The sequence below is a fragment of the Nomascus leucogenys genome, chromosome 17 (genome assembly GCF_006542625.1).
Source record: "Nomascus leucogenys isolate Asia chromosome 17, Asia_NLE_v1, whole genome shotgun sequence".
In the NCBI taxonomy this organism is placed as follows: domain Eukaryota; kingdom Metazoa; phylum Chordata; class Mammalia; order Primates; family Hylobatidae; genus Nomascus; species Nomascus leucogenys.
Genome location: NC_044397.1, coordinates 74,156,710 through 74,400,502, shown reverse-complemented (window position 1 = coordinate 74,400,502; position 243,793 = coordinate 74,156,710). Strand labels below are relative to the sequence as shown.

Below are 243,793 nucleotides of genomic sequence, written 5' to 3'. Positions count from 1 at the left end.
AAAGTGCAATCGTGAGTTAAGAGCTTGGTGATCAATAAATAGCAGTCTCATTATGGGAAAGCAGGCACCAAGGGGGCGAGGAACATGTCCTCTAATTTCGGTGCCCAAGAAGCAGAATCCTGGGCTTCCTTGCCCCCACGGTCCCGGCCCGCCAAGGTCAGTAGCGTTGGTGGCCCCAGAGGGGGCCGTGGTGCTGAGGGTGGACCTGAGGGGGTCACTTCCCTGTGAGTTTAGTCCTCCAAAAACAAGGAGGCATCCTTCCCATTTTATGTCTAGGAAAATGGAGCCTCGGAGCGGAGCGGTAATTTGTCCTAGGCCTCTCAGATGACCAGGGTCAGGGTCAGGGTCAGGGTGAGGCCCCGAGTCCGGAGCCCGTGGGCGGGGCCCTGGGCGACCCCGGGGCGCCCTGGCTGCGGCCTCCCACTCTGAGACGCGAGTTTGCAGGACGCTCCACCCCTTCCCTCCCGCCCCAGCCCGCCAGCCCCAGGGAAGGGGAGGAGTTCTCGCCGCGCCGACGCCGCCGTCGCCACGGCAACGCGGCCATACTGCGCCGGACAGTCCCAGCCGCCTGGTGCTGCGGCTCGGCGTGGGCCTCATGGGCAGAGCCAGAGCCAGAGCTAGAGCCATGGACAGCCTCTTCGTGGAGGAGGTGGCCGCCTCCTTGGTCAGAGAGTTCCTCAGCAGAAAGGTAACGGCTCGCCCCCTCCAAAGCCCTGGAAGTGGCTCTAATTTGGGGGGACCATCGGGGTCTCCCCTGAAGGCTTTGCACCTTCTGGGAGGGCGTCCGTTCCCTGCCTACTGCCTGCTCCAGAGATGCCCCAGAAGAGCGCCGCTTTCCCGGGACAGGGGAAACTACATTTCCCATGAGGCGTTTCTGCCGTCGTCACCGGGCGCTTCCTCAAGGCAGGGTTTGAGCCCCGTCCGCTGCCCTCCTGGGGCATCCGCGCTCCGGGGCGTCGGCAGCTGGGGAGGGGGCTCGGTGGCCGCGCCAAGCAATCCTAGCGCGGGCGCACAGCGGGCAGGCCTGCTCCCCAGCCTGGCTGCCGGCCTCCGTGCGCGACCCACGCAAGTCAGGGTCCCACTCGGAAAGAACTTCTCCCCAGAGGGAACCCCAAATGTCCAGAAAAGTTCTTGACGGTCAAGCCCTTAGTCATTTTAGTCAACAGTGGGAATTCCAGCGGTTGCTTTAATTTTTTTAAGTTTTCCTATTGTCTTGTCTCAGGAGAGTTTTTGCAGCGTTCCTTCCCAAGCTTGGAAGGTCCTTAGCTGTCATCTGGCCTCAGGGTGGAGATGGGGACCTCGGTGGCGAAGGAGCTCGCCGGGAGATCTTGGGCGTGGTAGTGAAGGGGGACATACATTAGTTCATTTAACACATGGTGACTGAGGGCTGCACTCATGTGTGTTTTGTCTACCCTTGCAGTGTCATACCGGGGTGGGGCGATGGGCACTTGTCTGGTATGAAGACACATACACGTAATTTTTTGAATGGAGGAAAGGGGAAGGACTTTGAAGTCAGACGGAGAGGGTTCAAATATTTGCTACTAGTTTGCAGTGTGAACCTCCGTACTTTATTCAATGCCTCAATTTCGTTATCTGTAAAACACGAAAATAAGACCTACCCTTTGCAGATTTATAATGAGGATTAATACTAACATATGGGCAGCTCCCAAGCGTTGGATCTGACATATAGATACAGTGTGCACGTAGGTGTTCCACTTTATACCTCCTCGCACCCTCACTGTTTCTGACACCAATCAGGTGTCTCTGAAGTGCACCTGTTTGGAAAGTGTCTTTGTGTGTTTTTTATGATTTATTTTTATTTGAAGAAAATTTAAATGCATTTGGCTTTGTCGCATCTGCCCTGTCTTTATGCTAATTGACCTGCCATCACCAAGTCCTGGCTGCATGTTGGATATCAATTGACACACTCTGGAAAGCTGACTGTTACCATCATTTCTTTTAAGTCTGGGTCAGTGAACAGAACTGTTAGAGAGGGCTTCCTCATGTTCTTTCTTGAGTACAAATGAAATCCAGTGTCCTCACTGACATCCAAGCCTGTCCTGTAGCTTGACCCCAGCTTCCCATCTCAATCTCATTTCTAGCCTCTCCCACATCCCTTCCCCCCACCCCCCACTTGACATGGCCAAGTTCCCCTGGTCGCCTCTCCCTCCCATGTTTTACCTGGGCACACTAAGGCCCTAAGAGTAGAAAGAAGTTGCCCACAGTTACTCAGAAGTTCACGGCGAGCTGGGACTGCAGCCCAGGTATACTGCTTTCTCATCACCTTCTGCTCCAGGGCAGAGACCACCGTGCTCCCCACAGAGTTTTGCACAGGCAGTCATTGCACCCAGCAGTCATAACCAAGAGAGCTGCCACCTTGGTCCAGGTACCTAGAAGTTGTCTCAGATCCTCGTAACAGTCCTGAAAGATAGGTATAAGTATTCCCTTTCACGTAAGATTATCGTGAGACCAGGAGGGCAAGACTTGCCCAGGGTGAGCAGGTCAGACCACATAATTCCCCTGCTCAAACCCCTCTACTGGCTTCCCATCATAATTAGACTTCAAGTCTCTCCATGACTTGGCTCTGGCTACCCTCAGACCTCATATTCCATGACTGCTTTCTCTGCCCTCTACCCTCCAGCCACTTTGGCCTACTTGAACTCACCAAGTGTGGTCTGCCCTCAGGGAGAGTCATGATAGTCTGCTGGAGATGGCAGGGTCCACTGAGGTGACTCTTCTGCTGCCCAAGCCTCTTGGGTCTGTCGCTCCGCTCCTGCAGTGACTGTGCCATCCTCCCTCTGCTACCCTGCCCCATGGTCATGAGCTGGGCTTGTCGTTACCAGTACTGCTCCCTTTCCGTAATCTCAATCCCAAGCTTCCCACCTGTCAAAATTTCTAGCTCATCCCCCTTCATAGCCCCATGTAAACTCTTCTCCAGCCTCACCACATCTATATTGCATTGTTCCTGCCAACTTTTCACAGTCCCTTGGGCCTACCATAACCCATCTACTTCTCACCCACCCATCGTTGTAATTGCATCCTCTATAACAGGTACAGCTCTTTTGCCCTTCTCTCCCTTCATCATTCTCTTCTGATGGTAAAATTCCACTTGTCCTGCTCCACACTTGCACCCATAGAGCTGAATGAGATTGGAGAGAAACACACACCACCATGTTGATGGTGTCACTCTAAATCCATGGCCACTCACCCTTGTGGTGCCGTATGGGTGCCTGCCTACCTGATTGCAACTCTCCAGAGTCCTCGTAACAGTCCTGAAAGATAGGTGTAAGTATCTCAAATCCTGGATGACCATTTCACACCTTCTCTCTCCTCAGACCCTGAAGCTCCTTCCCCATCTAATTTCACTGAGAAAACAGAAGTCATGAGGGAAGTCCAGCAGGCTCCCACTACTACACTTACTCACCTCACCTTCCTGGGCTGCACCATTCACTCTGCTCTCTCTGGTGTTCCTGTGGATGAATTCTCCACACCCCTGGTTAGGCCTGCCCCTCCATGTGTGCATGTCCCCTCTTGTGTGCTCAGGGATGTCACTGTCTCCTGCACCATGCATTTCCCTCCTCTACTAGGTTACTCCTATCAGCACATGTCATGCTCCTGCAGAATCCCATCTTGACCCCCAAACCCCAGCTACTGGTTTATTATTTCCTCCCTTTATATAGAAACCCCATAAAGGAGCTGTGTCTACTCTCATTTTAATTCTTTTCTCTGCTTTCTCAAACCCATTCTAATCAGACTTTTGTCCCCACCATTCCATGGAAATAGCTCTTCTTAGGGCCATTGTTAACCTGGAATTTTTAGTCCTCGCCCTTCTTGATCTAATGATTATATTTGTCACAGTTGATTGTGTCCTTCTACTTGTCTTCTAGGAGACTGTCCCTCTTAGCTTTCCTCCTACTCCTCTGGGTGCTCCCTTCAGGGTCTTCGCTGGTCCCCCTAGTTTCTCTGTCCTGTGCACTCTGGTGGGCTCAAGGACTCAGTTTATGGCTCTCTTCTCTTCTTCTGTCCATTCACTCTCAAGACATCTCAGCCAGTCTTGTGGATTCCCATACCATCTATATGCTGACAATTCCCAAATGTCTATCTCTAGCTGAGACCTCTCCTTGAACTCTTGAATTATTACAACTGCCTATTCTACATATCTACTGGGATGGCTAACAAGCATCTCAACATGTCTCTGATAGTGTTTCTGCTCACACTTCAGACACCAAATGTATGGGGGATGTTTTACAAACTAAATCTCCAACTCTCCAGACACCAATTGGGTGTTGTATAATTCAAATCAGTCCTGACACTACCTAGAGTTAGTGCAGACCCTGCAGGTTAAGTCAGGCTCATGACTGCCCCCACTTCAGATGCTAGTCAGAAGTCCCAAGTTGCCACCTGAACTTCTGACCAACTAGCTATAAATTGAGGGTTCCCACAACCCCCTCCACAGTTTTAATAATGTGCTAGAATGGCTCACAGAACTTGGAGAAACACTTTACTTACATTTACCAGTTTACTATAAAGGACACAATTCAGGAACAGCCAGATGGAAGAGATGCATAGGGCAAGGTATGGGTGGGGGGTCATGGAACTTCATGCCCTCTTCAGCATGCTGCCCTCCCAGCACCAACCTGGGAACTGCCTGAACCCCATCATTCAGGAGATTTTATGTCGATTCTGTTATATAGGAATGATTAAATCATTGACCATTGGTGGTTAGCTCAATCTATAGCTTCTCTTCCCTCTCTGGGAGATTGGGAGGTAGGGCTGAAAGCTCCAGCCCTCTAATCAAGGTTTATTCTTTCTGGTGACCAGCCCCCATCCTGAAGCTATCTGGGGGTCCCCAGCCACTAGTCATCACATTAGCATACAGAAGACATTCTTATCACCTTGGAGATTCCAAGCGTTTTAGAATCTATATGCCAGGAACCTGGGACAAAGAACAAATATATATTTATCATAATGTCCAAAACTCAATTTCTGATTTCCTGTTCCTCCTACAACTGTGCCCATTGGAATAAATGGCATCTCTGTCCTTCTAATTGCCTGGGCCCAAAACTTTGGAATTATTCTTGGCTTTTTCCTTTCTTGTGCACCTCATATCCAGTCCATCAGCAAATCTGTTGGCTTTATCATCAGAGCACATACAGAACGTAGCCACTTCTTACCACTTCTGTTGCAAGCACCTTGCTCCAAGCCACCCCTTTGTTTCATGTGATTTGTGAATTGCTCAATAGCCTCCTAAATGGTTTCTCCTTAATCTCCTGCCTCCTACAGTTTATTTTCAACCTAGCAGCCAAGTGATCTTTCAAAAATATATCAGTTCAAAATAGTAGCCTTCCCATTTCATAAAAGCCCACAAGGCCTTTCCTTATAAGTCTCTAGGTGACTTCTGACTTCTTTCCTCCTTTCCCCTGCCATGCAGCTCTAGATGCACTGGCCTTTTGCAACTGGCTCAGGGCCTTTGCACTTGCTGTTCCTTGCCTGGAACACTTTTCTCCAAAGTGTCTGTGTGGCCTGCTCTTTTGATTCCCTCATCAATCAATGATGCCTTTCCTGACCACCTTTGATAAAGTAGCAGCCCATCCCCACACCCACCCTAGCCCTCTCTGTCTCCTTATCCTACTTTGTATGTTTTTTCCCCATATCATACTATACTTGTCGTCTCTCCCCCTATAGAGTGCACGCTCCCTGAGGACTGGGACTTTCATCTGTTCACTGCTCTGCCTCTAGCAACTGGACTTACGGACTAGTGGTCTGTTCCCTTTGTTTCACAGATAGGGAAACTGGTACAGGAGTAAGCATGTGGATGATGCTGAACAAATAGCTGACCATCTAAAACAGTGGCCTTCGTCCTTGTCTTCCCTCTCCCTGCTTTGTCTCCCTAGTAGTGCATATTAGCAGCTGCCGCACTATACATTTATGGTCTGCTTTCCCAACAGAACATCAGCTCTTATTCCTTCTTTCTCTCCTGCATCTAGAACAGAGCCTGGCACATAGGAGGTGCATGACAGGTGTTTGTTGGGCAAATGAAGTTTGAATGGGCTGGATGGGACTGAGGACTAGCTGACTCCCAAGGGCACCCTTGTCCTCTAACCCAGTGGTATTTCTTTTCTTTTCTTTTTTCTTTCCTTTTCTTCTTTCTTTTTTTTTTTTTTTTTTTTTTTATAGAGATAGGGTCTCACTCTTTCATCCAGGATGGAGTGCAGTGGTGTAATCATAGCTCACTGTGGCCTTGAAGTCATGAGCTCAAAGATTCCTCCTGCCTCGGCCTCTCAAAGTTCTGGGACTGCAGGCCTATGGCACCATGCCCAGGCCTCCGGTGGTTTTCAAATGCTGGTGTGCATCACACTTTAGAGCCAGGGTGGGGGTGGGGTTTGTTAAATGTGCAGGGCTTGCTGATTTGAACTGTTGACAGACATAAAGAATTATCCATCAGAGAGAGACCCTCGTTATAGCATGTTCCACATCACTTTGACTGGAGGGAAAGCCATGGTTAAGCCCAGATGAAATGCGCGTGGTTGGTTTTGAACCCCACCTCTCCTTCAAATGGACTCTTCCTGATGCGCCTAATCCACCTTTTTTCTGACACATATATCCATTTCTTTCCATTTCCCTTCCCTACGGCCTCCTCTTTCCTCTGTTTGTTTCAAGATTGTGTTCTTTTCGTTTCCCAAATTGACCTTCTTAGCTAAATTCATGGTGGGCATGGGTTTTGTCATGTTTCCCCAGAAGCTAGAGCCTCTGTAAAATTCTGAACACAAAGGCTGTGAGAGAAGCTGAAGCCTGTGTAGCACTGGGGGTCTGGAATCCATTAAGAACAAGGAATACCCCTAACACCAGGCTGAGCTGTTGGTGAGGCATGTTCTCAGCCTCAGCCATTTGACAATCATCATGGCCCAGTGAGGTGGGCAGAAAGTAACTGCTGTGGTTGTTTTTCAGATGGAGAAGCCAGGCACTTGCGAACAGGACCCTCACTTCCCCAACCCCAGATTTTCCATTGCTAGAGCATGTCTCAGCTGGGCCTTGAACCTTGGTCTTCTGGCAGTTCAGGGTGGGATGATGGAAAGTGGCTTTGCTCATGACTTAGCATTTACCAAGAGCTTCTCATGGGACTGGGTCCCAGAGTCATGGACTCACAGATTGGGATGGTTACAACCCCCACCTGTGATGTGATTCCATTGTGTTACCTTGGGCAAGGCAACCCCATCTCCTGGTTTCCCCATCTGAGAGTGAAGGGAATGAATATTAGCCTTTTGTTTGTGTTTTCTCTTTTGTTTATTTTTAAAGCTTCATATACTATGGTTCCAAATCTAGGGCCAAACCCAGGACTCCTGTGCACGAGTCCTGAACTCACTCCTTATCTGTGAAATGGCCTGAAAACTTCAGCCTTCACTTAGCCCATGGGGCTATTGTAAGAATCAGAATAATATTAATTATTGCAAAGGTGATGTCAATTGTAAAGGTTATATGAGAATTATCTTGGTGAACATCAGGAATCTTTTGCTTGTGCTTTATGAGAACAGTGGGCTTTGATTTAAGATGGTAAACAGCGATTCAGATTTCTTCCCTCAGGGCTTAAAGAAGACATGTGTGACCATGGACCAGGAACGCCCACGCTCTGACCTCAGCATAAACAACAGAAATGATCTTCGAAAGGTTTTGCATCTCGAATTTCTCTATAAGGAGAACAAGGTATGTGCTTTCTAAGGTGTGGTATGGAGTCTTGGAACTGAGTTTGGCACTGCCCACTCATGGGCCCTGCCAGTGACAGGAGAGGCTTGAGGTGCTCCTGGCCTGTCACACTTGCAGTCAGAGAGAAACGGACCCCCCAAATGTGGACAGATCACCAGCGGGAGTGGGTTTTCCATCTCGGTCAGCTGGTGCCGCCCATTGGCGTGTTGTGTGTGTGTGGTTGTCGGGCTCATTTTGAACAGAGCCTGTGGCAGTGCTCAGCCTCCCACAGTTATTCCCTGTGCTCCCTCCTCCCAACATGAGGCTATTTTTAGTAAGACTGTACTTAAGAATATCATATCCAGTTATACTAAAATTTTCCATTCCCTGCTTATGTAAGAGTTTCCTTCTTCAGTTCTGAGTAATACCTTAGTCTTGAGTCTCCTGTGACATATAATTTAGGTAGAGGAAGGAATTGGGTTCAGCTAACCCAGGTGCATTAGAGTTGGGAAAGCAAATGGAACTGTGTTTTCTTGGGCGGGAAGGGGGCTTCTCTGATCCCCCAGACTTGATCTCCCCCAACCTGCTATTATAGGCTTTCATGGCACCCTATAGTTTTCCTGTTTTTGTGTTTATCACATTGGCAATAGAATATTTATGTGATTTTAAAATTAGTATCTGCCTCCCCCAATACCTTGGACACAGCAGAAGCCAGAAATGCAGTCTTTTTTGTTCACTGTTATATCCCCAAACATAAAGTGTTGTCCAACGGCGTGGTGAATGGTCAGTATATATTTGTGGAATAAATGAATGACTATATGAATGAATGAAACTACACTTTCTACTTAATTTTTTTAATCTGTTATGAAGACAGAAAAAGAATGGGCTGTCCAGCAAATGTTGCCGTGTGGTTGGGCATAGTGTCAGAGTCAAAAAGAAAATGATATAGTTCAGCATTTATCACAATTTTTTAAAACAATAAAATGATATCTCATGTGGAAGTCCAATACGCAAAGCAAAGAAGGGAAAATGCCCTATCTGAAGTTGGGAAAAGGAGGTCTTGCTTTATTGGCTAGCCTCTCAGGGTCCAGCTTTAAACCACCGATCAATTCCCTCCTCTCAGGAAGGGGAGCTGTGAGCCACAGAGAGTTGGCTATCCAAGGTCTCACGGTCAGTTACCAGGTAGAGATGAGGCTAGAACCAGGTGTTTTGATTCCCAGTCCTATTGTAGGAGTGATGATCAAGCATATTTTAATTGTAATCCTTTTTTCAAATGAGACTTTAGCAGATTGGATTCGTATGGTGGTAGGACCAAGGCTATTTTTTAAGACACCCAGAAGATCCACTGAACCACTTGAAAACTATGCAAGTACATGTCATAGGCCAGGGAGGAACCTAGGCCAGCCGTCTCTCAATAAAGTAAAGGATGGAATTTCAGGCAAACATATAAACTAAAAACAACTGGCACCTACAGGAGCACTCAGGTTGCCAGAAATTCTCTTGCTCCCCTTTGAGGAGAAGTAGGCAATGGCAGCCCCGTGAAGTTTATCAGAGGCTCAGTAAACACATTAAATAGAAGGCCTTTGTCCTCTGGGTCCTGGGGTGACATGCAGGCACCTCTGTCTCCTGTCCTGTAGCAAGTACTTTCTAAGTCCTGTGGAAAGACTGGTGGCCCAGGCAGCAGATGCTCTGCAATCCTCCGTCTGCTGTATTCTAAGGCAGGAGAGTGGACTGTACACTTTAGGAGAATTTTGCACAGAGAGTGAGACAACTACCCAGAAAATTCAATTAACCATTCTGGTTACATCGGGCTTTTAACGTAAATGTACCTTACCTAATTTCCCAAAAGTGTCTTTGACATTCAAGCTATTTTTATTCCCTCATTGTAATATAGTTTTCCTAAAGTAGTTGTTATCTTAAGATACTTAAGATATTTTCATGAGCTACTGATAAGTGCCCTGATTTATACAGTAGTTATTAGCTGTTATACAATGAATCGGAGTGTATATTTTACAGGAAAATTACTTATTAATATCTATTACATAATAATTTTGACATTCATTCAGCACAAAGCTAGCCTGATTCCAGGAAAGCCCTGCAATTTAATGTTAATATTTCCAGTAACTTGTTCTAACCTATTAGATATAGGATAGATAAAAATGCCTATGTAAATTGAGATTTTGAAAAACAATATCTAGATTCATATAAAGGCTATGTCTGTTGTGAGCCAAGTGATGTGAAAAAGCATAAGGGATAATCAGGCAATTCAGGGGCTACAATAAATATAGTATCTTTCCCCTAACTCTCTTTATTGTAAGCTTCATTTAATCTTGGACAAAATAGTTTTTGGTTTTAATCTCTTACTGAAAACCATAGTAAAACTGTCCCGGTTTTTGTCTGATGAATCTGTTGAGTTTGGTCGTAGTCCATGGGCTGTGGGTCTTAGTCCTGGAGTCCTGCTGCATGGATGAGAGGAGTACGAAGGGGGAGGACTTGGCATGCCCTGAGGGCCTGCTCTGCCAGACTCCTTGTCAGGTGCCTTGCTAGTCTGCAAAATCACAGCGTGCCCCATGTCCAGCCACGGCTCCGCAAGACCTGGGTGTCACTGGGCGAGTGGGTTGGGGACTGACATATGGCTGGGTCCCTGAGGCCAGCCTGCATGTTGTTGCATGAATAGCTGTGTTTATCCAAATTACTTAGGGGAATTTAAATCCTTGCTGTTCTGGTGTAGTAAGTGTCAGTAGGGTGTGAGAATCTGTATTTTTAAAAAACGTCCAAAGGGAATATTTGGTATAGGCAGGGCTGGAAAATACTGGTATCGTTTAATTCCAAAACCTACTACTGAAGACTTTCATTTGCCTTTTGTTTTTAAGGTTGGAGTGTAAAGTGAGTCAGTCCTGACTGCCTCTCTATGCTCTTCACGTTAACCTTCTGCGTCAGTTGTCTCTATCGTCACTGGTGTCAGTGTTAGATGCAGAGCTTACAAGCTAAAAAAATATTCAGGCCCTAAATACTTATGAATCTGTAGGGTTAGTGTTCCCTACAGATTCCATTTTTTAAATGAAGGGATATATATTTTATAAAGTTATTCCTTGGAGCAAAAAATCAAGAGGAAATTTGCTTGGGCATGCCTCTATTCCTATCACATTTTATTCTAGTTGTTTATTGAATCACCTGCCTCATGCATTGGATGCTGGTTCTTTTAGGGTAGAGATTTTGTTTTTGTCTCTGTGTCCCTACCCAACATAGTACCTGACATATATAATATTCGGCCAGTAAATGTTGGCTGAAAGCTTGTATGAATGAATGAGAAGTTGATAAACTTAGTCAAAGAAGTGGAATAGTTGTCTTTTCCACTGTTCCCTGAAGCTGTATATAATGATTTTTTTTTTCTCCCAATGATAGGCAAAGGAAAATCCTCTAAAAACAAGCCTTGAACTCATCACCAGATACTTTCTGGATCACTTTGGAAATATGGCTAACAATTTCACTCAAGATACCCCAATCCCTGCACTCTCAGTTCCAAAGAAAAATAACAAAGTGCCGTCGAGATGCTCAGAGACTACACTGGTAAATATATATGACCTTTCAGACGAAGATGCAGGATGGAGAACATCATTGTCAGAAACAAGCAAAGCCAGGTATCTTTTCCCATTATTGTGTTTATTAGTTTCCTATTGCTGCCATAACAAATTACTATGTACTTCATGGCTGTGTCAGTCAGTATTCTCCAGAGGAACAGAATCAATATGGTCTCCGTGTGTGTGTGTGTGTGCATGCATCTATATGCATATGTATCTGTATGTATATATAAAGAAGTTTGGCCAGGTGCAGTGGCTCACGCCTGTAATCCCAGCACTTTGGGAGGCCAAGGCAGGAGGGTCATTTGAGGCTGGGAGTTCGAGTTAAGCCTGGACAACACAGAGAGACCCTGTCTCTACAAAAACAAAAAAAAATTAGCTAGGGGTGGCAGTGTGCACATATAGTCCCAGCTACTTAGGAGGCTGAGGTGGGAAGATCACCTGAGCCCAGGAGTTCAAGGCTGCCGTGAGTTATGATCACACCACTGCACGGTAGCTTGGGAGATGGAATGAGATGCTGTCTCTTAAAAAAGAAAAAAAAAAGGTTTATTTTAAGGAGCTGGCTGATGGGACTGTAAGGGCTGGCAAGTCTGAAATCCATAGGGCAGGCTGGAAATCTGGAAACTCAGACAGGATTTTTATGTTACAATCTTGAGAAAGAATTTATTTGAGAAACATCAGATTTTGCTCTTAAGGCCTTCACCTGATAGGTTGTGGCCCACCCACATCATTGAGGATAATCTGCCTTACTTAAAGTCAACTGATTGTAAATGTTAATCACATTTACAAAATGCCTTCACAGCAACAGCTAGATTGATACTTGACTAAACAATTGGGTACCATAGCCTAGCCACATTGGCACATAAAATTTAATCCTCACAGTAGTTAAAGCAATACCAATTTATTCTCTTACAGTTCTGGAGGTCAGAAGTGTAAAATCAGTCTCACTAGACTAAAGGCAAGGTGTTAGCAGGCCTGGTTCTGTCTGGAGGTTCTGAGGGGAAAATCCATTTTCTTTTCTTTTTTGGCTTCTAGAGGCCACCCATGTTCCTTGACTCTTGGCCCCTTCTTCCATTTTAAAGCACATCACTCCAGCCTCTGTTTGTGTTGTTACATCTCCTAACTTTACTACTACCTTTGATCCTCATGTCTCCTTCTAAGAAGGACCCCTGTGATTACATTGGGCCCACCAGATAATCCCATTTTAAAATTCTTAATTTAATCACATCTGCAAAATCCTTTTTACTGTGTAGCTAGCCCACTTATGTAGTTAACCAAAAGTGGGTTAACCCACTTATGCCTAGTGTTCCATTATTGGAACACTAAGCATGAGGGAGTTATTTATACCCTACTGCTGAAGGTCATCGCCAAGATCTGATTTTTCACTCATGCAAAAATTTAAAAAATTGCAACCTCTGACATAAATGAATTAATAGATTCCGGGGATCAGGATGTGAAAATCTTTGGGGGGGGTCACTGTTCAACTTCCCACACTCTGTGTTTTCAAAATCTCTGCTGTGAAGTGCTGTTATTTTCCTGTTGAGGCTGTGAGAATGGACTACTTTGTGATGAAGAATAGTTACAATTCACTGTGTTTATTTTAAATTCCATGATCGTAAGGTTCAAGCACTTGCTTTATTTGATTTTCTTTAAAACAGGGGTATAGTATTCTAAAAGGCAACAGAACACTGTAGAGATGGGAAAAATCTGGAAAGTAAGCTCTTTTAAAAATCTTATGAAGAAAATGAATTGGCATTCTTGATTGAACCTCTATTATCTGGGAAACAATGACATTAAATTATGACCTTAAGACACTGCAGTCCCCAGTAGTGAGCTTAACTTCCTGGGAATGGGTGCTTTCTTCTGGCTCCATTGAAAAGCACTTCCTTTCCTTAGGGTCGCTGAAGCTCAGGGCATGGGTGTCGAGCTGCCAAAAGGTGGCACCATGACAAGCAGTTAGCACAAGGATTCGGAGGTAGAGGGTCATAAGGGGCTATGAAGAAGCTCTTCCTCCAAGGCACTTACTACCTGGCTGGGAAGTGAAATACTTCTGGTACAATAAAAAGGCAACTAGGAAGTTGAAGCTCCTGAGTCCCACCCAGTTACCCAAGCCAAAAATTTGAGTGTTCTTGCCTCCGCCTCGTCTGTCATCTTCTGCGTCTGTGAGTCCTGTGAGCTCTTCACCCAGAGTGATAATAGGCACTTTCCTTCTTTCCTCCTTTCTCTGCCCACCGGTGAGGGCCTCAGTTCACACTCCCATCCTCTTTTCCTGGTTAATTCCCACAGCCACTCCCTGGTCTCCAGGGCTCTAGTGATCTTCCCCTCAAATCCACCCTTGCCCTAAGATAGCGTGAGCTTTCCACGAAAAGAGTCTGGCCATGCCGCTATCCTGCTGAAGGGCTTCAGACATTCCCTGCAGCTTTCAGGGTAAACTCCTTAGAATACCAGCCCTGGCTGCTCTCCTGAGCACATTCTGCCTTAGAGGCCTGCGTGCTGGGGCTGGGCCTTCTGGGGACCTCTTGCTGCCTGATTCTCTCAGACTCAGGTGCTGCCTTCTTTGGGAGCCCTTCGGGATTTCCCCAGGCTGGTTCCAGCCTCTTCCTCTGCCTGACATGCCGCAATCACAGCACACACGACTACCCTCCCACATGTGACCCAGGGCCTGGTAAGCAGCTTGGCATAGGGTAGGGGGCAATACCTATTTATGGCAGAGCCCAGCGGTAGAAAATAGCTGAGCCTGTGTCACAGGAGTGCTGGCTTCTGGGTGATCAGAGGTAAGATTCCCCTTTGCCTAGGTCTCTCGCTTTGTCTCGTGGACTCTCACACTCTTGTTCTTTCTTACTCTGTGCTTATTCTCACTGTCTCTCACCTTCTTTTGCTCTTTCTTGCTCTCTTACTTCCTCTCTCTCTCTGACACACACACACACACACACACACACACACACACCCATTGGCACACCTGACTTCAGCTTTAGCTTAACAGTGGGGAATGCCAAGTTTGCTATGGGTCTTCTCCACGCCTCTCAGTGGTGTGCGGCAGGGCTGGGCTTTGCATACCGCATGACTGTACTGAAAGGTTATAGTTTTCCTTAATCATTCAGGTCTGGAAGACTAAGGATGCTCTTTAGTCTTAAGGACTTGAGGGGTCCTGTTATGGATCATCATCTCTGAATTTGTTTGCTTGTTTACTGGTCTTATTTTGTAGGGCAGACTCACCTTGATACCAGAGTATTTTCTGTTCCTTGTCTTTCATGATAACGCACTGGCTGGTTAGAGGTCATCATAGATTTATTAATGGGCTTGCTTTGAGTGCCCATTGAATGTGGAATTTGCTGTCTTTGTTACTGATTCCTTTTGGGGAGTCTGTTTTAATGGAAATAATTCCTTTTTCACAGACATGACAATCTTGATGGAGATGTACTTGGTAATTTTGTATCATCTAAAAGGCCCCCACACAAAAGCAAGCCCATGCAGACGGTCCCGGGTGAAACTCCTATGCTGGCTTCTGCATGGGAGAAGATGGACAAGCTTCACTCGGAGTCTTCCTTGGATGTGAAGAGGATGGGAGAGAATTCCAGGCCAAAGTCTGGTCTGATTGTGCGAGGCATGATGTCTGGGCCCATCGCCAGCTCCCCACAGGTGGGGCTGTTGCTCTTTCTGTTGTTATGGGACTGGAGGCTGAGAACTGGGCTGGGCTTAAGGCACACCTGGGTTTATTTGGGGTACCCCCACAGGGCAGTCCGAGAAGAGGGTCTGTGTGTGGGGTGGGAAGAACAGTGCCTCTGTTTTCTCCCCGGCTCTACTGTCAATGACACATGGGGCCTTGAGCAGGTCTTCTTTCCTGCCCTTAGCTTACCCATTTTGTTTGTGAGGTGGATGCCATGGTTTTCTGTTCCTCTGCTGGGTGAGAATACCTACTTAGCTTTGTCTTTGCAGTTCAGGAGTGGAGAACCTATCCAGGTTCAGAGAGCATCTTTAGACTGAGTGTGGTGGCTCACGCCTGTAATCCCAACGCTTTGGGAGGCCAAGGTGGAAGAATCGCTTGAGCCTAGGAATTTGAGACCAGCCTGGGCAACATAAGGAGACACTTGTCCCACCGCCCCATCTCTACAAAAAATAAAAAAGTTAGCCAGGTGTGGTGGTGTGCATCTGTAGTCCCAGCTACTCAGGAGGCTGAGTGGGGAGGATTGCTTGAACCTGGGAGGTTGAGGCTACAGTGAGCTGTGAGCATGTGACTGTACTCTGGCCTGGGCAAGACTGAGACCCTGTCTCAAAAAGAAAAGAAAGGAAAAAAGGAAAAAACAACATCTTTTAAAATAAATCTAAAACACGATAGTTAAAAGGGACTAAACCCCGCAAGCCTTATAGTTTCATTTATTCTGCTTTTATTTTTTTCTCTTTCAAAGAAAGATTCTAAAAATTTCACATTATTGTTTTATAGTCTCCCTTACAGGATGACCATGGTAGAGTTCCATTAGGCAGAGAGACAAAACAGAATGAGAGACAAATGTAAAAGAAGTTTGTAAAACAACAATCAGAAAAGCAAAACAGAAGCAAACACCAAACTCAAAGTGCCCTATCAGTCAAATCAGGGAGCCTGGGCCAACCAAAAACGGGGTGTCTGTGTCCACCTGCACCCTCACTCACCCGCTGTGTGTTTAGGTGTGGGTGTAGGTGCTGGCATTGTTCTCCCAATTCATTTGGAATTAGGATGGAAAGAAGTGAGTCCTCTCCCTGCCCCTGGCTCTATCTTGTGGGATCTTTGGTCAAGGTTTTTATTTCTCTTGGTTGCCGTCTCTTCTATTAGACCAGCTGTCTGAGGCCCCTTAGGGCTCTGGGATTTCAGTGTTCTCGAGATCATGCAGTCTTGGGGTCCAGATCAAGAAAGAGCCTGCCCGCCACTGTGTAGTTCAGGCCACACCTTGATGTCATACCCCATCCTAGGCCTTCTTGTTGGAGAAGGACATTCATAAACTGAACCCTGTCCAGGGGAAAGGGGCTAGAACGGTGAACAGTTTGGAGGAAATTGAAAGATTTGGAGATGTTTAATCTTGTGGGAGGTTGGCAGAATGTAAGAGATTTCTTTGAATATGGAGGTTGGAATAGCCTGTCTCCATGTGAGATACTCTATTTGCAATCTTGAGCTTAGTCTGTAAGCCTCCTGAGAGCAGGACACTGCCGTGTTTCTGTATAGTGCATCGTGTGTGCTTGCTGGCACCATTATTGGATTGAGTGGTATAGCCTTGCCTAGTAGCTCCAGACAGCACAGCTGGGACCAGCGGATGGAGGTTGGTATAGGAGCCCTCCATTAGTCAGAGCCACCTCAGCAGTGGAAAAGGTTGTTTTGGAAGGGACTCGGCTAGTTGTGTAAGAAGGAAGTTAGGTAACCCATCTGCTGGGGACACTGTGGAAGGAGCCCTGCCTGGGTGACAGTTTAGACTACATCAGTGGTTCTTAGACTGTTAGCCTCAGGCTCTCTTTATACTCTTAAAATTATTGTGGAGTGCAAAGAGCTTTTGTTTATGTGGGTGTGTCTATTGCTATTTACTATATTTGAAATTAAAAGTGAGAAGTTAAAAATATTTACTTACAAAAATCACTGAAAATAACAGTAGTAAACCTATTACATGTAACATGGTATATTTTAATGAAAAAATAACTATATTTTTCAAAACAAAAAATTAGTGAGATGAGTAGCATTTTTTTGCAAATCCCTTTAACGTCTTGTTTAGTAGAAGACAGTTGAAGCCTCATACTTGCTTTTGCATGCAGCGTGTTGCAATATGGTGTTTTGGTTGAAGTGTGTGAAGAAAATCTGGCCTCACACAGATAAGCAGCTGGAAAAGGGAAAGTATTTTAATAGTCTTTTCAGAAAACTGAGATATTTTTCTTTGATACTACACCGAAACTAGACAAGTTGTAGTTTCTTAATGTGAAATCTTAAACCGTATCAGTGAACTTTTTGTACCTTATCAGTTTCCCTTGATATGTCTTGCACTTTGAATTTTTTACCCCTGAATGATTTAGTAACATAATATATTGGCCATTTGGAAAATATTGGTTACTGAGTTATATAGATCTTCCAAATGTGGACACGTCTCATTAGACAAAAAGAAAATCACACCAAAAAATTTCATTCATTGATGTCACCCCCAGCTCATCCAAGAAGTTTTTAAGTATTGCAATGCTCTCAAGCTCACGGTGGCAGATAGAAGTTTTCCAAAATTCTAATTTTTACCTGACAGCTTGTGTTTTATCACTGACAAAAATACACCATTTGTTTCCCTTGAGGTGACAGGCTCAATTGATTTTCAAGAAAATGCCTGCCAAATACCCACGCTTGAGTAACCATAGTTTGTCTGTCAGTGGTTCCATGAAAAAACCAGCAAGTTCACTCGCAGCCTAGACGGTCGTGCAGTGCCAGCTGCCATCCTCCACGCTCAGCGGAATGCCTGCATGTCCCTCCCACTGTGTCACTCAGGGTGTTGAAGAGATGTGTGCTGGAGAGTCTAAAGGCATAAAATGAATAATTTTTGTGTCAGCATGGACATTCCTCAGTGAAGTCAGCACTTTATTCACCTATTTTCATTGTGAGTGTGTCAGTGGTAAAGAGAGCCTTGGGCACTAGTGGAGTTTGGTGCCACTGCCTTGATTCATGCCTAAGGCCAGCAGTTTTTCCCACTATTGCTTTGTGCACAAAGTCAACACAGTGGAAAAAGGCAAATTGTGTCATCTTACTACTATGAAAATAGTTTTGAATTCCCTAAAAGGATCTGGGGACTCTTAGGGGTTGGTGGACTACTCTGAGGACCGGTGAACCAGAGGAGCACCAGGGTCCTCTCCTAGCATGACATCCTGATCATCAAGCGTATCCAGTGGAGACCCCCTTTATACCTGTGGTGTGAAGGAGATGGCTTGGACCTGCTTCGCTGCTGAGGGCATTGCTGCAAACTTCTCCTTTTGGTAATTGTTTTGGGAGGTGGTATCTGAAACCCGCAAAGGATGTTGAAGCATGGGTTGCTATAGAATTTCGCCAGATTCTCTGGAAGGGACATTGTGGCCTTTGAGTACCTTGGCCATACTTACTGGTTGCTCAGGAGAAAAGAGCCAAAGACTGTTGGGTATTTCATCATTTTTACTACATCAGTTCTGTTTTTAAGAATGACTTAAGAGGCTGGGCTCCCTGCAGCAGCTCCAGCTCCCTTCAGCCAGAAGTTTGAGTCTCCTCGGGAATGGTGACTAATGTCTTCCTCACTTTGTGGAGGGGATGTCCTGAGTGGCTTTGGGAGGAGGTGTATAGTGCTTAGTAATGTCTGCTTAGCCAGAACACTACAAAATTAAGGTTTCCTTATTCCAGCCCAGGCTTTACTATTTGGTCGTGGATTATTTCTGGAAATATTGAAAGGTTCAGAATTTTAAACCAAGGAAAAGTCTGGTAGGTTGTTTTTGTCTCCCCACCCTCCCATTAATAACAACATGAGTTCCCATTTCCTCCACTAATCTTTGACGGTAAGGGAGGATATTTGGATATTTCAATTGACTCCTCTAGAATTCATTGCAAAAACTAAGCAAATCTTGAATGCCTATTAGGTATAGGCTGCTGAGTTGGGTGCTCTGTGAACACCAGAGGCAAATTAAGAATGACTTCTGCCATCAGGAGGGGGTTAAGACCATATGTAAGTGGGCACAGGGCAAATACGCATAGGAGTAGTGAGCGTTTGCTGACTGCTGCAATACGTCTGGCTCTGTGCTAGTGCCTTGCACAGGTCTCATTTCATCCTCCCTACAGTCTTGTTGGGGAGAAGTACTACAGGTGCCTCATCCCTCATCCAAAACCTTTGGGCTGGATATCTTTTGGAATTTATATATATATTTTAAATCTTGGAAAGAAAGTACAGTGCATGAGCCACATACCACTTACTGCCTTTACTAGGGTTTGTGGTAGCACCCCATAAGCAAAAAACATGACCATTTCAGCAACTCCATGTATGAATATTCACACTTTAAAAAGACTGTAAGCAGCCTCACAGCAGTTAAGAATTTACCACAGGATTTTAAAAAACCTTTCATTTTCAGAGGTTTTGGGATTTATTTATTTATTTTTTTGAGATGGTGGCTCGCTGGCCCAGGCTGGAGTACAGTAGTGCGATCTCGGCTCACTGCAATCTCTGCCTCCTGGGTTTAAGTGGTTCTCCTGCTTCCACCTCCCGAGTAGCTGAGATTACCTTGGCCTCCCAAAGTGCTAGGATTACAGGCATGAGCCACCATGCCCAGCCTGGTTTTGGGATTTAGAAATGACAGGTAGTGGATTGAGGACTGGTTATATTACAGGTGAGGAAATCAGGGACAGAGAAGTTAAGCAGCTTGCCACAGGTGACACAGCTGGTAGGTGGTGATGCAGACTTCACCTGCTGCATGAACCTGCTCTCTGTAAGGGCTGCAAGAGAAAGGCCCAGGCCTGCTCTGAGGTTCCAGCAGGCGGGCTGTGCATCACTGAAAGCCCAGAGGTGGGGGCATTTGAGTAGCTACTTAAATAATAGGCAGGATATTAAGGGAAAGAGTCAGGGGTGGGAAAAGACATTCCTGGGAGAGACATCACATCATGGGCAAATGCTTGAAGTGGGATCTTTGTTTTCCAGCTCCCCTCAAAGGGTCCTCACTGCTTTTGTCCTTACTCCCTTTAGGATTCTTTTCACAGACGCTCTCTGAGACGGTCCTCACCGTCAAGCAGCTCCACCCAACCCCAAGAAGAGAGCTGGAAGGTCCCTGAGCTCTTTGTCCGCACCCAACAGGACATTCTGGCTTCGAGCAACAGCTCCCCCTCCAGGACCTCCCTGGGTCAGCTTAGTGAACTGACCGTAGAAAAGCAGAAAACCACTGCCAGCAGCCCTCCCCATCTGCCCAGCAAATGGCTGACCCCACGGGACAGGGCCAGGCTGAGAGATCCCTCCGAGGACACCCCAGCAGTGGACGGCAGCACAGACGCGGACAGGATGCCCTTGAAGCTCTACTTGCCTGGTGGTAATTCCAGGATGACCCAGGAGAGGCTGGAAAGAGCGTTCAAACGGCAGGGCAGCCAGCCCGTACCTGTCAGGTGAGTGTGCTATGCAAAGGTGACGGCTTTTCAAAAAGAAGCTCCACCTCGCACATGTTGTCTAGTCCCTTATGGCTCCCAAGGGGACTTCTTAGTCTCCTTGGTCTCTCAGAACAAGCCTGCGAAGTAACCGGCAAGGCAGAGTTTGTTATGGTCAACCAGGAAGAAAACTCAGCCAGAGCTCACACACCTGGAAAGCTGAAGAATGCTCTAGACAGGGGTGTCCAAACTTTTGGCTTCCCTGGGCCACATTGGAAGAACAATTGTCTTGGGCCACGCATAAAATACACTAACAATAGTTGATGAGCTAAACAAAATTGCAAAATAAACTCAATGTTTTAAGAAAGTTTATGAATTTGTATTGGGCTGCATTCAAAGCCATCCTGGGCTGCATGTGGGCTGTGGGTTGGAAAAGCTTGCTTTAGCAGATGGTCCCAAAACATACCTGCAGCAACATGGCCAGGCAGACGTGGCTAAGAGTTTCTTGTGGGAAGCCAGAGATAACAGTGATGAATCAGCTCCCACAAGGCTCCCTTTGGGCATTATTTCTATTTTATTTTATTTTTCATCCTATCCTTACTTTTATTCTTTACAATAAGCCTTGATGATTCCTACACTGATTGATTTTTGAATGTTAAGCCAACCTTACATCCTAAGAACAAATCCCACTTGGCTATGATATATTATCTTTTTATATATCATTGGATTTGACTTATTAATATTTCGTGTAGGGGTTTTGTGTATAAGTTTATGAAGGAGATTGGCTGGCAGATTTCCTTTCTTGCAACAGCTTTGTCAGATGCTGATACCTAGGTTATGCTAGAAGTGGTCCCTCTTTTTCTGTCCCCTTGAAGAGTGAGTGTAAGATTGATGTGATTTCTTTCTTAAATATTTGGGAGAATTTACTGGAGAAATTTTCTGTGCATTAAGTTGAAAGGTTTTAAATTATGTATTCAATTAAAAACTTTTTAATTCAAATTTCAACATTCTTCTTGTATAAGTTTTGGCAAGCTGTATTTTTTCAAAGAGTTTGGCCACTTAATATGTGTGTTTAAATTTATTGGTATAAAATTGTGTAATTATATTATCCTCTTATTATCACTTTGAAGTTTGTAAGATCTGTAGTTATGTCTCTGTTTCATTCCTGTGATTGGTAATTTATGTTCTTTCTCTCTTAACTAGTCTCACTAGGAATTTATCATTTGTGTAATATACTCAAAGAAAACTTTTGGCTTTGTGTTTGTTTTCTATTTCATTGACCTCTGCTCTTATTATTTTCTTCATTCTGTTCTCTCTGAGTTTAATTTGCTATTTTTTCTAGTTTACTGATTCTCAGCCTTCTTCTTTTGTCATATGTTTTAAAGCTGCAAATTTCTCTGTAAGTAATGTTTTGTCTGTATTCCATAAGTTAATATGTTACATATTCGTATAACTTAGTTAATATATTTTCTAATTCCCATTATGGTTTCTTTTTTTTTTTTAACCCATGGGTTATTCAGACATGTACTACTAATTTCATACATTTAGGGTATTTTTTGTTTATATTTATATATATATTATATATATTGTTTATTTTTTGTTTATATAATTGTTTATATATGTATTATTCTTTATGATTACAATCCTTTGATATTTGCTGAGATTTCCTTCTAGTATATAGTTAAAGCTTATCTCTGATAGACAGCATGTATTTGGAACTTTAAATCCAGTCTGATAATTTTTTGTTCTAGTTGGAATAATTATGGCATTTATATTTTCTTTTTACTCAAATAACTTCCTTTAGTATTTTTTTAGCAGGTATGTTAAATTTTTTTTTCTAGTTTTTGTTCGGAAAGTCTTTGGTTTGCTTTTTTTTTTTTTTTTTTTGGAGACAGGGTCTGACTCTGTCACCTAGGATGGAGCACAGTGGTGCAATCACAACTCACTGCAGCCTTGACCTCCCATGCTCAGGCGATCCTCCCACCTTAACTTCCTAAGTACTTGGGACCACAGATGCACTAATTTCCACACACCTGGCTAATGTTTTGTATTTTTTGTAGAGATGGGGTTTTGTTATGTTGCCCAGGCTGGTTGTGAACTCCTGGGCTCAAACGAACCTCCCATCATGGGCCCAGGGCAGGTATTCTCATGTAATACATGGTGAGGAGGGGCTGCCCATGGAAGAGCAGCCCACTTCCAAGAGGAAAAAGGGCAAAGCTGAGCCTAAATGCCTTTTATTTTTTATGGAATTTATCAGTCATATAATTCACACTTCCTCCCTTAGGGTGGAGTCATTAAAGAGGGGGAGAATGGCCAGGTGGGCCAGACCAGCAGAGCCTTCTTCAAACTTCTAGAAAACACTGGGAGTTGAGAAAAAGCATCCTTCAACCCAGCAATTATTATCCCCATTTCACAGATGAGGAAACTGAGGCACAGAGAATCCAAGGAATCTGACAAGGTTCTGGGTGGATGCAGATCCAAGGGCGCACAGACTGGCAAATGGAATATGGGCTGGATTTCAGCTCTCTCTCACTGCCTCAGTGAGGCGTCTTTGTGTAGTGCACATACTACACAACTCTACACAGTGCTCTTGATTTGAAACCAGGGCCAAAGTAATCCCAATGGTAAATATATCTGCATCCCCTGCCCTTCCCAACACCCCTCCATCAGTGCCCCCTTCCCCTTGTTCTTTGTTTAATTCAGTTTGGTAAACATGGGTCTCAGTCCTAGTGTGTACCAGGTCCTGTGAGTTCCTCAAGGGGAGACACACATGTGCACATATAATTCTTCTAAAGCGTGGGAAAGTACAGTGAGATGACATCAGAGCTGGCCATATGCATAGAGCCAGCTCCACTGCTCTGTCCTAAGGAAGCTGGAGGAGAGGGGGCTACTTGGGGCCCTTTTTGGGCCTCCAAACATCAGGTTCAGGAAAATCCATGGAAGTCACACCTAGGGGCACAGGTGGGGTTAGGGTGCAGGTGGAGGATGCAACCTGCTGAGATGTTAGGGGGTGTGAGTATCTGTGCAGTCAGGCCCTCCTAACTCTGACTCCTCAGATCTGGCCCCGGGAGCTGAAGGGACTATTTTCTCATTTATTTTTTGTTTTTCTTCTGTGTCCTTTCATATCAAAAGATGCTTGGAAAATATGTCACCTGGACTCTCATTGTGGGGGTTGTGGCTGTTTGGGGCCACCTGTCACTTGTCACTGGCTTGTCAGGGCTGCCCTCGTTGAGTTCCTCTCACCATCACTCAGAACTATGGGGACTCTGGCCCTGACCTGGGCAGTCCTCTAACCCTCGCCTCTCTCTCCCTCTCGCTAGAGTGCTGTGTTGCGGGCAGGGGCCTTTCTCTACACATTTGTGGCTCTTGCTGTCACCCACACACCTGACCTGAGTAGACCCTCGGGAAACTTCAGATGTAGTACGGAGCATGGGAGAGGAAATTTTTACTTACAACCCCCCAGGGCTAGGTCCTCCAAGCCTCTTGGCTCCTCAGGGGCACTTCGTGAAGGTAGGTTGTTTGCACCTCACTTGTGTTGCTTACAGCCCTCTGTTGGGGTGTGCTGGCCTGTCATTTGTCTGAGGGTCCCTCAGAGTGAGTTTCTGGACCTGCAGATGGCCACATGGACACTCCTGTGGTTGGTTTTCTGCACATTAACTCAAAACACACCATGCTGGGCATCTAGCAATAGGTGTAGGCATAGGTTGCACAAGTTCCAGCCACTTACTTGCTCAGTCTGCTCCAGAAACCTGGGTGTAACTGTGGTCATGAATTGAGAAGAGTTTTGTCCTCCCTTAGGAATTCAACCCACAGCAGTTGTCACAGCACTGACATCTAAGGGTCAGGGCTGGTGAGCAAATGTGTGCCCTGTCACATGGCTTCAACCATGGAGCCGTGGGATCCAGGGGTACCAAGACATGAAGGCCTATGGTATTAATGAGGGGGCTGAGGCCCAGAGAGGGGCACAGACTTCTCCAGGGTCACACAGACCATCAGAATCAGGGACCAGATGACCTGACAGTATAGGCAAATAGAGGGGTGCATGTTTTTCTTGTTGCTGGTGTAGCATTACCATAAGCTTAGTGGCTTGAGGACAAACACAGATTGATGGTTCTGGAGGTCAGAGATCTGAAGTATGTCTCACTGGTCTGCAATCCAGGTGTCAGCAGGCTGCATTCCTTCTGGAGCCTCTAGGGGAGAATCTGTTTCTTTGCCTTTTCCAGGTTTAAGAGGCCACCTGAATTCCTTGGCTCCCTTCCTTCACCTTTGAAGCCACTGACGTTGGCTGAATCCTGCTCAGGCCGCCTTCTTTCTGCTTTTCCCCTTCCTGCTCCCTCTTCTGCTTTTGAGAACCTTTGTGATTACCTTGGACCCACCTGATTGATCCAGAACACTCAACACATCTCAAGGTCAGCTGATTAGCAACCTTGATTTCATCTGCAATCTTATCCCCCCTTGCCATGTAACCTAACACATTCAGGGGGTCTGGGATTAGGATGTGGACATAATTGAGGGAGGGGGTCATTATTATGCCTGCCACAGAGGGCAGCTGTTTGTTGGAGCACTGTACATTTTTTTTTTTTTTGGTCTCACTACGGTTTTTAAAATATTCACCTATTCTCTCTGTCTCCCTTCTGACCACTCTCAAAAGATTTTTTTGTGTTTTTCACATTTCCCCCTGTCTCACTGTCACATCTGTCTCTTTTTTATCTGGGCCTTGTGTGGAAAAGGCAACAGGAAACCCACAGCCATGCCATCCCCAGAAGCAGCAGGCTTAGGTGAGGGGAGGATGTCTAGCTTTGGGGCCTGCTGTGGCGGGTCCATGGAGCTTAGGGTCATCATTAATTTCATGAAATGGATTTTGTCCTGGAGAAAGTGAATATCTTCCCAGAATACAACCTTGAAGTATGATATAGTCCATGCAATTGAAGTCTAATTTAGACTTTTAAAAAAGATTTTAAATTGAGCATTGTAAAAAGCAGAGTGGAATACATGCATCTTTAGGACTTGTTTGCATTCTTAACTTCATAGACTGTCAGTGCTGGAAAGATCCTTAGAATCCAAGCCCTTTATTTGGCAGGCAGGGAAAATAGAGCCCCAGAGAACAGAAAGGAAATGACTCACTTGAGCTTTTGCAGGTGTAGCGAAGTTTTTTTCATAAACTCTATTTTCACTTTGTAGTTAATGTTTAAAGCTTTCTTTTTAAATAGGTATGCTCCTCATGTATTCACTTAAAGCCTCCATCACAGATGTCACTAACCAACATATGATGTCTTGCTCTTCATGTTACACATCCTTTGGTTTTGGGTAGACTTGATTTCAGACTCTGGATTCCTGGAGTCATACCCTCTAAAAAAAAAAAAAAGACCCTGTCAATTCACAGACCTACTCGTTTATTCAGTTAATTTATTTAACAACTTTTTAGCAAGGACCAGCACTATGTTAAAGGTGGCTTGTACTGGCTTCGAATGCTGATTTTTAGTGCCCCTTCTCAACTTTGCATTCAGTGACATCACATTGGTAGCTTGGAATTGGTCATGGTTAGAATATTTATACCATGGAGATTGGCAAATGCAGCAAATCAAGGTCCCCATCCCTGGAGAGCCAGTTGTTAACATTTACTAGCACACCACTTGTGATGGCCTACTATGTGCCAGACCCACCAGCCAGTCAGCTGTGAACAAAGCAGATTGAGTCCCTGCCCTCTTGGAGCTTCCACTTCCAGTGAGACGAGGCAGCCACAATAACACCAAAACAAGGAAATATATAACATATCCGAGGATTACGAGTGCTAAGGGAAAAATAAATCATGGAAGAGTGACAGGGAGCCCTGTGGACAGAGCTGCTATTTTATAAAGAGGTAGCCAGGAAGACCTACCAGAGAGGGTTACACTTGAGAGGAGGCCAAAAAGGAGACAGGGAACATGCACTTTGATCTCTGGATGCAAATGCCGAGAGCAGTTGTGCACAGGCCCTGCAGTGGGAGCATGTTACTGACTGAGGCTGGAGCACGTGAGGGAGAGAGGAAAAGAAGCAAGAAAGGAAGCAAGGGCTTGGTCATGTGGGGCCTGGAGGCTGCTGAATGCATTGGCTTTTACTTTGGATACTCCTGTATCTAGGAGATATGGGAGCCTTTGGAGGTCGAGCAGAGACATGCTGTGATCTCACTTGTGTTTTAATAGGATCCCTCTGGCTGCTGTGTTGAATAGATTCAAGTGTGGAAGGAGGAAGGCAAGTGTGGAGGCAGGGAGACCAGTTAGGCAACTGCATTAGTAGAAGAGAGCTGATGGTGGCTTGCATCAGGGAAATGGCAGTGAAGGTGGTGAGACATGGGCTAGAATATGCGTGTATACATATATGCAGACACATCAGCAGGGCTACGTTCTGAGAAATGCATTTTCAGAAGCGCATCCAGATCTGTGGGCCCCTGGAGGCACTGAAGGACCCGGGAGAGTTTGGGGTACACCTGTCTCTCTCCTCGAGACTGCTGAAGTGGAAACATCATAGAGTGTACTTACACTGATCTAGATGGTGCAGCCTACTACACACCTAGGCTAAATGGCTTAGCCTGTTGCTCCTAGTATACAAACTTGGACAGCATGTTGCTGTATTGAATGCTATAGGCAATTGTAACACAATGGGAAGTATTTGTGTATCTAAACACATCTACATTTAGGAAAGGCACAGTAACAAAATGGTATTATAATCTTATGGAACCACTGTCATATATGTGGTCTGATGTTGACCGAAACCACATACCTCATTGGGATTTGCGTATGGAACGGATGTCCTGTGTTAGAGAAAGAAAGGAGGCAAGGATAACTGCAAAGATTTTGCTGAACAACTGTAAAAGGGGGGTTGCCGTTCCCTGAAATGAAGACTGTGGGAGAAGCAGGTTTAGGTCATGGTCATTGGGCCATAATTTATACCTCTGGTCTGCATGTTACTTACTTTTTTTTTTTTTTTGAGATGGAGTCTCGCTCTGTCACCCAGGCTGGAGTGCAGTGGTGTGATCTTGGCTCCCTGCAAGCTCCGCCTCCCGTGTTCACGCCATTCTCCTGCCTCAGCCTCCCAAGTAGCTGGGACTACAGGCGCCCACCACCACACCTGGCTAATTTTGTTTGCATTTTTAGTAGAGATGGGGTTTCACCCTGTTACCCAGGATGGTCTCAACCTCCTGACCTTATGATCCGCCCGCCTTGGCCTCCCAAAGTGCTGGGATTACAGGCGTGAGCCACTGCACCCGGCCCTGCATGTTACTTTCTATCAGGCCAGTGGTGTTTCTTTGTGAACTGGCCTTCCTGTGGCCTTAGTTCAGGGTCCATGTGCTTGCAGTCCACACATGTGAGCAGTGAGCTGTCCTGTTACTGTTGTGCTGTGACATTTCTCCTCTGGCACTGGGGTTTTATTGAAGCTGTTAAGAGGCTTCCACACCAGGACTACTACTAGAGCCCAAGTTAGTAGGATTGCTCACAGCTACTGTCTGAGGACAGTGAAAGCAAGTCCCCATCTTGCCTTTACGTCATGCACTTCTTTGTCCTGTGCTTGCAGGTTGCAGTTTGCTGAGCAGACCTCCAGGCCTCTCTGGGCCTCTGTGCTCCTGTCTGTAAATGAAGGGGTCGGATGGGCTGCTCTGTAATGGCTCTCCGATTCTACCCTCTACACATGCCTGGACCAGACTTCTGACTTCTTTTGTAATCTCTGAATCACCTTGATTCAGTTGACCTCTAAAGGCTCATCTTATGTAAATAATGAGCCTGTAAACCAGGGTCCTGTGACTTTGGAGTCCCTCCTAGACTGTGGGCTCCTGTGAGCATCTATGGGTATATAGTAAATGGATTTAGGACTCAGCAATGTGGAATCACTCCCAGCCCTGAGTATGAGCGTCTGTCACTGGAGGCCTGTTCCAGGCTGTTCCTGGCTGCAGCATTTTGAGCTGAAGGCAGGCTGACTAGGGCAAGGTTAAATTCCACCATCCCTAACCCCTTCGCCTATTACTTGTTGAATGGTTTCTCAGGTTAGGTTCCTAAGAACAATGGTTCTTAAACTGTGATCTCTGGACTGGCAGCATCTGCATCATCTAGGAACTTGTTAGAAACAGCTTATCTGACCCACTGAGTCAGAAGTTTGGGGGTGGAGCCCAGGAATCTGGGTTTTAACAAGCTTTTTAGGTGGTGTCATGCATGTCAAGCTTTGGGAAGCAATGCCCTAGGGGCCAAGCCTGAGTCAGATTCTGGTACATGTAATCTGTTGGGAGCATGCTCTCAGGAGGAAGTGGGGAGAGGAAAGTGGAACTGGGCAGGGGAAGTAGCTCAGCAAAGGTGTGAGGGCTAAGGGCTCAGGCTGATCCCCTGGGGAGATGCGGAGCATGAATTGACTCAGAGTTAGTCCCATGTTTAAGCAAGGGAGTGAGCTTTTTGTGCCCCTCTTAGTCATTGGCTGTGGGCTGCCCATCCTGGAGTGGGGCGGGCAGTGTGCAACCTCCTAGATGAGTTTGGCAAAGGACAATTCTCCAGAAAAGGATGCAGCTGTGAGCCCTTAGCAGCTGACATTGACAGCAGCTGGAAAGTATGTACCTGTCCGAGGCAGCTGGGCAGGACGCCTGTGGCCTCCATGTCAGTTCTCATGGCTCCTTCTGCATTCACCCAACCCTTATGTATTACAGTAAAGATAAACTGCAAAGCCTGTCCCTGGATATCACCTTAGGTGCATTGGATGCCCTGGTGAGGTGGGCCAAGCAGGGATCTTTTACAGGTTAGGATACAGACTCCAGAAGGGGAGACTGAAATGAAACTGTTTCCAGTCTCAGACAGCCTTTCCTATCATGACATCTGCAGCCCTCTGCAAGAGCATCATATTCACCCATTACTGGCTTTATGGCTGGGTTACGTCCTTTTGTCTTAGTGAGGTGAGAGGTGTCATAGCCCAGGTAGGCACTGGGGATGCCAATGCATGATATGGTTCCCTGCCTCCAGAAGCCCAGGGTGCACTGGGATGCCCTGTGTAATTGGGTGCTAAATTGTGGCCCTCACAGAGGAGTGGAAGTTCAGGGAGCAGTTAAGGGACACTATTGAGGGGGCTTGGAGAGGCAGTGTTTAATGCAAAAGACTTCCTGGTGAACCAGTAACATTGGAGAAGGAATGGCTGTACTTTTATTTCACAGATCCAGGGGAAGATTAACCTGCCTTGTTCTGCTGTGGGTCTCTGCAGCCTTGATACAGCCAAGGTCCCAAAGCCTCAGTGTTTCTGCCTTTGTATCTAAACACTCCTCTGACATTGGGCATGCCTGGCAGTTTTTCAGGTTTTGCAGAAGAATGGACAGTAGATGGCAGCAGATCTTCATCAATCCTCCCAACCCCAGCGATTTAGTCTTGTTGCCCTTGTTGCATAATTTAATTCAGTGGACACTCACCAGGCCCCTACCAGACCTTTCTTAAGCAGTCCAGGGGGAGAGAGACAAGTGCATCCCAAACTCTCCCAGGTCCTCTAGTGCCTCTGGAGGCCCCCAGATCTGGAGTGAAAGCCACGGGCGCACAGATGCCTCTCTGTGTCCTGAGGGGGAATGAATTGTGCCAGCCGGGACTTGGAGGAGGCTTCACAGAGGATGTGGCATTTGAGGTTCATTGACTGTTCCCTGCTTCTGAGCATCCCAGCTCTGAAAACATCTGCACCTCATGGGATGAGTAATGGGGAGAATTTTCATTTTAATTTGTCTTTATGCATTATTTGGACTTCACATCAGACTATTAAGGTTCAAAATCTGACTCTTGAGACACACAATACCTAGTTCCTTTCTAGCATGCCGGTCATCCTGTGTGGATAGTGGCCTGCTTGGGCTCTTGCACTGGTTCAGCCTCACCTTCTTAACCTGTTCTGGGGACCTCTCTTCTGTGGTGGATACAGCTGTCCTCCACACCTGCCATTGATGCCCGATGCTCAGCCACTTCTCCCCACTTCTCAGCCTGTTGATCACATTTTACCCTATACATGTGCCCCCAGTCCACAGTGGAACACCATTTCTCTCTCCTTCTGATTGCTGGCCTCCTGAAAGTAGGCACAGGAGATTAAACATGAGAAACAGCTCCAGTGCATGTTACAGGCCACTCCGAGCCCTCCAAAAATGGGGTTGATGACCCCTAAACCTTGTGTGGTTATTATAACCCCAAGGTACCTTCAGTTCCATGGTTTCCAAGTCTCTGACCTGATGCATCTGTCAAAGGAAAGAGATTTCCCTTGACTCAGATTTCCTTTGAGATCTAGAAAGTGCGGCTAAAGAAGTGAGAGAGTGGCCACACATCTCCCTGGAAGGGAAGATGAGTGATCTTGTATTGTCCATCTGTGGACAGCATGGCAGCTCTGAGATCTCCCTTGGACCACACCTGGGCCCTTGCAAGCTCCATCCTAGGTTCTGAGTCCTGGGATACAGGCTGGGAAGATGTTCCATGCAGAAGTGGCAGCTGTTAGATGGAAGGAAGCTGTTGACGCTCTGATATAATATTTGGGAGATGAGTGTGAGAGAGCAGGAGTGGTATTATGGAGAATCTTTCCTGTATTCCTTTTTTTTTCACTCCAAGATGCTTTTGTGCTGCTCTGTTAGCTATGTTCCAGCAGTTCCTGGCTACCAGAACCCCAAATAAAGGCCCACATAGAGGTTAATAGGACCACGACAAGGCTGAGTGAGGTGAAGCATCTAGGATGCAAAATGTAAGGAGCTACTCACTCTCACAGTTGTTCAGCTGCAGGCTGGACACCTGCATGAACCTGAGAGGGAAGGTCTCTTTAAATTTTGCACCTTAGGCTTCTTGATTATCTCACCCTAATCCTATCCTGGTTAGCAGAGTCTGGCTGCTTTCTTTTGTTCCCTCAGTATCTTGGACAACCCTCAGTATAGAACAATGATTTGATAACTCATATTTATATTCATGAACTTTTTGAGGCCTGGAATGGGGCCTTATTTCTCTGTCTTTACTCAGCCATGTCTCTGGACCTGGCAATAATAAGTGCCAAGCAAATGAGAGAGTGCACTCAGAAAGGAGAATGGAAGGGAAAGTTATGCTAATCTGTCTGGGATAGTATCATGAAACTTAAAAGTGGTAAGTTTTTCATATAATTGGAACAATTTGAACTTTAGTTTGCCTAATTTACTCACTAATTTTTTTGTTCATACAAAACTAGTTACATGACTGCCTGATCACCCAGCCATCTATCTAGCTAACCAAACATCTAACCAGCCATCTGACCACCCAACCAACCAACCATCCCAACCGACCAAACCAACCAACCCAACCAACCATCCAACCATCCATTCATCCAACAAACCATCCCACCCACCCAATCATCCCACCCACCCAACCAACCCACCCAACCAACCAACCTAACCAACCCAGCCAACCAACCATCCAGTCAACCAGCCAACTGTCCAAACATCCATCCGTCCAACCAACCAACCAACCCACCCAATCAAACCAATCAACTCACTGTCCCAACTGTGATGCCCCATCTTTGAGTCGTCTTGAATGTTGCCTTCTTTAAGAAACCTTTCCTGATCTCTTCACTCTACCTATACTTGGACATGATCTGTTTCTCAGACCTCTCATGGCACATGTCACACTGGAGAGAGTTGGCAGGCTACTTTGTTCCTCCTGCTGGACTGTCAGCTGCCTGAGTATAGGGGTGACTTGTCTGTGTCCCTACCTTTTTGAGTTTTGCTCAGAATTATTCCAATAAATAAGAATTGAGATGGATTCTTGACTTTGCTTGGAATTTGGGAGGGGAGAATGAAGTATGAGGTCTTTCCTTAACTCAAGAAGTTCATAGAAGAGCAGAGTTAGTGACTTAGCACACAGAAAAAGTCAACTAAAAATAGCAGGCAGATCTGTTTCAGGGTCAGATGGATGGTGCTAATTGAGATGCCATAGGAGCTTAGAGGAGAGGGAGGGGGTTTTCTGGATGAAGCAGGGCTGAGCTGAGCCTTGAAGGCTGAGTGGGTTTGAATAGCCCAGTTTTGTGTGGCAGGGGGCAGTCTTATTCTTCAGGCCTTATTGCTGTGCCTGGAACATATTCATCACTCTTCTCTGCCTTGCTCTAAGCCTGAGGTTTTTTTGGGGGGGTAGGGGTGAAAGTTTACTAGTATCCCCGGGGTCTCATTCCTAAAGACTGAAGCAGCTCTCTTGTTCTTCCCCAGAGTATTTTTCTACAGCCTGCATTGGGTTTTGCTGCATTTGCAGACATTTTTGCATAATGTACACTTATGGTGGGTCATGGAGAAAACCTAAGCTCATAGTTCCACCTAAGGATCATGGCATTTATTTAGGGAAAAGATGGGCATCCTTGTTCCTACCCTGTGATAGGCTGGATGCCTTGGGGCCTGACATAGAGAGAGCCAAAGTCTTTCCCTTGCCAAATCCCATTCAGTCCTGCTGGAGTACTGGGTGGATGCCTTCCCTCATGACTCTTGGGCTGGTTTTCTCAAATGGTGGCTGAGGGATGGAATTCTGCTGTGACTGTCAGAGCTGTGTCTCCATTTTGGAAAGATGGCCTCTGATGCTGAGTTCTGTTAGGGGCATATTGGGCAGAGTTCCTCAAATCACAAAGATGACCTGCCAGGGCAGCTTCCTGTATGGCTAGATTCCATGTGTGTGCCTCATTCCAGAAAATTCTACTTTGTTTTCTCTACTCATTCCACAAGAAGTTAGTAAAGCCATGGGATTTCTTTCATTTCCTGTTGAGGCCAGTTTTGTGGTCATAGGTCCCTCAGAAGTGGGGCCTTTTCCCGATCAAATAAACAGTTTTTGATCTCAATCTAAATATATGGTATTTAATTTTATTCAACAAAGCATTTATAGAGTGCCTCTTGCTTGTTCAAATGGTGTTGGGGAGAGAAATGCTGAAGATGACGTTCCTGCTCCCAAGAGGCTGAGACATCCCGACAAATATATACTACAGGATTAAGAAAAAGATGAGTGTGATAAGGGATCTGGCAGAGTGCCACAGAGATAGAATCTGGATAGTTTGAGGGATAATTATGCTGTCAATATCTGTTGAGTCCTCACTATCTGACTGGCCCTGTTATAGGAGCTTTGGATGTATTACTTCATTTAATCCTGACAGCAACTTTACATATTTACAGGTGGGGAAACTGAGGCACAAAATAACCTAGCAGTCTGAGTTCATGCAGGTTTTCTGGCTCTTGGGACCTTAGTCTTAATCATTATCCTTGGCCCTGACCTGGGGGAAGAGGACTGTTGAGAGCTGGCATTAGCAAGGACATAGAGGGCAGGTCTGGCAGTTCAGAGAGTGGAAGAATCCCAAGCAGAGGGGATGCTGTGAGCAAAGAGGTGGGCAAGTTGGTGTAGCTGGAGCCCAGGGGATGTGTGAGTGGTGGGAAGAGGGTGGACTGCAGGCCCGACAGGTGCCCCAAGAGCCAGACCTTCTTCTCTAGGCAATAGAGAGGGATAGAAAGTTCTCTTGTGTTTTGGGTTCTGTTGTTTTTTAACCAGGAAGATTTGCCGCAAGGTGAGTCTAGGGGTGCAGCAGGTCTGAGCAAGGTGACTAACAGCAGGGCCCCCGCCAGGAAGGCAAGTGGGCTCTGGCCTGGATGCGCCAGAGGGGTAAGGAGCCAGGGAGCTGAGGAGGAGAATCCAGAGGATGAGGCAGTCAAGGAGCACTGTGGGCCTGGAGGAAGGGGAGGCTGGGCAGGTAGTTAGCAGGAGTAGGGGCACCTGAAGGGGAGGTGCTGGTTGAGTCAGGAAGACAAGGAGTTGTTTCTGGATATGTCCAGTGGAGCTTTTGTTTCCACAGTCAAGAGTGGGGCAGAAACGCAGGTCCCAGGGAATGTTGGGAGGAGCTGGCATGGGCTGAAAGCTGAATTCCCTGGAGGGTGGACATTGCCAAGGTCAGTATCTTGCAGTGGAGACCACATGCTTGGTGTGGAGCAGGGCAAGAAAAGGGAGTGGTCAGAGCAGAGCCCCACCCAAGGTGAGGGAAGAGCCAGTCTCCTGGAGGCAGGAGGTTGCATTTTCGGACCCTTAGGAGAGGTTGGGAGGTCACTGGGCCTGGTGATGGCGGTTCCCAGGTGGCTTTGGAGAGAGCACCTTGAGCAGAGTGCTCGGGGTTAGAAAGTCAACTGTAGTGTGTTGAGGAATGGGAGGAGATGAGGACACATGTGGAGAGCCTTTGTGAAATAATTTTAGAGATGAAGGGTACACAGGAACAGGGTGGCAGCTCAAGAAAGAAGAAGGTTAAGGAATATGGCCCTTTATTCAGGACAAGAAAAATGTTTGCATGTTTTCGAGCCATGTTTGCACCAGCAGCAGGGACAAGAAATTCGCCATTCACAGAGGCAGGGTGCACGTGCTCGGGCGGGGCCCGGGAGGGAACAGTGCTGACAATACCAGAGTCATTTTCTGTTACGCTCAGTAACGATAATTGATGTCTGTAATGATGGGCCCAGGGCATTACAAGTTCCCGAAGTGCCTTTTAAATCTCTAATGAAAGAGTCAATTCTACTCAGCAGAGTTGTTGAGTTACTTGAAATTTATTCCAATTAAGCAAAGCTTTGTTAAGTCAAGTTATTGAGATCTGCTATTTGGGAAACATTGCATTGTATTGTATTCTGAGACTTCGAAACTTGGCTCGCCATCTTTCACATATTTAGTAACTCTTGGCATGGTGAGGTTGAAAGGGCCCCGCTTTAAAATTGAACAGATTTGGGTGCAAATCCTAGCTCTGCCATATACTAACAGGGCAAAGGCAAAAACTTTTTAGCCTCTTTTAACTCTTTTAGGATTGTCATAAGGAATAAGTAAAATAAAATATATAAAATATTTGGCCCACAATGGTTATTTTAATAAATATTAGCTTCCCCCGACTCTAGCTATTTGGTTAGCCAAAACACCCATTAAAAAAAAATAGATGGATATATTCCTGAATAGATGGGGATTTTGTGAGAAGGATGGAAAGTGAGGTTGGAGTCAGATTATGGAAGATTGTATGGTCAAAAGAGAAATGTTCAGGTTAGTTGTGAGAGCCATGGCCAAGGGCTCCTGTGCCCTTGGGCATGTCTTTCCCCTGGGGTCAGGCATATGGTCTTTTGGAAACTTGTGTTGATTGAATGAATTTGCCTGCCTTGAGGCATTCCTTCTTTTTTTATTGAAGGCTAGGGGAAGCTGGGTCTGTTTGAAAGCTCTGGAGGGTGAGGCAGATGTGTCTTCCTATCCTCTTCTCTTCTAGAAGGTTTTCCCAGGTCAGGCCTGGACAATGGGCTGGCACAATTGGCTCCACTTCCCTAGGCCCATGTGGCTGTGGTCCTCCATGTCCCTGCTTCTGCCTTGAGCCCAGGGTTTCACTTAGTTGTGTGAAGGATCAAGATGCATGGGAAGTCTAAGGGAGGACAGTGGCATTTCTGTAACTGATGTTGCTTCCTTTGTTCCCAGTGTCATTTGTTTAGCCTTTCTTCTTTAAATAAAATTTCTTTTGAATGAGAAGAAAAGGAAATCATGTAAATTGAAAAAGTCCCAGATGGAAACTGAGACCAAGCACTTTGCCACCATCTGAGGATTAGAGGCTGTTGGGCAAGGCTGAGAGCCACATCCATTATTTCATGTCCACCTCCTCATGGAGCAATGGCACACTGAGTGGCCATATTCCAGAAGCTGCTGTATGGAGGGCAAATGATCTTATAAGGGCATTTTGGCAGGTATCTAGGAGTCAACCCCTGGAGCTGCCAAAGAAACCCATCCACACACAGAATTCTCCCACCCATAGTCTCCCTCTGCCCCTGCTCAGCTCCCTAACAAATCTCAAGTCACTTTCTGGCCTTGACATGGAAGATCAGATATCTTTAAAATTCAACACACTCCTGGGAGTATATTAAAAGAAGAAAAGAGAAGTTGAAAGTATCCATTTTAGATTAAAAAAAAAAAAAAGCAGGTCTGGGCTAAGGGAGGAGACCACCCCTCATATTGTCTTATGCCCAATTTCTGCCTCCAAAGAAAGAAGGAGTAAAAACTAAAAGGCAGAAATGAAATCCACAGGCAGACAGCCCGGCACCACACCCTGGGCCTGGTAGTTAAAGATTGACCCCTGACCTAATCAGTTATGTTATCTATACATTACAGACATTGTATAGAAAAGCACTGTGAAAATCCCTGTCCTGTTCTGTTCTGTTCTGTTCTAATTACCAGTGCATGCAGCCCCCAGTCACATACCCCCTGCTTGCTCAGTCGATCACGACCCTCTCACGTGGACTCTGTTAGAATTGTGAGGCCTTAAAAGGGACAGGAATTGCTCACTCAGGGAGCTGAGTTGTTGGAGACATGAGTCTTGCTGAAGCTCCCGGCCGAATAAAGCCCTTCCTTCTTTAACTCGGTGTCTGAGGGTTTTGTCTGTGGCTTGTCCTGCTACATTTCTTTGTTCCCTGACGGGGAAGCGAGGTGATTAATGGATGGTTGAGGCAGCCCCTTAGGCGGCTTAGGCCTGCCCTGTGGAGCATCCCTGTGGGGGATCCGGCCAGCTTGAGCGATGCGGATGCTGAGAGTGCTCCCGGGTAGGCAATTGCCCTGGTGGAATGTCTCACCAGAGCAGTGTGTGGCAGGCCCCTGTGGAGGATCAATGCGGTGACTGAACACCAGGAAGGAATTGGCACTTGGAGTCCGGACATCTGAAGCTTGGTAAGACTAGTCTTTGGAACTTGCCCACTCCGTGTGAGTGGAAGTGTGGCCTGATCACCCATGGCGTGCCTGTACTGGCACTTTGGTTTTTGTTTTTGACTTGACTTGGATTGCTTGATACTTTGGTTTTGGTTTTGACCTGGCTTGGATTTCTTGATACTCTGATTTTGGTTTTGATTCTGGTTTGGTGTAAACTGTAAAAGTGTGTGTGTGTGTGTATGTGCCCTTTTTACCCGTTCTTTGTTTTGTGGTGTGCATGTGGTGTGAGCGTGGTGTTTTGTCTTGAAGAAGCATGGGTCAGGCACAAAGTAAGCCCACCCCACTAGGAACTATGTTGAAAAATTTCAAGAGAGGATTTAAGGGAGACTATGGAGTACTGTGACACCAGGAAAACTTAAAACTTTGTGTAAGATAGACTGGCCAGCATTAGAGGTGGATTGGCCATCAGAAGGAAGCCTGGACAGGTCCCTTGTTTCAAAGGTATGGCACAAGGTAACCTGTAGGCCAGGGCACCCAGACCAGTTCCCGTACATAGACACTTGGTTACAGCTGGTTTTAGAGCCCTGTTGCCACCCCCCGCGGCACAGTGGCTGAGACAACAGCAACATAAGCAGTTGGCAGAGACAAGGAAAGACCAACAGAGAGAAAGAGGAAGAGACAGAGAGACAAAGAGGGAGTCAAGGAGAGAGAGAGAGGCAGAGAGAGAGAAAGAGACAAATGGGAAAAGGAAAAAGAGAAAAAGAAAATCAAAGAGAGAGAGATATACAAGTAGTTAAGAAAAAGAAAAACAGTGTACCCTATTCCTTTAAAAGCCAAGGTAAATTTAAAACCTATAATTGATGATTGAAGGTGTTCTCCGTAACCTGATAACCCTCCAATACCACTTTCTTGTCAGTGTAAACAAGGGTGTATCCCGAAAGCACTGAGGCCTTCCTATCAAAAATCCTTAACCCAGTAACCTGCCGATGGCCCACGTGCACTCAATCTGTAGCAGCAACTGCTTTGCTAACAGAAAAAAGTAAAAAAATAACTTTTAGAGGAAACCTCATTGTGAGCACACCTCACCAGTTTGGAAGTATCCTAAGAAAAAAAAAAAAGGATAATTTAACATTAACCACTGAAAATTCCCTTAACCCAGCAGATTTCCTAACAGGGGATCTAAATCTTAATTACCATACAAAGGCCCGACCAGACCTAGGAGGAACTCCCTTCAGGACAGGACCATCGACGGTTCCTCCCAGGTAATTGAAGGAAAAAAAAAAAGCCATCTATACAATTCTAAGTTAATTTGGACAAAACAAGGTCTTATTAATAGCAAATAATTAAAATCCCAAACTTACAAGTATTTCAACAAAAGTAAAGTTTGCTAAAAGTTAACAGTGTAACATGTATTATAGTAACTTCTAATCTTGTGGCCTTAGACAGTCTAGTCCACAGACATAAAGGAAGTTTGCTTTGGAAAAGTATGGTTATCATCTTCGAAAAAAAAAGGGGGGGGGGCAGAATTTTTGTAAAAAGAGTGTTATATGGCACATTCTTGTCCTGAAATAAATTAACTGGTTGTCTAAAGAAAGAAATGTTTAGGCTGGGTGAGGTGGCTCACATCTGTAATCCCAGCACTTTGGGAGGCCAAGGCAGGCAGATCATGAGGTCAGAAGTTCGAGACCAGCCTGGCCAACATAGTGAAACCCTGCCTCTTCTAAAAATACAAAAATTAGCCAGTCATGGTGGTGCCCGCCTGTAGTCCCAGCTATTCGGGAGGCTGAGGCAGGAGAATCGCTTGAACCTGGGAGGTGGAGGTTGTGCTGAGGTGAGACTGTGCCACTGCACTCCAGCCTGGGTGATAGAGCAAGACTCTATCTCAAAAAAAAAAAAAAAAAAAATTTGCAGTAAGTCAGAAAGTTGAGGCATGTCGAAGAATTGTCTGCGAACGTCGTGAAAGAGAAAAATGTTACAAAAAAAATTTATGCAAGAAATGTTGTAAAATTTAAAAGTAACTAGACCTCCTAAATATAAAACTATTGAAAAAAAAAGTTTATGTGCAAGGTGTACAAGGAAAGTAAAATATACCTTTGGTAAAAGGATTATAAGGAGGCATAAGAATGTAAATTTTTACCTATATTAAAAGGTTAAAAAAATTGTTTTGAAGGTTTAAGCAAGTTTTAAAACATTAATTATATTAAAAAAATTCTGTGTGTAAACATATTAGCTAAAGTTAAAGGGGTATCATCCAGTTTTTCTGTGAACTGTTCATTAAAGTAAAAACACGATGGGTTTTTCATAAAGCACTAACAAAGATTATAAAAGGTTACAAAGAGTCTATAAAAATCTTACCTTATGGTCCGACATTCAAAATTGAATAAATATGTATACAAAGTTTTATTAAAACTAAGTTTAATATTAACAGCACACTAATATAAAGGTGAAATTTAGCTTATCTGGTATAAAAATCATATAAGAAGCATTATTAAATATAAAATGATGTTTGGCTTTCTTTGGTCTAAAAACTAATAAAAATAGGTGCTAAAGGAAATTTCTCAGTAAGAAGGCACCAAAGACTATAAAGTCCACCGTTGATGTCCCCACATTTGAAACAAAAAGTCAATTTCTTAGAAATTGTGTACTTGGTTTATCTTCCACTTCTCTTTCCCTCAAAACTAAAAGTATTTTAGCACAGGTACCACCCCTAGAATTTACAGTAAACCAGCACCAGCCTGAAGATCACCTTCTTATCAAAGGGTGGAAAGAAAAGAAACTCAAGCCAGCCTAGGAAGGACCCTACCTTGTGCTGCTAACCACTGAGACTGCTGTTCATTCAGTGGAAAAGGGATGGACTCATCACACCCGAGTCAACATGTTAACAGTTAACAGTGTAACATGTATTATAGTAACTTATACTATAAGACAGACACCTTTCCTGTGGGAAGATAGCTGCCTTGGGCAAAAACTGTATAATAATACTACAAAAACAGCCACCTAGTGGAGTTCAAACCACACTAAGAAAAATCCGTTTAGTAAATTCCCAAAGATGCAAACTGTGTAAACCCACCCAGAGTCCCACTGGGACTGGACAGCCCCCACTGGATTATACTGGATATGTGGGCATAGAGCTTACACCAAATTACCCGACCAGTGGGCAGGTAGTTGTGTTATTAGCTCTATTAAAGCATCTTTCTTCCTACTGCCCATAAAGACAGGTGAACTCCTGGGCTTCCCTGTCTGTACTTCCTGCAAAAAGAGAAGCATAGCTATAAAAAATTAAAAAGATGATAAATGGCTCCCTGAGAGAATCATACAATATTATGGGCCTGGTACTTGGGCACAAGATGGCTTGTGGGGTTACCCAACCCCCATTTACATGCTCAACCGAATCATACAGTTACAAGCTGTCTTAGAAATAATCACTAATAAGGCTGGCAGAGCCTTGACTATTCTGGCCTGGCAAGAAACTCAGATGAGAAATGCTATCTATCAAAATAGATTGGCTCTCGACTACTTGCTAGCAACTGAAGGAGGGGGCTGTAAAAAATTTAACCTTACTAATTGCTGTCTACACATAGATGATCAACGGCAAGTAGTTGAAGACATAGAAATATGACAAAACTGGTACATGTGCCCCTGCAAGTGTGGCATGGATTTGATCCTGGGGCCATGTTTGGAAAATGGTTCCCAGCACTAAAAAGATTTAAAACTCTTGTAATAGGAGTTATAATAGTAATAGAAACCTGCTTACTGCTCCCTTGTTTGCTACCTGTACTTCTTCAAATGGTAAAAAGCTTCATCACTACCTTCGTTCACCAAAATGCTTCAGCACAAGTGTACTGTATGAATCACTACCGATCTGTCTTGCAAGAAGACATGGGTAGTGAGAATGAAAGTGAGAACTGCCACTATTGAGTGAGATTCTCAAAGTGGGGAATAAGGGAGGAGACCACCCCTCATATTGTCTTATGCCCAATTTCTGCTTCCAAAGAAAGAAGTAAAAACTAAAAGGCAGAAATAAAATCCACAAGCAGACAGCCCGGCACCACACCCTGGGTCTGGTAGTTACAGATTGACCCCGACCTAATCGGTTATGTTATGTATAGATTACAGACATTGTATAGAAAAGCACTGTGAAAATCCCTGTCCTATTCTGTTCCATTCTAATTACTGGTACATGCAGCCCCCAGTCATGTACCCCTTGCTTGCTCAATCGATCACGACCCTCTCACGCGGACTCTGTTAGAATTGTGAGCCCTTAAAAGGGACAGGAATTGCTCACTCGGGGAGCTCAGTTGTTGGAGACGTGAGTCTTGCCAAAGCTCCTGGCCGAATAAAGCCCTTCCTTCTTTAACTTGGTGTCTGAGGGGTTTTGTCAGCAGCTTGTCCTGCTACAGGTCCATTTAATATTTAATAAAGACATTACTACTGATTTATTATTCTTCTTTTTAAAGAAAATAACTACAAAAGGGCACGTGTGCCAGATGCAAGGATCTGGGAGAACTTAGACAAGGATCTTGGTTTTAAAAAGTGTTGTCATACAAACAAACCCCATGTGGATTTGGCAGGAGAGCGTCCTTATTCTAAGGAGATGCAGGGTGAAATATTTAGGGATGGTATGTCATGATGTCCACAACTGACTTTCAAAGCGTTCAGCAAAAGAAAAATAATGTGTGTGTGTGTGTATGCATCGAGAGAGAGAAAAAACAAGTAAGGCATGTTAACAATTTGTTACTATAAGTGAAGGGTATATGCTGGTGTGTGTTTTATTTTTCATTCAGTTTTCCTGTTAGTCTAAGATTTTTCAAAATAAAAAAAGAGAATTAAAAAACACATGGAATAGATAGGAGAAATGAATAGTTAATAGGATCTATCTCTTATTTTTGGGTAATGATCATAAAGAAGTGTAACCAGGTTTGTTATTCAATGCTGGAATCTGGGTGAGGTGATGGTATAAAAACCCAAGCCTAGCCCAAAACACGCTGAGGGAGCACCTCAACGCAGCTGATGAATTTCTTGTTACATGGGCATCTGCAAGCTCTTGCACTCCAAAGAATCAGTGGTTACAGAAACAACAGCTCGCACATGTTTTCCAGGTGCATAGAAAACAGGCTTTTTCCTGTAGGTCTGCTGAGCCCTGGGAAGCTGATTCCCACCTCCCTTTTCCAGACCAATCTTACCCCCTCTAACCAGCTGGGGCTGGAATCCTCACCCAACCTTCTGGTTGTTTTCTCAAAACTTCTGGCCCTTTGCTTCCACCCCCATTGTGAGGCTCAACATGACATTTCCAACAGGAGATTGCCCAGAATGGGTCCAGCTGCTTCCGATGGTTTTCCATTTGTTCTGGAAAAAGCTCCAGATACCTTTGGTCAGTGCTTTTCCCGGTGTCTGCCTTGCTGGGGCCATTTCTTGCCCACACCATCCGGAAGGGGCTGCCGTCTGTAGGTCCCTGCACATCTGTCCTACTGGGGAGGGAGACGATGGTGGGAGAGTGTAGCTTGGAGAATCAAGGACTCAGGATTTTGGAGGGGGTACTTTCAGCCTCATGCCTGCATTAGATTCAGATCCTTAAAAACCAGAGAACCAGAGCCCTGCCAGAGGGCTTCATTCCACCTCTGTAGAAGTTTCATTGTCAGGAGAAAAGGGATTGTGCTGCTTCGATTTTTTCTTTTCTACTTCCACAAACTCATGTGAATTATTGTTACCTTTTAAGGATCTGGGAGGGAAACTTGCCCTATGTTAAAGTGTTCAATCCCTAGGTCCTGAATTCTATGTGAGGCGGGCCTTGTGCTCCCGTGCTGTGGGGTTCATGGAAAGTTTCAGTACAGACTTTCAACGCTTAAGTGGCTGGATTCTCAGCCATGTCCAGCCCCTCAGTGACTGCCCTCACCTGCTGGGCTTTCCACTCACAGCCACCTGTGATGAACAGCTGTGGAACCTCAGCAGAGGCAGGAGGCAGTAACCCCAGAGTGGGGGCAGGGAGGAATGGGACCCACAGTTTGCTACCCAAGGACCCTCAACAGCCCATTTCCAGGGAAGATGACTGCCAGGAGAGGCACAGGGGGCTGGCAGGCTGGCTCAGGGACACAGCTAATTTTAGTCCAGGGTGTACTTGTCCAAATTGGGGCTGGCTCCCTCATGGAAATTCCACAACTCTCTGGTTTTATGTGTATGAGTGGTGTAATGCTCAAAATTTGCAAAGCTAACTTGGGTTTAAAGCAACACGTTTCTTTCTCCTTCTTCTAAAAATGCCCAGAAAATAGTCATTTCTCTGTGCTTTGGGAGTAGGTCAAAATTTCCTGGAGGTTCTTTTTTCATGATGGGGCAGTGTGGGGTAGAAGGAAGCATAGCTCTAGGAAGCAGTCTTGACTTGATCTTGCTCTGGCCAAACCAGGGCAGGACAGAGAATCACAGTGTCTGTGCCCAAGGAGACCTTTGGGTCATCCATTTGGTGCAGTCAGTGAAATAAATTACTTTAAAAAATACTGGAGGACCAGCGTCAGGTTCAGAGGCAGAGTCAGACATTGTGGGCCTGAAACTTACACAATGTGAGTGACCTTTTTAAGAGAAAGAATATGAAAGTATTTAATTTTCACAAATTTTCCAAAAATACAAGACCATGTGAACATACATTTCTAGGGCCTCTTAGAAAGGTCCCTGAAGCTTAAGCTTCATTAGCTTCATGGTAAATCAAATGCTATTCGGGTTGTTATTATTATTTTTTTCTGGCCAAGTAAGGACATTAAAACAATTTCATAAAATTTTACAAGTTGAGGTAGACATAATCTTATTTCAAGATTATGTCAACCTTTAAAATGAACAAATTAAGCTTTGCGAAACATTTTGCTGCATTGTTTTTTATTTTTCTCATGTCACCATGGACCTGTGTGTCCTGGACAGTTGGTAATTTTCCAAGCCTCAGTGTCTTCATTTGTAAAAAATAGGGCTAAAAAGTTCTTATGCTGCTTTCTACACAGGACTTTCGTGAGAATTAAATTTTAAAATGTGCTTAGCGAGTGCCAGGAAAAGTAGAAGGTGCTGCTTAGATAAGCAATTATTATTGTAAGGGCAAAGCTACAGAACATTTAGCACCCTTAGAAGGTCACAGAAAGGTAAATCAAAGCTCAGGGAAGGTGAATATTTGCTCAGGGTCACTTAGAGAAAGGCATGAGCTCCAAAAATAAGTGGTATTTAAATGTAAGCCTCTTCACCTTTCTAAAAGTAAATGAACCCAAATTTCTTTCTTTTCAAATGCCTATGAGGTCAATCTTGGACCTTGTCAGAGCTGTTTCGAACGTGTGGCTCACAGCTCTTATATAAACGCTTATGTAGGGGAATGCCTTATAAGTTTGAAAGGAAGATACTTCATCCTGGAAGTTGTTTTAAGCCATGCTTTGACATATTTAACCAAACAGAGCCTAAGTGGGTTTAGTGTTTTGTGGGACTCAGCCTCTTGTTGGTGCAGCTTACTTCCTTGACATGTTGGTTGGCCTTTATTAGGACAGTCATGGGCAGGATTGGTGCCCCAGAGTGGCTTCTCCTAGCAGCTAAGTAAACATCTCCACACAGCTTTTCAGTCCACTGTGGAAACTGGCAGCAACTCCTTCAGGCAGCTTGTCAGAACCTTCCCTTTTGTCATGCCAAGGATGACTTTAGACCTCCCTGGGACAGGGCCCAGGCTGTAGAGGCAATCCTTTCCATCCTGGGCTCTTACACCATCCTTGGGAGGCAGCCTCAGAGACCGCTGGGGAGGGAGGCTGGGCTGCCAGGAAGCCCTAATCAGAGGCAGCCTTAGTGGCCCCACCCACTGGGTGTGCAGCCTGTGGCCCACCCACACCTGGGACACCTCATGCTGTGGGCCAGGCATCTCATCACATCTCTAGCATTGGCCCTGGTCACTGGGCTCATCCTGCATCTCATGATGGGTGGGCTTGGTCAAGTCCGGCAGCCACGGGCTAGTGTGCAGAGGGGTGGAGGTGAGACCAAGATGAAGGGAGATCATGGGCTAGCAACATTTTGCTTGGTGAACTGCATACCCCAGGCCAGAGTGGTTAGTCAACAAATGTGAGTATGTTCCAGAGACATGCTTCATAGAGATCACTTTTCCTTTGAGAAGATATTTTTCTCTCCCCGGGGTAACATCATGTCTACCCACCCTTTCACTGCCTGTTGAGCAACTCCTGCCTCTTGCACCAGTCACCTTTTGGAGCTGACTTCAGCCATGCCTAGGAAACTTCAGCCTGAGAGAAGGGCAGGGAGGTATGAATTGGGAGGGCCACAAAGTCCTGGTGTGTGTCTCCCCAAGAGAAGAGCAATCAGTCCTAATGCATTTTTGGGTCTTAAGAAAATGAGGGCAGTGCCTCAAATATCCAGCATGGGATAGATTAAAATAAACCAAGATGAGAGTCAGGAGCCTAAAACTCTATTTCTGCCTACTAACCAGGGGCCCTGGGAAAGCTCTGTCCTTGACTCCCACCTCCAGCAGGGCTGCAGGATTAGACTAGATGGTCTGGATTAGCCTTTTCAGCCCTTCCAGCTGGATGAGCTGTATCTAGGTGATCTCTGAGTACTCCTCAGCTTCCAGAGGGTGCATCCATTGAATACCAATTGCATGCCCGGGTCTCGTATGCCAAATTGGAAGAATAGGGAAATAATATGAGGGAAGGTCACATCTTTGTACAGTTTTGTTTTGCAAACTGCATGCCCTTGAAGAAAACTTCTGAGTCTGAGACTGTGGTAAATTTCTTCTCCGTTTCTGGAAGGTTCCAGAATCCAGCCTGACTCAAGGAGCAGAGATACAGGAAGGAGAAATGTTGGAACTGATTTCAGATCTTGCTCTGGCTCTGCATACTTCTTGTAAAGGATGTGTGCCAAGGCCTGTCGGGAGGGACACATACGGAAAGAGAGTTAAGCTGAGAAACCATCACCCCGACAGAACAATGGCTTAGGAGGCTGGAGTACAGCATGTGTTCTCTGCAGCCAAACAGCCTGGGCCCGATGGATTTTCCAGGAGGATGAGGGGCCATCCGTTTCTCCCTCCCTCCCGCCCCCCTTCCTCCCAAATCTGTCCTCACTGGGCGATCCCTATCTTTGTCCACCTTTGTCATCATGGACCCAGAAGAGAGAGACTTGGGTATGCAGCCCAGTTCCCAATTAAGGGATTCACTGGTTTCAGGAAGATAATTTATTTGAGTTGAATTGTTAAGGCAGATTGTTTTCACAGGATTCCAAGCAGAGAGCTTTTCTCACAGGAAATGTCAGGCCAGCAATTCTAGTCAGGTTTTCCACATCCTTAAGAGGAAAGAAAAGACAGAGAGAAAAAAATATTCCTTTTATATGTTGTAGGTCAACCGTTTGAGAACTGGCAACTGCAGGGTATAAACTTAAGATCTGTTAAAGTTGCTACACATTGTGATAGTTAGTGCACGCGATGACTTCTCGATAACCCAACCCTTCATGAGACCTCATGTTCTTTATGGCTTAATTTGAAAAATGCCTGTGAATATGCAGTGGCCAAGGGAGGTAGAAGAAGCCCCTCCAGAGGCTCAGAGTCCCACTGAGCTCCCAGGAGATGAAGACACTGAAGAACTCCCATCCTCTTCCTGGAGCTTGGTTTCCTTGTCTGTAACACCAAAGGTCATGCCAGGTGACGTCTAAGTGCCATCCAGCTCTAACCACAATTCTGTACTCCACCTATACCTAGAGGAGCTTGGCTGAGGAGCTACAGGAAACCAAAGAAAAAAAGGAGAGCAGGAAAGTGAAAGGAAAAAAAGCTTTTCTTCCATGGAGAACTTGGGTTTTTTTTTTTTGTTTGTTTTTTTTTTTAGCATTCTACATTAAAAAAATTTTTTTTTAGTCTTTTTATATCAACTTGCCCTCAGGGATCTGACTCACAAAAACTTACTGCTTCTCCAGCAGTTCAGTCATTCATGAGAGCTGTTGAAGTGATGGGGGTTATGCAGAGTCACTGATGGAAAAGCCAGGAAGGAGTACAGCACCGCTGTCCCTGGTGGGCACCACCAGTGTTTGCTGTGTACGTACATGGTCAAGAAGTGCTTGCAGGTGGGGAGGGGCTGGGTCTGAAGAGCAGAAGCCCAGGTTCCCGAAGTGTTGTGGTTCTTATAGCCCCTCAAAGACAACTCCGGCAAAAGGGAGGTTGAGACTAGAGGCAATGCATCTGTTGCCAGGTGATGCCAGTCTTACCTAGCATGTGCATGTCCATCCAGTTCCTATATGTCTGTCCATGTCTGAACAACTCTCTCATTCATTATAATCTAACCCTCTTGTTCATTGCAAAATGATGTTCTGTTTCACGTGGGAGAGTGGTAGGAGTGCTGAATTTGTAGTCAGGAAACCTGGACTCTGGTCCTGGGGTTTTCAGTTTCACTCGCCCTGTTGCTTGGCCTCTAGTATGTATATCACCAGCATATGGGGTATGTGTGGGATGCTGGACATCCTCACCTTGTTACTGACGCTAGCAGGGATGCTTCCAATACCTCAGCGTTAGGTAGGATGTTCTTCAGGGTTCAAATAAAATCCTTTCCTTCCCTTGAGCATGCTAAGAATTATTTTTAAAGAAACATATATGGATATTTATTTTTATCAAGTGCTTTTTCTGCATCTATTTAGATTATTTTATATTTTTTTAATCTCTTGGTATGAATTACATTATTAGATTTTCTACTGTTAAAATAGTCTTGCATTTCTATTTGGTCATAATTTCTCTCAAACTCATGGTAATACAGTTGTCTATTGTATTTTATATTTTTGTATTTTATGTTTACAGGTATTAGATTTTTAGAATCAAGGTTGTGGTAACCTCATTAATCATCATTATCTCAACCAACACGTAGCAATTTCTGTATGTAGGGTGCTATTCCTAGTACTTGATGTATTAACTCATTTAATTCTCACAACAATCTTTTGAGGGAAGACTATTATTAGCCCCATTAGATGAAAAATAAAGAACAGATGAAGAATCTGAAGCCCAGAGAAGCTGGACACTTGCCTGTCCTGCACAGACTTTTAGTGTGTCAGTGAGGTTTATAGCTGGGATGGGTGGTTCCAGAGTCCGAGTGCACTCTATTTGGGAATGTAAACTGGGGAGATTTTGTTATATTTGGTGGAACACATCAGTAAAACTCTTTGTGTGTATGTTGGGGCTGGAAATGGGGGTGAATTTTAAATTAATGATTTAAGAAAATGATTATAGGTAGTTTCAGATTTTCTGTTCATTTTTTGTCAGTTTTGTGATTTTTCTAGAAAATGGTCCCATCAGTCAGTTTTCAGATATATTGGTTTGAACTTATTCATACTATTTTCTTCTTACTGAAAAGCTCCTATTGATAATGTTTAGTTTTATCCTTCCTTTTCACTCTTAGTATTGTTTATTTATACTCTCTTCTCTTTATCAATCTTGCCAAAGGTTTGCCTTTTTATTAATCTTTTAAAAGAATCAGTTTTGAAGGTTGTTGAATCTATTATTTTTTATTTCAGTAACTTTTTCATCTTGCATTTATTTTTCCTCCTTCCTACTCTCTTTTGGTCTATTCTGTTGTTCTCTTTTGCTGGGGGATGCTTAGCTCTTTTGCTTTCCACTGTTCCACAATAATAGGTGCCTTTATGCTATACACTGCCCTCTCCATATTACTTTAACTGCTTCCCATAAGACTTTGTAAGTTGTGTTTTTAATGTTAGCCATTTTGAAATATTTTCTGCCATTATTTCTTTAAAATTTTGTAATGCATGGGTTATTTTGGGGGAGTGTAGAGGAGCTATCTCTTTATCATTGAATTCTTTTTTTATTTCTTTATAATCAGAAACACAGTTTGGAATTTTTTGAGACATAATATGTGGACTGCTGTATGGTCAATATTAATACATGTGCTTGACAAGAATATATTATTTAACAGTTGGATGTTTTGGATCAAACATGTTATTTTGATGTTCAAATAGTCTTTATTCTTATTAATGTTATTTTTCTGCTTGATCTGTTAGTTGCTGGGAGAGATGTGTTAAAATTTTCTATCATGCTCACGGATTGAACAGTTCTCCTTGTAGTTCTGTCAAATTTTTGATAATATGTTTTGAAGCTTTGTTGTTAGGAGCATAGAGTTTCATGATGGCTACATTTTTCTGTTGAATTTTTCCTTTTATTATTCTCTAATGAGTAAGTTTATCACTAATAACACTTTTTATTCCAAAATCTGTTTTTATCTGATAGCATTTAGCTATATCGCCTTTTAAATGGCTAGTATACAAGTGGTATATTTTTGCCATGCTTTACTGTTAAACTTTTGTATCATGTGTCTTAAAACAGCATATAGATAATTTTTAAAAGTAAAATTCAATCTGTGTCTTTTTTAACTGGCAAGTTTAATTTTTTTTGCCTTTAGTATAATTGCCGATTTACTTGAATTTATTTGTCCTGTTATATATCATACTTCCCTTTTGCCACATTTTTTCCTTATATAATTTCTCCTCTTTTCTTGCTTTCTTATTTTTTAAATTAACCATTTGAAAGTGAACAATTCAGTGGCATTTAGTACATTCACAGTGTTGTATAACCACCACCTCTGTCTAGTTCTAGAACATCTTCATTTCTTCAAAGTAAAATCCCTTATGCATTAAGCAGTTTTTCTCCATTCCTCCCCCAACCCCCAGTCTCTGGCAACTACCAATCTGTGATATTTCACATAAGTGGAATCATATAATATATAAGCTTTTGTGTCAGGCTTCTTTCACTTAACATAATGTTTTTGACGTTCATCCATATTGTAGCATGTATCCATACCTCATTCCTTTTGATGGCAGAATAATATTCCATTGTATGGGTATATAACATTTTATTTATTTACTCATTTGTTGATTGACAGTTGGGTTGTCTCCACCTTTTGGTTATTGTAAATAGTGCTGCCGTGAACATTTACGCACATGTATTTGTTTGAGTCCCTGTTTTCAGTTCTTTGGGGGTGCATACTGAAAAATGGAATTGCAGAATAATTCTATTTTTAACTTTTTGAGGAACTCCCAGACTGTTTTCCACAGTGGCACTTACTTGTGAATTAACCGAAATGTATTTTTTTTCTACTCCTTTCACATTTAGAAATTATACGTCATGTTTTTATTGTTCTAGTGGTTACTTCTAAATTTTTAATCTTACTTGACTTTAATCAATCCCTCTACCCCCTCAAGAAAATGTGAGATTTTAGGAAGCTTTAACTCTGACGATTGTTTCCCATTCCCATGCTCCTGTTTATTATGTCTGGTGTTTTAGTTTCCCTTTGTTTTTAGCTGCTCTTAAATTAGTTGCTATTGTTATTATTTTAATTGTTTTTATTGTCAATTCTCATTCAGGTTTATCTAAATGCTTATTGATTTCTTTTCTTCCTGATATGAGTCCTTAATCGTTCATTCAGTGAAGGTCTGTGATAGTAAACTGTTTTAATCCTTGTCTGAAAATGTCTTCATTTTGTTCTTCCTTTTAATGATGTTTTAGTTGGGAATTTCAAAGTTGACAGTTTTTTCTTTCAGCTTTGGAGATGTTATTTTATTGTCTTATGCCCTTGTCATTGCTATTGAGAAGTCTGCTATAACTGTTTATAGGTAATCTGCCTTTTCTCTAAGATTTTTTTCATTGTCTTTTGTATTCCAGTAGTTTTAAAATGACATGTCTAGGTATGCATTTATTTTTACATGTCCATTTGAATCTCGTGTTTCTGTGAGGATGCATGTCTGGAAAGTTCTTAGCAATTACCTTTTCAGGTGTTTCCCTTCCTAAATTCTCTTTATTCTTTCATTCTGGAGCTTCTTTTATGTGTATGTTGGACTTTAGAAGTTTTTCCACCATGTCTCTTATTTGCTCCTTCATGCAGTTTATCTCTCTCCTGATTGACGATATTTTGAGTAATGTCATCTGATAGCTCTTAGTAGTTAATGGTGTCTTCACTATATCTAATCTACTGTTTATGTTTACCAAAAGATTTTTCCAAATTTTAAAGAAGTTCAAACCTGCAAAAAGCTTGAAAGAAGAGTGCAATGAATATCTGTAGACTTTTCACTTAAATTCAGCAATTGGTATGATTTTGTCACATTTGTTCTTTCGCTCTCTCATCTCCTCCTCCCCTATATATTATATGTATTTATATATACACTTATTTTTCTGATGATTCATTCTAAAGTAAAATACAGATATACTGACATTTCACTTGTAAATATTTCAGCTTGCATCTCCTAAGGGCAAGAACATTTTCCTCCACAACCACAGTACCCACAAAATTTCTTTCTTTCTTTCTTTTTTTTTTTTGAGACAGAATCTTGCTCTGACACCCAGACTGGAGTGCAGTGGTGTGATCTTGGCTCACTGTCACCTCCGTCTCCCAGGTTCAAGGGATCCTCCCATAGTCCTGTAGATGGGACTACAGGCTCACACCACCAATTCTGGGTAATTTTTGTATTTTTAGTAGAGACAGGGTTTTGCCATGTTGCCCAGGCTGGTCTCAAACTCCTGACCTCAAGTGGTCCTCCTGCCTCAGCCTCCTAAAGGGATTATAGGTGTGAACCACTGTACCTGGCCCAATAAATTTCATATTGATTCAATAACATTATCTGACATGTAGCCCATAATCAAATCTCTCTCAAGTGTTCCCCAGATATTCTTTTAGGCTTTAATTTTTTTCAATCCAGGATCCATTCGAGGTTTGCCCATTGTCTTGGTTGACGTGCCTCTCTATTTTATTTATTTATTTATTTATTTATTTATTTATTTATTTATTTATTTATTTTCAGACAAGGTTTCACTCTTGCCTAGGCTGGAGTGCAGTGGCATGACCACAGCTCACTGCAGTCTTGGCTTCCCAGGCTCAAGTGATCCTCCCACCTGAAGTCTCCCGAGCAGCTAGGACTACAGGCATGCACCACTACACTTGGCTAATTTTTGAATTTTTTCTTTTTTTTTGCCGAGACGGGTTATCACTATGTTGCCCAGACTGTTCTCCGACTTCTGGGCTCAAGCAGTCTGCCCACCTTGGCCTCCCAAAGTGCTAGGATTACAGGTGTGAGCCACTGTGCCCAGCCTCTAGTCTATTTTAATCTCAGTTTTAGTTTTTCATGAAGAGAATGGGCTTGTCCTAAGAACACCCATATTCTAGATTTGTTGGTTTGTTTCATTATTAGGTTTACATTAAGCATTTTTTTTTGGCAAGGACAATACATAAGTGATGTTGTGTATTTCCTGTTACATCACATCAGGACCACATTAATGTCAGTTTGTTTTATTTTGATGATGCTAAGTTGGATCACTCTGTTAAGGTGGTGTATGTCACTCTCTGTCATTGTAAAGATAACTTTCCCTTTTGCAATTAATAAGTAATCTGAAACTTTCAGACCATATGAATATCCTGTTCCTCAAAAACCTTCCATCCAGTTGTATTGGCATCTACTGATGACCCTTTCCCATATAAATGATTAAATTGGAGTGTGTAAAATGATGATTTTCTAATTTTATAATTCCTTCTACATTCATTGACGGTATTCTGTAGAAAAGAGCTTGTCCATCTTCTCTGTCTTTTCCTTGCACTCCCTCCACCTTCTTCCTTCTTGTCCTTCATTCCTTCCTCCTTCAGTAGCAGACTCATGAATTTTTTTTCAATATTTAATATATCATCTATCACCATTGTTACATGCCCGTTATTTCAATGACTGCATTTACTCTTCAAAACTGCCCATTCTTTTTTCATAATGTCTAGCTCTTTTCTTATGATTTCCATTCCTGTTTTTAAAAAGTTTCTCTAGTTTTTCTAATTTACAGCCTCTCTAAGATTTTTGCTCCATCTTGAGTCTTTGGGAGTCCTATTTGCTGTGTCTGTTGGCTTTCACTCATGGTACATCGTTTCTCATGTGTTTAAGAGTTTTTTAGTTTGAGCATGTTTTAGTAGGACTTAAAAAAACAAATAAAAAAAAACAAAAAAAACCTCTCTCTTCCAGGGAATCTTGTTTGAACTGGTTTGTAGAAGTGCTCTGCCAGATAATTTTACATTACTTTGGTTAGGTGTGCTGGGGTATCACTGACTTGGGAAAAATTTATGTTAATTTCTTATATTCTAGATTCTTGTGCCATATAAATGGGGTAAATTTGAACTCCATTGACAGTGGGTTCTGATAGTTCGTCAAATATATAGCAAATGTCTTAGTCTATTTTCTGTAGCATATAACAGAAAACCTGAAACTGAGTAGTTTGTAAGGAAACAAAATTTGTGTCCTATAGTTCTGGAGGTTGGAAAGTCCAAGGATGGGAGGTCACATCTTGTGAGGGCCCTCTTGCTAGTGGGGGCTCTCTGCAGAGTGCTGAGGTAGCTCAAGGCATCACATGATGGGGGGCTGAGTGTGCTAATTCAGGTCTGTCTCCCACTTCTTAGAAAGCCACCAATTCCACTCCCATAACAACTTGTTAATTTATGAACCCATTAATCCATTCATGAAGGCAACGCACTCATGACCCAATCATCTCCTGAATGCCCTGTCTCTCAATATGGCCACACTGGGGATTAAATTTCAGCATGAGTTTTAGAGGGGTCAGATACTCAAACCATAGCAGTAAGTGATCAGTATCTTTATTTTCATGAGATGCCTTTCTTTTAGAACCCATAACTAATTTAGCCAAGAATCTAGTAACAAACACAGAGGAATAAGCATCTCGTCTTCTCAGTTTTTATTTTTTTGCTATTTATTTTTATTTTTATTTTTTAGAGGTAGCTGCTTGCATGATCATAACTCACTGCAGCCTTAAACTCCTGGGCTCCAACAATCCTCCCATTTCAGCCTCTTGAGTAGCTGGGACTACAGGTGCATGACACCATGCTCAACTAATTTATTTATTTTTTGTAGAGAGAGGGTCTTGATATGTTGCCCAGGCTGGCCTCAAGTGATCATCGCGCTTCTGCCTCCCAGAATGCTGGGACTATAGGCATGAGCCACCACACCTGGCTTCTTCTCTGTTATTATGTGAGAGTGGCTCTTTCCACCAACCCAAGGATTCAGTTATTCAGAGATTGAGTCCTGGTCCCATGGAGCCCAGAACACCAGCAGTGATCTGGCTCGTGCCTCTCCCTGGCGGGGCATGAGAGGAGCTGTGGTGGGAGGTGGAGGCCTTAGAAGAGGAGTGAGCCGAGTTCTGCCAGTTGGCCCCCATGAATTTATTAGTTGCATGCTTTGACACATGTCTCTGGGTTATCAGCACAATCACACTTTGAAAAAGTGTTTTGAGTCCCTTGATTTATCTTTTTGTCATTGTTGTTCAGAATAGTTTTCACTCAAAGGCAGGAACATGCTTTTAAACTGACCTTTTAAACTTTGTAAAGCTTATGCCACAGAGAGACACATGAAAGGAACAATAAGCACATTCTCTATGTGGAAGCATAATTGAAGTCTCCTCTGGTGATGAGATCTATGGGAACCCGGCACAAAGCATCTGAGCTGGGCTCTTGTAGCTGATGGATGGCCCTCTGGGTGGAAGTCCCATGACTGGAGAGAGAGGCCAAGCTGTACCCTACCCAGTGGAAACATTATTCCCACCATCTCAGCGGGCTCATGGCCACCTGCCTACCCTCAGGAGCCAAGGGAACCACTTGGGAGATTTGGCCCTTGTCCTGTGGTCTGCAGGAAGCCATGGAAGTTTCTGAGCAGGGGAAGGATGTGGAAAATAGATGCAAGAGCAAAGTAGAGCATTTGAAGCCAGCAGCCTGGGTTTGAATCCTGACTCTGGCACTTCTAAGTCATGTGACCTTGTGTAAGCCACCTAGCTTCTGTGAGAATCATCTGGCATTGAGTACCCATTTATGGAGCACTAGCTACATGCTGGACACCTGGGATCCAGAGGAGACCAAGAGAATCCTGCAGTTCTTTTTTCTTCCTTGCTTGTAACTCTTACCATGGTATTAGTTTACCATTGCTGCCATAACAAATTACCACAAACTAAGTGGCTTCAAACAACATGAATTTATTATCTCTTAGTTCTGGAAGGCTGAAGTTCCACTGGGCTAAAGTCAAGGTGTTGAAAGGGCTGGTTGTTTCTTGAGGATCCAGGGGAGAATTTGTTTCCTTGCCCTTTTCACTTTCTAGTACCCACCTGGATTCCTTGGCTTGCAGCTCCTTCCTGTCTGCAAAGTAAATCACTCCAATCTCTGCTTCCATGTTCACATCGCCTTTTCTTCTTCTGTGTCAAATCTGCCTTTACCTCTTTATGATACGGATACTTGTAATTACATTGGTCCCATTTAGGTAATATAGGATAATTTCCTCATCTAAAGATCCTTCGCTTATTCTTATTTGCAGAATCTCTTTTGCAATGTAAAGTAACACTCAGGGATTAGGATGTGGATATAATTGAGGGCCGTTATTCAGCCTACAACACCACGCGACATTGCATGTAACATCTGTTCATTTTATGTATCTGTGTAATGTGTTTCTTCTGGGCAGTGAGGTAGGCCTGCCAGATAGCCTCACATGTGTGCTGGGTGAGTGAGTGAATAAATGAATGAATGTGTTCTTTGGAGTTGAGAAGAAGCTGATGTTCCACTTGGGCTTTAGAGGATTAGTGTGAGTTTGTTTGCCAGACTATTCTAGATGGAATGAGCAGCTTATGAAAAGATACAGAGACATGAGCTGAGACGCCCAGCATGCAGGAAATGCAGGCGGAGTGTGATGGCCCAGAGTGAGATGAGGCTGGGCAATAGGTGACCAGGTCATGGAGAGCCTTGCAGAATACCCTCATGGGCCTGGATTTTGTTTTTATAAGGAAGCAGTAAATGTAGTTATTGCCATTGTCTTTGGAGTTATTGCCTGGGTTTAAATTCCTGTGCTGCCACTTACTTGCTGTGTAACCCTAGGAAAATTACTAAACATTTTTGAGACTCAGTGAAATAAGTGCTTCATAAACCTGTTCTGAGAAGCAGATGACTTTTGAGGCTTGCAAAGCACTTAGCACAGTGTGTGGAACAGTCAAAGGAGCCTTTAGGAATGTATTGGCACTCTTGCTGTGATTTTAATACACGTGATTATTGTTATTATTGATGGTGATGATGGGGACTCTTTGAAGAATTTCAGCCAGGCTTCAGTGTTGTGGTCAGATTTGCTTTCTAGGAAGATGACTTTGGTAGCCATATGAAGATGTTGGGGCCAAGGGTGGGTGACACTAAGGGTCAGGAAACCAGTTAGGAGCCTATTAAAATAATCTAGGTGAGAGATGAAGAGGCAGAGAGCAGAGGTGGGGGTTCAAGAGAGATGTTATTGGATGCAGGATGTTGGAGAGATGTCTTTGCTGCTGCTGTGCCCTGCTTGAAATGGTTCAAGGAGGATTTTAGAGGCTTAGTACCAATGCCTTGGTCCTTGATTTTCAGAAAGGGACGCTGAGGCACAGCAAGGGGAGGATGCCTTGCCTTCATCTCCAGATGAAACAGTAACAGACAGGATAGGCAGGGTAGAACTCAGGTCCTCAGCCCTTTGTTGCAGAGCGGGCAGAGGTGGGAGAAGTGTGGCTGGAAGAGGCTTCTGATGAAAGTGCAGTTCTTCATGGGTGGGGGTGCTCTGACAACCTCAGTGTCGACTGCCCCTTCCACATCCCTCTAACCACCCCTCTTAACTCCTCTTTCCAGCTCATTCTTCCACCAGTCCCCACAAGAATGCCTGTAGAATCCTGGTGGTGTTGGGTGGAAGGATTTTGTGGTTTTGAATTAAGGCAAATGACTTGACTGAGTCGAGGAGGACACATGGAGGATGAGGACTGCCTGGGAGGGAGGGTGAGGGAGTTCTGTGTTCTAGCGCCAGTGAAAGAAACCCAGAGTCTGAAGAAGTATGTACTCAGGGATTTGGTACTGTGCGTCCTCTGAGGTCTTCCATTCACGCCCCTTCATACATCTTCAGGAGGAAACCAATTCAATGGAGTACACCAGGGCAAGATTACGATTGTTACTTCAATCATATCTTACCCTGCAAGGATGTTGGAGGAAAATATATTTCAATGCCACGCTCAAAAGAGCTGTCATTTTTTAACATAGTAAATGGGTTTTCAGAGAGTGATGTAATATTGTTATTTTTAATACATTCTCTTTAGAAATGATTTTACTTTAGTTCAGGTTGATGCATGCTGGAGAACAGAAAAATCTAAAGGGAGCTTCAGAAAATGCCCCCTCAAAGGGTCCACCTTTTAAGAAAGCTCTGTGTGCACATACTTGAATTTACAAATCAGAATCACAGGCAATGTTTTAAGTCACAGGAAGATACAGGAGGGTTCCTTTAAACCCTTTGGTGCATGCCGGAGATTTCTTATAAATAGCTGCTGATGGCTTTACCAGAAAGCTAGGAGAGAGGAAACAAACAAAAAACATGGAGATGAGATGAACAAATTCTAGGCAATGATGACAGGAACTCAATTTGTGTGTGTGTGTGTGTGTGTGTGTGTGTGTGTGTGTGTGTGTGTGTTTCCCAGAAGTATTGCAGTGAAATTGGCGAGACAGCCTACATGCAGTGCTTGGCAAATGCCAACCCACAGAGCTGACCATCCTGTATTGGCTGGTGTATGAGTCTCTATGAGAACACAAAATTGACAAGCATCATGGGGGCTATTTGGTCCCATCCCATGTGGAACCTGTGGCTGAGAGAGGGGGAGTATTCAAGGCACACAGAGGCAAGGCCAAGACTAGAGAGACCTGTCTCCTGAATGCCTGTCCATCGCTCTTAACAGTCTTCTCTGCCGTTTACATTTCTCTGTCAGTCTTCTCTGGTACATTGATATTTTCTATTTTCCAGGAAAAATCAGTTGCTGCCGTCTGACAAGGTGGATAGTGAGCTGGGTGCCCTGCGGCTCGGTAGGTGCAGCGGGTGCCTCTGTGCTGTGCCCATCAGGGCCCAAGGGGTCCTCGTTTGCTCTGTCTGGGTGATGGGTGGTGGGGGGCCCCTTTCCTTCCACCTGACCTCAGCAAGTGGGGCCGGTCAAGTGAGTAGAGCAGACTACTCTCTCTCTGATTGTGTCTTCTACTGCTTGCCCTTCTCTCCTGGGGACATCCTTGTAAGAAGACCAGTCATTTCTGGATCTACACCGTGGGGCCAGAGAAGCTCTTTCTGCATTTGGTATTTTTTTTAGGGTCATTCAGTAACGGCCTCTTAGGAAGTTAACTAAGGTCTCCAGAAAACAGTTCTCATTCAAAGTAACTGTATGGCTCTGTCTGGGAAGGCCCATCCTTTTTAAAAGTTTATCAGTGTATTATGGAGGCATAAGACACAAACAGTGAAGGCATTAAGTGTACGACCTTAAGTGCCCTGGTCTGCATCTTCACTTCTGTGGACATCTGTGTAACTGCTCTCTGAGATCAAGATAGAGCACATTTCCTTCCACTCTTTAGTTTTGAAGCAAACTTTTTTTCTCTCTCTTTCTGTAATTCCCTACTCTCCAAAAACTGATGCATTTGCAGGGTTTTGCAGAAGCAGCTAGAGACTGAGGATGTTGAGACCAAGGACTGGCCGTGAGAGGATGAGGCTTGAGTGCTGCCAACATTTGCTCCTTTTCTGGAGCCAACAGTTTACCTATTGCACCATTTGGGCAGACAAGAGCTGTTCACATGCTCTTCTTCTCCCTTTTGAACTCTCCCTTTTAAACTGAAGGAAGAAAGCAGTGCCCCTATTTAGAACTCTCTTGTGTGAGACGTGTAGTCTGACAGTTTGCTTTGATGAGGTTGAAAGAAAGGTGCAGGCCTCTGAGCTGCGGAGGCGGAGGTGGGGGTTTGTTTACTCTGCATAACTCATCCTAGAAGTAGCAGATCCTCAGAGCTCCCCAGATGGGGTAGATTTCTGTGCATGGCTGTGCAGAGTACACCATGGAGTCAGGAGGTGCTGGCATCCAAACCCTTTTTGTGCACCACTGCACTTTAAGATTTTGCTGTGAAAGCTGATTGTGTTTGGACACCAGCAAAGCAGTTCCTGGTCTTCAGAACCCAGAGAGCTTCTACTGGAAGGAAGGCTGTTAGCAATTCTCAGAAGCAGCTGTTTGAAGTGTGTGTGTGTGTGCATGTTTTCTGGAGGAAGGCCGACCTCTCTTTGCCAATGGTTCAGCTAATGATTTAGGAAAGGAGAAGAAGGTGAAGGATAGGAGACCGTGGAACCCAGTCATGGAGAGAGTTCATGAAAGGAAAGGAAGGAGAAGTCTTGTGGGGGTCAGGGGGTTAGGGGTTGAGCAGTTCAGAAACAAAAATCAAATTTGGTTAGAAGAACAGCACTCCTCCACCCCCGTTCATTTTACTTTGGTTCAGTTCAGTAAACTCTTGTCAGTAATTACCTGCCAGCGCATATGCAAGGCTCTGTAGAAGGCAGACCAAGGTGAATAAAAGGTGGCCTTGCCTTTTTGGGGGGTGGGGTGGATAGGACAAAGGAAGAGAGGTGTCTTCCCATAGCAACACATGAAGCAGATGCCCAGCAGTGCCTAAGTGCTTTAATAAGCCAAGTTCTGTGATGGGTTTCTGTATTAGTCTGTTCTCATGCTGCTAATAAAGACATACCGGAAACTGAGTAATTTATAAAGGAAAGAGGTTTAATTGACTCACAGTTCAGCATGGCTGGGGAGGCCTCAGGAAACTTACAATCATGGCAGAAGGGGAAGCAAACATGTCCTTCACACGGCAGCAAGAAGAAGTCCCCAGCAAAAGAGGGAAAAGCCCCTTATAAAACCATCAAATCTCAGGAGAACTCACTATTATAAGAATAGCATGAGGGTAACTGCCCCCATGATTCAATTACCTCCCATCAGTTCCCTCCTATGACACATGGGGATGATGGGAACTACAATTCAAGATGAGATTTGGGTGGAGACACAGCCAAACCATATCAGTTTTGGAAGCTTCCATAGTGTGTAGGTATTTAGTCTGGACTCTGAAGAATGAGCAAGGTCTTGTCAAATAGCGATGTGGAAGGAGCCGCATGGGCAAAAGCCTGGTGTATGTATGAGAAAGATTGGTTGGAGGTAATGGCACTGTCGGGGAGGGTGTGGGGGTCAGTGTGAGATGAGGCTGAAGTGAAGACTGGGCTGGGCAAGATGATTTTGAGTGCTGTGCTAAAGAACTGGACAGCAAGTCATTGGGCAGAGATTCTGTGCTAGTGAGATATCTAGGGCTGAGCATTTGGGGGCTATATCTGGACTTAGGTGTAGAATAGACTTTAGGGATACAAGCTTAGATGTTAGGATACTGGTGAGGGGCTCTTGGTGTAGTCCAGAGAAGAGGTAATGAGACCCCTGTTACCTGGGAAATCCAATGGGTATTTCAGGACCTGCCCGAATTTCACCCCTTATGGGAAGTTTCCCTGAGCATTTATGGCAGAATTAATTGCCTCCCTCTCTGCTCTGAAAACCCTTGCACTCGTCCCTTTTTCAGCACTTACTGGGTTATGTTGTAATTTTTCAGGGGGCTCTGTCTCTCCCTTGGCAGGGAGCTGCTTGAATGAAGGGGTGGGGCCTTAGTCATCTCTGACCTCTGTCCCACATCATCCCTAGTACATCATGGGTGCTAAAGAATGCACTTGCTGAGCAAACAGAAAGATAAGGACATATTCCTGTAACAGTGGAGAGACAAAGGCAACAGGGGGGACAGGATATGAGACATTCTGGAGGCAGAGTGATCCAGAGGCTGGACTGGCATGGTGGGTGAGAGAGGGTGGAGGTTTCAGTCTGGGACTCTGGTAGAAGGCTAGAGGAGAGATGGGGTCTTTTATTGAAACTGAAGCCAGGAAGGGTTCTGAGTTTCTGGTGTTGGGGCACTTCCAGAAGATATCTTGTGGTCGGTAGGAAATTCTGCACAGGCTCCCAGAAAAAAGCTATGTGGCCCATTCTCCCTATGGAATCTTCCTATGAATATCATTCCCCTTGGTATCTTTGACTCCCTATTGAAATAAAATCCAATTACTTTATGCATATGTACATATATCCTACAAAAAGCACATAAAATGGTATGGGAAACAAAACCCCTTGCTTCTTTTCAATCAGACATTTAAACCAGGACCTTAAAAATAGCATTCTCAAACCACTGACATTTACAGATGGCCTTGTCTGCCTGGCCAACATGTCATTCTTGTTTTTCCCTTGCATGGCGTTCCCACCACATCTGGGCCCGAGGCCTGCTATATGGTCCTGAACCAACTCCCTGCACTCGGGCCAATTCCTCCCTGCAGAAGCCAAAGGAGTTTGCCTTTTCCAAGGGGCTCACTCTGGCCTATGCTCCATTGGCATCTGCTTTTCCTGGGCCCCCAGCCTTCATTCCCAGATTTACTTCATGGGACCCAGGCAGAGCATGTTTCAGGCCTGGCTCCCTCCCTGACAACCTCAGACTAAATAGAAACCTCTAAATAGGCTTAAATACTGTCACTTTGTGCCTCCAGGAAACAATCTGGCTCAAGGCATTGCAAGAAACCCTTCAGGGTCAGTCCTCCAGTAATCTGGAATCACTCAGGTTATCCTGCCCCTTTGTTTGGGGCCTCAGATGTCTAAGGTGGAGTTAATCACACATCTCTTTTCCTCCAGAGAACATTCTCAGTGTTGGTCTTTGCAAAGCCTGCCTATCAGTCTTCTTCCCTTTCTTCCTTCCCACTCTTTTTTTTGAGATGGAGTCTTGCTCTGTTGCCTAGGCTGGAGTGCAGTGGTGTAATCTCAGCTTACTGCACCCTCCACCCTCTGCTTCCTGGGTTCAAGTGATTCTCAGGCCTCAGCCTCCTGAGTAACTGGGATTACAGGCCCGTGCCACCACACCTGGCTAATTTTTGTATTTTTAGTAGAGATGGGGTTTTGCCATGTTGGCCAGGCTGCTCTCGAACTCGACCTCAGTTGATCCACCCACCTCGGCCTCCCAAAATGTTGGGATTACAGGCATGAGCCACCGCACCTGGCCCCCTCCCCTCCCTTTTACATTTTCCTCTCTCCTTCCCTTTCTCCCTCTTAACTTACTTTCATTATTTATCTTTAGCCCTGCCTCTTATACTCTTATTACCTTCCTTTCCCATAAGCAACCATTCTCTTATGCTTAATCTATATCTTTTTCTTGTATATGTTCTTGCAAAACCTATACTGTTTTGTGTGCATCATTTTTACTTGACATAGATAGCATTGTGTTTTATATCTCATTTGGTTTCTTACTTTCTCTACCCAGCACCATGTTTTTAAGACCCATTCTTGTTGCTGGGTAGACATCTGGTCTTTGTTTTAGGTTATTTATGTAAGGCCATGGTCATAGGGTAGCTTTTCAGAGACCCTAACTAAGAAACTGTATTAGTCCATTTTCACGCTGCTGATAAAAACATACCCGAGATTGGGCAATTTTCAAAGGAAAGAAGTTTAATAGAGAACTCACAGTTCCACGTTGCTGGGGAAGCCTCACAATCATAGTGGAAGGCAAGGAGGAGCAAGTCACATCTTATGTGGATGGTGGCAGGCAAAGAGAGAGCCTGTGTAGGCAAGCTCCTGTTTTTAAAAGCCATCAGATGTCATGAGACTTTTTCACTCTCATGAGACCAGCACAGGAAAGAGCCACCTCCATGATTCGGTTATCTCCCACAATGTCCTTCCCACAACATGTGGGAATTATGGGAGCTACAAGATGAGATTTGGGTGGGGACACAGAGCCAAGCCATATCATTCTGCCCCAGCCCCTCCCAAATCTCATGTCTTCACATTTCAAAACCAATCATGCCTTCCCAACAGTCCCCCAAAGTCTTAACTCATTTCAGCATTAACCTAAAAGTCCACAGTTTAAAATCTCATCTGAGACAAGGCAAGTCCCTTCCGCCTATTAGCCAGTAAAATCAAAAGCAAGTTAGTTACTTCCTAGATACAATGGGGATACAGGCACTGGGAGAATGCAGCTATTCCAAATGGGAGAAATTGGCCAAAACAAAGGGGCCACACACCCTACGCAAGTCCAAAATCCAGCAGGGCAGTCAAATTTTAAAGCTCCAAAGTAATCTCCTTTGACTCCATGTCTCACATCTAGGTCATGCTGATGCAAGAGGTAGGTTCCCATGGAGTTGGGCAGCTCTGCCCCTGTGGCTTTGCAGGGTACAGCCTCCCTCCCAGTTGCTTTCATGGGCTGGTGTTGAGTGTCTGTGGCTTTTCCAGGCACATGGTGCAAGCTGTTGGTGAATCTACCATTCTGGGGTCTGGAGGACAGTAGCCCTCTTCTCACAGCTACACTAGGTGGTGCCCCTGTAGGGATTCTTTGTGGGGCCTCCATCGCCACATTTCCTTTCTGCACTGCCCTAGCAGAGGTTCTCCATGAGAGCCCCGCCCCTGTAGCAAACTTCTGCCTGGACATCCAGGTGTTTCCATACATCCTCTGAAATCTAGACGGAGGTTCCCAAACCTCAATTCTTGACTTCTGTGTACCTGCAGGCTCAACACCACATGGTAGCTGCCAAAGCTTAGGCCTTGCACCCTTTGAAGCCACATTCTGATCTGTACATTGGCCCCTTTTAGTCATCACTAGAGTGGCTGGGACGTAGGGCACCAAGTCCTTAGGCTGTACACAGCACAGGGACCCTGGGCCCAGCCCATGAGACCATTTTTTCCTCCTAGGCCTCTGGGTCTGTGATGGGAGGGCCTGCCATGAAGACCTCTGACATGCCCTGGAGACATTTTCCCCATTGTCTTGCGGATTAACGTTTGGATTCTGGCTACTTATGCAAATTTCTGCAGCCAGCTTGAATTTCTTTTCAGAAAATGGGATTTTCTTTTCTATTACATTTCTGTTGCAAGTTTTCTGAGCTTTTATGCTCTGCTTCACTTATAAAACTGAATGCCTTTAACAGCACCCAGGTCACCTCTTGAATGCTTTGCTGCTTAGAAATTTCTTCTGCCAGATACCCTAAGTCATATCTCTCAAGTTTCAAGTTCTGCAAATCTCTAGGGCAGAGGCAAAATGCTGCCAATCTCTTTGCTAGAACATAACAGGAGTCACCTTTGCTCCAATTCCCAACAAGTTCCTCCTCTCCATCTGAGACCTTATTGTTCATACTACTATCAGCATTTTTGTCAAAGCCATTCAACGTGTCTCTAGGAAGTTCCAAACTTTCCCACATTTTCCTGTCTTCTTCTGAGCCCTCCAAACTGTTCCAGCTTCTCCCTGTTACTCAGTTTCAAAGTCACTTCCACATTTTTGGGTATCTTTTCAGCAGTGCCCCACTTTACTGGTACCAATTTACTGTATTAGTCTGTTTTCATGCTGCTGATAAAGATATTCCTGAGACTGGGCAATTTACAAAAGAAAGAAGTTTATTGGACTTACAGTTGCACATGGCTGGGGAGGCCTCACAATCATGGCAGAAGGCAAGGAGGAGCAAGTCACAACTTATGTGGATGGCGGCAGGCAAAGAGAGCTTGTGCAGGCAAACTCCCGTTTTTTAAAGCCATCAGATGTTGTGAGACTTATTCACTATCACGAGAACGGCACAGGAAAGACCCACTCCCATGATTCAGTTATCTCTCACTGGGTCCCTTGCACAACACATGGGAATTATGGGAGTTACAAGATGAAATTTGGGTGGGGACACAGAGCCAAACCATATCAGAAGCATTCTCATCTAAATTCAGATTCATATTTAAATTCCAGACTTTTTGTCCCCAGCCCAACAGTAGAATCTATCTGCTTGTTCAGTGGCCTGAGTCTCTAGGTGTTCCCTTTGTGCTGTGGCTGGTTCTCGCTGGGGAAAAAGGAAGCTGTAGCATAAGATATAAGCTGTGTGTCCTGGGAATGGTGGCCCTTGATACCACCCCTGCCCACATAGGCCTGCTCTGGCAGGCCCCTCTAGGGAGCTGGAGTCACAGAGCCAAGCCCTCAGCTACCCTCTGGAGTTCACTCTGCTCAGCCTTGCCGGCACCATTGCCTTGGCATTGTTTCTCCCTGGGTCCTTTATCACTGTGTTCTGGTGAATGCAGCAGCAGCAGGTGTAATGACAAGGGGGCCTTAGCTAACTGGGAAGTCACAGCTGGTGCTACCGGAGACCCAGGTGGGACCCTCTCTAGGCCTCAGTTGTCCCACTATGAGATAACAATATCTGGAATATGGCTTAAGGTCCCTGCTGGAGGTCCAGAACAGTGGGATGGCAGAGTGACTAGCAGTCACTCTCTCTGCCACTTTCCATTTGATTGACTTGGGGCCAGTTACTTAACTCCTCTAAGCCTCAGTTTCCTCATCTATAAGTGGAGATAATAATAATTACTTTCTCATAAGGCTGTGGTGGAGGAAGGTGATCAAATTCAAGCAGTCAATAAATGCAAGTTACAATAGTGATCATCTGCAATACTTCTTTTATCAGCAATGGTTCCATTTTCTTTCCTAGTCCTGTCCTCTTCACCTTTGTCCTGGGGGGAATGATCTTTCGAGTCATGCCCACCTTTTGTAAGAAATGTGTCTGAGCTAGGCTTTCCTGGTCCTGGTTCGATGGCTTAGGCCCCAGACACTTGTTCCACTGTATGTCCATGCGTGGAACTTTCTAGTGGGACCAGTAGCTAAGTCTCACTCGGCAACATCCTCATGGTATGAACAGGGCAGAGTTGTGACAAAGAGCGTGGACTTTCTTGCTCTGGTTGCTTTCCTTCCGCTGAGGGTCTGGGAACTTCAAAACAGAGCTGGGGTGAATGAATGCGGGGAGGAACCCTCCTTTCACTCAAACCTTCTACAAACTTAGCAATGTCTGTGGTGTTCAGTGACTTCATGTTCTGTTCTCCGTGAGTCATAACGAGGGATTCACATGGCCATGGTTTTCTTTCAGAGGATGTGGAGGATGAGTTGATAAGGGAAGAGGTCATCCTGTCCCCAGTCCCATCAGTGCTCAAGTTGCAGACAGCATCAAAACCAATCGACCTCTCTGTAGCAAAGGTAAGTGTAAGGAGACTCCTGGGTTAAATGTGTCTTGATTTGAATGGATATGGATGGTGTGATTTTGGTGTTTCTGCCCCAGTCCAGCTCATTGTAATCTCTTGGTCATTGTTGAAATGGAAATTTGGGTGTGATGTAGGAGAAAATGTGAACCGAGAGTCAGGAAAACTGCAGTCTACTCCTGGAAGCTCTCGTTCCCTCTCCAAGACAAAAGGTGAGGGAGGAAGTTATGTCCTCCCCTCCAAACACTGTGGGAATAGAGCTGCTTCATCATGTCCCTGTGGGCACCCTTAGGGTGTGATAGAAATGGTCCAGTTGTCCCCATTAGAGCAGCACTGCTCCTGTACTGGTCTCCTAAGCCCTGGCCAGGTTGCAGTGAGGGAAGGACAGGGAGGTGTTAACAATTCTTCAGCACTGTCCAGGTGCCCTCCCTTGGCCACTTAAAGGGCCCCGTGGTCACGGGACCAGGAGCAGGTTCCTGGCCACAGCAGCCTCCTCTGCAGGGGTGTCTGGGATTGCTCACCATCCTCGGCTACCAGGGTGGCCTCACCACGATGGAATGTCATTCCTGCTGTCCTCTTCTGGCCTTTCACCAAGATCCAGGAGGGAAAAATAAAACTCCTAGGGACACAGCTGACCTCCTTCTCTTTCTACTTACTACATATTTACTCAGCATACAAATCAAAGAGCAAAATATTTTTCTAGAGGTTTTGTCCTTTCATTTCCTTCCCCTCTCCTCCCCTCTCCCCTTTTCTCTCATATCTCCCCCTTCTCCTTCCTTTCTCTCTTTTGAAGCTACAGAGGGTCAGATACACTTAAGTGGCCCCAAACCTGGGAGGAGGTGCTCTGTCATCTGTCACCACGCAGTGAGTCTTTGCAGAGCGCACTTATGCTTGGGGCAGGCCCCTTAGGCTCCTAAAGACTACGCAGCAGTAGCATCTCCAAAAGCAACTGGAAAAAGTGAGGCCTGCAGAGAGAACAGGAGGGCCCAGGGCACGTGGCCTCTGTGGAAAGCAGAGTCCAGGTTCCCAGGCTCTGTTGACCACACTGTGCCTAGCGGGAGCTGTCATTCTGAGCCTTGACAGATGAATCCACACATCCTTTCTCCTGTGTGCCACCAGCCCACATTTGATGACATGTGGACAAATGCTTCTGTCAAAGAGATTTTTCCTTATATTTAATGAAAAGGAAAAAAAGAGCTGATTCTGGTGGAAAATAATGAGTCTGCAGGAAAGGTCTGGCCCAGAGAGGGGGTGCAGGGAAGTGGCTGTAGAATCCACCTGCTGGTCTTGGGGCTCACTCAAGGCTTCAGAGACCCCCTCAGATGTAAAACCATGGCAGAGAGAGGGCGGGCCCATCATGAGGAGAGTGGGTGGGGACATGCTGCCTTTCTCATCTGAGGGCCTGTCCATGGGGAAGGGATTGACCATTTTGGGGGCTCTGGAGGGTGATGCATGGGTTGATGGGAAATGAACAGTGAACTCATTATCAGCCAGAAGTCTGGAGAAGACAGATGTGAAAAAGCAGAGGGGCTGCCTTGAGAGGTGGTGGGAACCCCTTCACTGGGGGGTTGGGGTGGTTCAGGCAGAGTTCATGGGGGACCGCTCATGAGCAGCATCACAGAGGAGGTTCTTATGCATGGTGGAGAGTTGTACGAGACCAGGAGTTGGCAGGCACTTTCTGTAAAGGGCTCAATAGTGTATTTTTGGCTTTGCTGGCCGTGTGATCTCTGCTGCACCTATTCAACTTTGCCATCATGGTATGAACGCAGCCACGGATGGTATGGAAACAAATGGGCTTTGCTGTGTGCCAGTAGAACATTATTTACAAACAGGTGGTGGGAACAGATTTGGCCCATGGGTCACAGTATACTAACCCTGCACTAGAGCACTGGCTCTCCAACCCAGTGCACTGTGGAATCACCTGGGGAAATCTTAAAACTACTGATACTGGAGTCTTACCCTCAGCAACTGGGGTTTAATTGGCTGGTGTGTTTTCTCAACATCAAGATTGTTTCTAGGAACTTCGTATCCTAGATGGTTCTAATGTGAGGTCGAGTTTGAAAACCCCTAGTCTTGCCTGTGGAAGATCAGAGGACCTCCAAGATCCCTTGCAAATCTAAAATTTTGTTTCTCAAGGCCCCTGTAAGGAGCTTACAAAGATTTTGGCCCATGTCAGCACAGGCTAGCTTGGTTTAAAGATGTTCCAGAGGTAAGACCCTCAGGATTGAGTTTCTCTTTCCTCAAATATAAGAAGAATGAGCTTGAAAAATAAAAAGAAAAGAGATGAACCATGCTAGAAAATGGACTTCCCTGCTAGAATTCAAGAACAACTTCTGCAGGAATATGCACACTGAACATCGTATTGTTGCTTGCTTTTAAAACAACCAGTAAAACTCTCTCTTCTTTTTATAGGAAATAAAGACCCTTCTGTTTGGTTCCAGCTTTTGCTGTTTCAATGAAGAATGGAAACTTCAGAGTTTTTCCTTTAGTAACACAGCCTCATTAAAATACGGCATTGTGCAGAACAAGGCAGGTTGCTCCTAGGTTTCCTTGGGACCTTTCTGCGGGGCCATCATGCATAGGGGCGGGTGTACCTCCCAGTTTTGGTTAATCCTGTGAGCATTAGCTGGGCTATTCTGGGCCATCCAGCCCCACATGTGCTGAGTTGTCACTTGGTGCAGGCACTTCAGATGTGGCTGGTGGAGTGAGAGCTGGGGAATAAGACCCTCTGCTTTGGAGATGTTCAAATTGAACATGGATTTAAGAGCACTTGCTATGAGTGGTGCAGGTGCTGGGATCCTCAGCAGGAGAGAGCAGTAGGAGGCCTTAAGTCTGCTTGGGGCCACTAGAGGGGCCTTCTTAGGCTGATCATTGAGAGATTCACAGGATTTTGCAGATAGAGCTGGAAAAAGGGCACTCCAGGCAGGTGGCAGCATTAATGAAGGGGAGGTGGTTTGAAAGTCTAGGGGCTGCAGGAAAAGGCAGAGGGATCAAGTGGGCGGAGCAAGTGCTTGAAGAGAAGGATGTAATAGAAGCTGGGCTAGCAGAGGCCAATGGTTGCAGGCCTAGAACATGGCTTATACCCAGTTCCCACATTATACTCATGGGCAGAAAATAAGCTAAACCCAGGATCAAGAATCAGCAGATGAGCAGGGCAGCTTGGTCCGGTTCAGTTTCTTAAGCCCCAGGAACCTCCCCTGCCCCACACTGCCTGAGGTCGAGCCCCAGGACCACCAGTTTCTGTCCCTCCCTCTCGTGGCCAAACTCAGCTGGTCTTCATGAGCACCCCAGCCTGCCGTTCAGACAATCCTTAAACTGGATGAAGTCTGTTTGTGTTGTTCAGTCCCACTAGCCTTTGCCAATGTGTCCCAGGAGTCAGATCCTGTGCTAAGCCCTGTGATGCCTACAGAGATGAGCTCCTCAAGAAGCCTCTGCACTACAGGGTGGGAAAGGACAAAGATACACCTAATGTGGTGCTGAAGCAGGCCACGAGTGGGGCAGAAGAGAGCGCAGAGCTCACGTAACCACAGGCTGCTGAAGGGGCTCACTGCCAGCCGCGATGGTCAGGAAAGGCTTCTTGGAGGAGAAGGCCTTTAGGATGGGCCTTGAAGTCTGGGTAGACAATTAACACCCTCAACCTGTAGACACAGAAACATTTCCCTAGATGATGGAAAACCTATGGTGATGTCCTTGGCTTCACAGCTGACTGGTTATGAAGAGTCACTTTCCTCCCATGACACACTGCCAACTGTCCCCTTCCCCTAGGAGTGGACACAGGGCCTTGTCACTCCCTCTCTGTGACCCAAGGTTAGTGTGTTGGAGAAGCAGTTGCCACATGAGAGGCCCTTCTGTTGCAGAAGGCAGAGCCCCTTTACTCTATCAGTTGGGTTCTGAGGTGGATTTGGGTGAAACCAAAAACTCTGCCCCAGGCCAGTTCTCACTGGCAGCAATGGTCTCATTCTTTGCAGGGTGGTCCTTGCGGAGTCCTGGCAGCTGTCCAAGGCTGTGTCCTACAGAAACTCCTGTTTGAAGGAGATAGCAAAGCTGACTGTGCTCGGTAAGTCAGTGCTCATTCTGGCAATATCTTGTTTTCCCAAGTCTTCCCTAGAGTGTCCAGAAAAAACAAGCAAGGAAGCGCGTGTGTTCCCTGATATTTCCTGTCTTCTGCAGGTCAAGAAAGGAGAGGTTAATGGCAGCTAGCTGACAAGCCCTGCGCAGACCAGTGTTAAGGGGACTTGTGCTCGTTTGTTTCTGAAAGTGGGGAGGGTTCTCAGTGGTGCTCCACCTGGGAAGGGGCTGCAGGAACGACATCGAAACCAATTTCCCCTCCTCAGACGGCAAGCTGCCCGAATCCCTTCCACCCACCAGGTCGACCTGCTGACCTTTTGACTGAGTCCAGGCCTCCCCTCCCTCCCTACGCTATCTCCCCTCTGCCAACATTCATAACCACACATTCCAGGCCGCCCCACAGATCGTCACTTCCACTCCCTGCAGCCGTTCAGTTTCCATTTCACACATTAAGTGTTTGCACATGAGCACCTTATTCTCATTCATTCAGCACACATTCCTGGAACATCTGTGTGCAAGCACAAATGATACAGGGGAGAATTAGATGAGTTCTGTCCTCTCCAGAAATGCTCCTTGAGGTTGAGAGGCAGATAGAAAACCCCAATCCCATACCATCGTTGGTGCCAAGATGAAAGCATTGGCAGGGCACTGGTGGGGCTGGAGGCGAGGCCTCCTTGAGGAAGTGATCTGCCTCTCTTTCCCTCCCTGCAGCCCCAGTTACCAGCTTGTACCGAGTCACCCTCAGAGCTACAGAACTTCTGGCAGTTGGCCTTTTTAAAAAAAAAAAAAAAATTTTAGTTAAAATATAACATATACACAGTAGTTATACTATATGTGTTCTGTTCAATGAATTATCACAAAACCGCACACCCATGAATACATTGTCTAGATAAAGAAAAAATATTTCTAGTACTCCAGAAGAATCCTCTGGTACCCAGCAGGTACCCCTATTCTCCTGAAGTTATATTAATAATTAAATGGATTTTAAAACCATAGCTTAATCTTGCCAGTTCCTGAACTTTATTGAAAGGTACTTGTTCTTTGAAATAAGCATTTGAGAATCTTTTTTAAAAAAGCCTCGGTGTTACCCAGACAACAAGGCCCATTTCCCATGCATTCCTGGGAAAGACACTGTTCACTGGGAGAGCCATCCAGCCAAGCTTGGTACTCCAATGAAACACATTTCGCCAGCATGGATGATTTTGTCTTAGATAGGGTTCAAGTTAAGGTGGCTTTTCATGCTTGGCATCTTATAATTTTTTCCAATGGTTTTGCACAATCGAGATGTTTCCTCTCCAACCAAAAATGCTAATCAGAAGCACAGCAATGTAACACTTCCGTGGCAAGATCTCACCTGTCCTTGTTCTTCTCTCTGCTTCCCCTCCGCTTTGCTCTCAGGTCTATCCTTCATGGCTCTTGTCTGTACAGGATCAGGCCCCACTGCCTGCTCTGGAAGTTCAGCCCCACAAAGGGCTGGGAGGTTTGAATGTCATGGGCAGAGACCCTGCCATCAGCTCTCCCTGGTGGGCTCAACACAGTCCTGTATGCTCAGGAATGCTCTTGACTGGATGGAACTTGCTAAGTGAGAACCGCTGGCAGCTCTCAGAGGGTACAGGGATACTGAGCACATATGCACCTACCTACCTACCTTCCTTCCTTGCACTGAAAAAAATGTGCAGTGTACTTACCAGGTCCTTAGCAGGGATACAGGGCTGAACAAGACACATGCAGGTGCCCTCATGGCACCTGTGATTGAACAGGAGAGCCAGACAGGAACAGGTGGTTACAGGGGATATGCATGGTGCTAAGGGTTCACCTGGACATGAAGTGGCTCAGGGCGGGCAGCCTGGTGGACTGACATTTTCATCTTACGGAGATATGAAGGATGGACAGAACCCCTGATTCCCCTTCATGTGCATCCTTGCACACTCTTATTTCCCCTCAAATTTTTTTCCCCTTCCTGGCAAATATTCTCAAACTCCTTCCTGAGCTCTCAGGCTCTGTGCTCAGGCACTGTGCCTGCTGGCTCCTTTCATTGCACAGAGGCCACATCTTTGTGGAGGCCTCCTGGGACTTCCCCCATTAAGATAAACCCAGGCCCTGCCTGTAATAACTCCACTGCCAGTTGGTGCTCTTGCTCATCGATGTGGTTACCTGTCCACATCTGCTGCCACCTACTACTGCCCACCCCACTCCAGAACACAAGCCCCGTGAGAACAGCGACCTTCCTGAGCTGGTTCACAGCCAGGGCCCTGGCATCCAGCCCTGTGCCTGGTCCACAGAAGAGGCCCTCAGAATTTTTGTTGAGAGAACACATGGACAAATGAATGAGTTATCCAAACAGGGAGGGGAGGCAGAATGGTATTCCAGTAAAGAGAACAAGATGTGCAAAGCCTGTGGGCAGGGAGACGAGTGGAGGAGTCACTGGGGGTGGTTAGGGCAGCATTTGGAGGAGGAGGGTGGGAGCTGGGGTAGTGGCAGGTCAGTGCCAGGCTGCCAGAGGGGCCTTGGGTGCTGCCAGCTGCTTGGATCAAGCCTTGGCCCTTGCAGGAGATTGTCTCTAAACTCATTTAGGCCCAGTGCTCCTTCAGAGTTGCTTTTGAACTTCAATGTGGGCTTCTGGGGGAACTTGTGGATGGTTTCCCAACAGTCAGGACAAGGCATTTAAGCATGTTCCAGGAAGAGCCGACTCTGCTCAGGGCACAAGGCAGACTTGGTTTTTGTTACCCCACCCCCACCCCACTAAGAGGATATAAGAGCTTCTATATCCCCCAGGCCACATCCATGGGGTGGAAGCCCACTGCTGTCCACACCAGGGAGGGAAGCCAGGCCTTAGAAGGCAAAAGCCATCCAGGTTGGGATCCCAAGGGGGTCTCTGGGTAGAAAGAAAACTGCTAAGCTGGAGGAGTGAGGTTTTCTATCTGTCATTGCCAGCCAGGCAGGTACCTCCTAGCTGCAGGCCAAGGATGGTGCAGCCCAGTGGGTCCTGGTGCCGTGGGGGTGGGCAGAGGAGGAGGGAAGAAGGAGCTGCTGGCCTGTTGGGGGTCATCATGTGTGGGAGTGTGCCAGGTGCCAAGGAGCCAGACCTTATGGGGGGGGCCTGCCTGGCTGGACCAGAGGAAGTCTGTGCTGTGCAGCTAGGAGAGCATGGCCTGCTGGCCAGGGCCGCCACCTCCAGCGAGCCTGGAAGGATTCATGGTATAGGAGAGTGACCTCGCCTTTGTTTGGAGCCCTGCAACTCTGGGTGCTGCTTGTAGCACACCCCCTGGGCTGGGTGCTGCTTGTAGCCCACCCCTACTGGCTGCTGCCCCATCACAGAGGTGCTGTGCTGTGCAGGTTGAGTGAAGCAGTCTGAGTTCCTGCTCCCACAGACCTCCTAGCAGGCCTCAGGGACATTCTTCAGACTCAGCTGAGAGGGAGGAGTGGAGAGCCTGGCTCAGTTATGGAGCTCGCTGAAAAAGCCTCAGGGGACTCAGGCAGAGGTGTCACAGGGAAACAAGCTGGGGAGGCCCAGAGACCGTCTCCCCTGACCCCAGCAAGGACTGGCCTCCTCCTGGTGGTGGGCCCTGGGCAGCAGGCACCAGATGCCCTCCCCAGCCCTCCCACCCCAGTCTCCTCCCACTCTCCTGCACTGGTCCTGCCTCAGGTCGCAGGTAGATAGGGGTTGGGGAGGAAGAACCCTCCTGAGGACAGGTTAGGGCTTCTGTCAAGTGAAGACCCAGAAGACCAGGGAGTAAGGGCCTGCTGCCTGGGGCCTGGAGAAGAGAAGGGAGGTGGAGTCCATGTCACTGCTTTGCCAAGGCCCTGAAGGTCAGAGGCTACAGAAGGTCGTCCTTGCCAAGTGGGTGGGTGTCTAGCCTGTAGATGTTGGTGCCCAGGCTGGGAGGTGGAATGCCTGGCTTTGTGCCCCTCAGCCACCCTGGGAGAGGGGAAGGGTGCTGAAGAGGGTACCGGACCAGGTCAGGACCTGGATTATGGTTGTATGGAAACAGGGCATCACTTCTCCATTTGCGAACTAGGAATAGTCATCTCTGGCTTGCCTAAATTGGACTCAATAAGAAAATGCAAAGTCCTCTGTAAATCTTCAAGGGCTCTACAAGTGAGTAGGGCCATTGAACTCAGCCTGCCATGGTACAGATGGGGAAACTGAGGCCCAGAGAGGGAAAGATGGTTGTTCAGGGTCACATCTGGCATCCCTGGCAGAACCAAGACTGGCACCTGGTGCCCCTATGTCACACTGTGCTGCTGTGCCCTGCAAGAGGCATGGAGCAGTGGGGGCCCAGGGAGGCCAGGAGGGAGGCTGAGGGCTCTGAGTTTTAGACTAACATCGCTGGACACCCACACAGACTCCTAGGGACCAAGGGGTGGCTCTGTTCATGAACGGCTTCACGGTGGAACCTCCCCTTTGGCTTTAAGTTAGAAAAGATGAACACAGAAGAGTACAGAGAGCAACACAGCAAACACCTTCAGAGCCTCTGCCCCACACAAGCAAAGGGAAACACTGGGTGACATGGGCAGGAACCTCTCTCAGTCCTCAGCTTCTTGGTTTCATTGACTTATATAGTTTTCACATTGATTGACTGTGTTATTGATGTTCCTTCAAAAGCCATGTGTGAATGGTTGGGTGTGAGGCCTCAGCATTCCCTTTTGACTCTGAAATTCTAGGATTTCAGACATGATCCAGCTTAAAAAAAAAAAAAAGAAGGCAGGCTCCTCTGTTCTCTTCAGGAACACCACAATGACCTGCCATCAGCTGCCATCTGCTCTGCGGCTCTGGGGAGCTCAGGCCCTGTGGACCCAGGGGCAGCCCCTGCACTTTCCTGCCTGTGTGCGGGGTCTGCCTTGGCACTGGAGGCCCCCACCTCAGATGTTGCCCACCACCACTGGTGGGGAAATGGTTCTGTGAAAGCAGATGGAGGATGGGATCGCACCCTCCAGGGAAGTCACGCTGAAATAAAGGCATCTTGGCAGCAGTGGTGTTTTTTCTGCAGGACTGGTCTGGCTTCATTAAGACTCATTCCATCAGGCCGGCAGCCGGCCTCTCCTCAGTCGGGAAGGACGGAGCTGGGCGGCAGGACTTGGTGTTTTTCCACTTGAGAAGATGCTGTGCCAGCTCGGCTCACAGAAAGAGATGAAGAGCTCTTGATCCCCCGAAGGCCTGGAGAGAGCCACAGGCCAGGAACGGCCCTCAGAGGCGGGTGCAGATCTGAGAGTCGGGGAGTCCAGGAAGTCCTCGTCTCACTTCCACTTCCCCTCTGAAGTTGGGGAATTCGAGGCCCAAATAAGGAGGGGTGCTTGCCCAAGGCCTCTGTGGACATTGGTAGCAGAACCCATGGTCCTGCAGCCCCAGGCCAGCCTTTCTACCCCCTATTGCAGCTTTTGACCCTGAGAGGGGGCAGACAGGGAGCTCCCCCAAATTGTCTATAGACTCTGTACATGGCTTCATGGGCACGTCACAGTGGACAGGTGAGGCTATTTTGAGAAAGTTAGGGTAGAAACATCTCTTTCATCTGAAACACTTGGGTAATTTAGGTAAAAGCAGGATGTATTATTCCCTCAAGATCATTTATTTTCCCTATCTCTAGATAAATTCTTTTTCCTGCACTTCACCTGTGAGGAATTCGACTCTTAGAGAAACTTATGTTGGTTTAAGAGCCTGGCCAGGTGCCAGCCTCCTGGGAGGAGTCTGACTGATCAGGAAATGCAGACCTGTTTGTCACCCGGGTTCTGCCAGTGAAGGCGTGCGCTGAGCTATCTGGTAAAGGCCTGGGCGATTCAGACGCAGCACCTTTCCCTGTCGTCATCTGTGGGTGCAGCTTCTCATGCAGGCACAAACAGCCCTGGCTAATCTGGGGTGGGTTAAATCCATGGTCCCCAGCCTTTTTGGCACCAGGGACTGGTTTTGTGGAAGACAATTTTTCCATGGACTGGAGGTGGGGGTGGGATGGTTTCGGTATGATTCAAGTACATTACATTTATCATTAGATTCTCATAAGGAGCGCGCAACCTAGATCCCTCGCATGCACAATTCACAATAGGATTCCTGCTCCCATGAGAGTCTAATGCCACTGCTGATCTGACAGCAGGCGGAACGCAGCTTCACTGGCTCGCCCGCTGCTCACCTCCTGCTGTGCGGCCTGGTTCCTAACAGGCCACGGACCAGTGCCGGTCTGTGTCCTGGGGGTTGGGAACTCCTGGGTTAAAGACAGAATGGCAGTGTTGCAATGATGCTTTGGGGGCATCTGACCCAGTGCCTGCATTTGTAGGTGGGCAGGGAAACAAAGGCCAGGGAGGGCAATGGTTTCACCAGAACCTGTGAGCCAGGAATCCAGCCCAAGCCCTTACCTGTCTGACCACTGTACTTTTTCCAACTCTACTGTGTTTTCTAGAAAACTGTGTCTCAAAAGAGAAAGATGGAGAAGGCCCAGGGAAGAATAGAGAGACTGGCAGAGTTACTAACTGGAAGCCAATGAAAAGAATGAGGACTTGTGCTTGGAGATGTGGTGGTTCAAAGGGGCTGTAAGCAGAGCCTGTAGGATCAGGGGACAGGCCCCGCCCAAGAGCAAGATCTCTTGTGTTACATGGTGCTGAAAAGACAGGGTCAAAGGCAAAGGAGGCTGGTTCCTGAAACCAGGTGCCCAGGGCGGTTGGTTCTACTTACCCAAGCTCTCCTTCCTTCCTCAGTGTTTATTTTTTCCAGTTTTTACTAACGATCTGCTCTGAGTAAATCACTGTGTCTCCATGCCTCAGTTTTCCCATTTTACAAAGAGGATATAATAGTGCCTCCCTCATAGGGTTGCTTTAACAATTTGATGAAATAACATGGAAAGAGTTTATAGCAGTGTCTGGCACATGATAAATACTCTGTATGTGTGTGTGTGTTTTGTTTGTTTGTTTTTGTTTTTTTTGTTTGTTTTTAGAGACAGGGTATCACTCTGTCACCTAGGCTAGAATGCAGTGGCACAATCATGGCCCACTGCAGCCTCCAACTCCTGGGCTCAAGCAATCCTTCTGCCTCAGCCTCCTAAGTAGCTGGGACTGCACGTGCCACCACACCTGGCTGATTTTTTAATTTTTCTAGAGAGTCTCGCTATGTTGCCCGGGCTGTTCTCAAACTCCTGGCCTCAAGCGATCCTCCCACCCAGGGCTTCCCAAAGTGCTGGGATTACAGACATGAACCACTGCACCTGGCCAATGTTGGCTTTCAAAATCTTATTTGTTGCTACACTGAGAAGCTTCCAACTGAGGATTACCTGCTTCAGTAAGTTAGTGTAGAAGTGTTTGACAGGGGGTCTCCTTACTTCCAGATATGGAGCTTTTCCAGCATAGGTGTTCTAGGCAGAAAGTACACTCCAGGCATGATTTTGTGTAACATCTATCCATGTCGGGGAACACTGGTCACACCTGTGTTGTAGGAAGACACGCCCCCACCCCCACCCCATGTGTATTTGCAATGGTGATTGGACGGTGGGGTGAGATGGAGCAAAACTGCTGGTAGGGCACTGGCTGTAACAGCTGAACTGAGGGGCAGAACACCCTGGCCTGGGCCACACAGCAGGGGGAGGGTGGGCATGAGGTACTCAGGATGTGCAGTTGACAGTACATGGCCATCATTTGTATGAGAGCAGGGTATGAAGCAGGAGCTGTGGGGGTGATGGAGTCACATTTGCGGGTTCTGAGTCCAGTCCTTTCTCCTTTTTCTGATAAGCTCTGCTTTCCAGGGACCCCTTAGTCCTTGGTGTGGGCTCTCCTGAAACCTAGAGCAATGTTTTCTCATGGTTGTTTTCATAGTGAACCATGACCTGGGCCAGTGCTCCCAGCAGCTGGGGCATCCGGTTAGGTGAATGCTTGGTAACTATTTCCTCCAAGGAACACGATGGGCTTCCTGAGGCCAAAGAAGTGTCAGGCAGTCGCTGTTTTATTTTCTTAAGTGCTCGAGTGCTTGTTGCTTGTCTCATTGGATTTGAAGGATTTCCAGTGTCAGAGGCTTGGTGTCAACTTTCATATTAGATGTTGGAAATTCACTTTCCCCTTGTCATGGCCCAAGTGGGGACTTGATGTTTTCATAAAGACAATAGTAATAGGCACCACTGATTGAATAGTCACCACGTGCCAGCCACTGGTCCATGGACCTTACAAACATCTCGTTTAAAGCCACAAGGAAGGTGCAGTGGTCACTGCCAGTTTATGGATGAGGAAACTGAGGGGCCACTGTGTTCTGTCACCTTTTAAAGTAATTGGACCACAGAAGCCTGGGTGTAGGTCACTGGCTATGTGTCCCAGGCACTGGGCAGTGACCACATGCTGCCCACTGTGGTGGGCTGGGTCCTGGTCTCTTGGTTTCTTTTCTCCTGCCCTGGAAAAGAGGGACAAACTTCAGTATTCTTCCTCCCCGGCACAGTTCCGCATGGAGCTCAGGAATTATTTGGTGACTGAAGGCAGGGAACCCCCTCCTCTGTATTCCTTTGAGCCCTAGCAGGGTCTTCATCAAGTCCTTTTGTTTGTTAGGGAGAGACCAGCTAGCTTCCCTATGAGTTTTTTAAAAATTTGCAGAATCCAAGAGAAGCCTAGAAGTACACCTCGAAGGAGTCCTGGGAATGTGAAATGGAAAGAAATATGTATATTTGGCTGTTTCCTTCCCTCTCATTCAGTTCAGGCACCAGGGACCTCTTAGTTACCATTTTTATTATAGAGAGGTCTCTGCCATGTTTCATACAGCTGACTGCCTGTCCATTTGCTCCTACGACCGTGTCGTGGCACTCTCTCCTCATACTGCCCCTCTGACCCTTCCTCCTCTGCTTCCGCTGATTCCTTAGAGTTCTACAGGGTTCCACCCTTGGCCACTGTCTCTGCTTTTCCTCATTCTGTCTCTGGGAAATCTGTGCCCAGCCCCAGCTGCTCTCTTGGGCTTTCTACATGTCTGACAGCCTTATCTAAAGATCTGAGTGCATCTCAAACTCAGTAAGTCTGAAGTGCGACTCATTATCTTCTATTTGCAGCTACCTCTTCCCAGCCACATTGTCCTTATTTCACTTGATGGCACCGCCATGTGCCCACTCAAAACACAGAGCTCATCCTTGAATCCGTCCTGTCACTCATCCCCCACTCTGTGTGTCTAAATGTCCAGCAAGTGAGGCTGCTGTCCCCTTGGCCCTGGGAGTGAAGAGCACCTGCCTGTACATGCTACTGACTCCAGGGGCTTGGAGATGGGCATGGCCAGGGCCAGGGCAGGGTCCTGAGATGGCAGTCATTCCCGAGCACTGCTGGCTGGGCCTCCCAGTCCCTGCCAGAACTCATAGCCCTTTCTCTCACACACTTCTGGGCCCCACCAAGCCTGCAGAGCCCTCTTTGCTCCTGTGGGCCCTTTCCTCTGCCTCCTCCTTCACCAGCCCCACCCAGGGCCTCCCACTTGAAGGCACCTCCTTTGGCCCTCAGCTGTGGAGATCCCTCTTTCCTAGGCTTTGCCTTGGGGCTCCTGGGCTGCAGGTGGCCCCTCTGCAGGCCAGGGAAATAACAGGCCATCTGCGGAGGGGGCTGCCTGACCACACTAAGCAGAGCTGCACCATCTCAGCCTTGTGTCCACATAAGCATAAATGGCTTCCTTTTCTTGTCCACAGGGGACTGCAGCCTTCAGATGCCCACCGGACCCACTGCCTCGCCCTGGCCCTCGCAGACATTGTGTGGCGGGCAGGGGGCCGAGAGAGAGCCGTTGTCGCGCTGTAAGTGGTTCCGAGGTCTGTGTTGCCATGGCTTATCGTCTGCTGGCAGCTGCCGGCAAGCTGGCTGTGTGTGCTCCTATCCTTGGGTCCTTCCGGTACCCACCCTGTGCCACATGCTGGGATGAGCCCTGCAAGCCAGCCTGATGTGCTGAGCAGCTGCAGACTCAGGGAGAGCCCTGGCCTTCTATGCGGCCCTGCGATGCCCTCTCTGGGCTCCAGTTCTCATGTCAGAAGGCGTCGTCTGTCTGCCCTGCCTTCCTCCTGAGGAGCTCTGGGGTGACCCCTCAGAGGAAGCCTCTGACCCCTGCAGCCAGCTCCACTCTATAGTTCTCTGATCTGGAGGCCTCGGGAAATAGCCCCTCAGGTTGAGTCGGTCCTGACCCCACTGTACTGCTCTTCCCGGTCCCCAAAGCACACTGCCATTTGCTCTGTCACTTGGGTCCCCATCCCATAAAGACTCAGGGAGGTGAGGTGGAGCCCAGGCCCTGGACCCAGTTATCCTGACCCACATCGTCTCTTCACCACTGGCCCCATTCTACTGCATATAACCCACATGCAAGGTTTGCTGGCTCTTCAGCCTGATCCATCAGAGTGGAAGCATCGCTGTCCCAGCTGTGAGGCTAAGCGATAGTAAAGGAGATCACTTTTGGGGCCAAGGACCATACTCGGGGCACATTGGTCACTGTAGCATGTTGCTTCAGAGAAAGGACTCTTAGGTCAGACTCCCAATGCTGTTGCTTATTGGCTGTGTGACATTGGGCAATTGATGTAATCGCTCTGTTTACTCATCTGGAAAATGGGGATGATTATAACAATTACTTACTTGGATGGCTGTGAGACCTAAATGAGTCAGTATAAAGAAATGATATAAATATGATTTTTAGTTTAAATCATTGTGTCGATATGAATAGCTGATAAATAATAATAATTGTGAAGTGCTTAGAACAGTGTCTGGCACATACTAAGCACCACGTGTTAGATATCGTTATTTGTTTTTGTTATTATTACTGTTCACTTGTCTTTGGTACTCACCTTCCAGTTAACTTATTAACCCTGGCCCTTACGGTCTGCAGGGCAGCCCTGAGAACAGATGGGGCAGGAATTCAATTTCTCCCTGTTTTACAGATTAGGAAACAGAAGCCCAGAGAGGGAGGGTGGCTGGTCCAAGGCTACACAGCCACTAAAGGAGCACGGGTCCCCACACCCGGCTCCAATTCCTGGACATCTTGGGCTGCACACCCCTGGGGCCTGCACACCCAGGGGGAGCCTCAGAGAGGACGGAGGTGGAGTTCCTCCATCAGTGAAAACAAAGGGCAAGTCAGCATTCCGCAGTCTGGAAACACATTTGTCGGTTGTGGGTGAGAGTCAGACTTCCTACTGTCAGGGCTTAGGTTTGGGTTTGGTTATTCCAAGCTCTCCCTTTGCGGTCTTTTTTCTATTTCTTTTTTTTTTTTTTCTTTTAAATCCTGCTATTGGAGTTCTCTGGGCCCAGCCTAGTGGGTGAGTTCAAAGTGGGGAAAAAGGAGAAATTCTTGGCTCCATTTTCTCTCTGGAGCCACCTTCTTATTTGTCCTTATTTAATGACACATGTGGTTTCGCCCCAGCTGGAGGGCACGCCTTCTTTCCACTCAGAGGACTCATGCACCTTCCTTTCCTTTTTAGGGCTTCGAGAACACAGCAGTTCAGTCCAACAGGGAAATACAAAGCAGATGGAGTCTTAGAAACAGTACGGCTTTCTGGAAAATTATCACGCAACTTTTGGCTTTGCCTGGGGACTGTCTCCTTTCATATCAGTAAATCCTTCCTCAGCTGGGGACAGGCTGGCCTTCCGAAGCCCAGGTCCCAGGAATCCTCATCCTGGGATTAGGGTGGGGACAGACGTGGGATGGGTTTGGGGATGGGCTCCTGCTACAGCTGGCTTTACGGCCAAAAGGCTGACTGGCTCCCTGTCCCCTCGAGGGTGTGCAGAGCTGAAGTCTGTACGGAATGCCTTTTGGTTAAGCCCCGGGCTTCCCTGTGGCTTCCCTGTGTCCTTCTTCCTCTTTCTTTAGCATCTGCTCCAGGATTGTTGTGGGAGGGGGTGGGGCAGGGGTGATAAGGAGAGGGAGAGAAAGTTAGAATGTAGGGAGGAACTTTAATAGCATGGAACACCAGCCATAAAGCCACATCTAAGTCATACACAATCGGGGAAATAATGGGAGACATACATTTTTGTATTTTGTAAAATATAAAAACAGTGAAGTTTTTCAGCTACCTCTTGCCAACCTCTTCACTGAGAATTTTTGTTTTAACAAATTAGTTTCGTTTGACCTCGGTTTGGGCACGTGTTGCCCTGTGACCCTAATTGAGGGTCTCGCATTGTTGAATGTTTTCTCTTGAAGTGTTTTTTCCTGGCCTGCCTGAAAAAGCAAAGGAGACTCCTAAGGGCTGCTTCCTGCTGAACTCAGGATACTGCCTGTTGGCTTCCACCTGGCCTGGCTATTGTGATTTGGATATGGCCCCTGCCTGATCCACCTCCCTGACAGCCTCCTCTCTGATATCAGTGACTCACCCATGGGGTGCAGCCCTGCTCTGTTGGGGCCACACAGGATGCTGGAATTCTGGGGTCTCAGGCCCAGAGCTGCCATAGGGCCACCTGAACCCTGGCGACTCCAGCGGTACCGGCCAGCCTTTCAGTCACATACAGGTATGGTCGTGCCTCTCAGCCCTGACCTGGGGACGCTGCTCTCTGATGCAGGGACATTCCCAAGTTGGGTTTTGTAGCTACTAAAGCCAGGGAGCAGAAGCTAATTCAGGATGGGGCACTGCACGGGGCTTGGGCCACTCATCCTGAGTGTTTGTGTCTTCTCAGCTCACGCTTCACAGTTTGACCTGCTATGAGGACCTGGTGACTTTTCTTCAACAAAGCATTCATCAGGTATGAAGCATGCCTTACTCCTGTGGGATGTGCATCACTAAGCCTCCTGATTTCATTGTGGGAACAATGCTGTGAACTGGAGTTGTTCTCCCTGTCGTCCCACCCTGGGATGGCGAGGAAGCTGGGAAGGAGTGATGCTGGCCCCTGGTTGGGGGCTGAGGAGAATGGACTTGGGGTGAGGGATCTGGCTCCTGCCATTGCATCCTCAAGAGCTGGTCCTGAAGGCAGGGCACAGGGAGCAGCCACAGCCAGGGCTACCGACAGCAGAGCTGGATGGGTGGGGTCAGGACACAGGAAGCAGCTGTTAGATGGAGGTCACCAGAGCTTTCTCTCTGTCCGAGTGGAAGCAGCCGCCACTGGAATACAGGAGCTCTTTATCAGTGGAGTGCGTCCTGGGACCAGCTGGTGAGGTGACCAGAAAGCGGCTTCTTGGGTGGGTTGGAGGGCTTAGCAGTGTGATACACACCTTGATTAGTATCCCTGGGGTGGCAGGGCTGTTCTAGGTGGGGGCTCTGGAGCCCCGCCCGCCTGCCAGAGGAGAGCTGTACATCCACTCTTGGCCATGAGCTGGGGGGGACATGGCCAGGGCCAGACAGCAGCAGATCGCAGGGCTCTGAGAAGTCATGGCAGAGCTGTGGTATCACAGGCTCTGTGGGGAGGGGCTACACACTCCAGGGGTAAAGAGCGCGGTCTCTGGAGCTGGTTGGCCTGGCTTTGAATCTAGTTTCACCCTTCAGTAGCTCGCTGACCTCAGGCAACTTACTGAATCCTTCTGTACCTCACTTTCCTCATTTGTAAAATGTGGGTCAGAAGAACAGTGCCTGCCTCAGAGCATCGTGCAGAGAGCCTAGGACAGCTGGCCTGTGCTTGATGTTCTCAGTAGTTGTTAGCTTCTGTTGTTGACATTAGGATTGCCATTGTAATGATGCTCTAAGGGCAGCCTTGAGATGGGTTCCTTGTAGACATGTAGAAATGAGAGGGAAGCATTACAGAAGGCAGGTGTGGCCTGAGCTAAAGCCAGCAGACCCGCGACCTCTGAGACCCCCACTACGAGGCCTCACAATTCTGACATCTGTGTGTCAGGATTGAAGCAGCGGAAGAACACAGACCTTTCTCTTCTGGCGTGCTGGCTGGTCCCTGAGCTTCCCCTTGCCTTCCCTTTGGCCTTCTGGATGTGGGATCCATTCTTTTCGGCCCCACAGAAGGCACTGGAGGGTTTGGTGGTAAGCTGGAGAGTGGGAGAACTTGCTGGAAATAGGACCAGGACTAAAGCTCCTGCTGTCAGACTGCCTTCCGCAGAACTTTCCCAAAGACCCTGAAGGCTTGGGCACAGCCCTGGGAAATGATCAGGCCCTGGCAGCACCAGATGTCCCTTGGGTAGGCAATGGAGCCTACCCTAGGAACAAAAGGAGGCAGGTGAGGTCACCGGAGGGGCAATCCACCTGAAGTGCTTTCACCCCTCAGCCTGGGGAGAGGGCTCAGGGCCTGTCCCAAAAGCATGGATTAGGATGGCTCCCTTTCTACGTGAGTTGCTCTGTCCAGGCGCATGGGAGAAGGAGTGCTGGCTGGGGCATCGGGAGCCCCAGGCTGTCTGTCCTTTGCTGCCTGTCCCCAGCTCTGGTTTTTCACTGGAGTCACTCAGCAGGCCATCTGCTGATGCGGTGCATCCACCGCCTGGCCTGTGCAGAAGAGGCCTGGAGCAGAGGCCTGGGGGCCTCCTCTGGCTTATTCCTTAGTCACATGTAGCCTTGGGAAAGTCACTGGGTCTCAGTTTCCTCATCTGGAAAATGGAAGATGGAGCAGTTATCAGGTAGCTTCCAGCTCTTCGTCATCTCAGTGTGGTTCTCAAAGAAGAACCTTAAACACGTGAAGAAGGGTGTCTTCCAAATGCAGTACTAGGCAGTCTGAAGGAGCAGAAAGGAGACCTGCTGTTGATCTAGAGTGTCGTGGGAGTGCAGCAGTCACAGGAGAGACGAGCAGAGCCTGATAGCATCCGTGTGTGGGATCTGGCCAGGTTGGCCAGGGATGGGATCACCTGGTCACACTCTCAGCTGAAACAGAACGTGGAGCCACCAAAGCCAGGAAAAGGAAGTGACTGGTGAGGCTTCAGGGGTTAAGGTGGAGCCTGAGGGTGATTGCTCAAATGACCACAGATCCTGAGGCTTGTAGCTGCCCACTGATGGACTGGGGTGGCCCCTCAGCACCAGGACCTCTGAATCCTTGTCCATGAGATAGAGCCTCCCCCTCAGCCCATACCCTAGGGCTTTGATGAAGCCTAACCAAGACAGGGACTGTGGATGGGGTTCAGAGAGTGGGATTTGTTCCAGGGCGAAGGGGCCTCCTTTCAGTGATGCCTCTGGACTCAAAGCAATAGCCTCCTCGCCTGGCTTTGGTCCTTGGTACAGGCGGTCAATATTTGGCCCTCCTCACTCTGGAAGGCAGCTCTCGCCCTGCAGTTTAATTCATGTTTTTGCTGGAAGCAGTTGAGCTGCCTCAGCACTACCCTCACCAAATTCATTTTTCATGGCCTGGGCCTAAGAGGGGTTCCTCGTGCCAGGCCTGGAAATGTACACCAAGCCATCTTTGCCCAAAATAAATAGCCTCCTTGCTGTGTTTTCATTACTGCTCACCCTCTGGGCAAGGTGTCTGGCAGGCTCCTGGCAAGCTGGAGGATGCCCCCGCCTCTGCCTCCCATTGGAGTTCCTTGGTAGACTCAGGTCTCTATGGAGTGCAGAGCAGCACTGGAAGAATGGCCCCTTCTTCCCAAGTGGCCCCACTTTCTAGACCCTGATGGCAGTTTTCAGGCCAGTCGCCTTGCCTGACCTCGCCTTTCAATGCAGGCATGTTGCCCTGTGGCCTCCCATGTCTTGGCAGCTTGAATTTGATGAGATAATTGTAATAAAAGTTTTAAAAAACAAAATGGAATATTGGTGCCATTTAGTTGTGTTCCAGCAAGGGCAAGAAGCCTCAAGCAGGGTTCTTCCCCACCCACTGCAGAGAGGCATGTCCAGGGCTCAGGGGGTCCCTTTGAGGGTGTTCCTAGGACTGGGGGAAACACTGGCATAAATGTCATAATAGTTCCCCAAATTTACACAGAGTTGGGGTTTACAGTGGGCTTCTGTTTCTGTTACTTCATTGCAGGTAGGTAGGCATTACAGGCATGGCGGAAGGGGAAACAGACCACAGACCAAGAAAGTACTGCAGCTGCCCCAGGACAGCATATATGTCCATGGCAGAAGTAGGCAAGAATTCTAGAAGGAGAAACTGAGACCAAGAACACTTTGTGACTGTCCAAGGGGAGATGGAAATTTGTGGCAAATTAGATAGGCTTTCTATGGAAAGGGACACCGAGACCAAGAGCTTCGTGACTTCCCTAGGCAGCATGCAGAGCTGGGACAAGGGGCTGGTGGCCCAAGTCCTCCTGAGCCTGCATCGCCCTGTGCAGGGGGAGACATCAGCATTACTCTTTGCCATTGTCAGAGCACTTCCACAGACATTGTCTCAAGAATGTGCACCATAAGCCAAGGAAATAGGCCAGGTGGGTCTTCATTATTCTTGTTTTGCAAAGAGGAAACTGAGGGCAGCAGAAATGAAGTGGCTGGCCTGAGATCACAGAATTAAGATGAGGTTGATTTAAGATTGTTGTTGATTCATTCATTCCATTCCTACTTCCAAAAAAAGATTGGAAGTTGCTTTTAAAAGAAAATGATGTCCTCAGGGCTCTGCTGTGCCCCCGCATAGTCAGCTTGCCCTCTCTTGCTTGTGGACCTTTGCACGTGCTTCTCCTTTTGGAACAACGTTCACTTTTCTGATTCCTTACTGTCCCTTAGGTTTCTGTTCGGACATCGCTTTCTCCAAAAACCCTTCCTTGATACTCCCTCCCCAAACTTGAAGTGTGTGTTGAAGGCCCTTCCTGTGTGTTTTTGAAGGAGCCTGCATTTCTGTCATGGCAGGACCCCTTCTCCCAGCCTTTTCAAGTTGCTTATTGTTTTTTCTTCCCTAAGTTACTTCCCCAAGAAGAGAGATCCATATCCACCTTGTTAACAAGTACAGCCTTAGCCAGGAGAATCTTCGGCACAGAAATTTCACCAATACATTTTTTTTAAAAGACTGATTGACCAAGTGAATTCCTGGATGACAATAAATAGTATATTTTGAGGAAAAGAAAAGGTAATTTTATCAGAAGCTTGAGCTGCAATAGTTACCATAGTAGAGCACCATATTTGGCTCTGAGCTTCCTGGCAGCCAAGGCAAAAATGTAAACATGGTAAGTTTTATAATTTTCATTGTCTGTTCCAGGAGAAACAAGTTGGGATTTTTGTTTCTAATTTTAAGTCCAAAATGTGATTACACATAAGGAACACTGACTATTATAACAGGCAGTGTCTTCAGTCACAGTTCGTGGTTTCCAAAGGGGAATGGGTGAGGCCTCCACACTGACTTGCAGGTGGGGATGGTGTTTCTCTGGGGAGCAGAAGTGACATGGCCCATCCCAGTAGGCTGTGGCCCACTGGGCTCACTGGACAGATGGGCAGGGCAGAGCCAGCTTTGTTCTAACAGCTAACACAGGTGCCAGGCCCTGTTTGAAGTGCTTTATAAGGATTAACTCACGTAATTTTCACAACTTGATGAGGGTAGGTGCTGTGATTATTACCCTCTTTTTACAGATGAGAAGACTGAGGATAGAGGAGTCCAGGAATGTTTCCATGGTCACATAGCAAGGAGTGGCAGAGCAAGGATTTAAATTAGGCGGACAGGCCCCGGGACACCAGCTCCAAACCAGAGTTGGGAGGAGGACTCACTTTGGATGCAAAATCTAAGGGGGTGCCAAAAATCTCAGAAATTAGCAAAACCTGTCTTTTTTAAAAATCAAAGTTAATCAGAAAAATCCACAATGAACAAAATACCAAAATGTTGATGTTTTAAAATATATATATAAAAATTTAAGACATGCATCTACATGGCTGCCTCCTTCGCCTCACCGGATCCTGACTCTGCTCCAAACCTGCTCTCTGCTGCTCTCAGCACAGCACAGTTCTTCTGAGTAAGGGATCTGGAATTAGAGGTCCCTGGAGTCCCAGTGTGCTACTGACAAGCTGTGCGGCCTCGAGCTGGTCACTCAGTTTCTGAGCCTCAGTTCCACATATGCTAGAGGGCAGTAATCATAGTACTGTCCCCCAGGCCTGTTAGAGTGTTCGGGGTGATAATGCCCATTAGACGCTTGCACCATAATGGAGCTGGCCATGACTGTTGCTGTCTCGTGAGTTTTGACGATTCTGAGGTCACTGATGCTCTCTGTGGTGGCCCCTGCATCACCCTCGCCCTGCTGTCATTGTCATTCAGGCTGTTCCAATGTTCCGTCCTTTAGGAGGTCAGCCTTCGGGTCACCCAGCAACCCCGGGGCTGGGCTGGAGGCAGTTGGCTCAGGGCAGGCTGTTCCCTGGGGTATGGCTCCCACAGAGGTGTGGGGCTGGGAAGAGGGAGGTGCAAATGGGATGGAGCTCATTTTTCTCTCCCCCTTCCAGTTTGAAGTGGGCCCCTATGGCTGCATCCTGCTCACCCTGTCTGCCATCTTGTCCAGGTCTACGGAGCTGTGAGTATCTTTCTCCCTCAACTCCCTGGGGCTATGCTGGTCTGTCTTGTTCACTGCTGCCTCCCTAGAGCCCAGGATGGTGCTTGGCACATGTTGAGGGCTCCGTGAGTGCTGTGGAAAGGATGATTGAAGCAGTGGAGTAGGGGAAGGTCTGCTGGTGGAGGAAAGAAAGCAGTCACATTCTACATATACACGTGTCCAGGGCTACCATGTGTGTGGCGGACAACCTGAAAGACATGCCACCAGCCCTGAAGGAGCTTGCCTGGAACTGCAGTGTGTGCACATGAGCACTCAGGGGGATGCCCCTGGCACTTGTGCAGGGGATGGACAATTGAGGCTGAGACCCAGGAGATGGCTGAGGGCCCTCTAGAGCTCAGGACAGGAAGGCCTTGCTGTAGACCAAGGCAGCCCTGCAGCTGCATGGACAAGGCTGGCATCCCGGGTGGTGAATGGGCAGTGGCCAGGAGGCCCTGGAGGCAGGGAGAGGTGGCAGGGCGGCTTGTCCTAATCTCCCCTGCCTGACCCCTTTTGGCAGGGTCTCTATGCTACCTCTGTATCAGGTGGAACATGGCCCCCCAGCCTGCTCCACAGCTGGAGTTTCCCCGTGAAGCTCATTCGCTAGGAGCTTTTTAGGCCTCTTTGTCTGTATTTGTCACCTGGGCATGTCACCAGGAAGTATAGCAGATTAATAGCGCATGAATGGCTGTGGAAAGTACAATCGATTGCCCCATTCACTTTCAAGCAGAGGACAGAGCCCTGGGGGCCTGGAGTCCTGGGAGAGTGAATCTTACTTTGAGGGGTGCATGGAGGGGAGGAGTTGGGAATAGCTCTCAGCAGGTGGGCCCTGGGAAGTGGGGAGGCAGGGTGAGTAGCCTTGTGGTGCCCAGGGGCGGGAGGTCACAGCAGGAGACACTTCTTTCCTGGCCTGGTTGGGTCTGGTCGGTGCCCTCCCTGTTTCCAGGGGCCTCTGCTGTGGATTCGGGGGAGGACAGTGGGGGCTCTGTGGCCTCGTGCGCCAGGCTGCCTGCTGCTTGCTGCTTCTGACCTTATTAAATGCGGTGAGCGCACAGCGCTTTCCAACTTCTAATCCTGCCGTAATGATATGATTCATTCCTGGCGTGGACTCACGTGCATGGAGACCATAAGCTGCACCACCTTCTCCCCAGGACTGGGTTTGCTCCTGGTTTGGCTCATTCCTGGGCTGAGAGGTTGGGTGGGAATCTCCAGATTTCCCTGAGGGGAAGCTGTACTCTCATGAGGGCCAGGCTCAATGATGCCAGTCTCAGCGCCCCCATCCATGTGGGGGCCCTCTGGCTCTGGGAGTCTAGGGCTCTGTGCTCAAGTGTGTCAGTTCTGGTGGTCACCAGGGCAGCCTGGGAGTGGGCGCCTTGTTACATGCATGCTCCTGCATGTAGCCCTGTCCCTCTGAAAGGGGCTTCAGGGTTCCATGCCCAGGCCAGTCTTCATGTTGTGCACAGCTGGGGGACTAGGGCTGCTTCTTCCCCCTCCCTACCCTTTCCAATCAAGCTGGGCACCTGTGGGGAATTAGTGTGGGGAATGCTGCCCTGCTGGACCTGCACAGCCTCATGCTTATGGGCCTGAAGTCACACTCCTGCCAACACGCATACACAAACACACACATAGATACACACAGATATACAGATGTGCATACATGGCCACACACAGAGACACACACTCAGACACACAAAAACTCACAAAGACGTGGACACACACAGAGACACATAGTCCAGCTGTTCTTCCAGGACATCTGAGGCCCTTCCCTGTGTCCTGCAGGCAGATGGTCAAGGCCCTGGGGCAGTATAGGCCTCTGCCTCCCAGAGGGCCCAAATAGAGCCCTGCTGTGGTGTTTGGGCCAGGCAGGCAGGCATGAGTTGGGCTTCATCTTACCCTGTGGCCTCCCCTTCTCTTCTCCTAAGACGACAGTGTGTAGGCAGGTTTCATTGCCAGCGGTAAGGATAGCGTCTGTGAAGCTTCCCGTGTGCCAGGCCCTTTGCCTTAACATTTTGCACACGAATGCATCGAGTCCACAGCAGCCCTGTTAGGTGGGCACCGCTGTGAGTGCTCTCACCATCCCTGTTTTTCAGAGGAGGAAGCAAGGCTGAGGGAGGTGAGTAGGCTTCAAGATTTTACAGCAAGTAAAACTGGTGGCCCTGGGCCCCACCCAGGCCATCTGGCCCCAGAGCTGGCTTTTTGGGCTTGCTGTTTGAAAACCTGAACTTTGGAAAAAGTTGGTTGGTTTTAGGCCTGACTCTCTACTCCTCTGAATAGAGCTGGAGTTTCTTCCTCTAACGTGGGAGTGAGAATTCCTGCCTCATAAGATGTAGCTGTGCTTAGCACAGCTCCTGGTGGGTACAAGCCGGGAATAATGGCCACGGCTGGTCTGACCCTATCCCAGGAGCTCAGATGCCTCTGTGTGCCTTCTTGTCTTTTCTTGCCTGCAGCCTTGGCCTGTGGTGGAGGCCGTGCTGCCATCTCGGTAGGCACAGCCACAGGGATGTCCAGCAATTCCTGATGGGGCTTCTGTGGTGACACTCACCCTTGGCAGGCATGTCCAGAGCAACCGAGAGCTCCTTGTGCTGAGGGCCACCGGAGGGGTGAGGAGGCGCCTTGGGACCAAGCCCCGCCCAGGGGCATGCAGTTCAGAGGTGTACTTGAGAAGACACCCAGCTCTCTCTGATTTGTTCAAGTTCAAGAGAACTTTAGTTAAGCTTTTAGTTAAACTGAGGGCTTCAAGTGAGGAACAGGGCAGGCCTTGGGCAGTCTGTGCTGCCTGGGGGCTCCTCCAGTGCTCCCTCCTGACTGTTGCATGCCTCTCCCGAAGGGCTGCAGGAGATGTGGGCATCTGAGTGGAGCTAACCCTCCCACCCCACCTGGGGCCCAGGGGAGACTCCTGAAGAGGCAAGACAGGAATGCCAGCAAGAATGGGAATAGCCTGGGCAGTCATGGCGCTGCCCAGATCCCATGAGACAGCCACACTGAAATTATTTCAGATAATGTGCTAGCATTCCTGCATGTGGGAGTGCGCCCGTGAATAAGCCATTCTCTGGCCTTCCAGAGGGTAGTCCCCAGAACAGCCTGCTCCTCTCCCGTGCCAGGCACACTGCACTCCAGCGGCGCTCCCTGCATCCCGTCACCTCCAGCCTTGGCTCTCTGAGGGATACCAGGCTCTGCTGAAGGTTTGCAGTGATTCGCAGGGCAATGATAACAGTTCTGGGGCTGGAATCCCAACTCTGCCTGCTGCCTCCAGGGCTAGCAGCCAGCAAAGGCCTTTCTCTACAGACATTTGGACACTTGGGTGCAAATGTCACCCACCTCAGGCTCCATTAGGTTTGTCCAGGGAAGCCCAGTGGGGTGGCAAGTCACAGGAAAGCACTCACTTTGTGACCACAAGAAGAGCACCAGGATACCTAGCTCCTCAGCGCAGCTCAGTCACCCACAGCCGTGTAGCTGACCCAGCCTGTGCCTTAGGTTCTTTATCTAATAGGAGGGGTTGGGCTGGTGCTTTTAAAACTATGTTTGTAATGAAAACAAAATCTGATTTTTTTTTTCCCAAATAAGCTTTATTTTTAAGCTCACTGTGTGAAGCAGATGCAGCAGAATGACTTTGATTAGAGCAGCAGAGGTGGGAGGGAGAGGTCCCTGCTGCCGCTCCTCAGGCTGCCAATCCAGCACCAACCCCTGCTCTCCAGCCACCATCCCTGAGACCCCCCTTTGGAGAAGCCCCAGCTCTGCATACACAGCTTAAAAACCTCAGGACCAGATGATCGCCGAGGGCCTTCCTGTTCTGGGGTTCAGATTCAGCTTTACCAAAGAATCCTCTGATGCCATTTCAGGGCAATCTGTTACCACTTTGGGCAATTGAAAACATGTCCTGGTAGCAAAAGGAGACAGCTGAGTCTCCAGGACCAACTGCGGTTCAGCTCGAGAGAAGCAGAGTGGTGGGCTGAGAAAACCCAGCCAGTTCTTTACAAACACAGTGTGTGTATGTGTACATTTGTGGTGGTGCGATGGTGTGTGTGTGGATGGGCGAGATTGGTGACACTGTATGGCCGGGTGTGAGATGACATGGGTGTTGGTGGTTGTGTTGGAGATTGTGTGAATGGTGACTTGATTGTGTACATGTGCATGTGATTGTGATATGTGTTGGAGAGGGCATGGTGGTCCCTCCCCCCTGGTGAGGGTTCTCTGACTCATGCCTGGGCACTGGAGGCTTCTTTTCTTTGGCCCTTGCACCAAAGTCAGTGCCTCCTGTCTGTTGGCCATTCCTAACCCAGACCAGAACCAGGGTGAGGACACCATGGACAGATGTAAACCTAGCCAAGTGCTGCCGACCACTGCCTGCCTGGCCACTTCATTGTCAGAGGCCTCAAGAACAGTCGAGAAACAGACCTTTGAGGTTTGTTTATCCCAGGCTGTGCAAAGCCTTGTGAAGGTTTTTTTTCCACTTGATTTCAAGCCGTTTATTTTCTTTTCTAATATCTCGAATTGCTTACGGTAAATCTCATGCAGGATTTCATGCTCGCCAAGCTTTGCTGCTTTTCAAACCACATGGCTACAACTTTCCCCAGGGAGCTCTCACAAGCCCCAAGGATGCTCAGGGTCCTGTGGTCAGGACCAGCTCTGAACCAGACCTGGGCAGCACTGAGCATGGGCTACTCCGGTGCCTCAGTGGAGCACAGACCTGGCCAGGTCATTGAGGCCCTGAGAAGGTCCAGTGAGGGTGAAAACCTTTTCATGCAGTAGATTCTTGGCCTTCATTACAGCAGCAAATTCAGCTGCCCAAAGGCAGTCTTGAAAGTCCAGAAGAGGTGGTAGCTTGTCATTTGTTGAAACAGTTTTAGAACAGCACAAGCTAGGTGCTGAGGGTGAGGGATGACACTGGGCAGAACTCACACCATGTCACTCTGTGGCTCTTCGTAACTCTCCTCAAGAGATTAAAAGCAATGGCAGCAACAAAATAGTTGATTCCTTTGTGCAAATAGTCCTGAAACAAAAGCCAACCGTGAGTGTTGGTTGGAAAGACAGTGACAGAAGCTCAATTCCCAGCCAGTGGAAGCAGAAACAAAGCTACTGACTGATTCCTATCAGAAGCCCAGGCTTTAAGAGGGGCTGGATCCAGGAACCCAGACATTGTCTTTGGGAATTGGTGTCTGTTCTTTTGTGTCTTCACTTTTGGCTCCTCTGTCCCAGCTGCATTCTCAGGAAGGTCCTCCTGCACGGTGGGCTCAAGGGAGCCCTTCTCCAGCAGCTCCTCAGCCTGCTGGGTGCTGGCTGCTGGCTGCCATTCCTGGTGTGATTGCCGTGGCCAGGCCTAGGCTGCACCATCACATACGTATGGACATGGGGTATCCCCAAAAGGCAGTCACCACCCAGAGAAGGCCACCACATCCGCTAGCAAAGGGATAGGGTAGAGTCAAGAAACAAATATCTGAGAACAGGGGAGCAGATGTGGGTTTGGGGTGGGCTGAGCCTTCATGGAGGTCCCCAGGCTCCTCTCAGTAGTGGAGAAAAGAGATCACCAAGCTTTCTGTTCCAGCAAGTGCGGGCAGCACTCACCCCATCAGAGACCCTCTGGGGGGAATCACGGGGGTGGGTGGTTCATGGGGTGAGATGTGAACAGAGGCTGTTCCCCTTGAGAATCATGGGTTCTTGGAGGTTCAAATGTGCTGTTCTGAATGGGAGGGGTCCATTTGATGCTCGTCAGCTTACCTGGGACTCTGCTGAGCCTCTGCCAGCCCAGGATAATGAATAATGAGGTGTTAACAGAGCCACCCAGACCAGGAGCCTGACCCCTGGGCTCCCGTCTCTGAACAGACACCCTGGCTTTGTGGCTCACTTGCCGTCTCTCACCTGAGTCTTCCCCCAGGTCACATGTGAGGCAGGGTGGGTTGGGTAAGTATCCTTCCTACCCAGCGTGCTAAGACCTTTTGAAGCTTAGCTGGGAAACAGGAGGAGAGGAACTTCCTCAATAAACTCCAGCCGAACTTTAACACTGGTTCAGATTAGGGCAGAGTCCCCACTAATGAAGATTTTCAGCAATGTCACAAGAGACCAAGGTGACAATGGAAGGTGGACCCATGGGGGCATGGATGCCAGTGTCATGGAAATAGTGGGCCCACCACTGAGACTCCACTTCCTTACACTGACTCTGTCTCTCTCCCTGGTCCCATCCCTGGGAGCCACCTGCTCCTTTGTCCCCAGGCCCCTTTACAGGGAAGCAAATTCTGTCCTGTAGATCTCTGCCTCGCTTCCTCTGGAGACCCTGTGCAGACACCTGACCCTGTGGAAGACTGAATCTGGAGGCGTAGCCTCGGCGGGAGCTGGAGGTGGAGGAGAGAGGGAAAGGGCCCTTACTGCCATCCTGGGCCTTTGTGGTCTTGTGGCAACCCAAGGGATGGGCCTACAGGCTGGAACCCTTATCTCATTTACAGGTGTGGGGACTTTGAGAAGTGAAGGGTCAGTTAATGGCACAGTTGGCAGCATCACCCGAGGCTCCTGGCTCTCAGTCGAAGACCCTGTGCCTGCATTGTCTTCCCTGGACTGTGGGAGGGGTAACAGGAGCTGCTCAGCTGTGTCTGCTGACTTAGAAAGAGAGGTGGCAAATGAGGCCCTAGATAGGCCCATACCAGCTGGGTGCTTGACTACCTGCTGTCCTCGTGCAGTGCAGCTGGCATGGGCTGGGCTAAAGCAAGCCAACTGTGCCTGGGCCAGACCCCTAGGCTGCTGAGGTGGCAAGTCACAGCCACTGAGCTGTGAGGACAGTCATTCTGCCGTGGACACCAAGCCTGAGAGCTGGGTGGGAGGGGCCCACTTGGCACAGCTGAGAAGGGGGGCCACACCCAGGCTGCTGAAGAGCTGGGGGGGGGGTCTCCTGACCCTCGGTCCTGTGTGCACCTCCTGCCCCTACCCACTCACCCAGGGACCTTACCTACATGTTCACGAAGGGCCAGGTGCGCAGAGAAAGAGGACAGGCCTCAAAAGGAGGGAGACGTAATTAACTTGCTGAAAGGGTCTCCTGTGCCGGACCAGCCTCAACTGTGCAGGTGGGGTGCTCACGTCCACCTGCCTCTTCCAGCTCCTGGAAGCTGTTCCACCAGGGCCTTTCTCACATGCAGTGTCACCTGGGGTAGGTGTGGGTAGGGTCATGTTATTTAGGGGCACAGTTGCTGTGCACGTGCGGGGTCTGGAGACCAGTTCTAGCCCTCAAAGTCCTTGCCACCTGGAGAGGCAAGACAGGTGTGTGAAAAGCAGTTGGTGGGTACCCTTAGGAAGAGGAGGAGAGATGGGGCATTTCTGTCCCTGGGGTGAGTGAGATTTTAGAGGAGGTGACATTTAGCAGGGCTCTGAGGGATAAGTGGGAAGGGTTTTGGCAGGCAGCAAGAACAAAGTAGGCAAAGGCCACTGGTGGGGGTTTGCAGGGATCAGTTGCAGAGGGTCTAGTTGGGAGGGAAGGAGCTGGACATGGTGGGTGGGAAGAGGTGGATGGCAGAAGGCATCTTGGGAAGGGCTTTGGCCAGCTGCTGATGAGCCTGGGGCCCTGCTTTCCCTTCTTCCTCCTTGCAGGTCCCTCTTTCTCCATCCTGCAGAGCCTTCCACCAACTCTCCCCCTGCCTCCTGGGCTCCCATCCTAGCCCTCTCCTCTTACTGCTTTGAGAATGGAAACAACTTTGACCCTCTAGCCTGTGGGGCGCTCTGCAGTTTTCAAGACCTGATATGGTCTAGTCCCTTATTGCAACAGCCCTTTGAGGTAATTATTGTTATCCCTGTCAGGATGACACACCGGAGGCTCAGAAATGGAAAGCTATTTACCAAAGGTCACGTAGTGCAGGTGGCAGAAGGGGCCTGACACCCATTGGTTCTGACTCATCGTCTACTCTCTCTTGGCCGTCCTGGGAAAACAGTTGATATCCGCTCTATCCAAATCCTCTTCAGATATTCACAGCTCCATTTCAACTGCTTGGAGGTCTTAGTTTATTCTGGGTTCTTGGCCGTGATATGAGTGGTTGAGATGGCAGGAATCATGACCTCTTGGTCATTGTTTTTTGTTTTGTTTTGTTTTTTGTTATTATGGTTGTTATAGTAGAAAAAAGGAAGTGACATTTACCGAATGCCAAATGCTTTATATAGTTCATCTCATTCAGTTCTCACAGCAGTCTTTAATAGAAGGAGGCGTCATCGTACCTGTATTGCAAATGGGGAGACTGAGGCTCAGAGAGGGAAATAACTGATAAGTGGCAGTAATTGGATTTGACCAGGGCCCTCTGACTTTAGAGCCCAAGTTCTCTTGGTTGTACCACAGCTGCCCTTACACTATTGATGTTGTCCTTAAAAGTCAATATAAACCCCACGAAAGGGCTGTTATCTCTGGAGGTCGCTGCTGGTGGGTGGGGGAAGTGTGGTCAAGGGTCAGTTTCTGGGAGTGGCAAGCAGGAGCTAGCCTGGTAGGACAGGGTTCCTCCAGGGCCTGGTGCCCTAGTGGTCAGGTGGAGGGGGGATAGCTGGTTGGGTCTCCCCAGGGTAAGTACTGCCTACTTCAGGCTTGATGTTTTCAATAGAGTCATGGACCAGGCACACTTGTGCACATCCTAGGAGGCCCCTAGAGATTTCTTGCTCCAGTCCTCTGGTTTTCTAAGTGAAGACACAAGCTGAGAGAGAGGTCAGGACATGCCTGAGGTCACTCACCAGTCAGGGGCCGAGTGGACGCTGCTGTTAGGTGAATGGCTGTGACTGTAGGCTGGGACCTGGTGTCTAGGCCACTTGGACTTATTTTCCTTCTTATTCAGAAACTTTTATACCACATGCCCAGATTCACACAGGGAGGCTTTTAGATGAAGGGACAAGCTGTGCCTGAGCCAGCAATGGTGGGGGCTAGGGGTAGGGCTTTGGGACCCTGGGGCTTGCTTGGAGCTGGCTGGCCTGGCTGATCATCCTGTATTTCAGGCCACAGCAGACACTGTGATGTTGGTACTAGGGACAGAGTCCCAGTCCTGCCTACTCTGTGTGACCACAAAACCACGAGTCCTTTTTACTGACTGGACCTCAGTTTCCCCATCAGTAAAACAGAGATGGTGGTCTTACCCTCCTGGCCTTACAAGGCTTTTGAGAGAAAGATGCATTTGAAGGTGCCTGAGACTATGTAGATTCAAGGCCCATGCGTTGTGCAGCCTGCTCAGTGGCAGAGCCTCTTCCCCTTCCGGGATGTATGGACAGAGGGCAGGTGGAGAAGGGAAGCAGAGGGCCCTGAGTCTGGGCTGACATCTGTCACTAACTCAGGGCCAGTTCTCTACTCTCTCTGGGCATTCATCTTACCTTCTGCAAAATTCCGAGCCTTGCAAACTCTCCCAGCCCTGATATCCCCTTTGTTCTGTTTCTTGATACAGCATAGTATCTCAGGGACCTTCTGATGGTGGACAGAGTTGGGAGGTTTGGTCCTTGCTGGCATCCTGGGCAAAGCTCTCTATTCCTCCTCCTCTGTCTTTGGGTGATACAGGCATCCCTGGAGGCTGGGTCATCACCCCAGACCCTTGGTTCAGGGTTCTGACCCTTCGCTCCCAGAATGCTGTGGAGGTTGGTGTCAGGGCAGCCAGGACCAAGCCTATTCTGTGAGTTTTCACCCCCTGGTCAAGCCCATCTCTCCTTTGTGCTTATTGGATTGAAATCCCAGCAAGCTCTGCTCCCTGGAGAGGCCCCCAGTGCAGGACAGCTTCCATTTTGTCTGGTCCTGGGCCCTCCTGGCTCCTGTCATCCAGCTTGGTGCCTGGTTCCTCAGGCTGTGCAGAATTCTCTGAGGGCCCAGGATCGTCCAGCCCCCAGGAGGACATGAAGGAGACAGCTGCTCATTAGACTGGATGGTTAAGTCAGTCTTTGGTAAGGGACAGTCACAGCTGTGGCTCAGGTGGCCCCTGCTCCTAGGATGCTGCATGTCCTTGGAGATCCAGGGGCTGATAGAGGAGGAGAAGGATGGGACAAGCCTCCACACAGCCTTCAGCCCGTATGTTTCATATAATGGACTTCTGCCTGTAGTATTGCATTTGAAGAAAGGGCTCTGAATCTAAAAAGATGTTGGAGGCCACTTATGTTGGTTTCTAGGGCTGCCATAATGACAGACATTCGTGTCTCACAGCCCTGGAGGTGAGAAGTCCAAGATCAAGGTGCCAGAGGGTTGGTACCTTGTCAGACCTCTCTCCCGGGCTCACAGGTGGCCACTTTCTCACTGAGTCCTCACTTCATCTTTTCCTTGTGAATGTGCATCTTTGGTGTCCCTCTGTGTGTCCAGATTTCCTCTTCTTCCAAGTCGGATTGCATCAGGGTCAACCCTAATGGCCTCATTTTAACTTAGTCACCCCTTGAAAGGCTCTCTTTCCAAATACACATTCTGAGGTGCTGGAGGTTAGGACTTCAACATATGAATTTTAAGGGGATGCAGTTCATCCCATTACACCTCTCATCTTGTCAGGCCCTCGTGCTGCAGGAGGGGAGACCAAGGCCACACAGCAGGCTGGGACTAGCCATGTGGATTACCTTCTCTCTGGGGCAGTGCTGAGGCTGTTGTTCCTCTGCTCAAGGACTCCTCACACTCAGCTCTCCAGAGAATTCCCCTAGAGGGAGGTCTGGGCATCTAGATTTGCCAAAGTTGTAAATCTCTTAAACCATAAGCCACTCCTTGGCGTCTCTCTCTCGAATGCCCTGATGTGAAATGCAGATGTTCTCCCTTTTAAGATCTCAGCACACTGCTGAATTTCCCATCGTGTTTGCACCTAAGGATGCAATTACCATTTCCTCCCATTGTCCTTTCTGCCTGTCCCCCTGCTCCCAGCTGACGCAGGCTCTCGAGCCCGCTGGGTGAACACGAGGCAATGAGCTTATGAAGATTGGACTGCTTCTAAAAGCTCCGGGTGGCATGGGGCCAGTGATGCTTATCGGCCCCCTTCAGGACCCTTTTGAGGTTATTTTCTTCTCTTCAGAAGATGCTTGTATATGCTGCAGAGAGCATTTCCATCAATTCTTCTGCCTGAGCTAGCGCCAGCCGAGCTCTATGCTCTGCCATGAGTCACTCCCAGCTGGCTCCTTCCCAGGCCTGCTGGGCTATCTGTGGTGGGTGAGCCTCAACCACCCTTCCCAGAAGACCCCCAAGCCTTAGTGGTTCTCTGCAAGCTCCTGCAAAGGTAACCCCAGCTCATCTTCTCATATGGACCATAAACCTTCCGTATTTGGCCATGGTTGTTAAAAACCACAAGCAAGTGTTTTCCCCAAGTATTGTGGAGCTGGAATTTCTAAACTTGTTTTAGAAGCAGACAGAGACCCAGGCGTGTATTTTAGGCTTGTGGGCTTATGGCAGAGCTTAGATTTAAAGCATGAATTGAGACCAAGTTTCTCTTCTCTGCTACTGAAAGAAAAAATAAATGCTCTGACTGCTAAGCCCTTCCTACCCCTGGGTCTCCTCTCTAAATCTTCTACCTGGCCTCTGTCTTTGGGGTGTGGTTGAAGGAAGGGGGCCAGGCCCTGAACACAGTGCTGGGTGGCTGTGTGTGCCCCCGCCAGGGCTGTGTGTGCCTCCCAGAGTCAAGTGTGCCTCTCAGGGTCATGTGTGCCCCCCAGGGTCCAGTGCGACCCCCAGGGCTATGTGTGCCCCCCCAGGGTTGTGTGTACCCCCCTGGGTCGTGTGTACACCCAAGGGCTGCATGTGACCGCCAGGTTCAAGTGTGACTCCCAGGGTTGTGTGTGCCCCCAGGGCTGTGTGTGCCCCCCAGGGTCATGTGCAGAAGTCGGGGGGAAAGGCCTGGGACCCAGGCTCCCTGGCCTCACCTTGCCCCCCAGAGCCAGCCTCTCTGCGCTTCTTCCCACATCTATAAAATAGAGACAGGAATTCCTACTTCACTCGGGGCTGGGGGTTGCAATTGCCACCTGCTGAGCACAGTGAGTAGATAGCAGCTCCTTCCCTGTGTGCTCCTTACAGGGCTCTGTTCACCAGAGTTTTCATCTCCCAGAGGGATTTACATTGGGGTGGCTAAAAGGAACCATGTCCTAATGGTAGGCTTCCTAGCAGGGCAGCAGGCCGGGAAGGAGGATGGAGACTTGGGAGGGTTTTCTGCCTCATGTGCGGCACACCTCTGCCTACCGGGATACTGAATTGTTCTGGTTCCTAGCAGTGCTCAGCCCATTTCTTTCAGTTTGGGGAATGTCTTCAGCAAAGTAGGTTTTCACCTTGCACCTTTTGAAGGACTCCATTCTGAGGGTGGAACCACAGTGGTACCATGGGGTGGGGGCACAGGCCTCAGAGCTGGGCACCCTTGAGCAAGACATCCCTTTTCTGAGGCTTGGTTTTCTCGAAGGGTTTTAGGGAATAATGTGCGTACAGTGCCTGGTGCAGGAGCAGGTGGTGGTGACTGTTACTCTATAACTCAAGGAAACATTAGAGTCCATTCCTCCCATTTTACAGGCTGGCAGCCTGAGGCTTAGAGGTGGAAGAGGGTTCCTCAGTCTACACCATTGGTAGTGACAGTTGGGATGTGAATTCAGGACACTGGATTCCAAACCCAGGGTCCTCTCTTCTGTGTCACGCTTCAGTCACTGTTCTCTGGTGTAGGCAGAGCCCTGGTGCGGCTGGAGTGGAGGCCATTGCCCAGAGAATGCAGTGAGCTCTACTCTAGGAGGCCCGGGCTCTAGGCCCATCCCTTCTGGGTGGGAGCCTCCTCCATGGAGGGCACAGAACAGAGATCTCAGGTTCCCACCAAATCTGGAATTCTGGGTCTTAGCCTGGAACCTAGGGGGAGCGCCTGGTCACCTAGCGAAGTTTGCAACCTGGATCAGGCAGAGCTGTGCTAACAATGCTTCTTCTTGTGTTTTCCAGCATCCGCCAGGACTTTGATGTCCCCACCAGCCACCTGATTGGAGCACATGGCTACTGTACACAGGTCAGGGGGCGCTGTGGGTCCCAGGTGGTCCTTCCCCCTCCTCTGTTCCTCAGAGAGGGAAGTGTCCTCCTCCCTCCTCTTGCCCAAGAAAAAGGCAAGTCCTTCTTGCCTCTGCCAACACTCTTCAAGCAGCTTTCACGTGCCCACCTCTGCTGGGTTTCACTGTCATGTCATGGAGACCTAGAAAGAGAGCTCAGTTTAGCTTCTGTTTCTGGACAGCTTTCTGTGCACTGATCTGTGTGCTCAGAGCTGCAGAGGATGCAAAAGAGGCTGAACTCAGACCAAAGTGCTACACAGCCTGGAGCCCAGGACACAGGGTGTGATGTCTCAGGCATGGGCCAGGGGACCCTGGGTCCAGCTGGGGAGATGATGGCTCTTGCCTCTTCTACGTTTGCACAAGGTATTGTCTTTATAGCCACCCTTCCGTCTGCATCTTTACAAAGGGGCCCTTAATGGACCTCACAGGGGCAAAGAAGACCCTGAGCACAGTTGCTTGTCATCGGTCCTCTCAGTCACCCAGGTGACACCAGGGAAGGGACCTTTTCAAGATGTTACCTAGTGAGCGTCAAAACTGGGAGCTCAGCTCTACACCTGGCTTCTATCCATGCCTTTCTCCTCATGATGAGGCCTCCCAGAGCGGCCACACAGGCCACAGTGAAATCTGGCTGTCAGCACATGGGGGGCCACAATGCATAGCATGGACGGGCTGGACAGAGCTGCACATCTTCTGGGCCCAACTGAGGACTCAGTTGTCCTGGGGGTCCTGGCTCACTTGCACCCAGCTCTGGAAACCTACCTGGGCACCATACAAGGCAAGCTTGGGGCCTGTGGTTTGTCCAGGGCACCCACAGAGGGACCGTGGGGTTGGCTGCTGCCCAGCACCCTAGAGGAAGGCCTCACGGGGAGTCGCTACTCTTCTGGCTGCCCGGGGTGGCCTCACTCTCACTCCAGGCACCTGCCTGCCCCCTGGGAGCTTCCCCTTTTCAGCGAAGGATGCTGCCCAGATGTAGGCAGTCAAGCAGGGTGCAGAGGAGCCCATATCAGAGTCTGGGGCTGGGTCCCAAGCCCTGTTCTCTGTTTCACTCACAATATGAGCGGGACAGTCTTTTTCCCCTCCTGCGCATCAGTTTCCTCATTTGTACAAGAGGCATTTGGACTGGACCAGGACTGCTTACACTTTGAATGAATCCCCTAGGGGTCTTGTTGAAGAGCAGGCTCAGATTCAGTGGGTCTGGGCTGGGGCCTAAGATTCTCAATTTCTATCAGGCTCCCCAGGGAGGGTGATTCTGCTGGTCCACGGACCACACTGAGTAGAAAGGGACTGCTAAGCTTTGCCATTGTGTGACTTTGGAGTCTAGGAGCAGGGAGAGGCCTGATGCCCCTTCGTCACCATCTCAAGAAGGCTTCCTGCTATGAGGAAGGTTCTAGACACATATCAGGGAGCAGGGGCTTTTATCCCTCTTGAAAAACCAGATGGGAAAACCCAAACTCACCTGAAAAAGGCTGTGCCTTTCTCAGCAGCTGCTGCCCCTGAGGTGTATTATTTTACTGCAGACATTTCCTCCAAATTCTTGTGTCTCATTTCCTCTACAAGGACACAATAAGTCCCCTTTGGTATCTCCCTCCAGTGGGAGTCCCTCTGCGGCAATCAGAGGAGGCCTCTTTTACTGTCACTGGGACAGGGGTGTTGGTGTTAACTGAGGGGTTTATTAACCCCTGATGTCATTTTCACGATTCAGGGGAAAACACCTCTATAAACTCTGCCCTCCAGAGTTTACACTGGTCAAGGGCCATTCTGGCCATTCCTACGTGCTCCACTGTGGAAGTACTGCCTGCCTTCTTGCGTCACAGGCAGCGCCAGCTGTGGCAGAAAGTGGATGAGACAGAGAGACCTGCCTGCCCTAGTGCTGGGGCTGGGCTCACTCAAATTCCTCCTCAGTAGGCCCTTAGAGGCCACCCTTCATCTTGAATCTGTGCCCAGGCAGATAGTACCATGAGGGTAACAGGGTTGGGGGAAGAGGGAAGTCACATGGGACAGAGAGAGCCAGATGTGGGTGGAAGCTCAGCTCTGGCCCTAATGGGCCGTGTGGCTTGGGTAACCAGCCTGTGAGCCCCAGTTTCTCCATTCCTAACAGGAGGTTGGACTCCTGGTTACCCTGCATAAGGAAGGGACCTTCCAGCCATATTGGTACACCAAAATGTGGGAGGCATGGGTTGCAGGTGACTGCTGGAGGAATGTTGCTCCACATGTCACTGTCTCCAAGTTCCAGGGTTGGCATGCTTGTTGGCTTGCCAGGTGTGTAGCTTGAGTCACAGGACCACCCAATGCCTCATGCCACACAGCAAGACAATGGCAGAAGCAGAGCTAGAACTCAGACCTGGGCTTCCTACTCCCACCTCTCTGCTTCTGTTCTTGCTGCCTACTGAAGTACCTTCCTCGGCTTTCCCTGCCCCGTTAGAACCCCACCGTCACTAATGAAGTTCAAACAAGCCCTGGGGTTTAGTTATTGGTACTGCACTATGGTCAGTTTCCTGGTTGAGATAATGGGCTCTGGTTATGTAAGATGTTATCATTGGGGGAAGCTGGGTGAAGGGTACACAGGAACTCTCTGTACTATTTTTATAACTTCTTTTGAATCTAAAATTGTTTCAAAATAAAAAGGTTTCTTTAAAAAATAACATTGTTTAAGACTCACCCAAATGTCACTTCTCCTTAAAGCTGCCCTGACTCGGTCATGTGGCCTCGTGTTCATCTGGCTCCAGAGTACTCCATGCACACATTTTTACAGCCCCAGCCACATCCTGCATTGAGTCAATGTGCAGGCGTGCACCTGACTCCACAGTCTAGACCCAAAGCACATGTCAAGAGCCATGTCTGACCCTCTCACCAGTGCCCCCAGTAGCCTACAGCATAGGACAGGGTCCTGTGAATGGTTGGTACTCAATGAGTGCTTGTGGAATAAAGGTGGGTGGGTGCCTGGAGTTACCTTGATGAGAAAAGTTGGTGCCTTTCCCACAGGGCTTGTGGGAGAATTGAAGTTACAGCCTCCTCTGCTCTCAGGCTCTCTCCCTCCTTGCTTTCCTTCCTTCTCCACCCTTTTTCTCTTTCCCCAGTCTCCTCTCTACTCTTTCAGTAACTGATTCAGACTTGATGAGTCTTTCCCCTTTCTCTCATCTGCAGGAACTTGTCAATCTGCTCCTGACTGGGAAAGCTGTGTCCAACGTTTTCAACGATGTGGTTGAGCTGGATTCTGGGGACGGGAACATCACACTTCTCAGAGGCATTGCCGCACGCAGTGATATTGGCTTCTTATCTCTCTTTGAGCATTACAACGTGTGCCAGGTACCCAGATGCTCACGTTCACCACGAGTAGGGGAGCCTGACTCTCTGGAGCAATGAGAAGGAGGGAAGAGGGGAAGGAAAGCTGGACTCCACTTCTCAGAGCTGGCTGAAATTCGGGTCCAGTTGGAATCACAGAGGGCTTGGGAAGAAGTACAGCTTCTCTGCTGTGGCTACAGGCCTATAATTCTGACCCAAAGCCAGCTGATACCATGTTCTGGGGAAGATTGTTTGAAAACGACTTTGAGGGATTTCTGCTGTGATTGTGGGTCACAGTGGCTGCAGCTGGTGTCTGTGTGGTGGGGGCGCCTTCTCAAGGGACAGGAACTTGAGGTCTTAGGCCTCGTGTTAGTTTCCTAGGGCTGCCTAACAAAGTACCACAGACTGGGTGGCTTGAAACAACAGAAACTTACTGTCTCACAGTTCTGGAGGCTGGAAGTCCAAGATCAAGGTGTCAGAAAGGCCATGCTCCCTCTGAAACCCATAAGGAGAATCCTTCCTTGTCTCTTCTAGCTCTTGGTGTTTTCTGGCAATCCTTGGCATTCCTTGACCATATAGTGATGCTTTTATAGATGTATCACTCCAGTCTCTGCCTCCATCCATCATCACAGGGCCACCATCTCCCTTTGTGTCTTTTCTTATACAGACCTCAGTCATATTGGATTAAGGGCCCACCGTACTCCAGTATGACCTCGTCTTAACTAATTATGCCTGCAACAACCCTGTGTCCAAATACAGTCACATTCTGAGGTACTGGGGGCTAGGATTCAACATATCTTTTTGGAGGCACAGTTCAACTCATAGTAGGCCTCACGCATCCTGTTTGCTGGCATGTGGTCCCTCTGCATCCTGTGTCACTGCAGCCAGGGTCTCAGAAAGGGCTGGGCCCCCAGGTAAAGCTGGATAGGGCATGGGTGACTGTACCTCTGGGGAATGTGGCCAGGGGCTGAGGGGGCTGGGCAGAGGAGCACTGGGCCCTGCCTTCTTGTTCCAGCTGCCATGGAACATTTTTCTGAGCATTGCTTTCCATGGCTTCAGAGAGTCCATTTTTCTGTGGTTGATTAAATGGGAAGGGTTGTCCTGAGGAGCAGCAGGAGCGCTTTTCACAGTGGCCACCCCCTGCAAAGATTCTTGGAGGGTCTGGTTGAGGCCTCATTCACCACCTATCCTCAGAACCAGGACACAGAGATTGACTCAGCGGGGCCATGCAGATAGCGCCAGGCGATTCCACCCTGGATTTTCAGGTGGAAAAAGACTAGGGTTTTAAGCCAGGGCTCAGTTTTACCCACCCTTCCCACATGACCACATGTTGGGTTGTGCTGTGTCTTCCTAATGACCCATGTGGGGCAGCCCCCTCCCCAGATCCCCTCTCTGGATTATACCCCCAGCACGCCAAAAGCAGACTTCTGGGTCCCAAAGACTTGGGGGAAAAAAGAATGAGAGTGGCTGCTTCCTGGCTGTGCTGGTGTTAGGAGGGAGCCCAGGAATGTGGCTGGTGAGAAGCACCAGGCTCTCGAGCACCGGACCCTGGGTGTGCTCTGAAAGTATTCAGCTCAAAATTCCATGGGCCAAGAGAGGTAACCTTGGCCAGGCTCATGGAATTCCCAGGCTCACCATGAGCTCTGGTTTCATTCTTGGGTTTAGGGCGTTGGTCAGAGAGTAAACTATTTTCCTGTGGTCTGTGGAGGGCACTTGATGGGAAAACCAGTTGGGGTCATCCTTCCCTTGGAATAAAATTGAAGAAATTCAGGCCCTACAACCATCTCCCCTCCTCATGGGCTTCTTGGATCCTCATAGACCCTCTGCTGTTCTGTGCTCAGCTGAGGACTGGGAGTTTTGTTTCCCTGCAGTAGGTGGATGCTTCCTTCCTCTGCCTTGCAACTGCAAGCTCACTAAGGAAGGAGCCCTGGCCTCCTCTCCTCCATGAGCTCACTGAGGGCTGGGCCTCAACCCCTGCCTTCCACTGAAGACTCAGGGCCCAGCAGCTCAGACAAAGCCCTTCCCTCTTCTTCTTTTTTTTGAGACAAGGTCTCACTCTGTCACCCATGCTGGAGTGATCTCAGCTCACTGCAACCTCTGCCTCCTCTGTTCAAGAAATTCTTCTGCCTCAGCCTCCTGAGTAGCTGAGATTATAGAGGCATGCTTTTTTTTTTTAAGTAGAGATGGGGTTTCACCATATTGGCCAGGCTGGTCTTGAACTCCTGACCTCAAGTGATCCACCCACCTCAGCCTTACAAAGTGCTAGGATTACAGGCGTGAGCCACTGCGCCTGGCCCCTTCCCTCTTCTTTAATACCACCTTCCATCCCTTCTGTCCCCAAGTCCCGTGGACCCTACACAGTTAGCCACATTGGACATAGAAGGAGTCCAAGGGGGTCCAGCACCCAAGCCTGGACCTGGACTCAGAGCCAGAGCCCCTGCTCTGGCCTGGCCGGGCCCTCTCCTCAGGCAGCACAGGCACAGCCATGGGGAAGACTGGCATTTGGAACAGCCTGGGCCATGACGTCCACAGCGTTCACTCACTAGCAGGTGAAGCCCCTCACTTGCAGCCTGTCTCCAGGCTTCTCACTGCAGCCTGGGGTTCTGGAGCCCTCACTGGGTATGTGGGAGGAGGAGGTCCTACCTAAAAGTGAGCTACCCAGATGACCCATACTCAGGGTGTACCTGGGGTAAACAGATGAAACTCTGGGCTGGAGAGACTCACCCCCTGCCATAAGTAACTGGCCCGGCCTGGCTGTGTCCTGCAGGACCTCCATGGGCTATCTGTGACCCCACCAGCTGGTCTTGCCCATCTGACTTCCAGCTGGCTCCCTCAGTCCCACAGCTGGCCCAGGACAAGGCTCACCGGTAAGGGGTGGACTGCATTCTAGGCTGCAGTTGGAGGCCAAGCCCCTCCAGGCTGATGGTCATGGTGGTGATGGGGGACTGACAGTCCAGGAGGGATGGAGTGGGACAGGGATTTTAGCCTCAGCACTTCTTTCGTGACCTGCAAGGCATGTTCATTGCCGTCTTCATGAAGGGACCTACAAAGGAAAACAGCTTGACAGGCAGAGTTCTGAAAGCTCCATCCTCCTCCCATCCTCCCCAGCTCAGAGATGGCCACCATCCACCCATTTACTCAAGCAGGAGCACGTCCTCTCCATCAGGAGGACATGTGCCTCCCCCTGAAGTTGTTTCTCAAGCCCATCCACTTTAACCAGGTCAGAGCCACCAGCATCGCTGCTTTTGACACCTGTGACAGCCCAGCCAAATTCAGCTCCTGTCCCCATCGCTTTCCCCCTTTCCAATCCTGTCCCTTCACTGAAGCCAGTGTGATCTTTAAAAATATACACACAATCATATCATTCCTTTTCTCTGGACCCTCAGTGGTTTTCCAGTCCTCTGAGACTGTTGTGAGCTGAACTATGTCTCCCCAAAATTCCTGTGTTGAAACCCTGACCCCCAGTACCTCAGAATGTATTAATAACTGTATTTGGAGAAAGGGCCTTTAAGGAAATGATTAAGGTAAAATGAGGTCACTAGGGTGGGTCCCAATCCAGTATGGCTGGTATCCTCCTAAGCAGAGGAGGTTAGGACACAGGTCACACAGCAGGAAGGCCTTCTGAAGGCACGGAGAAGGCAACCACCTACAAGCTCAGGGGCAAGGCCTTCAGAAACAAACCTAGTGACATCTCAGACCTCCAGCCTCCGGAACTGTGAGATAATAAATGTCTGCTGTCTGAGCCATCCAGTCCGTGGTATTTGTTATGGCAGCCCGAGCAGACTAATGCAGAACTAAAATCCAAAACTTCCCACCACCCCCAACGCCCTGCCAGACCTGCACCTGCCTTCCTCTCCCACCTCAGCCCACACCACTCTCTCCCACAGGCTGGGGCTTCTCTCGGGCTCTCTCCCACCTCCTGGCCTTTGTGCACGCTGCACCGTCCACCTGCCCAGCTTTTCCCTGTTATCGTTTTGACTTAAACGTTACTTCCTAAAAGGCAGCCTTTCCTGCCCTCATAACCCCATCTAAGTAGGGGGTCCTTCTCATTGTCCCCTCCATACCTGGTCAATCACCATCAGGGTATCTTAATTCTGTCCTTCCTAGGGCCTCTTCTGGATTTTAAGCATTGCATTTCATCGCCTTTAAGATGTAAACTTGCCCACATTTGAGCACTCCTGAAATTCTGATGCATTATTACAGTTGATGGTGTGTCAGACTTTGACACTCCTGCTTTTTCTTTCTTTCTTAGTGATACAAAAAATAATGGCGAATCTGAGGGCATCCTGGATTCATTGAAGTGCAGTGGAAATGTATGGGTTTGATTATTTAATTAATGTGTCATCCCCATCAATCTGGTAAGCTCCATAAGGACAGCACTGTTCTTATTGTCTCTAGCACTATGTCCCCATTGCTGTCCTTAGAAATGACACACCATAACTGTGTCCTTAGAAATGCCACACCATAACTGTACGCAAGTAAATGCTGGTCCTTTTAAATGAGTGCTTCTAACCTGGCTGTCCATGGATGGCTTTAGGCCATTCACAACCCCCGCCCTAGAAGATTAACTAATCCCTAATTGTGCTACATGTTCCCCCACCAGGACAAAGTCTCAGACTGTGCTGTAGGAAATGTGGCCCTCCCCCGCACCCCCCCACCCCCGACTCCGGCCTCGCCCCAAGCCTTTGGTTACCCAAGAATTTAAAGGAAGTGAATTTCATCTCTGGAAAATGTCACCCACTTGGAAAGAGGCTCCTGAATGAGGAAACTCATTTATAAAGTCTATGGGCAGCTTTTTTCCCTTAATCTCTCGACTGTTATTTCTGCGTGGCAAGCTGCGCTTTTGTCCCTCTGTTGGAAAATTCAGGGTGGCTGATTATGCAAAGGCCTGCTCCCTGGTTGGCTTCGGGGCTCTCTCCCTGCCGTGAATGAATGCTGGGTCCCTGTGTCAGGGTTCCCTGTTCCTGGCGATGCCCTCACCAGAAAAGCCTCTTTGAAGCATGGAATGGAAGCCAAGTTTACGTGGGGTTTAGGCACGTCCAGCCACGTCCTGTAAGACATCTAATTCCCCCACACTTCACTAAGGAATGAGCTCTGCAGTCCACTTGAATGGCACACAGGGCTGGGGTGAGGCCTCGGTGTTGGGGGAGGGGACACTTGAACCATAAGAAAGGATGAGCACATTGTAAAGATTGTCCCCCTACCTTCTGGAGGAGGCAGCTTTAAATGTGCAGGAATGCCACTGGGGACCTGGTTCAGGACCTTCGGAGCACAGCCCCTCTGTCAGAGACATCCCAGACCAAGATGGGAGCTGCTCAACCACTCTCCTGTGAAGGGTTCTGGAAAAAGTATGCCCTTCTCCCCACTGGAAAAATAATTCCCATTCTTTCTTTAATCCACAGGCTGTAGCTGTAAATACCTGAGCATGCAAACATCTCCCTGGGGCTGGTAGGGATTAGGCCAGAATCAGCCTGGCCCGTGGCACGTACATAGCTGGATAAACCAGGGCCCAGGGTCAGGAGAGGCGCCGCCCAAGAAGTGTCAGGGGCTGGGGGAAAGTGCTTGGAGGCCAGGCATTCAGGGGCTTCACAGCGGGCCCTTGTCACTTCTCTTCCCATTGCAGGCAAGATGCTAGCAATGTGCTGAGGGCCCTGGTGCTTATTCCTGTGTGTCTTCTTCCACAAACGCTTCCACCATGAAATTCCCCTACTCGGAATGCTCCTTATCCAAGTGTTGCTGCAACCTCAGTGCCCTGCTGCACCCTGAATTTCTCTGGCCCCCCTTCCTGGCACCCCCCACGGACTTCTCACTCAGACCTTTCCCTCCTGGCTCCCCAGGGCTCCATTCCTACTTGTCTTTACCATACAGTTCTAGTTCAAGTCCTGCTTCATCCATGAGGAATTTCATTCACCTGACATTTGTTTACCCTGGGCTCCTGGAACTTAAGGGTATGATCTGTCGAGCATGAGGCAGAGGTGCTGCGGCTGAGGTGGGTGGGCATCTAGTGATGTGCTCACTGGGAGCTGGAAGGAGGAAACTATTTCTGCTCCAACAAGGGATTTGGGAGATGCAGGCTGTGCAATGGTAAGCAAGCTCTAGGCTAGTGGACAAGCTGAATTTGTTTGAGGGGAGTGGGAAGAATTGGTTAGGAGGTCACTGCCGTGGTGCAGGTTGGAGGCTGAGTAGATCTCAGGAGGAAAGGCTGGCAGTGGGGGAGCTCTTGGATGCAGAATGAGCAGTACTGGGAACCATTAGATGTGGGAGATGAGGGGGCGAGTGATACCGGGTCTCGGGTCTGTATGGCAGAGGCCCTGCGAGCAGCGGCAGGTGGGGTGGCAGGGCAGGGATGGCCCTGGGAAACAGCCCAGTGGCCTGAGCAGCGTGAGGGACTCCCAGCATCAGACACAAAGGTGATCTTCAGCAGGGCCTCTCTGAGGTCAGCCCTGCCTTGAGTCAGACAGAAAAATGCCCGGGCCCCATTCCCTGGGACTGCACTTCACATCAGACCTCTCCCTCATCCAGGTTGGCTGCTTCCTGAAGACCCCGAGGTTCCCCATCTGGGTGGTTTGCAGCGAGAGCCACTTCAGCATCCTCTTTAGCCTGCAGCCGGGGCTCCTGCGTGACTGGAGGACTGAGAGGCTCTTTGACTTGTACTACTACGATGGCCTGGCCAACCAGCAGGAGCAGATCCGGCTGACCATTGGTGCGGGCCCTCACCCCCCCCACCCAACCCTGTTCCCAAGGAGCCTCCAGGCTGGTCACAGAAACCAGCCTTCCTATCCACCGCCAACCCCCGTGACAGAGAGCAGTGCAGACTCCAGCATCCAGACTGGGGGATCAGAGAGCCAATGCCAGCAGGACCTCCCTGCAGGAGGCAGCCAGAACTGGGCCTTGAGCAGTGGGTGGCATTAAGGGTGTTGGGTAAAGCCTACACCACATGGTAGAGAGCCCTGAATACTATGCTGACAAGTTTGGATGTATTCTTCAGGCAGTGGGGAGCCATGGAAGGTTTTGGAATCAGGGTGGTGAGATCAGAAGTATTTTTAGAAAGAGTGTTGTGGTAGTTGAAGTGGGACACAGGGGTGGGGACCAGTGAGTTGTGCAGGTGAGAATGGATGTCAGGGATGAGGGTGAGTCCAGTTGAGATGGAGAGGAGGGGACAGGGACTAGAAGGGGGCGGGTCCCGGGAGTGGTCAGTGCTGACCTCAGGGTGAGTGCAGGGCCCTGGATGACGTGTGTGCCTCTCTCCTCTTTCCCAGACACCACACAAACCATCTCTGAGGACACTGACAAGGACCTTGTCCCACCCCTCGAGCTCTGCATCAGAACCAAGTGAGTCAAGCCCCTCTCTGGCTTTGAGCCTCACCCCGAATAGCTTTGAGGAGCCACGGTTGGGGGTGGTCAGGCCTGCAGGAAGGTGGATAGGTTCCTGGACCACCCTGATTCAAAGGGGTGTGGTGATTGGAAAGACACAGGTTTCTCCACTCGTGGTCACTGGGGCCCAGGTTCAGGAGTGTGTGGTCTGCAGTGGTGATGCGTCTTTAGACAGCTTCTGACACTGCCCTCATGGCTGTGGGGCGGGGGGGCTAAATGGGCACCTCTTGAAGCCCCTCCTCCCTCAAGGCAGCAGCAGGCAGATGTGGCAAGTACCGTTAGGCCCGAAGGAGGCAGGACAGGGGTGCTTACCTGAGGGTGGGGGAGGCTTGAGCAGGATGGGAAGCTGGGAGGCCTGGCCCAGCCTGGGGGTGGCGGGAGGTGCTGCCTGGAGCGGCACCCTCTGCTTGTGGAGGAGCTGGAGGAGCAGCTCCGCCATTCTGAACACTGAGCAGCGTGCCTATGGCCTCAGAGGCAGGTGGGACCTTCAACTCCTCTGACCCAGCCCCTCTGTATTTAAGGGGAGGCTAAGGCTCAGGCCAGGGGAGGGGAATGTTCAGTAACTGGGGTGAGTTGGGGCTCACCTCCTTGCTGTGTTCTCTGAGTGGGCCCCTGGGCTGGTGGGGCTGTAGCTGTCAGAAGTGCTCCCCTTGCCCCGGCAGGCCCTTCACAAAGCCCTTGGGGAATGACCCAGAGGCCTCAGCATGCATGAGAGGAGCAGCCCGGGAGGGAGAGGCCTGGATCCTAGTCCCTTCTGGAGGAGTGGTGGAACTGGTAACCTTTATGAGTGTGGGCTCAGGAGAGAAGTTGCCTGGGTTCCAGCCCTGGTGTTGCTGCTTCTTGGTGTGAGCTACTGGACCTCACCTTCCTGCACCCCACTTTGGCATCTGTAAAATGGGGGTGATGCATACCTTGCTCACTGGACCTTGTGAAGAGTGTCTGGGACGTTACTAAGTGCTCCATGGTGTTTGTGCTCACGATAATGACCTCAGCCACTCCTGATTTGGTGTGATCTCAGAGAATCTCCATTTCTCTGCCCGTGAAATGGTTGGGGTTGTGGCAGGGGGATGCAAAATGGCGAGGCCCTGCAATGCTTACTGCCTGAGATCCAGGGGGCACAGCGAGCTTAGGGTTGATGCCCACCACAGGCAAGCGAGCCCTTGAGAGGAGCTGCAGAGAAAGAGAAATGTTCACATGGTGGAAACACCAGGAAGGGGAAATGGGAGGAGCGCCGAGACATCCTCGACATGCTTTGTCCGTCCGTCCATTCATCCGTTCGTCCATCCACCTGCCCGCCCCCTGAGCCAGGGATGAAGCATTCTTGCAGGGTCATGTGCTGGTGCTTCTTTCGTCAGGAGGATTAAGGGCACCTGCAGGTCGCTTTCCTTTCATGTACAAAGGGCCACTCATTCAAAGTGATGAGAGAAAGGCAGCAGTGGGGACAGGAGGTGACACCAGCCTTGGCATCTGTACAGGACAGCGTGGGAGGCCACAGGGCATCCTTCCTGCAGGTGGGCCTGTTGAGCAGGGCTCCAACACCCTGGACACAGCCTCAGCTTGCCTCTGGACTCCTGGGACCCTCTCTGAAGGCCTCCATCTGACTCTGTGTCTCTCTACCCCTCCCAGGGGGTGGCCCACCACCTGAAACCTCTCCACTGCCTCTTCTGGAGTAACTCCTTTTTCCCCAGAAATTATTCCACTGCATGACTCACCAAGCACCTCCCAGCGTGGGCCCAGGATTGGACTTCTCGGGCTCAGCCCTAATTGACAATTATTTGAGATCGACCTGGGGCTTTGGCCTGCATGGAGCACAGTCCATGCAGAGTGAGAGTCTTAGTGTGTGAACATGGGCCTGAAGCTCCTCTTCCTCCTCTATTGGCTGCCTCTATCTCCCAGTACTTCTTTCCCCTGCCCCTTGTTCACTTGCAAGCAGGTGACAGTGAGGTTATGTGGGAAGCAGGGAGGCTGCATGATTTGGGCCAGGGCCCTGCCCTTCTCTGCCCTCACATCTGCTTATTGTTGTGTGAGCTTGGACAAGGCTGAGCCCCACCACCTTCTTGAGCAGTCATGGATGGAAAATAATTCTATTTGTGTAGCACACAGGGGCTAAGGGGAGCCCATATGCATTTGTGGCTCATGCATGGGGAAAGTCTGCTCCAGAGCAGTGGCCTTCAAGCTTCAGGGGCATTGGAGTCATCTGGAGAATATGTTAAAGCACAGATCACTGCCTGTAATCCCAGCACTTTGGAAGGCCGAGACGGGTAGATCACCTGAGGAGAGGTCGGGAGTTTGAGACCAGCCTAACCAACATGGAGAAATGCCATCTCTATTAAAAATACAAAATTAGCCGGGCATGGTGGCACACGTCTGTAATCTCAGCTACTCGGGAGGCTGTGGCAGGAGAATCACTTGAACCTGGGAGGCGAAGATTGCAGTGAGCCAAGATCATGCCATTGCACTCCAGCCTGGGCAACAAGAGGGAAACTCTGTCTCAAAAACAAACAAACAAACAAAAACCCAAAACCAAAAAACACAAAGCGCCATGCCCCACACCAAGGGTTTTTGAGCTTTTTATTCAGTAGGTCCAGGGTAGGGCCCAAGAATTTGCATTTTTAAGGAGTTCTCAAGTGATGCTGATGCTGCTGGTCCCAGGACCACACTTCGAGAACCAGGTAAGGGCAGTGCCCACCCACCCCCCCAACCCTGCTGCCTTGTGAGAGTCGGGTATCAATTGAGGCATTGATTCTCTGGCCCGCCGTAGGCACTGGGCCGGGGGAACCTTCTTCCTGGCTCCATTAGCTATCCCCTCATCCCCAGGTCTGTGTTCCATGTCTGCTAGAACTTTGCTGACACCAACTGCCTGCCTGTTCCACTTCCCCCATCAATCCCCCATCATGGTGGGTCCACCTTGGCAGTTATTCCTAGAAAAGCTGAGTGGGTGAGTGGAGAGTGGGAACACTGCCCCCGTACCCGCCAGGTAACATACCACTGCAATGAGAAACAGCAGGCTTAGGGGTAAGTCCTGCTGTCTGTAGGAAGGCCCTACCGTGTCAGGAAGGGGATACACCTGACATCGCGGCATGAGCTCAGGTCATTTCAAAGGCTGCAGTGAGAGCCCAAGTTCCTGATAAGATGCAGCTGTGTGCCCACAGCATCTTGTCCATCTTGCTCGGTAGGTGGGGCTGCAGGGTAGGCCAGCCTGGTGGGCAGGTAGAATTCCCCCACATCAGGTCAACCCTCATAGAACCCCTGGACTGGACACCACGGAAGAAACAGCTGAGTAAGACTTGGCTCCTGCTCTCAGAGAGTTTGCCATCAGCCTAAAGTCAAGTTTGGAATCAACCCTGTTACAGTCCAGGGAAAGATGCACCACCCACCCTTAAACCCAGCTCTGTTGCCCTGCAAGAACCCCTAAGCCACACAGCCGGCTATCTGGCAGCTTGCTTGGCTCTACAGAAAGGCCTTTGGGTACCCCCTGTTATCACCTCTTCTTTTACAGACAGGGAGATGGGGCCTCCAGAACGGAGGTCCGTGTCCCAGCCACACTTTGAGTCACAAGCTCCAGGGACTGCAGCTTAACGCTTTTGCTGTCCCAGCCCATTGGAAGGTCACTGAGTGGGCGGTGACTTCCCACCACCTGGCTTTGTTGTCTCGGTGACATTGCACAAGCCCAGACTGCTGGTTTCGCCTTCAGAGAAGAGCATCCTAATTCAAACCATCCCAGACCCCATGTGTCTCTGCACTTTGCTGTGACGCAAACCTCGGCCTGAGAGAGTCTCCTGTTACCTTTGCTTGTGTCAGGAATGTGGGGCTGTCCCCCGCCCCCTCCCCCTGTTATACTGTAACCATCTCAGCAAAAAACAGACTAATTTATGGTCATTTCCAAACAAGACACACACAGTGACCTCTCTCATGCTTCCAGCCTAGCTAGAGTGAGAAGAATGAAGCGGTTGTCAACAGTCCAGAGAAAAGAGGAAAGAACTCATAACCGGAGCCTGGGGCCGGGGCACAGATGTTTCTGTTCGGAGGTGCAGACAAGAAATTGAAAATGTAATTCCAGCTGGGTATGGTGCCTTCGAGGGGCAGAGGCAGAGCCCCCGCTTCCCTCAGCTACCCCCACTCCCTGCAGAACCTCCCGTTCAGCTTCTGTGCTAACACCATTTTGCCCAGGCTCCCTGTCCATAGTGCCTCCCAGCCATCGGAGGAGCATTCTCTGGGCGCTGTCACTCCCCACTGTCCATGCCAGCCTTCTTCTGATGCTCTGCCCCCCACACACACCTGCCCTGTGCTGGCTCTGCAGTCATCAATCTGTGTGAGCTCCAGAAGGTCTGGTTCTGCTCCCAGCCTTAGTTTCCCCATCTGTCCCTGGGGTCTAAGGATCCCTCTCCTGAGCTGCTGTGAGGTTGAGAGAAGATCTGTGGAAGCACTGCCTTTCCTGTGAGCCACAGTGGCCTCTGGGCATGCGTTGGGGAGGAGGAGGAATCAGGTGGTGGCAAGTTGGGCCAGGGCTCAGTGCAAGGCAGGGCTTTGAATCGTGAGCCAGTGAGGACCATGGTTTCCCTGCTGAGTGCCTGGGAGGGCGGGGCCGCTCCCTAAGCAGGTGTCCAGGAGGAGCAGCTGGCCTGGGGGGTTGTGTTCATGCAACAGCACCCCCACCTGCCACCTCCACCTGGAGCCCAGGCTTCAGGCACTGGTGAAACCAGCTTTGCCTTGGAGCCTGGCCTGGGTGCTGACGGGGACCCGCGGGTGGCCTGGCAGTCGGAGAACACTTCTGCAAAGAGGAATCTGGATCTGATCCTGCAGGATGGCGGACTGGGCAGGGCCCAGAAGGGGTTAAGGCCCAGGGGTGAGGGATACCCACGTGGCTCATCCTAGAGCTGCTCCTCATTCCGAATGGCTGGAGCACGGGAACGGAAACTTTCACACAGGCCTATTTGTCTGGAGATTCAAAGTGTGCAAGAGGAGTCCCTGGATGCTTTTCTACCAGTCAGGAGCTTTGAACTCAGGCCTGCTGTCTTGTCCTGGCTGACACAGGCTCTATCAGGCATCTTTTTCCCCATGAAAAACACCAGATCCATCAACATTGAAAAGCAGTTAAGGCAGGTAACCACCCCTCTATTGCAGTGATGCCTCTGGGGGGAGGGGGCCTTATTTTCCACCATGAAGTGCCTTTCTCTGTGATTTTGAGTTGACTTGAGCACCCGGGACCATGGTGTTTTTACGGAGCGAGTGGTCTCAACGGGACAATTTTGTGCCCCTGGGGTTATTTGCCAATGTCTGAGAACATTTTTGGTCGTCACAGCCCTGGGAGAGGATGCTAAACATTTCACAGTGCACACGACGGCCTCCACAACAAAGAATTACCCAGCCAAAATGCCTAAGGTATGGAGGATGAGAGACCCGGCTATAAACTGGCTGGCTGTCAGCCGCCTCCTGCATTAGCGCTGATGAATGAGTCTGGAACTTTGCTTGTCTCTTCTGCTCCTCAGAGGTGTTTCCATTTCATCCCTCCCCTTTCTGTGCCTGTCCGCAGTTGTTGGTTGCATATGCAGAGCCCTTCTTACGTGTCCTTGTAATTGACTCACAAGCTTTCAGAACCATTCCAACTGGGGAACAATTCGATTCGCCCCCTACACTAGCACAACATGCGTCATGGCTCAGCCCTTTCAATTTTTAAAATGTCTCTGCTTTGATTTTCTATTGTAATTGCAAACTGCTTCCCTCTGGTGTTTCCAGTACTCTCCCTGCATTTGCACCTGTTGGCTGGATGGAGCGGGTTGGTTATGTCTGTGGAAAGCCTCAAAACCAAGCCCAAACTCAACAGCCTGATAGTAAGACTCAGCCACTGTGGTGACACAGATGTTGTCTAGATGAGTAGATGAGTGTGACTCACCCCTGCACTGAAGCAGCTTGCCAGGATTCAAGGAATTTGTAACTTGGGAGCTCATAGGAGGTACTTCAGTCTTTCTGAATGGGGAGGGTAAAGACTTGAAAGGATAGAGAGGGGCGGGGTGAAGGGGCCTGGGGACCAGGCTGAGAGCGGGCATGTTGCTGTCGTTCCTGCCTCCCTTCTGCCACCCTCTGGGAGTCTGGACTCAGGATGTGTTCCTTAGTGTCCAAGATTTCAATGCTTACCCACAAATCTTAATAGAACAATAAAAGCTTTTTAATGACACACTCCAAACTGCAAAGATGATGAACAGAACAAGAAAATTGAAAATCTCAAACCCTCATTGTGTTGCTGCAGATTGCTAAGGTGCTTTTAACCCAGCAGATGTAATAGATGAACTCAGTACCCAGGAACTGGGGTCAGCACAATGCCTTCCCAGCCTGCTTACCTCCAGAACCTGCTCAGTTGTATAAGCCAGAGCAGTGGCCATTTTCCTGCTGGTTGGACCTATATTAGCCAGTATAGGACATCATCAGACTCCACCGCCAAATAGTATCAGCAATGGGCACTCACCGCTGAGGAGAAGTCTAACTTCGCCAAGCCAAGCCAGTTTGTCTCTGAATACGGCCCCAGTGTCTCTTATTTGAGCAGTGAAGATGAACACTATGATGCGGATAAATTCCATCAAAGTGGTTCAACCCCAAAACCCAGTAGACTCCTCTGGATCTGCTTGACACACAGAAGCCCAGTAAATAGTCTGAAGCACTTGGATAGCGTAGAAGCACTTAATTCTTCCACATCCAATGGAACAAGTGATTATGCTGGCCTTTTCACTTCAAAACGATTGATGAAGGGGAGGTGGGGTTGTGGATGAACATGAAAGTGTTATCGTGTACCTCTTGTCACAGGTTAGACTGGGAATGGATCTCACTAAGGTTGTTCTTTCAGTATTTATTCTTGAAATATCTTTTAAAAATGTATGCAGATATTTTTGCACATCCAGATCTGTTTCTAGGCATTTATGACCAGAAGGATCCCAGGAACCAAATGGTTCAGGTGGTAAAAGGGTACCTATCAGCCTTTCAGGCAGGCAGAAAAGGATTGATTGCCAAAAGGCCATACAACCTGATTTTGGGTGAGATCCTTCAGCATCACTGAACATCACCAAATGGATGGACATGGAGGAGGATGCGGAGAAAGTTTTGGACACAGTTGCCCCAAACAGTGTAACATTCCTGGCTGAGCGTGTTTTCCAGCATCCACCTGTTTCAACCTTTTATGCTGAGTGTTTTAACAAGAAGATACAATTCAGCATTCCTATTTGGACAAATCAAAATTTCTTGGGTTGTTGACTAGGGAGCACAACGTAGGGCAGGACTGCGTCTTGTGTCTAGACTAGGATGAACGTGACATCGTTACATTCCCCGATGGTATGCATGATCTATCCTCACAGTGCCCTGGGCAGAGCTAGGAGGATAATGCAATATTAATTGTTCCCAAATGGGCTGTATGCAAATATCTTCCACATCAAACCTTTCTATAGGAGCAAGAAGCACAAAATTGCTGTGAAGATTTTTTTCTCCAAATGACAAGAAATCTTTCTGCTCATTGGAAGGGAAATGGAATGGTATAAAGTATTCAAAATATGCAAGGGGAAAATCCAGTCTTTACAGATACCAAGAAGTTGTCTGTAACCAAGAGGGAAGTGAGTTGGAAGAACAGAGTCAGTATCAACCTTGCTGCCTTTGGAAGGGACACTTTCAACCTAAAAATTAGAGACTTTGATGCAGCAATTGAAGGAAAGCACTGACTTGAAGAAAGACAAAGAGCCAAAGCCTAGGAAAGGAAGAAAGAGATTCAGTGGAAGTTTAGGCTATGTCATAAACATGGGGAACAGCGGGTTAAGGATGAACCATTGACTGAAACCTCTTGGTGGTTCCAAGCCTTCTGTTGGAAAATGCAACTGTGTTACTTTGGGAGAACCTGTTTCCACCCTTCTCATCGCAGTTCCAATGTCAGGAATCCTAGACTTTCTGGATGTAGATGTACAATTCAGTTGAAGTGAGAAATGCTTCCCCTTTTTCTTCCTCCGTGGCAGTTAGATTTTCTTCAATCCTGAAGAAAATCTTCAGGTTTTGAAAACAAGATGTCTGTTCCCTGCCCAAACCTCATACTTTAAAAGCATTTATGAATTCCGGCCTCAAACTCTGCATTGTAGAACTGCTGTGAGATATTTAACATCTGTTTCCTAGTTCATATATAATCTTAGGATATCTGTATCTGTATAATATACCTAGTGCCAGATTTTATGTAAACACTCCATCTGCTATACATTTGATTCCTCTGAGTGTTTTTAGAAAATTAGCACCATGTGTTAAAATCAAGTGCTAGGAAATGTCATGGTCTCACCTACAGTAACTTTCGCTTTGCAACTGAACTGTTATTCAGTTATCTCTAACCCTGGACCACAATTTAGTTATACTCCGTGCTTCTTCAGGTTAAAAAACAAAACAAAATAAAAAACTGTCATGTTACTGCAGTGCTCACAGCCATTCACTACCTTTCTGTGGCTCTCAGTAAAGCCCAGAACCCTTACAAGATCCTGCCAGCTTCCCGGCCCCTCCCCACCCTCTCTCCCCATTGTTCTGCACTCAGCAATATCTAGGACTGCACAGGTGCCTCTAAAGTGCCAACCGTTGGGCCCTACTGGAGAGCAGCTGGTCCAGATGTGTGTGGATCATTCATGTCAGTGGAGGGCCTCAGTGGAGGGCCCATCAGTGCCAGGCGCAAAGTAGGTTGTGGCACAAAAGAATGCATCACCTGCTGCTTGGCCTCTCCATTACTCTGTGGGGTCCTAGGTGTATTTGTGTTTTGTAAGAGACTGGTGTGTGGGTTTGTGTGAATTTGGAGGGGTGAGATGAGCAGAATGGAAACCGAACTATTCAAAGCCTCCAAGACAAAACCTTCAGGAAGTGGAGGCAAGAGATGGGCTGTCATCTGGGACCCTGAAGCTTGATCTCTCTTTGTCTCTCTCCTCACTCTACGCTTAGGTGGAAGGGGGCATCAGTGAACTGGAACGGCTCAGACCCCATCCTGTGACCGTTGGATGTGGGTAAACCCTGTGGTTCACCACTCATCACCTCATCACCGAGGATGACAGCTGAACCCCAGGCCTCTGGGGCAAGTCTCATGCAACCCCAACCTGGGTCAGCATGGCTGCAGAAGCATCCAGAGCCTCCCTGCCCCTTCCATGAAGGGCCCACCCAGGACTGTACTGGGGACCCAGTGTGTTGCTGGGTCCCCTCCCAGCTGAGCTGTGACTGCTGAGTACTGGAAGGAGGTTGCCAGGGTCTCTGCTGCCTTTGTCTGCACCCCTCCCTTCCTCCTCGCTGGGTGGCCCCTCACCCAGGCCTCCAATGTGGTTGGCCCCGGGGACTCATTATTTCTGGTAGCTGGCTTTCTATAAAATGAGTCAAACCCATGTCAAGGGCCCAGGCTCATTTGTTCTATAGCTGCAAAGAGCATGGTGTGCACTGTCTGTGCTGATCATGGCTGGTATGGGGAATGTGGTAGGGTGATTCGCCCCAGAGCCCTTGTGAGGCCCCAGGAGAATGGAGGTGGACCTGGAGGGTAGGCTGGACCTGGCCAAATAGATGTGGGAAAAGAGCCTTCCAAGGAGGAGGGACCTCTTGGCCATGGGGGGACAATAGGACAGGGATAAACAGAGGGACTGGGGACTGGGTGAGGTCCCTGGTGCCTGTAGGGGAGCATGTAGGGAAAGGGCTGACTGAAAATGTGGGTAGGCAGAGCCTGTGGAGCCCTCACATTCCAGAACAAAGATGGCATAAGTTGGAATAGGAAAAGTGTGATAATCACTCATGAAGGGGATATAGTAGTCTGATCCTTGTTTGTTCCATTATTGATATCCCACCAGTTTCAAAAAGAAGATGAAAACATGCAGAAGTACAGTGGCCTGCTGATGAAGAAGGGGGTGAGGAGAGAGGTTGTGTGAAAAGCACAGTGAAGGACTCCTCTGCAGTGGTTTAAAAGGATGGGATGGATGCAGGAGCCCGGGGCAGAGCACTAGCCTCTCGGGGTTTTTATCACATGGCTGCCCATATGAATGCTGCCATCCCTGTACCCCACCCTGTCTGTGCCCAGTGAGTGCTGCAGTTGGGACTGGGAGGGGGCTGTGTAGAGGTGGGTGTGTACACACAGGAACCAGGGGATGCACACCTGCTGTGTCTGCTCTGGCCCAGGGAGAAGCCTGGGAGAGCCACCAGCACTGGACAGCAGCCTGTCCCCAGCTTCCATGTGCCCCTGGGGCTCAGGACATAAGCAGCTCAGGAGCTGTGTCCCTCTGCAGTACTGGCTACAGGAGACCCCTTTTATTTTAGGCGCCAGGCATGTCGGGGGTAAAACTCATTTGGTGGTGACAGCGAAAGCACTTGTCTTGTGTTCTTGTGGATGGGGCATGTGTAGAGGCCTGACTGTTGGTCTTTGGGGAGAGGCAGGCAGAGAGCCAGTCAGGCTGGGAGGGAAGTGGGAGGGTAGGGACTGCTCTGTCCAGGCTGTGCCGAGGCCCCGGTGGGGTTTGCTATGTAAACTCCAGCAGCCATTCACAGCAGGCTTCCAGCAGAAATGCTTCCTATATATCCCTGAAATGTTTATGCATTTGTTTTCCTTGGCCAGGGGTAGGGCGCTCCAGCTGAGCACCCGGGCAGAGGAAATCGGTTTCCCAGCAGCAGCCTTGTTTATCAGCCTGGGAAGGAAAAGTGTGTCTTTTCAATGAAACTCACTTAACCTCCTGACCAAGGTCCCTTTGGCAGGGCTGGAGAAAACAAACTATTCCCAGTGTTGCTTGAGAAGACCATTTCCAACAAATTACAAACCTGCTTATCTAGAAGCCAGGTACATTGTGCAGTTTGATGTTCCTTGCCTAGGTTTTCCTGGAATGGAAGATGAGCACAGCCCAGCACCATCCTCCCCCAGACCCAGACCCTGGGACAAGTCCATGGTGCTGCCACCAAGCCTGCAGGAATGAAATACAGGCCCCTGACTCCTCACCCGTGGATGATCTCCATCCAAGGGGCAGAGTTTTCTAGGGAGACTGTGGGTGGGCTTCAGAGGGTCCAGAGCCGCCCAGATTATGTGAAAGTTTCCCCTCCCCTTGCAGTGGTCATTTTGGGAGAGGGAGTTGTGGTTAGCTTTTGTCACCTTTCCACCTTGCCCTTGGAGTCCTCCCCAGATGCCCAAGCTGGCTGTGGCTCCTCCAGGGAGGAGGGGCAGGACAGCAAGGTCTTAACCTGTCCTGCAGCGGTGCTGGGTGTTGCTGTGGGCCCTCTGATGAGCACATAGGAAGTGCTGGCCTCCTCTTTTGTGAGGGGGTTTCCCGCTGCTAAGGACTGCCCCACGTCAGCTGATGCCCCCTCTAACTGCTACTATGGCAGCTCTCCATCCCCTCTGCCAGAGCCAACCTCTCCTCCACCACCTTTATGGAAGACCCGAGTCTTCCTTCTGCAGGATCCACACTTGAACTGTGCAAAGCACCAACATATCATTGCCTCCAAAATCCTGGAGATCAGACCTTCCCCACTCAGCCCATCTCCTGCCCTGTCGGGAGCTTCTCACCTTTAACCTTCCCCACTCCATGCGAGTGTCCCACATCCTGGGGACACACATCAAGCTTTCAGGCAGTCTCCTTGAAGCCTCCCTCACTTGGCTTTAGAAGCAGAGATTCACCCTCTCTGCTCCCCATGGCTAGGGGAAGGGGACCCAGGGACCCCAGCACACTGATGCTTCTTTCCAGAGACATCCTCACTAGCCCCTGACCTCTTCGGCTGCCAGCCCAATACTTTCTTCATCTTCATGCGAATGGTGGGAGGATCATTTGCAGCACTCTCCCTGTTAGTTCTACATAGAGGGAGCACCTGTCAGAAGAGCGGTTTCCAGAACTGCAAGAATTCCCTGGGGGTCAGAGCTGGGCCAGGGCTTGGAGGGGCGTTGGAGGCTGTCCTAAGGCAAGGTTTGTCGAGACTCTACCTGACTGCTCCCCAGGGTCTCCATGTCTGAGCCCAGAGGGAACACAGGGATGGAGGCAGGACCCAGCCCATCCAGAGCACCAGCCCTGGAAGAGGAGCAGCAGTGCTCCCGCCCGCCGTGAGGGCCAGGGCTGGTGAAGTCTCAGAGAGGCTTCCACAGGCCCTAGGCTCTGCTAAGCAAGGGTGGCACAGCAAGGCGTCTCTGCCCTAGTCCGGATTCACCACTCAAAGTACTGTCCTCAGACCAGCAGCAGCAGCAGCATCGCCTGATGTCCAGGCTTAGAAATGCGGACTCAGGCTGTGCCCAGAATTAGTGGATCAGAGTCTGCACTTTCACTTAAAGCCCTGCTCTGGAGGTTGTGATTTTGTGGGGAGACAGTGTGAAATGCACAAGTGGCCCCCAAAATGAGGTACTGAAGGCATGTGTGGGAGGCGCTCATGGGCACACGAGGAAGAAGCTGCATCAGATTCCAGGCCTGAGTGCAGCCCTGACTTCTCTGCTTCCTGCCTCTGGGCCTTGAGCACTTGACTCGAGCTCATTGGGCCTTAGTTTCCTCATCTGTAGAATTACAACCTCCTAGGGCTGGGATGAGGATTAAGTGAGTTATTACATGGTGCAGTGCTTAGAACAGGGCTTGGCACAGCATCAGGACTCGGTAAATGTTGGCTCCTAATATTTCCAATGAGATAGGAGGTGGTGTCTCATCCGAGTGTTAGAGGATGAGCAGAGTTTTAACAAGTGGCGAAGTAGATGGAAGATCATTCCAGCTGAGAGGAACAGTGAAAGCAGAGAGACCAGGGAAGTTCCTGATGTCTGCAGGTCTCCTCTGTGGTGACCACAGTGTGGGAGGCCCAGAGCAGTAGGAGTGGAGGCAAAGAGCAGGAGAGGGCCTCAGACGATGGTCTGGGGCTGGGACGTTTCCCTGGGAGAGAACTTCTCAGCGTGCTACTTCAGACCTCTCTCTCCCTGGCAGGAGAGTGGGGTGTGGGGCAGAGGCTGGGAGCACATTGAGGGGATGGAAGTGAAAGATGGCTGGTGGCCTTTGCTACTGGAGGCCCAGTGGACCATCCTTACATGGCCACTGAGCTCTTAGGGGATCCTAAAATTTGCAGGAGGCAATCAGGCTGCCAAGTCTATTTGCAGGTATTTCTCCACCCACCACAGTCCGCCCTACTCCCTAATCATGCACTAATCCTCATGGGGCTGTGGGAGCTTTAATTACCAGGCAAAAATGCCAGGCATCTGCGATAATAGAGATTGCTTAATGCAAACTCCAGCACGAGGGGGTGGACTGATAGGTGGGTGGGGGAGGGGCCAGGCAGAATGCTGCTATAGTGCCTGCGCGTGTGCTCCCGGCAGACCTGTTATGCACAGAGAGGGATCAGGACACTGTTGGTCAAGGGCCAGTGGCTACCAACGCCTGCGAGTGGCCTTTCCTGCCCTTCCTTTTCATGCCAACTCTCAGACTGCGGCGCTTCCTTCCATTCTCCTGCTCACCTTCCCACAAAATACCCATCCTGTGTTCTGTTTCTCCAAGAAGTCACTGAAGGCCTTCTCTATACAGATGGGGAAACCGAGGCCCAGACAGGAATTGTTAGTTAAGAGCCCTCCTGGGCATTTCTTTTCCACAGGGGTCTCTTGGAGACCAGACCACCAGATGGTCTTGGGGCTGGATGGAATAAATCTGATGGGGGGTGGGGGTGATTCCAACCTGCCTCCTTTTGCCTCCCCTCTTGCTTCCCCCTCCAGCCCCACACCTCACCCACCACAGACCCCAGCAGTCTCTTCCCCAACTGCCCCTGGCTGCCTGCAGCCTTCCCTGGTGCTCTTTGATTCACCTGGGTCCTTGCCCGCTGGCTCCCCATGTCCATCTGTCAAATCCTACCCATCCCACAAGGCCAGCTCCAAGGCCCCTCCTCTAAGAAGCCCTCCTGGATTACCCAGCTGAAAGTTCAAGTCCTCCCCTCTGAGTGCCCACAGGACTCAACCACCTCCTCTTTCACAAGCCTAGGTCTTAATAGTTAGAGGGTGTCGGTCACCTGGCCACAGGTTCCTCTGTTGTCACATATACACAAGCAAACACACAAGCACATGCACACACATGCCTGTACACCTCTAGTGCTGTTTCCTTACCCTGGGCCAGGGGCTCCTTCCTCCCTCCCTCCCTCCCTCCCTCCCTCCCTCAGGTACCTGTCCCACCCTGGGGGACAAGCCCAAAGCTCCTTCTGCCCACTTTGAGGCCCCTCCCCTGCTCACACCCACTCCGGGCAGAAAGCCTCCGCAGCTGGGTGTCAGGGTGGGAAGGTGCTGCCTGAGGCTCCAAACCGTTGGTTCCAGGTGTGGCTTTGAGATTAAACCTGGCACCTTTCCTGTGGCCCTTGATAAGGGTGATCCTGGGTGTTTATCTGGCATTTTCTGTTTAAGGCCTGTCTGAGGTTCAGCAAAGTCCCGCCTTCCCACAGAGCCCTTGGAGCCCTCCGTGATAAGCACAGCACTCACAGGTCCACCTCCCCGTGGCCTGCTCTGTGGGTAGCCCAGGGTTGGCACCATCCCTGGGCCCTGCCCCTCCCCTCCCCAGCACAAGGACTGACCCTGAGGAGTGCTATTAATAATTATATCAGAACAGTTTCGTAATCAGGAACTGCCGTGCACGGGAACTGTAGTCTGTGAGAGGATTGTTCTGTTACTGATTGATCTCCCACCACCCTGCCCTTCAAACTCCAGGCTCAGATCCTTGGATTGTATTTGGGGGATGGAGCTCAGATGAGGGGAATCCTCTTGATGGGCTGGAGCGGTCAAAAGCTTCTTGAAGGGGGAGGATTGAAACTGGACCCTGAAGGAAAGTGGGTGGGACGAGGGGCAGAGAGCATTCCAGGTAGGATAAGCAGAGGGTCTGGGTTGTCAGGGGCAAGGGGCCTGGGGAGTCTGGGGGTGGTGGGAAGGTTAAGGATGTCAGGGCTGGATCCTGAAGGGCTTTGAATGTCAGGTTAAGGAGCTTGAGCTGTGAACACTAGGGAGCCATGGAGGGTTTCAGAGCAGGGCAGTGATGGGTCCAAGCTGTTTGGGAAGACTGATATGGCAACAATGTGGAGGACAGATCAGAAGGAAGACGCTAACTTCTTCACTGGGACCATGGAGAGGAGGATTGGGTGTGAGAGAGCCTGCTTTTTTTTTTTTTTCTTTTTTTCTGTTTTTTGAGACAGGGTCATCCAGGCTGGAGGTGCAGTGGCACAATCACAGCTCACCGCAGTCTCGATCTCCTGGGCCCAAGCAATCCTCCTAAATCAGCTTCCCAAGTAGCTGGGACTACAGGTGTGTGCCACCATGCCTGGCTAATTTTTTAATTTATTTTAGTAGTGACAAGGTCTTTCCGTGTTGCCCAGACTGTTCTGGAGCTCCTGAGCTCAAGTGATCCTCCTGTGCTGGCCTCCCAGAGACATCTTGCCTTTTAGTGCTTCAGCCAAAGGAGCAAGGTGGTGGGCCCATGGACCCGTACCCAAGTCCCCGCTCTCTTCCCTGCTTCCTGGTTGGCAGATCTCGCCTCCAGCAGCGGTTCCCTCTGCCTGCTTCTCTGTCAGCACTGGTGGCTGCAGCTCTCCCGAGAGCATCTTTACAAAACATCCCTGCCACATGATGAAGGAAGGCTTCCTCTGCCCCCCTGCCTTGGCAAACCATGAAGGAGGGGGCCTCAATTCGAGGAAGTGCCCAGGGCTTTGTTCTGGCTCCGGCCATGGCTGGACCCACTGTCTATTGTTTTCCATGCCGTTGGTGACCTTGGGCCAGCTGGACTGGACCGGGTGGCTCCCACCTCCAAGTCCATTGCAGAAGACAGCCAGGCTGGCAGGGTGATTTTCAGTCCCTAGGTGGCCTTGAGTAGGGCCCCTGCCCATGGAGAGACTTAGTTTCCCCAGCTCTTGGAGGTCCCAGTTGGCATTATGGAGACCGTTTATCTCCTGAGGACCAGGAATCTCTTATTAGGCAGGAAAGTGAGTTCCCAGCCCCAGAACAGAGACCCATACCTCCTCCTGTGTCTGCTGCTGTTGGGGGCCATTGTCCTGGATCTGTGGATCAGAGGCCCAAGTCTGCCTGCCATTCCCTCTCTCTTGGTTTTGGGGATCCTTGCTGCACCTACCATAGGGTGTGGGCTGTGAGAAAAGGGGCTTGGGTTGGATGATGGAGTGGTTAAAGCTTGTACTGGAATTTGGACCACCTGAGTTTAGATCTTAGCTCCAACCTCTCAGTTGTGTCACCTTAGCTAAGTTACAAAACACACACACACACACACAGTGACCTTTCTGAGCCTCAGTTTCCATGTCTGTAAAATGGGAATAATAACAGCATAAACTTTATAAGATTGGTGTGAGGATTAAGTGTAAGTTGCCTAGAAGAGCGCCTGGTGCCTAGTAGGTGCCCAGTAAATGTTGGCTCTTTTGCCATGAGCCGATAGGAGGGTGTGGAGGTTGGGGCAAGTTCACCTCACTGAGATTCAGGAAGGGTGACCGTATGAGATGCTGTGATGTAGTGAGGCCTGCTGGGCATTGTCTCTGTATACTGACCCCTGGAAGTCAGTCCCTCCCTGTACCTCTCCAAACCCAGCCCTGAAAGGCAAGGCCCTCTCCTCCTTTCCTTGGCTCTCCAGGCCCCATAGCTGCTCCTGGGCCAGCTGGATAAATGGCTTCTTCTCTGCTTGCCCCCTTAAGGCCATTCCTCCCTGCTCTGGGCTTTGGTTCTCTGCTTGTGAAAGGAGGTGATTGGATGAGGAGGCCCAGCACAGCGGCTGGGCCAGCAATCCCAGCAGTGACCACTCCCAAGACTGAGATCAAGGGCAACAGGGGCAGACACTGTGTGCAGCCCCTAATGAGACTGGCACTCACACCTCCCTGGTGACAGATAAAGAAACTGAGGCTCAGCCAGCCAGGTGCTTGCTCAGGGCCTGAGGCTAACAGACGGCAGGTGCCCAAGCTCTCCCTGCTCATTCCTTGCCTCCCAGCGGATTTGCTGGGATTCTGGAAGGCCCCCAAGCAGGGCAGAGGAGAGGGTGGGGCTTCCTGGAACCCCTCCTCTCCTATCTTCCTTTATTTCCTGAGACTTATTTTGGGGACTCTGGAAAAATCTGTGAGTGTCTTGGTTTCTATACCCGTGTGCTATTGTGTGAGAGCCCAGCCTTTCCTTCAATTCAGACCCCTCCCCTCACCCCTCACAAGCAGTCCGGAGGGAGAGATGGGTCAGTGCCCCTGTCTGGCCCACCTAGAAGGCAGCCAGCCCGGGGACGTGACGCAGCCCCAGTGCCTCCTGCAAAACCCACTTCCTATCACCCCTAAGCCACCACAGAAAATGCCAAGCACTTTTTCCTTCTTCCCAGCTAAGGCAGACACACCTTGGGTTTATTTATCTAAGGATTTTCCATTTCCTTTTCTGGAAAGTCGTTTGGGCCCTGCACGTTGCTGTCTCCACAAAGGAGGCTGGGAAGAGAGGCACGTGTCCCCAAGAAGTGAGAGTGGGGAAGGCTGAGAACCCAAGACCTGTGGGACTCAGCAGTGCTCACCCTGACACCTGCCTGAGGCTGTGATGATGCTCAAGGCCTCTTGGGGTGGCCTGTTATAGGAATAAACCTGTTTTAGGAGTGAACAACCCAGGCCAGGGCAGTGACTTCCCCAGGGCCTCATGGCACGAGGCTGCCAGGCCTCCCCTGCTCGTGACTATGCTCACAGTCATCTTCAGAGGCCCTAATTGTCTGAGCTTCTCATTCAGCCCTGGCTCCTGCTTGGACGGACTTAGGTGGTGTAGGACTCCCTGAGGGCAGAGCTCCTATATCTTTACCTCTACACCCCAGCCCGGGTGCTCCCGAGGCACAGCCTGTCCTCCTTGTCTGCACCAACCCAGGAATGGGAAACAGAGCATCCCCATGGCTCCAGTTCAGGCTACGGAGAGAAGACAGGCTCACGTGGCCACATCCTGGCGGCAGCATGCCATCCCCGCTCTACCAGCTCCTCCCTGAGAGTCAGAGCCGACCGTGGGGAGAGGAGCAGTGAGGGAACCTCCCCTGCTCCTGCCGTGGCTAGAAGCCCACCCCTCCTGGCCCTCTTTCTGCTTGGACCTTCCTCTCCCCAAACCACCTCCCTTCCTTTATACAAACAAATCTGTCTGCCATGTTCCCTACTCCAGGAAGCCTTTCCCGATTACTGGAAAGAGGTGGGGCTCTTCCGCAGCCCAGAGATCCACCTCACCCCTTCCTGTGGCTCAGGCCTGGTCCCAGCTGCCCACCCCTACACACCAGGGCAGCGTGGTAGAGCATCACAGCTCCAGGGTTCCTCCATTGGCAGGGGCGTTTGAGTCCACTAGTGCCTGAGCCAGTAAGTGGTGGCAAGATGGTTTCCTATGGGCGTTGACCATGGCACTAGATCAGGCTTGGCACCGGGGCACTGTGTTATCAGAACCATGACGACCCCGCATCAGGGATTCACCCTACTGAGGTGCCCGGTCTGAGTCCTTTCCATCAAAAGCTCTGCTACAGCCTGCTTTTCAAATCTCCTGATAGGAAGATCTGCTTGATCAATTCCCTGGACGGCCAGAATCGGGGAAAAGACTTCCTATTGATGACAGGCAGCTGTCTCTGTTATCATAGAGTAAGAGTTGGTAAATACTTCTTTCCTTTCTTACCATGACTTCCAGGAAGCGCAGATGGAAAGTGATGCTCAATGGCAATCTGTCTCTGATGCCACGAGAAGCTTCCTTCCTCTCTTTGGTTTTATTTTCACTAGATTGTTGTTAGGAGTTTTTCTTGTAATTCAGTCCCTTAGTGTTCAAAGTGTCGTTCTGGGACGAGCAGCATTGGCATCGCCTGAGCGTTTGTTAGAAATACATAATCTCAGGCGCCACACGGCCCTACTGAATCAGAATCTTCGTTTTAACAATACCCCCAGGTGTTTATGCTCACATTATAGTCTGAGAAGCACTGATGGAATCCCAAAAAACTTTTTAAATCAAAGTTGCATGAACTAAGACCTGTGATGCGTCTTCTCCTTTCCTATCCCAATTTCCCTACCAGGGGCCTCCCACGAAGCCCTGTCCAAGCCCAACCGCACCCCATTCAAGCCCCATCCCTTCCAAGCCCCACCCCTTCCAAGCCCTATCCCTTCCAAACCAGCCCTTGCTCTGATTTTGCTCTTCATTCTGCTCCCTGGCAGGGTCAGTTACTGAAGGCTGTGGGAGGGGACCCTCTGTGTTGTGGTCTGTAGGGATGAGGAAGATAGCAAGCTTGTGCCCCAGGATCGGGACCCTCCAGAAGCTGGCTGATCCCTCACAGACTAAGTTGACCCTCCTATGGCACTGGGCCCTCAGGGTTCTGCTCCTGGGCCAGGAGGGAACACGAGACTGTTCCAGGCAAGGTAACTGTTTCTTCAGATGCCTTGCCCGTGCATGCACATGTGTGGTGCACTCCTGGTGAATGGGACATCATAGGTGGTCACATTGGGCCCAGGTACTGTCACCAGGACGAGGCAGGAGCAAGGAGGGCTTGAGAGGCCTGGGAGTGGTTGGCCTGAGGAGCTGCGGCCCCAGGGAGTGGGTCCTTAGTCCCGCTTCTGCTCCAAGAGCTGTCACTAGGTGGAGGGTGCAGGAAGTGTTGGATCTGCGGCCTGCAGGGCAGCACTGGGACAGGGGGCTGAGTTCCCGGAAGCCACATGTAAGGAGCAGCCTTCGGAGCTGGCCCACAGTGGGACCGGCTGCCCAGGAAAATGACCAGGGCCCCACCAGGGGAGCACCCACGTGGGGGTTAGTGGCCCTCCAGCAGGGATTTGTCCAGGGGATTCCAGAGTCTGAACATGTGTGCTCCCAGGCTGCCTTTGCGAGGCCTTCAGATCCCCAGGCTCCATGAGTCCAAGCTCTGCCTCCTCCTGGAAGGCTCTGTGACTTCTGCCCTCCTGATCAGCTTCTCCCCACCACTCCAGGTGTTTGTGAGTCTGGGCACCCTTCCAGCCTTCGAACCCAGGGCCTGGACCTCCTCTGTCCACCCATCCTCAGGCTCAGTGGGTAGGGATGGGTAGGAGACAAGGGCAGACCCATGATGCAGGCCTGGCAGGCCCCTCCATCTTGGCTAGCCCTGAAAAATGGCCACTTCCAAAGCCTCTGGTTCTCAAACACCAAGGGCTTGGGGAAGGACCCTCATCCCCCACACCCAGGCGGCTGCTAGTGCTGTATTTAGCCTTCTTCACGGGCCTGGGCCTGGCGTGGGGACCCCGGCTTCCTGAGTTCCATGTCCTGCAGCCCTAACCCCATCTGGCCCTGGCTCTTCAAAGGCCCCTGTGGTGCCAGCCTGGAGTGGGGTGTTCAGGGAGGAAGTGGGGACACGAGTCCTGCCTCGGTCATGAGGCAAGTCCTCTGCCCTGCTGCATGCCCTGCCAGGGGCCACTTTGCTGTTTATGGGGCTGGGGAGGAGTAGGTCGAGACTGGTTCACTGTATATGACATTGGGGAAGTTACCTGAGCCCATGACCTCAGTTTATTTTGGTGCTGTGGGATTGTAATGGCCTGCAGATCCTGCTGCTGTGATGTTCCAACGCTCTGGTGACAGGAGGGCCTGCAGGACGTGGCATGGGGGGCCTGTGAGGTGGCTTCCCAGGACCTGTGTACCTGTAGAGCAACATCATAAAGCAGGAGGTGTGTGTGCTGGGGTGAGGCTGGGGAGCTGGGAGCTGACTGAGACAGGGGGCCAGGGCAGGGGACCATGTCATCATTTTCTCATTAGGTGAGACAGTGATCTGCCCATGTGAGATGATCTTGCTGGCCCTGTGGGCTCCAGGAATGTTGGCTTCACATGAATAGATTTACCAGATGGACCTCAGAGGGAGGGGGGTCTCTGGGTGGGCGGGGGCAACAGTAGGTCCTGCCCACTCTTCCTTCCACCCTTCTAGGCCTCACCCACCCCAGCCCCTGCCCACAACATCTTAGGGGAGAAAGACCAAAGGAGTGTTGCCCCACAGGTGGCCCTGCCCCATCCCTGCTCTTGGTGGCCCAGCATACCTTCCTAACAGTGCCTGGTGGGCTGGCAGATGGCAGGTCCTGTTCAGCTTTGAACACCTTCCCAAGCTGCCTGCACACGGAGCCTACTCCCCACCTGGCTGTGCGTAGAGAACTGGATCAGGCCCAGTCCCTGCCCTACTCAGGGTTTGGGGTACCGTCTGGAGATAGAGACCAGGACACACAAAGCAAAGTAGAGTATCCCCAAGAGTGGGCCCAGGAAGCAATGCAGTCACAGAAACACCCATAGCTTCTCTGTTCTGCCGTTTAAACTCAGCTCTCGGTGAGGACAGGAGGTGAGGGAGGTCCCTCGATGAGGGGCAGCACAGGTGGCAACCGCTGTGAGCACTCAGAGGGGCCAGAGAGACAGGCTCAAGGCTGCAGGTAGTGGAGGCCACAGTGTACATGGCACAGGCCTTCAGAGGTGGCAGGGTGACAGTGACCACAGTGTGCATTGCTCCATGTGTGTGCATGTATGCACACGTGTGTCCTCACGTGTGTATGTTCAGGCACACACGTTTGTATGTGTGTGCACACATGTACAGGTGTGAAACGTGCATCACGTGTGTGCAGATGTGTGTTGTCCGTGTGCGTGCATGTGTGTGTGCAAGTATGTGTTTGTGTGTCCATGAAGCCCATGCACTGTCAGAGGTGGAGGAAGGGATAACCAGGCCTATTGCCAGGTCTATTGCCTGCTTGTGACTTGGCAGGGCCTGCAGCAGGGACTGCGGACCCATCCTGAGGGAGGAGAGGGTTAGGGACCCACCCTCCACCTGGAGCTTGTTGCATGGTCCATGTGAGCACAGCTGGAGTGTGCCCATCTCCAGCCCCGCCCTGTGCACTGCTGGCTGGTGGTGGTGGTGGCAGTGGTGGTGTCGGGGCCACATTATGACTTTTGTGTGTCAGGGTTCTTTGGCCTTCATGGGCCCTTTCCTCCAGACATTAAGATATTCGATATTCAATTTTACAATTGCATTGGCATTAAGATGAATATATGAATCCTGATGGTGAGGCCTGTTTGAACAGCCCTGAGTGCAGTGAAGAAGGAATTTCACCAAAGCTCTGGGGCCACCTGCATCTAGGCCGTTCCACCATTGGGCCCAGGAGGGAACATGAGACTGTTGCAGGCAGGGCATCTGTTTCTTCAGCTGAAACTCACTGGGCTTTGCATGCTGGGAACACCGAAGAAGCCAGGGAAGCTTTGGCCTTTGAAGCACCTGGCTTGAACCCGGAAGCTCCCAGAAGATCAGACTGGGCCAGGAGGCGGTGGGAGCAGTGTCAGTGGCCACGGTGCTCTCAGGAGGAGACAGAGCCAAGGAAGATGCAGTGAGAGGTGGCAGAGGCAGCAGCCACCAACGACAAGGTGGGACTCACGCCAGGGGGACAGATGTCATGGGAGCCCCCAGGAGAGGGAGAAGTGGACAGAGAGTCCAGCACCCAGAGACTCCCTGTAGGGACACCTGGCTGGAGGTACGGGGCGGGAGGGGATGGGGAAGGGGAGCATGAGAACCGCAAAAGGCCAGCAGATGGCCCAGAGCCATAAGGCAGTGGCTGCTGACTCTTCAGGGACTGCGGTGTCAATGGGGGGGTTGACGGGCCTCTATCTTGGCTCAGGCCCTGGTTGGAGATGCAAAAACGTCAGGTCCTGGGGGGCTCGGAGAGTAAAAGACAGGGTCTCCTGTGGATTCCTTTTGCTGCCCAGGCCTCTTGGTTCCTGGTCAGGGAGGGCACTTTTCTGAGTCCTTGCTGCAGCCCGAGGAGGAGGCGGCCTCTTGTTAAGCAGAGAAAGGAGGAGGAAGAGGCTGGGTGTGGCAAGCAGAACAAGCCAGGCAGGACTGGAGACCCGGGGTTCCAGCCTGGCTCCACCGTGCCCCATCAGAAAACCCTCTGAGCTTCGGTTTTCCACGCACCAGAGGAGGGTGTCAGATCCGGTGCTATCTGACCCCCTCTCCCAATCCTGGTGCTTTGTAATCTAACAAGCCAATGTGGGAGACTTCTGAGGGAACCCAGGTCAGGAGGAGCAGAATGGGAGGCTGCCGGTGCCTAGGAGAGAAGAGGAGCTCGGCGTAAGGATGTGCTCCAAAGCCACTTACACACATGACGCTTCCTTCCAGGGCCCCGCAGTGCCGAGGCCACTCCAGGCAGAGCCCCTGTCCTGCCCTGCTCTCCCTAAGGGTGTGGGCTGGCAGTGTGGCACAGATGCCACCCCCAGCTTTTTCTGCAAGTGAGGAATGCCTGCCCTTTCGGGCCAGCAGGGATTCCTCACCCTCAGGGCAGGGCTGGGGAAAATGTTACTTCACCCCTTCCTGGACTTCCTTCCCACAGAGTTGGGGTGGAAGTAGGGCCCAGCCTCCTCAGGGCACCCTCATTCTGAGAGTTCAGTCTGACTCTCAAATCTCTGCCCCCATCCCTGAATGCAGCACCTCAAGCCCTCATGGACCCCAGCCTGGCTGATGGCAACTTTTTCCCATACTGTCTCTGTGGCTCATCCTCTATGGCATGAAGCAGGGGCCATTGCTGGAGAGTTGATGGTAAAACATCAGAAAACCATGCTTTCCAGAAAGAAATGAGTGCAACATTATCCCTGCACCCCTAGGACAGTAAGCCTGGCCAGTGCTCAGGGCAGGCAGTGGCGGGGGTGAGGAGGGGGTGGGGGCAGGGAGAGGAGAAGTGCATGGGAGGCAGTAGCCTAGAAAATTACTAAATTGTTCCAGCTCTGGTGAATCACTGGTGGCCCGCTAAATCCGCTTTTGATTTAAGAGAGATCATGTGACACCTAAATGTTCAGGAATTATCTGTCAGACAGGGAGGAATTCACAGGCTTTGAGAGGTGGGTGCCTATCTCTTCTCTTGGGGGATTGAGATAGTCAGCAGATGCCACCAGGATCAGCCCCCACCATGCCCAGCCCTGTGCTCAGCTCTGCAGCAGGGCATGGTGGGCAGAGACAAAGAGGCCCAGGCCCTGCTTCGGGGACGGTGGGCCTGGGATGAGCACGGCCTGGGCCTTCACCGAGGGTTCTCTCGTGGAGCAGGGGTCAGGAGGGGCTGCTACAGCTGGGGAGGAGGGCGACAGCGCTGTGGCAGAAGGAAGAGTGTGGGTGCCAGCACCCAGGCACGGCCAGCCTGGGGTATGGAGCCGGGGCCTCTGTCTAGAGCAGGAAGGTGTGGTGAGGACCTCAAAAGGACAGTCAGTGGAGAGCTCCGGGCAGAGGAACTTGAGAGGCCCTGGGGCCATCCTGTCTCTTTTCTGGGTCTGTGTGCTCTGGGCCTGGGCCCCTCCTGCTCCCCTGGGCTTGGAGAGGGCTGGCCTTGCCTCGTGCAAAGTACCACTCTTAGACTGGTACCAAGTCTGGCCCATGGCCTCCTGTGGGTGCAGGCCTGTGCGGGTGACCTGAGAGCCAGAGCCGGCAGGTCAGAGTCAGGAGAGGGATGGCAGCGGATGCCGTGTGCAGGATCTTTAAGCAAAGCCAGGAGCCACTGGTCAGTTGGGATGGATTCGCTGGGAGGAGCATTTTCTGATTTTTCACCTCCTTTCTAGCAGCCTCAGGGACTGGGTCCTTTCTTCCCACCCTCCATCAGGGTTCTCTGCCCCAATTCAGGAAAGCCTGAATGATTCTGGAAAATTCATCCAAGCTGTGGGCGAGCTGATGGTGACTAGATGGTCAGGACCAGTCTGCTGTCTGAGTCCCCTCCTACCCCAAACTCCATCTTCCTGATGGCCCTCCTGGAGGGAATGAAGTCACTGTTTCCCCTAGCCAGGCTTGTGGGTGGGAAATCCCTGCTGGCCCCAGAGGAATGATCCATCCCGCCTCAGCCTCTCTGCCCTGCACTTAGCAGAAGCTTCTGGCCAGTGATAGCCTCAGCCACACCCAAGGTCTGGACCCTCAGCCAACATCCGAGGCTCCGTCCGCCCTCCTCTGGATGAAGCCCAAGGCTCTCCCACTGGGAGATGGGGCCCAGACAGTCCTGGGAACAGCCAGCTCTGGCTGGAACGTGGGTCTCCCAGGCACATCAGGAATGAGGCACATCTGGAAAAGCCTTTGCTGAGACCATTGCTGTCAGCAGGGCCAGGCAGTGCCCAGCTTCAGTGGCCTCAAGCCCCGCCCAGGGCTCAGAAGTGGGGGTGGGGGCAGCCCCTTTATTAGCTTGGCTCAGGCCCAAGTCAATGGGAGGACCCAAGAGCCAGCAGAGGGCGAGGGGACAGCACCTGCCAAGTCAGGAAGTCCTGGAAGAGAGCTGGGCTGCACACAGCACCTGCCCTGGAGCCCAGCCTCCTAGGGCTCACTGGGACCACAGGGGTGGCTCTGGCTGCCCTCAGCTCCTCTGGTGCCCACTCTTAGCCCGGTGCTTCCATTCCCACCCCACCACCCTAATTATACAGGGTTGTTGGAGGCTGTCCCCTTCCTCCATCCCCACCCCCAACCCATCCTGGCACCTCTCTGGGCCTGCAGCCCCCAGATTTTGTACTGGGGTTTCTGTCTGGTAACCAGGTCATCGGGGGCCCTTACTGACAGGTGTTCGGAGAACTGCATTTGGGCTCTGGGATGGGGGCGTCCTGAGTTTTAGTGCCAGCTCTGCCTTTCCTTGGCAAGTCACTTACAATCTGAGCCTTCCGGGGTTGCAGGAAACAGGCCCCAGCTGGACACTGTGGCCTTTCTTCCTTCCTTCCTTCTCTGGTTGGCCTGGATTTGTGGCAGATCAGGGAGAAGGAGGCGGAGGGGTTGGAGACGTCCCTGGGCCTGGGGCTCCAGCGGCAAGCCTTTCTCCTTTTTAGCCACATGGCCAGGTAACAGCCAGAGGGTCCCTCGGAGGTGGTGGGCACATGAGCTCTGTATTGGCATTCTTGGCCGTGCCTGCATTCTGGTGGCGCCTCCTGGTGACAGCCATGCCTTCCTCCAAAAGAATGGAGCCATAATGGTGGTATAAAAGGCAGAGGCCACACTCACAAGGGGGAGAGGGTGGGAGATGCCGGGGGTGGTGGAGTGACACCCTGAGGACCCTCATAGCCTCCTGAGACTGGTGGGCACCTACCTGCCTGGACAAAAGTGCTTTGCCTGACCACTTCCCCCTGGTCCCCCTGGCCTCCTGCCCCAGTGCAGAACAGGGGCTTCTGCTGAGCACACACACACACACACACACACACACACACACACTCCACAATACCTCGATCATCAGCCACCATGTCCTCACCTAACCTGCAGGCCCTCACACCAAGATGGAAACTGCATGTGAACAGGAGCTGGTCTGTCTGGCTTGTGGCTGTCTCCCCTGTACACAGAGCAATGTCTGGCATGTGACACACACTAAACATTTATCCAACTATATGTTGGATAAATTAGTAAGTTCCAGATGACTCTTACCCACATGGGCCCCCTGGAAAAAAATGGGCCCTCGGCTGCACAGACGCTGACCCAGCCACGGACACCATCATGGACACACGGGACATGCCTGGGTCCACACAGGCCCATTTTCCTGTCTGCCACTCTGCATGGCCACACTGGCCTGAGTTCAGTGGCTCCTTGCGGCCTGATGCCAACTCTGCCCCTGCTTCTTTCCTCAAGTCTTCTTGGCTGAGTCCCAGCACCTGCCAGCCTCAGAACATAGCAGGGCAGGGACAGGTGAGGGGAGGAGGAGGCGTGTTTGTCCCTCAGTAGACAGGGTCTGCGGGAGACACCCAGGAGCCTGTGGCCTGAAGGGAAATGGCCATGTTCCAGAGGACCCTGGTCTGAGGGGTGCCGCCCCTGCCCTCAGGAGCCAGGTCTGCAGGAGAAACAGTTTGCCCTCCAAAACTTCAAGGTGTGGGGATCCTAGCCCTGCAAAGAGAGCTCTGGTTGGACGCCCCTGAAACTGACCAGAGAGCTCCTCATGTGGGTCAGTGTCCCTGCCAGGGCATGGGGCCAGGGGCATGAGGGAGCCTCCCAGAGCCTGGAATGCTGAGCCAGGGCTCCTAAGAGGAAAGGATGTAGAGGAGGGCGCAGGAAGTAGCCCAGTGGGGCCAGTTCCCTCTCCTGGACAGCTAAGAAAGTACTTATGACCTTCGGCCACCCGGGCTGTCTGAGCAGGCAGGGCCTGCTGGCCACCACCGTCCTGTACAGGCACTTAGGGGAATGCATCTTCCCCACCTGCAGCCCCAGCAAACACACACCAGGCTGGTACCTCGCAATTCACCCCGAGAGCCAGGCCACAGCTGGGCAGAGGGGTGGCCAGTAACAGCTGGTGTCATTCTCTGCAGGATGGCCCCTGGACAAGAGGCATAAGACCCACTCATCCTTGCCCTGCCCCAGGCACACTTAGAGAAGTCCTCTCACCGGGCCTCAGTTTCCCACCTATAAATGGGAAGATGCCAACACTCCCGAGTGGGACTGTGGTGGGGCAGGCAGGAGGTGGGAGGAGAGCCCAGATCATCCCAGGCCCTCCCTAGGGGGCGCAGGGGGACCCTCCCTCCTAGGTCTGGTTCTTCCAGCACGTTCCATGCAGCAGGCAAGACGGCCAGGCCCAGGGGTTCCTGACAGCTTGCTGGCCCTGGAGTCCAGATTCTTGTTGTTTGTTGGCTGGCACTAGGCCTCTGGATTGGAGATGCCCAGGGCACAGGCGGCCCACGGGGATCTGCAGCAGGGCCTCGGCCCCTCCCTCTGCAGGGGCTCGTCTGGCCCCTCCCGCTCTCTTCCTCTCCTCATTTATCTCTCCCTTTCTGCTTCTTGGCTCTGGGTCCAGTCATATCTCTCCTGCTTCAGTTTGTCTTTTCCTAGCCCTCTGCGCTCTCTCTGTCTCTCTCGGCCCTGCTTGTCTCACTGTCTCTGGCTGGGGATCTGTCTCTTTCACTTCCACTTTTGTTCTATTTCCCTGCTACTGTCTTTCCTTTCTCCTTGTCTGTCTCTTCTTCTCCCCTCAGCCTGCATCTCTCTGTCTCTCCCTTTCTCTCCTGCTCCCTCCCTCCCTCCTCTCCAGCACCTTCCAATGCCAGGTGGGGCTGCCATTCCTTCTACCTTCCCAGTGACCCGCCAGTGTGACTGCCTTGAGAGGAAAGTCCTAAACTGTCTCCATCTTCACCAACCTGCCCTCAAATCATTGGTTCAAATTGCTCTCGAGAAGTCTGGGGGCTCCCAGGGCGGGGGCTTTCTAATGGCTCTGCCTAGCTCAGGCCTGCCCTCAACCGCAGCACGGAGGGCAGCCACAGACAACCTCTCTGCACCTTCTGATGCCTCCGTGCCCCCATCCACAGAGGCCTGGCTCTGGGGGACTGGGGACTCTGGGACATCCCTAACATGGCATGCAGTGGCCATGCGGGAGGACCTGACTGCCCCTCTGGAGCCCTGGGCCCAGGGACTCCAGGCCAGTGCCTCTCTGGGTTGGGATGGGGATGTCAGGCCAGCAGGATCATGGTGCCTGCCTCCAGGGAGGGCAACGTCCACCCACCGAGTCCAGCCCGCCCACCCCACCCACTCCGGAGCACCTGGCTGTGCCCTCAGGAACTCCCTGAGCTTTGCACACAGGGCAGAGACACCTGGATTTCTCTGGTCCCCTGAGTGGGGCCAGCTTGGAAGAATTTCCCAAAGCCTATTAGAGCAACGGCTGCCTCCTGCCTGCCTCCTTGGGCTGGGCAGGGCTGAGGGCGGAGGGAGGGAGAGAGAGAGAGGGAGGGGGAGAGGAGGAAGGAAAAAGTTGGCAGGCCGACAGCAGAGCCCTGTCTGCATCCATCCAGAGGAGGTCCGTGCGGTGTGGGGCGGGCCAGGAGTGAAGAGAGGCCTTCCTCCCTTTGTGCTCCCCCCGCCCCCTGGCCCTATAAATAGGCCCAGCCCAGGCTGTGGCTCAGTTCTCAGAGGGAATTGAGCACCCGGCAGCGGTCTCAGGCCGAGCCCTCTGCCAGCATGGCCAGCGAGTTCAAGAAGAAGCTCTTCTGGAGGGCAGTGGTGGCCGAGTTCCTGGCCATGACCCTCTTTGTCTTCATCAGCATCGGTTCTGCCCTGGGCTTCAAATACCCAGTGGGGAACAACCAGACGGCAGTCCAGGACAACGTGAAGGTGTCACTGGCCTTCGGGCTGAGCATCGCCACACTGGCGCAGAGCGTGGGCCACATCAGCGGCGCCCACCTCAACCCAGCTGTCACACTGGGGCTGCTGCTTAGCTGCCAGATCAGCATCTTCCGTGCCCTCATGTACATCATCGCCCAGTGCGTTGGGGCCATCGTCGCCACTGCCATCCTCTCAGGCATCACCTCCTCCCTGCCTGGGAACTCGCTTGGCCGCAATGACGTGAGTGGGGTGTCCCTGGGCTTGGGGGGTTCTGGAATGATGCTGAAAGGCACCGGTTCCATCCTCTGCCCATTGTGCAGATGGGGACACTGAGGAATGGAGAGGACAAGAGGTTGCTGGAGGTCACGTAGAGAGCTGGGGGGAAGAGCTGGGGCTGGAACTCAGCTATGCATGCCTCCCAAAGCCTGTTTTCTGCCAGGCACTGTGGGAAGCTGAGATCCAGAGAATAATGGTCTTGCCAACGTCCCCTGCAGGGCATCTATTATGGGGAATAAGCTTGGCCAGCAGGTCCTCGCCCCTTGGCTGTAGCTTTTTGGCCCTTCTCAGTCCTGCCTGTGCCGCCAGCTCTCTCCTCCTGCAGCCCTGCACCCCGGGGAAACTTTGCCCGCTGTCCCCAGCCACCCTGAACCAGATGCCCAGCCTGTCTGCAGCTGGCTCTGCAAGTGTGTGAGCAGGACTCCCTCAGGGAGCCCCCCATATTCACACAGGTTTCCAAACAAACCACCTCTAGGAATCAAGAGAAAGGCCCTCTTCCACTCTTTTGCCCCTGGGGATTAGACAAAGATAAAGGAGTGAAAACACTTTCTGGGGCTGTTTGAAGGCAGTTATCCTGGATTACAGTATGGGCTGGGGGGCAAGCGCTGGGCTACATGGTCTCCAGGCACTGAGAGGTGTGGCGTGTGTGTGCATGTGCATGTACGTGTGTGTGTGTGAAGGTGTGTATGTGTGCATGTGTTTGCCAGCTTGAGTCTCTGTGCTTGTGTCAACTGTGTGCATGTTTGTGCTGCTGTGTAAGGGTGTGTGGGGGTGAGTTTGCAACACGTGCCCATGGCTCCTGGCTTGAATGGGGTCTGGACTGGGGTCACTAATGACAAGCAGATGCTGGTGACTGGGTGGCAGCTGTGGAAAAGAATGTCTCCTGGGCTGCTTAGCATGGCAAATTGGCCCTGGTGGCAGCTGCCTGCTGTCCCAGACACGGCCTTTCCCAGCTCCTCAGACAAGCGCAAACTCAGGCCGGGCTTGGGCCACAGCAGGGGACGATTTGGCCTGAGAGACTGAGGAAGGCTTGGAGGATGTCTCTGAGGACCCAAGGGACAAGTGAGCAGGCTTGGGGGTGCCCTCACAGGGAGGGAGAGATGCTAAGGAGCAGAGAGGAGGACTCGTCTAGAGAGATGAGGCTGGCGGGGCTGTGGGTAGGGCATGTTGGTGTGGGGACGGTGTGGGCCATCTCTGAGGGCGCCTCAGAGATGGCAGACAGTGATTACAGCAGCTGTCCTCTCGCTTCTCAGCCAAAGTTCAGATCCTGCGGCTGGCAGCCCGGGGGAGGCTAGGTGAAGGTCTGGTGCAGAGGGCAGCTGGCTCAACCTGGCCATGGGGGGCTTAGCACTTATGTGTCACAGTGACACCTCACCCAACCTCCTCTGCAGCCAACCTCTGCTCGGCCCAAGATTGAAGATTAGCTCCGTGGGCTGGAGTTTAGACTTTAGCCAGTTTAGACGTGGCTGCGGGGGATGTACGGGACAGAGCTCAGGCAGGCCACATCAAGCTCTGCCCCCCAGGCCTCAGTTTCCAGTGGGGGCAGAGCTTGTGGCCTCAGGGAGTTCCGCTGGGTAGGGTCAAGCTCACACTGAAGCTTGGCTGGGTATGATGGGCTGGGGGAGCGTCCCTGTAGGGGAGGAGATGTGATTCCCAGGCTTTCTGGCCCCGTCTCTTCCCTCCCATCTCACAGGGCAGAACTTCTGCACCTGCTGGCGAAGGCTTCACACTCTAGTATGCGCATCCGAGGCAGAGGCGGGAGGGCGGGCCCCTTCTGTGCCATCTGGATCAGAGGCCACACCCGACTCCCGTGCCCCATTCCCTCCCTGGCCTTCATTTTTTATAGTCACCCCAATACTTGGGCTGGGCGTGTTGCAAATGGGAGAGAAAGAGGAGCAGCCTAGTGTGGGGGCCGGCCCTGGGCTGGGAGGCAGACACCTGGGTTCAAGAGCTGTCTGCTGCTAAGTTGTTGAGCTTCTTTGGAGCTGCGGACCCTGACCCTCGAGAGGGGACTTAGGTCTTGTGACCTCACAGCCACACCCAGACAGCCAACTCACTTTATTGCTTTGAGCTTATCACCCATCCCAGGAAGGCTGGCTAAGAGCAGCCCAGCAGGGGCAGTGCTGAACATAAGGGCGCTAAGCATGATGGTGGGGGCTCAGGCGCTGTCTTGTCCCAACAGTGGAAGGGTGGGGTTCAGGACCTCAACTCTGGGCCTAGAAATAGAGAAGGTACCCCCCAAGGGCTCCCGTCAGACACTGGCCCTGGAACTGGAGGGGCCTCAGGGGTGGCCTGGATGCCTCAAGAGGAGCAGGGAACAGTCTGGGCAGCAGGTGACACACTCTGCATCATGAGCTGGGGTAGGCTCCTGCAGCCTCTCTGGCCCTGAGCCCCACCCCAGCCAAAACCTGGGTGGGGCAAGTGGTTGGCATGGAGATTTCCAAGGAAAACAGAGAAAGATGTGGCAGGAAGTGGTTGGGGTGAGTCAGGGGGTGTCCCTTCGGGACATGTTGGGGACGACTTTCTCCTGACTGAGTCAGGGCTCAGGATACACCCTAGAGAGACCGTGGGCCTCCATCCAGCCTGCAAGGTCCCGGCTAGTTCTAAGAGCCAAATACCAATTTTGGCCAAGGGTGAGAGGCTCTGAGGCTGGGGTGGACACTCTTGCCTGTCCTAGCTCAGCCACTAACACCATGTGGCATCACACAACAGACCGGCCTGTGTGGCCCTAGTTCCTGTCTATGAGCTAGGGACATAGCAGGGTGTGGCTGGGCTCTGAGAAGTGGGAGATGCTGGTGGACTCAGGATTCCTGGCATTTGCTGGCTTTTTTCATTCTTCTGCTGTTTGGTCTGCTCAGCCGGCTCCCTGCAAGCATGACCAGGGACTGCTGGGTGCTCATTGCAGGGCTGGGTTAGCCCGGCTCCCTCCCCAGAGAAGCCCACAGCCCTAGGTCAAGATAAGCCAGTGCCCAGCTGCCTGTGATATGAAGCAGGAGGCAGGTGCGATAAGAGGTGTCAGGACGGGCCCGGGAACTTTTGAACTTAAGGGGTGGGAGGGCCAGGAAGGCATCAAGGAGGAGGTTTCTTAGGAGCCTGAATGTGGAGACACTGGCAGAGGGAAGGGGCAGAGAGACTGTGTGAGCACAGGCTAGGAGGAGGTGGGGGCCGTGGTGGGGGAGTTGTTGCCTATGGTCAGGCTGGGGGTGCATGGGAGGAGGGTGGTGAGGGCTCAGGATTCGGGCCAGGGGCTGCATCCAGGGAAAGGGGTCTGGATTCCCAGAGCCTGTGATTTCAGCCCGCTGGGCTCAGGCAGAGGGCAGAGCTACCCTTTTTGGGGTCTTCTCCCAGCCCTGCTAATTCGGGGCCTGACTGCTCAAGAAGTGTTTCTACCTGCAGCATCAGGGGCCTGACTGAAGCCCTAAGCTCTCCCCTTTATTCCGTTTTTCTGGGCTTCAGTTTCCCCAGCCATAGAGTGAGAGGCACCTTCATGCCACCAGTTCTCCTGGGGGCGCTTCTGCCTCCTCTAGAGCTCAGGGGAGGGCCGGGGAAAGGAAGGCAGAGTTTCCATGTCCCTGCCCAGCCCGTCCTGCCCAGGGAGGGGCTGGGGGCTGGGTGGTGATGCCACATCTGGGACATATAATTACTGTTTCCGCCAGCCCCAGATGAGGGGGAGGGCACAGAGATGGGGCGGGAGCTTTGTGGTGGAGACTTCCCTCACCATGGAAAAACCTGACGCTGCTTCCCCTTTAGGGCCCTCAGAACAGCCCAGCCGGTCCCAGTGTTGCCCACCCTGATGCTTGGCCCTGACCGGGACTTGCCCTGGGAACTCCAAAGGGGCCATGCTTTGAGAGGGGACACGGCCCCCTGGGATGCCTGTCTGAGGGGCTCACCCCCTGCTCACCACTCCCAGGCCACAGCCTCCTGTCACACCTTGCCTTCCCTTCTCCACCCCAGGCAACCTTCTAGCAGCGTGAAGTGGCCATTAGCTCACTGCAAGCCAATTCCAGATGGTGCCCCCACTTAGTCTAGGGCCCCCACCCAGCAGGGGCCATGGCCCTTACCTTCTGGAAGCACCAACAAGTCTGGAGCCTCCTGAGTGGCTGGGATCTGAGCCCTCACACCGGGAGGTGAAGGCAGGAAAATGCTGTCCGAGAGACCCTGCAAGTGGCCAGGATCCCCTCAGTCAGGGCTTCCCCCTGGGGACGGAAGGGCTTCGTGCCCACATGGAATGGTGCCCAGGGGGATCATGAGGGGCTATCTTCACTCGGCCAGGAGCTACAGTTCAGTGGGGTGGGCAGACTCTGAGGCTGAAATCTCCAACTTAAAAGATATCCGGAAAGGCTGGAAAATGCCCCCGGCCCTTTCAGCAGCTCCTTTCAGTGCCTGCAATCTCGCTGTCAGGGCCCCTTGAAAGGCAGATTTCTACTCAGTGTAAAGAAGGTTGTTGTTGAAATTGTTGTTGACATGAAGGGGCTGCCTCTAAGTCAATAAGCTCCCTGCCATTAGGGGTGTGCAAGTAGATGCTTTCTGGTGGGGAGGCTGCTTTGGGGTTGCCAGTCTATGTGGGGGTCCAGTGGGGTGGGTGACAGGTTCTGCAACATAGGCTTTGTGTCACGCTGAGATCAGCAATTCTGATGGCCCGCGGGGGATCCTGTGCTTAGGTTTCTGGATCTGGGGCTGGAGAGGGACCACCCCGATGTGAGGCCGGAGGCACTTTTGGAGACTGACTGGGGCTCAAATCTGGGCCAAGGCCTCCATTTTACTGATGGGGAAACTGAAGCCCACAGAGGCGTGGAGACTTGTCAAGGTGGCACTGCCTCCTAGCCCTTGATTAGTCCTGCTGCTCCAAAGTGTACACACATGGCACAAACACAAACATGCACACACATGTGCTCTCACATGGGGGACACACACACACATGGTACACAAAGCACATTCTCAAGACTGGGTGGTGCCACTCAGGCTCTGGGACCCAAGGAGGGTTGGGCGGGGGTTCCCCAATGGAGCCTTTTCCTCTCCCTGCCCTGGAGTTAGGAAAAGAAGGAGGGAGGGAGGGAGGAAGCCATTGCTTTGTGTATTGTTTCTTGTCAGGAAGATGAAATGGCTTCTGGGAGCAAATAAAGGGCTCGTTGAGACCTGCTGCTTTCTCACATGGGGGGCTCATTTTTTTCTCTTCTCTTCCCTCTCTAGCTGGTAGTGGCAGCTGTGTGGGTGTGTGACACAGGGAATCAGTGAGACACTCAGAAGTGCCATCAGACATACCAGTGCAAACACACAGCACGGCCTCCAGGACCTCATGTCCTGCAGAGACGCCTGTATGATATAGCTGTTCCCAGGGAGGCCGAGGCACTTGGTCAGTACCTCATCAGTTGATGAAAAAGAGTGTGCATTCTTTAATTCAGGGGTACAGGGTTTTCATATTTTTCTTAAATCAAGCTTGTTAATTATGGGGTTCAAACCTTCCCTGATCATGTTATTGGTAGTTTTTGGCTGCTTCATTTATTCTATACATTTCTAATAGAAGATTGTTAAAATTTTTCACTCTGGTGGTAGAGTGATCCAGTCCTCCTTGTAATTCTGTCAGTTTTCCCCTCATTTATTTTTAGGCTATGTTGTTTGGTGCATACAAGTGGGGGATTTTTGTGGTTCTTTTATAGATTTTTTTTTTTTTTTTTTTGAGACAGAGTCTCACTCTGTCGCCCAGGCTGGAGTGCAGTGGCACTATCTCAGCTCACTGCAAGCTCCGCCTCCCAGGTTTACGCCATTCTCCCACCTCAGCCTCCCAAGTAGCTGGGACCACAGGCCACCACGCCTGGCTAATTTTGTTTTTGTATTTTTAGTAGAGATAGGGTTTAACCGTGTTAGCCAGGCCAGGATGGTCTCGATCTCCTGACCTTGTGATTCGCCCACCTCGGCCTCTCAGAGTGCTGGGATTACAGGCGTGAGCCACCGCGCCCGGCCAGTTCTTTTATAGATTTTTAAAATTTAATTATTGTGTAATAAACCACTTACAATCTAACAAAAAAGAGAGAGAGTCAGCCCTGGACACATGTGGTCATCACAGACACAGCAGACACTTATCTACAAAGACACACAGAGGCACACAAAACCAGGAATACCCCCATGTCCACGTGTGAACACCCATGGAGGAGTGACACTCTGGGGCCCACATAGGTCCCCTCACTGCCCAGTGCTGAGTCCTGGAGGCACTGGGGTGGGCAGAGCAGGCCTTGATGTCTCCTGTCCCTTGAGAACGAATGCTCAGAGCTTTGGTCAGGCCTGGCTCTGGAGCCTTCTCTTCCCCAAGGCTGGGGCACCAGGGTGCCCAGGCCAAGCCAGGGGCCCCATGCCTTGGAAGCCACCTTGGTTGGCCTATGGGTAGCAGGGAGGGCTTAGAGCACATTGCCTGGAGAGATCGTCCCTGGGCTGCCCTAGAGCCAGGACACACTGGCAGCCACAGAACCACCTTCTGCTAGCTCCCAAGTCCAAGCTGGGAATAGCCAGGTCCCTTGACTGGGCCCAGGAGTGGCCAGCCCATTGACCTGTGAGTGTAGGGTGGCACAGACTATGGGGCAAGGATCCTGGCTTTGCTGCATCCTCCCTGGGCCTCAGCCTCCACATCATCATCTCACTGAGCCATCACACAGGCTGCCCTCCAGGGCTCCCAGAGGCTAGTGACTGGCCCATTGTTTCCCAGCTAGAAAGTGAAGAAGACAGCCCTGGGTCCGGAGAGCATCTCTGGAGCCAGGCTGCCCTAGCGAGGGTGGGAGTTCTAGAAAATTAGCATTCTCTGCCACTTCTATCAGCACACAGTAAGCCTCCCCTCAGAGGTGTGGGCAGAGAAATGGCAGAGGTCCCCCACTCTGTCCTCACCAAACTCCCAGGCCAGGAGCAGATGCACCCACATAGGCCGCAGGAAGGTTGATTTCCTACAAGATGCACAGAGAATTCAGTGAGGGCATGGTGGGTGGGAGGAGAAGTCAATTCCAGCCAGGGATCTGGGAAGGCTTCTAGGAGCTGGTGGGGTCTGAACTGGGCCTTGAGTAGTGGGCTTACAAGGGCTTAGCACAAAATGGAGAGCTTGTGTCTTTCTGACGCTTCAGAAGAAATGTGTGGATTATTCTTTTGGTAATACTTGCATTCACACAACCCAGGGCTGCAGACAAAAGCGGGAAGACAATTGAAAATTGAGAATTGTTCTGATTCTTACTTTTTTTTTGCCTTAATAAGACCTGGGCCAGGCAAAACTACCTGGGGATGTGCAAATATATATATATACATGTATATATATATACATGTATATATGTATATGTATGTGTATATATATCTGTATATGTGTATATATGTATATATGTGTATATATGTATATATATATATATATATGTGTATATATATATATATATATATATATATATATATAGCAAGTGACTACAATGGGAATTGGCCTTGTTTAAGCGAGTTTTCAAATTTAATGGGTTGTAAACAGTAACATACATTTTGAAGTATTTTACCTGCTCTTTCCTGGACATTGAGTTTCAACAGGCCTTTGAGTGCCCCTTCCAATTCTGAATTATCAAGTGCTTCCAGATGTAAATAATGCAAGTGTATTAGATAGTTGAAGGAAGGTTGTCAGTAGATGTTGAAGCAATCAGGGGAGGCTTCCTGGTGGTGGTGGTAGTGGGTATTGGAGAGGAAGGCTGTCAGCCCATGTGATTCTCAGCAGTCAGGAAGGCACATTCCAGAATTCCCAGGGCAGTTGGCTGACCCCTCCCCTTCCCGAGGACTCAGAGTACAGGGCCTGGAACTATCACCCTCTGCTCTGCCCACTTTGCATGAAAAGCATGTTGTCTTTGGGTAGGGGCTGGGGCTCTCCCACCTGGTTAAAAACCAGAAGAGATGAGCTCCTTCTGGTCACATCTGTGAGGGATGGGGCTGGGAGGGTTCTGCAAGGCGGGAGCCACTTACAGCGATGACTCCATTAATCATCGGGGAAGGGCTGGTTTCAGGACTTCTGCCAGGTAGCAATTAGGCCAACCCTGGAGAGCAGAAGAGAGAGGAATAGAAGGAGCCGTGAGCTTCCTGAGGGCCCAGATACAGAGGGACAGGGGCCTCACAGGTGCAAGTGTGGGTGGGCATCAGGACTAGCCGGGCTGGCCTCACCAGCCTCAACCCCATTCAGCCTGTCCTAACTCTGGGCAGGCTTCTGCCAGCAGCTCCACCTGCCGTCACTCCTTCTGCTTGTCCCCAGATCCAGCACACACAATGAGAAGAACCAAAACAAGAGTCACTACCACTGCCCCATCCCTCCTGCGTCGACAACTCTTTCCAAATGCCCTGAGACGGCCCCTTTGGCCTTCGAACCTCCCAGCTGCTCTGGAGAGCAGGCATGGACAATGAGATCCATTTTGCAGATGGGAAGACTGAAGATCAGAGGGGATAGGCCATGCTCATGGTGCCAGAAAGTAGAAGAGTCAGAACCTGAACACAGGGCTTCTGCGTCTTTGGCCCAACCTTGGGACAGAAGGAAACTGGTCATTGGCCAGAGGGTTGGCGGACCTAAGGGATGTAGCCCTGGGGTCCGCCAGGAAAGGCCCAAAGCTGGGGCTGCAAGGCAGGGGAGGGGATATGAGTCATTCCCTGTAACCCAGGGCTGCAGACAAAAGCGGGAAGAGAATTGTTCTTGTAGGATGGCCTCAGGGTGGGGCTGGGAAAACCTCCAAGGTGTGCCCCCCTACCTTGGATTTTGCAAAATTCCCTATGGCCTTGGAGACACTCCCATATCCTGAAGATGGGAGCTGGGTAGGGAGTCTCCCAGCTGGGAAGTGTTTGGGTGCACCAGCCCTGCCTGGGAGAAGGCAGCCTAAGTGGCCTCATCTGGGCATCTATTTGCAAGTGAGCCTTTGCTAATGTGGTCCAGCTCCCCTGTGTGAGTGCACTTAGCCCCTGGGACCGCCATAAAGCATAGTGGAAGGTGCTGGGGCTTCCTGGGGAGGGGTCCTCTAGGGGCAGCTGCATGGGGAGGGCTTTCATGACCTCGCGGCAGCTCCCATTCCCTTTTCTTTCCATGAGTCATGTTTCTAAAAGTAGCCCAGGAGTAAGTGGCAGCCAGACGGTGGTGGCAGGGCCTATCTGGCCAGGCAGAGGGAGGGTGAGGCTGGGGCCAGCAGTGGGGAGGAAGAAGAGAGAAGGAGAGACAGGGAGGGCAGGGCCAGAAGCAATGGGAGACAGGCCTTGGACCAAGGAAAGAGACGGGTGGAGAAGGAGAGAGAGAGGGTGGAGACAATAAGGGAGGCAGGCACAGAGGAGAAAGAGGGGTGGAGGGAGCCAGGACCTCACTGAAGGCCTCCTCAGCCCTGGAATTTAGATGCAGTCGGGCATGGGGTGGAATGTTCTGGACTTTTGGGTATGAAGCCATGTCCCCTGCTGGCCTTCCCACTTTTTTGCATCTCTTCTCCTAGGAGTGCTCCTGACCATCACCTTCATACCTGGGGCTCGCCCCTTGCCTCTGGCCTTGGTACCCCAGAATACCCTGGCCTGGATACAGCTGGATGCAAAGGCCCCAGCTCACCCCAGGCCTCTCCAGCTTCTAGGCAGAGTGGGGCCTGGGTCTAGGCAGGTATTAGGGGCTGGGCTGGAGTTTCATCAACAGCAGTGGATGGGTTCAAGGCCTGATTTCCACTACCTGTTGCGTATGCTTGCCAGGGACCCTGTGATGGGCTCTGAAGGTCCATCTGAGGGTCTGCCCTTCATGCCTGGGCCTGGGAGACCTGGGTATCCTTGGGGTCCTGGACACAGTCCCTGCCTACCCTCCTCACCAGTCCTCACCACCTCTCTCCCCTGCAGCTGGCTGATGGCGTGAACTCGGGCCAGGGCCTGGGCATCGAGATCATCGGGACCCTCCAGCTGGTGCTATGCGTGCTGGCTACTACCGACCGGAGGCGCCACGACCTTGGTGGCTCAGCCCCCCTTGCCATCGGCCTCTCTGTAGCCCTTGGACACCTCCTGGCTGTGAGTCAGGGGCCCTCCCACATGGAGGTGGGGGAAGGGAGGGCGGGGGCTGGTGGTGTGCCCTGCCATGGGCAACCACTGGGACTCCCGACAGAGCTCTTGCCATTGGGTGGAGGATGGCGGGTCAGCGCTGGGGACTGGGGGCAGGGTCCTGCCCAGCTTGGGGTCAGCACTCCTCTTTCCCTGGGTCTCATTGTCCCCCACCCTGATTGTTCTCTTTCTCCCTCCACCTTCTCCCTCCTCTCACTCTCTCTTCACCTGCGACTCTCTGCCTTCGCCCCTCCCTCTGTCTCTTTCCCTCACAGATTGACTACACTGGCTGTGGGATTAACCCTGCTCGGTCCTTTGGCTCCGCGGTGATCACACACAACTTCAGCAACCACTGGGTAGGAGACCTACAGGGGGTGGGGTGGGAAGCTTTCATGTCCCATGGTAAGCCTGACCCCACCCTCACAGTGTCCCTTCCTGTCCTGGAGGCTCTGGGAGACAGCCAGCGGACAGGAAATCGGGAAACTGAGGCCTGCCACGTAGAGGCAGGGTGGGGTCACACAGCGAGCAGTTTCAGGCCTAGTCTCTGCCCTCCCAGCTTGGCCCTGCCCCATGCTGCCTGGCCTCCAGGTCATCCCAGCTGCATGGTTGAAAGTGGGGCTCCAGATCCTGGCTCAGCCACTTTCGAGTTCAGCATGACCTTGCGCAGTGTGCTTGAGCCCTGGTTTCCTGAGCTACGGAGGGTGATATGGTGGTGCCCACCTCTCAGGGTGGCCGAGGAGGAAAGGGCTCACTCCCTATCTGCAAACTGAGCTCAACACAGAGGAGGCGCTCAGTGGATTTTAGCCCTTATGGTTGTGGATGTGGATGTGCTAGGCCAGCTTTGCATTAGACAATGGTCTCTGGGGCCCTTCCAAAGCTGGGAGTGTGGGGGCAGTGGCCTTCCTCAAGAAGGGGCTGCTACTGCCCATGCCTGGGCTGGGCCACGCAGAGGCAAGGAGGTGCCCCTACCACATACTCTGGCCTGGGCCAGTTCTGAGGGGCACTGGAATCAGGATGTTAGGATTTGGCTCTCCTACCTGCCTCCATCCCAGGTGGGAGAAAACCTGTCCAACGGGGTAGTGGGCTGGGGAGTAACCCAGGGAACACTTCCCAGGGGCTTTTGAGTGGAGCCCTCTAAACACACCTGCTCTGTTCTTAGATTTTCTGGGTGGGGCCATTCATCGGGGGAGCCCTGGCTGTACTCATCTACGACTTCATCCTGGCCCCACGCAGCAGTGACTTCACAGACCGCGTGAAGGTGTGGACCAGCGGCCAGGTGGAGGAGTACGACCTGGATGCCGACGACATCAACTCCAGGGTGGAGATGAAGCCCAAATAGAAGGGGTCTGGCCTGGGCATCCACGTAGGGGGCGGGGGCAGGGGCAGGGGCGGGCGGAGGGAGGGGAGGGGTGAAATCCATACTGTAGACACTCTGACAAGCTGGCCAAAGTCACTTCCCCAAGATCTGCCAGACCTGCATGGTCAAGCCTCATTTGGGGGTGTTTCTATCTCTTTCTTTCTCTTTCTGTTTCCTGGCCTCAGAGCTTCCTGGGGACCAAGATTTACCAATTAACTCACTCCCTTGAAGTCGTGGAGGAGGTGAAAGAAAGGGACCCACCTGCTAGTCGCCCCCTCAGAGTGTGATGGGAGGTGTGCCAGAAAGTCCCCCCTCGCCCCAAAGTTGCTCACCGACTCACCTGCGCACATGCCTGGGATTCTACCGTAATTGCTTTGTGCCTTTGGGCACGGCCCTCCTTCTTCTCCTAACACGCACCTTGCTCCCAGTGGTGCTTGGCGGGGGAAGAGATCCCAGGAGGTGCAGTGGAGGGGGCAAGCTTTGCTCCTTCAGTTCTGCTTGCTCCCAGGCCCCCGACCCGCTCGGACTTACTGCCTGACCTTGGAATCGCCCCTATCTCAGGGCCTCAGCAACCTCCTTCTGCAAAGTGGCAGGGACTTGCAGAGCTCTACGGGCCTATAGCCCCCAAGTGCAGACACAGCATGGGTCCAGAAGACATGGTCTAGACCAGGGCTGCTCTTTCCACTTGCCCTGTGTTCCTTCCCCAGGGGCATGGCTGTCGCCACACGCCTCTGTGTACATGTGCACAGAGCAGACAGGCTACAAAGCAGAGATCGACAGACAGCCAGGTAGTTGGAACTTTGTGTTCCCTATGGAGAGGCTTCCCTACACAGGGCCCGCTGTTGCAGAATGAAGCCATTTAGACGGTGAAGGAGGAATACCCATGTTAATTCTCTGAGTTTTAGTTGGTTTTTCCATCTATCACTGCATTATCTTGCTCATTCTTTCAGTTCTCCCTCTGGTCAGTGTAGACACAGGTCACCATTATGCTGGTGTATGTTTATCAAAGAGCGCTTGAGCTATCTGAAGCCCAAAGCCTGAGGACAGAAAGACCCTGATGCAGGTCAGCCCAGGGAGGCAGATGCCGTTGCTGGGCCTGGGGGTTTTCCAAGCCCTCAGCTGGTCTTGAGCAGGATGGAGCAAGCTCTTCTCTTGCTCATGAGCTCCTGATCAGAGGCATTTGAGCAGCTGAGTAACCTGCACAGGTTTGCTGTGTGACCCCTGGCCACAGCCTTCCCTCTGCATTGACCTGGAGGGGAGAGGTCAGCTTTGACCTGATAAGGTAGCTATAGTTGCAGCCCAAGGACAGTTCAGAGATCAGAATCAGCTTTGAAGGCTGAATTGTATCTACATAAGTCCATTCAATTCCACCAGGGCCAGAGCAGCTCCACCACTGTGCACTTAGCCATGATGGCAACAGAAACCAAGAGACACGATTACGCAGGTATTTAGAAGCAGAGGGACAACCAGAAGGCCTTTAGCTATCACCAGTGCATCACATCTGCACACTCTGTCCTCCATTCCCTGGCAGGAACTTCTGGCCCATTTAATAGATAAAGAAACTGAGGCCCGCGGTTTCAGCTAGACAATGATTTGGCCAGGCCTAGTAACCAAGGCCCTGTCTCTGGCTACTCCCTGGACCATGAGGCTGATTCCTCTCATTTCCAGCTTCTCAGTTTCTGCCTGGGCAGTGGCCAGGGGCCAGGAGTGGGGAGACTTGTGATGAAGGGGAGAGGGGGCACACCCACCCCCTGCCTGGTTCTAGGCTGCTGCACACCAGGGCCCTGCATCTGTCTGCTCTGCATATATGTCTCTTTGGAGTTGGAATTTCATTATATGTTAAGAAAATAAAGGAAAATGACTTATAAGGTCCTTCGGGCTTCCTGTAGTTTTTCTTCTTTTGATGCCGTGTCCCCACAAATGTTTCTGGATTCCTCCCCAAGGAAATTCAGTGCACTGCTAGAGACCCAGTCTGAGGAGGAGCCACTGCCTCCCCTTCTGCCTTCAAGACCCCTGATCTCAGGTGATGGATACAGCCACACCACAGAACCCCATCTGAGGGACACAGGGTCCTACCCCTAGTAGGAGACTTCCAGAGCCCAGTGGGATGACTTTGGAGACCTGGGGGCAGGGAAAAGGGGCAGGCTTCTGATCAGTTTAAATGGACCAATGGGAGCCGTTTCTGATTCCAGAGTGTGGAAGGGATGGGGGAAAGCAGGACTGAAGTCTAACAGCCCCGAAGTCTAACAGCCCCCTCATCCCCTCTACCCTCCACAGAGCAGGGCCCAGGGAACACTAGGAATTGCTCCACCTTCCTCCCTTCCTCCACTCACATTTGCAACCCATCTGACCTGGGCTGGGCGTCTCATGGGAGACAGACTCGCTCGTCAGAGCCCAGTGCAGTTAGGGCTACTTCAGGCTAAGACTGGGACCCCAACTCCTGACCCTCCCGACGTGCACACACACTTAGTAGTGCCTGATAATAGGGAACAGATATCACCATGGCAGTGGGCTGAGGCAGGAAATAGTGTATGGACAGGTCCTGGGGCCCCAGCACTGCTCCTGGGAGACACATGGTTCCTGTCCCCTCTATGGAATGCCTAGCTGATGGTGATATAAGGGGGGCTGGGTCTCAGGGAGCCAGGGGCTAGGCACCCCCAATGAAGACTGAGGCCGTGTGGATGGAACAGGGTTTCTAATTTAAGTGTGCCCTGGGTCACTAGGCTGTCTCAGTCCCTGCAAATCAGTGCATCACATCTGCACACTCTTTTCCGTTCCCTCGCAAAAACTTCTAGCCCATTTAACAGATAAGGAAACTTATCTCCCAGCTTAAGAGGGGCATATAAATGGCAGAGTGCCAGCCAAGCTATGGGAATTGGGTATGGGCCAGCCCGCTGCATCCCAGGCCTGCCTGTGAGGGTGTGCCGAGGCTATCTCTCACAGCCCTTCTTGGCTTGTTTCCTTAACTGGTCCCATTCTTCTAGGCCTGAAGCCCTCCCTCACCACTATGGGCCCAGCCACCCCACCTCAAATCCTACTCATTCGCTTCTACCCCCACCCCCATTTCACCCCCATTCCATGGCACAGCCTTCTTTTGTGTATTGCTTAGATATGATTTCTAGACTCCTAGAGCCACGAGGCAGGGCCTGAATAAGACACTAGGGAACTGGTATTTCTTGAGCACTTACCATGTGTGAAGAATCTCCCTGAGATTTTGCATACATTCGCTCCAATCTTTACAGCATCCTTGGAAGGTAGAGATAGGTGTCCCCATTTGTAGAGGATGCCAGGGTCCCTGAAGATGAAGTGATTTACCCTAGGCCACACAGCAGGTTGGTGGCAGAATTGGGATTTGAACCTATTCTGCTTGGCTTCAAAGATCAGGCTCTTCCCACGATGTGGTCTGGGCCAGTTTTGTCACGATTCCTGCTAAGTTAAGCTCTGGGCTAGCCAGGAAGCCAGGCTGCATGAAGAGGACAGCCACTGCTGCAGAGTGGGCATGGGGAGGGGGAAGGGAGGAGAAGGGCCAGCCCCAGAGCCATCCAGCATCAGGAGAAGCCAGTTCATTCCAGGGCTAACTGGATGTGGTGTCACCCAAACCTCCCTGCTGCCTTCCAGGGCCTCTCCTTGGGAGGAAAGTGTCTGAGAACCATGTTCACCCAGCAGAGTATCTGAGAAGGGGAAGGGCAATGCTGCACCATGAGGGATAATAATGCACTAAGACAGGCCCTCAGCTACCCATCAGGCCAGGGGGCAACAACTTTGGGCCAAAGTGACCCCAGACTCTTCCTCATCTTCCAGCCTGTGGGTTTAGTGCTCCAGGCACCTCATCACTTTGGGGCTACCCCTGACTCTGATCTTCTCATCTTCTGTACAGCCCAACACAGGGAGAGGTTTGAGGGAATAACCGATGAAGTGGGGCTCCTTGGGCAGCTGAGACCTTGTCTGTTTGTTCATCAGACTTTAATGGAGGTAGTAGATTTCCTGAAAACTCCCAGGATTCAATCTTTGTCCTCAGGCTGTTGAACATTCAGGCAACTGCACATGTGATGTGACTTGGTGAGGGGCACCTGTCACGCATCTCTGACTGGGTCCCTGATGAGACCAGACAACAGGTCACTATCTCCATCAGACACCCTCCTGGCCCTCCCCTTGAGACTTGCACACGGAATGGCTCAGCTGGCTTGGAAGGTCATGCCCTCTGCACCTGGCCCAGAAGGAAGCAGGATGTAATCTAGCAGCCACTGAATCCTAGAATATTTGTCTTTCCATTAAACTCACAAGAGCAAAAAGTTATGGTTCTGCAATTGCTCCATTTATTCTGAGGCCCCCTAGGAACCCTAGGAAGATCAGGTCAGCCAGAGCCCGGCAGTGAATATTCACTTCAGCCACACATATTTATGATCTCAAGCATCGGATCAACCTCTTCTGGGTTTCTAAACATTCAGGAGTCTGAAATCCTTACAGATCCATATTTTCTTTTTGACATTTCACTTTCTCCTCCAGAATCAAGGGGATTCATCTTTCCTGGCCCTGGAGAGGTGTTGAGAGGTTATAGGGAGAAGACTTGATTTCTCAAATACCCTGGACTAGGATTCATCCTCTGGTCAGAGATGTGGTGAAACTTCAGCAAAGTTAGTGGCCCATAGTGCTGGCCCTGCTCCCAGCACCGTCATCCATCTCAAAACTCCTGTGGGCTCTGAGGGCCCAAATAGAAGGGTGTGGGTGGCTCAAGGCCACTTGACCACAAGGACCACGGCACTCTTGGGGGATGCGGTAGATGCAAGGAGGGTTCTCTCTCTTTCGGGATTCTTAGGCGGTCCTCAGTATCCCTGGAACCCAAGCCAGGAGTCTGGAAAAGCACCGGAGGAACTGGTGCCGGGGCCCCCACCCATGGCGTGGCCAGGCCGTGTGCTGGCCCATTGGGATTTTTCCATCACTCCTGTAGGTCACACCTTCACTGGTCAGAAGCCTCTCTAGGAGGGGACAGTGATTAATGTTTCACGGAGGAACTGCTGGGCATGACGCCTTGTTTTCTTTAGGTTTAGAATACAATGAGGACGATGAGTGGAATTTGCTGCCGAGCTGGGGGCCAGGGTGGGGCCATTCTTGGGGGCCCGAAGACCCAAAGGTAGTGATGTTTACTGTCCTTACTGCCAAAAAGGGGGCGATCATGTAGGTAGAGAAGGCAGGTGAAGCCCGTGCTTACAGGGGTGTCTTCCCTAGCCCTCAAGAGCCCACTAGTCCCCACTGATACCTTGGGCCCTGGTGTGCAGAGAGACCTGTGGCGAAGGGTATCCAGCAATTTCAATGAGTTCATCCTGCTTAGGTGATTCTGCTTCATTCCAATAAAGCCATGTTCTCTGCATGTAGGATTTTGCTTATTTTTTTGTTCTTTCCAGTGCGTCTATCTGGAACTGGGTGAGAGCACAATTGATCTTCAGCCATACGGGCTAGTACAGCTTCACCTGTTTTTTTTTTTTTTTTTTTTTTTTAGAGATGAAGTCTCCCTCTGTTGCCCAGGCTGAAGTGCAGTGGTGCGATCTCGGCTCACTGCAACCTCTGCCTCCTGGGTTCAAGTGATTCTCCTGCCTCAGCCTCCCGAGTAGCTGGCATTACAGGCGTGTGCCACCACACTTGGCTAATTTTTGTATTTTTAGTAGAGACGGGGTTTCACTATGTTGGCCAGGCTGGTCTTAAACTCCTGACCTCAGGTGATCCACCCCCTTCAGCCTCCCAAAGTGCTGGGATTACAGGCATGAGTCACTGTGCCCGGCCCACCTGCTCTTAAAATATTAAAATCTTTTCGTCTGTTTTGAGCTATCCAAGTAACATCCTCCCATCCCTGCTCTCTGGCTTTCCTAGCTTCCTGGCCTCTCTCTATTCTCCCCCAGACCTCCCCACAATCCAGCACTCAATGGGTTAAGGGGGCCCCTCAGACCCTGTCCAGTACTAAAGTTGTGGGATAGTTCTGATGGATTGGTGTCCCCATCATACCAGGATGGTATATATTTTACACATCAACCCTGGGTGGGAAGGAGTAAGAGGTGCCTATCCAGCAAGGTCCAAGTTAGAAAAAGGGTGTGTGTATGTGCATGTGTGTGCCCCCAATCAGCAGATTGGGGCACACGGTCCAAGGCTGCAGTCCAAGGCTCCTGCCCTCTCTGGTCCTCAGTCTCCCCACCTGTAAGGAGAGTGGGTGAAGTGGTCCCTTCTCTGTGATATCTGTGGTGTCCCAGTCCCTCCCTGACCTGGAGGTGGTGCTTTGCTTCATCTGGAATGCCCAGGGAGTGAGGCCAGGTGGGACAGTGCGTGTGTGGGGTGCAGCTGGGACCTGGGGGGCATCTTTCCCCCAAGATGCTCCCACTGTGCTCTGACGGCTCTGCTCCGTCTATGCCTTGAGTTATGTGGAACTCAAGAGATGTGTTCTTCCTAACAGATGTCACCACCAGGTACTAGACTCAGTTTGCCTAGAGCCAGCATGCTCTCCAGGTAGAATATTGGTTTGAGAAGGCTGGCCTGGCTTGTGTTCATTAAAGGTGAATTGGCATACATTTCTCAATAAGCTTAAGTAGGTAAGTAGATATATAAATTGTAGAAGAGTATTATCCTTTCTCCCTCTGAAATAGTAATATGAGGGAAGCTGATTCAACAAATGAGTCCAATCCAAAAAAAGCAAATCAGAGAATTAGTGCAGATGAAAAAGTTCTTAAGGATTGAAGCTTACGATTCACAGCAGTCTTGAACATTCTGAAAGGGGTCAACGTGTCCCTGGTGCTTTATTTCATATGAGTGTTTTTTTTTTTTTAAACTTAGCTTATATTTTTCATAATGCAACCTAAGTAGATGTAATAACTTATGCCTTTAATGAACTCAAATTGGAAACCTAAACAAATCAAACCAATGAAACTAAGAAAATTTATTTTAATCATGTACTTGTAAAGTTGGTGGCTGGGGGTGGTGCTCATGGCACACAGCATGTTAATACATTTGGAATATTACTTTGGGGGTGTGTGTGTGTGCATGTGCACGTGCGTAGGAGGTTCAATTCTTCGGAGAGTCATGTCAGGCCTGTCAGCAGGAATGCCCACGCTGCATCTGTGCACGTCTGTGAGCTGCCTGTGGGCCCAGCTGCAGAGTCTTCTGGACTGTGTCAGGCTACTGCCTGCCAGGGGATGACAGGATTCATGTGGACTCCAAGGAAACCTTTAAATCTAGCCTTTGAACAATATGAGGGCACTTTATCCAGACCCAGTCGCAGAATAGAGGCACATTGCCGAGTTGTGGGCAGCTGATGTTGTTTTCTCCTGCTGGGAAGAGCAAGTTCCTGGGGCTCTGGTGGGAGTCTGGGCTCCCCTTCCTCACTTGCCAAACCAGGCTGGCAGGACCAATGCTCTCATCCATCTTCTTTGCCAGATCCAATGTCTAACCTTGGACTGATTATACACGAAATATTTTTTTGGGTCAGTGAACTTTTTTTTTCAATAAGAAATGTATAATAAATTTGAAATGTGATAAGAATGTCAGTAACCTTTACATTCATTGATCACATTTCCTCAGCTGACATTCCTTGTGAAGTCAGGCACTGAGAGGTGAATTCCATATTTAAGACGGCATAGCGTGGCCAGAGCTAGTTTCATGTCCCAGTGAAATCATTGACAGAGGCAGGTTGTGGAGGCTGGTCACAGGGGATGTGGCCCCATAGTTCCAATAGGCCATCTCGTGCGTGCCAATGCCAAGCGTGTGCCAACGCCAAGCATGAGCCGTGGCTCTGAAATACACCACAGGGTGCCCTTTTCTAGCGTTCTGTGCTTTCACCCTGTGTCTGGGTCTCAGCAGCGAGGAGATGGACTCAGGGATCTTCTCGCCTCCCTATGCCTGTACCTTTTTCTGTCCTGCCTCACTTTACCCCCTCTCTCCCATCTGTGTCTCTGCAGACCTAAGGAGGAGTCTCCACTCCACGCCCTGCGGGAGGATTCCTGGGCCCTTGGGTGGTAGTGACTCTGTTAAACTGTTCGTGAAGTTCCCTGGAGCCGGTGAGCTGCTACTGCGCCTGGATTGTAGCTGACGGGCCGGTAGCAGCTTCCATCCGAGACGAACTCCAAGAATTTCCGCTGCTGGCAGTGACCTCCAGGGCTGGGAGGAGCAGCTGCATCTGCCTCCAGGAATGTGAGGTCTGAGACACCATGCCCAGGAATGCCTCCATGAGCTTGCAGTTTCAGTTCCAGAAAATTTGGAAGGCTCCGGACTCCTGCCCCTTTCACTCCTTCTCCCTAAGTGTGAAGCTATCCAGGCCACCCTAGGGGAGATTTTTCTGGAGGGAAATACCCTGGAGAGTTGGATTTGAAACAGCTTAGCAGCCAGAGGGGACTTTACCAATAGGTGCCACCCATGCTCCTGGCTAAGGCCTGAGTGGAGTGGCTTGGGGAAGTCACCTGCCCTCTGTGGTCCTCGCCCCTTGAGGGTCCCAGCTCTTGGAGCTATCGACTGATTTTCACAGGTGGCGAGGTAAGTTTGGAAACCACATCAGCCTCTTGGAGCCTCACCATTCAAGTCAGCAGAGTAGAGGCTCTGACAAGTCCTGCAGTAAGAACTCATTTTATTTAAGCCAGTGTTCACCAAACTTGTTTGTCCACATAACCTTCTTTCGGAAGTAACATGGATTACCATTTCAGACGACTGGATTTCTATAAAGCACCTATTGTAAATGCTGACCTGGGTGTTATCACTGAGGGCCCCTTAGCTTTCAGATTGCCCTGTATAAAACCTCAGGGTGGCTTAGTGTATCAAAACCTCTTCTGAGGGCAGGTGTGAGGGAAGAAGGAGGAAAGTGAGGTTTGGAGTTCCCAGTGATGGTGCTGGTGAGGTAGTGGGGAGAGGGGGCAGGTATGGGGTGTGCCAGAGACAGAGAGAGAGAGAAGCAGGGAGAAAGAGAAGGAGAGAGGAAGAGATTGTGACCCTCCCACAGTCTCCCTCCAGGCCCATCACTGATTAATCCCTGTGCTGCCCTGCTGGGGTATCTTGTACAGGAGCCAGCAGCTTCTCCTGGGGGAGAAGGTCCCCAGGAACGAAGGCTCCATGAATCATTGACTGTCCTTCTATTGTGCTGGAACCAGCTGGGGCTGGTGTCCGTGCCAAGCTCCCGGAGCTGTGGGCAAAGGTGGTGCAGGCTGGGGGTGAGCCCAGGCAGAACTACAGCCTCATCCAGATGCTTCCAAAATAGGCCAATCCCAGCCCATCTGGATGGGCTCTGCACACCGAGACTCCCTTGATTCCGAGCCCCTGCAGCCAGTGGAAGTAGAGTGAGCACTGGGCTAGGAGTCGGGGCCCAGAGTTCCAGGCTCCCCTCTGCTACTGACTCACCGTGGCACCTGGAAGGAGCCCCTTCTCCTTTCTTGGCCTCAGTGTCCCCATGTAGACATGGGGATTGAATTTGAGAGTCCTGAAAGACACTCCTGGCTCGAGGATTTTGTCCAAAAGCTTTTCAAAGCCTCATGCCCGGAAGTCTACGTGTTGGCCTTGGGGCCTTATTATTGAGACCCTAGCTGATCTCCTGCAGCTCTATCCTAAATCACACCTCACGGGCTCCACGCTTGCTCAGCTTCACTATCAGGGACACACAGAGGGATGGGGGTCTGGGGACCTTTCTCAGAGGCTCTGGCATCCCAGCGACCAGCGTTAGGTGGGGCCACTGTGACGGTCCACTTGTAAAAGGGGTAGGCCTGCACTCACCCTAGGGGATCTGCTGCCCCTGCTGCTGCCTGGCTGTGTGACCCTGGGCAGTCTCTCCCTGCGCTGAGGCCCCATAACACAGCCCTGAGAGGAAGGCCTGAGGTGGCTGCTGTGTGCCCTCACTGTGGAGGGGCCTCTCTCTGTCCCTGCTGCAGGAGCCAAGAGCCAGTCCTGCCTGCCCGCCTGTGGGAGGAGGAAGCCCGTGCAACCCTCACAGGCCTGGCTCTCATTCCACACACTCCGGGGCTTATCCGGGTGGAAACATCACCCTGGCACCTCAGCCCAACTCTTGGGGAAGCTGCCAGAGAGACCCCTTCCCCGGGTCCTCCCAGGGGAACCATTTTCAAAGCTGGGAGCTCAGCACTCCCAGGGAGACCGTCTTCAAAGCCCTGCCCACGTGCCCACATCACCCCTACTCTCTGCTGCTGGACTCTAATCCTTTGGGGATCCCTGCAGGGCAGGTTCTGGGGCTTAATGCATTGAGGAGGGAGTTAGGCTCCTTAGCAGGTGGGGCTGAGGTAGAAGCTTCCTGTTGGCGTGGTTGTCCTGGGACCGCCGTGTCTGCCTGTGGGGATACTTGGGTGCGATGACACGAGAAAGCCAGATGAGAGCTGGAGGTGATGGGGTTTGATCAAAGCCCCGACGCCTGCACCGTCATAGAGCTGGGAACACTGAGGCCAGAGAGATGGGACCTGCCCCAAGTCACCTCTGGGCTCAGTCGCAGAGATGGGACTGGAGCTCTTTCTGCTGCCCTGAGCTAGTGTTGGCCCTCACCTCTGATTGCCTTTTACTGTGACCATTTCTCATTTCTGCTTTTCTCTGTCCATGGGGGACCGTCCCACACCATCCCTGCCAAGGCCTTTACAGCCCCCTGAATGGCCCTAAGCAGAGGCACGATCGCCAGCTCACCTGTCCTTGCTCTGAGCACCGCCATCCCTGCCGGCCTCTCTTCCACCATGAGTCCCAGGAGACAGTTCCAGGGGCAAAGAAACATTCGCTGAACAAAGGAGAAGAGGAGAAAACAGTGTTCAGGGGGCCCGGGCCTTGTAGGCTGGGCATTCTGGCCAGGCCAGGGGCACTGGTTCCCCAGGCGCTGAGTGGAAGGCCTGTGGTGCAGGAGCAGAGGCCAGAGGAGCTGCTGGGGAGGAGGCTGGCCTGGGGGAACTGAGCAAACTTATGAGGCTCAGAGCTCTAGGTGCCTGTGATTTCAGGATGGAGTCTGGGCTTTGGAGATCAGGGGTCCCTGACTTGGGTCAGAAGGGAGGCTGCAATCGCAGCGTGGTCAGTGAGGGGGCAAGAGGAGCACCGTTTGCGAAGTCCCTGCTGTGTATTTGGCACTGTGCAGGAACTTCATTTCACTTCAACTCATAAACGAGCTGAGAGTTAGGGATTACTCATTCATTCATCCAAGAAATATTTATCAAGCCCTTACTATTTGTCAAGCACCATTCTGGGTGCTGGGTATTGAAGAAAACAGACAATGTTTGCATTTTATAGATGAACAAACTCTAAATCAGAGAGGTTAGGCAAGCAACCAAAGTCACACAGCTGGAAAGGTCTGGGACTAAGTTCTTTGCCTTTGTCTATAATGGTTGGGCAGAAAGGCAGGGCGGTGGAGTAGAGAGGGCCCAATGGCCTTGCTATGTGAGCGAGAGCCAGTCACTTCCCCTCCCTGGACCTGAATTTCCTCAGCAGACTTTGAGGCCTTTGGCCAAGCAGTCTGGAATAGCTCCTGTGCGCAAAAACTGAAATTAAAATTTTACATCGGATAGCTACTGATTTTTGAGCATGTTCTATGCATCAGACCCTGGAGTGTCTATGGGGAGCCATTGAAGTTCCTGAGCAGGGGTCGGGGGAGCATCCCTGAACTATGCTTGCCCCTGGGCCCTCCCCAGTTCTCCAGGACCTCTTGTCCTAGGGTTATCAAGGGAAGCAGCTGAAGCTTTGGACAAACAGTAGGGGCAAGCAGGAACACAGGGACGTATGGTTTATAAATAAGGGAGCTGGGTGGGGCAGGGATGGATCGGGTGGGAAGGATGAAGGTTGAGCTGCAGGGAGAGGCCAGGAGAAGGCCTCAGGAGACATCCATCTGCTCCTGGTACTCACCAGCCCCCACCACCCTGGGGGCAGCCCCCTCCTCTGGTCAGAGCTGACTCCAGCATCCCCTGTGTCTAGCCCCAGGCTCGGCATCTCTGAAGGGGGCACCAGGGGCCGGAGCTCTGGCCTAGCCCTCCAGATCCTCCCAGAGGGTACCAGGGCTGCTTCCTCCATGAAGTCTTCCACGCTGAGTCCAGCTTATCTTGACCACACCAGTACACAGCACCAGGCCACCCATGTTTGTAAACAAAAGCACAGGATCATCAGCCCTCAGTGCTCAGAGAAGAGGGGCCAGCAATGAGGGAGGCTACTGCGGGGAGAGGAGCCTTGAAGAAAGGGTAGAGGCTGGGCAGTTGGAGAGGAGGGTGAGGGAGGGGAGGAATTTAACCTGGGGAAGGGGAGGGTTGGTGGGGGATTTTCTCTCCATCTCAGGCCCTGCCCCTCTTGCCTGTGATTCAGTGGTTACCTCCTTTCCTGCCTCTCCCAGTACACTTTACGTTTTTTATTTGATTAAAATAATAAAACATTTGTTACTTATATAATAATACATGGAACTTAGTAGAATGGTTCAGACCACGGGCTCTGGAATCAGGTTGCCTGGGTCAGAATCTGGGGCCAGGTACCAGGTGTGTGAACTCCAACAAATCACTGGTGCCTCAGTTTCCTCATCTGGAAAATGACCCACCTCATGAGGTTGCTGTGAAGATTAAATGAGCTAATATACATAAAGTGCTCATTAAAGGGCCTGGCCCATAGTAAGTGCTAAATGAGTATGAATTATTAGAGATGTAAATTATAAAGTTTAATAACATAATAAACACTCATGATCCCAACACTCAATTCAGGAACTGGAGCATTTCCAAAGTTTGCATCTAGCTTGTGCATCTCTCCCACTCCCCTAGCATCCCTTAAAGGTGTCTACTATCCTGAATTTTGTGTTTGTCATTTCTTTGCTTAAAAAAGAAAACATTTGTATTCATGCCTGTATGCCTAATCAATATATTGGTTCACTTGATTTTTGAGCTTTATAAAAATGGGAGCATAACTGTAGATAGCCTGCAGGCTGTCCACTCAATCTTCAGTTTCTGGGAGATGCATCCATGCTGTACCTGTGGCAGTTGTTCATTGTTTTGGGGAACTCACCACCCTTGATTTCTTCCCGGCCACTGTTTCCCACTCCTGACCACAGGGAGAGCACAAAGCCCACCTTGTGTGCCCCAGCCTCCAGGCCCTCAAACTCCCTCTTCTGCAGCAGTCTGGCTGTCCCCTTCCTCAGCACCCTACCCCTAGCTGTCTAGCTCTGTCCCTACCCAGACTCAGGCCACATTTTTAGACACTTCCTTTTCTCCCATCTGTATGTTGCTCTGCAAGGAGTGACTGGCCGGGGGCAGCAGCCTGGGCCTGAGTCCTTGCTTTGCTTCTAATTGGCTGTGTGACCCTGGGTGGGCCTCCTGCCCTCTCTGGTCCTCAGTCTCCCCACCTGTAAGGAGAGTGGGTGAAGTGGTCCTTTCTCTGGAATGTCTGTGGTGTCCCAGTCCCTCCCTGGCCTGGAGGTGGTGCTTTGCCTCATCTGGAATGCCCGGGGAGTGGGGGCAGGTGGGACAGTGCATGTGTGGGGTGTAGCTGGGGCCTGGGAGGCACCTTTCCTCAGGATGCTCCCATCATACTCTGAGGGCTCTGCTCCCTCTGTGCCTTGAGTTAGTGTGTAATAACACTTCAAACCAAAATAAGCACATTGAAATTTTGAATCAAAGCCTCGAGGGGAGTTACAGCATGCAACTTGGGCTGCAGACAGCACCCAAGGCTGGGAACCTAGGGGCCTGAGTCCAAGTCCCAGCTCAGAGAACAATTTCCTGTGAGACCCTGGGTACTTCAGTTTCTCCTTTTGCAAAATGAGGCCAATTCTCCATGCTGGGCACATGCAAGGAACAGTTGGGTCTGTGTATCTCACAGGTGTATATATCTCACCTCTCTAGCCCCACTCCCCTCACAGGGCTGGCTAGTGAAAGCCTGCTCCAGGAGAAACAGGGCAAAGTCCGCAGTGAAGTTTAAAGTTTATAAAGAAATGAGTTATCCATGCACAAATCAAAGCACCGTCTTCGCTTGGAGGAAAACAAAGTGTCACATTGTTCTCATGTTGTCTGGCTGAAGGCCAGTGTTTCTTCCGCACACCTGCCCCCCCACACCTTGCCCTCACCCCTCCCCCTAACAGGTGCTACCTCTTTTGCCTGCTTTCCCCCAATTTTTCCCTATTTTTAATGATTTTGATGTGGAAACTTCCAGACATTAAAAAACTCTCATATACACAAATACAGTTTTTTAATGGAAAAAATCCCCCACATTCTGCCACTTGCTTTTTCTACTAAAAATCTTCATATTTTAATAAGCTTTATTGAGGAATAATTTACACCAACAAAATTCAGCAAGTTCATGTGTACACTTTGGTGATTTTTAACAAACATGGATCATAGGGTGACAATCATCATGATCCCTGCATAGGACATTTTTAGACATTCCTAAATGACTGCAGGGGTTGAGTCTGCTGCTGGGAGAAGGAGAAAGAGGCATCTGAGGAAGGAGCCAGGGCCTGTGGGGCAGTGGGGCTAGGCAGGCCCTTAAGGATGGTGCCTCTGCCCCAGTGGGGGATAAGGGATTCCCTTCCTCAGTTCCATCATTTCTGTTCAGCAGCAAATTCACTTTGGAACAGCAAAGTTGACTTAAAAGTCTTTTTTTCTTTTATTTTTAATTAATTTAAAAATTTTTTTAGAGGCGAGGTCCGCTGTGTTGCCCAGGCTGGTCTCGAACTCCTGGCCTCAAGTGATCCTCCGACCTCAGCTTCCTGAGTCTCTGGGATTAGGAGACATGAGCCACTGCTCTCGGCTCTTGACTTAAAAGTCTTAATAACTTAAAGCATCTAAGTGTCATTATTAAGAGTGTCCCCAGGACTCTCAGTCCTGGTCCTTATCCTGCACCTGACCCTGGCCAGAGCCTAGCCCTGGCAGTCCTGACTGCAGCCCTGTTTAGAGCTGGGTCTCTCAGGGGATCATGTGAGAGCGGCAAGATGGCTCCAGGCCGCCAAGCCCCTGCAGCCCTGCAGAGCCACAGTTAACTGAGGGCTGGGGCTGGCGGCTCCTGTCTCTGGGGATCCATTCTGAGGTCCCAGGGCCCCTGTGTCTCTGCAGGACTGCTGCCTGCGCCTGAAGAAAGGACAGCATGGGGCGCAGGAGAGGGACTACACCCCAGCCAGGGAAAGGAGTCGCTTCCAGGCCCTCCAGCAAGGGAGATTTGGGCCAAATATCCAGAAACTCCTGATCCCCAAGGCCCAGCGACCATCTCCAAGCCCCCGGCCCCAGCTCTGGGCGCCCTTCAGCCTGCGCATGCCTGGTGCCATCCTGAGACCGGGAGCTGTCGGCCGTTGCGCATCAGCACCACCAGGGGGCACCAGTACAGGCGGGACTAAACCCTGGGAGTTTCATCATCCACCAGACGCGCTCTCTGAGAACTTGTCCCTCCTGGCGGTTAAGGAGTCCACCTGCTAATGGGATAGACAGGCCGGCTTAAAATCTCGGCCGATATCTCTGATATCCGCCAAGATTACAAGGAAAAACCATAACACCAGCTACCTCCTATATTAAATTTAAATATTTTTAATTGTGCAAGTAGTGAGGGTACAAATAAATTTTTCTTAACAATTGAAATACTGAAATTAAAGATCATGTTCCTTTTGACCATCCCCCCCACATCCCATCCCTTTCCTCTTTTCCCTATTTTTATAGTTGTAGACATTAAAATATACGCAAATATAGGGTTTTTTAAATTCAAAAAGCACATACATCCTACAACTTGCTTTTTTCTACTAAAAATCTATAAATGTTAATCAGCTTTATTGAGGAATAAATTTAGGTATCATAAAAATCACCAATTTTATGTGTTCAATTTGATGAATTTTAACAAATGTGTCCAATAGTGTAACCACCATCATGGTCACTGTATAGATTTCTGACATTCCTGAAATAGTCTCTCTTAACCCTTTCCAGTCAATTCATAATCTCACCTCTGCGCCCTGGCAACCTCTCATCTGCTTTCAGTTGCTATAGTTTTACTTTTTATAGAATTTCATATAGATGGAATCGTCCTGCATGGAGTTTTTGAGCCTGATGTCTTTCACTTAGCTTTTATAATGCTTTTGAGATTCATTTATATAGTTGTGTGTAAGTAGTTTGTTCCTTTTTATTACTAAGTAATATTCCACTGTATGCACACACCATAATTTACTTATCCATCCATCAGTGATGAACATTTGGGGGTGTTCCCAGGTTTTGTCCACTATGAATGAAGCTACTATGAACGTTCTGGTACAAGTCCTTGGGTGAATGTATACTTTTGTTTTTCTTGGGGAAATACTTAGAAGGATTGTTGCGTGGTATAAGTGTATGTTTAACTTTATGTTCATCTGCTAAATGGTTTTCTACAGAAGCTGTACCATTTTGCATTCCCACCAGCCACCTAAGAGAGTTTTAGTTGCTCCACATCCTTGCCAAGACTTGTGTTGTCAGGTTTTTACTTTAAGCCATTCTAGTAGTGTGTAGTAGTATCTTATGATGAAATTTATATTTCTCTAATGGCTTATGATGTTGAATACCTTTAAATATGCTTATTTTCCATTCACATCTTCTTTGGTTAAGTGTCTATTCAAATCTTGTCCGTTCATTTAAAATCAATTATCTCCTTATTATTAAGTTGTAGGAATTTTGTATATAGTCTGGGTATGATTATAAGACATATATTTTAGAAATATTTTTTCTCTTTCAGTGGTTTGTCTTTTCATCTTCTTAATGTAACTATGTCTCTTTAACTTTTTATTTTGAAATTATTTTAGACTTACAGAACAATTGCAAAGATAGTACAAAAGTTCCTTTAATGGCAACATCTCACATAACCACAGTGCAATGATCAAAACTAAGAAATTAACATTAGTATGACACTATACCTAAACCACAGACCTTATTCAGATTCCACTAATGTTCTTTTTCTGTTCCAGCATTTGACCATATCCCCTTGGTTTCCTCTATCTGTGACAGTCAAGTATTTTGTTCAGTGTCCCTCAGCTTGGGTTTGTCAGATATTTTCTCATTATTGCATTGAGGTTGTGGATTTGGGGGAAGAATACCAAATGCCCTTCTGGTTACATCATTTCATGAGGCACATGATAAGAATAGGACATCATCACTTGGTGTCTGATGGGTTTCTTCACTAAAAAGTTATAAATTTTTTCCCTTTGCATTTAGTTTGAAAGTTTGAGGGAGATACTTTGAGACCAAACAACTATCCTTTCTTTCCTTAAACCTTTGCTTTCCTCAATGCTGTAATCCCAGCACTTTGGGAGGCCAAGGTGGAAGGATCGCTTGAGGCCAGAGGTTTAAGACCAGCATCAGGAACAAAGCGAGACCTCATCTCAAAAAAAAAAAAAAAAAAAATTAGACAAGCGTAGTGCATAGTGGCACGTGCTTGTAGTTCCAGCTGCTCAGGAGGCTGAGGCAGGAGGATGGCTTGAGCCCAGGGGTTAGAAACTGCAGTGAGCTATGATCGTGCCACTGCACTCCAGCCTGGGCAACAGAGTGAGATGCAGTCCCCAAAACAAAAACCAAAAACAAACAAAAGAAAAGAAACAAACGAATCTTTTGCATTCGTTGGTGAGTTTGCCTGCAGCAATTATTACTAGGGTGTTCTAATGGCAATTTTCTATGCTTCTCATTCCAGCTACCTTTATTAACTGGATCCTTCTGCAAGAGTTTTCTCTTCTCCGTCGTTTATTTATTATGTGTGAACTCGCGGCTGTTTATTTTACTCCTTGGATTGTAATCCAATCCTATTTATTTGGTTGCTCAGATGGCCAGCCTTGGCTGTCGGGAGCTCCCCTAGGTTTGCTCCCGTGTTCTTTGGCATGCCGCCAGCCCCCTCCTCTGCCTTCTTTTCTTTCCTTTTTTTTTTTTTTTTTTTTAGCATTCTCCATCTTTCTGGAACCATGAGATGCTCCAGGATTATCTTGAGTTATTTTTGCCCCAGACCTGGAACCAACTTCGTCAAGCAATCTTAATTTTTTTAATTGGAGAATGGTAAATATCACTAATAGATATCAAGATCTATGTGCCAGCTTCTATGCGGTGGCTCTCTCGTCAGACAGAGCTAGGAAGTATATGAATGTGTACTAATTCATTTGTATGCAAATTGTCTGTTTATCTATTAATTGATCAGTCGATCAATCCACCAAGTTACTGATCCATCATCTATCTATTAAAGAAAAGCATGACTTTACACTGACACTTGTGACTACAATCCAGCACAGTGTGTTCATTCTGGCATTTTCGCTTTACTTATTTGTAACTTTAGCTCTCATTAACCACAATCTTTCTTTGGATCTTATTATCTACACTACGTTTACTTATTTGCCCTGTTCTACTATACAAGTAAAATATTTTTCGACTTGTTACCTCATACTTTTGTGAAAAACAAACTTGACAGGTAGAGTGCACTGTTTATGGACCATTCTTTTAATCTTTAATCTCACAGCATCCAGGCAAAATACTTAGATCCGATCCTTTCTTTTTCATCTCCAGAGTGATTGTGTCATATGTTTGTAATACAGTCAGTTTCATTATCACAGTCTGCATTCCATCTTGGGAACCCCTGACATCCTGGTTTTTTTTTTTTTTTAACTATTTGCATACAGTAATATTCACTCTTCGAGGTGTACAGGTCTATGGGTTTTGGCAAATGCATGGAATCTTATATTCAAAACCACTTTATATACAGAAGAGTTTGTTAACCCTCCCAATTCCCTCATGCTGTACTTATGTAGTCAAACCTTTCCCCCACTCCCGACCCTAGGCAATTACTTATCTGCTTTCTGTCTCTACAGTTTTTATCTTTCCTAGAATGTCACATAAACTGAATAATATAGTATGTAGCCTTCGGGGTTTGATTTCTTTCTTTCACCTACCAAAGTGGATTTAAGATTCATTTACATTGTCACATAAATCAATAGTCTATTACTGTTTATTGATGAGTCATATTATATTGTGTCACTGTTACACAGTCTGTTTAACCATTCATCTGTTGAAAGAAAGGTGATTTCCAGTTTTTAATAATTATGAATAAAGCTGCTATAAACATCTGTGTGAAGGTAAGCATAAATGTTTGATTCACTTAGGTAAATACCCAGGAGAAGGATTGATAGTAAGTATATATTTAACTTTAAAATAAACTACTAAAGTGTTTTATAAATTGGTTGTACTATTTTACATTCTCGTTAGAGTTCTCAGAGAGTTCCAGTTGCTTTGCATCTTGGCAAACAGTCGGTTTTGTCAATTTTTAAATTTTAGCCATCCTAGTAGGTGTGTAGTTTGTGGTTTGTAGCTTGTGGCTTTCATTTGCATTTCCCTAATGAAATATGACGTTGAAGATCTTTCAGATGTTATTTACCATTTGTGCATCTTTCTTGATGAATTGACTGTTCAATTCTTTTGTTGATTTAAAAAATTGCATTGTCTTTCTTAATGCTGAGGTTTGAATGTTCTTTATGTATTCTACATACAAGTTCCTTATTAGGCATTTAATTTGCAAATATTTTCTCTCAGTCCGTGGCTTGTCTTTTTCTTCTCTTTGCAAAGCAAAAGTTTGTAGAATTTTGTTAAAGTCTAATTGATCAAGCTTTTTTCCCATACGGATTGTGGTTTTAGTATTGTATCTAACAAGTCTTTCCCAAGCCCAAGAATATGCAGATTTTTTCCATATTTTCTTCTAGGTAATTTATTATTTTATGTTTAAATTTAGGTCTATGATCCATTTTGAGTTAAGTTTGTAAAAGTTGTGAGGTATGGACTGAAGTTCATTTTTGCTTTTCCAAACAAATATTCAGTTGTTCCAGCACCATGTGTTGAAAATACTGTAGTTTCTCCACTAAATTGACTTTGCACCTTTATTTAAAAATCAGTTAACTGTATTTGTGTGGGTCTCTTTCTGGGCTGTTTATTTTGTCCCATTCATCTATGTGCCTATCCTTTTGCCAATTCCACACAGTCATGATTCCTGTAGCTATGTAGTAGGTGTTAAAATTGGATCGTGTGTTCTTAACTTTTTCCCACAATTCCCAGAATTGTGTTATCTATTTTAGTTTCTTTGTTTATCCATGCAAATATTAGAATCAGCTCAATTATATCTATAGAAACAGCTAAGTGGGATTATGTTGAATCTATAGGTCAAATTGAGGATAATTTGCATCTTAATAATATTGGATCTTTTAATCTGTGAATACAATATAGCTCTCCATTTTTTTCAGGTTTTTATTTCTTTCACTTATGTTTTATAGTTTTCAGCATATTTTGTTATATTTATCTGTATTTTATTTTATGAAGCTATTATATGTAGTACTTTTAAAAGTTTGATTTCTGATTGTTAATTGCAAATATATGGAAATATCATTGATTTTGTACGTATTCTTGGATCTTGCAACATTGCTAAATCTACTTATTAGTTCCAGGATCTTTTTCTGTAGATTTATTTGGATTTTCTACATAAATTAGGGTTTCAACCAAAACAGCCAGTTTTATTTTTTCATTGAAATCTGTATACCTCTTATTTCTATTTCCTGGCTTCTAACTTGATGTTGGATAGGAGTAGTGAAAGAGGACATTTTTCTTTTGTCCTCCGTTTTAGGAGGAAAGCATCACTCTTTCATTGTTTAACATGATGACTGTAGGTGTTTTACAGGTGCTCCTTTATCAGGTAAAGGAAGTTTCTTTTTATTCCTAGTTCACCGAGAGTTTTTGTCATGAACAGATGTAAAATTTTGTCAAAAGCTTTCTTCTACATATCTAGAGATAATAACATGGTTTTTCTTCTTTAGTTTGTTAATATAGTGAATTATATTGATTGGATCTTGAATTTTGAGCCAGAAATATATATGTATGTATTTCTGGATTCAAGTTGCGAATACTTTGTTGAAGGTTATTTTGTGTATGTTTTTAAGAGATGTTGGTCTGCAATTTTCTGCTCTTGGAATGTCTGGTTTTAGTATCAGAGCAATGCTGACCTCATTGGCTGACTTGGGAAAGCACCCCTTCCTCATTTTTTCTGGGAGAGATTGTAAAAAAAATGGGTATTATTTCTTCTTTAAATGTTTGCAAAAATTCACCAGTGAAAGCTTCTAATCTTGAAGTTTACTTAGTTGGAAGGTTTTTTAAAAGACAAATCTGATTTCTTAATTATGCATATGTCTATTCAGATTATAATTTTTTTCTTGAGTGAGTTTTATTAAAATCTTTCACATAATTAGTCTACTTCATATAAGTTGTTGAATTAATGATATACAATTGTTCATAATATTCCTTTATTATTCTTTCAGCATTCATAGGATTTATAGTGATAACATTTTTTTCCTTCCTGAAATTGGTAACCTGTCTTTCCTTTTCCCCTGAGGAGTTTTTCCAGATATTTATTAGCTTTAATGATCTTTCTAAAAAACCAGGCTTGGTTTCATTTGCTTTCTTTGTTGTTTTTCTTTTTCCTATTTCATTGATTTATGCTATCTTTATTATTTGCTTTCTTATGCTTATTTTGTACATAAGTTGTCCTTGTCTGTTATTTTTGTGGTGGAACATTAGGTCATTGGTTTCAATATTTCTTCCTTTTAAATGTAAGCATTTGGTGCTACAAATTTCCCTCTAAGCACTGCTTTAGCTGCACCCCACAGATTTTGATGCATTATATTTTTCTTATCAATCAGTTCGAAATATCTACTAATGCCCTTGTGATTTCTTCTACAACCAATATAGTATTTAGAGTATACAGTTCAACTTCCAGATATTTGGGGATTTTCTAGACACCTTTTTATTAGTGATTTCTGGTGTAATTCTATTATGGGCAGAGAACATACTTTGTATGATTTCAATTCTTATCAATTTATTGAGACTTGTTTTGTAGCCCAGAATATGGTCTATCATGGTTAATGTTCTGTGTGTACTTGAGAAGAATGTGTATTCTCTTGTACAAAATACTAGATAAAAGTTTTATTAGATAAAATATTTATAAAGATTTTTCTATATGTGTCAATTTGGTCAAATTGGTTGTGTTGTTCAAATTATCTATATCCTTACTTATTTTTTAAAATGAACTGTTATTTTTAAAATGAAATCTTAGTTTTAGAATAGTTTTAGATTTATGGAAAAATTGCAAAGGTAGTACAGAAAGTTGTCATCTACCTCACACACAGTTTCCCCTATTTTTAACATCTTATAATAGTGTGATACCTTTGTTGCAACTAATGAACAAATGTTGATACATTATTATTAATTAAAGTCTATACTTTATTCAAATTTCTTTAGTTTTTAATGTAATGTCCTTTTTCTGTTTCAGGATTCCATCTAGGGCAGTACATTTTATTTACTTTTCATATTTCCTCAGTTTCCTTTGGGCTATGACAGTTTTTCAGATTTTTCCTTGTTATCGATGACCTTGACGGTTTTAGGGAATATTGGTCTTGTATTTTGTACAATGCTCTTCTAATGATGTGGTGGGATGAATGTTTGTGATTCGCCCCAGATTCATATGTTTCTGAAATCCTAACCTCAATATGATGATATTAGGAGGTGGGGCCTTTGGGAGATGATTAGGCCATGAGAGTGGAGCTCTCATGAACAGGGTTAGTGCCCTCATAAAAGAGACCCCAGAGAGCTAACTTGCCCTTTCCACCAAGAAGATGGCTGTCTATGAACCAAAAAGAGGGCACCCACCAGACACAGAATCTGCTGACACCTTGATCTTGGACTTCTCAGCCTCCAGAGAAATAAATGTTTATTGTTAAAACCCCTCAGCCTATGGTATTTTTGTTATGAAAGCTTGAACAGACTAAGATAAATGGGATTTGTCTGATGTTTTCCTCATACTTAGACTGGATTTGTGGGAGAAAGACCACAGAGGTAAAGTGCAGTTGTTATCATACCATATCAAGAGCATATACTATGAGTATAATTTATCACAGTCAATATTATCCTTAATCACCTGGCTGATACAGTGTTTGTAAATTTTCTCCAGTGTAAAGTTTTTTCCTCCTTCCCATTTGTGCTCTTTGGAAGGAAGTTGGTAAGGGAAGCCTATGTTTAAGGCATGGAGAGTTATGCTCCACTTTTTGAGGCTGGAGTAGCTACATATATTATTTGGAAGTCTGCATAGGCCATTAGTCTATTCTTCCCTTTTATCTATTTATCTAATTGTTTATTCATATAAGTTTGGATTCATGGATATATATTTGATACTTTGGGTTATAATATAATATTATTTAATTAATTTTGTTGCTCATATTGTTTCAGCTTTGACCACTGGGAGCTCTTTCTGTTGGCTCCTGTGTCCCTTTGATATAATCCCATTATTGTGGAACTTTTGAGTGCTTCCTTACTTCCTGTAACTATAAGAAGTTCCAGATTCATCCTGTAAATTTCCTGCCCCAGAGTTAAAATTGGTCATTTTTTTAAAGGATTCCTGATTCCTTTTATTGTGGAATGATATTACACACCAAGATCTGGGCATTAGATATGCTCATTGCTGCTGGGGTGTCATTGCTTCTGTGGTCTTATATTTGCTTTATTAATTACCCAGGAGTACTGAAACCTCAGACTATAATTTTGGATTTGTCTATTTCTTTTTTTAAAAAAAATCCTTCTGTGCTTTCTTCATACATTTTAAAGTTTTGTTATTAGGTGCACACACATTTAGGGTTGTTATGACCTCTTGATAGGTTGATTCTGTTATCATTATGGAATGTCCATATTTATCCTTGCTACTATTTCTTGTTTACTTTACTGAAATTTTCTTTGTCTGATATTAACATAGTCACTTTAACTTTCTTTCAGTTACATTTGCATGGTCTGTTTCCTTTGTTTAACTTTTAACCTATCTTTGCTTTATATTTAAAATGGGTTTCTTGGAGGCAGCATGTAGCTGGGTCTTGATTTTGTTTTCCATCTGACAATCTCTTTAACTGGAGTAATGTCATTTACATGTAATTTATTGATTGATGTTGTTTGATTTATTCCTACAACTTTGCTATTTGCCTTTTATTTGTCTTATCAGCTTTCTGTTTAGTCTTGCTTCTTTTCCTTTTTTTGATTAATCATTTTTATAAGATTTATCTTATCTCCACTATTGACTAATTAATCATGTCTCTTTGTTTTATTTTGTTAAAAGTAGAACCTCACAGATTTCAAATATACATAACAGTTTACCTTCAAATTATATTATATTGCTTTATATAGACTAAAACTTTACAATCATATACTTCTCTTTTCCTCCTTCAATCCTTTTTGCCATGTTTTCATACTTTTTACTTCTGCCTAGGCCACAAACTCCACAACATAACTATTAGTTGTGCTTTAAGCAATCAATCGTCTCTTTTTTTCATTTTTAAAATTGTGGTTAAAATATACATGACATAATTTGCCACTTTAGCCATTTAAAAATGTATGGTTTAGTGGCATTAAATACATTCACAATGTTGTGGAAACATCTTCACTATCTAACTTTTAATCATATCAAACAGAAACTCTGTACTCATTAAAGCAACAACTCCTCATTATCTCATTTCTCCAGACTTTGGTGATTTCTATTCTATTTTTTATGTCTATAAATTTGTCAGTTCTAGATACCTCATATAAATGGAGTTATACCGTCTTTGTCCTTTTGTGTTTGCCTTATGTTGTTTAGCATAAAGTGTTCAAGGTTCATCCATGTTGTGGCATATATCAGAACTTCATTCCTTTTTATGGTTAAATAGTATTCCATTATAGGTATAATAAATCACATTTTGTTTATTCATTCATTTGTTGATGGTCACCCGCCTTTGGCTATCATAAATAATGTTGCTATAAATATTGGTGTACAAATATCTGTTGGCATCTCTCCTTTAAATTTCATTCATATATACGTGTGTGTGTGTGTGTGTGTACATATATATATATATATATATATATATATATATATATATGAGTGAAATTGCTGGGTCATATGGTAGTTCAATATTTACCTTTTTGAGAAACTGACAAACTGTTTTCCACAGCAGCTGCGCATTTACGTTTCCACTAACAATGCCTGAGAGTTCTGATTTCTCAGCATCCTCATCAACACTTGGTATTTTCCTTAATTTTTTAAAAAAAATAACCGCCCTAGTGGATATAAAGTTGCCATTGTTAGGTTTGTTTGACCCTTCCAAATCTCATATTGAAATTTGATCCCCAATGTTGGAGATGGGGCCTAATGGGAGGTATTTGGGTCATGAGGGCAGATCCCTCATGGAGGACATATTAATGTCCTCCCTTTGGGGATGGTGGGTGAGTACTCACTCTGTTAGTTCCTGTGAGAGCTGGTTATTTAAAAGAGCTTAGCCCCTTCCCTTCTTGCTTCCTCTTCCACTCTGTGATCCCTGCACATGTTAGATCCCATTCACCTTCTGCCATGAGTGGAAGCAGTCTGAAGCCCTCACTAGGTGCCTATGCTGGTGCTATGATTCATGTACAGCCTGCAGAACCATTAACCAAAGAAATCTCTTTTCTTTATAGATTACCCAGCTTCAGGTATTTCTTTATAGCAGCACAAATGAACTAAGGCAGAAAATTGGTTACGGAGGAGTGGGATGTTGCTATAAAGATACCTAAAAATGTGGTAACAGCTGCGGAACTGGGTAATGGGAAGAAATTGGAAGAGTTTGGAGGGCTCAGAAGAAGACAAAAATATCAGGAAAAGTTTGAAACTTCTTCAAGATTTGTTAAATGGTGGTTTCAAAAATGCTGATAGAAATATAGATGGTAAAGGCCATGCTAATAAGGTCTCAGACAGAAATGAGGAGCCTATTGGGAACTGGAGGAAAGGTCATCCTTGTTAAAGAACTTGTCAATGCCTAGGGCATTGTGTCCATGCCCTAGGATTTGTGGATGACCAAACTTAAGAATAATGTTCTAAGGTATCTAGTGGAAGAAATGTCTAAGTGGCAAAGCATTCAAGAAGTGCTGGGGTTGCTTTTAGTGGCTTATGATCAGATGTGGGAGCAAAGAAACGACCTAAAAGTTGAATTTATGATTAAAAGGCAATCAGATCATAAAAATGTGGAAAATTCTCAGCCTGGACATGTGGTAGGGAAGGAAAGAGCATTTTCAGGAGAGAAATCCAAGGGTGCTGCAAAGCAACATCTTGCTAGAGAGATTAGCATAGATAAAAGGGACTCTATAACTTAAAAAAATGGTAGCCAGGTGCTAATAGTCAAGACAATGCAAAAAAGTTCCTGAATGCATTTCAGAAATCTTCAATGTGCATCTCTCAGCATAGGCTCAGAGACCTAAAAGGACAGAATAATTTTGGGGGAGAGGTCTGTGGCACTATTGCCCTATGCTGCCTGAGGATACTGCTTCCTGCATCCCAGCCACTCTGACTCCAGCTGAGGGTCAAATGGCTTCCGGTACTATTTGAGGTGCTTCTCTGAAGGGTGCAGCTATAAACTTTCATGGCTTCCATGTGGTGTTACGTCTGCAGGTGCACAGAATGCCAGAGCAGTGGAGGCTTGGCAGCTTTCGCTTATATTTCACACAATGTATCTGAAAGCCAGGATGCCTGCTAAAGGAGTGGAACCCCAACAGAATGACTCTACTAAGGCAATGCTACTTGGAAATATAAAGTTGGAACCCCTGCAGAGAGTCCCCACTGGGGCACTACCTAGTGGCTATGTGGAAGCAGGACTGCGGTCCTCCAGACCTGAGAATTATTGATCCACCAGCAGCATGACACCTCAGCCTGGAAAAGCCACAGGCATTCAAGTCTAACCCATGGTGGAAGCCACAGGAATGTTTGCAGAAAAGCCATGGGGGTGTGGCTGCCCAAGGCTTTGAGATCTCACTCCTTGAACCAGTGGGGCTAGGATGTAGGACTGGAGTCAAAGGAGAATTTTTTTTAGCTTTAAAATTTCATGTATGCCCTGCTGAGTTTTGAACTTGCGTGGGGACTGTTACCCCTTGCTTTTGCCTAATTTCTCCCTTTTGGAATGGAAATGTTTGCCCAATGTTTGCTCTGTCATTGTATCTTGGAAGTAAATAACTTGATTTTGATTTTATAGGATCATATCTGTAAGAAACCCGCTTTGAGTCTCAGATAAGATTTTGGACTTTGGACTTTAAAGTTGGTGTGAAACAAGTTAAGACTTTTGAAGCCTATTGGGAAAGAATGATTATATTCTCTATGTGAAAAAGACATGAGATTTGGGGGTCCAGGTATGGAACACTATAGTTTGTTTCAGTCCCCCAAACCTCAAGTTAAAATCTGATTCCCAATGTTAAAGGTGGGGCCTAATGGTCCAATGGTTTGGGTCATGGGAGCAGATCCCTCATGAATAGATTAATGCCCTCCCTGGTGGGAGTGAGTGAATTGGTTCTCACTTTATTAGTTTCCACAAGAGCTGGCTGTTTAAAAGAGCCTGGCACCTTCTCCCCTTGCTTCTTCTCTTACTTTGTGATGTCTGCACATGCCAGCTCCCATTCACCTTCTGTCATGAGTGGAAGCAGTTTGAGGCCCTCACAAGGTGCTGGTGTCATGCTTTTTATACAGCCTTCAGAACTGTGAATGAAATAAATCTCTTTTCTTTATAGATTACGCAACCTCAGGTATTCTTTGTAGCAATATCAAACAGAGTAGTTCTATCTCATTCTGGTTTTGATTTGTATTTCCCTAATGACTAATAATGTTAAGCATCTTTTCAGTGGTGTAATCTTTGGAGAAACGTCTTTCAGGTCCTTTGCCTATTTTTGAATTGGGTTGTTTAGTTTCTTATTGTTGAGTTGCGTGTTCTTGCCTTAGTCTATTCTCACACTGCTTTAAAGACATACTCAAGACTGGGTAACTTATAAAAAAAAAAAAAGAGAGAGATTTAATTGACTCACAGTTCCTCATTGTGGGGGAGACCTCAGGAAACTTACAATCATGTTGGAAGGGGAAGCAGGCACATCTTACATGGCAGCAGGCAAGAGAGAGCATGTGTCAGCACAGGAAAAACTACCATTTATAAAACCATCAGATCTTGAGAGAATTCACTCATTGTCATGGGAACAGCATAATAATCACCCTCATAATTCACCTTCATAATCCAATCACTTCCCACAAGCTCTCTCCCTACCTGGGGATTACAATTCAAGATGAGATTTGGGTCAGGACACAAAGCCTAACCATATCATTTCACCTTGGCCTCTCCCCTCTCAAATCCCATGTTCTCACATTTCAAAATCAATCATGCCTTCCCAACAGTCCCCCAAAGTCTTAATTCATTTCAGCATTAACTCAATAGTCCAAGTCCAAAGTCTCATGTGAGATGAGGCCCAGGAGCCTGTAAAATCAAACTCAGTTTATTTACTTCCAAGAAACAATGGGGGTACAGACATTGGATAAATGCTTCAATTCCAAATGGGAGAAATTGGCCAAAACAAAGGGGTTACAGGCCTCATGCAAGTCCAATATCCAACAGGGCAGTCATTAAATCTTAAAGCTCCAAAATAATCTCCTTTGTCTCCATATCTCACATCCAGGGCATGGTGATGCAAAAAGTGGGCTTCTATGGCCTTGGGTAGCTCTGCCTCTGTGGCTTTGCAGGGTACAGTCCCCCATGCCAGCTGCTTTCATGGCTGGCATTGAGTGTCTGCAGCTTTTCCAGGCACACAGTGCAAGCTGTTGGTGGATCTATCATTCTGGGGTCTGAAGGATGGTGGCCTTCTTCTCATAGCCCCACGAGGCAGTGCACCAGTGGGGACTCTGTGTGGGAGCTCCAATCCCACATTTCCCCTTTGTACTGTCCTAGCAGAGGTTCTCCATGAGGGCTTCACCCCTGCAACAGACCTCTGCCTGGACATCCAGGCATTTCCATACTTCCTCTGAAATCTAGGTGGAGTTTTCCAAAACCTCAATTCTTGACTCCTGCAGGCCCAACACCACGTGGAAGCTGCCAAGGCTTGGGGCTTACATCATCTGAAGCAACTGTGGGACTATATGTTGGCACCTTTTAGCCATGGCTGGGACACAGGGCACCAAATCTTGAGGCTGCACAGAGCAGGAGTGGAGACCCTGGGTATCCCACTCCTGGTACCAAAATCTGTTTTAGTCAGGGTTCTCTAGAGGGCCAAAACTAATAGAATATATGTATATATGAAAGGGAGTTTATTAAGGAGAATTGACTCACATGATCACAAGGTGAAGTCCCACAATAGACCGTCTGCAAGTTGAGGGGCAAGGAAGCTGGTAGTGGCTCAGTCCAAGACCGAAAACTTCAAAAGTAGGGAAGTCAACAGTGCAGCCTTCATTCTGTGGCCAAGGCTTGAGAGCTTGTGGCAAACCATTAGTGTAAGTCCAAGAGCCCAAAGTCATCTCTCTCCAATGCTGGATGCCTCCTGTCCTCAGACATAAGACTCCAAGTTCTGATGTTCGAGGTGAGGAAGCATCAATCATGGGTGAAAGATGAAGACTGGAAGACTCATCAAGTCAACTTTTTCTATTTTCTTCTGCTTGCTTTTTCTAGCCATGCTGGCAGCTGATTGGATGGTGCCCATTCACAGTGTGGGTGGATCTTGCTGAGGGTGAGTCTTCCTCTCCTAGTCCACTGACTCAAATGTTAACCTCTTCTGGAAACACCCAGGAACATCCAGATACACCCAGAAACAATACTTTGCATCCTTCAATCCAATCAAGTTGACATTTAATATTAACCATCACAGTGCTCTTTATATATCCTGGATATTAATGCTTTATCAGATATATTATTTGCAAACATTTTCTCTGATTCTGTGGATTGTCTTTTCACTCTCTTGATAATGTTCTTAGATTCCCATAAGTTTTTAATTTTGGCAATGCCCAATTTATCTATTTTTTCTTTTGTTGCCTATACTTTTGGTATCATAAGTAATTAACCATTGCTAAACCCAAGGTAATGAAGATTTTCCCTTATGTTTTCATTTAACAGTTTTGGCTCTTAAATTTAGATCTTTATCCATTTATTTTGAGTTACATTTTGTATAGGGTGTAAGGTAAAGGTCTAACTTCATTCTTTTGCATATGAGCATCCAGTATTCCTCAACATTGTTTGTTGAAAAAACTGACTTTTCCCCACTGAACGACCTTCACAGCCTTGTCAAAAATAAATTGGCCATATCTGTGAGGTTTATGTCTGGCTCTGTATTCCATTCCATTGGTCTATATATCCATCTTTGTGCCAGCACTACATTGTTTTGATTACCATAGCTTTGTAGATTTGAATTTGAGAAATGTGAGACTTCCAGCTTACTTCCAGTTTTGGCTTTGTTACAAGATTGTTTTTACTTTTGGGGGTCTGTTGAAACTCCATATAAATTTTTGCATGGGGTTTTCTATATCTGAAAACAATGGCAATAAAATTTGTATAGATATTGCATTGAATCCATATATTACTTTGGGTGATATTGTCCTCTTAACAATATTATGTAATCCAATCCATGAACAGAGGATACATTTCCCTTGCTTTAGATCTCTAATTTCTCTCAGCAGTTGTGTAGTTTGCTATGTAAAAGTATTTCACTTCTTTGATTAAATTTATTCCAAACTATTTTATTCTTTTTGATGCTACTGTAAACAGAATAGTTTTCTTAATTTGCTTTTCAGAGCACTCATTGTTAATGTACAGCAATACAACTAAAGTTTGCATGTTAATTTTGTATTCTTAAACTTTTCTGAATTTGTTTTTTAATGAATAAAAAGAAATATTATAGTCTAAATTTTATTCTCAGCAACCATAAAAATGATTTTGAATTCCGCAAAAACAAAAAAAAGCTTTAAGATGGTCCAAGTTTTTATTTCACACAGACATAGTTGGCATTTACATAGCAAATGCTTGGGGAGTACAGCACTAGCCAAGGAAGTTTACACGATTTACATAGTAGTTGGTGTTCTGCATCACTCCTACCCTTTTTGTTATCACGAGTGTCTAACATGTATGGTTTCCAACTCCCTGCTTGGCTCAGCTCCTTTCCGGAGAGACTATTTTATTCGTTACTTAGTCTGGGTGCCTGAGTCTTCATAGTACTTGTCTGGTATTAGAGTTTCAATATCATTACCAAAATAAAGCCATCTAGACAAAAATTTAAAGTTAAATGCCAGCATAAGAAATTTCAAATACTTTTTCTAAGACACTTATGTCAAAAAGAAGCAATAAGAAGTGACATAACAGCAAACATATGTGCTTTATGTGCCCGTGACTAGTTGATTAACACCTTTATATGAATCAATTTATTTCATCCCCACATAGAACTTTTTAGATTACCTTGTTATCCCCATTTTAGAGAAGGAAAAACTGAAGCACAGAGTGATTAAGCTAGTAATAGGGAGATGTAGGATTTGAACTAAAGCAGATAAGTGTATGGCCCTGAATTTTTTTATTAATTCTAACAGTTTTTTTGTGGATTCTTTAGGGTTTTCTACATATAAGATCATTTCATTTGCAAACAAATAATTTTATTTTTTCCTTTCTAATTTGGATGTTTTTTATTTCTTTTTTTTTGCCTAATTACTCTGGCTAGTACTTCTAATACTATGTTGAATAAAAGTGGTGAAAGCAAGAAGTCTGTCTTGTTCCTGATCTCGGTGAGGGCAGGGGGGATTTTCAGTCTTTCACTGAGTGTAACTGAGTGCAAACTGTGGGTTTTTTTTTTCATATATGGCCTTCATTATGTTAGGGAAGCACCCTTCTATTCCTAATATACTGAGTGTTTTTAATCTTGAAATGGTGTTGGATTTTGTCACATACTTCATCTGCATCATTTGAGATTATCTTTTTCAAAAAATTTATTCTATTAATGTGGTGTATTACACTGATTAATTTTCAAATGTTGAGCTACCCTTGAATTGTTGGGATAAATTCCACTTGGCCATGCTGTATAATCCTCTTAATATGTGGTTACATTTGTTTTGCTAGTATTTTGTTGAGTATTTTAGCATCTATATTCATAAAGATCAATTATCTTCTAAACAGTGTAAAATGAGAAAGAAGACCTTTTATTTTCAGTTTTATTCACCTTTTCTAGTCTCTGCTTCCCTTCCCTTCTCTTCCCTCATCTCCCCTCCCCTCACCTCCTCTCCTCTTTTGTTTTTTCCTTTTCTTTCCTTTTTGAGATGGGGTCTCACTCTGTCACCCAGGCTGGAGTGCAGTAGCACAGTCATAGCTCACTGTAGCCTTGGACTCTTGGGCTCAAGCAATCTTCATGCCTTAGCCTCTTCAGTAGCTGGGACTACAGATGCATGCCACCACACCTGGCTAATTAATACTTTTCTTTCTTTTTTTTTTTTTTTGGTAGAGAAGGGGGTCTCTCTTACATTTCCCAGGATGGTCTTTAGCTCCTGGCCTCAAGCAATCTTCCCTTTTCAGCCCCACAAAGTACTGGGATTACAGGCATGAGCTACTGTGCCTGGCCACTTTTCATTCTTTAGTATAGTTCCAAATTTTCATTTGTTCTCATTTTCCTTTTGACTTGAAAAGGTTCCTTAGGCATTTCCTGTAGTGCAGCTCTGCTGAAAATGAATTATCTCATCTTTGATTTCTCTTTAAAAGTCTTTGCCCTCATATTTGAAAGATATTTTCATTAATAAATAGATATAGTTTGAAAGTTTTTTTCTGGAAGTGCTTTAAAAATATCTCTCCTCTGTCTTCTGATTTGCATAGTTTCTGATGAGAATCTATGGCCATTCTTATTTTTGTTCTGCTGTACACAATTTGTCTTTTCCCCTTTGGTGGCTGATAAGATTTTCTCTTCATTACTGTTTTCAGTAATTTATAATAATTATCATGTGCCTTGGAGTGTTTTTAGTTTATTGCTTATATTGTTCATTGAACTCCTTGAATCCTTGATATATATTTTTTATCAACTTTGGTAAGGCTCAGCCATTTTGTTATTCAAATATTTTTCTGAACCTCCCTTCCTTCTGTGACTTTAGTTCCATATATATTAGACCCCTTGATATTGTTCCATAATTAATTTATACTCTGTTATTTTTAAAAAGTTTTTTTCCAGTTTTTACCCAGTCTTTTCTTCCTCTTTGCATTTTATTCTGCATAGTTTAAATGAGTTGTCTTCAAGCTCATTGCTCTTCATTCTGCAGTGTCTAATCTGCTATTAGTTGCAACCAGTGTATTATTTTTTTCATTTCAGATATTGTATGTTTTATTTTAATAAATTGAATTTTGGTCTTTTAAAAATATCTTCCTTCTCTATTTACTATGACCATGTTTTACTCTTTGTAAAACATGAGGCTTATTTGTAATAATTGTTTTAACATCTGTGGCTGCTAATTTCACCATCTTTGTCAGACCTGGGTCTGTTTCTATTGATTTATTTTTCCCTTGGTTATGAATTATAGTTTTTTACTTCCTTGCCTGCTTGATAAATTTTTTATTGGATGTCAGACATTGTGAATTTTACATTGTTGATTTCTATATTTTATTTTGTTTATTTAAGTGGTGTTGGATTTTTTTTTCAGTGAAGTTATATTTTGGATCTTTTTAAGGTTTGCACTTAAGCTTTGTTAGAATGGGTCCAGAGCAACCTTACTCTAAGGTTAATTTCATCACACTACTAAGTCATTACTACTATACATTCATGCCCTGTGTGTTACACGTCTTATTTTTTCCACTTGGGCTAATGAGAGCACAGACTATTTTTAATCCTATGTGAGTTTTGAGAATTTTCTGCCTACTCCATTCCAGTTATTCTTTCTCCAGCCTTAGCTTCTTCTCACACATTCTCAGATAGGTATCCAGCCAAAGACTGCCAGGCGGAAACACTGGGGAGGACCTGTTTTCACAACTGTGGCTCTGTCTCTGTGTCATGGTTCTCTCTCTAGTGCTCTGCTTCAAAAATGTCACCAAGCTTGACTTTCTCAGTCGCTAATCTTTATTTCCTTTACTTATAAAAATCACCAGACTATGTTTGGGTTTCTCTTCTTGAGCTGTGGCCTGGAAATTGCCTCTAGGGAAAAACAAAGAACAAAAAACTGGCTTGTAGGGATCAGCTTGTCTACTAATGTCTAAAAGTAAAAGGTTTTGTATATTTTGGTTGAAATTTTTGTTGATAAGGTAGGAGGGTAACAGTTCCTGTTACTCCATCTTGGCTGGAAGCAGTTCCTCAATATATATTTTTAAGACATCTCCATGTTGATGTGAGGGGTCTCCAGAAAGCTCATGGAAAACAAATATTATGAAAAAAACTATGTATAGGTTTCAAAATTTTTTAGCACTGAAAAAACTGGTACTAACTTATTATAATGTGTCTGAACAGGATCTAGTTGGAGGCACTAAGAAGGGTAAGACATAAGTTTGAAAAGAGCTCTTATCAGAGCAGGCCAGGTGACGTGGCTCATGCCTGTAATCCGAGCACTTTCAGAGGCCAAAGTGGGCAGATCACCTAAGGGCAGGAGTTCGAGACCAGCCTGGTGAAACCCAGTCTCTACTAAAAATACAAAAATTAGCCAGGTGTGGTGGGAGGCACTGGTAATCCCAGCTACTCAGGAGGCGGAGGCAGGAGAATCACTTGAACCTGGGAGGCAGAGGTTGCAGTGAACTGAGATCGCATCACTGCACTCCAGGCTGGGTGACAGAGTGAGACTCCATCTCAAAAAAAAAAAAAAAAAAAGAAAAAAAGCTGTTTTCAGAGCAAAATAAATTATGCTTTAATTGCAGCAAGAACTGATATCAAATTATGATGAAGCTTGGGTGGAAGAATGGTGAAATAATTGATACTTTATGAAAAGTTTAGGGAGACAATGCCCCAAATAAATTAGCAGCTTACAAGTGGATAATTCCTTTTAGGAAAGGATGAGATGATGTTAAAGATAAAGCTTGTAAAGCCGAGGCGGGTGGATAACAAGGTCAGGAGATGGAGACCATCCTGGCTAACACTGTGAAACCCCGTCTCTACTAAAAATACAAAAAATTAGCCAGGCGTGGTGGCAGGCGCCTGTAGTCCCAGTTACTCAGGAGGCTGAGGCAGGAGAACGGCGTGAACTCGGGAGGCAGAGCTTACAGTGAGTCAAGATCGCGCCACTGCACTCCAGCCTGGGCGACAGAGCAAGACTCCGTCTCAGAAAAAAAAAAAAAAAGCCTGTAGCAGCAGACCATCCACATCAATTTGTGAGGAAAAGAATTAATTTGGTCATTCCCTAATTGAAGAGGACTGATGATTAATGGCAGAAACAATAGCCAACACCATAGACATCTCAATCAGTTCACTCTACACAATTCCAGCAGAAAAATTAAAGTTGGGCAAACTTCCCAAATGATGGTTGTCAAAAGCATTGCACCCAGATCAACTGGAGAAAGAGCAGAGATTTCAGCAGAAATTTTAAACAAGCAGGTCAAGATCCTGAAACATTTCTTCAAAGATTTGTAAGAGAAGATGAAGGATGGCTTTGCCAGTACAATCTTGAAGACAAAACATGATCAAAGCAATGGCTACAAAGAGGTAGAAGTGGTTCTGTCAAAGCAAAAGCAGACTGGTTAAGAGCAAAATTCATGATGAAAACAGTTTTGGGGATGCTCGAGGTATTTTGCAGGTTGACTTTCTGGGGAGCTAAAGAACGATAACATCTGCTTATTATGAAAATGTTTTGAGATAGCCAAAGCTTTAGCAGAAAAATGCCCAGGAAACCTTCACTAGAGAATCCTTCTCCACCACCTCAATACTCCTGTTCATTCTTCTCATCAAACAAGGCCAGTTTTGCGAGAGTTTTGATAGGAAATCATTACACATCCACCTCACAGCCATGATTTGGCTTTTCACGATGTCTTTTTGTTTTCTAATCTTAAAAAATCTTTTAAGGGCACCCATTTTTCTTTAGGTAATAATGTAAAAAAGACTGTGTTGACATGGCTAAATTCCCAGGACTCTTAGTGTTTTAGGGATGAACTACATGGTTGGTGTCATTGCTTACAAAAGTGTCTTGAAAGCTTATGTTGAGAAATAAAGTTTATATTTTTTATTTTTTAATTCTATATTTCCATGAACTTTGTGAAGTCCTCTTGTACAAATAGATTTAGTTCACACCTTTTAACTGCTCATAGTATTCCACTGTATGAAGAGATCACATTTTGTTTAGCTATTCCTTTCTCGTTGGACAATTGTGTTGTTTTCTGGTTTTTACTACATGTTATAAACAACACGGAACTCAGAACGCAAATACCCAGAACTGGAATTTCTGGCTTATAGGGTATGTTCATTCTTAAATTCATTGGATAATATCAAATTGTTTTTCAAAGTGGTTATACAAAATTCACTCTCATCTGCAGTTTATGAATGCTCCCATTTCTTTATATTATCTTCCAGACACTGTGTTAGTAGACATTAAAGTTTTAGGCAATGTGATAGGTGAAAATGGGTAGCTTATTATTATTTTTATTTTAATATTCTTTAGTATTAGTAATGTTAAACATTTCTTCATCTGTTTATTGGCCTGTATATTTCACTTCTTTTCTGAATTGCCTATTTATATCATTTGCTTACTTTTCTACTGAGTTATTTTTATCTTTCTTACTGATTTTTTTCTTTTCTTTCTTTTTTTTTTTTTTTTTTTGTGACATAGTCTCACTCTGTTGCCCAGGCTGGAGTGCAGTGGCACGATCTTGGCTTACTGCAGCCTCCACCTCCCAGGTTCAAGGGATTCTTCTGCCTCAGCCTCCCGAGTAGCTGGAACTACAGGTGTGCACCACCAGGCCCGGCTAATTTTTGTATTTTCAGTAGAGACAAGGTTTCACCATATTGGCCAGGCTGGTCTCAAACTCCTGACCTCGTGATCCACCCGCCTTGGCCTCCCAAAGTGCTGGGATTACTGGCGTGAGCCACCACGACCAGCTGATTTTTAGATATTTTTAAAATATATTTTTGATACTACAGATTTGTTTGTCAGGATTGGTTGCAAATATTTCTTTCAGTTTGTAGCAGAAAAACGCTTTTAGTTTTCATCTATGGCATCCTCTCTTGAACACACATTTTAAAATGTTGATGTGGTCACACTTGATTTTTTTCTTTACGATTTTTATTTTATATGACACTCTCTTTTATTCTAAGGCCATAAAAATGAATTTCTATTTTTTGAAGCATTTTCATGATTTTCTTGTTTTATAGTTAGAATTTTTAACCTAGAATTCATATTTCATAAATGTGAGCTAGAGATTCAATCTTATTTTTTCATACAAAGAATCAGCTGTTCCAGTCTTATTTGCTGTTAGTCCATCTTTGTTACATGCTGTCATAAATGATTGTCCACTGTGATCTAGGCTATGTATGAGGTTCTTTATAGTACAAGGCTTTCCTTGTCCACTTATGCCACCAATCCTATAAAGAAGGTGTTAGTATCATCCCCACTTTTTAGATGGGAAAACGGAGTCTCATAAGCTTTGGATGTTTTGTTCTCTCCAAATCTTATGTTGAAATAGACCTGCATTGTTGGAGGTGGGGCCTGGTGGGAGGTGTTTGGGTCATGGGGGTGGATCCCTCATGAATGGCTTGGTGCCCTCCCCATGGTAATGAGTGAGTTCTCATTCTGCTAGTTCATGCAAGAGTTAGTAGTTTAAAGAGCCAGACATCTCCCTTGCTCTCTTGCTCCCTCTCTCACCATGTGATATACCAGGGGTTCCCCCTTCACCTTCCACCATAAATGGAAGCTTCTTGAGGCCCTCACCAGAGCAGATGCCAGTGCCATGCTTCCTGTGCAGTCTGCAGAACTGTGAGCCGCAATAAACCTCTTTTTAAAAATATAATACCAAGCCTCGGGTATTCCCTTACAGCAATACAAATGGCTAACACAGAGGTTCAGAAAGGCTAAATGACTTGCCAAATGTATGACAGCTAGCAAGTGATGGAGGCAGAATTTGAATCCTGAGTGTATACAGAATTAACTAGAGAAGACAGCTCCATGAAGAAACAGGCCTGCAGGGATCCTTGGGGAACATGTACAGTTAGAGCAGGGTTTCTCAGCCTTGGTCTTATTGCTCTTTGGGACTGGATAATTCTTTATATGGTCGAGGGTGGGGGCATCCTCTGCATTGCAGATGCTTAATAGCATCCCTGGTCTCTACTCATTAGATACCAGGAGCAACTCACCACCCCACTCCTCACCCCAACTCCTAGTTTTTATTTTGATAATAAAAAATGTCTCCAGACATTGCCAAATGTCCCCTAGGGAAGCAAAATTGCTCCAGGTTAGGAACCACTCATTTAGATGGTAATAACTATTATTAATTATCACTATCAACCTCAATAATTAGCCATCATTAATGCTAAGGATATTGATGCTAATTATCAACAGTGATTAATCGTAAGACTTTTTTTCCTGGTGCTGTTGCTTCTTTGTAGCTGAGGAACAGAAGGTTCTAGCTTTCCCTTCAAGTTATACCTTTTCAGCACTCTGCTTTTCCAACCTGTGAGCTCTCAGCCTGCCAAGAGAGGAGCTCTGCTCTCCCCTAAAAGTGTAAAAGTGTGCAGAGCTCTGTGTGGCATGCTGCTTGCACCCTTTTCACAGTTAAGCTCATGAAAACACTTGCACAGGGTAGGAGGGTTTTGGAGCTTGGGGTGGTTCATGTTTTCTTTTCGAAATATTTTTTTTTTCAGCATTTTGTTGACAATGAAGAAAAATGGAAAAATAAACCCCTGCTGATGTCAAAATAAGCCCTAAATCCAGATGTAGCGGGGGCGAGGAGCCTTCAACATTCATGATGTGATCGGGCTGTAAACACGTCTGGTGTTCTAGCACGCAGCCCAGCACCTTCTGTGAGTGGAGACGTGCACACAAACATCAGGACCTGTCGGCTATTGGGATATTCAGGTCTTTCAGAGGTGACATCTTTGACATTTCAAAATGCTGTGCAAGATCCAGGGGCATTTAGAACACTGTCTTTAGCCTGGCCAATGGAGACCCTGCATTTTAAAGTCTAAAACTATAATAAAAGCGACCAGGCAATGAATGTTCAATATAGTTTGGCTGTGTAAGTCTTCTCATTTCTGCTACCGATGAGAGTTGTCCTCCCCCTATTCAAGATGGCTTGACCCATGAATTCTTCACAAGGCTTCCAACCAACCTCATTTTCCCCTCTTGCCGTGAGAGTTTTGGAGAGATTTTGATAAGCCCCCATGTGAAGTCCAGAGCCTTGATGCTTGCAGCTTCAGCTCACCAACCAGGCCAGAGTCCTTGCCCGGTAAAGGACCCACATCTTGCTGAAATGACACATTCCCTGCCAGCCCATGCCAGTGCTTACAGATCACACTTCCTTTCCTAGGACCATTCCAACCCTCCATCTCCACTAATACCATACCCTTCCCCTTCCCCACCAGCTCCACACAGCTCTGACCTCACTCTCCAGCCCTGTGGATGAGGCTAGGAGCACACATCAAATAACCTGGGAGCTTCCCAAGGGCAGACTCAGGTCCCCTTCCTATTCTCTAAGATCCCATCAATCTGAGGGGTCACTCCAATGATGGCCACCAGAGACCTGGGCTTACAGAAGAAAGTGGTAGAGAATATTGACCAAGTGACCTGTGGCTATCACCTCTCTGGGCCCTTGCTATCAGGGCAGACACACAAGCAGACTTACAGCCAGAGTAGAAGGTGGTGATGGTGGGGGCTCAGCCCCTGCCTGCCGGAAACAGAGTCCCACCTCAGGGTCAGCGCTGAGCTGAGCAGGTGTCCTGCAATCCTGGTGAATATTCAGCGGTCTGTGTCCCCTTGGCTAGCTCCTGCCTATGCAAACAGCCACCTGAGAAGGGAAGGCAGAGGGTGCGGTGGAAGCGGCTGTGTCAGGGGACGGCAGGGGAAGGAAGATAGCCAAGGCTTACTGAGGCTGGTGGAGGGAGCCGCTGCTGGGCTCACCATGGACCGCCGGATGTGGGGGGCCCATGTCTTGTGCGTGTTGAGCCCGTTACCGACCGTGAGTAGCCAGCTGAGACCCTCCTGCCTCTCCCACTGGGCTCCAGATTTGGGAGCCACAGGGCTAACTGGAGCCTGGCAGAGACCCTACTGATCTTCTCCGGCTATAGAGTCCCTCCCTACGAGCAGGTGGCAGGCTGTGGCTTAGAGAGCCCCTGACACTGGGGCTCCCTCCCTCATCTCCCTCCTCCCGGCAGTCTGTAGTGACTCTAGGTAGAGCTATTAACACGTCCTTCCAGGGGCTGAGCTGAGCTCACCTTCTTGTTGCTTCCCCCAGGGCCTGGCTGTGCCCTCTGGGGGCCACAGAGACTCTGTCTGCCCCAAGACAGTGCCTCAGAATTGGGGAGGCAAAGTCAGGCCCCCTTCTTAGTCCCCCCAGTCTGCTCTTTCTCTCAGCTGTGCACTGTGATGCTTCCACACGCTCCCGTGGTAAGATTTCTGGACCCCTCCTTAGCCCCATGACTCCCTGAGCCACTCTCCAGTTTGGTGGTTTCCTTGGAAGAGGGTGTGGCCAGGGAAGGAGTGGAACCTAAGGAGTTGGTGGAGACCAGCTGCTTCTGCTGCAGGAGTTAGGGGATCCATCATCCTCTCACGATGCCGAGGGCTGGAGAGGCTTTTAGCAACCAAACAGTACTCCGTGGGCCACAGCGCTGGAGCACGAGGCATCAGGAGAGAGGGCCCTTCCTGAATGTGCTGCAGTTTCCCAGTAACTTTCCAGGAGGTTACTGCAAGTGACAGTAGGGACCAGGCTGGGAGTCACAAGGTTCTGGGATGGTGGGGGCCTGAAGCATTCTTCCTCCGCTGCCTTATTAGAGGGTGCTGCCCCTCCCGAGCACCTTGCTACACCTGCTCCTAAGTGCACAGGCTTTGGGCTTGAATCCTGGACCCATGAAACTAGCCGTGTGACCTGCAAGTTCCTCAGCCTTCCTGAGCCTTGCTTTTATCTCTTTTGTTAAAAGAGAAAATATCCGCTGGCCCGGGTCGTTGTGCATTGAGTAGAATCTGATTTGTCAAGGGCTGGGCATAGGGGTGCAACACAGGAAACTTCGACTGCCCCCTGGCTGCCATCTGTGTGCGCTCTACAGCAAAAGCTGTATTTTTAGCAGGGGTACCCAAGACCTAGTGGTGGCCATTCAGAAGATGGTGCTAGCACCAAAGCTAGAACTCAGTCACTGTTTGCCAGTGTGGGCTCCATCCCCTGCAGATACCAGGAAGAGCAGCAGGCACAAATGCAAGGCCTGGGGGTCCAGGGCAATGGAGCCTCCCCTCAGGGGTGGGTGGGGTCCAGGATGTGTGTGGGGGTGACTGGGAGCCCCAGGATGTGTTTCGCCAGTCCTAATTCAGCAGGAGCATTTGGATAAATCTTAGAACGATCTATCCTTCCACTCCCACCACTTCCCTCCCTAGAATCTCTCCTTACATCTGGCCCCGTGACCACACATCCTGAGTCATTAGTGGGGCTTCTCTGAATTTCCCTCTTTCTCTTAGAGGTGTGGGCACTGTCTGTCCATCCTTTCGGCATGAGGCTGCTCACCTGGCATCCTTTGCCCTCAGTGGCTTCCCCAGATTGGCCCTGAAAAGTTTCCCAGGCAGGGTTGGGGCTTGCCAGACTGTGCAGTAGGCAGAAGGATAGGCAGAGACCACAGCTCTTCCAACAGCCCAGGGTCAATGTCAGGCTGATGGTGTGAGAAAGTCCCATACAGGCCCGTCTGCCCTCCTGCTCTTCCTTCCCCGCTTTGTGCGCTCAGTCTGTTGGAAGATGTGGGGGAGACACAACGGGGCTCTGCCCTGAGATGGACCTGAGGTTACTGAGTCCTCGGGAGGAAGCCAAGAGCTGAGTCTGGGGCACCCACCAAAATGAGACCTGGAGCCTGGGTAGTGGGTGACATCTGCACCCTGGGGCCTTGCAGGGCCAAGCAGGCGATGGCAGAGCTGCGTCCAAGCCATGGAACCATGGGGTCAGCAGGGCGGGACAGGAGTGACTTCTCCTGCCAGGGTAGCACTGGTGGGGGTGACCCTCCTTACTGGGCTGGCTCTCCAGATTTTCTCCTAGCCCACAAATCTGCGGCAGAGCTCTCGGGTCTCTCCATGTGGTCACCCACCATCTATTGTCCCCGCTCTGGTGGTCAAAGTCTCTACTCTCTGACCCCAGCCCTGGTCTTACATCTGCTACGCTATTTGCTGTGCCTGCATTTCTCCCAAAGAACACTAGCTGTTAATTAAACATTTGCTGACATGGATCCTGCTAGACATCGAGGGTGTGTGCGTGTAGAGGGGGTGGGCCATGGGGAGAGAAACATTAGTCCTGAACTGATACTTCCCAAATACATCTTTTCCCACTTCCCTTGTCCTTGCACATGCTGTTCTTTCGGTTCCAGACGCTCTTCTCCCCACTGTGTGTGCCTGGCTCTAAAAAATGCTCCTTTGTCCCCAGGTCCAGCTCAAATGCCACCTCCCCAATCCCTGTGAGAGGGACACTCCCTCCCATGGTACCTGTCTTGCTTCTTTTTGTTTTTCTGAGACAGAGTCTCACTTTATCGCCCAGGCTGGAGTGCAGTGGCACAATCTTGGTTCACTGTAACCTCTGCCTCCTGGGTTCAAGTGATTCTCCCGCCTCAGCCTCCCGCGTAGCTGGGATTACAGGAGCGTGTCACCACACCTGGCTAATTTTTGTATTTTTGTAGAGATAATGTTTTGCCACGTTGGTCAGGCTGGTGTCTAACTCCTGACGTCAGGTGATCCGCCACCTTGCCCTCCCAAAGTGCTGGGATTACAGGCATGAGCCACTGCACCCGGCCCCTGTCCTGCTTCTGATCACAGTTTGCACAGGGTCTATTAGGATCCAGCCCTTCTCCCTCCCCCAGCCCCTCCTCTCCTGTGAAAGCCTGGGGGAACAGACATCTACACTGGTTGACTTGGATGTGTGTTTTATACAAAAATGTGTATGCTGTATACCCAGCTCACAGTGCAGAAAGTATGTTTTGTAAACTTGGCTTCCCTTATATGTATCTGTTTGGGCTCTGGCCTGCTGGGAGATCAGTTTTGGTTTTCCTCCAGTTTGGGGTGGTGGGAAGGAGAAGTGCTAGAAATTCCTGCTGTTCACTCCCAGTTCCCTGGAGAACTTGTTAAAATGCAAAGTGCTGGATCCACCTGGATCTCTGCGTATTCCTGCTTCCATCCCAGTGGATCTCTAGTTGGTTCTTGAGGCACACTTTCAGAAGTACTGCTAGAAGATTCCCCCCAAAATTCCCAACTTGTTTCCAGCTTCCAGAGATCATTTCTCATGGCCACTGTTGCAGCACAAGATCTGGGAGGCTCCTAAACTATAATCTTTCAGGGTTGCTCAGCCATCAAGGCTATGATCCTTTCATCTACACATCCATGAAGCCACGCATCCATCCTTACACAGCTCTCTCACTCAACCACCATGCACCCATCCATGCAGCCAGTCATCTGTCCGTCCATCTATCCGTCCAAATCCATCCATCCACCTCCCCAGCCATATATTTGTCTGTCTGTATACTCATCCATTCCACCAGCCAGCTGCCTAGGCAGTCACTCCTTACTTCCTTCCTTTCTGCCTTCCTGCCTTCCTGCGTTCCTTCCCTCCTTCCTTTTTTATGCGCCTTCACCTCATTCATGTGCTCACTCATCCATGTGCTCATTCATTCATCCATCTTCTCTCTCACTTACTAAGTGACCCATTTGCTCATGTGTTCCTCCCTGTGTGCACCCCTAAAAGCAGAGACTGAGACAAAGGTCAGAAATTTAAAATGGTTTCCAGTGGGGTAAATCCAAAGTATTGGCAGAGCTGCATTCCTCCTGGAGACTGTAGAGAATAATCCATTTCCCTGCCTTTTCCTTGGGTTGGTGCCCTTTCTCCATCTTCAGACCAGCAGTGTAGCATCTTTAAATCTCAGTTCCCACGGCACACATCCTCATGTCACCTCCTCTGATTCTGATTCTCTTGCCTACTGCCCACCCTGTAAGGAGCCTTGCGATTACATCAGGCCTACTCAGATAATCAAGGATGAGCTTCGCATCTCAAGATCCTGAATTCAATCACATCTGCAAAGTCCTTTTGCCGTATAAAGTAACACATTCACGGGTTCCGCAGATTAAGATGTGGACATCTTTGGGGGCCATTATTCTGTCTACCAAGGTAGTTTTATGCAGAATTGCTTCCAGGGAGCAGGAGTGGAGAGCAAAGAGAGTGACACAGGGAAGGAGGAAAGGCCCTGATGAGGATGGAGCTGGCCATCCCTGTGAGATCTTCGGAAGCACATTGTCTAATGTGTCTCAGAATTTACTTCCATGAGACAGAATGGAGAAACATCCATCCAAACCTAGGCAGACCTAAGTTTATATACCAACTTCCCCTCTTCCGGGGTGACCTCGAGCAAGTCAGTCAACCCTAACCTCTGCTTCCTGATCTGTGAACTGGAAAGAACAAGAGCATTAACTGCACAAGAGAGGATTAGACCTTCTGTTTCTTTCTTTCTTTCTTTCTTTCTTTCTTTCTTTCTTTCTTTCTTTCTTTCTTTCTTTCTTTCTTTCTTTCTTTCTTTCCTTCTTCTTTCTTTCTTTCTTCCCTTCCCTTCCCTTCCCTTCCCTTCCCTTTCCTTTCCTTTCCTTTCCTTTCCTTTCCTTTCCTTTCCTTCCTTCCTTCCTTCCTTCCTTCCTTCCTTCCTTCCTTCCTTCCTTCCATCTGAACATCCGCCAAACACACCTGAAACTACTGTGAGCAGGTCTTTGCCTAGGATTAGGGCACAGAAATGAATCAGGCCTTGTCCCTGTTCTCAGGTCATGTGGACCACAGAGCCCAGAAAGGCACCCAACTGGCTTGGCTCATCCTGTTCACTGTTTCCAGCAGGTATTGGGCCACATGTACCCAGAATGTGACTTCATCACCCAGCTGAGAGAGGATGAGAGTGCCTGTCTACAAGCAGCAGAGGAGATGCCCAACACCACCCTGGGTATGGGGCCTAGGAGGCAGGTGGCGGCTTCTCTGATTCCTTTATATCCTCCAGCCTCACCCCTTGGATTACTGGGGCAGCCCTGCACCTGGGCTGAGTCTCCACTGCTCCCGGCTCTCTATCCAGGCTGCCCTAGGACATGGGATGGGCTGCTGTGCTGGCCGACGGCAGGCTCTGGCGAGTGGGTCACCCTCCCCTGCCCGGATTTCTTCTCTCGCTTCAGCTCAGAGTCAGGTGAGGGGTCCTGGGTGTGGCAGTGGGAAAGGGAGGTGCTTTCATCTGGAAGTGGCAGAATCTGGCAGACACATCACTGGATTGGGGGCAGGCCGACCTGGGTTTGTATACCAACTTCCCCTCTTCTGGGGTGACCTCGGGCCAGTCAGTCAATCCTGACCTCTGCTTCCTGAGCTGTGAACTGGGGAGAACAAGAGCACTAACTGTGCAGGAAAGTATTAGAGTGCAGAACCTGTAAGTGCTGGACCTGGATGCCCTCCAGGTGTTAGCAGGAGGCTGGCTGCAAGGGTGGAGGCGGGCAGGCCTGCCTGACTGCCAAGACACCATCAACTGCTCAGGATGGAGAGGGTGGGGCACTCTGCTGCTCTGCTTCACCTCCCTGGCCTGCGTGCCTGGACAGTGAGGGCCTCTTTTCCCCCTACTGCCCTTAGGATGCTGGCAGCCCAGCTCACCACTCCTCACTCCTCAGGGGAATAATCCTCCCTGTGAAGAGATGGCGCCTTTGAAGCCAGAGATGGAGGGCCCCATAGTGTGTCCCTGGGCAGGCTAGGCCTGGGCCCCAGGCAGCTGGAGCCACTCTCTCTGTTGCTCAGAGGAACTGTCCATGCAAACCCTGCCAGGGTCACTCGATGGTCCACGGCACCCCCAGCCCCATCCTGGGGAGAGGGAAGGAGTTGTGGCTAGAGAGTCTTGCTTGCCTCCCAGGGGCTGTGAAGCGGGATTGTACCATCACTGGCTGGTCTGAGCCCTTTCCACCTTACCCTGTGGCCTGCCCTGTGCCTCTGGAGCTGCTGGCTGAGGAGGTAAGAGTCTCCTGGCATCTTGGAGGAAGGACTGCCATGGATATTTGTATGGGTGGGTGTATAACTGTAGGGGCCACCATTCCCTAGCCTGCAGGTTGGAACACTACTTACAGTAGTGTTCCAGCAGAGAGCAGTGAAGTGTCAGGAGGAGAGGAGGTCTTTTGCTAAGTTACTCAAGGGTGACCCACCGGCCAAGTTACTTGGAGGGGAAGTGGGGCAGAGGGCAGGTGGGAGATCTGCCGGCTGCTGTCTTGGTTCTGTGCCCAGGCCTCCAGGACAGGGAGCTTAAAGTGGTTCCAGAGGAAACAAGGTTCCTGGCAGCCCTGGGAAGCTCCTTTCCTTCTCTGGCCCTCAGTCTGTGGAGCAGTGTGCATGGTTGTGGTGTGGGCAAGTGAGGGAAACTCAAGCCCAGGGTAATTGCAGAGAGCTCCTAACACCAGCCAGCACACCCCACACTTGTGCATCCAGCAGGGCCTTTGCAAGTCACTCCCACACCCATCATCCCATTTCTCTGTCCCCTTGATCTCTGAAAGGTAAAGCAGGACTGTAACCATTTTTCAGATGGAAAGACTGAGTCAGGGACAGGAAGTGATTGCCTGGACCCCACAGGAGAGCTGGGATTGGGGCCAGTGCCCAGGCCCCTGCTCCTTTCCCTTGTCTGCACCCTCTATCTTCAGGGCCAGGCTGGACTCTGACTGATCCAAACACTTGGCCATGGAAACCTTTTGCCTGCCTGCCTGTGGCTGTCCCCAGGTGTCCCTGGCTATCTCCTTTATTTGGGGACATTGTGTTCCAAGCCGGTGAGCAAGCTGGATGTCAATAAACAAGCTGATTTCCTCTTGGGCTTTTGTCATTCCCCAGGGACATGTAGTTTCTGCGGCTGCCTCTCCTCACCCCCAGAGCATCATGAGTGTTAAGCATCTCCACTCCTCGCCACTGCCCCTCCCTCACCCGCAGGTCAGGTGGAAGGCAGGCTGTAAACTAAAGCTCCAGTGCATAGGGGGAGCTTTCCATGGTACCTGTGGACACCTCTGCCTCCAGATGGGGAGTGTTGGGGTGGAATGGCAAAGGCTTCATCTGCTTGATGATTGTCAAGCCTCTCTTTCCCCCAAAGGCCCAGAAGCTGAGACTTTCTTCTGTCTCTGCCCTTCCCAGGAGTCTTACTTCTCCACGGTGAAGATTATCTACACCATGGGCCATAGCATCTCTATTGTAGCCCTCTTCGTGGCCATCACCATCCTGGTTGCTCTCAGGTTTGTCATCCTCATCACCAGCTCAAGAACCTTCCTTGGCTCCCTATTTCCCAGAGGGCCAAGTCTGCTTCCTTGCCTGCATAGCCATGAACTTCCCACATCTAGGCACCATTCCCATGTCTAACTTTCCCTTCCCTTTTCCCACCATGTAGACCCATCTCTTCAAACACCAGAACTCACTCCTACCTCTGACCCTTTGCTCATGTGGCACTCATTCTATTTGCTGGAATTCCTCATTGTTCTCAGTGTATTTATATCTGAGAAAGACCAGCTCCTATCTGCATCTGACAGTCCTCTGCCTCCTGCCTGGAGCCCCTCTTGACTGTTACAACTCTCTGACCATTGTCCCTTTTAAGACCCCACCCCCTCCTCCAGCCTTCAAAGTCTGAGCACTGCATCTGGCCTGTGCTGTTCTTGGTCTCATGGGGATGAGTGTCTCTGATCATCCAGGGGGCTCCCATGGGCAGTACCTGCCGTTTCTGTCTCTGTTCCCTGAGACTATGAGCACTCTCGAGACAGGGACAAGACATTCCTCTGTTTCCACACTTACCCTGAGCACAGGAATGGTTGCTCAGCTGTCCTGCAAGGGTTAAACTGAAGCCTCAAGTTCAGCTCAATTCAATTCAGTTTGATTGCCTCCACTTTGATTCGATTCACCTCCTGCCCTGCTCAGCCCAGTTGCAGCACATCAGAATCCCCTCTCCCCGCTTGCTTCTTGTTCCTCATTTCTCCCATTACCCCCAGGAGGCTCCACTGCCCCCGGAACTATGTCCACACCCAGCTGTTCACCACTTTTATCCTCAAGGCGGGAGCTGTGTTCCTGAAGGATGCCGCCCTTTTCCACAGTGATGACACTGACCACTGCAGCTTCTCCACTGTAATGGCCATGGGTGAAGGGGCTGGGCAGGTGGGGGAGAGAGGAGGTGGGATTACAGACCCAGATGTGCCTGCCCCAGCCTTCCCTGCCCTATGGGCTGACCCTGGGGCTCCCGCATGGCCAATTACAGAACAGGAAAATGTTCCCCTCCCATGTCACTCCCTAAGTCCTCATGCCTTTCCTGGACTGTGGTGTCGATCCATGTCATTTCCCACATTGCATGCTCTACTCCGCATTCTGTAGTCCAACCTAGACGACGTTTCACTATGCACAGCCTTCTCCTTTCCTTTCATCCCTCCCTGAGCACTCATTGGTCTGTGCTGGCGGTGTGTATGCAAGGGGCTGGGAGGAGCTGGGTCCCTCCTTCAGGAAGAGCCCATGGGACAGAATGCACACAGATTAGGGGACTCCCGAGTGGAGGCAGCTGAGAGCTAGAAGAGAACGAGAGGGGGCTTCAGGGAGGAGGGGACCCTGGAGCTATGTTGGCGGCAACGATAGGGAGATGGGGAAGGAGAACATTTCAAGAGGAGGGACCAGGGTGAACAAACTCTCAAAGACAGGAGGACCTGGGCCATGTCCAAGAAACTGGGAAGGTACCATGAGAGAGGTGGGGTGGAGACAATAAGAGGCAACTGAAATTAAAGGGAAGTTGGGCAGAATGTGGAGACCCAGCACCTGCTAGATCCTCCACAAGTGTGCTGGAAATGAACAGCGAAATCAGCTAGCAAACTAACACATGACCTCCATTAACTGATGAAAGAATTAATCATACTTCATACTGAGCACTTATTTTGTGCCAGGCATTGCACTAAGTGCTTTATATGTATAGTTGTCCCTTGAACAACATGGGGTGCTGACCCCCCTTTCAGCTGAAAATTCAAGTATAACTTTTGTCTTCCCCCAAACTTAACTACTGATTGCCTACTGTTGACCTGAAGCCTTACCAATAACATAAATGACCGATTAACACATATTTGTCTGTTACATGTGTTATATACTGTATTCTTACAATAAAGTAAGCTAGAGAAAAAATTGTAAGATAATCAAAGAGAAAATAAATTGACTGTTTTTAAATGGAAGTGGATCATCATGAAGGTTTTCATCCTCATTGTCTTTATGTTGAGTAGGCTGAGGGGGAGCAGGAAGAGAAGTTGATCTTGCTGTCTTAGGGGTGACAGAGATGGAAGAAAATCTATGTGTAAATGGACTTCAGCAGTTCACACCTTTGTTGTTCAAGAGTCAGCTGGCATTATCTCTTGAATTTTTAAAACAGCTTAAAGAAGAAAGCATCACTTTAATCCCATTTTGTAGAGGAGAGGCAACTGGCAAGGTCACCCAGTGGCACACGGGTGGAGCTGGGATCAAACCTGAGCCAACTGAACTCAGAGGTGGTCCTGCTCCCCCGCTGGCAGGTGATCAAGTCATGCAGTGAGTGAGTGAATGCAAGGGTGCCTGTGTGTGTTTTTTGCAAGACACAACTGTGGCTGAATAAGTCACAGCTCTAGTGATTGACTTCAGCTCAGGAAGAATGGGGGTAAGTGAAAATAGAAGTAAATCTTAGGCAGTTTCCATTTAATCCTTATGACAAGGACTTGAGCTAGGTATTGGAGGTTTTTCCTTTTACAGACGAAAAGCTAAGGTGTGTGGAGATTTGCACAGGAAATAGATAGTAATTAGAAGCCAGGCTGTCTAGATCCCAAATCTGTGCTCTTAACGCTCACTGTATATCACCACATCCCCTCTCGGGTGGCCCAAGGAGCTGGATGTCCCAGCCTAAGGTGGAGGGGCCTGGAGGTTCTGTATCTGAGTGGGGTAGAGGAGACTGGGGAGGGGGTCTCCACTGGGTGTCCCAGCTCTGAAGCACCCAGGTCCCGGCCCCCAGGTTCTATGCAAGGTCTCCGTGGCCACCTCCCATTTCGCCACCATGACCAACTTCAGCTGGCTGTTGGCAGAAGCCGTCTACCTGACCTGCCTCCTGGCCTCCACCTCCCCCAGCTCAAGGAGAGCCTTCTGGTGGCTGGTTCTTGCTGGCTGGGGTGAGCACTGAGGGCGGGTTGGGCACCATGGGGAGGTAAAGGGCTGGGAAGGCCCAGGGAGTTTACATAAAGGCCCCTCCAGCTCACTCTGAGGCCCAGAGAAGGAGAGGGACAGGCCACAGTCCAGCAGCAAGTGTTGGAGGGTGGGACCAGGGCCCTGGCTCTGGGGTCCTGCCTGGCCCTGCCTTTGCAGTGCCCTACGTGGCGGATGGCGGTGGTGGGAGGTGGCGCCAGATCTCAGAGTCAAGGATGCAGACCCCCTCGCTTGTGTCTCCCCTGTACTCCTGTAGGGCTGCCCGTGCTCTTCACTGGCACGTGGGTGGGCTGCAAGCTGGCCTTCGAGGACATCGCGTGAGTCGGAGCGGCCATCTTGTCATACCTGCTGGTCCTACATGGGGTGTGGAGTGGACAGGCAGGCCATGGGCTGTTCTCCAGGCTGGGAAGAGGAGGAGGAGGGACTGCTGGCTAGGATGGGGGGGTGGGAGAACAGTCTGTGAGTAGCACAGAAGGGGCATGAGCCAGGCAGGAGAGTGGAGCTCAGATTCCCAGGGCTGTGGGGCTGGGGGAAGGTGGGGTGACAGAGCTGCCAGGGGGCCTCCTGGATCAAGGGACGTGTTGGGGCCAGCAAGGAGGCATTGAACAGAGTTCAGAAACGTTTGTCCATCTAGGTGGATAGAAAGGGTGAGCCCAGCCTGGATTGGGGTGCCCCTTTGGGTGAGAACCTAACTGGCTGAGACAGGAGAAAAGGCTGGAGGGGAGGTGGGTGAGACCAGAAGTCATGAATGCCCAAGAGAGGAGGGAGGTGCGTGCGTCACCATGGTGACGGGACTTTCCAACAAGGGCATTCTTGCCTCTCTCCCCAGGTGCTGGGACTTGGACGACAGCTCCCCCTACTGGTGGATCATCAAAGGGCCCATCGTCCTCTCGGTCGGGGTCAGTCCCTGGGCCAGTGTCCTTTGCTTTATTCAGTCAACCTCCCTGGAACTACTGACGGGCTGTGCACAGCAGGAAATGCAACTCCAGGCTGGGTGTCTTGAAGACTGGGCTCCAGCCTTGCTCTGCCACTGATTCTGTGTGAGGCCCTCTCTGGGCCTCAGTATCCCATTGGTAAACCAGAGGAGTGGTGGTCTCCATCAGCATGCAGGCTGTTCCAGCCCAATTTTGATGAACCTAATGTGCTGGTTGCAGATCATTTACCACTGCAGTGAGAGACTGGGGGTGCGGGGTGGGGGCAGTAAATGGAGTCTGCAGCTAAACCCCTCTCCTCCCTCTGCTCTCACACACAACACAGAGGCAGTGAAGACTGCTTTGCATGGCTTTGGTAAATGTACAAATGTTTTGCAACTTAGCAACTGTGCAAAGTGAGGGACATCTGCTTTGTGCTAGAGAGGAGCCTGGGAGGTGGCTGGAGGCAGGTGGCAAGGCCTGATCGCCCCCCTTGATCCCAGGACTGGAGAGGGACAGGAATCCTGGGTCCTTCTCTGTCCAAGGCTCAAATGTGGGACCCCCCAGCTCCAGGCTACAAGTTCTGGAGCAATGATCCATGCATTCATTCACCTGCACATTCTCACGTCTCAAGGATTTAAATTTTCTAGTCCCCAAATGGGCTGGGGCTCACCCCAGCCACCCAAGGCTACCCCCTGACCCTTGTCTTCCACCTTCCTATGCCTCTATTTCCAGGTGAACTTTGGACTTTTTCTCAATATTATCCGCATCCTGGTGAGGAAACTGGAGCCAGCTCAGGGCAGCCTCCATACCCAGTCTCAGTATTGGTACTGTGTGTTTGTGTCTGGGGACACTGGGAAAGGGTAACTGGAGGGGGATTCAATGTGGTGGTTCTGTCTCATCCAACAGGCATTCATGGCCTCACCCCCATGCTCTTCCCTATGTTCCCAGAGACAGAATAGACCTGGCCCCTTCCTTCTAGGGGATCACAATATTGGAAGGATGAGGACTCCAAACAGCCAGTTCCCATGCCAAATAGAACGATGAGTGCTGGGATCAATTTCTATGGGAGCCTGGGGAGAGGGATCCTTTCTAGGTGAAGGGTGGTGTGGTCAAGGAAGACTTCCTGGAGGAAGTGGTTTTGATCCACACTTTGAAAGATGAATAGACTTTCAGATAAACTGGGGCAAGAACAGTTGGCAGGGGAATCAGCAAGATCCAGGGCCCAGAAATAAAAAAGCCCAGGGTGATTGTGGGGAGGTGGCGTTTCCCAAGGTGGCTGGTCCACAGAGTGGATATAGGGAGGTGGCAGGAAGTGAGAAGAGATGAAGTGCACATGACAGTTTCTAATCCCAGGCTTGGGAGCCTAGGATTTGTCTTTCCTGCAGGCGTCTCTCCAAATCGACACTTTTCCTGATCCCACTCTTTGGAATTCACTACATCATCTTCAACTTCCTGCCAGACAATGCTGGCCTGGGCATCCGCCTCCCCCTGGAGCTGGGACTGGGTTCCTTCCAGGTGAGGGCCCCCGTAGGCACTCTTTCTTTCCATTGGGGGTGCTGGAGGGAGGTGCTGTTGCCCATGGGCCTTGGCTGAGTTCATGACAGGGTGAGGGCTATTCTTTTTCATCTATCTATTCAAATATCTGTCTGTCTGTCCATCTTCCAGCCACCCATCTATCTATGTATTCAACTACCCATGCATTCTTCCATCCATCCATCCATCCATCCATCCATCCATCCATCCATCCATGCATCCATCCATTCATGCATCCATCCATTCATCCATACGTCCATCTACCCACCCACCAACCCATCCATCCATCCATCCATCCACTCACCTAACCACCTACCCACCCACCCATTCACCCACCCATTCATCCACCCACCCACCCATCCATACATCCATCCACCCACCCACTCACCTATCCATCCATCCATCCATCCATCCATCCATCCATCCATCCAATCTATTCAACTCTTACTGATCCCCTATTATGTGCCAAGTGCTGTGCTCATTCACAAGGGATGCAGAAATAAAGTCAGAGAAATGGGGCCAAGAGTACAGCCCTGGCAGGCTTGCTATGACAATTCTATGACAATATGCCTGGCACATAGTAAGTAATGAATGCATCTAAATTCCCCTTTCAATCAAACCTGGCCCAAGCCATAGCCTGGGGATGAGTAGGGAAAAGGTAGCAGAAAGACTGTGGACACCTTCAGGCCAGGCCAAAGGGTTCTGATGGGGTCTTTCTTCTTTGGCCCCACAGGGCTTCATTGTTGCCATCCTCTACTGCTTCCTCAACCAAGAGGTGTGTGACTTTTGAGGCTATCCCTCATGGAGTTCCCCTCCCACCAGACCTAAGGCCCCTCCTCCTGTCTCTGACTCAGGCCCTGTAAACCCCAGCTCAGGCCACACCTTGATGCCTGTGAGCTTTTGTGGTAGTCTGTCCTGAGCTTCTGGATCAAGCTGAACTGGAATGTTTCCTGTAAACATCTCTTATCTATCCTTCCTCTGAGCTGGGCCAAGTTCTACTAACTACTCTTCAGGAGGTGGAGGAGGCCTTTCAGGGATCAGGAGAGGGATTAGGATAGGGAATCCGAAGGAATACCCCAATTCTGTGTTCCTAAAATTGAACAACAAGGAGAGTTGGGGAGGGGGTACGCCAGCTGAGGGAGAGACAATCAGAGAGAGCAGATAGAGGAACCAAGAAAGTCAGAGGTAGACATACAGGGAACTAGGAAAATAACCAGATGTAGAGACAAAGAGGAAGATCCGGAGCCCAAGAAACAGAGAGCGCACCTAAAGGAAACCAACACACAAAGAGAGTGGATGGAAGGGGAGATAGACGTGAAAAGACAGAACAGATGGTGCTGCTGCACGTGGAAATGTGGGGACATGGCAGAGACTGATGCAAAGTGAATTCCACCCAGGAGATGCTGAATTTCCCCCTTAGGACAGTCCTGCTCTGGGGGGAGAGGCGGGGGAGAATTGATCTCAATGCCCCAGACTCCCAAGTTCCACCTTTGTGCACCTGCAGGGCCACGCGCTCCCTGTGCTGGCCATGGATTTGCCACGGGTTCTGCATTCTGTGAGAGCTGGCTGCAGATGCCCTGTCCCCTTCGCTGTGGAGTGTTGCTCCCATCTCATCTGCCACCTCTGTCCCTTACTGCTCCTTCCCCTCTCCCTCTCTTTATCCCTCACCTGACCTCTCTAAGGCCCTTGCAGCCTCATCTGGTGTCTGGGTGTAGCAGACCATGGGCCCTGGGGGTCCTGGGAGGGGCAAGAAGCATCCCAGGCTGAGGCTAGTGGGATGTGGAAAAAGTGTTTCCACAGAGAGTTGTGAAGGGAGCTGTCTCGGGAAGCAGTGTTGGAAACCAGGTGGTTACATACCTCTGGTGATGGGGAGCTTACTACCTCCCAATAGCTCTTTCTGTTGTCAGGCAGCTGTGGAAAGATCATCTTTGTGTTGAACAGATATCTGATTCCTTTTATCTTTCACCACAACCCCAGTTCGGCTCTACTGCATGAGGCACATTCTCTCAGCACCCTATGCCCCTGAAAGCCCCTCAGAGATGTGAAGATACAGACAGAACCCCCACCCCCCAATCCCACCCTTCCACCTCGCCCCAGGCTAGTTTTCTTTTAGTTACTTTCAGTTTCCTCAACTGCAACCCCTCAGAGTGAATCCTCTTTCCCTTCAGGTCATGTCCTCTGCACAGATTTCCAGTGGCCAGAATGAGCTCACAAAATTGAGCCCCAGAGCAAGGAGTGGTCTAAGTGATTAAGAGAGAACAGGGTGGTTATTTGGCCAGGAACTCAAGAAAGCACCTATAAATGTCTTTAGCTGGGCTCAGACAAAGGCAGGGCTAAAAGGCAGAGAAAGGAGCTAAAAGAATGGTGAGAAATACTCACAGGAAGGAAAAAGTATCCTCCAGAGGTAGTACCTAGCAGTACCTGTGGCCAAGCATGACTTTTCCTGCCCCATGTCTCTGTTTCTCTTACACGGCCTCTCCCTGCACCTTAGTCTCATTGGGGTTGAGTAGCAAAGCCACAGGAGGACCTTCCTAACGTCCTCTTCCTTGTCCCTGGAGGTGAGGACTGAGATCTCACGGAAGTGGCATGGCCATGACCCTGAGCTTCTGCCAGCCTGGAGGACCCGTGCTAAGTGGACCACGCCTTCCCGCTCGGCGGCAAAGGTGCTGACATCTATGTGCTAGGCTGCCTCATCACGCCACTGGAGTCCACATTTGAACTTGGGCAGCTACCATGGGTCTGCCATGCTCTGGAGGAGCAAGGGGGCCACATCCCCACCCAGCTGTTACCCAGCCCGGGGCAGGGGCAGCCCTTCCTCCCTGTCTCTGCATCTGACTCTCTTTTGAGGTCCCTGTATGTCTAGCTCCGACTTCTGTGGTCCCTCTGTGTCTGCTCTCATCCGTTCCTCTTCCTGGGGCCTGGGGCTCTAGCCCAAGGCTCAGAGAAGCCAATAAACCTGTAAATGAATAGACGCATGTTTGAGTGAGTAAATGGGCCTCTAAAGGGGAGCACGCCTGTGTCCTTTATTTGGACATCTGGTGCTGAGTTGTGTTCATCATTCCTCAGTTCATGCTACATTATGATTATTTGTCTGTGCAAGGGGCCTCTTGTTTTATTTATTCTTAAAATGTACTCTCTTTTGTCTTCACCACTCCCATTCGCCTCCTCTCACAGGCAAACAAGCGAGCATGCTGAATGTGAATACTTGTGTTTCTGTGTGTCTTGCAAAATACATGGTGTTTTGTGTGTCTGTACTTTAATTTACATAAATGCTGTTGGTCATATGCCCCATCCTGCTTCTAACGTTTCCCCCTCAGCACTGTGCTTTTAAGAGATGCTCCCAGGGGTGGGTGTGGTGGCTTATGCCTGTAATCCCAGCACGTTGGAAGGCTGAGGAGGGCAGATCACCTGAGTTCAGGAGTTCCAGACCAGCCTGGCCAACATAGCGAAACCCTGTCTCTACTAAAAATGCAAAAAATTAGCTGGGTGTGGTGGTGGGTGCCTGTAGTCCCAGCTACTTGGTAGGCTGAGGCAGGAGAATCGCTTGAACCCAGGAGATGGAGGTTGCAGTGGGCTGAGATCATGCCCCTGCATTCTAGCCTGGGCAATAATAGTGAAACTCTGTCTCCAAAGAAAAAAGAAAAAAAAAAAAAGAGAGAGATGCTCCCGTGTTTCCCTGCATACATCTGGTCCATCGTTTTGGCTGTATGTGGTGCTGTGTAGAGTCATTGCCCACGTGTTACTGTCCTGTCCTGTCTCCCCTGCACTCTAGTGAACGTGCACATGCCGGTCCCCTCCAGGATCTGTGAGAGTGAGCCTCTATCCGGGACTCACACGCAGGAGGAGCAGTGCTGGTCGTCCATTATGCCTCCTGTTGATGTGACTCGGTGGTGCCAGATTGCATGCTTCAGCTCTGCACTCCCACCAGCAGCTCTTGAGGTCCCTAAGTCCCACAGCCCCACCAACACTTGGCATTACTCAGCTTTGTGATGTTCACCAGCCAAATGGGTGTAAAGTGCCATGGCACTGTTGTCCTAATTTGCATCTCCCTGATATCTAATGGGTGTAAACATCTCTTGCTGTACCCGCTTGCCTTTTGGGTTTCTTCTTCTGGAAATTGCTTGAGTCTCTTTCCCTATTTTCCTCTGGAGTGGAGATGCCTCAACTCCAGGTCTTTCTCTTATGTCCTCCCCATTGTGTGCCCTCCTGGGTCCCAGCATACTGCCTGCTGTCCCCCACCCAACTGATGACTCCCTTAATGTAACACATCTACATAGTCTGTCCCTCTTCCAACCTCCTTCTTGGCAGCGGGGAGGAGAAGGAGACCCAGGCTCTGTCTGTGGGGACCTATTTATTGACTGACAGTAGTAAAGGGAGATTCCAGTACAGAGAATAGCCCTACTCGGGCTGATCGCCAGGTGCCATTTACCTTGTCCTGGCCCTTGCCTGGGTGCCTCCCTTCTCTGTGATCCCCTGCATGGTGGCCCTCTCCTCTGCACGGAGGATCTAGCTTGTCCTCCATGGCCTGCCTGGACCAGGTATCTTTTCTCACGCACTGAGAACAGAAGGAGTAGGCATCCTTTACCTGTGCTGGCTCACAAGTGTGTATCTGGTGGAGGCAGCGGATGGACATCCTCCTTCCTTACAGTCGTGAGAGTTCCAGGGAATGGAGACACAGCTACATGAAGCCCAAGGCCACACTGTTGCCCACGACGCCCGGCTGCCTGGCACCTTCCTGGTGAGACAAATGTCAAAGTGCGGGCCCAGTCTGAAAACCCATCATATTCAGTCTCAGATCATAAAAGTAATTAATATTCATTGCAGGCATTTAGGAGATACAGAAGGATTTTTTAAAAAATCAATCATCGTCTTATTACCAAGACATTCACCATTGATACTTGTGTATGTTTCCAGAAAGATTTTTTTTCTGTGTTTTGGAAGTATCTTGAGATTATATTATATTTGTAAAATTGCATATGATTTTTATGCATTAAAACAATATACATTATATAGAGATGGCCAATAAGCACAAGAAAAGATGTTCAATATCATTAGTCATTAGGAAAATGTAAATCAAAACCACAGTGCAATATTGTTTCATGTCCATGAGGATGGCTAAAAAGAAAACAAAATAGCCAATAACAAATATTGGCAAGAATGTGTAGAAATTGGAACCCTCATGCATTGCTGGTGAGACCAGAGAATTGTCAGGTGCTTTGGTAAAAAGTTGCACAGTTGCTCACAAAGTCAAACACTGAATTATTCAGAAAATCCACTCCTGGGTATATAGGCAAGGGAATTGAAGATGTATGTCTACACAAAACTTGTACATGAATATTCATAACATCATTATTCATAGTAGCCAAGAAGTAGAAACAACCTAAACATCCATCAACTTATGAATGAATTAACAAAATGTGGAATATCCATACGATGGGATATTAGCTCCATTTTTTCTGTTTGAGGTAATGAAAAGTTCTAAAATTAGATCATGATGATGGTTGCAAACTCTGAGAATACACGAAAACCACTGAATTGTACACTTTAAAATGGTGAATGTTATGATACGTGAATTCTATCTCAATAAAGCACTTATTAAAAATGAGTAAATGAGTGTTTGCTGGAGAACAATTGCAGACAATTTTTCCGCTACATAATTTGAAAAGTCTATATAAATTATTTATTTAGCCAATAGTTATTTAACAGATATTTTATTTGTGAAAGTTTCTCTCAATTTTAAAAATAAATATTTGTTACAAAAATATTAGCCGGGCGTGGTGGCAGGCACCTGTAGTCCCAGCTACTCAGGAGGCTGAGGCAGGAGAATGGCGTGAACCTGGGAGGCAGAGCTTGCAGTGAGCTGAGATCACACCACTGCGCTCCAGCCTGGGCAACAGAGCGAGCCTCCGTCTCAAAAAAAAAAAAAAAAAAAAAAAATTGTGATGATAAACTTCCTTGCATACATTTTTTTTTCACGTATACCTCAAAAAGACAAAAACTTTAACTCCTAGACCTTCAGAATAAATTATCCTAACGTGGAAGAATGTTTGAACCAATGCAATGCACATGATAAGTCTTTTAGTACCTGTTGGCAAATTGCCTCCCAGAAAATTGGTCTAGAGAATTCTTGCACAAACAATATAAGTGTTACAGTTTTTCTGCATTGTTATTATTTTTTGAGACAGGGTCTCACCTGTAGACCAGGCTGGAGTGTAGTAAAGCGATCACAGCTCACTGCTGCCTCAACCTTCTGGGCTCAAGTGATCCTCCCGCTTCAACCTTCCCAAGTAGCTGAAACTACAGGCATATACCACCATACTGGCTAATTTTAAAATGTTTTTGTAGAGACAGGGTCTCAGTACATATTGCCCAGTCTGGTCTCAAACTCCTGGGGCTCAAGCAATCCTCCTGCCTTGGTCTCCCAAGTGCTGGAATTGCAGGCGTGAGCCACTGTGCCTGGCTGGCATTATTATATGTTTCTCTGAGTTTTAACTGGTGTTAGCAGTGTTAGCAATGGTGTTAGCATAGTGGTGATAGTAGTTAGTGTTAGCTAGCTTGGTTAGTCCTCTTTAATATTAGTTGTGACTAATTTTAGTGGTTAGCAGTTGGTAGAGTTAGTGGCTAGTTAGTGGTTAGCATTAGTTAATGTTAGTCGTTAGTGTTGGTGATTAGTCACCAGTTAGTTTAGCAGTTAGCTGTTAGTGTTAATGTTATTTAATGGTTAGTGTTACTGGTTAGTTAGCAGGTAGTGGTTAGTGGTAGTGGCTAGTTAGTGGTTAGTGGTAGTGTTAGTGGTTCATTAGTGGTTAGTATTCGTGGCTTGTTTGGAGTTAGTGTTAGCAGTTAGCTGTTAGTGCTAGTTAGGTAAAGTTTAGTGGTTAGTGTTACTGGTTAGTTAGCAGGTAGTGGTTAGTGGTAGTTAGTGGTTAGTGTTAGTGGTTCATTAGTGATTAGTGTCAGTGGTTAGTTAGCAGTGAGTGGTTAGCATTAGTCAATGTTAGCTAGTGGTTAGTGTTGGTGATTAGTTACCAGTTAGTTTAGCAGCTAGCTGTTAGTGTTAGTTAATGTTATTTAGTGGTTAGTGTTACTGGTTAGTTAGCAGTGAGTAGTTAGTGGCTAGTTAGTGTTGGTGGTTCATTAGTGATTAGTGTTAGTGGCTGGTTAGCAGTGAGTGGTTAGCATTAGTTAATGTTAGTTGGTGGTTAGTTAGCCATTAGTGTCAGCAGTGAGTGTATGATATTGGCAGTGGGCAGAAGCAGCTCACTCTGTGAACTGTCCATCCCTCGCCTACAGGTTTCACAATGGCTGCAAGTTCACCTCTTGCTCCCTTTTAGTTTCAACTGGAGCCTCAAATTCCTATCACTTCTCTTGTCTCTTCCATGACAGGGATTCGCAGACTGGGCCTACGATGCAGGTTCCTGGGCAGATCCTTTGACTGGCAAGCTCTTCCTCTCTCAGGACTCCAGCTTCCACAACTGAGCGGGGGGGTGGTGGGGGGAGTTGGTCAGGAGATGATGTCTGAGGAAGTCTCACCAGGGACACTGGATGGCGGGCAACGAGCTGGGCGGAGAAGCGCAATGATCATCCTGGCCACCAGGTGGCAGTCTAACTGCAGCCAAACCCTGGCTGGGCCGACGGTGCTGCTTGCGGGAGCTGATGCTGGACATGGACGCAGGGGTCCAGGCCTGACTGGAGCTCAGCGAGCCGAAGGGGCTGGTGGAGAAGGAGCTGCTGGTCTGGGCAGCCGAGGTTGGGAGGGAGCGTCATGGCGGGAGTGTGGAGGAACAAGACATCCCCACGCCCCCCGCCCCCTGCCCCAGACCCCAGTGTTGATGAATAAGAAGCGGATTAAGAAGAGTGAGAGCTCAAGAGACAGGAGAATCAGAGACCACGAGAGCCCTTGCAAGATCCGGAGCACAGGGGCTTCCCTGGGTCCCAGGCTTTCTGCAGGACTCGCCCCCATCTACCCCGGTGTCCTCCTTCCAGCCAGCCTCCCCGCGGGTCCTGAGAGGAGAGTTTCCTAAAGAGAAGGAAGAAACGCGGACTTCCCTCCTGTTACGTTGGGGCTCCTCTGTGAGAAAGCAGAGGGGAGAGGAAAATGAAGGGCCCAATCTGTCCCCAGAGAGCCCCCAGGAATGTTGGGAAGATCTGCAAGGATGAGCCTGTACCTAAATGTGAGAACTGGTGTGCCAGGCTCAGACTCTCTGGGATGTGGGAGCTCCGAGGACCGGGTGTGGGTGTGGGCAGGAGCAGTCAGGGAAGGCTTCCTGGATGAGGGGACTCAGGCAGGGAGTGTAGACCCTAGAGCCCCACCAGGCCAGGCTGTGCAGTGGTCCCTTTCTACCGTTTGCTGGGCAGGAAGTGGAATGGGGCTGATCTCAGTTTAGAGAGCAGTACTTGGAGGAAAGTTCGGGTAGGAGGGTGGTATCAGGCCCAGGCTTCGTTCTCCCCAGGGACTTTCATGGCATTCCTGCTAGGGCTCTGGATCTGCTTGGCCACACATTTATCTATGTGGTGAGTGTTCACTGAGTATCTGGGAAACAGGCACCTTGTTAGAATCTGAAAATACAGTTACAAGCAACTCTCAAATGTTCCCCTACGCAAGGGGCTTAGGGTCTGGTTGGCAATGGCCAATTTTACGTGTCAATATGACTTGGCTACAGGATGCCCGGGTATCTGATTAGTCATTGTTTGTGGGTGTGTATGTGGTGGTGTTTCTGGAAGGGCTTGGCATTTGAATGGGCAGACTGAGTAAAGCAATGGCCCTCCCCAGTGAGCAGGCACCAGCCAACCCTTGAAGCTCTGAATAGAAAAAAAAAAGGCAGAAGAAGGTTGGACTTGAGCTTTCTCTGCCTGGCTGTTGAGCTGGAACATCTATCTTCTGCCTTCCAAGATCCTGGTTCTTAGGCTTTCGAATATACCACCCACCCTCCAGGGTCTCTGGCTTGCAGAGGGCAGATTGACTTCTCAGCCTCCATAATTGCATAAGCCAATACCATACAATAAAGCTCTTTCCACAGTGTGTGTGTGTGTGTGTGTGTGTGTGTGTGTGTGTGTATGTGTGAGGGGTGTGTATATAAAATGTTGGTTTTATTCCCTGGAGAATCCTGACTGATACAGAAGACATTATTTTGGGCTCTCTGTTGCAGACAACAGGACCCACTGGCTGAGTTAAGCAAAAACAGGACAAGTTTAAGGACATCAGGTAGCTCCCCTGTCTCTAGGAGGGCCTGAGCTCAGGCCCAGAGGCAGTGCCCATCCCACACCAGGGGGCCACTGTGGCAAACTCCTCATTTCACCACTTTTGGTCATGGACACAGCTGCTCACACTACCAACACCAGGGACAGAATGCCAGAATAACCACATGGCTCTCCTGAAAAGCCAAACTCCTTCCCTGCCATGCTGGCCAAAAATTTGATTCCACCTGGCACCAGCTTCCTCTTATTGCTCTCTTCTGGATCTAAGTCCCACAGAGTTACCCCTGATGGAACAGTCTAGTGACCCTGCCCACTAGCTGCAAGGAAGGCTGGTACAGCAAGCTCAGACCTCTAGCTTAGAGAGGACCCTCCTACTGTGGCAAGGTTCTCAGACACAAGAAGGGCGTTCAGAATATGCTGGCTGGCCACAAGCATGACAGATGTGTGGCACCAAGAGACAAGCACACCATTCAAGCAATCACATAATAATGGTGACAGATGCAGAAAGAACAGCAAAGTGTAGGGAGAACAAATATCTAGATGACCAAACCTAGACTGGAAGTGTAAAACAATAAAAAGGCTTCCTGGAGGAAGTGACAGCTAAGCTGAGATTGGAACCATGAGAACGAGTTGGCCAGGAAAAGAAGTGGATTAAAAAAAAAAATCAGGTAGAGGAAACAGCATGTGTGAAGGCCCCGAGGTGGGAAGGAGCTCGGCGTGGGAGGAGATGCAAGTTAGCTACTGTGGTTGGATCTTAGTGAGAAAAAGGGAGCATAGGGAGGGTGGCACCCAGATCATGCAGGGTCAGGAAAGCTATGTTAAGGTTTCATCTCAAGAGGTACTGAAGTGTGTGATGTGACGAGGCTTAGGTGTTTTAAATGATCGCTCTGGCTGGTCTACGAAGACTGAGTTTCAGGCAGAGACCTCGGCTGGAAGCAGGGAGGCTGGAAATGGAGACACGTACTAGGATGATAGTGGTGGAAAAGATAAGGACCCAGTCCAAAGCTGTCTAACTCAGGGATGAAACTGTGAGAGCAAGAAGACGGACGGAGGCGTCCCGCAAGCCTGCTGGAATGAGGAGAGACAGAGGAGCAAGCTTTTGGGGTAAGAGCAGGAGCTCAGTTTGGGCACGTTGGGTTTGGGGTGCACTGAGACAGCCAGCAGGATGCCAAGGAGCAGGCTGGAGTGAGGAGCAAGGCCCGGCTCGGAAGTGGGGTTCATGAGTGGCCGGCATATTGGTGGCGTTTGATGCCAGAGGCATGGGGGGGCCCCCCCGCAGTGAGAGTGAGGAGCAGGATGAGAAGGGGACTGAGAGCTGAGCCTGGAGGGATCCACACAGTCACAATCCCACAGGGGAGCAGGAGCCCCCAAAGGAGGCGGAGCTGGGGAAGGAGTGCTCAGAGAGGTGGGAGGAGAACCAGATGAATGTGGGATCCTGGGGCCCCAACAAAGATAATCCCAGCGAGGGGCTGGTGAGCTGGCTGAGTGCTGCCGAGCAGCCTTTATGAAAGGATTTGGAGGCACAGCTCACAGCGAGAGCGGATTTGGCGGAGGACGGACTTGGAGGCTGGGCTCAAGGGTGCTGAGAGGGAGCGGCTGGGGCAGCCCAGGAGAACAATCCTTTACGGAGGCTCCTCTGGGAGGGTGGGGGGAGCCAGAAGGGAGGGGGAGGAGTCATTTGGTTTTGTTGTAAGAGGCCAGCCTGGAAAAATGCCACGAAGTGGATATGGGAGTCACTGAAAAATGGAGGGCACATCATGGAGCGCGGTGGTGGAGAAGGAGTGAGAAGACAGGTCCTGAACCCAGTGTGGGGGCCTTGGCTGGGAAAGGGGACTCTGCCCCAGAGGCTGGCAGGTGGGTTTGTGGCCTGGGGGTGGGCAGGAGAGGGAGGCCAGCTGCTGGCTCCTGCATTCATCATGAAGGTGAGGTTCCTGGCCTGCTGGGGGTGGGCGCCAACAGGGGGTGGGAGTGGAGAGTGGGTAGGTCTTGAGAGTGAGGGAGAGTCCAGACAGGGCGGGGTGGAGAGGACTCAGGGTGGGGAGCAGGAACCGAAAAGCCCCAGGCACTGGCCCCCTGCCCTCCGGAGCCTGGGCAACCAGTCCAGCCATCCTGCTATGGCTTCGCCCTCCCAGCTTTGGGGCTGCCAGAGGCCCTGGCCCTGGAACTGTTAGGAACAGGGCTGCCTTTGGGGCAGATCCAGGCTTTGGAAACCAACAGGAAACTGCAGATATTATTATTATTTTTTTTTTTCTGACACTGTGTTCTGCCTTATCTGTGTGACTTTCTCGAGTGGATTTTTCTCTTCTGGCTTGCTCTCGCACACTCTCTGTCTCTCTGCATCTTTTTCTTTTTGAGGCCCCAGATTTCAGCTGTGGGGAAGCAACAGAGCAGCCCATCAGGCAGCTGCCCCATCTCCATGATACCAACATCTGAGTCCCGGGGCTGGCTGGAGGTGGCCAGAGCTTTCCGCGGGCATGCAGGTGGCCAGCTAGCCCCATCTGTCAGAATTCTCCTCCAGAGTGCTCTCTGCCCATCCCCCGCACCATCCCTCCCTCCCTCTCTAACTCTCCTGTCTTCCCCTCATGGCCATCCTTTCCCAGGTGGGGTGCTGTGCATGTGAGGGAGGGCTGTGTGACCTTCAGCCTGCCACTCCCTTCCCTGGGGACCTTGCTTGGGCTCCAGCTTCCCCGCAGGCGTCCCTGGGAGTAGGTCAGGGCCTGCGAGTCTCCCTCCCTCAGAGGCGTTGCATAATCAGCCCGAGGCCCTGTGCACATTCCCATGGTTACGGCGCTGGGGAAGGCTGGCAGTGGTGGCATCGCCATGGCACCAGCGTGGCCCTTGGCTCTGCTGGGCGTGGCACAGGCACGGAGGGGCTCTGGGCTCTGGCTGCTGGAGAGATTGTTGTGGGGGACGACCTTCCTCTTGACTCTTTGCAGAGCACCTCAGCTCAGCGGCCAGGGTGACCTGGGAGCAAACCCTTGGCACACTGGCTGGCTCAACACAGACCGGACTTGGAGTTGTGGTCTCAGCCCCAGCCTGACCCCAGACCCGGCCTGCAGCCTGTGTCCTTTGCAGCCCCTTAGTCCTAACTTGGGCCCAGTTGGAGCCGTCATGGAGCACAGCTAGGCCCTCCCCCAAGGCCCTGCGAGCATTTCTATCTGCACTCTGCCTGCACTCTGGCCATGGCCTCAGTCCTCCGATCCCATGCACACCCCCACTCCCCCAACCCCTTAGTTCAATGTTAAGGAATCAATAATACATATTAAACAAGCTGTCTGTAAACAGAAACAGACATAAAACAAGGTTATGTATCAATCAGTTGACAAAAATGTTGTGACCACAGGCTCACAGAGCCTGTCTGGGTTTTTTCCCAGTCGCTGTGGCCGCCTAGTGAGGTGGTCTGCCAAGAGTCAGGAGGAGGGCCGTCCCTGCAGTGATCTCTCTGGCAGCCAGAGCCCAGAGCCCCTCAGTGCCTGCACCATGCCCAGCAGAGCCATGGGCCATGCTGGTGCCATGGCAATGCCACCACTGCCAGTTCTGTACCCGCCACAACCAGTGCTGTGCCCGGGGGCCTTCACAGGGTGGAGAGGAAGAGTGGCAGACCCAAGCCTCGCTTTTGGGGCCAGAGAACAGACATGTGTGTGTGTGACTCAGGCCGTCAGAGCTGTGCAGGTTCAAAAGTCACAGGTCAGTTGGGAGTTGGGGGTCACGGCAGGCAGGAAGTTCTCCTGGGAGAAGCAATGGTGGGTGCGTGGGGCTGGAAAGGCTGGATAGAATTTGAGGAAGGGAAATGCCAGGGAGGTGGAACAGCCGCCATGAAGGTGGAAAGTCCAGAGCTCAGAGTGCAGGACCTGCTAGATGGAATTTGATCTCTCAAAAATAGACCGTGTGCCTGTGTAGAAGCTTCTCCAGGCTCACCTCTGCGCAGAGCTCAGGGAATCATCTGATGGCTGGGAGCAAACCCTTGGCACACTGGCTGGCTCAACACAGACCAGATTTGGAGTTGTGGGTTCACAGGGCTCGGGGAGACCTGAACCTCAGCAGGAAGAGCTTCATGCAAGGCACACGAGAGACCCCCACGCATAGCCCCTCCTGAGCCCAGAACCCTTTGTCCGGCTGCCGCTTTGGCTGCCCCTTGAGCTCCACGGCAGACCCCTCATCACAGCCCTCTTGGCCCTCACAGGGTACAGCCCATACAGTAGGGACAAAACAGATCCCGTCACTCCCTGCTTTCTGATTTGACCAGGAAAAGATAAATCCAAGTTCCTTTCTGCAGCCTGCAAGGCCCTTGGTGTCCTGGGCCAGTCCAGCTCTCCAACCTCAGCTTCTTTTGCCTTCCTTCCCTGTGCTCCGCTCTGGCCACACTGGCATTCCTGCTGTCTTCTGATCCCCTGAGCTTGTGTTCATGTCAGCTCAGCTGCTGCTTGGAACATTCTTCCCCTAATGCCTCCCATGGCTGCCTTCTTCCATATAGCCCCCATTCAGCGCCAATGTCACCTCCCCAGAGAGGCCTGTCCTGGCTGCCTAGTGACATCACTCACTTTCACCATTGCATTTCCTTGTTTTATTTTCTTCATGGCACTTAGCAGTAATTACAGACAATGCTCATTATTTGTGGTAGTTACGTTCCATAAAGTCACCATGAACACTGAGTTAGCAAACATGGAACCATTGCTCCTAGGGGATAGGCTCCTGTGAGCCTGTGGTCACAACATTTTTGTCAACTGATCGATACAGTCGATACATAAACTTGTTTTATGTCTCTTTCTGTTTACAGATAGTTTATTTAATATGTATTATTGATTCATTAACATTGAACTAATGGCCAACAGCACTGTGACTCATGTCTGAAGGAAGCTTCTCTGGCACACTTTTTCCTTGTAAGGCACATCACAGCCCTCTTGCACATAGGAATGCTGGACAGCACTCCAGCCTACACTCGGGGGTCACTTGAAATAGTGAAATCATCAACAAAAAGCACAAAAATGCGAAACACACGACACTAAATACCACTTGGTGACAGTATGTAAACAAGGGAAGGGACGCTTGTTTACAGTCTGAGAGCTGCAACAAGAAGTCAGAGCATCCTCTGCTTGGGCTCTGCTGGGAGGTGTGCATTGGGCCACTCAAGCTTTTCTCCACTCTGCGAGTGTTCAAGAATGACGGTGGAAGCGCTGCCAGTGTTGACACTGGGGTTAGAGAGCAGGCAAATTTACAGATACGGAATGTGCGAGTAATGAGGGTTAAGTGTGTGTCATTTACGTATTTGTGTGTTATTGTTGGTCTTCCCATTGTCTTACTGCTGCATCCACAGCACCTGAAACAGGTCATGGTGAAGATTCAGTAGATGTCTTTATTATTTTTAAATTATTATTATTATTTTTTGAGAGGGAATCTCACTCTGCTGCCCAGGCTGGAGTGCAGTGGCGTGATCTCGGCTCACTGCAACTTCCACCTCCCAGGTTCAAGCGATTCTCCTGCCTCAGTATCCCGAGCAGCTGGGACTACTATAGCAGTGCACAACCACGCCCAGCTGATGTTTTGTATTTTTAGTAGAGATGGGATTTCGCCATGTTGGCCAGGCTGGTCTCGAACTCCTGGCCTCAAGTGATCTGCCTGCCTAGGCCTCCCAAAGTGCTGGGATTACAGGTGTGAGCCACCGTGCCTGGCCCTATTTTTTAATTTTTTTGAGATGGGGTCTCTCAGTATCAAGCTGCACACAGGCTGGGACTTGGAGTGACTTCTCAGCACCCAGTCCGGGCTGGAGTGTGGTGGTGTGATCATAGTTCACTGCAGTCTCGACCTCCCTACCTTGAGCAGTCCTTCTGCTTCAGCCTCCAGAGTAGCTGGGATTTCAGGTATGTGCCACCACACCTGCCTTTTTTTTTATTTTTATTTTTTGTAGAGACGGGGTCTTGTCATGATGCCCGGGCTGGTCTCAAACCCCTAGACTTAAGTGATCCTCCCGCCTCAGCCTTCCAAAGTGCTGGGATTACAGGAATGAGCCACCGCGTCCAGTATCACAGTAGACGTCTAATAAGTATTTATCGATGGACTGCCCTGGCCCCGCCCCCCCAACACACACACACGCGCACACACACAATCCTTAGGAGTTCTCAGAGCAAAAAAGACACGGAGTGTCCCTTCCTCTGGTGCATCGCTCCTGGGCACCACAGGCAAGGGAGAGAAGAAAGATTCTGGAAGAAAAGCGGGGGTAGGTGACAGCCCTTATCCTAAAGCGTTCTCACCCCCATTCTCCCTCTCCTTATGGTCAGACCTGTCGCTCAACACAGGGAAGCCTGGTGTGCACATGTGGTTATGTCCACTTCCCCGTAGTGTCACCAGGGGCACAGGCAGTACGTGTCCAGCTTGGCAGAGGTTGCCACTCCTCGTCCTGCGGGAATGGTGTGCATGCATGTGTGTGCGCACAGGAGCATGTGTGCTGAGGGTGCGGGCACGTGTCTGGGCATGTGCCCGAGCTCTGCCCTGACAAGGCCTGCCGGCTCCCTAGCAGCTGGAGCACCCGCTGTGCTGACAGGGCCTGCAATCACGGGAAATTACCAAACCCAGAACTAAAATTAAGGCTGCTGCTGCCGCCGCCGCCGCCACCGCCGCCACAGAACCTGTTTATGAGCCAAACGCCTGGAAGAGGCCTCGGGAGGAGGCGCTGCGAGGAACTCGGAGGACAGGGATGAAGACTGGGCAGGGAGGCCACAGAAGAGGAACCCCAGCTTCCATTTGGCAAGTGCCTATGGAGTGAAATGTCAGGTGCTGTGCTGGTGAATTTCCACACTTTATTTAGCCATCACAATAGATAGGTATGGCCCCCCTTTGACCAATAGAGAGCTGGGTATCACAGAGGTTAAGGCTCTTAGCTAGCAGAGCTGGGATTTGAAGGTGGGGCTGTCTGACCCAGGGACTTGGACAGATCTCTGGACCTTGTGGGGTTAAGTGGAAATGTGCCCCACAAAACTTTTGATTCTGGTTTTTAGTACGGTATTTGATGTAAAGAACATCAAAAAGAAGCCCGAGTTTCTAATAGCCCTCCTCCTGCCTATAGCATGACCTGTAGTTGGACCCTGTGGGAACTCACACATGCCTCCAGCAAGGACAGCGAGCCGAGCATACACACCAATTCTACCGAACCCAATGGAACCCATTCTCACGCACAGTCCCCCCACCCCCTGTGGTTCCAGAACTGGTGGGTTCTTGAACTCGCTAACTTCAAGCATGAAGCCATGAACCTTCACTGTATTAAAGTTCTTAAAGATGGTGTGTCCCCAGTTTGTTCCTTCTGATGTTCCAATGTGTCCAGAGTTTCTTACTACTGCTGGGTTCGTGGTCTGACTTCCCGGGTGAAGGTGCAGACCTTTGCGTGAGTGTCACAGCTCTTAAAGCTGGCGTGTCTGGAGTTACCCATTTCTCCTGTGGGGGAGGGGTTCATAGCCTCGCTGGCTTCAGAACTGAAGCTACACACCATCCTGGTGAGTGTTACAATTCATAAAGACAGCAGTGACCCAAAGAGGGAACAGCAGCAAGATTTATCACAAACATTGAAAACACAGACATCCCACAGAAGGCAAACCCATGTGACCAGGTTGCCACTGTTCACTCGGGTGGCCCTCTTTTATTCCCTTATCTGGCCCCACCCACATCCTGCTGATTGGCCCATTTTACAGAGAGCTAATTGGCCCATTTTACAGAGAGCTGATTGGTAGATTTTACAAAGAGCTGATTGGTCCGTTTTGACAGAGTGCTGATTGGTGCGTTTACAATCCTTTAGCTAGACACAAAAGTTCTCCAAGTCCCCACCCCATTAGCTAGACACAGAGTGCTGATTGGTGCATTTACAAACCTTTAGCTAGATACAGAGTGCTGATTGGTGCGTTTACAATCCTTTGGTTAGACACAAAAGTTTTCCAAGTCCCCAGCCGTCCCAGAAGCCCAGCCATCTTCATCTCTCACTGGCAGTCGCTGCAGGAGTTTGCGGCACCTAGCCTGGGCACTCCAGCAGCCTGGAGGAAGCTCCTCCCAGACAACCAAGAAGAAAAGAGGGGAAGCGAGAAAGAGACTGAGACCAGCCATCTTGGCCAATGACCCCTCGAAGAGGGAACGGGGTCCATGCACAGGACCCAGTCTCCTATGAAGCCCAGCAGGCACCGGCCTGCCGAGCCTGCGCCCACCCGAAACCAGTGCCGGCCCACGAGCGCCGAGCACAGCCCCGGCACCCACCTGCGCCTCTCCCTCCACACCTCCCCGCGAGCAGAGGGAGTGGGCTTCTGCCTCTTCAAGCCCCAAAGAGAGGCCCCCACACCACAGCGGCGGGCTGAAGGGCTCCTCGAGTGCCACCAGAGCGGATGCTGAGGCCGAGGAGGCACAGAGAGCAAGTGAGGGCTGCTAGCACGTTGTCACCTTTCACCAGCATCACTAGCGTGAGGCTCCACAGCGTTTATATGGGGGCCTTGGGGGGCGCAGTATCAAGCTGCACACAGGCTCGGACTTGGAGTGACTTCCCAGCACCCTGTGGCCCTGAAGGGCCCCTGGCCCCAGAAGGACCCACCTGTGATCTGGAGAACGAATCTTCTCCCCTTCCCCACTCACCCTGGCCAGCAAGCAAATGATGAATGAACCGTGGGGGATGTCTGTCGAGGGGCCCTGGCTGAGGGCAGCGGCAGGTGGGCACATACCCATGCTGCTCCCACCCCCGCCAATCTCAAGGAGAACCTGGCTCACAGGTTGGAGGCTGTGGAGAGAGAAAGCTGGGCTCCGAGGCCATATGGCATTTGTTGGCACACAACCTGGCTGGCCTCCAGCCAGTCAGCGCCTTCATCTGACTTGGCATAAAAATGACAACAGCGCCAGGCACCATTCTAGGATGCACACATCCATACACAGTCCTTACAGGGCTCTTTGAGAAAGGATCGTCATCTCCATTTTACAAGTGAGAAAACTAGGGCATAGAGAGGTAAATGATTTGCCCACAGCCGCCCAGCTGGGAGGCCACGGCGCCAGGACATGGACCGTTGGCTTGGGCAGCCTGGTAGCAGAAGCTCTGTGCTGACCACCGTGCTACATGGCCTCTCTCAGGTCCTCCAGGCACTTGGCCCTTCCCAGGCCAGGTACACATTGTGCAGGTGGCCTGATGGATGGCCCTTTAGCCTCTGCCTGAAGACGGCCAGCGTGGGTGCCCACTCCACTGCCCCTGACCTGGCTCTGTGGGGCAGAAGGCCATCCTGGACAGGGGCTGAAGCAGCTCTTCAGGGCGTCGTCTGCCCACTCAGCCTCTGCTGCCTCCTGCCCCTTCTGCCTCTTGGTGGCCGTCACAATGGCTGTGGACCTGCTCACCCGTCGGTCCACACAGCCCTGGCCCAGATTGAGAGGGGCCAGTCGTGAGACCAACTGTGTTCCAGGCCCAGGCTTGGACTTTTCATTAGCTTTAAAAATCTTTCTTGTGTTTCGGTTGTGACTAGCATTTAATATTTTTTGATGGAATACAAGAGAATAGAAACTAGAGCATGGGTCAATACTGCTTCTTGAAGCTTTTAACTCCATGTTACATACATGCACGTGTTTATGCTGAGTCAGAGTGAAAAATGAACTTCTCACTATGGGAAAGTGAAGAACAAGTTTGAACGACACTCAGTCCTGAAGATTGCCTTCTCCTTTCTTGCATCCTATTTTGGTTCCTGCATTGACCCCCAGCCAGCCCAGGTCTCCCCTCAGGCTGAGCCCAGAAGCCTCCTGCTCCCGGCCGTGCTGAGCCATGTCGAGATATGGGCACACAGGGAGACAGGAAGCCTTGTGGACTGGGCAATGAGAAAAGGAACCAACCGCTGCATAATGTACGCTCACCACGTGCCAGGCTCTGTGCTGAATGCTCCACCTCCATTGTCTGTTAAGTCTCATGAAGTAGGTGGCGTGTTCGCTCCGTTCCACAGATGAGGAAACAGGCGCGGGCTCTTCACCTGCTTGCTCAGTCATGCCACTCATGGAAACGTCATAACTGAGTTTAAATCTGGGTCTTGGTGCTTCCTGGGTCACTCTCTTCACACCTGCCTGCAGCACTGCTTGGGAGCGGTGGGCACCCAGGCAAGCAGTGATCAGGTGCTTGCCTGATCCTCCCACCTCACCCCCCTGGTCACCTCCTCCTCCTCCTCCCTACACCCGGAGCAATGGCTCCTGTCAAGTTCCTCCCTCTAGGGCCCAAGGGGTTCAGTGAATCTAATTGGAAGCAGCTTTTTAGTCCTGTGACCCAGAGGCTTGCTGAGGGCATGGGGAGGGGACCAGACTGTGGAGAGCCAGGCCTGAGGCCAGCAGAGTCTGTTGTGCAACCTGCAGGCTGCACAGCCCCAGCCCTGGGGGTTGCATTTCTCCCTTTACCTTTTCCCCATTCAATCCACAATAGCGGCCTGGGGGCAGACACCACATTCCTGGCACTGTGGAGGCTAAGTCACCAAGAGGGCCCCACACTCCCTCATAGAGCTGCTCAGAGCTCTCTCCACCATGGCCCGGGGCTCAGCCTTCAAAGTGGAGGGCCTCTTCCTCTCTTGCCTCTCCCTTCTTGGAGGCATGGGTTCCGGAGTGGGCACTATGTTTGTCGTTAGTTGCACGTGGGTTCAAGCCAGGTTTGGGTGCACAGGAAGATATGGTGGCTATTCAACTATTCAACCCGCCCCCTCAAATAAAATCCCACTATGACTGAAAATAAACCCTATTTCTTGCCAAGTCGTCCCCATTTCACTCGAAGTAAAACACCAAAGGCCTTACAATGGCCTACGCAGGACCACAAAGACCTCCGAGTCTTGCCTCTCTGGACGAATCTTCTTTCTTTTCTTTCTTTTGTTGCTCACGCAACTCCAGCCTTGCTGACCTCCTTGCAGTTCCTGCCCCAGGGTGTTTGCACTTGTCACTCGCTCTGCCTGGAGCAGGTTCCCTCAGACACCCACATGACTCACTCACCTCTTCACTCTTAGTCCCACCTGCAGCCTCTGCAGCGGCTTTTGCTATTTCTTCACTTTATTTTTTTCTCCATGGCGCTTACTACTAAAATGCCACGTAACTTGTTTATTTACTTTGTTGTATCATTTCTCTTTCTCCATTAGAATGTAAGCTGCATAACGGTGGGTTTTTCCATCAGCAGTGCCTAGCACAGAGCAGGCAGGAGAAAAATGTTTGTGGAAATGAATTGAAATTGAATTAAAATAGTCATAAGGATGTCCAGAATTCTAATTTCCCCCATGACTTCCCTGAAGTTTCCATATCAAATTATTTGAAACCAAAGTCACCTAAAAAAATCTTTCTGTTTTCCTTTGGGTGAATTCCAGCTCTGATTCAGGGCATAGCCCCACCACGGCCTGCTACAAACAAGTACTTGGAGGGTTTCTGAGGCCAGGCTCTATGCTGGATGCTGTAAATAGAAATGTGAGAAAGAGAGACACCACCCTGCCCTCTGGAGCTCACAGCCTTGGGGGAGGCCCACAAGGAGCAGGTGGCAATGACGAGAGTTGTGACAGGGAAGCCTGGGGGCTGTGGGCACCCATGGGAAGGGAGAAAGCTCCAGAAGGAGAGAACAGTCTGTGTAGGTCTCTTAACTCCTCGGAGCTGTTTCCTCGCATTAAGGCTGAGCCTGTGAGCTGACTTGGAGGGCAAATGAGAGGACCAGCTGCAGGACGCTCTGCAGGTGACACGCAGATGCTAGCTTTCATTTCTTGCTCCTCACTAGGGAAGCAGGAAGGCAAGGTGGAGATTAGTAAGCCCATTTTACAGATTTTGCCATGTTTATTATAAATTATATGTTATTATATTGACAAATAATTTATTATTTATTAATATCTTTTCCTGTGTGTAACTTTCTCCCCCTTGCTCAAATTTTAGTTACATCGAGAACTCCTGAAGGACTGGGACCCTTCCACGTTTCTTGTTTCCTTCTTGCCCCCATCTCAGCAGAGCCCAGATCCAGCCTTGGTAGATCAGGACATTGGGACTCAGAGAGGGAGAGTCACTCGTCTGTGGTCACACAGAGAATCAGAGCTTGGGCAGGGGCTGGGGCCAGGCCTCCTGCTTCCTTGCCTGAGGCCCTTCTACTGCCAAACACGTGCTCTTCGGAGCCCGTCTCTAGCCTGTGTCTAGGGTTCCCTCGGAAGAAGCCGTGGCCCATGACCCTGCTAAGCCTTCCTCCACTCCTCCAGCACCCGTGGGGCCATCGAGCTCAGAGCTGCAGGCCTGTGGGGATGGCTGGAGGCGTGGGAGTCAGGGCAAAGCCGGTTCTCACTGAGGCATTTGCGTGCCTCTGCCAGGGCTCCCCAGTGCCCTGGCCCCCTCCCTTTCTCCTCTGAGGATGGCCAGCTCACTGGAGCAGCTCTGGGAAGGACCACAGCCCGCCCTTTTGCGACAGACTCTCCCAAGCCTCAAGAAAACTGATCTTCAGGGCTAGATGGGCTGTCTAACTTCATATAGATGAGGAAACTGAGGATTAGAGAAGGCAAGTGGCCTGCCCAGGTCCAGCGGCCCAAGGCAGGACTAGGTCTGGAAATAGAGTTCCGTGTCACCATTGAGCCTGAAGGTATCTGCGCTTTTAAGGCCTCTAGTGTGTTTCCTCTGGGCTGGACTCCTAGCGTCTGGGTAACCTTGTATATTCGTCCATTCTCACACTGCTATAAGGACATACCTGAGACTGGGTAATTGATAAAGGAAAGAGGTTTCATTGACCAAGTTTGGCAGGGCTGGGAAGGCCTCAGGAAATCTACAATCATGGCAGAAGGGGAAGCAAACATATCCTTCTTCCATGGCGGCAGCAAGAAGTGCCCAGCGAAAAGGAAAAAGCCCCTTATAAAACCATCAGATCTTGTGAGAACTGACTCAGTATTACAGGAATAGCATGGGGGAAACTGCTCCCATGATTCAATTACCTCCCATCCCTCCCACGACACGTGGGGATTATGGGAACTACAATTCAAGATGAGATTTGGGTGGGGACACAGCCAAACCTTACCGCCTCACATAGCTCCAATGACAGGGTGCTCACTACCAGTCTGTGCTTCCTCTTGGTTCCTCTCCATTTCTATTCCCTTGAGCCCTGGACCCAGGTCTTAGGGGTCAGGTTTCCTGTGGCCTTCTCTGCTCTCCCACAGCGTGCTGCTAAGGACCTCCTGAGTTTCTCTCTACCCATGTTTATACAGGGGGCTCCTGACACCTCTTCTCTGCTCTACACAGCACACTGGGGCCCAAGACAAGGTTTGCTCATTTTTGTCATTCATTTATTCAAAAATATCTAGGTGTGGTGGCATGCATGTGTAGTCCCAGATACTCTGGAGGCTGAGGTGGTTGGATCGCTTGAGCACAGGAATTCGAGGCTGCAGTGAGCTATGATCCTGACACTGCACTACAGTCTGGGTGACAGAGCAAGAGTCTGTCTCTAAAAAACAAAAGGAAACAGGCTGGGCACGGTGGCTCACGCCTGTAATCCCAGCACTTTGGGAGGCCAGGGCGGGCAGATCACGAGTTCAGGAGTTCGAGACCAGCCTGACCAACATGGTGAAACCCTGTCTCTACTAAAAATACAAAAATTAGCCAGATGTGGTGGCATGTGCCTGTAATCCCAGCTACTCAAGAGGCTGAGGCAGGAGAATCGCTTGAACCCGGCAGGCAGAGGTTGCAGTGAGCTGAGATCATGTCATTGCACTCCAGTCTGGGTGACAGAGCGAGACTCCGTCTCAAAAAAAAAGGGGGGGAATAAAAAACCCCCACAATGTTTATTGAACCTGTGATGTACTGGGTACCAGGTACTGTTCCAGGCATCATAGATAGAGTAATGAAAACAAAAATATCAGACCAAGAAAAGACGTGAGCAGTCCCCGACTTAGATGCCTCACTACCATTACGGACCCTCTTGCAACTGTGAGACCCATAACCAGAAGGACGGACTGTCAAGGCAATTAAGAGACGAAAAAAAAGGGAAGTTCAAAACAGAAATAGGGTGAGGCACAGAGAAAGTTTGCAAAGCAATGGTTCCGAGTTTAGCTACAGTCCTTCTCTACCAGGAAATGACAAGGCTATCCTTTGACCCTTTTCAGGACTTGGAGGCGGAGGAGCCCTTGGGAACATCCGGAACATCTGTGAGCCATTCTCTCCCACTGAGGAGGACTGGGCCAGGGCTAGTGTGGGCAGGGGGTGGGGACTGGGAGGACAAATAGATCAAGTGGGACACCCCCCAGGCCTCTTCCTGCTCCCAAACCCCAAACATTGCTTGCAGAACCTGGGCGGCCTGGCGCTTTCCCAGCCTCACCACAAGACTCCCTAGTCCTGCCTCTGGCTCAGCGTGGGCCAAGCCTACCCCGTCCACACCCTCTGCAGGGTTCCTTCCAGGCTGGGGGTAGCAGGAGAGAAAGCCAGAGCTGTGTGAGATTAGAGGAGGAAGAGCAGGCCAGGGAGGAGGCTTTCTGCGGGCGAGGGCATGGCTGGGAGGAACTGAACTAGAGGGAGGCAATGGAGGAGCCAGGTAGAGCAGGGGATAATAGAGGGGAGCAACTTCTACTGCAGACTGACAGTGACGTGAATCGAAACTTGCCCCCTACCCTTGCTCTTGGGGTTGAAACTTGAGGATGGAAGGTGTTATGGACTTAATTTTGTCCCCCTACCCCCTGATTTATATGCTGAAGTCCTAACCCCCAGTCTTTCAGAGTGTAATTATTCAAACACAGAACCTTTGAAGAGGTAATCATGTTAAAACGAGTTCATTGGGGTGGGCTCTAATCCAACATGATGGGTGTCTTTATAAGAAGAGGAGATTCAGACACAGACAGACAAAGGAGGAAGACCATGTGAAGACACAACCAGAAAACATCTGTCTACGAGCCAAGGAGAGAGGGGCCTCAGAAGAAACAACTCTGCAGATACCTTGATCGTGAACTTCCAGGTTCCAGAAACATAAGGAAATGCCTTTCTGTGGTTTAAGCCCCCCAGGCTATGGAATTGGTTATCCCAGTCTGTGGAATTGGTTATGGCAGCCCGAGCTGACCACACAAGAGTGACGCTGTTCAAACAGGGCACCATCCACTGTCTTAGGGATGGGTACTTTCAGTTCACTGGGACACCCCACTGTCTGGGCACTCTGCCAGGAAAGAGACATACACACCTTCAGGCTCACAGTCCTGGCTTATGATTTCCCATGGATTAGGGTCAAAACTGGGGCAACTGGAGAAGTTGATACTCTTCATTTGAACTAGACAGGGTGATCTTTGACAGAAATCAGTCTACTTGGTGAGCTGTATTTGCTTTCAAGAACATGGGAAAAAAACAGGTACAACATTGCCAGTACAGGGACCAACCAGAGGAGGAAGTGCCACTGCCTTCCTCTTGGACTCTGAAGGGATAGAAGTGTCCTCTTCCTGCCTAGAGCCATCAGATTCAGGGACTCATAAACATATAGCAAATGCCTGAGGCAGGGCAGTTCACAAAGCTCGAGGATGTACTGGGCTGCTGAAACGTCTTATCCTTGAGGGGAAGGGTTGGTTGTTCATGGAATAATTGTGCAAATAGCTAATTCTTTCCTATTCCAGACATTGGTGACAGACTGCATTTTTAAAGCATGTCATATGTGTCACCTTAATTAATCCTCACAAAACCCCAGGCACTATCAGCATCTCATTTTACAAATGGGAAAATTGAGGCACAAAGAGATGATGTGACTTGACCAAGGTTACTCCGCTGATAAGGAGGAGGAGTAGTAACATCAGTTGGAGAAGGTGTGTGAAGAGGAAACCTCTGGGGAAAGGTTAGGGAGCAGGAGACAGTCACGTGAGCTGCCTTCTGAAGTCGTACCCCTCAGTTTGGAGTGACTTTGGGACACTTATTTGAACACTTCAGTGAAAAATAAAAACTCCTTTTTGAGGTCCAGAGAGAATTTAGTCTGAGAAGGATAAGCCCTACAAAATGTGGTTATTGAGACAACCAAAAAAGTCAGTCAAAGTGGACAATCATAAACAATGACAAACACCTTAAATATTTGGAGACAACTTAAAAATCATATATATTCATTAAGCACTCTTGATGTGTGGCCAAGGCCTCTTTTTTGAACAGGAGTCTGCTGGCTGATGAGAGTTCTTTTATATCTTTATTTTTAAAAAACCACGTGCATCATGTCTCATCTTTGATTTCCTGTTTTGGTTTCTTTATAGAGTAGGGAAAGCATAAAATCCCTCACTGGGTGTCATAAGGGCTGAGTCCCCATTCCCTAGCTCTCTTTCTTTCTGTGCATAGTGTAGGATGGCTCTTTGGTTCCCATCTGGAGTTAGTTATGGCCACATGACTTGACTTGATCAGTGGACTATAATAGAAACGATGAGTGTCGCTTCTGGGCAGACGCTTTAAGAGTTGGCTGAGAACGGGTGCAGTGGCTCACACCTGTAATCCCAGCACTTTGGGAGGTGGAGGCAGGTGAATCATCTGAGGTCAGGAGTTGGATACCAGCCTGGCCAACATGGTGAAACCCCATCTCTACTAAAAATACAAAAAGTAGCTGGGTGCAGTGGCAGGCACCTGTAATCCCAGCTACTCAGGAGGTTGAGGTAGGAGAATTGCTTGAACCTGGGAGGCAGAGACTGCAGTGAGTTGACATTGCGCCATTGCACTCCAGCCTGGGCAACAGAGTAAGACCCTGTCTCAGGAAAAAAAAAAAAGAAGAAAAAGAAGAGTTGGCTGGGCATGGTGGCTCAGGCCTGTATTCTCAACACTTTGGGAGGCCAAGGTAGGAGGATCGCTGGAGCCCAAAAGTTTGAGATTTGAGTGAGCTATGATTGCACTACTGTACTAGAGCCTGGCTGACAGACTGAGATCCAGTCTCTATTTTTTTCAGAAGAGTCAATACATACTTCACCATGTACCTACAACCTCAGGTACTGGAAAAGGTTCAGATATATTGGGGGAACCATCCATCTGGGCCTGAGGCAGAGCCCTATTTAACCCATGGTAGGCATGTAGCATGAGCAAGAAAAAAAACCTGTGTGAGATTTAAACTACTGAGATTTCAAGGATATTTGTTACTGCAGCCTCCCCTTTCTTATCCTAACTGACACACTCATGAAGTTCTATGAGTATAGTCTTATTCTTGACTAGATGTATTTAGATACGTTTCTCCAGTATTTTAATATGGGTCTCACTCAGACCTCATTCCACAACAATTCTTTTTAGATACTTGCTTTTACTGTGTGATATTCAGGAACCCAGCCCTTCTTCCTGATGTTACTTCTATAGTGAAAATATGGAACTGCAAGGAGGCATCCACTGTGCATGTACAGGGCAGCTCTTATGGGTATGGTCATCTGGAGCATCCTGAGGTCAGGTACAAGGCCCTTCTCTTCTCCTAGTTGAGAGAGACAATTTCCCCTGTTGTGAGAGACAATTTGCCATGGTCCATGAGAACATTTGCCATGGACCCATCCCTGAACATTCCTACTGGGTGTGCCGAGAATGCGAGGCTCTGGTCACTCTTTACCTGGGCTGTTTTGCAGGGCTGTATTTGCCATGAGCAGCCATGAGAGATGCAGTAACACCTCCCACCAGGAAAAGACCAGGTTTCTTTCCACTTGCAAGAAAAGTGGCAAATGTTCCAAGCTCAGTGTTACTCTCCTGTAACGTGATCCACTGGGTGACTCACCATCACGGGCCCTTTGCATTGTCTTTGTGGGACTTGGGTGAAGTTGGAGAACCGAAGCAATCCTATGCAGCTCTGGCTAGTGCTTTTGATGTGAGTGATGAAGGCCTTTGTCTCTGATCCAGGAGTGTTGTATCTTTGGCTGGCATCCATGGAACAATAGCAGGCTAACTTGTTAGCTTGTAAATTTGGTAAAAATCTCAGACACTGCACTGTTCCTGACATCCCAACTCCAATTCAGCATAGGACTGGGCACGTAGTGGAATGATGGGAAGTAAGGCTTGTGCTTTTCACTTATTGATCTTGGGGTGAGGGAGTCCCAGGACAGCCTTTCTCCATACCTAATTCTCTGGTGGCCATTTCACTTCCTGAGCCTCTGTTTTACCCTCTGCAATGGGGATAACAATCTAGGACCCGTGGTGCACACTCAGGGCTGTTAGATTTGAGAGTCTGGGGGAAGATAAATGTTGCTGTCTCGTAAGCACCAGCTGACTTCTGTCTTTTCTTGAGATAATGCTAGCAAACTTAGACCCCTCCCAGAGAGACTTAGGGCAGAGGAAGGAAGAACTCACTGTCAGTGAGAAAGAGGAAAGTGACTAGGAGAGATCCAGTTGGCTGTGGAGTCTTCCCTTCTGGAGCTCTGCACAAACAGGACAGGAACTTGCATGTTTTCAGGAGGCAAGGTCAGACTGGATACCTCCCAGGGCTCTGTTTGGAATGGGAAGCATGACACCCACCTCCAAGAAGCTGATGGGAAGGACTTGCCCTAGTTTCTAGCCAAGAATTTGAGTTTGTTATGTCAGGACAGCAGCAGTGGCCTAGCAAAGGTAGATGGCAGCCAGAAACAACGTGAGATACATGTGCCATCTCTCCCTAGGCAGTGCTGGAATTTGTCCCCAAACACATACCTAGCAAAGACAGGGTGCATTCATGCATTTCACATTTAATAAATCTTGAAAAAATAACTCAGTGCAAAATTGAGGTAAAAAGAGAAGCGATAGTTGTTTGTCTGCACCCTCTCCAACTGTGGCATCTTTGCTGTGCCCTCAATAACTGTCACATGGGAACCTGTGTGCCCCTGAATTCCTCTGCTACACTTCAGGGAAGGAGGCTGGCTTAGGGAAGAGTGATTTGTGTATGCTCACAGGTCAGACTGGAAGGTGAGAGAGAGACGAGGTGGTAGGATGGCTGCAGCAGCCCTGGTGAAAGGTGAGGAGGGCCTGAACTAGGGAGAAGTTCAAGGACATTGGTGAGGTCTACTTCTCAGCTGGGGATGCAGCTTCTGACTGTCTGTGGGGCCCCAGGGTGGCATCCATGAAAACCCTTGTGTTTGCTCAGCCCCTGCATCTGGCTGAGGGCTTCCTCTTCTGCAGAGGATTCTGGGAAAGGTTGCCCCTGCCAGCCTTTCGTCCTCAGGGATGGGGGTTGGGCCAGGCTCAGGAACCTAGCCTGGGCCTCGCCATCCCAGACCCTCCCCACGCCACACCAAGGAAGGGCCTGTCACCAGGAGAAGTATGACCCTCCCGTGTCTGAGTCCTCATTTCACTTACAGCTCGGCGCTAATCCAATTGCTGGCTCTAACCTAATTCTCCATTGTTGCTAGAGTCCTTTGCCTGCCGATATTAAAAATCTTTTCATTTAATTGTGCAGAAGATAGATCCTCCTCAGCCATCAGGTGGTAAATATAGAATAGCTGATGAGTAGCTCTAATTTCTTCCCTGGCAGGCCTCCTGCAGTTCTGAGTAATTGGGGACCAAGAAGCTCTGGGAGGAAGGAGACAGGAAGGAGAGAAGAGGGAGGCAGGGCGAGGAGCTGGGACCTTGCTATTGTCAGGAGGTTACAGATCAAAGGGATCTGGTCAGTATGTCCATTTCTGCAGGGCCAGTTGTTTTTCTTCTGAATCTCTCACGCTACCTGGTGACTGCGGTCCTGAGATGTTGCAAGAGAATCACGTGTTCCTCCACCATGGGAGATCCAGATGCACCATCCGAACGTATCTTTGGCGAAGGTCTTGGGATCCCCAGGTCACCAAGAAGCACAGCTATTTGATACACCAAGACCCTTTGTGATGATTGAGTGTAAGCCTCTGGTTTGGGGACCATATAGTTTCCCAGCCAGGCACTGAAAGAGTTGATGACAGACGACAAGCATCTTGATTTCTATCCAAGGAAGGAAAACTATGTGGAACACTGTGGTCACTGTGTGTTCCCATAGGAGAGGGACAGTGGCATTGAAGTGAGGCTCCAGGAGCCATTAGGAGGCTCAGGGTCCTCTCTCATTCACCCAGCAGAGGGCAGGGCTCCAGTTAAAGTTACTGGCCTCACACTTGGCCACCAAGGAAGAAGGAAGCATCCTAGGAAGAGCCACTGGTCACCAGACACTGCCTCTCTAGTGGCTCAGTCCCAACTGGGGCTTTCCAGGACTTCACAGCTTCCAGGACTCCCTGGTGCCCTGAAGAACATGGCAGGCTACTCCGTCTCTTGGAGGGAGGACTGCAGCTTCCTCTCAACTGCATGCTCAACTGCTGTGAGCTCCCAGCTCCTCATGCCTGTCCACTGGCAGACCTGAGCTTCTGAGACTGCCCCTGCTTCCCTGTAAGAAATTTTTGCTGCATCTCAGCTCTTGGACCCCCTTCTCTCCACCCCACCCTCTCACAGGCTGTGGGGGCATTCCTCCTCCCCGACTGGGGACCTCAGGTAGCCTTTCCTTCCCTTTTCCCTCCTGCCTCAGAGGGAGACACAGATATTTCATGGGAGTGCTGGTTTCCTGAGCACTTGGGGGATTCTCAGGGCTCCATCCCCGCCTGGCCCCATCACCCCAGGCCCTCTGGGTAGGTCTGTGCTCTCTGACTCCGCCCCTTGTACTCTCCAAGACCAGCTCCTCCTCTCCCCCACTAATACTGGGTTTTGCAACCCCCTCTTCCCCACCCTTCTCTACCTGCTGATCCAAGATCCTTGGGGGAAGAGGAGGGAACCCTTATGGCTTGGGAGCTGCTGAATCCTCTGACCAGGGGATCCTGAAGAAGGTGACTAAGGTGGTTTCCAAGACCCTGGCCTGGAATATTCCCACTGCCTTTCTCTGTGAGTTATTCTCCTCTACGGCTCCTGCATCTTCGGAACAAACAACAGCAGAGCATGTGACTGCTGGAAATGCCCAGATGGCTGCAGTTACAGGATCCCTGCATGTCCGGGCCAGAATGGCCAGCACAGCTGTCCCCTTCCCTGTTCTCAGGTGAGGAAATGAATAGCATGTGGGAAGGCCGCCCAAGCTCATGCAGTGGCTCCATGCTAGGACCCCGGCTTCCCGGCTCCAGTCTAGATGCTAGACATTTCTCTTCCTCTTGTGAGAATGATAGAGAACTCACAAGGACAGGGGTCAGGATGACAGAGTGTCAAAACCAACTCTCCCCTCTGTCAGCGGTGTGACCTCCAGCAAGTTACTCAACCTCTCTGGGCCTCAATTTCCTCATCTGTAAAATTAGGGTGATAATGGTATCTCCCTCTTGAGGTGACACGAGAATCTGCTTAGATAACCCTCCCAAAGCTCCAGCACGCTATCTCGCACATGGTAAGTGATAATTAGCTATCACACAAAATTCAGCTCCATTGGATTGAAAATTTCTCCTCAAACTAATGTGAGGAGCATTAGCTTTTCAAGCAATGAGCAGGCATTTAATTTACTCCCTTGGAAAATTGAAGGGTTCTGCGTCGGGGAACTATTTGGATGACTTTTCCAGAAAAAGAAGGTTGTGCAGATGTCTTTTTTGCCGTCATAGAAGTTTCCCAGCATAGAACAGGGGCAACGGAGTCCTTCTGCTCATCTAGACGCTGCCCCTGGAAGCAGAGGGAGCCACCCAGGCCAGGCTGCTGCTGGTTTTACTCTGGAAGGCCTGCAGAAGCTCAGGGCTGCCCCGACTGCAGCCTGTCCTGCATCTCCGGCTGTGCAGGGCTGTGGGAATCCCTGCCCTGCCTCCCTGGAGGCTTCAGAGCAATGACTACACCCCACGGTTCAGGCCCTGGCAGGGCTTCAAGCAAAACTGCTGATGTTTACTAGGGCTGGGGCTAAAGAGTGCCTACTCACCTGGGCTGCAAAATTTAAGGAGTGCCCCAAACCCCATAATCAAAATACATAATAATGTCCTATATTTACAAAACAAAATTAATTTAAAAATCCATGATGAACAAAACATCAAACTTAAGTAAAGGCTGCATTTGACCTTGTGCCGGCAGGAGCCTGAGAACGAGTGCCTTTCTCATTTTGCCCTACCCCAGCCCTGAGTCCTGGGGCTCCTCCCAGATCAGTGGAGTTGGCCTCTCTGGGAATGGGATCAAGATGGGAATATTTGGGAAAAGCTCTGCAGATAATTCTGCTATCAGAGGTTTGAGTACTCCCACTCTGAAAGAAATAATAAATGAAAACCAAGGGTTGCAGAGGGGAAGGGATGGGAGATGCCATGTGGTCCCTTCACAAGGGACTGCAACTGTTTAAGAGTTATATGCAGACAGACAAGAGAGGTCCCATAGGCCAAGGGGACTGCCATTCTGCTTTTCCACCTCCATCCCTTTGGGACATTCTCTGTCAATTCTCTTAGAATTCAGAAACTCCTAGAATGATTAGCTGATATGACAAATTAACTTGCTCTGTCTTTGGAGACCCTTTGCTCTATCGTCTCCTACCCCAGAAAACTAGGGTCCCTCCCTCTGCTCATCCACATCCCACACAGACTTCTAGGCCCAGCCCCATGTCTTCTCTCTTCCAGGAAGCCCTTCCCAATGCCTCCTGTTCCGGGATTTCTCCCTCCATTTCGTCTCCAGCACACATTTGAGATCCTACTATATCACAGGCCGGATTATGGATATACAGGGATTGAATTTTTAAAAAACTGTATGTGGGGAATTCAGATAATACCTTCACATAATTCTACTAGAAGGTTTAGAATGAAAAGCAGCAATCTTTGTTCCCTGTTTCTCCAAGCCCTGTGCCTCCTTTAGGTTCTGATCACCATTAATTCTCCTGGGTGTTTCCTCTAGTATTTAATGCAATTTTTAAATATACACTAACACAGCATTTTTTTTTTTTGATACATCAGTTTTGGGCATTAGCTTTTGCTATGGTAAATAGCAGGTGAAGCTCCCATCTCCCTCCTGCTTCTCTCCCCCTATCGTCTCATCATCATCATTATGTTCCAATTTTTCATTGAGGACAAGCACTATCGAGGCCATTGCACATTATGACTATGCATTCTTTTTTATACAGCCTTCCTTTGTTCTGGAGTTAATAACCCCCTTTTTAACTCGCCTGATGTCTAGTATCTATTGTTAATTTTTTCTAAGTGAGCCACATCTCTGCCACTCACTAATCAGAAATCGTCTCCGTTCAATCGAATGTATCCGTTTCGTTTTCCCCTCTGTTTCCTGGCTCTTCTCTGAACTCCTTGCTTGCTGGGTCTGCTACTCGACTGTCCTCTTAGGACCTCTCTCTTCAGCCTGAGATTTACCTTCTCTGTCCTTCTCCATTAAGTTTCTCATTTCTGGAATCTCTTTTCTTTCTCTTCCTTGGTTTGTTCCCTGTTTTGGTTGCATACATCCTCCCATAGTGTTCTGAGAAAGGGGACATAGGAAGCAACATGTTCAGTGCTTTTACATCTGAAACGCCTTAAAATGTGTCACTCTCTGCACATTTGATTGATGGCTTCCCAGGGTATAGGTTACCTAGGTTGGAAATACTTTTACCTCACACTCTCAAAAGTCCTGACCATTGTCTTCTAATTCCCAGGATTGCTAAAAAGCAACCTAATGTCATTTTGATTCTTTGTCCTTTGTAACTTGCTTTGTCACTGTGTTAGGCCATTCTTGCATTCTCATAAATTCCTGAGACTGGGTCATTTATAAAGAAAAGAGATTGAATTGGCTTATGGTTCTGTAGGCTGTGCAGGAAGCATGATGCTGGCACCTGCTCAGCTTCTGAGAGGTCTCAGGAGACTTACAATCATGGTGGGAGGCAAGGGGGAGCAGGCATGTTACATGGCAAGAGCAGGAGCAAGAGAGAGAGAGGGGAGGTACTACACACTTTCAATTAACCAGATCTCAGGGGAACTCACTCATTATCACAAAAGACTGTACCAAGGGGACAGTGTTACACCATTCATGAGAACTCCTTTCCTGTGATCCAATCACCTCCCACCAGGCTCCTCCTCCAACACTGGGAATTACATTTCAATATGAGATTTGGGTGGAGACACGGATCCAAACCAAACCGGTCACCTTGGAGGCTTCTCAGATGTCTTCACTGCCCTCCCTCTGTTTGTCTGTGCATCCTTTTTCATCCATTGTGCTGGGCACTGAATATCCCTTTTATTCCAGAAACCCTGTCCTTCTAGGCCAGTAAACTTTTATGTGTAATTTCTCTGATAATTTCTTCTTAATTTCCTCTCATCTTATGTTCTGGAATTTTCTTCAGCCAGATGTTGGGCTTCCTACAATGGAGCTCTAATTTTTATTGTTCTATTTCCCCCTATGTTCCATATCTTTTACTTTTTTAAATTTTTTAAAATAAATTTCTTGTACTTTATCTCTCATTCTTCTATTGATTTGGTAACTTATTAATACTTTAAAAAAATTTTCCAAGAGCTCATTTTTCTTCTCTGTTCCTTCTTCAAAGCTTTCTTGTGTCTGGATTCTATATATATATATATATATATTTATTTCATTAAGAACGTTAATCATAGTTTCTGTTGTTATTGAAGTTTTCTTCTGTTCCCTGCATTGTCTCTATTTTCTCTAGGTTATTTTTTTCAGTTTCCTTGTTTGGATGTTGGACTTTAATGTTGGAGGATTTTCTCACATGTCTGGTGATCCTTGACTGCCAGTTCATATTTAAGAGAGACTCTCAGAGGCTGACTGAAGCCTTCTGTGCCTGGGCAGGGTGGGGCTACCAGTGGGATTCACACGGCAAGCCTGCCTTTCTGTTAGGGGATGCCCAAATGTCAGATCTTACCTTTTTCTGTGGCTTTGTTCAGGCCACAAAAAAAAAATTGTGCGGGCCACCAAAAAAAAATTCTTCTTCTTGAGAAGAATCAACATCCTGCCTGAGTGGCAGCTACTGGCTCTCTGGGATGCAGAAGCAGTAGTGGGAATCACCTGGGAGATGTTTCAGAAGCGAAATTCCACAGGACTTATTTTTTTTCCTAAAGTTAGGGATTTTTTTTTTGTTTGCTTGTTGTTTACTTAGTTTTCTATATACCTATCATGAATTCTTCCTCAAAATCTGCAACAAAACCTAAAATGGCTTTCAATTGTGCCACCCTCTTCAGGGAATCTATCAGTTCAAATTGTTATTCTTTTTTTGGAGACATGCCCCTTAGAGCCTCCTGTTCCTGCCTGGAAGGGCTGCTTTCCAGGTCTCCCCAGCTATCATTCTAGAACTGCCCTTCCTCATCTTGTTGAAGGCTTTCTTCTCCTCTCTTTCTAATCAGCTCCACTGTGTCTTGGAGGCAATGGCTTCCAACTTCTTTGCTAAATTCCTTGTTTGGGTGTAGCACACTCTCCAGTAACTTCCTGAAAAGCATATACAGAAGGTACATTTTGTGACTCCTTTTATGTCTGATTGTGTATTTATTTCACTTTTATTTACTCTTTGTTTTATCTACAAGATGGATAGTTTTGTTAGGTATGATATTCTAGGTTGCAAAAAAATTTCTCTCAAAGATTTTGAAGGCATTGCTCAATTGTTTTCCCATTTCCAGTACTTGCTGTTGAAAGGTCTCATGCCATGCTCAGTCCTGGTCCTTTGTCCTTTGTATGTGACCCATTCTCCCCCTTGTTTTTAGTTTTTTCTGCCCCTGATATTCTGAATTTCATGATCATGTGCCTTGGTATGGATTCTCTATGAGTTGTCCTATGATTCATGGGTGCTTTCAAAGCAGAAACTAATATCCTTGGGTTCTAGAAAATCTTGTATCATCTCTTTGAAAAATCTCCTCCTTTTGCTTTCACTTGCTGGAACTCCTGTTAGTAAGGGGTTAGCGCTTAATGATTTGAACCTCCCATTTCCTATAAAAGATATTTATATCTCTCTTATTTTCTAACTTGTCATCTTGTTCTATTTTCCAAAAGATATTTTCAACTTAATCTTTCAGCCTTTCGGTTGAACTTTTTTATTTTTATTTTTATTTTTTTTGAGACATAGTCTCTCTCTTTTGCCCAGGCTGGAGTGCAGTGGGGCAATCTTGGCTCACTGCCACTTCCATCTTCTGGGTTCAAGTGATTCTCCTGCTTCAGCCTCCCAAGTAGCTGGGATTACAGGTGTGCACCACCAAGCCTGGCTAATTTTTTGTATTTCTAGTAGAGATGGGGTTTCACTATGTTGGCCAGCCTGGTCTCAAACTCCTGACCTCAAGTAATCCACCTGCCTCAGCCTCCCAAAGTGGTGGGATTACAGGTGTGAGCCACTGGGCCCCACCTCAATTGAATTTTTAATTTAAGCTATGATATTTTTCTTTTTACTTTCTAGAAACTTTTGCTTATTCTCTGGATGTTTCTTATAAAAATAGGTTGGGTGCAGTGGCTTATGCCTGTAATCCCTGCACTTTGGTAGGCTGAGGTGGGTGGATCACCTGAGGTCAGAAATTTGAGACCAGCCTGGCCAACATGATGAAACCCCATCTCTACTAAAAATACAAAAAAAAATTAGCTGGGCATGGTGGCAGGCGCCTGTAATCCCAGCTACTCAGGAGGCTGAGGCAGGAGAATCTCTTGAACCTGGGGGATGGTGGTGGTAGTGAGCTGAGATCACGCCACTACACTCCAGCCTGGGCGACAAGAGCGAAACTCTGTCTCAAAAAAAAAAAAAAAAGTAGTATTATGTTCTTCCCCATTCTGCCAGCCAACCCCATGTATCTAATATATTTTATTAATTTTCTAAGGGTATTAGCTATATTTTTAGTTTTTTCTCCTATTTGTCTCTGTTTCCTCGAAGTCTCTGTCTCTGTCTGTCTAGTCCTTTCCTAGCTCCTCCTCTCTGGCTGATGTCTTTCATGTAGAAGACATTTCTAAAATGTTTGGGGACCCTTGGCAGGAGTCTATATTTAAGACAGAGGCACCGACAATCTGACAGGAGAGTATGTGTGCATAGACAGGGCTTGTCCTGGCATGGGCTTTCCTGGAGGTGATCAGGTGGCAAGTCTAAGTGCTTCTAGGTCTTTTTCCTCTTGGGCTGGCTAGCTTTTCCAGAGAGGAGCTGTCTAATTTCTCTCTGGGGATGGTTAGTGTTCTGCAAGTGGAGTAGCAGCTAGGGGCTGGAGTCCCACAATTCTGTGCATAATCCCGTTTTCAGTATGGTGTCTCATCCTCCACCCTGCTTCACAGCCCCAGAGTCACCAAGATCTGAGACCTCCGAGTGCATTTCTTGTGAGAGTAAACTTTCCATCCTCAGCCAGGTGGGAAGGGAATTTAAGAGTGCAATGGGGAGTGTTTAAGTCCCTGTTTAAGTCCTTTTCTAAGGAGACGTTCACCACTCCTTCTGTGTTCAGCCTCACTCCTGCTTTCAGAGGAACTGGGAGCTCTACGTCCTGAGCCTTTCCAGGTGCCCAGGCGGAATCCATCCCCCAACAAGCACTTAGCTTTCCACCTTCTCACCTCTGCCAAGGCAGTTACTGTTCCTCCACTTTCGTTTTCAAACATGTTGGTTCCCATTGTCTCCTCTGGTTGTCTTTTCCTGTCAGTGGGGGCTTTGCAGGGGTCTGTGTAGAGAATATAAATGACTGTGGAAGATCCAGAAGTCTCCTGAAGGCCATCTAGAGAGGGCTTCATAAGCCTCCTGGCCCCTCTCCATGCTGACGACCCCTGGTTCCACTCACCAGCCCAACTCTTTCCTCAGAGGCCTGGGTGTGTGATGTGGACCACAGGCTGCTCACATTCAACATCGCTGAAGCTGATCTCATCCCCACTCCCTTCAAAGTTGGTCTTTCTCTTGTGTCCTGCTATAGGGGATACCCCTGCCATTCACCTTATGCATCCCACCAAGAGAGGCAGCCATCATGCACTTCAAATTCCACTTTCTCTTGACTCTGGTCACCCTCTTTCACTGCCACCTTGACCAGTCTGGCCCGTGCATCAGTTCTCCACTGGACTGCAGCTGCCTCTTAAGTGGTGTCATTCTCCCAAGTCTGGCTCAGAGAGACACCTCTCCATCTCATCATGCTGCTCATGCCCAAATACACATGGAAGCTCCCCAGCAGTTCCTCACTGCCCCAGCCCAGGAGGCTTGTCGTCAGGCCCGTCTGCTGCATCCCCGCTTCCCACCTTGAGTGCTCTGGAGTCCAAATAGTGCTCATCACACTTGACGTCTCACCTCGAGCCCTCAGAGTTGTCCCTGTCTCTTCTCCCTGTTCCTTCCCTGTCTATTCTGTCTTCTCCTTCTCCTCTCCTCTTTTCCTCTGCCCGACTTCCCTGCTTCATCAGGTGTCAGCTTAAATGTCACTCCCCCAGGAAGCCTTCCACAACTCTGCAGCCAAAATTGCATGGGTGTCCCTTCTGCCCATCCTTCTTCATGCTGCAACATCCTCCCCTGGCCTTGTCCTGTTTTCCCATCATGCTTCAAGCTCTGTGAAAGCAGGCTCCTGACTGCCCTGCCCAGGGTGTGTGAACCTGCCCATCCTGCCTCCAGAGGCTGGCCTAGTGCCCGGCAGAAAGTAGGCATGGAGTTGTTAAACCTGTTAATTAATGTTATAGTTAATTTATAATTATATATAGATTGTATGTTATGTATTCATATAAATGTATTTTATATATATTATACAGGTTATAAATGAATGTTACAAGGTATTTAGTGTTCAATTAAATACTTGTTAAATTATGGATGGGTGAAGTTCATTGTGGTCTGGGCAGGGGGCAGCATTTTACCTGAGGAGGGAGAACTGCCTTAGTTTTCAGGAGCCTGTGCTGAGTGAGAAGTCCCTCCTAATTACTGTGCTCTGGCCTCAGAGGGACCCAGATCTGGGTTACCACGGACCCCAAGGAGAAAGGTGCATCCAGAGTAAGCGGGGACATTTCTTCTGCTGCTCTTGCTGTGACGGTGGCTGTGCCCCTCCTGTCGCACCTCTCTGCTTTCACAGTCTTCCCGTCGCAGCTCTAATTGGGACCCCAGAGAGGCTGGGCACAGATCCAGGGCTGGGTGGGTGGGGAAACTGTCACTAGCATGTGCCGACTCCTCCGCCTCCACCTGGGCCTCAGTGAGAAGCTCAGTGAGGTGCAGCCACCTCAGTGGGGAACAGTCCCTGGCAGTGCCCCAGCCCTTTCCCCATTGCCACTGCCACTGCTGTCACTGCTTCCCCCATAGCCTCTTAATGAAAGATCATCTCCCAGTATTTCCCCAAACCACCTTCTTCTCCCTTCTTCTCACTATTCCCACCACCCCTGCCAGCCATAAATTAGGCTCCAGCATGTCTGGTCTATGTTTTATTTGCCCCCACCTGGCACATTGCCTGTCCTGGGTGGGCAGGAAGCAGGAGTACAGGATGACCAAGGGCAGAGACTTTGGAGCAGCTGCCTGGATTTGAAAACCAGAGTCCCATCACTGCTCCATGCCTCAGTGTTCTCACCTATAAAACGTGTATGAATATAACACTAGCAAATTAGATTGTTGTACGGATTAAACCAGCTGTTGCATGCAAAGTGCTAAGAACTGTGTCCAGCACACATGAGCCTTACAAAAGTGTTGCCAATTATCACAAAGTGGGCACTCAGGAAAGGTTTGCTGGGTGGAATTGTCTCAGGGTGCTGGAGGTGGGCTGTCCCTTTGGCTCTGGACAGCCACAGCTTCCTGGCAGGTCCCCTTGTGTCCTGCTAACCCCCTCCCAATCTGCCCTCTCCACTGTCGGATTGCCAAGGCTTTCAGGAGCCTGAGATTTGCATGCTCTGGCCCCTTCCCACTTCTCTGTTTTTCTCAGCCACACACACACAAACATGTGCACACACACATGCATATGTGCACATGTGCAC

The 243,793-nt window shown here is 49.0% G+C and overlaps 3 protein-coding genes across 5 annotated transcripts; all 3 read left to right on the top strand.

Annotated features, from left to right (window-relative positions):
• The first annotated feature begins 503 nt into the window (after nt 1–503).
• On the top strand, nt 504–121,185 carry MINDY4 (MINDY lysine 48 deubiquitinase 4). The gene is made up of 18 exons (XM_003270491.3): nt 504–688; nt 7,582–7,701; nt 11,086–11,321; nt 14,657–14,900; nt 19,946–20,355; nt 57,789–57,847; nt 65,781–65,887; nt 68,302–68,418; nt 69,858–69,946; nt 79,575–79,676; nt 81,339–81,402; nt 82,528–82,593; nt 88,119–88,186; nt 101,058–101,121; nt 104,303–104,464; nt 110,963–111,143; nt 111,700–111,772; nt 120,755–121,185. Exons 1-18 carry the CDS (start codon nt 596–598, stop codon nt 120,801–120,803), a joined length of 2,304 nt encoding a protein of 767 aa, XP_003270539.1. The 5' UTR covers nt 504–595; the 3' UTR covers nt 120,804–121,185.
• Nucleotides 121,186–140,415: 19,230 nt separating this feature from the next.
• AQP1 (aquaporin 1 (Colton blood group)) lies at nt 140,416–154,318 on the top strand. Its single transcript, XM_003270493.3, has 4 exons — nt 140,416–141,015; nt 150,895–151,059; nt 151,365–151,445; nt 152,249–154,318. Exons 1-4 carry the CDS (start codon nt 140,632–140,634, stop codon nt 152,426–152,428), a joined length of 810 nt encoding a protein of 269 aa, XP_003270541.1. The 5' UTR covers nt 140,416–140,631; the 3' UTR covers nt 152,429–154,318.
• Nucleotides 154,319–192,120: 37,802 nt separating this feature from the next.
• GHRHR (growth hormone releasing hormone receptor) lies at nt 192,121–207,913 on the top strand. Of its 3 annotated transcripts, none has more exons than XM_030796336.1 (13): nt 192,121–192,287; nt 197,160–197,262; nt 197,389–197,496; nt 198,202–198,299; nt 199,455–199,552; nt 200,297–200,429; nt 202,312–202,465; nt 202,756–202,816; nt 203,329–203,398; nt 204,146–204,237; nt 204,799–204,928; nt 205,680–205,721; nt 207,505–207,913. In XM_030796336.1, the coding sequence occupies exons 1-13, from the start codon at nt 192,231–192,233 to the stop codon at nt 207,628–207,630; spliced, it is 1,272 nt and encodes a 423-aa protein (XP_030652196.1). In that variant the 5' UTR covers nt 192,121–192,230; the 3' UTR covers nt 207,631–207,913. The 3 variants fall into 3 exon arrangements, with proteins under 3 accessions (XP_030652196.1, XP_030652197.1, XP_030652198.1); XM_030796338.1 differs by lacking the exon at nt 192,121–192,287 and adding an exon at nt 197,008–197,034; XM_030796337.1 differs by lacking the exons at nt 192,121–192,287; nt 197,160–197,262 and adding an exon at nt 196,968–197,159 and having other exon boundaries at nt 197,317–197,496.
• Nucleotides 207,914–243,793: the final 35,880 nt, after the last annotated feature.

Bases quoted from the DNA above. Each gene is read 5' to 3' on its own strand.
- GHRHR (XM_030796336.1), top strand. From the start codon at position 192,231: ATGGACCGCCGGATGTGGGGGGCCCATGTCTTGTGCGTGTTGAGCCCG. The intron at 192,288-197,159 runs GTGAGTAGCCAG...TGTTTCCAGCAG, and splicing joins TGTTGAGCCCGTTACCGACC to GTATTGGGCCACATGTACCC. The intron at 200,430-202,311 runs GTAATGGCCATG...CCCGGCCCCCAG, and splicing joins ACCACTGCAGCTTCTCCACT to GTTCTATGCAAGGTCTCCGT.
- AQP1 (XM_003270493.3), top strand. From the start codon at position 140,632: ATGGCCAGCGAGTTCAAGAAGAAGCTCTTCTGGAGGGCAGTGGTGGCC. The intron at 141,016-150,894 runs GTGAGTGGGGTG...TCTCCCCTGCAG, and splicing joins ACTCGCTTGGCCGCAATGAC to CTGGCTGATGGCGTGAACTC. The intron at 151,060-151,364 runs GTGAGTCAGGGG...TTTCCCTCACAG, and splicing joins CCCTTGGACACCTCCTGGCT to ATTGACTACACTGGCTGTGG.
- MINDY4 (XM_003270491.3), top strand. From the start codon at position 596: ATGGGCAGAGCCAGAGCCAGAGCTAGAGCCATGGACAGCCTCTTCGTG. The intron at 11,322-14,656 runs GTATCTTTTCCC...CCTTTTTCACAG, and splicing joins TCAGAAACAAGCAAAGCCAG to ACATGACAATCTTGATGGAG. The intron at 82,594-88,118 runs GTATGAAGCATG...TCCCCCTTCCAG, and splicing joins TTCAACAAAGCATTCATCAG to TTTGAAGTGGGCCCCTATGG.